Genomic DNA, 226,262 nt, shown 5'->3' with positions numbered 1-226,262 from the left:
AAATTTCGGGAGATCAGTAATTTCTGAAATACTCAAACCACAGAGATCATACTTTTTCTTCATTAACTGAACATTAACTGAAGCTCTGGACCTGTATCTGCATGATTTTTGCATTGCGCTGCTGCCACATGATTGGCTGATTAGATAACTGCATGAATGTGCAGGTGTACAGGTGTTCCTAATAAAGTGAACAGTGAGTGTAAATTAGATCCAGCACTAAATGTAAATGTGTCCTATTACATACAGCATGATCTCAGCATAATTTACTCATACAAAATAGTATGCCATTCAATTTAAAAAGAGCTAAAATTGCTGCAACGTCAATGAAAACACACATGCACAAACACATACACACGCACACACAGTTAATGTTACACTAATGTTTGCATCGCACTTCTTCCGCATGATAAGCTGAAGAGAAAACTACATGGTATGAGTTTGGTATGAGTTTATTATGAATTCATGCCCACACTCTTCCCATACTTTTGTGTCAACAAATAATTGCTCCTTGGTAAGATTGCCCTGTAGTGGTGTTCTCATGTGACAGACACTGGGCCGAACTCGATAGACCTGTCCAATGTGTTTCAGGCTAGAATGTTATACACCAAGAAGCTTCAATGTTTTCTGCATGCTGAGATGCTTTTCTGCTCACCACGGTTGTAAAGACCGATTAGTTAAGTTACTATATACTCTTGAGCTGTATCTGCACGATTTTTTGCATTTCACTGCTGCCACATGATTGGCTGATTAGATAACTGCATGAATGTGCAGGTGTACAGGTGTTCCTAATAAACTGGATGCTGAGTGTAAATTAGGTCCAGCACTAAATCTAAATGTAAATGTGTCCTATTACACACAGCATGACCTCAGCATAATTTACTCATACAAACTAGAATGCCAACCACGTAAAGTTAAAAACAGCTAAGCTTGCTGCAACATCAATGAAAACACACACAGATACCACAAAATACACTCTCTTGCACTTAACAATCAAAAAGTGTTTTAACACTTAAAAATTTACTACACTCAATAAACTAAGCAGTGAACAATAGACAGAAAAATGTCTAAGTATCCAACAGCAAGTTCCTGGGTGGTGCAGCGGCAAAATGTGCTTGTGATCTGTGATCAGCAGATTTCGTGATTGATTTCTGCTGGTGCCAAGTTAGGTCAGATGTTTTGACTCCTTTAATTTCAGAAAAATCTCATGTCTCTCTCTCATCTTATTCTATTTATTACTAAGGAGGTTTAGCAGAAACATTTGTCACATACTCAACACCTAAATGAAACACAAGTGAAAATCACTATACAAGACTGCGATAGCAAAAAGAAAATCTAAGCAAAGAAATCACAGGTTTGAAACAGAGGTGGGAGATCTGGCATAAATATAGTATCTTGATTTTTTTCAGGCTGGACCAACATTATCATCCTTTACCTTTACATTTTGTTGGGAAATAAACATTTCCCAACAAAATGTAAATAAGATTATTTTAAGCAATTTGTGTTTCACTGTTTCAGTTTTTACAGCATTCAGTGTAGAGCTGTGGAATGGTAGTGTTAGAAAATTATTTGATGTCTTTCTCACAAAAAGTGCGTTTTTTCAAACACCTTTGTGTACTTCAGCACTGCTTCTGGCTTTTGTGCTTAAACACATTAGTAGTGTTTCCTCGACCTATCCGTCTTGCCTTTGCTTATTTTGCATACAATTACAGCTATGCTTCCATGTTTCCAAATAAAATGAAGAGGAAACATAAGCTAAAGAACTGCCTACTTTTGGTTATTACTGGCAGGGTGAACGCAAAGTCTTGTTCATAAAATAACTTGCGATGTCATGTCTGAGTATTTTCAGTACAACAGTACATGCAATCTGGGGGAAAAAAAGATTGAGATGCATTTTACAGATGGGGCCATTTTAATCTTTCATGATGTAAAAAGTCATATCACTCTCCCCTAGTTTGAAATAAGTACACAGCATGTTTAGAACATCACAACACAGGAGTTTAGGTAAAAACACATTTAAATATTTCTTTCTGAAACAGGCTGAAAAATTCTTTCAAAATGCCGATATTGCCTATGCTATTATTATATACTATACTATTAAAGCAGCTATATTAAAATGTTAATTTAGTTTAGCTTCAGCATTTAAAAAGGTAAATAATTTTTTTAAAAAAAGGTAAATGAATCTTACTGAATTTTGTGATCATCCATTTCAAATCTCCCTCTGGAGTATGGAAGATAAAACCAAACAACAGTTTTTTTGTTTCTACCCACCTATGTTGGGTACGGCTAGTGCATACATGCTGAGTTAATGTTACATTAATGTTGGCATCACACTTCTTCCGCATGATTAGCTGAAGAGAAAACTACATGGTATGAGTTTGGTATGAGTTTATTATGAATTCATGCCCACACTCGTCCCACACTTTTGCATCAACAAATAATTGCTCTTTCGTAAGATTGAGCTGTAGTGGTGTTCTCATGTGACAGACACTGGGCCGAACTCGATAGACCTGTACAATGTGTTTCAGGCTAGAATGATATATACCAAGAAGCTTCGATGTTTTCTGCATGCTGAGATGCTTTTCTGCTCACCACGGTTGTAAAGACTGATTAGTTAAGTTACTATAGACTTAGGTTAGTTAAGTTACTATAGAAAAATGTCTAAGTATCCAACAGCAAGTTCCTGGGTGGTGCAATGGCAATAAAAACACACATGTACATACACACACACTTATCAACACTTTTTCTGTTTCTACCCACCCATTTTGGGTACGGCTAGTGCATCCATGCTGAGTTAATGTTACACTAATGTTTGCATTGCACTTCTTCCGCATGATTAGCTGAAGAGAAAACGTCTCCAGGTTACGTATGTAACCATGGTTCCCCGAGGGAACGAGACGCTGCGTCACGAAACGCTATGGGAACGCCCCCGCGTGACTGCGCTCTGAATCACGTGTCTAATCCGTCCAATGGATGGGTGAGACGTCACGGGCGGGGTGACGTAGCGACCCGGAAGCATAAAAGCCCGAGCGGCGAGCCCCGCGTTAGCTTACTGGAAAATGAAGCAAGCGCCGCAGGGACGCCGGAAGTGTGGCACCGAGACGCAGCGTCTCGTTCCCTCGGGGAACCATGGTTACATACGTAACCTGGAGACGTTCCCCTTCAGGAACTCGAGCTGCATCACGAAACGCTATGGGAACGAGTATACCCACGCCGCCAGACTTACAAGTTCCTGCCTTCAGGAGGAGGCAAGCCTAAGGCACAAGGACAGAGGAGCTGGGAGTGGCTCGCGTATCTAGGTCATAAAACCTGGCAAAGGTCAGGGGCGTGGACCATCCCGCGCGTTGCAGATGTCCTGTAAGGACACACCTGCCAGAAAGGCCTTAGAGGCCGCCACCGCTCGGGTAGAGTGAGCCTTGACCCCCAGGGGACTGGGGAGACCAGAGGACTCGAAAGCCAGAGAAATGGATTCTACAATCCACCGGCTGAGGGTCTGCTTAGAAGCAGGAAAACCCCTCTTAGGGGGACCAAAGCACACAAGCAACTGGTCCGCCTTTCTCCACAGGGCAGTTCTGTGGACGTACAATTGAGCTTCCGATGGTCGGGCTCCCTGAAGGGAGGAGGACAGAAAGCCTGCAGCACGACCGGCCGTGGTGCCGAGGAGAGGACTTTCGGTACGTACCCCGCTCGGGGGTACAAGAATGCTTTGGCCAAACCAGGCGCAAAGTCTAAATAGAAAGGGGCCACCGAGAGGGCCTGAAGATCCCCCACTCTCCTAAGAGAGGAAATTGCCAAGAGAAAGGCAGTTTTTAACGTCAGAAGACGGTCTGAAATTTCCTCTATGGGCTCGAAGGGGGGTTTGCAGAGAGCCTCTAAAACCACGGCCAGGTCCCACGAGGGGACCCGAGATCGAGCTGGAGGTCTGATCCTCAGTGCACCGTGGCGGAAACGTGTCACCCAGGGGTGCCTGCCCACTGACTGGCCATCGAGAGGGGCGTGGCAGGCCGCAATAGCCGCCACGTACACCTTCAGGGTGGAGTGGGTCAGCCCCGTGGAGAGGCGGGCCTGCAAGAACTCCAGCACTGTACCAACTGGCAGTGAACAGGGTCAAGCCGGCGGTCTCCGCACCAGGAAGTGAAAAGTTTCCACTTCAGGGCGTACAGTTTCCTCGTAGAGGGAGCTCTGGACTGGAGGATGGTCTCCACAACCTCGGTTGAGAGACCGGAAGCGCGGAGTTGTGCCCCCTCAGAGGCCACACCCACAGCTTCCACAGCTCCGGGCGGGGGTGAAGATGGCCCCCCGCCTGTGAGAGGAGATCCCTCCTGATCGGAATCTCCCATGGGGAGCCGTCTAGGAGGGAAATCAGGTCCGAGAACCATACTCGGCCCGGCCAGAACGGGGCTACTAACAGTAGACGAATTCCGTCCCGGCGCACTCTCTCCAGAACTCCCGGGAGCAGAGCGACTGGAGGAAAGGCGTACAGATGCAGCCTCGGCCACGGCTGTACCATGGCATCCAGTCCAAGAGGAGCTGGATGAGTCAGAGAGAACCAAAGGGGACAGTGCGACATCTCCTGCGTCGCAAACAGATCCACCTGAGCTCTGCCGAACATACGCCATATGAGCTCCACCACCTCGGGGTGGAGTCTCCATTCCCCGGGCACCGGCCCCTGCCTCGACAGGGCGTCCGCTCCCACGTTGAGATGACCAGGGATGTAGGCCGCTCTCAATGAGAGGAGGTTCCCTTGGGACCACACAAGGATCTGGAGCGCCAGCCTGTAAAGGGGGCGCGAACGAAGACCTCCCTGGCGGTTGATGTAAGAGACCACCGTTGTGTTGTCGGTGCGCACCAACACGTGGCGGCCTCTTAGGTCTGGGAGAAAGTGTTTCAGAGCTAGAAACACGGCCAGCATCTCCAGGCGGTTGATGTGCCAAGTGAGATGGCGGCCGCTCCACAGACCACGGGCAGGACGGCCACTCATGACCGCTCCCCATCCGGTGAGGGACGCATCCATCGCTAGCACTACGCGGCGACCAGGAGCTCCCAGGACTGGGCCCTGAGACAAGAACCCAGGTTCTCTCCACACAGCTAAGGCACAGCGGCATCGCCGCGTGACCTTGATCATGCGGAGCGGGTTTCCTCTGTTTCGGAAAAACCCCCTGGTCTTGAGCCACCACTGTAGGGGTCTCATGTGCAGCAGGCCAAACGGTATCACGTTGGACGCAGCTGCCAGTAGGCAAAACATTCTCTGAAACCGCTTTACAGTGAGTGACCGGCCTACTTTCACTCTCGCGACCGCTGTGAGGACCGACTCGATCCGAGCAGGAGACAAACGTGCCTGCATCGTGGTCGAATCCCACACGACGCCTAGATAAACGGTTCTCTGAGCTGGAGAAAGCACGCTTTTCTCGGCGTTTAGTCTTAACCCCAGTTCCTTCATATGGGCGAGAACGACATCTCGATGCCGAGCCGCCATCTGCTCTGAATGAGCTAAAATCAACCAGTCGTCGATATAGTTCAGTATGCGGATGCCCTGTAGTCGCATAGGAGCCAGGTCAGCATCCACGCACTTCGTGAAGGTGCGGGGTGAGAGTGCTAGGCCGAAGGGAAGAACCCGATACTGTTATCGGGGAGGGAAGGGAAGAACCCGATACCGCCCCCGAAAGCGAACCTCACGAACTTCCTGTGCGGGGGAAGGATGGAGATGTGGAAATACGCATCTTTTAGGTCGATCGTGACGAACCAGTCCTCGGACCTGATCTGAGACACGACCTGAGTGACCGTAAGCATCCTGAAATTCAGTTGAGCGACTGAGAGGTTCAATTGCCGCAAGTCCAAAATGGGACGCAGCCCTCCCCCCTTCTTGGGAACAATGAAGTACCGGCTGTAGAACCCTGACTCTCTGTCGTGAGGAGGGACCACCTCGATGGCTTCCTTCCTCAGGAGAGTATGTACTTCCTGCTCCAATACCAGAGCCTGCTCGGGACCCACCACAGTGGGAAGAACCCCAGAAAAACGAGGTGGAGGCGAGCCGAACTGAATTCGGTAGCCTCTTTCTACAGTACGCAGGACCCAATGAGACACATTCGGCAGAAGTTCCCACGCTGCCAGAAAGCTCACTAAGGGAATCAGTCTCTCGCGACTGACCTCTGGTGTAATAGAAGCGGTTAGCTGGGTGCCCTGAGGCGGCGAACCGACATGGGGGAAATGAGCTAACCGCTGCGAAGGCCTCAGGAGAGGCCGCGAGCCTCCCAGACCCGCTACGTTGCCGGGCGAGAACTGGGAGAGGCGCTCGCCGGAGACCGCTGCGCCCTGAAGTACCATAGGCGGCAGGGTTGGCAGATCGACCTCCTGAGGGCACTGGGGGGACCCGGGCACCGTGAGATGAGGTGTACGCCGCGTCGCCCCAGAGGAGCCCGCCCTCGGAAGCCCTGGGCCAAAACCGTCAGGGCTTCTTAGCCGCGGCCCTTCTGGACATGAGGACGGTCCTCAGATCCGCCTTAGTGCCCGAAGGGCCGGGCCCAGAGCGTCGTCGCGACTCCTGCTCCCGCCTGGGGGGAGCACGGGAGGCGACGCTCTGTTTTTGGGCCTCCCTGTAGGAGGGGGCCGTACACGGAGGGGGCTGCCCCCGCCCAGCAGCCCCACGAGCTAGAGAGCGACGGGGGAGGAACCGCTGGAACGCCGCCGCCTGAGCACGGGCCTGCTGGTGTGCAGACACGCACCGGCCTGACCTGCTGCCGTGTACGCCTTGCCTACCAGCGCTGAGGTGGTCCGCAGCAGCTTGGTAGGCAATGCCGGAGCCTTCAGGGACGATGCAGCAGCAGGGGACAGATAGCTGGCTAGCGTCTGTTCAACCCTGGGCATCGCCCTGTAACCGGAGTAGTCCAGCCCCGCCACATTAGCGTAATGGGAAGATGTGGGGCTGAACAACCGGGCTGAAATTGGCCTATTCCAGGACCTCCACACCTCAGGCTCCGGGGCGGAGGTGGCGGCCTACTGCGTAGAAAACACTCATCTAGTCTAGAGCCCTGAGGCTCAGGCCGTGACTCAGCGGGCCAGTCAATGCTAAGCTTGGCGACTGCCCGCGTAACCACCTCGAGCAGCTCCCCGTATTGAGGAGACTGCGGCTCAGGGTCGACGCTCTCCACATCGACCTCCTCGGAGGACGATAGGTGGAGCGCCGAGTCCGCTCCCCGGGGGGAAGAAACCGCAGAGCGTGCTTCCGAGCCCAGGGAGGGGACAGTGGACCTGGAGGGTGAGGAAGGAGAAAGGGCCGGGCCCGTCTCCATTCCCTCCGCCAGGTCCATCTGCGAGCCCCACGAGCGCAACCGCCGCTCTGCCTCGGCAGAAGCGGGGCCGGCACCGCGAGGCACGCTAGTGAGGGCTCCCTCCTCAAAGAGAGCCCAGCGGGAGCGGAGAGTGCGCAGCGGTAAACGCTCGCAATGTGCGCAGCCGGCTCCCTCGAGAGCCGACTGAGCGTGCTCCGCTCCCAAACAGGCAATGCACAGACTGTGTGTATCCCCGCCCGTAATATATCGCGGACAGGGAGGAACACACAGCCTGAAGCGCTGCCCGCTCTCGCCCTTTGTCTTATCTTTGGCTTTAGGCATGCCGTCGATAAAACACAAACAAGACGGAAAAAATACAGACAATAAACATCGAGCGCTTGCTGAAAACAGGAAGCTAACGCGGGGCTCGCCGCTCGGGCGTTTATGCTTCCGGGTTGCTACGTCACCCCGCCCGTGACGTCTCACCCATTCATTGGACGGATTAGACACGTGATTCAGAGCGCAGTCACGCGGGGGCGTTCCCATAGCGTTTCGTGACGCAGCTCGAGTTCCTGAAGGGGAACTACATGGTATGAGTTGGGTATGAGTTTATTATGAATTCTTGCCCACACTCTTCCCATAAACTTGTGTCAACAAATAATTCTTCCTTGTTAATATTGCGCTGTAGTGGTGTTCTCATGTGAATGATCTGACAGACTTTGAGATGAACCCAATAGACCTGTCCAATGTGTTTCAGGCTGGAATGTTATACACCAAGAAGCTTCGATGTTTTGTGCATGCTGAGATGCTTTTCTGCTCACCACAGTTGTATAGACTGATTAGTTAAGTTACTATAGACTTCCTGGCATCTTGAACAATCTGGCCATTTTCCTCTGACCTCTCTTATCAACAAGGCTTTTCCATCCACGGATCCACTTGCTCACTCCTATTACCAATACCAGCAGTTTAATGGAAAGCTGCTACACTTGCTAGAATTCCTTGGAATTTTTTCCATTTTTTTCAGAGCACAAAAACAAAAAACAAACAAACAAAGAAAAAAAAACATATCACTCTTGACTTTTCAATGATGATTGAGAAGTTGATGATCATCTTTGTTGGGTTGAAGATGTTCTTTCCTTCTGGTTCTCTGTAAATGTGTGCCATAATATTGATACGAGTCTCAAGTCTACTTTATTTATAGAGCCCTTTCCACTACAAAGTAGACCAAAAGACTGTACAGCAGCACTATAATACAAGGATAATAAAACAAAAATCAACAAAACAGAAAAATAAAAATAACCTTGAAGAAAAAAAATTAAAACAATTTACATCTTCCAAAAATCAACAATTAAAAGCCATAGAAAACAAATATGTTTTCAAGTGAGATTTAAAAACATCAACTGAGGGTGCAAATCTGATGTCAGGTGGAAGAGTATTCCACAGTCTTGGGCCAGCGACAGAAAATGCCCGATCCCCCTTAGTTTTCAGGCGAGTTTTCGGAACTGAGAGCAGTAAGCAGTTAAGTGTTCTTTGAGGTCCATAATATATTCTCGGGCCATATCATGGACAGCTTTAAAAACGTACAGCAACACCTTATACTGAATCCGATATTTAATGGGAAGCCAATGCAGCTTTTCCAAAACTGGAGTAATATGCTCCCTTTTCTTTGTGCTAGTAAGGAGCCTCGGGGCTGCATTCTGGATTTTGAAATAAGAGATTGACTTACTCCCAAATAAAGTGCATTACAATAGAAGAAGAAGTGCAATACAAACGGGAGGAGATAAATGCATGAATCACTATCTCAAGGTCAACAACAGACAAAAAAGATTTCATTTTTGCAATAGTCCTCAACTGGAAGAAGTAACTTTTCACCACACATTTGACCTGATGATCAAACATTAGAGCTGAGTCAAAAATTACACCCAGAGTCCTTATTTGGGAGCGCACATTTGTTGTCCATGGACCTAAAACATCTTTTATATCACTGTCAACCTTATTTGCCCCAAAAATGATAACTTCAGATTTAGTCGCATTTAGCTGGAGACGATTTTGCTCTGACCAGCACTTCACCTCCTCAACACATAATAGCAAAGATGAGTGAGAAGTTTGTCCTCCAGATCTAATAGGTAAATAAATCTGATGATAAGACATACTGTGTTTTTTAAAAATAAGGCCTAAAGGCAGCAAAAATAGTGAAAACAGAATAGGCCCCAAAATGGAGCCCTGAGGAACTCCACAGTCAATAGAAACTGAAGAGGAAGAGAATTCCCCAACCCTCACTGAAAAGGATCTTTCCTTCAAATAAGAGGAAAACCATTTTAAAACAGTCCCTCTCAGACCCACAACATGCTCTAAACATTTAATAAGGATATCATGTTTTATCAAAAGCAGCACTAAGGTCGAGCATAATTAAAGCTCCTTGACTACCTGAGTCTGCAATGAGTAACAAATCATTGGAAACTCGCAATAAAGCTGATTCAGTGCTATGTCCTGCCCTGAAACCAGACTGAAAAGCATCTAGCACATCATTTTCAGCCAAGAAGGAACTCAGCTGAGATAAAACCACTTTCTCCAATATTTTTGAAATAAAAGGCAGCTTTTAAATTGGCCGATAATTCGTGAAATCCAAAGGGTCCAAAGCAGACTTCTTGAGAAGGGGCTAAACGACCACTTGCTTAAGACATGATGGAAAAACACCTGTAGAAAGGCTATAATTCACAATACATGTAATACTCGGCCCAATAAAATCAGCTGTCGCACCAAGCAAACCTGAGGGCAAAATATCCCAACTGGTAGCTGAACGTTTCAATTGAGCAATAATATGACCTATATCAATAGATGAAACTCATCAAAAGTATTGACATTAATAGAGTCATCTCCTACCTTTCCATCTAACTCACCTAGACCTAATGTTTTTAGTTTTTCCAGTGAAAACACTTAAAAACTTCTCACAACATTCTGTAGATGGAGGTATCATGACAGCATTTGGATTAAAAAACCTGTTAATGGTTTGAAACAAAATTTGAAAAATAGGCTGCTTTAGCATCCTTTACAGCTTTCTGATATCTAAGAAGTGAATCTCGTAAAATCTGATGAAAGACCAGAAGTTTATTTTGCTTCCAAGCCCGTTCTGCCTTCCTACACTGCTGTCTAAGAACGGGAGTATGTTCATTAAACTAAGGCTGATGATTTGCCTTACAATGCTTAATCTTATAAGGAGCAACAGAGTCCAAGACTTCAGAGCAAACAGAGTTAAAAACAGTAAGTAACTCATCTGGATCAGCCGTGAGAGGTGAGAGACTCCAATCATGATACATCAGAAGAGGTACTAAACATCTCGCCAAAAGCCTGTGGTGTAGATGGAGTAATTGTACGAGAGCAAACATAAGAGGACTGACTCGCCCTCATTTCATTCAGCACATTTACACTGAAAATAACAGGCATATGATCAGAAATGCAAATGTCATTAACATTAACATCACAAAGTGACAACCCTAAGGAAAAAACAAGGTCCAAAGTATGTCCTTTCTCATGCGTAGGGCCTGAGACATGTTGGATAAAATTAAATGAGTCCATTAAGTCTGAAAACTCCTTAACCAAAGGCTTCCCAGGACAACAAGTATGAATATTAAAATCACCAACAATTAAGATATAATCAGGCAGTAACAAAATAGAGGATAAAAAGTCAGAGAATTCCTGGATATGAAGCTTGACTATACTTTGGAGGTCGATAAATGACCACACCCAGAACAGGCGTAAAGAAGTCCAGTTTTAACAATTGAACTTCAAAACTCAAGTAGTTCATGGTCGATAAACGGCGACATTTAAACTGCTGTTTGCGCACCGTAGCTAGACCCCCACCACGACCCACTGATCTGGGGGTATTAATTAAGTTATAGTCAGTTGGGCAAAGATCATGACATGGACTCCACTCATCAACATTTATCCAAGTCTCTGTAATAAATAAAAAGTCCAAAACATTATGTGAAATAAAATCATTTAAAATGAAAGTTTTGTTTGTAATCGAATGTGCCTTAACCAGCGACATCTTTAAAGTCTGTGATACCGTAGAGGCAACAACTGTGGCTTGACCAGACTCTTGACCAGCACCTCTGAAACACGACGAAGACTTTCCATCCAGGTAAAAACGTAATGCCGAAGAACATCCATCCGGGTAAACCCCAAAACTCCACAGCACACTCCGCATTACCATCTTCTCTTGCAAACTGCACCACATCAGGATATCTCCGCATAAATCTCCGCTTCAAGTGAGCACCTGCACACCTTCCCAGCGCAGAATGAATAAAAAAGTTCTTGTTTCCACTGCTGATCGACAGGTCCATAACAAACGAACGAATCTGAATCATAAACCCACTGCGACTGACAGGGACAAAACAAAAGATATAAAAGAACACAAAAAAGAAACAAAGTAGTAGACAAAGAAGTAGAGCGACGGCAGGCCACAACACTGGTCAGCGCCACTGCCATTTCCTCATACACAGAATATGAATAATTTCAGCATAATTTACTCATACAAACTAGTATGCCAACCATGTAAAGTTAAAAACAGCAAAGTTTGATGCAACATCAGTGAAAACACATACGTGCACACACACACACAGATATCACAAACTACACTCTCTGGCACTTAACAATTAAAAAGTGTTAACATTTAAAAATTGACAAAACAAATTTGAATAAACATTTCCCAACAAAATATAAACGAGATTATTTTAAGCAAATTGTGTTTCACTGTTTCAGTTTTTACAGCATTCAGTGTAGAGTTGAGGAATGGCAGTGTTAGAAAATTATTTGCGAGTCATCAACTATTTTCAGATGGTATTGTATCCTTGGCCAGCTAAAACATCACAGAATCAGTGATGTCTTTCTCACAAAAAGTGCCTTTTTCAAACACCTTTGTGTACTTCAGCACTGCTTCTGGCTCTGGTGCTGTTCATGTGCGGTGCCCATGTTATCTGGCTGATGCCATACTCTTTGGGGTGCTTTGTTTGTGCTTAAAAACATTAGTAGTGTTTCCTCGACCTGTCCGTCTTGCCTTTGCTTATTTTGCATACAATTACAGCTATGCTTCCATGTTTCCAAATAAAATGAAGAGGAAACATAAGCTAAAGAACTGCCTACTTTTGGTTATTACTGGCAGGGTGAACGCAAAGTCTTGTTCATAAAATAACTTGCGATGTCATGTCTGAGTATTTTCAGTACAACAGTACATGCAATCTGGGGGAAAAAAAGATTGAGATGCATTTTACAGATGGGGCCATTTTAATCTTTCATGATGTAAAAAGTCATATCACTCTCCCCTAGTTTGAAATAAGTACACAGCATGTTTAGAACATCACGACACAGGAGTTTAGGTAAAAACACATTTAAATATTTCTTTCTGAAACAGGCTGAAAAATTCTTTCAAAATGCCAATATTGCCTATGCTATTATTATATACTATACTATTAAAGCAGCTATATTAAAATGTTAATCATAGGCATGATTTTGTTCAGCTCCAGCAATTAAAAAGGTAAAAAAAAATAAAAATAAATAAATAAATAAATGAATATTACAGAATTCAGTAATCATCAATTTCAAATCAGCCTCTGGAGAAGATAAAAGATAAAACCAAACAACAGCTTTATTCTAAATATTTATCTATCCACCTATGTTGGGTACAGCTAGTGCATACACGCTGAGTTAATGTTTTATTAATGTTTTATTAATGTTTGCATTGCGCTGGTGCCGCATGAATAAGTGATTAGATAACTACATGTGTGGGCAGGTGTACAGGTTTTCGTAATAAAGTGGATGGCGAGAGTAAATTACAGCATTAATTGTAAATGTGTCCTATTACCTGAGCATAATTTACTCATACAAACTAGTATGCCAACCATGTAAAGTTAAAAACAGCCATGTTTCTGTTCTTAGAACTTTTTAATGAAATTCAACAAACTCATTCCCTTGCTAGAATTCTTTGGAAGTTTCTTCCATTTTTTTCAGAGCACAAAAACAAACAAACAAAGAAAAAAACATATCACTCTTGACTTTTCAATGATGATTGAGAAGTTGATGATCATCTTTGTTGGATGGAAGATGTTCTTTCCTTCTGGTTCTCTGTAAATGTGTTCTATAATATTGATTGCAGGAATATGAATAATTTCAGCATAATTTACTCATACAAATTAGTATGCCAACCATGTAAAGTTAAAAACAGCAAAGTTTGATACAACATCAATGAAAACACACACGTGCACACACATACACACAGATATCACAAACTACACTCTCTGGCACTTAACAATTAAAAAGTGTTAACATTTAAAAATTGACAAAACAAATTTGAATAAACATTTCCCAACAAAATATAAATGAGATTATTTTAAGCAAATTGTGTTTCACTGTTTCAGTTTTTACAGCATTCAGTGTAGAGCTAAGGAATGGCAATGTTAGAAAATTATTTGATGTCTCTCTCACAAAAAGTGCCTTTTTTCAAACACCTTTGTGTACTTCAGCACTGCTTCTGGCTTTTGTGCTTAAACACATTTGTAGCGTTTCCCCGACCTGTCCGTCTTGCCTTTGCTTATTTTGCATACAATTACAGCTATGCTTCCATGTTTCCAAATACAATGAAGAGGAAACATAAGCTAAAGAACTGCCTACTTTTGGTTATTACTGTCAGGGAGAACGCTAATCGAGCAAAGTCTTGCTCATAAAATAACTTGCGATGTCATGTCTGAGTATTTTCAGTACAACAGTACATGCAATCTGGGGGAAAAAAGATTGAGATGCATTTTACAGATGGGGCCATTTTAATCTTTCATGATGTAAAAAGTCATATCACTCTCCCCTAGTTTGAAATAAGTACACAGCATGTTTAGAACATCACGACACAGGAGTTTAGGTAAAAACACATTTAAATATTTCTTTCTGAAACAGGCTGAAAAATTCTTTCAAAATGCCAATATTGCCTATGCTATTATTATATACTATACTATTAAAGCAGCTATATTAAAATGTTAATCATAGGCATGATTTTGTTCAGCTCCAGCAATTAAAAAGGTAAAAAAATAAATAAATAAGTAAATGAATATTCAGAATTCAGTAATCATCAATTTCAAATCAGCCTCTGGAGTAGATAAAAGATAAAACCAAACAACAGCTTTATTCTATATATTTATCTATCCACCTATGTTGGGTACAGCTAGTGCATACACGCTGAGTTAATGTTTTATTAATGTTTTATTAATGTTTGCATTGCGCTGGTGCTGCATGAATAAGTGATTAGATAACGACATGTATGGGCAGGTGTACAGGTGTTCCTAATAAAGTGGATGGTGAGAGTAAATTACAGCACTAAATGTAATGTAAATGTGTCCTATTACACACAGCATGACCTGAGCATAATTTACTCATACAAACTAGTATGCCAACCATGTAAAGTTAAAAACAGCCAAGTTTCTGTTCTTAGAACTTTTTAATGAAATTCAACAAACTCATTCCCTTGCTAGAATTCCTTGTAATTTGTTTCTTTTTTTTTTTTCAGAGCACCAAAAGAAAAAATAAACAGACAAACCAAAAACCCATATCACTTTTGACTTTTCAACAAACCTGATAATTTTAGTGCCCTATTAACATTTGTTATCAGTTCTTGTGCAAAGTCCCACACTCTTGTGTCAACAATTAATTGCTCCTTGGTAAGACTCCCCTGTAGTGGTGTTCTCACGTGAATGATTCTACACACATCGGGAGGAACCCGATAGACCTTTCCAATGTGTTGCAGGCTGGAATGCACTGAGGTTTGCATCATGTTCCTCGGGTTGATGATCATCTTTGTTGGGTTGAAGATGTTCTTTCTGTCTGGTTCTCTGTAAATGTGTTCCATAATATTGATACCAGGAATATTTTTCCATTCTGGCCTGCGAAACTTGCCACTTTCTTCAAACTGTGTCTTGGGGAAGATGTGGTTCTCTATGATAAATACAGTCACATATCTGTGCTCCTGTTGCAGATCCTCCATCAGTAAAGCAAGGTTAGCGTATTTATAGGGCATGATGATCTCATCAATGTCATTCAACAGGACATATTTGGACTCATACATATGTCTATAAATGCACTCATTGAGTGTTACCAACTGGCCATAGTACTGGAGTTCCCCTTTATGCAATTTGGCATGCCATCCTGCAGATGGATTAAGGAACTGGTCAATAGGCCATGGCACAATCTCTAGAATTCCTTCTTTCTCATAGTGCTGTAGGAGTTTGTCCAAGTCAGAACCACAGCTGGTGTTGTAGATTACGACTCGTTGGACACCAAGAAGCTTGTACATCTCCATGCTTTGAGCAAACTGCAGAACATTATTGTAGTCCCCAAAAAGACTTGAGATACAGATGGTGAAGTTGTACTTGAATGATTCATTATTCACTCTGTTCTTTACTGGCAGGAAGTCTAGGTTATTATTGTCTGAAATTTCAGCTGAAATGGCGACATGAGTCGCATTTTGGGTGTGTTTGCCCTGGCACAGCACATCTGAAGCACCAAATGGGAAGTCAAAATGATCACTGTGTATCTCAATTTTAGCCATAGTAGACTCGCAAGCTCGGTCATTGTTGCAGTAGAAGCAATAAAGTGGCTGCATGCTGTTTCTTTTTATTATGCTGATAACTCGAATAGCTTTACTGATCCTGTGATCAATGAATGCAGACACTGCAAAATGGCTTGAGTTTTTAATGGGGATTATAGACTTCATAGATATGGGGGTATTGTGTATATCCAAACTACTGCTTATAGATGATGGTGTGCCCCAATACAGATTTCCAGCGATGTAAACAGCAGCATGCCTGAAATTATGGTTCCATTTTGAAATGAAGATAACAGTTAGAACACCAAAAAGGATAAGAAAAATAAACAGCTTCATCTTTGGTTTTGCCATTTTCCAATTTGACCCCTGTAGATTGAAACAAAACTATTATTAATACAAACATCCTATATTAATGATACATTTATAGATTATGTCTATTACTGCATATTAATGGTATCAGGAAGTACAATAATAAAAAGATGACAAGGTATTTACAATGGGATACTAGTCTTCAAATAACTTGGAATCAGATTTAAAAATTCTGTGGTATCACCCATCCTTAATATTAGTCAGTGTTTACAATTAAATGCTACTCGCCTCCTCCATTACCACAGCTGAAACTTTCAACACAAAAGAAACAGAGACAATATTATTAAGCAACACTTGAAAGAGAAAAGCTACAGAGCCATAGCAAAGAGCTTAAACATCTCTGTCAGTACAACTGATTTGATAATCATCCCTGGACAGGTACACCATACAAAATTTGATTCTATGCTCTCAGAGTGATAAGCATTTTTGAAATTGCAAGTCCATCAGAGGGACTCTCGTCTAGATGGGGAATCGAAGATGTTTGCCAAGAGGAATGGGACGAAATCTAACAACATTGCTACAAAAAGCTTTTTTTCCCCTCACTGCATGTTAGGCACAAAAGAAATGAATCACTTTTCCAACTCTTGTTATTATTTAGGCATCACAAATATTTGTTCAGACAAGTTTAACTAGACATGAATAACTAGAAGTGTTTGTGGCATTTCATTAACAGGATTCGGATATATTTTTGGCAAAAAGTTTAAATAAAACCTTATGATCCTCAAATTATTCACAAATATCTTTCCTTTGTATTTAGGTGCATAAAAACCTTAACTGCAGTTTATTTTTAATTGTAGAGCAAAACAATAAAATCCAATTATAATAAAAGAGATGGTTTATTGCACGCACAAAGACAACCTATATACTCTATACTATAAACGTAAGTTGGATACAGCTGGCTTTTCTACTGATGTGTAAGTGCAAAGGGCACTCTAGACCACAGAGATAATGCCCAAAGCTAAGATAAGAGAAAAACATTATAACCCAAGGAACAGACATGTGTAAATCATAAGGGAACAAACAACAGGCAATTGTGAGTGTTCAACTGTGAGTGAATTAAGACATTAGATTGAATCTATCTTAAATGGTTTAAATTATAAATCTAACCATAGAAAAATAATCCCCCAATTCACCTCTTTGGACAACTCTAAAGGTGTTCATTAAAGCAAGCTTAAACTTTCTGTACTATCCTACATACCATAACCACTGGCCAGGTGATTACCCATCTACATATCCTCTGTACCAAGCATAGCAAAGTAGAATAGGATACAATAATAATGTCATATTAAATGTAGGCATCAGGCCTAACATTAGCAGTCAACATAGCTGTAGTTTCTGCTACCTGAGCCTCTTTCATGCTCTTAGAAACGCACCTGCAGCAACACGCAGAAATATCTGAGAGCATATAGAAATAACATCCGAAGGATGCAAGTTGTACAGCTGAATTATACGTGTCATCTGAGAGAGGAATGGACCCATGCCCATTTCTCTGGGATGTTTAAAGTCTTTTGCCATGCGATCAACTTGCTCAGGACTCAGTGGCTGATATTTTATGGCTCCTTTTGCCTGCTCGTCCTTTTCTGACTTTGCTCTTTAATCACCATCAGGGCTATCCCAATGGCTACAGGCTTAAAACAAGGGTCATCTGAATCATGATGACTAATCTGGAGACAGTATTTTTGACTGCGTTTAGGGCTTTTAAGAGATAAATAAAGCTTCTTTGCTTTAGGTGAAGGCAGTGTCTGTTGAAGAGTTAATGTAGTGTTGAAATTGCTCACAGGTTTTTTTGAGCGGAGATAGAGCCGCGTTTATTGTTGGCACACTCCTGCATCAGCTTGGTGTTCATCTCATTGCTCTCACAATTTTTCTTGTCCCTATTTTGTATTAGCGAAGGATACCACTGCCTGAACACCTTCACCACTGCCTCAAAGTCTTTAAACTTGATGCATTTATCCAAACCAGAAAAACATTGCTCTCTACTCCACTCTGTCTGTTCTAGAATACCAAGCACTTTACAAAATTTAGTTCTGTTCTTTCCACACAACTTATCTAACATTTGCCCTAGCTCCTTTTCAAAACTGATATTATGAGTAAAAGGCAATGATGACTCACAAACTGGTGAGGAAGACTCTCCAACACCCTTAGGATCCTGATGACTCGTTGCCATTCCGCACAGAGAAACTTCAACTGAACTCCTATCAGTCGAACTCTTATCATCAAACTGATTCTGTCATCTAGCAAGTTCTTTGACAGGATGACCCACTCACCTGAGCTGGCATATGTTTGTCACAGAAGCACAGAAACAGGATCACCGGATCAGATCAGATGTTGTCTGTCATCTGGGTTGTCACAGCACATGGACGGAGAACATCACGGTCCCACCAGAGACACCAAAATTGTTGTAAATCTTTCTTGATGATCAAAAAATACTGCAGTTTCATCAGAAGTAAGACGGTTGAGGCTTCAGGAGACTGAGAGCCCAGTTATAATAAAAGAGATGGTTTATTGTGCGCACGATGACAACCTCGGCGGTCTATAGGCTAAACATTAGTTGGATACAAGTGCATAGTGTAAGTGCAAAGGTCACTCTAGACCATACAGATAATGCCCAAGGCTAAGATACTCCCTAACATGTGCTGAAAACTATAGTTATGCAGTTTAGCACTTTGTTGAGTGTTCTTCAGTTCTTCCTGGGCTGTAGAGCTAGCAGCAAAACAATTGAACATATAAGTCAACAGTAGCGCTAGCAACCACTCGGGCAGCAAAATACTCATAGCATGAAGTAGGACATCGGTAAAATGGGACACATATTAGTAGTATTTGACTTAAATACCTGCATTTGATTATTCCCATTCGAGTGTAGGTTGAATATTTATTGCAGGATCTCTCAAGATGGCACATCAGATCCAAAACTTTCCTGTTTGTCTGGTTTCCAAATCAAACTGTAGAATGTTTAGAGATTTCATGCACAGCAACATTCAACAGACTGACTGAAGCTCTATTTCTCTTTAAAACTTTCCACCATCTTCATGATTGCTGTCATGTGCTGTGTCTCAAATCGAAGATTTGACCTTACATTCAAAAGCACTTAATAGTCTTGAAGATCCAGGAGACTGGTACACAACTCAGACCATTCAATAGGTTTAAAGGCCACATAAGAGATTTTTATAATTTAAACACTTACCATAACAGGAAATCCAATTAGTGTTAGTACTCAATAATGGTCTTATGATTTCCTCAAATGTGAGAGTCTCAGTTGCATAGTGGGTAGGCTGTGTTCATGCTCTACCCAAATTTGCACACCTGGAATGGATAACCTTGCTTGTTTTTGGGCATGTCTGCCTAGGGTTAGGCTTTGGCAAGTGCCCACATTACAGCTCTGCTTAGCATCCCAGTGAGCATATGCACCTCACATTGGCTTTTATTTATGAAGCTGGATATGAATGTAATTAATCCTAAATCATTTGTATGAGTGTTTAAACAAGAAATTTGGTATTCTAGAAAATCCAGTACATTCGGAAAAACGTTTGCATCCTTCTCATGTTTCAGAGTGTGGAAATGTACGCATAAGAAGACTAACTAATATTAATCTCTACGTAATCGACTTCCAAATCTTAATATTAATACAAATAAGTTGCATGGATTACTGCACTTTTATATATACTGTCGATTTTAAATTGCTTATTTTTATTGCATTTAGAGAATTTAGCAGATGCCCTTAGCAGAGTCTCTATAGAGACTTACAGAAGTGCTTTGGTGTGTCTATCAAAAACACATCTTCATGCTAGTTCACTACTGTAGGTCAGGGACTAAGAAAACCATCAAGAACATTTTTTTTGAAAATCAGTCATATTATATTATTGGCATTAATTAAAGAATAAAGAAAGTGAGCCAACACAAACCAGTAAATTAAGACAAATAAAACAAATAATTCAATTATGACAAAAGAAATGCTGAGATGAGCTGATATAAACAAGTGTCTCAGCCGAAGGAAGATTTAGGGCTCATTTATTATTATTATTATTATTATTATTATTAAATTATTATTATTATTATTAGATGATTTATATGGTTTAGGTCAGGGCTTTGTAAAGGGCTTTGGAAAGTATTCTTTCGAAAAATGTCTGGTATGCTTTGGACCATCATCCTGCTGAAAACTCCACTCCTGTTGCTTTCTGCATTTCGGCAAGTTTGCATCCACAACACCTCTGTTAGGAGTTCTGACTTCATGATGCCATCAATGGCCTCAATTATCAATCATTTAGTAAAGTTGTTTGTAATTGTTTGTGTAAGATGAAATAAAATTTTCAGATGCAGATTTACAAAAGTTTTGGAAAGTTTTCTTCATACTCGAGTGCGTATGTTGATCTCCTGTAACATTCAAAGTGCATTCCAGACACAGCTCATTTGCATTTAGTGACAGTCACAACAGCATAGAAGTACAAGCACACAGACAGCTGGGAGCATGAAATGCATTACACCTCATTACTCTCCTTCTGTAAATGTGCTCATTGATCCTGTTTCGAATAGTTTGTGCTGAAATTCTGATCTATTGTCTTATATTCATCTTTTGATCTCAAACCCAAATGTCTTCGTTGTATAGCAAAAACAAAAGAATTGGCCTTGCTGTTCCAGTATTTTCAGAGGGGAATGTATAAATGTATACATACATATATCACAATTCACTGTTCCAGAATTGATATATCATACATGTATAGTTCAATATATAGTTATTATTCATTTATTTTATATATTATGTACACAGTGTCCCTTTTTATTATTTTATTTCTCCTTATCTCTACTTTATTCTTATTTAAGTGACAAGCTTTGTTGCTAGAGTTCTGCAATATAAGAATTTCACTCACCTTTTATACGGTGTATACTGGATAAACTATAATATGACAAATCTATACTGTGATGTTGCGGGATCAAGGAAAGGCTGAAAACACACACAGCGGCAGTCAGGCATTTAGTAGCCCCGCCCCACAGCCACGTGTACTCCGGCTGTCCAAAACAAATGTGGTGCTGAAAGGGCGTTGTCTTTTCAGCCCCACGCTGTCAGTCCTGTGAGGAGCTTTAGATGGTTTCCATGCGCGGGCTGTCGGCCCGACGTCACAGTACCCCTCAGCTCCGAGCCTACTGACGGCGAGGGAAGGGCCCAGAATGAATAACGCTGAGAGAGCCCATCCGCGTTGCCATGCTGAGCCCCCGTCCAGTGCTGCAAGGCCAGCGAGGTAATATTTCAGCTCCTCCACCACTGATGGCCAGGGCCTCCCTCTCCACTGCGTCGTACTTCTCGGCAGGGGTCAGTTTTCAGCTCACATGTAGGACCGGGTGCTCCTCCCCGTTGAAGAACTGAGACAGGACGGCTCCTATGCCTGTCTCAGAGGCATCAGTCTGGACCAGGAAGGGGAGGCTGAAGTCGGGGTTCCGAAGCACTGGAGAACTGGTGAGTGCCGTCTTCAGACTCTCGAAAGCCCAACTCCAGTGTAGCCAGTCTGGCTAGCCCTTCTTAGTCAAATCTGAGAGGGGAGAGGCAATCGTAGAGACGTTGGAAAATGCTGTCTTAGGCTTGGCATCCGGACTCAGGGCTACCTGCCAATAGTCCTTAGTCAAGTCGAGGGTGGAAATGAACTGGGCCCTCCCCAGTCGCTCCACTAAGTCGTCAACCCTAGGGATGGGTTAGCCGTCGAACTTGGAGACCTGGTTTAACTTCCGGTAGTCGTTACACAGCCGGATGCTCCCATCAGGCTTGGGTACCACAAAAATGGGACTGGACGGTTGTAGGCCCTCCTTTGCTCTCGCTGAGCAGCCTCCAGGTGTTCCTTCACTATAGCATCACTGTAACAGACTTTAATAAGAGTTATCCTTAATTTCTCTATTTGTTTTGTGTTGCCTTTGATATATTTTGTATGTTAAAGATTGTTTAAGGATCTCATTATTTCCGTTGTTTACGGGGGGTTTTATTTTGAAATGGAATCTACTTTCACGGCTAAGATAGATAGTATTGAGAAAATGATATGGAGAGTGAACGGTTCACGACGGCTTAACAGAACTCATGCACGAAAGGTCTGTTTATAAGTTTATTCAGCACCCCCCGAAAAAGCATAAGGTTTGTGTATTTGTATTGTAAACAAGTATTTTGTGAAAATCACTGAATATGTCTAATAATGTTAATGTACATTTTTGTATCACTTCATTCAGCTCTTACAGTCTTAAGTAAAAAGGAACGCTAAAAAAGCTTCAAGAAACATCAGTAAAGTTTCGGCAATCATTCGGACGGGGTCCGCTACAATCACCTTGTTGATTCTCTCCTGCATCTCTTGGACGTAGTCGAAAAGGGAGCGATTAGGGGAGGACTGCTCTTCCCATGCCTCCCGGGCCACATCTAGCAGTCCTTGAGGCCGCTGTCCGAAGAGTAACTCTAAGTGCGTGAAGTTGGTGGATGCCTGCGGCATCGCTCAGATGGCAAAGAGGATGTAGGGGAGTAGCAGATCCCAATTTCTCCCCTCCTCGTCTACCACCTTCTGGAGCATCCTCTTCAATGTCTGGTTAAACCGCTCTACCAGCCTGTCAGTCTGGGGGTGGTAGACGGATGTCCTCAGGTGGGCAACCTGCAACAGCTGACACAGATCTGCCATTAGTGTAGACATAAAGGGCAGATCTTGGTTGGTGATGACGTCCTTTGATATCCCAACCCGGCTGAAGAGGACTAAGAGCTCACAGGCAATGTTCCAGGAAGTGGCCTTTTGGAGTGGTACTGCCTCGGGGTAACGAGTGGCGTAGTCCACGATCACGAGGATGTACTCGTGGCCCTGGGCAGATTTGGGCAGTAACCCTACAAGGTCCATGCTGAGCCACTCGAAGGGGACACCGATAATTGGGAGAGGGATGAGCGGTGTGGGAGCGGGCTTGTAGGGAGTGGTCCGTTGGCACTGGGGGCACTGCTGGCAGAAAGCCCGAACTTCTGCCTCCATCCCCGACCATAAGAATCGATCCTTTAATTTTTCCAATGTGTTGCAGGCCCCCAGATGCCCCCCAGCGGGTGTGTATGGGCCAGGTGCATTAGGGCCTTCGTCCTGGTGTGGGGCACGACGAGCAGCTGTGCTGCCAGAGTCCAGGAGGGCTGAGACGGGGCACCCATTAACTTTGACAGGGATGGTGGACAGGCTGGGCAGTGTTCCGGTGTGGAGAGCGCAGTCCACCAGGCAGGGTTTGCTCACCCGTCTCAGCGGTGTGGAGGGGCCCAGCTCAGTTGGCATGGACACGTCCTGGGACATCCTGGTGGCAGAGTGGCTCAGGGTATGTCTCCCCTCCCCCGGTGGAGACATTTCTGGTCGCTGGGTTGGTAGGCACCGAGGGAACTCACGATGCTCACCCCTGCTGATCTCCAGGGTAGCCACTGACCACTCCAGGGTCTCCAGCATCTCCCTGGGAGTTTGGGTTCCCTGGAAACCCATGGCCTTCCTTTCTTCCGGTGGCAGAGTCCAGAGGAATCTGTCCATGGCCACCCTTTCCACAATCTCCATAGCTGTTAGATGGTCTGATTGCTTGGCGATCCTCAGCAGAGCGTCCATCTGGCTGCGTGGGGTGGCCTTAGGATTGTCGCTCCAGCGGTGGAGCTCTGCCGCAGCACTGGCGGGGAAGAGCCCACAGTGACGCAAAATCTTGCACTTCACCGTGTCATTCTGTTCTGCCTCCTCTGGTGACAGAGTGTTATATGTCAGCTGGGCCTCCCCAGTGAGGAAGGGCATGAGGGTGCCGGTCCAGGCCTCCTGGGGTCACTATTCATATTGGGCGACCAGTTCGAACATCAGAAGGTAAGCTTCGACGTCATCCTCTGGTGACAGCTTATTAAGGAGGCACTGGGCCTCTTGGCAGGGGTTGGGGAGGGGGACAGTTGCGGCGGCGAGTACAGGCAGTGAAGTCTCGGGTGTTGCACGTGCAGCAGCGGCGTGGCAACGAAACAGAAGGGAAGCAGCAGGCTTTTCTTGGCAGCAGGGCACTTTTAAAGCAGCAGCGGAGCGTCGTCCTCGCTTATATCTGTGAACGACAGGGAGACAGCCATTAGTGAAGAATGTTTCTCCACAGTACCTTCCTGTTGGTAGAGTGGCCACAAGCTCCTTTTATAGCTCCTCGTCTTCTCCCAGAGGGTGAAAAGGAGCTGTGCCACTCATTGTCCGCCAGCTGTGCAGCACTTAGTCACTCCGCCCTACAGCCATGCGCACTCCGGCTATCCAAAACAAATGTGATGCTGAAAGGGCGCTGTCTTTTCAGCCCCGTGCTGTTAGTCATGCAAGGAGCATTAGATGGTTTCCATGCTGTCGGCCCACCGTCACAATACCTAAATCTAATCATCTTTCCTTCAGCAGAAACTTGTGCTTAGTAGTTCCCTAAGTGCACATGCATGTGCAATATTATACCTCCTTAGAGCGTGGCAGCCTGAGACCACAGTAGTCAGTAGAAGCCAGCATGAGGGAATCCGTTATGCAAAAGCTCAGACATGCTCATTTTGGGGTTAAGAGAACCCTGGCAGGTCCTGGTTTCTGACAAAGGGATAGCGCCAACTACTGATCATGTCAGTATATACTCTCTAAGCAGTAAAGGGAGTCCACATGGGGACACCACAAGGGTCTTGCATTCAGTTGGAAGGGTGACCAGTTGTTTGGTGTAGTATGCACACTACACAAGTGATTGCAGGCAAAGCTCACACACTACACAATCTTTCAACTGGAGAGATCCGTACTGAAGCACTTCTGATCCCAAAATCCTGCTTTCTCATGATAAGAGTTACATGATAAGAGCTGTCTTATCATGTGACTTTGTGATTCTTAAGAAAACTGGAGATACATTAACTAAAAAAATAGCTAAAGTAAAAAAAAAAAAATTTTAGGCTATTTTTATACTATGAGCCAGCAGGAATGTTGTAAAAAACAAATGTTGTATTTGTTTTTATTTTTGCTGTTGCTAACAACTATTTGGGAATGACATGCCAAATAATTTCTTAGAAACACATTATTATTATTATTATTATTATTATTATTATTATTATTATTATTATTATTGATTTTGCCCTCACCCTCACACACAAACACATGAATGATCTGTGTTCAGGGATCTGCTGCACATGACAGCAGATGAATTTGACTTCGTCTCAGACTTTCTTTGGCTGTTCACAGCACTGTTTTTGCTACTAGTCCCAATATATGGTCTCACACTATACAATTCATTGCTGAGAATGTCAAACATGCTTGAACATATTGGGATCTCAGCAGGGCCAGACTTATGCAAGGGCTGACCTGGGATGTAGCTCAGGGCCCAGATGAAAGGGGCCACTAAATGAATCAAAAGTGATAAATAAATATTTAGGTTTACAGTCCAGTGTTCAGACTATTTTCAAAGTGATATGGCCACTGGCTCCATCAAGTTCAAGAAACAGGCACTTTAATTTTTGTTTAGTTGTATGTTGTTCATATTAGGCTTGTGTTTATTGGTTTACGTTTTCACAGTAGGATGGAACACGTGCAGTCATTTGGGCTTTTGATATCAACTAGTCATGTTGGATAACAGAAAATACAATAGTTGAACAAGTCAAGGACATACCGTGTATTTTATTTTAGGAATTCCATTTGGACTAGCTTTGTTGTGGCTTTTGTTTGATGGGACATATTGCTGCCTGTTAACAATCCATTTTAGTGTATTGTGTGGATGCATAGAGTTTTGATTCAAGGTGGTAGCATTGGGTCTCTTACTGTGGTAAATTGAGTTTTATATTTGGGTATGTCCGCTCAATAGTGCACAAATGGCATGCCAAACTACTATAAGACTACTTTAAAATGTAGTTCAAAAGGGAATTCAACTGATTTAAAGTTAGTAGGAAGTTTTCTCTGAATACACTGAGTATTGATATCCCTGAAACAAAGACATTGCTGTATAGGAGCTATGAAATGCAAACCACTCTTTGGCATTTACTGCCCAAGCAGAAAAAATACCCACAGCCTTCCCAGGAGAATGGAGGTTATTATAACAGCAAAGGGGGGAACCTTCGGCGATATAGTGTATTTGTAACGAACATGTAACAGATTTTTATATAATTATAATTATTAAAAATTGATACTGATAATGAAATAGAATAATGTTAATCAGGTAAAATTAATGCATGAGAGTGGCTGAGTATTATTAGCTGCTATTAGATCTTGGTCTCTTAATACCATGTTATCATGAAATTATAGTAGCTGCTGTTTTGTGCTATAGCAGCATACATTTTTTCTCTGGTTAGAGCAGTTGTAGATTCATGTCATGGTGTATGTATAGGGCCCCAACAATGGTTCAAGCCCAGGGGCCCCCACCACCACCCCATGTCTGTCTCTGCACCTCAGTGACCACTATGAGAAATTGAACATTTGCAACTGGGGGGACTCACAATGTTCAGTACAGCCACAGTATAATAGCAGAGTGTTGCATTGAATGGACCATCTTCATGCTAAAGCTCCTCCCAGGTAAGTATGAACTCTGCCTGTCTGAGATGTGCCCTTGCAAAGCTGTAGGCAGCAGGATGAGAATGCACAGTGCCTCTGGGTTTGGGCTACGAGTAGTTCTTCCAATTGAATGAGACCTGTGTATTAATGTTGCACTATGAGAAATTAAGCAATCTCTCTTAATTGTGGAAGTCATAAGATTCAGCCTAGTCAGAGTGCAATGGCAAGACCCAGAGAGCAGGGATAGATTCTTGCATTAATTTCTCACAATGATAAATTAAGCAGTTTAAATTTGCATGCAAGCTTAGCCAAAGGACACTGTTAGTGCTCTTGTAGGGTGGTAAGGTGGTTGGTTGAGGGTGCACAAAGCCATGTGTGCCCCTTCCAGTTGGATGCAAGACTCATGTGGAGTCCCTATGGGGGCTGCCTCTATTGCCCCCAAAGTACACTGGCAATTCCAGCTTTCAGAGCCCTCTTCAAACTGACACTAGATTGACCCTTAGACAGACAAGCACATATATCTGCAAACGTAGACACAATTGTCTAGAATGTCTTTGAATGCTGTAGCTTTAAGATTTCCCTTCACTTGAACGAAGGGGCCCAAAACTGGTCCAGCATGACAAACAAGAGACTAATTTTTAGTGAAATCGCTTATCATTATTTTAATGAAAAGGTTGGATATACTGTATGCTTGGTTGTGCAACAGTAATATTTAGTGGAATTATAACAGTTATTATTGCTCAAACTGTTTTTTTTTTTAAACTTAACTCTATATTCATTTTTATGATATTTATTTATTTTTCAGTAACATCTGAATATTTCACTGTTTATACACACACACACACACACACACTTGTCTGTGTGTGTATAATTTATAGTATCACTTAAATTGTTAATCACAGTTCCTTGTACAACAATCATCAGCCAAAATTTCAATTTGTGAGAGACTCAGCTGTCAGTGACTCTGTAGAACAACATTTCTCTACACTTTGTTAGCTTAACTTTAAATAAATGCTACTGTTCACGAGTGTTCACAAGTTTTTCTTAGGGTTTTAATAAAAGTTTTGTACCTTTAATGGTGCAACATATCTGCAATATATATTAGCATATCTAAAGATATGAACTCCAAAACACATGGGTGATGCAGAATATGTTCATAACATAAGTGTTCACAACAAAACAACTATGTATAAAGCATACATAGTGATAGAAGAAGGAGTAGAAGAAGAAGAAATGACAATGACAGATATAAGCTCAATTTACAGTACAAGGATACATTGATGTCACATACACTGTACAGAGAAAGACTAACCAACAGGCACATTTTCTGGTGGCAATTCTGGTGTTGCCAGCTCTAAGAAAAAACATACAAAACATACACAAAACATACAATAAACCTATCCCTATGTTCACTTTCAGATGTGTAACAATTAAAAAAAATAATAAATACATACATAATAAAAAAGCAGAATAGCAGGAGGTAGCAAACACAATTACTTCTTTAGCCCACCAGTGCAGTGATGCTAGATAACCTTCTGCAACCATACTTGGGAAAGGTTTTTCATTTCTTCTTTAATTTACAGTACAAAAAGAAATTATAAAGACTCTCAATACTGCTATCACATCATTGAGAAATAAGTTATGACATGCACATGAACAAAAATCCTCCAACTATCCTTGTAATGTTTTGTGTAATGGATTAAAATTTTTAGTAAACTGGGAGGGGGAATAAACCCAGAACCAAGGCTCAATACAGTGTCAATATTGATACTGCTACTCATAAACATGTGGCAAAATATGCTGACATACACTGATATTCATACACAACCTAATCAGAAATTGATGGGAAATACAATCACAAAACTAAAGCAGATATGGATTATATTACAAACGTGTTCCATTACTAAGAAACTGCACACTTTCCAAAGCTTTTTTAATTCTTAATCTCCTAATTTTCTCACAAAAAATATTATTCAGTTGAGACCAGAAAGGATGATTGACCCAGTTCGGTCTCTGGTAGGGAAACAATGGCGAAAAAGAGTTTCAAGTTTATTAGTATATGTTTCATCTTTTCCCTATTTTAAGAAGTTTGTAAATTGAGGGGCTATCAGTTAGGTGCATGCATGAATTTTTGAAAACAAAAATTCCGTTATTGTTCTACAGTGGGACATCTCATTCTTCTGCAATACTTCACATTTTCCAGGCCTTATCACTTAATTCACAAAATACAATAAAATAATGATACCATTTATAATACAAACTTTTGGCACTTGTTCACATGAAAACATATAAATAAGACAGTATTAGTTTGTGCACAAAATGTTTGACATCTTTCACACAGAGTAATATGCATGTACAATATTTAACAAGGGTATATGTACAATATTTAACAAACGTGACATATTATTTTATATGTCAAACCCCCCACCCCCCAATATTGTGTCCACAATAAGTAGTCCACAAAAGAGAATAGTTTTAGCAATGGTAAATTTACAGACAGGATTGAAGCACAACCCTTCCTTTGCTGGATTTAGGAAGATATTTAAAATACATTTCTTTTTTTTTTCTTTTCTTTTTTTTTTTTTTAACAAATCTGGGCAATTTTTTTCTTGTTCCTTAAATGGAATAAACCAGCTTTGAATTAATCTCTTTTTGGAAAAGAGCAGAATTTCTTTCAGGTTAATACAAGTTAATACATGAGGATATTTTGGGTATAAACCTTAGCCTTCTTCATAGTCTTGAGTGCAAACTTGACTTTAGATTCCGGCAGAAATTGCAACAACTGACATTCTCCCTGGTCTGTAATTATATTCGCTGCAGTTTCCGTCCTGTAACGGTTAAAAGAGATTCTCCATAAGCTACAGTGTTCCTCTCAGAATATGACATTTTTGGTATCATTATGCTCTCTTTATTTTTCCTGTTCTTCTTCGGCATATTTTCTCTAGGACACTCCTAAATTGCACAGAACCCACAAAGTGAAAGTCCACATATACTGCACCCTGATCAACAGGGCTGTTGTATTAATACAAGGCAAAATATGATCACCATAACACCACAGGTCTTTAAACTTGACTTTATGTTCAAGTTTTTGAACATCCTTGTTACTGGCCCAGTTTTGTCCTTCACAAGGTGGCAGCTATTCAAAAGACATTAAGTTGGCTGGTACCTGCAAGAGACAAGATAATATGTGATTTATATTTGTATTATTTGTATTCAGTTATTTGTATCCAGTCACTCTTTTATTATTATTATTATTTTTGTTACTTTTTTCCTTGCTATAACTATAAAAAATGTAGACTTAAACATGGTAGAAGTTTACTTGAAGCTGAAGTAATCAAGAAAAGTGAGATTAGTTTAACTTTGTTAAACTAAAAGTAAAAACAAAGTTTTACTTTGTACCCTTACCCTTGCAAGCCCCATTCTTATACATATTAGTAAAGGAATTACAAAGTATAGTTAATTATGTGGGCTTTTATTCAGCTATTTTGTTTGAACCTATTCGTCCTATTGTTATAACAATGGTTCAGTATTTACCTGTGGCCTTATACACCGGCAGGCCTCAGCCAGGTGCTTATGCCAGATGATTGCAGAGAAGCGAGATCCAGTCTGGAACTTGTAAACATTACCTACAAACACAGACAGACAGACAGACACACACACACAAAATGTCTGACATATAAATTTATAGAGCATCATCAACATTTCCTGCATATCTAATAAGTAGAAAGAAAACACATTCTAAACTATGTTACCAAAATTTTTTACCAAAAAGTATGGCTTTATTTAATGAGCATGAAAATAAGCCGAAAAGCCAAAAGGTAAAAATACCAAATATAGGACATAAATATTAAATTACTCCAAAGACCCAAAAGAAACTGCATGGGAAGAATTACCTTTATCAGGGTCATTGAGCTGAAAAATGTTTGGATGCTCAGGGTCATCAGGAAGCACCACTATCCAGCCTGTTAATGAGATCTTCTTACAAGGCCTGGATTTGTACTAGAAGATATGTGGACAAGAAAGTTAAAATTGCACAGCTTTGTCAGTGTTTCTCTTTTTGTTATGCTTTGATCCTTACGACTTTGCATCTTGTCTGTGGCTAAATGATGCTAAGCGCTGACCTAGCCTTAAATGACCAGACATATATACATGTCTCATAGAAACTCAGAGCCTTTATACTAGAGAGACACTGAAGGCATACAAGTCAACTTTGTTTTTGTGGACATATAGTTTTATAATTACAATTACAGGATGGAATTACACTAAGTGTCAAGTTGCTGCCCAACCAATAGCCATAAACTCATTTGTTGCCTCAACAAATTAGCAAGTTAAACCTGTCCCATATATACTCTACAGTAAGAACATGACCTATCTAGAATTAGGCAGACCACCCAAAGGTTATAAAGTAAATGGTGTCAAACTAAATTGGTAGTATTCCGAATTTCATGGAAACAGAGCCTTCTTAGCTATGGAAAGGTGCTTAGAGCTGCTAGATCAGCATACCTCACCACCGAGAGAAGATAACAAAAATAATCCTAGATTCTTATTTAATACAGTACCAAAGTTAACTAGAAACAAGGCCACCACAGAAGCACAAAAATCAACAGTATGTAGTAGTGATAATTTTTTTCAACAAGAAAATATTAGGCAAAAAATTATTAATTTAATGTAAGACAAGTTGATAACTAAATATAGAAAGCAACATAACCACATCGGTAGAGTGATTAAAACATTTTACTTCCATCCAACAGACTGTACTAATTTCCTCTTCAAAATAATTGTGTACTAGATCCCTTACCTACACATTTCTTCAAACAGATACTACCAGAAGCAATCAAAACTCTATTAAAAATAATCAATTTGAGGGCTCCATGGCTAGCTTGATTATTTGTCGGTAATCCTTCATTAATATTCCTTTTTGGAAGAATTGCAAACTCTCTGGAAGGAGATTAAAGCCAGCAAAGAAGATATCAGCAAACAAATCGACAAGATGAACAATGGCATTCAGTTTAAACTGACTTGCATCGAAACTTCTGTGTCAACACTGTCTGAACAAATGGCCAAGGTTGAAACTCGGGTCAGCGCCGCAGAGAATGATCTGAGGGACACTTGTTCGATAATTAATCGCTTGGAGAAGGAGGTTTTGTACCTTAAAGTGCAAGATCTGGAGAACAGAAGCAGGAAATCATCAACATTCGTATCTTCAGCTTGCCAGAGACATCCGAGGGAGGTAACATAGCTATTTTTTTTGGAACATAATATTTCTGAGATTTTTGGCCCAGAAAACGCATCATTGGATAGACATTGAAGATAATCGTGGCCAAACTCCTGAACTTCAGAGAGAAGCAGAAAATATTTCGACCTGTGAGAGAACGTAAGGAGGTATACTTCGACAACCGGCGCATTCACTTCTTCCCTGATTTTAGCCCGGAGCTGCAGACTGCTCGTAAAGCCTACATGGAGGTGAAATGGATGCTGAAAGATCGAGAAATCGAGTATTCCTTCGTATCCCCCTCCAAACTCCAGATCCTGCAAACACCGGTCCTTGCAAAACTTAAGCATGGGCGTGTTACATACGGTTGCTGTCATAAAATCTTCGTGACGGGCAGGGCAATCACGGAACAGCCAATACAGGCTAGAGAGTCTGTGTTCAACTTCACATCTGGTGGATTTACATCCATCTGTGGACGCGTTGTGTAGTATGTGCAACCCACACGAACCGATGTTGATTAGTGACTTTCCCGTATCATTCTGCACTTGCTTCTGGAGTATTTCGAACACTTTCCAATTCACGTTCGGCCACGTTTGGATGATATTCTTGATTCCGATCTCTGAAAGCAAGTCCTCCATTTTCATTAGCCCATAAACTCTGAGACGATGTATTTAGTCTTCACCTTGGGCCAGTCCCATAGCCTGACATGCATGTCTAACTGTTTAGCCTGTAAATAGTGATTCAGGCTTTCATCAAATAACATGACATGCAATCTTTGCTTCGATACAGTGGACAAAGTCAGTTTCTTAAAATAAGGAGCCAGTCCAAAAGTACATATACATGAGCACTTGCGTTCACCGCATGCAAATCTGGAAGCTATCTTGCTGTCGGGGAACATGACCTGAAAAGGTGGCTTGTGTCTTCACATGACTTGTAGGAATAGTGAGAATTAGCCACATTCAGCGCCCACAGTACCTCTGCAGTTAGGGCTTCGTTTCTGGACACAGCACCCGAAATGGTACCTTGTTTGATGGTGGATGAGAGGGAAGCACTGCAGCTGGCAGCGGGTGTCACGTTGGTCACCAGGGTAAAAAAAAATCTGTGATGAGGTTGAGAGTTGATTCGCGTGCAGAAGTAGCAGCAGACTGGTGCTTTGCTCCTTTAGCATGGCTAGATAGTGCTGCCTCTCCCATGTTTGAAATGTTGAACGTTTTATTACACAGTCTACATTTTGCACGTCCCGGGTCCTAGTCTTTCTCAAGCCATACATCCTATGTGTCCAAGTGAAACCAGACATTAATAAATTGGCATTTTCCTGGCATTGCATGAATTTACATGTACTCCAAGTACAAGCTGCAACTGTGCCAGACGTTACCCCACGCAGAGAAAGGTAAAATTACATGATGTCACTGATCACCCGAACGTTAAGTATTGTTTAACCAATATTACCAATTAAACATATATTCTATTACACAGGTATCTGTGAATATTTTCATGACTTTTCCAAAACCTTCTGGGTTTATTTAATTTTCCAAAAACTTCTCCAGGCCTGGAAATTGCTATTAAAATTCCATGACTTTTCCAGGCTTTTCATGACCGTACAAACTATCCCCCGTTTCCAGGTCATATTTTGGTTATTAATTCTGTAATCTACAGCACAATAACAAATAATTTAAGCCATTTGATAATGTAATCTTGAAACAGTAATGTCACAGTAGTGTCAAGAGGCACACGTCACTTGAGTGACCCACGTCATTTCCTGTTTTCGAATTGTTTTGCCGGGAGTTTCTTGCCTGCGTCGGCGTCTTAACTATACTGTTTCTTTCTTTTTAATCAATAATTTTGCACTATCGTTTTCATCTGTTGTATTTTTCACATTCTCTTCTACCGTATTTCCATTTTTTTTTCTCTCGAAGAGTGCTTTTGTATTTTGTCAAGACAGCGAGCGGAGGCCATCCACACCGGATAAAATAATATCAACAAAATAATATCAACAAATCTTCGACTAAGGTACGTTAAACAACATGTCTAACATTCAGCTTGTTCAGTGTGTTGAGTGCAGGATGTTTAGTCACTCTTCCTCCGTTGTTAGTAATAGCTTTATTTGTGATAAATGCATGTTAGCTCTCTGACGGGGAAGATTGCAGCATTAGAGGTGCGCATCCAGACACTAGAGAGGGTTAGTGAGAGCAGCATAGTTTCTGTAGGGGAAAGTCTGGATGCCTTAGGTGGAGTTAGTAATCCCCCAACTCTGGCATTAGAGCCCTCACAGCGGGGCAAATGGGTGACGACTCGGCGGCATAATCGCAAAGCCAAAGCTAATGCTAAGGCTCGCCCACGGGAGCACCACTCCTCTCCGATTCATGTGCCCAACAGGTTTGCTCTCCTCAGTGAAGCACCCGCTGAGAAACCTGAAAGAGCTCTGGTTATAGGTGACTATCTTGCGGCATGTGAAATTAGCTAGGCCTTTAGGGGCACCAGCAGCTTTAGTTAGATGTGTACCGGGAGCTAGGGCGCCGGACATAGCAGGTAATCTTAGTCAGTCTCGTCAGTCTGAGGTTACTAAGAGTATCATGGTAGAGGTGTGCGAAGGCGATGTCCGATGCAGTAGTATGCTCTGGCTCCATCCCAATGCGGTGTGGCGATGTAGCTTACAGCAGGTTATGGTCGCTGAACTGCTGGATGTCCAGGTGGTGCTCCGAAAACAATGTGGGCTTTACAGATAATTGGACTATCTTTGAGGGCAAGGCTGTCCTTTTAGGGCAGGACGGTGTCCATCCCACTCGGGAAGGTGCTGCTCTCATTTCTTGCAGCATAGCACATAGTCTCAGAACAGGCCTAGTTAATCGGTGACAATCCAGGGCCAGGGAGCAGACAAGCAGGCTAAACCGACCGTCTGCTAGCTGCACTGAGTCGTCACTTAGGTTCCTCCGTATTGAGACTGTGTCTGTTCCCTGAGCTAAACAAAATTATAGACATACTCAGAAAGTTTGCTTGAGTAACCTAATTAACATAAAATTAAATCAAAACCGAATGCATACCCAGATCTGAAGCTAGGACTGTTGAATATTAGATCTCTTGTTGGAGACTTTAATATTCATTTTGATAATCCAGATGACCCTCTAATGACTCAGTAGGGGTTAATCAGAATGTAATAGGACCCACCCATAGTGGTGGTCACACTCTTGATCTAATACTAACATTCAATTAACATTAAATATAGAAAATATAGTCTCATTTCCACAGTCTGAAGCTATCTCAGATCATTACCTCATCTCATTTAAAATGCGTCTTAATCATAATATATGCACCTCACCACACTACCGTGTCAAACGTACTTTTATGTCAACTACTGCACAGAGTTTTATCAGTAATCTCCCAGATTTATCAACCATGATTGGATCACTGTCTGATCCCAAAGAATTTGACCAGACAACTGAATGCTTAGAATCAACGTTCTGCAACTCGCTAGATAAGGTAGCTCCACTTATTATTATAATTAGGGAGAAAAAGCTAGCATCCTGGTATAGCGATCACACATGAACTTTAAAACATACCACTCGAAAACTAGAACGTAAACTAAAACGATAGTATTTCAAATAGCATGGAAGGAGAGCCTTTTGAGCTATAGGAAAGCTCTTAGTGCTGCTAGATCAGTGTATCTCTCCACCCTAATTGAAGATAACAGAAATAATCCGAGATTCTTATTTAATACTGTAGCAAAATTAACTAGGAATAAGACCACAATAGAAACACGCACACAATCATTATATAGCAGCGATGACTTCATGAATTTTTTCAATGGAAAAATTGAAAATATCAGGCAAAAAATTCAGACTATTAATTTAAAACCAGACCGTTTTATAACTAACCCTGTAGATGATAATATAATAACATCAGCAATTACAATGTTTTACTCCCCTTGAAGAGACTGAACTAATTTTGCTAATTTCATCATCAAAATCATCAACCTGTATGCTAGATCCTTTACCTACTTGTTTCTTCAAACAGATAATTCCTGAAACAATCAAACCTCTTTTAATGATAATCAATTCTTCCCTTAGCATTGGCTATGTACCTAAATCTTTTAAATTAGCAGTTATCAAGCCCTTGATTAAAAAAAACTGACCTTGACCCCTGTCAGCTGTCTAACTATAGACCAATATCAAACCTCCCCTTATCTCCAAGGTTCTAGAAAAGGTTGTAGCACAGCAGCTATGCTCATACTTACATAGGAATAACATTTATGAAATGTATCAGTCAGGATTTAGGCCTCATCATAGCACAGAGACAGCACTGGTTACAGTGGTAAATGACTTACTGCTGGTCTCTGATTAGGGTTGTGTCTTCTTGCTTGTGCTGCTTGACCTTAGTGCAGCTTTTGATACCATTGATCATGCTATTCTCCTCGATAGACTGGAAAATGTAGTAGTCATTAACGGAACGGACCTTTCCTGGCTCAGGTCTTATTTGACTGATCATTATCAGTTTGTAAATGTAAATGGTGACTTCTCTTCTCATACTAAGGTAAAGTTTGGTGTCCCGCAAGGCTCTGTTTTAGGCCCACTGCTCTTTTCTCTATATATGCTACTTCTGGGTTATTCACAAACATGGTATTAGCTTCCACTGTTATGCTGATGACACACACAGTTGTATGTTTCAGCAAAGCCAGATGATGGACACCAGCTTAATAAAGTTGAGGAATGTGTAAAAGACATTAGAAATTGGATGCTTATTAACTTTCTCGTTCTTAATTCTGACAAGACAGAAGTACTTGTACTAGGACCACATGCAGTTAGAAGTAAGCTTCCTGATTACATAATAACTCTGGATGGCCTTTCTGTTTCATCATCTGCAGCAGTAAAAGACCTTGGTGTGATTATCGACTCTAGTCTTTCTTTTGAAGCTCATGTAGATAATATAACTAGGATTGCTTTCTTTCATCTCAGAAATATTGCTAAAATAAGAAATATATTGTCACTACATGATGCAGAAAAATTAGTTCATGCTTTTGTTACCTCTAGTTTGGATTATTGTAATGCCTTACTGTCTGGATGTTCCAGTAGATGCATAAACAAGCTCCAGTTAGTCCAGAACGCAGCAGCGAGAGTCCTTACTAGAACCACAAGATATGACCACATCACCCGTATCTTATCCACACTGCATTGGCTCCCAGTCAAATTTCGTATTGATTATAAAATACTACTATTGACCTTTAAAGCACTAAATGGTCTCGCGCCACAGTACCTGAGCGAACTTTTGGTCTTTTATCATCCGCCATGCCTACTTAGATCAAAAGCTGCAAGCTATTTATTGGTACCTCGAATAGTGAGGGCTACAGCTGGGGGTAGAGCTTTCTCTTACAAAGCCCCACAGTTATGGAACAGCCTTCCACTTAGTGTTCGGGACTCAGACACAGTCTCAGTGTTTAAGTCTAGTGTTTAAGTATATTTGTTTAGGCAAACCTTTTGTGAATAGTTTTTTCTGAGGTACAGGGGCAGGTCTGGAAGGTTCACAGGCATAGAGTGTTGTGGTGAACTGGGATGTTTGGATGCTGTCGCCCCCCCACTCTCACGCGTTCACTCAGGTTTGTCGACGGTGGAGTGGCTGGCTGCCTTATGTCACAGGGTGCCTTCATGTCTGTGTTAGCTTCTGGCTCTCCCTTTTAGTTATGCTGTCATAGCTAGTCTTGCCGGAGTCCCTGCTTGCACTCTGCACGCAAAGTACACTGTCCTTAGCCATTAGAGGGCAAAAGCTTACCTAACAATCTCTCCCTCTCTCTCCATCTCTCACTCTCCCTAACTCTCTGTCGAGCTACACATGCTACTTCTGAGATGCCAGTGATACTGACCCCTTTTTGCTCCCTGGACCTGCCTGATCCATCCTGATGCCCTACTTCTGGTTGGAGTTCTCATCGGTTGAGTTCGCTCGCTGCTGCTGGGGGTGGTCCCATATGGACGGCCTGAAGAACCATTTGGATTGCTGGGGATAGTGCCACCTGGGGGCTGTGGAGATGGCTTGGGGATCACATATGGGAAGTTGTACTGTAATGGCTTGGGACTGCGATTGCTGTAGTGGCTTTGGGGCTACAGTTGCCACGAGCACCTTCGTACTCAGGACTCCATCAGTGGACAGTGGATAGATTTTAACCAGCTGGACTTCTTGCAAAAACTGTGATGAATTTATTGGTTGCACAATTGCACTATTTGTCCATATAGTACACAATAATAGAAGGGATTTATTTATAATTGCACTATCCGTTGCACCCAGATGAGGATGGGTTCCCTTTTGAGCCTTGTTCCTCTCAAGGTTTCTTCCTCATATTGTTTCACCGAGTTTTTCCTTGCCACCTCGGCTTGCTCATTAGGGATAAATTCACATATTTTCAATATATTTTTTGTGAATCCATTTATTTTTGTAAAGCTGCTTTGTGACAATGTCCATTGTTAAAAGCGCTAATCAAATAAAATTGAATTGAATTGAATTAATGGAAAAGAGATCTTGCCTGTACATATGACCCCATAGAGTGGGACTATATCATTGAAAGAATGCAAACTATGTATATACCTAGCAAGCACAGGCAAATCCAGTTTAATATTCTGCATCAAACATACTACACTCCTCAAAAACTTCACATGCTGAACTCTGATATATCTTCAAAATGTCAAAGATGTAAAACATTTGAAGTTGATTTACTACACATGCTTTGGAACTGCTCTGTTTTAAATGACTTTTGGGAATATATAATCAATGTATCTTCAAAGGTTATAGGTACTGGCATAAGCAATGATCCTAGAATTTGGATATTGGTTGATACCGACTCATTAAATTCTTCTCATCATAAAAAATATTTCAGCTTTCTGGCTGGAACTGCTGGTAAAAAAAAGCATATTAATGAACTGGAAATCTGCACATCCTCCATTAAGAAGGCACTGGATCAACACAATAATTTCTTACAGCACTCCAGAGAAAATCATTTTCAATGTTAGGAAAACACCAAACACTTCCAAAAAAATTTGAGGCTGCTTGCTGGACTCTTATCCCTTCCTCACTGCAAAGTAATTGCAATATCATTCTTATGGTCCTACACTAGTGATCAGTAAAGCAAGTACACAAATCTATGCACTACCTGTGCTGTGGGTTGCATGTTTTTTTTTTCATAAAAGGAAAATGGCTGTTGTAATATCAAGTATAAGTTTTTTGTATCATAACTGGAAAATAAAGCTATTAAAAATCAATTCCTCCTTTTGCAATGGCTATGTGCCTAAATCCATTAAACTTGAAGTTATCAAACCCCTGACTAAAAAACATGACCTTGACTGTTGTCAGCTGTTAAACTTTGGCTCATACTTGCATAGGAATAACATTCATGAAATCTTTCAGTCAGGATTTAGGCCTCATCACACTGAGGCAGCGCTGGTTAAAGTGGCAAATGACCTACTACTGGCCTCTGATCAGGGTTGTCTCTTTGCTTGTGTTGCTTCATCTTAGTGCATATTATTTGTGTTGCTTGACCTTTGTGCAGCTTATGATACCATTGATCAAATATTCTTCTTGATAGACTAGAAAATGTTGTTGAAGTTTACGATGTGGCTCTCTCCTGGCTCAGGTCTTATTCGTCTCTCTCCTGGCTCTCTCGTAGATGTAAACGGTGACTTTTCTATGCATACTAAGGTAAAGTTTTGTGTCCCACAAGGCTCTGTTCACTGCTCTTTTCTCTATATATGCTACTTCTGGGTTATTCTTAAACATGGTATTAGCTTCCACTGTTATGCTGATGACACACAGCTGTATGTTTCAGCAAAGCCAGATGACAGACACCAGCTTAACAAAGTTGAGGAATGTGTAAAGGACATTAGACAGTGGATGCTGAGTAACTTCCTGCTACTTGATTCTGAGAAGACAGAAATTCTTCTACTAGAACCACAGGCAGTTAAGAAGTAACCTTTCTGATTATGTAGTAACCCTTGATGGCCTTTCAGTTAAATCATGTGCAGCAGTGAAAGACCGTGGTGTGATAACAGGAACTGTGACTTAGTTCCTCTTTTTCTAATTGTTTCCCGGGAGTTTCTTGCCTGCGTCAGCATTTAAACTACACTGTTTCTTTATCAATAATTTTGTGCCATTGTTTTCATCTGCTGTATTTTTCACTTTCCTTTCTGCAGTATTTTCATTTTTTCGAAGAATGCTTTTGTTTTTTTGTCTAAAGACCTTGAGCAGAGGCCATCCACGCTGGATACACCCTTTCTAAAATAATATCAACTAATCTTTGACTAAGGTATGTTGAGTGCAGGATGTTTAGTCCTTCTTTCGCTGTCATTAGTAATAGCTTTATCTGTGCTAAATGTATATTAGTTAGCTCTCTGACGGAGAAGACTCTAGAGAGGGTTAGTGAGAGTGAGAGCAGCGTAGTTTCTGTAGGGGGAAAGTCTGGATGCCTTAGGCAGAGATAGCAATCCTCGAACTTCGACATTACAACCTCACAATGGGGCGAATGAGTGACAACTCATTGGGAAATGACAGCCCACTGAGAAACCTGAAAGAGCTCTGGTTATAGGCACGTGAAGTTAGCTAGGCCTTTAGGGTGCCGGACATAGCAGATAGTCTTAGGGTCTTAGGCAAGCACAGGTTTTCAAAGATAGTTATTCATGTGGGAGCTAATGATATACGCCTTTGTCAGTCAGAGATTACTAAGAGTAACATGGTAAATTAACGAAGGTGATGTCCGATGCAGTAATATGCTCTGGCTCCATCCCAATGCAGCGTGGCGATGTAGCTTACAGCAGGTTATGGTCACTGAACTGCTGGATGTCCAGGTGGTGCACCAAAAACAATGTGGCTCCAAAAACAACTAAACACCCTTTTAATTAATTGGAGTAGTTTTGAGGACAAGGCTGGCCTGTTAGGGTGGGACAGTATCCATCCAATTCGGGAAGGTGCTGCTCTCATTTCTTGTAGCATAGCACATAGTCTCAGAATATGCCTAGTTAATTGATGACAATCCCGAATCAAGGCCAGGAAGCAGACAAGCAGGCTAAACTGACCGTCTGCTAGCTGTACCGAGTCGTCACTCAGGTTCCAACATATTGAGACTGTCTGCTCCCTGAGCTAAACAAAAGTGTAGAAATACTCAAAAAGTTTGTTTAAGTAACTTAATTAACATAAAATTAAATCATACCGAATGCACAGCCAGCACTTTTGATCTGAAGCTAGGACTGTATATTAGATCTCTTAAATCTAAAGCGCTTATTGTTAATGAAACTATTACTGATTAGGAGTTTCATGTACTGTGTTTAACAGAAACGTGGATTAAACCAAATGAGTATGTAGCGTTAAATGAAGCTAGTCCTCCCTGATACAGTTACATACATCAGCTCCATCTACCTGGCAGAGGAGGAGGTGGTATTGCAGTTATTTATAGTAATAATCTAGGCGTCACACAAAAACCTAGTGAAGTGAAGGGAAGTGACTTGTGGCCAAGTATGGTGACCCATACTCGGAATTTGTGCTCTGCATTTAACTCATCCAAGTGCGCACACACATACACAGTAGTGAACACACACACACACCATGAACACACACCCGGAGAAGTGGGCAGCCTTTTTTTGTCGCGGCGCCCGGGGAGTAGTTGGGGGATGGTGCCTTGCTCAAGGGTCTCACCTCAGTCATGGTATTGAAAGTGTGAGAGAGAGCTGGTCATTCACTCCCCCCCACCTACAATCCCTGCCGGACCCGAGACTCGAACCCACGACCTTCAGGTTCACCTTCAGGTTGCAAGTCCGACTCTCTATCCATTAGGCCACGACTGCCCCCCCAGTCATAAATTCATAAATTCGTAAATTCATAAATTAGTCATAAATTCAATGTGTTTGAAGTTCTTTATACCAACATAACATATGTAGCCACAAAAAATAAGTCTACCCAGACGATTCTGCTAATTATTATTTACAGACCCCCAGGGCCATATACAGGATTCCTATGTGAATTTGCGGATTTCATCTCTAACATGGTTGTTTCTTTAGACAAAGCATTAATTGTTGGAGACGTTAATATTCATTTTGATAACCCAGGAGACCCTCTGAGAACAGCAGTTGTTTCCATTCTAGGTTCAGTTAGGTGTTAATCAGAACATAATAGGACCCACTCATATTGGTGCATAGTCACACTCTTGATTTAATACTAACATTTGGATTAAATATAGAAAATATTTCCGCAGACTGAAGCTATCTCAGATCATTACCTCATCTCATTTAAATTTGTGTCTTAATCATAATATATGCACGTTGCCACGCTACCGCGTCAAACGTACATTCACATCAGCAAATGCACAGAGCTTTATCAGTAATCTCCTAGTTATCAACCATGATTGGATCGAAGAACTTCATCAGGCAACTGAATGCTTAGAGTCAAGGTTCTGCTACACTATAGATAAGGTAGCTCCAATTAAAAGAAAAATAATTAGAGAGAAATATATTATATAACAAACACACATGCAACTTACAACAGACCACTCAAAAATTAGAACGTAAATGGTGTCAAACTAAATTGATAGTATTTCAAAAATGGAAGGAGAGCCTTCTGAGCTATAGGAAAGCTCTTAGTGCTGCTAGATCAATGTATCTCTCCACCTTAATTGAAGATAACAAAAATAATCCTAGATTCTTGTTTGATACTGTAGGAAGATTAACTAGGAATAAGACCTTAAGAGAAACATGCACACAATCATTACATAGCAGTGATGACTTCATGAATTTTTTCGATGGAAAAATTGAAAATATCAGGAAAAAAATTCATACTAGTAATTTAAAACCAGACAGTTTTATAACTAACCCTGTAGATAATAACGTAATGATATCAGATCAACAATTAGAATGTTTTACTCCCTTTCGAGAGACTAAACTAATCTCCTCATCAAAATCATCAACTTGTATACTAGATAATTCCAAAAGCAATCGAACCTTTTCTAAAAATAATCAATTCTTCCCTTAGCACTGGCTATGTACCTAAATCTTTTAAATTAGCACTTATCAAACCCCTGATTAAAAAACCTGACCTCAACCCCTGTCAATTGTCCAACTATAGGCCAATATCAAATATCCAGTTTATCTCCAAGGTCATACTTATGCTCATACTTACATAGGAATAACATTCATGAAATGTATCAGTCAGGATTTAGGCCTCAGCACAGCACAGAGACAGCACTGGTTACAGTGGTAAATGACCTACTACTGGCCTCTGATCAGGGTTGTGTCTTCTTGCTTGTGTTGCTTCATCTTAGGGCAGATTTTGATAGCATAGATCATAACATTCTTCTAGATATAGTAGAAAATGTTGTTGGAGTTAAGAGAATGTCTCTCTCCTGGCTCAAGTCTTATTTGACTGATCATTATCAGTTTGTCGAGGTAAATGGTGACAGCTCTATGCATACTAAAGTAAAGCTTGGTGTTCCACAAGGCTCTTTTCTAGGCCCATTGCTCTTTTCTCTTTATATGCTACCGCTAGTTAAAATTATTCATAAACATGGTATTAGCTTCCACTGTTATGCTGATGACACACAGTTGTATGTTTAAGCAAAGCCAGATGACAGACACCAGCTTAATAAAGTTGAGGAATGTGTAAAGGATATTAGACACTGGATGATTATTAACTTTCTTTTACTTAATTCTGACAAGACAAAAGTACTTGTACTAGGACCACATGTAGCTAGAAGAAAGCTTTCTGATTACATAATAACTCTGGATGGCTTTTCTGTTTCATCACGTGCAGCAGTAAAAGACCTTGGTGTGAATATTGTCTCCAGTCTTTCATTTGAAGCTCATGAAAAATGCAGAAAAATTAGTTCATGCTTTTGTTACCTCTAGTTTGGATTATTGTAATGTTTTACTGTCTGGTTCCAGTAGGTGCATAAACAAGCTACAGTTGGTCCAGAATGTAGCAGTGAGAGTCCTTACTAGAACCAGAAGACCAAATCACCCCTATCTTATCCACCCTGCACTGGCTCCCAATCAAATTTCGTGTTGATTATTAAATACTACTATTGACCTATAAAGCACTGAATGGTCTCATGCTAGGATAACCTTTTTTCATCTTATTATATTACTTATCTTAGAAATATCTATGTCATTACAAGATGCAGAAAATATTAGTTCATTCTTTTGTTACATCTACGTTGGACTATTGTAATGATTTGCTGTCTGAATGTTCCAGTGGGTGCATAAACAAGCTCTAGTTAGTCCAGAATGCAGCAGCCACAGTCCTTACTGGAACCATAAAATTTGACCACCCCTATCTTATCCACAATGCACTGGTTCCCAGTAAACTTTCACACTGATTATAAAATACTGTTAACGATCTATAAAACATTGAATAGTCTCGCAGTACAGTACCTGATCCTTTGTTGTTTTATGATCCATCACACCTGTCTCAATCAAAAGGTGTAGGCCCTTTTTTGGCTCAAGGTTTCTTCCTCATTTCATCACAGGGACTTTCCTTGCCAATATCACCTCTGGCTTGCTCACTAGAGATCTAAATCTAAATCCATATCCAGATTTCTGTAAAGCTGCTTTGTGACAGTGTCAGTAAAATTGAATTAAATTCAATAGTTTTTTTGATGTAGATTTCAGGTGAGGTATGTAGGTTTGTTAAAGCAACATAAATTATGAATGTTAGCTAACTAGCAAGCTAAGCCTGTTAAATTCATAGTTAACATGCCAATTCACTAATAGGACAATTAGCTACTTAGATGAGATGAAATGGGCACTACAGAGCTCCTCGGACCAGTTATCCCTCCTAATTGCCTGTAACCTGGAAACCTGGTGTCTGGAAAGATGTCTGATTCGATAATGTGGTAAAAATAAATGTGTTTATGAACACTTTTCCAATTCTGACACTCAACAGCACAATGTGACATTTTAGAAGACAAAATCCTGGCATGCTCTTAAAACTCACTATAGTCTCCCACGTTGTTTTTGCAACCAGGAGGCAAAGCTGATGTCAGAGTGACATGTACCATTTAGGGGTCTTCATTTATAACTATAGCTGTGCTTTAACAATAACACTGAAATAGCACTAATACTTTCACATTTAAAGGAAAAATCCACCCTGAGCTACTTGCATATCAATCTTCAGTTACCTTCAGTGGCACAGTGTCGTTCAACTACCTGACACCAGTGGTATTTAACCCTTACTTCATCTCTACCTAAATTTATGATAATAGGTAATATGATAATATGATGTTGAAAGTCACTGGAAAGTGGTGATTGAGAGAAGAAGCTCTTGCTCATTTTTTGTTTCATTATCACTTACGTTTGAGATTGTTGAAATGTGTTCTCCTACTAAATGCCATGTGACTGCACTAGCAATCTCCTCCTTTAACTGTAAGACTGCAAACTTTTCACAGAATAACAAAAATACAGCATCACCCAACAAATTCCAGGATCACTTACTGCTTCGCAAATATTTCAATATAAACATATTTAATGTGTTTCAGGGTGGAGGTTTCCTTTAAAAACAGACATGATATAGGATAAAACACTTACATGTCTCCTTTCATTTGCTCTTAAAGCTTTAGAGCCAAAGTATATTAGAGTTGAGCCGGAAAGAACAATCCAGTAACGCTTCCATGATGACAACTGGGACCAAAAGAGAACAGAAGGTGAATCACAAACAGTACTGAGGCCTGGCAGATCTGCACTTGGCAGATTTGAGAAACATTCAGCTGATTGACATGATATGATGTTTCTCTTGGTGGTTTAATCAAACAATATATCAAGGAATGCACCGTTGTAGTGTAGAGTCATTATATTTATCTTACTAGATAAAGGACATGTGATATTACACTCACTGTAGGCTTCTTGCCCTCTTTCATCACAGTCTTTCTCCGCAGAGGCCCTTCAATGGTGATACTGCTTAGCGAGCTGCACTCATAACTGGACACGGCCCCTGGGGCACTGGGCCAAGGAAACAACAAACTAAACTCTTTTAATCTTTTTTTTGCACTACAAATATAGTACAGACAGTACCAGATTGTTTTCTAAAGAATCTCTCACAAACATACATACAGCAAAAATGAAAATGCAGAAGAAACATATTGTTACTGCTATAGATTTGTGGAATTTGTAGCTGCAGTTAATCTTATTTGGACACTCTTTAAGAACATGGTTGTTCATTAAACCCAACATAGATTTTTAACTAGAAATGCATAAAGAGCACATTTTGTGGTTAACATTTTGTGGTTAAAATATTCTATAGTGTCTTCACACTTGTAAAAACTTAAACAACTAAAACCCTTTTTTATACTTTGAATCACACCCACAGTCTCACCCCTGATCTTCAGAAAACATATTATACAGCTGTATAATACTATATATATTGTACAGCTAATATTACTATAACATCAATTAAAAAAACCCTGCATGGTAAAGCACAGAGGCAGTTACACAAGACATAATTTAGTTGTCTTTACTTTCATTATCATACAGTCATACAGTCATCATATGGTCATACAGTGAGAGTGTTTACCTGTAAACATAGCTTCTGCTCCTAGGAGAGTTACGGACTGGAACCCTCCAATTTGGGCCAAGAGTAGCATACATACGACCTCTGAAATCAAACAATTCACATAATTTTAATTAAATTAAGAGTCCCTGCATTTTTGATAGCGATACATGATGCAATATAACAGTTATTTTATCAACAGTATTTTCTCACAGCGGTTATGTTGACTTCCAATCTGTATCTGCAAACTGAACTGCAGTATAATTTTGGCCTATTTTTAGTATTAATGTGACACATTTTCAGAGTGACTGAATACTTAACAAAACACTGAAGCACTTCACCTTTCAGCAGCAGATGACAACTCATCACTGAAGAAGCTTTCTCTACTACCTGCACAAGATAAAATTGGAGGAAAAAAAAAAAAAAAAAATTTAAATCAGCAAAACTCTGGCTCTAGATTTACTTCAATCCACAAGAAATGTAAACTGGTGAACAAAAGCTGTTTATGTAACATGGAATGACAGAAATGTCCATGCCATAGATTCTCATAAAGTGAATGAAAACATGAATGGATGAAAAAGATATATAAAATATAGATATATGTATACACTTGCTTTGTATTGGAAATGGTCAAATAAAAAAAAAAATGCTGCCCTCTAGTGACGGTAAACCATAAAACATTTCTCCCAACAATCCTGCTGTAATATTCTCTTAATTTAGATAGTTTCAGTTTCAAAGGGAATACGAATCACCAATACAATGACTGGTATATTAAAACCAGTCTTACTGATTGCTGCTCACCTTCGACTCATATTACTGGTCATTGTCTATATGATATCATATATTGTATGATACATCATATGTGATAAATATAGGCTATTTAAAGTGGCTGGATGTAAGAATTGGGGATTGCGAATCCCTCATTGGTAGAAAAATGCTAGCTACTCATGAAAGAACATTTAAACATTGATTGCACTGAGCCATTCTCCTCATGCAGATAATCTGACAAGTGAGTACAAGTACTATTCAAGACCACGCCCTAATCAGTATACTAAATCACTAAATTGTATAAGGACACAATCAGCTTATGTTAACATTAATATTTAAATGTTGTAATTCTATTTAATAAATTAATGTTTAATCTGAGCCTCTGATCTGTTGTTGCTGTCATCATTGTCTGCTCAATATTGGAGAAGGGTTTTGAGAATAAATACTTTATTGTGCGCATCAGTGCACATTATAATAACTCAGTACCAGGTAAAACTGTAAACCTTCTCTGCTTTAACAGGATTTTTTCTTGGAATTTTCATGGAACAACTAATGTTAATTGGCTAGCTTGCTCTGTGAGCTGTGTGTATCCTAATCCTGCAGTGGTCTGTTCATGATTCGCTGAGGCCAATGTTAGTGAGCTGGCCAGCTAAATTTAGCCAACTAACTAAAGGACAGCGTGGAGAACAAAATTCACATGCTCGGTGGCTTCCAGTGTGTGTATTTTCATTTCTTGATCTGTATTATCTGTGTATTTTGTTATCTGATCTGTGCATTTTGTTTTCCAATCTGATTTATGTTCTCTGAGATCTAATCTATGCATCCCAAACACTGAAATCTATCATGTTTGAGAGTTATTTTTTTCTACCCTGACTCAAGAAATGCAATGAAAATGTAAAAGTTTAGACTCTGGAGTCAAAGGTGTGAAGAAGGTCAGTGTATAAAGAAAAAGAAAAGGACCTAATGAGATGCCGTTGGTGAAGACAGAGTCATGCGTGTGATTCCTGACAGGGCTGTGTGACTCTAAAAAGCTGTCGTCCAGTAGATGACGAGCCTTTTCCTTCACAGAAAACGTTGCACTCTTACTCTCTGCTACTCCAAACTGGCACATCATGCTAAACAAAGAGGGGAACAAGAGAGAGAAATATGAAAACTAGACCTTTTCTTTTTGTAAACACTGATGAGATTACATGCTGGCAAAAGAGTTGAACCAGCAGACCAACTAGCTGACTATACAGCCTCCAAAAATGAATTTAGCTATGTTTTAGCTTTAATGAATTTAACACTACCAGTGCTTCGTGACCTTTTTTGGCCAGTGACCCCATTTTAAGAGGACCTGAAGAACCTGGAGAGGTTTTGCCAAGAAGAGTGGGAAACACCTGAGAAAATAAACGCACTTACGCACATCACAAAAGGCTGCAAGCTGTCAGTGATGCTCTAAGGAACCAAGAGTATTTAAACTTCTGGGTCAGCTGTTATGATGTTATGCTATTATGTTATTATATAATACATGAAAATACATAGCTTCATCTGATCACTATTACTAAATAAAATAAATGCTTTTTTTTTTTTTTTTAAGATCACTCATTTTCTAAAAAATAAGAAAGAAGAATCTTGCAAATTCTTCCAGGGGTATGTCAATTAATGAGCAGAACTACATAGTGTTTTGATTAATTTTTTTGACACATATCATGTACACAAGTTTAGAATTTTATCTCACGCTAGTGTTAACTGTAATTTCTGCTACTCACTTATTTCCCAGGCTGTGGCTCTTTCTGTGCCGGGCTGGTGGGGGTGTAGGCAGATGGGATACAACGGAGGTATCGGGACAGGTTGGTCTCCGGTTGTATTTCACTGAGAATGACTCTTCCGATGGTCCTAATGTGCAAACATACACAGACACACATCAAACATATTAAGAAAACTCAGGTTAGATATTGTTAATATCACCAACTACATCATGTTTTTCCATAAAAATATATCTGAGAGATTATGATTATTTAACAGATTGAGTACAGTTGGTTTAATAGCTCTCTTCCAGTAGCCTGTATTTCTACATTTCAATTACCTTTCCTACTTAATTTTACTGCATTTACTTTTACCTTATATACTTACTTACTTATGTTTACCTTACTTACTTTTGAATTAATTTCTTATTTACTTTTAACCTTATTCACTTTTTACCTTGCATACTTACATGCTTTCAGCCTAATTATTTTTACCTTAAATACTTACTTACGTATGTTAAATACTTACTTATGTATGTTATCTTACTTACAGTCTATCTTACTTTCTTTTCTTTATTGGGAAGAACAAATTACACCCTCTATCAAGTCTTTCTATCAATGTTTTTATTTATCAGTGCCTAAATAACAGTTGTGGGGTCCTCACCATTTTCTGCAAACAAACAAATAACTTCAGGTGACAACAGATTTCAAAATGTAGTCTTTTTTCCCCCAAAATGTAAACTAACATTCAGAAACCAGGGAGGGAAAAGTACACCCTTCCTACGTTCACAATCATTAAGAGACAGATGGACAGGACAGACGGCCTCACATTTCCCTTATGATTATTCTGGTATAAAGTAAATATAAAGGCTACTAATTACTCTCTTAATGACTGTGGAAGTATTAAAAGTGTACTTACTTTTTCCCACCTAGTATCTGAATGTTGGTTTACATTTTGGGGGAAAAAAAAAAACTGCATATTGAAATCTGTTGTCACCTGAGGTTATTTGTTTGTTTGTACCTACCTTAATTTTACTAAACTTATTTTTAACTTATTTTCCTACTATTAACATACTTATCTACTTTTACCTTATCTACTTACTTTTACCTTACTTATTTACACTTTATTTACATATGTACTTTTATTTTTACTTAATGCTTACTTACTTTTACTTACCTCATTTTTTTAACCTTACTTAATTACTTACTTGCTTTTAGCTTACTTACGTGCCTACTTTTACCTTAATTACTTACTTATGTTTTCCTTACTTACTTATCTACTTTTACCTTGCATACTTCATTTAGAATAACCTTTCCCATGTAAATATTGCAGTAACCTTTGGACTTACATTGCTGACTTAAGTAGCCAACTCTGAAAATTGCCCTTACTTACTTATTTATTTAACAGTCTTTTTCACTTTTTAATGCCAAACATGTGGTTTTAAGCCTCATTCTTGGACCTACACCTCATTTTCCTGTTCAGAAAACATCAATTTCTTTCCATGAGAGCCACATGTGTACAATTAGCAATGATCTAACCAAAAATATCTTCAATTATCTACTGTTGCAAATTTATAATTCAAGCATAGCCTGAGAACCAAAAACCCTCCTAATTAAACAAAATAACATCAAGAACAATAACCTAATTGTGAAAAATTTTAATTATCTACTGATAAAGCCTGCATATATTCCTTACAGTCATGTCTGGGGTCTTTTTCCACTGCACAATAAAACCAGAGTGATATTTGTGGTATTGAAGCAAGCAGGCATTTGCAGAAAGCCCAGACTCCCCAAGTGTCTTTAATTTTCCCCTAACTGGAAACAGACTTTCCTTTCCAATTAGTGCATGGTAGTCAGCGCTAGTTCCGACCACAACCATCAGTGACTTCATTGCGAGAGGCTTTACAAAGATGCCTAGGGCCAGAAAAAAGATGCTACTGGCTTTTGGTGTCCTTGAGAAAGAGGGAGAAATGGTTGCATCTCTTTGAACAAATGCTTGTTAACAGCTTGTTGTGTAATAAATTTAAAGGTTGTGTGCATGTGCTAAATAGTTGTGTTCAGTCAAATACAAAAAGGCATGAAGTTTGGAGTAACAAAGGTTGTGAAAAAGCAGAAAAAAGGCCTAGAGTTTGTATGAATCCCAAGGCTTGAGGTATTTCAAAAGGTAGTGTAATTACTTTCCTTTAAAAAAACAACTTACAACACATGATCATTTATATATATTTATTTGTTTGCTTATTTATTTATTTAAAAAATCCAGACTACTGATAGTAGTACTGTCAATATCCTATGTCCAATATCTGTTAATGACATGAGTCTGTGTCACAAACAATACTTGCTGTGCCACTGTGCCAAAAAAGCAAAGTGCATGTAAGTAAATGCTTAATATTTTGATTTTAGTTCATAATCACATTATGACTATCGCTGTGATTATAAAAGAGTGGCAAGCAGCATTGCCTCCTGACAGCTCCAGGTGTCTCCAGTTTGATCTCAGGTTATGGTCTTGCGTGGTTTTGCATGTTCTCCCTGTGTCCCTGGGGGTTTCCTTTATGATGTCCTAAAAACCATGGCTTCTATGTTAAACTAGCCCTAGGTGTAAAAAAGTGTGTGAATGTGTGTGTGCATGGTGCCCTGCGATGGAATGGCGTGCCATTCAGAGTGTGTTCCTAGCTTGCACTCGATGTTTTCAGGACAGGCCCTGGATTTGCATTTACAGCATTTAGCAGACGCCCAGAGTGACTTACAGAAGTGCTATGTAGTCTCTAATTTACACTGATGCAGAAAAAATTCACATGATGATAAAATCTGTTTGTGACATGTAATAACTGACAAGAAAACATCTCTTATAACTGGAACTGACACTCTACATCAGAGGCTACGCATTAACCATAACAAGCCCAGGGACAAACCAGCCCTAACCTCACATGATCTGAGGGTCACTGGACACTAACAGGAAGAGGAAACAAGGGCTTTTGAGAATCAGCTTAGTCAGAATAGGGGCTTTAAATCCCTTGGCCTGGTGAGCATTAGCTCATAGAGGAACTGAGTGGAGGTTTCTGCTGGAAAAAACTGTACTCTGGGACCATTCAGGTCAGTGATCTCTATTAGAGAATGTAATTCTTTCATAGTCCTTCCAGAAACCATCTGCAAAACCCTTCAACCCATGACGAGTTCCAGACACTGTCTAATCCACGGAGGATGCCATCTTTACCCAGAGGGAGCATACTCCCATTACATAAGACCATACAATCAGAGTGCATGATCTTCCAGATGAATACTGAAATCAGGGAAAATTAAATTTAAAAAACAGTTCAGTACCTCCAAGGTCTTCCTTGGAAGATACCAGACGAGGCGAATTGCTCCCAGGTTCAATCCTCAGAGACAACCTGCAGGGAATGAACATGAACAAAAATATGAAAAATATCACAGACACAACCAAGTTCTGTCAAAACTATTGTTTTAAAAAAAAAAAAAAAAAAAAAAAAAAAAAAAAAAAAAAAACAGCAAATTCAAATGCTGGTTAGCTTAAAAACCTACAATGTTGCCACTGCTGATTCATTCTCACACTGTACACTATGTAGTACTTTGTTTGATGTTTGGGACACAAAGGAGAAATGTAAAAAATGGGAAGAGGTGTGTTTAGTTCATTATAGATACTGTTTCTGCTGCTACGACACTTTTTTTTTTTGGAAATGGCTTGCGTCCAGGTCATACTCACGTATACTTAAAACCTGCTAAAAATGGAAGGTTACATATGTAGCCATGGTTCTACAAGTGAGTTTAAGCCCACCAGGGCATTATCCTCTGGAACTAGTGGAGTTTTCCTGTTGACCATGACCATGACCTCACGTGTGCAGCCTATAACAGGCACCTGCTACACCATTCTCACCAACCTGAGTGACCCATGTGGTGTGACAGTCCTTCACTAGGTCATAGAACCATGGTTACATGCTTTCTGTTCTACTGCCGTTTATTCCAGAACACCAGAGCAGTTTCCTCGAGCCTGTGCATGAAAGTCGTCATGAGGGTTTGTAACAGGTCCTGATGTAATAGCTTACCAGGCAGTAACAGACAGCACTCAAGAACGGTGCCAACGCCATGCTTTATTGAGACTCACTCAGTGTTGATATTATACTCTATTGTGGATAGTCTTACTGCACCTACTGTATTCACCACTTAGCACTGCCAAAGCAACATTTAGTCTGTAAAATCTTACTGATGTAAATGGTGTTGCAGCTTCACAAATACAATCTGCGTACATCCAGTACATTTACAGTGTAGCCTGACCCCTTGCATACATCTCAAACATCAACATCAGGTAGAATTATGATTTATCTGGCCATTCATCTGTGCAATATTTTATAAATTTTATATAACTTTTCGTTCTTCCGTCCTTTTCTTTCTTCCTGCACTTTAACTGTCTGTGAGCTGCTGTGATAAGTGAATTTCCCCACTGTGGGATCAATAAAGTTTATCTTATCTTCTCTTATCTTAGAATCAGCAACACTGGTTGCACAGTCTTCTAAATGTACTTTAGTGTCATCTGTAACAGTGATAGTGCTGGGAAGGCTTACATCCACTGCTGTCTGATCGTATCGGACTGGTAGGTATATTGCATTGAGACAGAAGTGTGCATCTATCCACATCCACAACTTGTTTGCCCAACTCAGTATCACTTGGGATTGTATGCCCCTTGGTGGTTGATGTAAAATACCACAGTGTTGTTGTTGGTCTGTACTACATTCGACCCAATTTGGGTGTTCCTGAAAATGTTACAATACTAGCCACACAGGTTTCGTTTTGAAGATGTCACTATGTTGATGTCAAGACTTGTTTTTCCATCTTCCTTTCACTTTCAGAGGAATCATCCGTGCTCCACAGCAATTCGAATGAGGAAATATGCATCCTTCAGATTTATGGTTACAAACCAATCATGTTTGTTCACCACAGCATACTTGGTATGCATAGCATATGAAACGACAGTCATTTTAAGAAGACATTTTAAAGAAGACATTAAGAAGAAGATGGTGCGGACTCTCTCTCCTTTTTCAGAATAAGAAAATATGTAGAAAAAACACCCAGGTCAGGCTTCTGGCCTGTGTATTATTTCTATTGGCTTTTGTTCTAGTAGTGACAGCACTTCAGTAGTCAGTATAGCCGATTAGCTTGGGTCTTGCACCTCTGTATGTAGACCCGTGTTTGGATGTGGCTGACGGAGAAACCATAAATGATACCTGTTGAACAGTGTGCTCAGTAGACACTGATCTGTTGTTACTGAGTTTCATTGCTCTAGTTGAAGAGGGGAGAACCATCCCACTATTGTGATGTCATGTGATTTTACTGATGCTGGGATCCCCTGGCAATTTCAGTAAATCATACTTTAGAGGCTTGATCACATGTTCTGGCAGCACTAAAGTGTTGCCATGACTCCCATAGCTTGAAGTGCTGTCTGTAAGATCTCATTGCATCTCTTCATGTGAATATTATGACCTTAAGGGACAGTAGCAAGAGTGCCAATGTATTGGTGATAAAACTTACACTCACCAAGATCAAAAATCAAAGGATTAGAGAGCTATAAGTGTCTTGAATTCACTTCCTCAACTCCTCGACAAGAAAAGAACAGGAACGAGGACAAGTGTGATGTAGAATGTGCCTTTTCTAGGTTGCACATGTGAGGTCATGGTCACAGGGTGATGATCTTTGTACTCAGCAAGAAAATGAGCACACAGGAAATCTCCATTACCACCCTGGCAATCCGTAATCGGAAGTAGAACTGCATTTATTTTAAAGTTATTCTATAAGTTAATTAGTCCTGTGGAAAAAAATGGAAAAGCAATATGGGTTTAAGAAGTGTGACCCTGTGTATGAAGTGATGGAGAAACCAGTGTGCAGACCTTGCCATGTAAGCATGAATGAGGCCAGATGATGTCATTCCTTCTGTCAAATGCTAAATCCCACCACCCCCATGTGCAGCCACATGTGCAATAGTTCATTCTCCTTCACTCTCCTCAATGACTTTTCTCCTCGATTCATATTTTCAATATTTGTTGATGAGTATCTATTTATAATAATAAATGTTTTCACTCTGTCTAATGGAAAAGTTAGCTAACTTCAAAGATAAGAGATACAACATTTACATCTTGACAAATAAATTGGATATGTCCAGAGTGGATTGGCCATAAAAAATCCTATTTTAAAGGGATGATCTCATCACATGTAAGTTGGGCTTCGAAAGAAATCTACATCATATTGAACAATGCACATACAAAAATTTGGAAAAATTAATCTGGTCAAGAGAAAAATAATCTCACTTTCTGCAAGGAAAAACATGAGACTCAAATAAATACATTAGTATATCTGTAATTATAACCTTCACACATAAGCTTCAATAAAATACCATAAAAATCTGAAAATAACAGGGTTGAGCTGAAGTCTGGCATATCCAAGCAAACAAAAATCTATTTTTTTATGAAAAGTTCTGTCACACTGTAAGGAGACTGAAACCCTCTGAGCAACAAAGCTGCTCAGAATGGATCACACAGTACTGTCATACAGGATGAAATAATGATTATTATTTTGTACTGCGGAGAGGAAGTTGGGAAACCCATTGCTGGAGATCACGTCATCTTATGAAACCATCACTGTGTGCTTCTTTATGGTACAAGCAGGCACAATCTCTATATATTTGTATACCTGGATTGAGTCACCTCTTAACTATGACAGTATGGGGGTTTAAAGCACTGAAATATTCAGAAAAGAGAGCTAAAAAGTAAAATGACTGTATAATGGTAAAAGGAAAAAAGAATCACAAAATATAACAGGGGGATAATGTATTACAACCTGTATAGCAGTGACCGGTAATACAGAGGAGTTTGTTTAAAGTATCAGGCATGTGGCCAAGTGAAATGAAGCCTAAACCCACATACACCACATGCTTTACGAATCCAGCAGCAAATTTCACTTACGGGTACAGACATAATGAAGTCATTTCTGACCATAGAAAATTATAGAACAGATTTACTTTAATGTTTAAATGAGATATGCAGAATAAAAATGTTCTAAATCTTTTTGTTACTGGTTTCCGATCCTCTATCCAGCTATTCCTTACTTAGAAGGGTAATTTCTCACAAAAGAACTTTTGTGAGAAAACTTTTTAAGAAAATAATAATTTAAAAAAAAAAACATACGTGTAATTATCATCCTCCACAAATTTTTGCAGTTCCTCAATGTAGCGCACTGACATCAGGTACTTCTGTACATGTGGTAACGTCAGCAAGTGATCTGCCAAAGGGGGAAAAAAAACAGTGTGTACATGTTACATTTAATAGTATTCAAATTACATAAATTATATGACAGTTTCCTACAAATCTACATGGACTGAGCATCCACAGTTTTGCAATAAAGAAACACTTAGATCAGTGTGGAATGAAAACACTAAATGCTACAGCTTCAGGTATGTTGCTGCCTAATTGTTTAATTAAGCTACTTGTTCATATAAAAATAACATATAAAAATAGTTATGTAGTCAAATTTGACATTTTCAAGTCAGAATATATATATATATATATGTATATGTATATATATAAAATTAACATTAGCTTTTTATTGTAGACTTTTATATGTTGTCTGTTGAAGTGTTGAGTTACATCTAGGGCAGACACGTACTAGCTAATCCCCCTTGCCACAGAACGATCTAGATTTGATTACTTTCAAATAACTGACTTCAATATTTACTGTAATACTGCCAGTTGTCATTAGTTATGCTGCTTAAGTTGGTATTCTGACAATGAACGTTTTATAATTTTTAAAAATTCTACACACTCCTGTTAAACTGGCAGGTTTTTGTGAAGTAAAAGAATGACACTAAGATAAATCATGACAGATCTTTCCTCAGCTTTAATGTGCAATTGCAAAGTATACAAATAAAGTGAAAAACAATCAGAAACCTTTACAGAGGGGAAAAAAGAAAAAACTTACAATAACCTGGCTGCAAAAGTGTGCATACCCCTAAAATAATACTTTGTGGAAGCACCTTTTGATTTTATTACACCACTCAGTCTTTTTGGGTCAGCATGGCACATCTTGACTTGGCAATATTTTCCCACTCTTTCTTCCAGAAACATTCTATTCCACCAAACTGTAAAGGCATCTCCTGTGCACAGCCCGCTTCAGGTCACCCCACAGATTTTTAGTTGGGTTCAGGTCTGCGCTCTGGCTCGGTCATTCAAAAAAAATCGCCCTTTTGGTTAAGCCATTCCTTTGTTGATTTGGATGTATGCTTTGGGTCACTGCTGTACAGAAAGGTGAAATTCAGGCTTTGTCAGCTCTTTACAGACCATGGCTTCAGCAGTCAGATGAAACCAAGAAGATGTCAAGAAAATCCTACAGAGACAGCTGGTCTTTATTTGGAGTTAATCAGAATAATTTCATTGATGACGGCTGTATGAGAATTACTTTTGAACATGAGATTGAATGTGATTGGTTCATTCTGAACACAGCCACAGCCCCAATTATGGTTACATGCTAGAAAAGAAAGGCAAAATAAATTTAGCTTCCAAGCATCTTAGCATTTTTTCCCCTTGTGTTTCGGTTAATTAGCACATATTGTAAGACAAAGAACCTTTAGTATATAGAACCTTTCTCCTAAGAGTGTTGAGTAGACTGCTTATATTTTTGTTGTAAGAAACCAAGATGTAATGTATACAAATTAGAATCAAATGTATCAAATTCAGTCTGATTCTGATAAAGGTGAGCAAGTACAATAGTGATGTGGGGTTGAGATTTTTTTTCCCTTGATGAACAGGTAAGATATTTTAGTTAGTTTAGTTAATTGTAGCTAATATTAGTTATGAAGCTGTTTTAGGTAGATAGTTTTAGCTGGCTTGGTCATGGTGAGTGTTTGGCTGTTTTGGATCTTTTCTTTTAATTTATTTAATAATCAAAAAGGGATTATAATACGATCACTGATAATGTTATATTAATAAAAATAGAAATTGTAGATTGAATAATACCTTTATATAGTTATATATGTTTACATCTATACTGTATATAAGTGTGCAAACATAGGTACACCAAAATTTTATATTTTGCTTAAAAAGCAAAGGCAGGGAAAGAAAGGGGAAGATGGGATTGGAGCGATCCAATGCCTTTCAGATGGTATGGTCACATTTGACCACACAATCTTCTCAGAGCATTATCAACATAGCTGGAGTGAGACATTATGTATTACTTCCTCCCTCATTTTTTTTAAATTGGTCAAAGGGCTTGAACTTTCTTAATTTAAATAAATGGTATATAGTTGAGGCCATGTGTAAACTAATTTTTAAACCCTGATTCCAGATATATTGCATAGATATGATCAAAGTTAGAGCTGAAGGAGAATTTGCAAAGTAATATGTTTTCTGTATGTTATCTGTAGTCTTCTTTCCAAATTTGAATAATCCAGATGTTTATTTTTTTAAATGTCAATTACAACATTTGAAAATTTGATTCTGGAATAGGAATCTTCTGTAAATAATAGTTTTGGGAAGATGTTCATATGTACAGTTTCATTTCATCCAGACAGAGGTAATGTTAGCCAACAGGTTAAATCTTTTTTGGCATGGTATATATAGAAGGGGGGTAGGATCTATTTAATAAGTATTTAATGCCCTCTATTGGCCATTTGTAGATACTATCAATTGGAATTTGATGGATTTTTTAATGTCATTTGCTTCAGATTTATTTTCCAGTACAGTAGCCAAGTTGTTCAACTTTGGTCTTCTGAGCGTGGTTGTGTATACTGGGTGTGGAAATAAATAAATAAATAAATAAAGCAACAGTTGAGACAGGCCTGGCAGACATCCACAATACTGGAAAACTTAACCAGCCAAACAGACAGTCAGGGAAAAGCCAGCTAATATTAGTTTATAGAAACACAACAGAAAGCAACATATGAATGCTGCAAGCAACCAGTTTCCAAGGTTGGTTCATGCCTGGCAGTCAGCCCAGACAAGCCAAGACAGGCAAACAGACCAACACACACCATTAGCAAACTAGCTGGCTAGCTAAATCAAATTTCCAAATGGGCTGCATTAGCTATTAATTACACAAGGAAAAGCTTGCTGGCTAGCCTTCTGGGTATCTAGCTAATAAGCAAAAAGGAAAGAATCCTTACTGCTGAACGTCACTGTCAAATACCTTTTTCCGTGGATATCTTCTTATTGTAATTCTGGCTCTGTCATTTTTTTTCTTGCTCCTTTCTTGCTTGCTGGACATCTACAGTCTCCTCTGAAAGTATTGTAATGATAAGGCCAATTCTTTCGTTTTTGCTATACACTGAAGATATCTGAGTTTGAGATCAAAAAATGAATATGAGATGATGGATCAGAACTTCAGTTTTCATTTTCTGATTTTTACATCTAGATGCATTAAACAACTCAGAACAACTTGTATTAAAACAACTTTTTGAAGTGATCAAAAATATTGGAACATGTGACTGTTTCTTGTTGCCCAGGTGTGTCCTGTTTGATTGATTATTTGAACAACTAATAGCTCTGAATGTCTGCTCTTTGAGCCCTGGGTTTCGTCTGTGAAGACTGCATTTCTTCTTTAAAAGGATAAACCAACATGAAGACCAGAGAGCTGTCTATGAGAGAAAAGCAAGCTATTTTGAAGCTGTGAAAAGTGGCAAAATAGATCAGAGCCATTGCATAAGCATTGAGCATAGCCAATACAACAATTTGGAATGTCCTAAAAAAGAAAAAAAAAAAACAAACAAAAAAAAAAAACACTGGTATACTAACAATCTGACTTGGAACAGATCAGCCAAGGAAAACAACAGCAACTGATGACAGAAATGTTATGAGAGCTGTGAAGTAAAACCCAAAAACAACAATCAGTGACATAACCAACAAACTCTAAAGGCCAGGGGTGAAGGTATCACAATCCACTTTTCAAAAATTTCTGGAACCAAGATTAACCTCTACCAAAGTGACCGAAAGGCCAAAGTGTGGAGAAAGAAAGGATCTTCTCATGATCCAAAACATACAAGCTCATGGGTCAAGCACAGCAGAGGTAGTGTCATGGCTTGTGTTTGCATCGCCGCTTCTCTCGAAGCTCACTAGTCTGTATTGATGATGTAACTCAGGATGGTAGCAGCAGAATGAATTCAGAAGTCTACAGAAACATTCTTCTGCCAATTTACAGAGAAATGCATCCAATCTAATTAGGAGGAACTTCATCATGCAGCAAGACAATGACCCAAAACACACTGCCAACACAACAAAGGACTTCATCCGGGGGAAAAAGTGGAAGTTTTTAGACTGGCCAAGTCAATCACCAGACCTTATCCCAATTGAGCATGCATTTCACCTTCTGATGAGGAGACTGATGAGGAGACTGAAGGGAGAACCCCCTTCAGTGTTATTTACTTTAAGACTATTTGTTCCAATACTTTTGCTCTGAAACGTTTGCATTGAAATTCTTATGTATCATCTCATATTCATCTTTTGATCTCAAATCCAAATGTCTTCAGTGTATAGCAAAAACAAAAGAATTGGCCTTGCTGTTCCAATGATTTCGGAGGGGACTGTAGATGTTTGTTAGTTTGTTTATTGTTTGTTTGTTTGAAAGCTAGTGGTATTGTTTGTTTGTTTGATATCTAGTGGTATATGGCTTTTGTAATTAAGGTAATGGCGTGATCACATACAATGTGTCCAAGGAAAAAACAGCTAATCCAACTCGAAAGCTTTAACTTGGGGTTAATAGTTTTTGATTGTTTAAATTTTTTTCTTTTCTCTCCACTGGTTTATTACTGGTACATACTTTATTAGGAGCCTGTATGTGCTTTCTGAACATCCCATTCCAGATTTAGTCCCCCTTTGCTGTTAACCTCCACTCTCCTGGGAAGGCGTTCCACTAGATTTTGGAGTGTTGTTGTGGGGATTTGTCCATTCAGCCACAAGAGAGTTTAGGCACTGATGTCGGGTGAGGAGATCTGGTGCTCAGTCAGTATTTCAGTTCAGTGGGGTTGAGATCAGGACTCTGCAGACCACTTGAGCTCTTACACATCAACCTTGGCAAACCATGTCTATATGGACTTCGCTTAGTGCACGAGGCATTGTCATGCTGCATCATGTTTGGGCCCATTAGTTCCGGGGAAAGGAAATGGTAATACTAAGGCATACAAAGACATCCTATTTAATTGTGTTCTTCCAACTTTGTGGCGAGAGTTTGGGGAAGAACCACATATGGTTGTGATGGGCAGGTGTCCACATACTTTTGGCCAGTGAATATAGCCTTGAACATTAACAAATAGCCCATAATACTGAAGTGGATAAATATCTGTACAGTTTGCAAAATTATTTACAGTTAAAAATTTTTTAGAATTGTGATTGCAAAAGTAATCATTGCTGTGAAACCAGTTCTGGTGCAACCAGTTGCCATCAGAAGTGACATATTTAGTTGAGTTGCGTACCCCTGTGTGCAATTAAAGTGTCACACCCCTGTGTGCAATTAAAGTGTCACATGAATTCCACATAAATAAACCTGTTCCTGGAATGCTCCAGAGTATGTTAGAGAACATATCTTAACAAACAGGATAGAACTATCAAAACAAGTCCAAGACAATGTTCTAGAAAATTATCTGGTAGGGATTAATTATTAAAAATACCCCAGGATGTTCAACTTCTTTGAACATCCTGTGGCGCACCATTAAATCCATTATAAAAAAAACTGAAAGAATATGGCACAACCATGACTGTTCACAGGACAACCATAACTCAGACACTTCACAAAGCTGCGCTTTGGAAAACCAGCAAGGAAAAATCCATTATTGAAAAAAGCCATATGAAATACTTTCTGGGAGACTCTCCAGGTCCTGAAATCTTTTGTGGGGAATGGGGCAGAGGTTCACCTTGCAACAGGACAACGCCTCTAAGAATACTGCTAAAGCTACACTGGAGTAGTTCCAATGCAAAACCTGAATGTGTTGGAATGGCCTAGACCTCAAACTGATCTGTGCCAGAATCTGTGGCAAAGATACAGACTGAAAATTGCTGTTCATTAACGGTCTTCATCCAATCTGACAAAGCTTGAGGATTTTTTCCAAGAAGAATGGACAAAAAATTTCATGATCCAGATGTGCAAAGCTGATAGAGACATATCCCAGAAGACTTACAGCTGTAATTGCAGTCAAATATGGTTCTACCCCATATTGACCCAGAGGGATAAACACTAACGCAGCCAACAAATTTTACTATTTTTCTTTAACTAACATTTATTTCACAATAATGTCAGATGTTAGACATACTGTCCAAATGAAAATTCCAAGTCCATTTTAATTCCAGGTTGTAACACTACAAAATGTGTTCAAGGGGACTGAATACGTATGCAAGGCACTGCAGATAAAGAGAAGTTAAATGTTTGTTAAACGAACAACATTATAAAATGTTGCCTAGAATCAGCAAAGGAAAATAAATCACGTAATTTTTTTCCTTCTTTTTACTTAATGGTTACTCAGTGCTTCCCTTCTGCTGGCAATACTGATAGTCTATTGTGATCCATCACAGTTGATTCTTATCTATAAAACACAGAATAAAATGTCATAATGTGTATGTGACTGACCGTAGTTACAGGACACCTGAAGGTCAGAGATGACCCGGAGAAGATTGTTCATCTGATTGGTCCTCTGCTCAGTCTCTATGATGCTGTCGGTGGCTGGGTAGGCAGAGTCAATATAGGTCATATCAAACAAATAAATTCCTGAAAAATAAGAAGACAGGAAAACTTAAACAACAGTGTACATCTTATCTTTAAACATTATGTAAATTTAGATATGAATAATCCTTGGTACATAACATGAGACATTGCCGCTGTAAAAAAAAAATATCTCATGGCATCCTGTCATTAGTTACTACTCTAGTCATTATAGGAACAAATGTTACAAATGTATATACTTTCATGTTTGCAGATTTAAAGAGTCTCCTAATTACTAACAAACTAGCACACTGAAACAAAACCTGACTCAGTTCTTAATACGAGTGTGACATGGCCAGTCTCTAACAGGTTTAAAGACATATTTAATAATTCCCAAACCCAGAAAACTAGTTTTTTTTTGTTTCAATATCCATGCCAAATGTGGGGTTTCAGAAGAAGGGAAAGGCAACCTAGGATGCAGGAGAGTGGTGGCTGAGAGTCTGTTTGTTTGTGCCCTTTTCTGCTTCTACGGTATGGGATCACCTCTGTAATTAAAAGCAAGAGATAACATGCCCCTTAAGGTGTAGAATTACTGACACTGGAAGTGGGAAATGGTATTGTGTAGGATGTGTCCATAAACAGGACAGGACTGGTTTATAGTCTGGTGTGAGACACAGGTTGTCAGACAACAAGCTGCATTTTCACCTTTATTATTATGCAATTATTATGAGGCTAATTAGTCTGATTCTATGGGAAGGGGCAAATGAGACACTCATTATTGTCAAAGTCAAAATGTTCTCTCCTGTATCCAAGTTTTGTATCCAGACATGCCTACTAACTTACTTATGTGGCCTTATGTGACCCTAGTCATGTTAGCTAAGGAGCATGGCATAGAGCCCAAGCATGTTCTAGAACATGGTATAAAACAAGCAGTTTTAATGCTTTCAACATAGTGTTTAGACTGTGGTACAACAAAATCTTTCATGACTGGTGCGTGCTGAAGAGCACATTTGGTGCTATGAGCTACATGTCAGCATTCAGTCCAGTCCAGGTTGCCACCATTTTTTGAGCCTTAGTAGCAATGCCTGTGAGCTTTTAAAAGCTAATTATGATTCAGTTCTGGATACTGCCAAAGACATCATGGCTCAACTGTCGATTCACTGTCAGAGTGGAAATGTCTCCCAACTATGGCTGCAAACAGAGTCCCCATGCTCCTCGTGATGCAGAACCGGGATGGCGAATCAGCTCTCGAGCTTTAAGATGGACTCTGCTGAAAAGTGAGAGCTTCTGCTCCATATGGCAGGATCAACAATTTCTGTTGTGCCACACCTGGCACCAGGCCATCTACATGCCTAGAAAGAGACTCTGATCCAAACTGAAGACTGCTTCTCTAAGATGGTCCATGCTGAGGCAGCGACACAAGGCTGTTGGTCTTCCTCGGCTTCCAGGGAGCTTAGACACTGGCTGCACAAGCATGAATCCTGAAGCATGGCTTGTTAATCACTTGGAGCTGAAACTGCATATAGTGGAAACCAGCTAACTTGGTGGCTAACCACAAGCAGCACATGTTACTTTGGGGGGGAAAAACAGTCAGATATGCTAAATGATTGAAACCTAGTCTTTGCAGGGGATGTAGAACCTATGGTATGAATTGCTAAGGCAGAAAAACAACAGTGGGGAGAAAAAAGGTGTTAGTGGAGAAAACTCCGCTCTAGCACCATGTTAGCAATCCAGCTGATGTAGCAAGCTAGCTAGGAGCAGCATCTCAACATGCTAGCAATGCTTAGATACAGGCCTGCTGGTCATTAAGATGATGCAGTGCTGGACAGCTGGGACTGAGGGACTGAGCCAACGTGTTCAGGGCCCCACTTGATGGAGATAAGAGGAATGGAGGGAAGCCCAACTCAAGCCCCTGTATGCATGTTAGCTGAGTCTAGCCAACTTCACGAGATCAGTGGTGGAGAGCGTGGTATGGAGAGGGAGAACTATTTACAGGTTAGCAGGTTGCCAGATGGCAGGAAACGTGAAAATCTCAGAGTGCCAGAGTGCCAACCTCTCAGTCCTTACTGAGGGACTGAGAGGTGAGCACTGTACTGAGCAACAGAAGAGTTTGTAGTTTACTCGTGGATGATTCAAACTAACGAGGGAACCCAACTCAAGATAGTAGCCAAAGACCTCCGAATGGCAGCCTGGAGAGATGATAGGAGATGAAAGGAGATGATAGGGGAGGATATAAATCTAAGCTGTTATGCCGATATTGCCAAGGTGTACATGAGCTCCGACATGTGTATAAGGTCAGAAGAAGAAAGTGATGGCTATATGACTATGGTATTTATATCAAATACTACGTCATCTGGTCACTTTGGGACCTTGTTGGAAGGTCTTGGCCTGCATTCCCACAAGCACAAGAGGGTATCCAGGTGATTCTTAATGCCCCTGGCAATTAGGAGGGGTGAAATATAATCATGCTGATAACACATCATACCTTCAGGGAAAAAAATGTCTGCCTTCCTGTTTTCTAATACAGTAACTTAAAATATGTCGATAGTGAAGTTTTTAACACTTGGCCACTGAATTAATAAGGGATCAAATGTCAAGGAGAGCAGCTAATATAGAATACAGTTGTAAACTAATGGTTGACATTTAAGTTGTCCTTTAAGGTTACAGAAATAGACGAGTGTGCGTGTGTGTGTGTGTGTGTTTGTGTGGCAGTGGGTGGGTGGTAGGGAGGTCAGAGGATGACTCCATGCTCTATAAAAAGCTCTTACAGATCAATTACATAAATATTTCTTTTCAGAGTGAAAAGAAGAATAGGACCACACATGAAATATAGACATAAAATTTTCATCATCCTATAAAAACTAAGTTTTCAATTCAACTAAGTGGAAAAGTGCATGCAAGCAGTTCAGCATGTATTGTATGGAAAAAGTTGAGAGTACATGACTGTTACTAGTGCCTGGTTGACTCACAGGAAAGAGTGTAAACAAATCCTTAGACATATTTGTGTCATTAAGTAAATCACTGAAAAATACTTCGACTGTATGCCAGGAGTGAAATGTGACAGAAGTTTATAACACATAACTGCTGACAATAGTTTTACACACTAGAAAAGCATTTCAGGCCGGTTTGATTTATTAAAGTGGTTAGCCAACAAATGAGTCACAAAGAATCAGGCTTGTTCCTGGTGACATAACTTGAAAAACATCGCCCGACACACCCACTCACACACAGAATCAAAAAACACACTGAGGGTTATGAAACAAAGTAAAATAAATGGATGGTCTTTATGGAAGTGAGTGTACCGATGACCCATGGAGTAGGAAAGAGAGTACATTTACTGACCTGAAGGCTTATGCCACTACAAATATACAACATATATTTACCCTTAAGTCTTATCAAAGCAAACTAACTATAAATACATTTAAACTGGACCAAACTTTAAGGTAAAATAAATGGAAAGATTAATTACTGTCCATTTCCTCATACAGAAATGCTTAGAGTAGAGGGTCTTACAACAGAGTTGTGTTAAATTTCTCTGGCAAAAGTAGCTTGGATCTTAAGACATGTCTTAAAAAGCCTAGTGACTGATGTCCATCAGCTGTGATGTATTAATAACAATCTGAGTAATCTGATCACATGTGACTGCTTTGCATCCAGACACGGATGGAAATGACACTTGGCAATAAATGTTCAGAAGCCCAGTTATAAATTTAGAATGTATAAATAAGGGCGACATTTCATATAAACATTTACCATGCAGTGAAACATATCCCTTGAAAATCAACAAATACTAATTTGGTGGAGACAAATATCGATTTTTGTTCATAATTAATTTGATCAACAGAAACAGATCTGAATTGCTAAATTTGGTACCTGAACGGTTGGCCTTGATGTTTGTATTGTTTGTGCTTAATAAGCTCAAAGCTGCAAGTTGGAATCATCAGGACCACTGCAGTATAATGTTAAAGGCCTATGTGTTGAAGAAGAAAACATACCAAAACCTCACTCAGAGCAATGGTGGAAAACTTGTGCACCATTTTATTCATGATCAATAATAGAATAGTTTAATATTAACATAAGGCACAAAAACTGGAGGAATATTGCACAAGTTTAGAAAAGGAATCCAGGCTGCTTAAAGACAATGTTAAATGTGCTTTATATACTAATACATTTAAAAGGATGACAGAAAAAAGTGAGAAAAGAGAGTGAGAAGGAAGTGTTTTTAAAGCTCTGGTAGATCCACATTGTGGTACTGTTCAATCACCAGCAGCTAACATGGGTTAGGAGTAACAATGTTATGTTAATGAATGTTGCTCATAAAGTAATGTTCCTCATTCTGTAAAGATGTGCACAGATATTTTAGGTCTTTATTAATCATGGTAAACAAGCTCAAGATAACAATAGTGAAATGAAAAGACAATCTGAGGCTGAGCAGCACTAGATGTGTGTGTATCGGTGGCAATGTTTAACCACAAGCTTTTAATTACATGGTCCACTGAGTCTGGATGGATAGATGTTCATCTCTCAACAAACAGATGGCGGGAGTGCTGAGACCTTGACCTAGGAGGTGGCTGAAAATCATTCCAGTCGTATGAGTTCATGCAAGATGCTGGTGCAGGAAAATCCCCGGGCATTTCCACCCGGCAGGGACCCCTGGGTTCTACAGCAATAGGGAGTTAATGTGAAAAACACAGGCGCAGAACATTTGCCGTTATGCCATTCACAGTACACGGCCAAAACCTTAACATTAGTTCCTGCCACTAAAAGATAGACACTACCTACATTCTTCAGTTTCTCACTTCTGAGCACTTTACAAATTGAGATCCTGCACAAATACTGGAACTACAGCAAAGGAAGGGCTGAAAACAATCATAAGAGTGTTTGGTAAACACTTCCATCTGAATTAAACTGTGCATTTTACATGCATATAAACACACTGGTGTTTTGTATATTTGATTGCATACTGCAGCTGATGGTTGATTGGATCAGGGTCTGTAAAAATGATCTTATTAACTAAACTCCATTTAGAGACGGAAATGTTACTGAAGTGACATCATAACTTCAGAGCCAGACAAAAAAATCATTCATAATCAAGTTGAACTGACAAACTGAATACAGATAGAGGTGTTTAATACACAAATAGTGAAACTACAACACAGGGCTGACAAAGATCATAACAGGGTTAGGGAAACACTTCCATTTGACTTAAAGCGTGCTTATCTGTAAAATCTCAAGCTGTCACTGCCAAAACCTGCAACGTTTTAGTCTCATTCATGCAGTTATCGTTGGTTTGGGCTTACGCTAGGAGAGCATGACCTTTCCCAGACAGAGTGTTTGAATTTGCTGATGGAATTTAAAGACAGCCGTACTGCGTAATAAGGTGTATACCCTTTTTGCAAGGGGCTTTGAGGACAGGAAAAGAAAGACTGGAATAAGCACACATTCTTTCAGCCTCTATGGAAAATTTGACAGACAGGCTTACGTAATCGTCTTTCTGAGAGAGTGAACAAGAGAAATGGCGCTGCGAGACCAACTGGAAATAATAAAATGTACAGTGTAATAATTCATAAATAATTTGTAAACGTTTTGAAATTATTTTGCTGAAGCTTGCAGTTTTGGAATGCACCATAGATCTAAAATAGCACAAAGCATTTTAAACATCATTTTCAGATCATTTTCCTAATCCTCCTTGCTGATATTATATTATATTATATTATATTATATTATATTATATTATATTATATTATATTATATTATATTGTTTAATTAATTAATGAACATGTTGCACATTTTAACCGTTTATAGTTAGATTTAATGTTGTGGAACACTATTTAACATTCCATAAATGTTAAGTAAATGTCTCCTAACAAAAACTTCCACATCAATGATTATAAGAATTATTTTTTTAAACAACAACTCATTTTTAAATCTGTTTATTATTTGTCTTAGTTTATTTGGAGAGTCCATCAAAAAAGTCCCTGTGTGTGAGCTGTTACTATAGAATCAATAAAGTATTAGAACGAGTGCATTAATATTAGCCTGTCGTTCATGTTACAAGCTGGAACCTCCTGTGCTGTTATACGAAAATAATGCACATCTTACAACCAATCAGATTCGAGCATTCAACCACATTATAGCATACGATATATGATACAGGGTGTCAAAGTCAGGAACCAATGATTGTAAAACTACATATTCTTAATTTTGTATTTATTACTTACAATATACACTGCTCAGCGATAACGTTAAAACCACCTGCCTAATATTGTGTTGGTTCCTCTTATGCCACCAAAACAGCTCTGTCCCCTCAAGGCATGGACTCCACAAGACCTCTGAAGGTGTGCTGTGGTATCTGTCACCAAGATGTTAGCAGCAGATCCTTGAAGTCCGGTAAGTTTGGAGGTGGGGCCTCCATGAATCAGACTTGTTTGTCCAGCACATCTCACAGATGCTCGATCGGACTGAGATCTGGGGAATTTGGAGGCCAAGTCAACACCTGTCAACTTTCTCATGCTCCTCAAACCATTTCTGAACAAGTTTTGCAGTGTGGCAGGGAGCATTATCCTGCTGAAAGAGGCTACTGCCAATAGGAATACTGTTGCCATGAAGGGGTGTACTTGGTCTGCAACAATGTTTAGGTAGGTGGTATGTGTCGAAGTAACATCCACATGAATGCCAGGACCCAAAATTTCCCAGCAGAACATTGCCCAGAGCATCACACTGCCTCCACCGGCTTGCCTTCTTCCCATAGTGCATCCTGGTGCCATCTCTTCCACAGGTAAGCGACACACACGCACCCGGCCTTCCACATGATGTAAAAGAAAACGTGATTCATCAGACCAAGCCACCTTTTTTCATTGCTCCATGGTCCAGTTCTGATGCTCACGTGCCCATTAGAGGCATTGTTGGTGCTTTCAGCATTAACTTTTTCAGCCATTTTGCTACAGTAGCCCTTCTGTGGGATTGGACCAGACGGGCTAGCCTTCACTCCCCATGTGCATCAATGAGGCTTGGGCGTCCATGACCCTGTCGCTAGTTCTCCGGTTGTCCTTCCTTGGATCACTTTTGGTAGCTACTATCCACTGCATACCAGGAACACAAGACCTGCCATTTTGGAGATGCTGCTTCCAACACAACAACTTTGAGAACTGATTGTTCACTTGCTGCCTAATATATCCCACCCCTTGACAGGTGACATTGTAAAGATAATCAGTGTTATTCACTTCACCTCTCAGTGGTTTTAACATGTACATACCCTTACGCTCTATGCATTTTCTCAGCTCCTGTATCATGTTTTCGCTCAACATATTTGGATTGACACATTTGCTCAACATATTCCCATTGGTTCTGGACTTTTTGGATTCCTGTATAATATAGTGAATTAGGAGAAACCACTGGGACAGTAAAGCTTATTAAATAATGACAGCTAAATTTGCTCAGCAGGGATCCCTGGACATAATGAAGGAAGGCACAGCTAGCTGAGCCACTTCAGCACAGGTCTGTAAAAATGAAGTCTACCTCTTTCTGCATTTAAACCAACAGAAGAAACCAGACATAAAATGTGAACATGGTGCCAGCTGGACACAATGCAAGCTAATGAAAAGTTTCTTTAGATGTGTAGGCTTAATGTTATAGTTTCAGCTTTCGTCTGTGTTTTAAATATTCTGCTTTTGGTTGCTAGAGGCAACAAGAAATTTATGAGAACATCAGTCACGCGGCAATTAACAGTGACATAACTGTGGCTTTCTTCCGAATTTATGGCTCATGTATAGCATGTTTAACTTTAAAGAGGATTACAAGAAACTTTTTATTAAATGCTTCATCTCATCAATAAATGAACAAATCAGGTCAATCTAGTTATCGCACACATTAGGTCACTGTGCCATGCGGATGTAGTAAATGGCCACATTACAGAAAAAAAGATATTCTGTTGTGCTTTGTACAGGAAGAAGGTAGTGTAGCTCACTGGACATGGTTAATGCCACTGTTCAGCTCTGTAGCTTCTTGCCAAAACAATGAGCTCATGAGTTTCTGTAGAGAAAGTGGATTTTCCATATCTCCTCACCCAAGTACACAGCTTTGTACCCAACACAGTCTCTCTCTGGCTGACAATTATGAACCTCTATGCTGTGCTGGATTTTCCTGGTTTGTTGAATGTTTTGTAGAAGAACTTCTCTTTAGGAGTTGAGGTGAATGTATATTCCATAACAAATAAATCATTTAGTCTCTCAGTGAGGAAACACATCTAAAGAACTTTCTAAAGAAGGCCAGACTAAAGTCTTATGAACTGCCTTCTTTAGCTGACGGAAGGTTTGGAATACAACTATCATTTTATCATGGTCATGGTTTTGTCAAAGATTTGTCAGAAATATCACAAAGGATTCACTCTGACTGCACCAAATTTACAACCCATTTCATCTCGAGTACAGGAAACATTCGTTCAAAAGGAAATAAAAAGTGTTTTAATGTGCTGCTGAGACGTCTGTGGAAATATTGCTCAGCTAGTCAGCAACATTTAAAAACCAGATGTGTTTTTTAGCACATTAGACCATACATAAAAAAGAGCCCCCTTTTTGTGGCTTCTCTGGTTCTGCAACTCCTGAAATAAAGTCTGAACAGCCAGCTGCTTTAACGTGGAAGATATTACTCAGTTTTAAGAACATGGAAAGCACTAACAAGGTAGGGGTCCACAGTGAGTTACTGGATTTGTGTTATTCCCTGCACTACAGTGATTCCCAGCTCCTGGTTTTTCCATAGCACTCAAATGTCCTGATAATAATATTTCACATTTGGAAAGGAAGAAGATTGAAAGAGATACTTTCTCAAATAAATGCTGATAATTGGCAAGGTCCAGCACCGTAAATTGCACACGGCTCTCAGCAATTCTCACAGAAGGATTGATGACAGCAACTGATTCACAATTCTCATAAAACAGTAGGATGCCAGGGTCATTAAGGGAATCATCCAGAGAATGAGAACAAGACAAAAAGTACCTTCTGAATGAGTCCCATAAACACACTACGTATGAGTTTAACTTGGAAATAAAATCAAAAGTCAGCTCAATCCTTTTAACAGCTGCATGATTTCTTAGACCCAGCAACAGGCGTGCAAATTTGTCTGAGTTTGTGTAACGAAGGCTATCATGCTTACTTGTCAGGTTAGAAATTATTGAAGGGAAACCGCTAAAGTGCAAACCCAACTACTTAATAAGCCTTTGACATTTCCCTTTAAAAAAAAAACATGTTTATAGTATCTCTAAAAACTGGGCTGTTTTAAACATTTACATCTCAAATGTTTTGCCATAAGGAGTTTAGTCATAAATCAAAGAAGAATTTATCAAATTATCAAAGTAATAAAATAATTACTATATTGAGCTGTAAACAGTAAAACACCCAACGAGCAATTAAATCATAATTAGCCGTTGCATTTAAAGCTGAAGAAATTCTCTTAGGTACACAGTAATGCAGTTTTCTAAGGAAACTGACTAGTACACTATGTGGACACCTCATGTCACACCCGTATGTTCTTGCAGAACTTCCAATCTCTTCCAGTCAGCTACAAGAGCATTAGTGAGGTCAGGCACTCAATAGTTAGCGCGCACATACTATTATTCTTATTATATTTTAATAATTATTTTTATTGGCACAGAAGTGAGTCAAAATAACTTCCGCTTCTGCCTTTCAGCCTTTCCCATGATTGTAAACTTCCTGCTGCTAGCTGTCTGTGACCTTAACGTTTTATGGAGTTTTGTGGTTGTCACTAAATGCAAATGAGCTGTGTAAGGAATGTGCTTTGCAAGTAACAGGTGATCAACATACGCACACAAGTATAAAGAAAATCAGCCTTTCAGAAACTTTAAATCTGGCGGAAAAGTTTATTTCAGTTTGGCATGCACAAACTCTTACACACAACGTTACTAAGAGATTGATAAATGAGGCTTTGTGTCTTGATTAGTGCTCAGGGGCACTATCATGTTGGAACAGATTTGGGTCCCTTAGTTACAGTGAAGGGAAATCCTAAAATTACAGCATACAAAAACATTCTAGACAACTGTGTGCTTCCAACTTTGTGGGAACAGTTTGGGGAAGAACCACATGGGTGTGACGGTCAGGTGTCCACATACTTCATAGTGTAGGATGTTCTAGGCTTCTTGGAGAATGTGCTATGGTTCTTTTGTCTCTGAAAGTAAAATCCCAGACAACCTTGATGTTTTCATGAGAAACAAGGTCATAATACTGAATACAGTGATTTACGTAACAAAATATAAACAAACAAACAAAAAAATCTCTAACACAATAGTTTCAGGCTACTTTTCAGGTTCCTCCCATATCGCCGTAGCAAGGGGTCAAAAATCGTATGCTATGCCTAAACCATTGAGGACGACAAGTCTGAAGAAAACACAAAGAATTGTATTCAGAGTTGAGTTAAGCACACAGTGAAGATCTAATACTGACATTCAGCACTTCGCTATACGTAACTATGGACTTGAGCACCATTTAGAATTTACACTAGAACTGCACAGAGGTATCTCTCAGTTATGTATGATTCTGACCTTGGACTTAAGCACACTTTTCTTGAGTGATCTTGGCTCCCGTGATGAGCAATAAGTCCAGTGCCAGTGCTTGGTTTGATGTAACCAAAATATGTCATGTTGAAATTCAATTAAACTAAATTTGCACTGAGTAATGAGATAAATACAACTAGGACTGTTCGTGCATTAATATATTCCCAATATACTAGACCCCTATTAGATATTTATTGCAGTTTTTATTGTGGATATATGAAAAAAAACTATCTAGTGAATGATCATGAATTTACTTTTTTGGCACCTTCTCTTTCCCATGGGCTTCTTGTGCAGACAGGATGTGACTTTATATGGGACTGATCTTCGACCTGGCCTAATATTTTGTTAAAAACACAAGCTTTGGCTGATATCCTCAAGCTGCAGTCCTTCATAATAAAAAAGTCAGATGAGAATAAATTCAGCAGCCACATCACATCTAACACTCTGGATTGCATTACTTACAGTATACTGTATAGTCTAGATGACTCAAATGTAGCACAATGCCAGATGATCTCTGCAGCCCATCTGTTTCTTACATTTAGAAGATTTCAAGTAACAATTTGACACAAAGACAAATCTTAAAGTGACCAAAAAATGTGCGGGCTGACAGTGCAGCAAAACAGGCAACGATTTATGAGAGAGAGCATTCGGCTTCTGCTGTGACTTTTTCTTTCTTTTTTTGTGATTTTCGTTTTCTAAAGGTTAGTGTAAAAACTTTTTCCCCCCCAAAGGAAAAGCTGAATAAGTCATCCATTCCACTGAAGAATGACATACACCATGCTGGTGCTCTCTGCACACATGGTGCTCACATTTTACACGTGTCACTGAGATCTCATTCTTGTCCTTCACTGGGTAAGGCATTGTTTCACAGAACACATGGAGAGCTTCAAAAACAAGCTACCACACCTTATAAATTCATATTAACAAGACTTATTACTTCTTACATAATTTTAGTGAAACTATGCTGTCAGCTCTGAATTAATCTTCTACATTAGATGACACATATTGAGGGCAGCAGACTGGAAGTCTTGTTCCCATCTGTGGAAAAATCCAAATAAGTGCTGGTCATTTAGGCTTTTGAAGAAGGAGAATAAGGGTTATGCTCTGTTAGGATCTAGCCATTATAGCCATAAATAAAACAGGAAAGGCTTGGCTGACAAAAGGTTTCATCACAGTAAAAGAAGAAAAGGAAGAAGGCAGCCAAAAAATAGAAAAGAACACCCTTTTGCTATTTTGCATTTATTGCAGTTGCTATCCAGAGTCAACTACACAACCTTTGTCAGACTTTACAAAAATGAGCACAATATTTCTATACAATAAACAATACACACAAAAATTACAATTTTTTATTCAATTTAAACAACAGGAGAAATTGCTTTCCTCTCACAATATCATTCTCCAAAGAACTTTATAGGTGTCAATATTGAACCTTTTTCTCTAAAGGAATCCTGCTGTTGAGTTTAATTCTGTATTTGGTATTTCTGCAGTGAAGCACGATTCAAAGTCATGAATAGGTTCTACTTGATGCACAGCTTGTTGCTCACACTACTCCGATCACTGTCCTTTGGTTCAGCACATTAAAACCAGTAGACCTGAACCAAAACATGGATGAACAAAGCACACCTTGTTCTCTGAGGCTCCACAGCTGGAACCAAGAAACAGTGTGAATGTGAACGTCAGTGCCAACTATGATTTACTGCTGTATTTTTTCCCTCCCAAAGTGACTTTAAAATATATATTCTTTTTAGTGAGACATTAAGATCCAGGAGCATACAGCACAAACTTTCTGAAGTAAAGTGGGCAAATGCTGCTGAGCCTCTTCACCCAGTCTTGTCAGCTTGACAGAACTAAATGCATACACCGCTAGGTTTTGCATTGTGATTGACATACCAGAAAAAAATCAAAAGGATAATGGAAAATGAATATGAGCCTGCCATTTTCCAACGTTCAAGGGAATGCATTTAATGGTATAAGGAAAATCTTTTTTTTTTTTCCCCTAAGAGTGTCAGACCAAGCTGACGTGTCCATTTTTCCTCTGAGACGCTTAAGTAAGTGCTATTGGCAGTTGAATGGCATTTTTAAGGGAAGGGAAAACATTCAAAGTACTTTGGCAGAAGTCTTATCCAATATCTGCTAACAGAAAAATCAGAGAAGGAATGAGGCGATTTGTTGCTGATAACAGATTGAGTGAATCTATTAAGAACGGTTGAGTCATTTTAAGTTCATGAATCCTCCCTTGACACGTCCTTACCCTACCAGTTAAACATTTCAGTATAAGGTGGACTATCAGGTTTCTCAGAATTTATCATTTTCTAAGCTTTAAAATCTGTAAAATATCAATGCATGTGTGTGCATAGATATACTGACTGACCTCTTTAATAGGAACACCTTTACACATGCCCATTCATGCAATTATACAATGAGCCAATCAAGTGGCAGCAGGTCAGGAGCTTCAGTTCATGTTCACATCAAACATCAGAATAGGGAAAAAAAAATGTGATCTCAGTGACTTTAACCATGGCATGGTTGTTGATGCCAGATAGGCTGGTCTGAGTATTTCAGAAACTGCTGATCTACTGGAATTTTCACACACGAGAGTCTCTAAAGTTTACACAGAATGGTGCAGAAAACAAAAAACACCCAGTGAGGGCCAGTTCTGTGGACAGAAATGCCTTGTTGATGAGAGAAATCAGAGGAGAACGGCCAGAGTAGTTTGAGCTGCCAGGAATGCTACAGTAACTCAAATAACCACACTTAATAAGCAATAACTACTACGGCGAGAAGAAAAGCATCTGAGAATGCACGACACGTCGAACCTTGGCTCATGGCCTTCAATAGAAGACGACCATATCAGGTTCCACTCCTATCAGCCAAGAACAGGAATCTGAGGCTACACTGTGTGCACAGGTTCACCGAAATTGGACAGTTAAAGAGCAGGCATATGCAAACTTTGGCACCTTTGTATGAGAAAATCCTTGATGTGGGGAATATGCAAAATGGTAGCATTGCTTTTTAAAAAACCTCTTTATCAGCTTGTTACAGTAGGTTTCCCAACCTTTCTAACACTGTGACCTGGACCTCTTCCTATTATATTTTTAACGCAGTGGTGTGTTCACTGGCAATGAGAGGTGAAAGAAGGAGAGGTGCACTGACCGCATTACAGTTGATTATGATTTGTTGGAGGAGACAGTAATAGTGGTGGAGGATCCACCCATATGCTATCGAGATGTGTTTGTGTGTAGAGGGTGTTGGTTGTCGAGAAAAAAGTTGCATAGCATCAGGATATGTCTAGAGGTAGTTGGGCCAGGTTTGAGATCACATAGGCCAATAGTCACCTTTGCTTCACCTCTACATTTACAGAAGGACGACTGTTGACCACTTACCACCTATAACACCTGAAACAACATTAAGAATAACAACAAACCATAGCGCAACTGTAACATGCGTTCACAATGGATGGCAATAAGTGTGCAACCATGTCAAATATCATGTTTGGTGTGCTTGAGATCACACTGTTCCTGGAGGAATGTCCTCTACGAGTTACCAAGGAAAACAGCAAATCATGTGACTGGATGTCTGTCAGTGTTCATCAAGTGAGCTAACTGATGGAAAGCCTGGAATTGTATCAAGAATAGATGGATTTGAGCAGTTTCTTTCATTGAGTAAGGATTCATAGATGTACTTTGCCCATTAACTAGTCTGGCTAGAGGGGTGTCATTCTCTGAAGACTCTCAGCCACTCTACTGCAGGAGCATGAGGTAGAGTCTTGAGACACTTGGCCCTGACAGGCCCTATCTTCTTATCTTGAGCATCAGGTAGTGTGAGAACATCAAGGGGAAAAAGTGATGACTATATTTAGCCTCCCAAGAGTGGAAGGATCAGATAATGGTTAGGTTGCCTTTTCTAGGGAAGCGATTACATATCGAGCTGCTGATTTTCAAGAGATAAGGCTACTAGAATCTCATTTTCAGAGCAGGCCAGTGTCCACTCCAAACACAGTGTTTGTTTAGATCACACTTGAAATGGCACAGACCTTTCAACCCCACCACTCCCAAAAGGCATCTCTATAAAGTCTACTGGAACACAAATCTTTCCACCATGACAAGGTGACACACACAGACCCACATATATCTTTATACGCTAACACCAACGTACAAAAAAAATTCTACTCCTTTCTTTTTCACAGTAACTACAGGCATGCAGGTGCAGAATGAATAGATTTTTATCTGGGGTTCTCACACACTCCAAATCATCATAAGGAATGATGGTAAATGCCATTGGAAGAAACATGCTCTAGTTTAACGTGTATGTACATGTCAGAGAAATAGTGCTGTTACTCACTGGTGACTCAATTATGCATTGTGTGTTGTCATAGCTACCGCTTTTAGTAAATAATACATTAACATTTACATTCATTCACTCACCAGATGCTTTTGTCCATTGCCTGTGTTTCTACTTCAAGTACAAAATATATCTAATGGGTGTGTACCTATTCAGGCATATAGAAGGTTATGAAAATATGGAAATTGTGTGTATGTTTGTTGGGGAGAAAGTCTCAAGATCTATTTGTCATGAATGAGAGTCTTACAATGTGCGTAACACCACAAAGACGTGGTTCATACTAGCCAGTAACACTTGACCTCACAGCTTGAATGATGTCATTGATTTTCCCTTGTTTTGTTTAGCTATAATCAGACTCTTTCATTTGGCAGTCTCTGCGTCGCCACTAATCTGATCTGTGGAAAAAGTACTGCACCAGGGATAACTGCTTTAAGACCCAGACCAAGCTCTCAGGGAGACATCAAAACACTGTAAATGGAGGAAGATTAGTGGATATAATGACAACAATACTTAAAACAGGTGCCTACTTCATGTTGCTATGAGCCATGATACTTCAAACCCATAACAGCATGACAAGGGAAATGTCATTTTATACACAAGAAGGACCATTACACACAAAGGACAATGTTGCATAACGGAACTCTCACTGCAACATAAAAATGTTGGAATGAAATCCTTAGTAAATAAGATAAAATAAGATAAACAAAATAAACAAACCAAAATATAAGGAATTAAAACCTATTTAAAAAATAATAAAATAGGAGAGAAAATCTATGACCTTGTATTTTAACTTTTTCCAAGAATGGAAAAGTTGAGGCATGTGCCTGCAGCCTGATGCATGATCAGGCAATCACAAGAGGTTCAGGGTTCAGGAAAAAGGATACTCTTCATACATGAGGTCAGTTTACATGCTGATAGAATTATACCATGGAAAACATTTCTGTAATGACGAACAAGTTTTAGCAAGAAATCACCTGATGCCTTCCTAAATTCTTAACTGACAAAAGCTTCAGCATAATATCTCCTTCATTTCGGTGAGTGTTTAAATAAAATTACACTGAAATATTTTGAATGGAGTTTGTTATTAAATTATATATACTTATATAAAAAGCAAAGCATACTTCCTTATAATCTAATGGAGATGAAATTTATGATATTGATCAGTGATCAGTAACCTTTGAACAAAAAAATATCAGTAACTTTCAGTCCTTACTACTTAATTGGATGCCAACTCTACATTTGCCACTTGTTAGATTAACAGAAAGAATAAATGTTTAAAGTTTATCATTCATTTTTAAGGCATACAGGTATAATATTCCTATTATTATTTTTAGTTCATTTTTTGATGCCTAAGCAACACATATTTATGATTAATTTTAAAATATAGGTTCACTAATGTTACAGTATCTTAAAAAAATCAAGGGACAAGTACAGCTAAATAAAAATGTAAAAGCTCCTGCAATCCTATGCGATTCACTGAACTGTACTGTTCTTATGAAATGTAATGAAACAAAAAGGTCAACAAGTACATACACTATATGGCAAAAAGTTTGTGGACACCTGATCACCACCACCACATGTGCTTTTTGAACATCCTATTCTACATTTGCCACTCTTATGGGAAGGCTTTCCACTAGATGTTGGAGCGTGGTTGTGGGGATTTGTCCATTCAGCCACAAGAGTAATAGTGAGGTCAGGCACTGATGCTGGGAAGGGAAGGCCTGGGGCGCAGTCTGCGTTCCAATTCATCTCAAAGTTGTTCAGTGGGGTTGAGGTCAGGACTTTGTGTAGGCCACTCAAGATCTTTAACTCCAAACTTGACAAACCAGGTCTTCAGTGGTGGCTCAGTGGTTAAGGCTCCAGGTTACTGATCAGTAGGTCAGGGGGGTCGGGGGGTTCAAGCCCCAGTACTGCCAAGCTGCTACTGTTGGGCCCTCAAGCAAGGCCCTTAACCCGGATGCTGTATCATGCCTGACCCTGCGCTCTGACCCCAGCTTTATAACAAGCTGGAACATGGGAAGAAAAGAATTTCACTGTGCTGTAATATATACGTGACAAATAAAGGCTTCTTCTTCTTCATGGACCTCGCTGTGTACACAGGGGCATTGTCGTGCTGGAACATGCTCGGGGCCTTAAGGTCCAGTGAAGGCAAATTTTAGCATACAAATTCATCCTATACAATTGTGTGCTTCCGACTGTGTGGCAACAGTTTGGGAAAGACCCACATGTGGGTGTGATGGTCATGTGTCCACAAACCTTCGGCCATATAGTGTATATTTGTAGCTTATGGGAGGTCATTTTACTTTAAAAGCATGTAATGATGAGACTTGTAAAATTTGCCACAGATCAGTTCTATATTTAGAAAGTGTTGGCATCATCAGTGGTTACACTTGCCACCATATTTTACTGTAAATTATTTTTTTTTGCTATTGGCCCTGAACAGGTTTTCAGTTAGCAATGGAAAGATAAGTAAGCTAGAGTGTAGAGCAGTGGTTTACAATTACGACATTTGGCAGACGCCTTATCTAGAGTGATTTACAGAAGTGCTTTGAAGTCCCCATCAATAAATGCAGCCTCATACGGGTTCACTGGTTCAGGGACTAAGGGTATGATCAGTCCCCTGTTGGGGAGGTAGTAGAGTATGAAAAACAGAGAAGACAACACAAGAATTTATCATTTTTAAAAGTACAAAGTGCTAATTGGTTGATGGTTGATGGTTGATGGTAGAGCAGTGGCTGATGGTCAATCACTCTGTGCAGTTCACTCTGTCTAAGTAATTCACATGACTGGCTGGTGCATGGTATCATTCTTCCTACCCCTTGCTGTCAATTTTCTTAGAGGCTATAATTTAGAAGCGCGCCATCAAATAAAAATCTCAATACACAATATATTCGTCTTCTCTTCTCTGAAGTCTATTGACCACACTAAGCTTAGTGTCCAGTTGTGGCTTTGTTCTTTTCCATCTCTCCAATCAGACAGAGGCACAACTTCAAGAGCAGATGTGCATAGCTTCCTACACATCTTATTAATGCTCTCCAAGTACATACTTTCCACACAACACTTTACTACTTCTTTATGGCAAGCCGTATCAGGAAGCAGTGTATAATTATTTCCAAGTACCTTGGGATCACAGATATTTTCCTAATCCACGTGACCAGAGCGCTTCAGTACATACCTGCCACACAAAATGGTACTTCTTAATAGCTACATCAGGAGGTAGCAGAAATGATTTGTATATGTTTCTGGAGCATAGACATGCTTTACACCATGCTTTACACCATCCTTTACAACACTGTAAAACGTACGAGTCAATTTGTTGCAGCCAAACAAAGCATCTAACAAAAAGGAAAAGATAATGTTGCCGGCTTGTTCATTCCTAGATTGATACATCTGTCTACCCACACTCTGTGGCCATTTTATCAGGTTCTGCTACACTTTGTAGGTTTACACATACTGGCTGCAGCCTATCTGATACTATCCACAATGTGTCAGCACCACATCCATCAATGGCTACAGCTTATTAGATATTATTTGGACGGTGGTTCATTCACAGCACAACAGTGACACTCACATAGTGTGTGTGTGGTTTCGGTACAAGTGCAGCAGCATTCCTGGGATTAAACACCTCAGTACCACTGCTGGTTTGAGAAATAGTCCATCAACTAAAAATCTCCTAAATATTGGTCCTGTGGTCAGAAATCGACACTGATGGGCAATTACCAAAAAATGGCCAAAACGCAGGTTTCTGACATTTAAAAACAATATAAAACCATTATTGTTGTGTAGTATATACATATAGACCTATATACATTGTGCTGTCAGTTTATTAGCTTGTAATAAACTAATAATAATAATAATAATAACAATAGTTCTAATAACTAATAAACTCCAATGGTTATGAACAAAAACGAAGAAACATTTAAGTAAGTTCCACAGTTACTGGTGCCAAAGTGTAGAACGAGCTGGTTAGAGGTTAGAGACAGGCACACGATGCTGTCCTTGTTTTGGAAAGCACGAATGTGAACGTGAAAGTTCAGAAAGAATACTTTGTACTACCTGTATATAGTAATACATAATTTTAATCGTAGGACCTTAAATTATTTTCAACTTTATTTACCTCGTCACCACTGCTCATTCTAAAATTTAAATTCTGTGCAACAAGAAACATGTGCGTAAAGTAATTATTTGGATGCCTATCTCTAGTGGTGGAAAAAAAAAAAAATCAGTTTCTTGAGAGACTCATGTAGACTCAGAGTTTTCCATTATCAGATTGCTGAAGTGCTTGTAAATGCACTGATCATATGCCAAAACTGAATGTGCTGAGGTAACCAGATGTCTTTGTACGTGTAAAAGAACTTACTGTTTCCATCAAGCTTGTCTGCTTGGGGAACATCTAATGAAGTAAGGTCTCTTTATGAGTGGGCCTTCTCTGGGGGGGGGAGGGGGTTAGGGGGGTTAGGGGGCAGGGGGGCCGCTTGTAAATACCCTAAAACTCACTGCCTGTTTTGGGGAATTAAGGATTTTAACAGCACCAGCATAGACTTTACAGGATTTATAAGCCCTGCTACTCTCAGGGCCTTAATTCTTTATTAAGACATTTAGAATTTTGAAGAAAATTTGAAAAGACAAATACAGAATTTGGAATATTTCCTATATACAAACAGAACTCATTACCTCAAATTCACCTCAAACCAGAATTGAAAACATCATCAATAATAATTGAGCAACTTGTATGAAAGTTAAGGAACCATCAAACCACTGAGGCTAACTTTAGGATTGAATTTTAATTGTATAAAATATTTGCCAGCTAACAAATACATATTTCTCCGCAAAATAATTTTACCTGCCACTACAAAGCTGTCTTCATATTACTGACCAACTCTAATCTTGTCACTGTGACTTGAGAGTGAAAGAGTTTTTGAAATTTGTTCAGCACTTACAGCTGACAGCCAAGAGTACAGGAATAACCACAGAGAGAGTAGAGGTGAGGGGTTGTGTGTGCATGTGCATGTGTGTGTATGTGTGTGTGTGAGAGAGAGAGAGAGAGAGAGAGAGTGAGAGTGAGTGAGTAAGAGAGAGTGAGAAAGAGTGAGAGAGACCTGATGGGTGGGGGATTTGTATCCTGCTCGTAGATGCTGTTGTGCCAAGAGGCGGGGAACTGGGAAGAGGGGCGGTACTATCAAACATTACTGTTTGTTGAGACATTGTACCAGAACAGTTTTTCATTTAGAGGAGACAGATACACTTGAAGAGAGCTTATGTACACTAGTATGACAGAGGTGATGTATTCATCTCAGAGAAAGTGACAGGACACACACTCACTCTCTCACACCCACAGGCTGGCTGACCCTGGGGGATTCTCATGTCTCCCCAAAGCACTGAGGAACTTCAAGCAGCTGCTCTTCTCTGCTACGGAAAGCCTGGAGAACATCTAAACCAACTGTCGTTTCCTCTTATGTTCTCTTTGGAAGGCAGCCTCTTTTCCCTGACAGCTCTGGGTTCCTCTGGGGTCCCACATTAGAGGATCTATTTACAAAACAAGGACTTCTGTTCAGCTCACATGGTCTTGTAACCAAGATTTTGGGATCTAAATCAAAGGCTACTGGTTCATATTTCCATTTCCAGTGCACAGGACTTTGCAGGTCCCACAGGTTGTTTGTCTCATCTAATCAATTTTGAAGTCTGAAGAGGATTGTAGAGTGTTTGGGACTTTGACAGCCTTAGCGTCGGCAAACAGACAAAGCTGATTAATTGGAGGCTTGGGAACAGAGACCTGTCTCCACTAAACATTTAGGACACATACCAGCAAACAGCAGGAGATTTACACACCGAGAGCAGACAGAGAGAGACTGGGAGAGGAGAGAGGGTGAGGGGGATCCTGGAGCCATCAAAAGCTGTAATGACTAACAGAGAGACTTTGTAAATCTTCCTTAATACATCTGCAGGATACTGAAGTACTACTGCTGGAGAAGGCGAAATTATCTGGTAAGACTACCACTTACTTCATTCTCTGCAAATGACAATGGGTCACAAGTCGCAAACATAATTGCTTCTGTCTTACCACAATGCCACATTTTAAAAAAAACTGCTTGTATTTTCTAATTGCATGGTGTTTACTGAAACCTAAAGTCAAGAAGCATAAAACCAAGAAGCACAAAGTTCTGTTCAGATTTTGTGGTTTGAGCTATTCTGTAAATACTGTTAATATTTTTAAGCTTTACCTTCCTATTAGGAGCTATTAGAAGCTGAAATTCAGTCACATACACAGAACAATTAAACACTGGGACAAGTTGAAATTTGTGGGGTTAAGCTCTACTGTGCTCACATGAAAACCAACGGTGAGTCACAGATGAGAGGAAATTCGGGATTCGGCAGTTATGTGTGCTCTGCAATGAATGCAATGAATACACACCTTTTCAGTACATATCTGCATACATATGTGCACAGAGTGTAGATATATAATACTATACTACTAACCTTAACCCTTAACCTTTTTTTTGATGACCAGCCAAATATTTCCCCACAAAGTCAAAATGATTATTCCGATCATGAGGAATACCCACACACACACACCAATACATATACACACACATGAACAACAAATAAGTCATAGCGAGTCAGTATTGTGAATAGTGCCCTCCAGTGTGTGTTGTGTCCTCAACAGCATCATCTACTCTGCCAACTTCAGATTTGAAGGAATAGAGGGAAAAGAATTTAAAAGAGAGCGGAAAAAGCATAATTAGCCGCTAACTCGTCACCTAGGATTCAATGAAGCAGAAGGTAATGACAAATGATTTGATATGAGGATCGGATCCTTGCTCCTCATAATGACATGAGTACTCTAAACACAGTCCAGGTAGAGAGAAAAGAGATTAGGAAGGAGGTCCCGGAGGAAAGGAGTTCTGATACTGCATAGTTCGAAACAGAACAGGATGAAGATGCTGTGAGGGACTGTTTCATCCCTCAGGAAGCTCTGTCCAGCTGCAGTGTTGGAGAGACCAAGGTAGGGGGGAAGAAAGTACTGAATTAAGCTTTGTACACTTTGCCAGGGCTCTGTTTGGATAAGGGGGTTTTAGGATGATCACTGTGGCTTATCAGAAAAACAGCATCCTGTCACTTGAATAAGTGTCATTGAAAAAGTATGCAGCCAGTGATATATGCAGCTGCTATAGTCACACAAGATTGGCACAATTTGTGGATAAATTTTTGAAAAAAAATGAAGACAACGTTGTCTCATAAAAGCAGTTATGAAATAAAACAGATTACATGCTATGAAGCATTTTGTCCATTTAAGCAAGTAGATGGTTTAATGACATTCTTGTTAAACTGAAAAAGCCTGTTTATGGCAGATTAGTACACGAGGTTAGTCAGATATTAACAGTGGACCTGGAGCAAATGTGTGTGATGGTAACAGTATGAGGTCACTAAGTCAGGAGTTTGAGGCTCATCAGCTGCTACATGTTTGTGTGGGAAGGGAGGGGATCTCACTTTGCTCTAATGAGCAAGGAAAGCATTTATGGAATGCCATGCTCAGGTTAAAATGAGAGGGGAAACAGAGAGAGGAAGCAAAGTGAGAAACAAAGAGAGAGGAAAGAGAGAGAGAGAGCAAAACTAGTAGTTATGCTCACTCACCTTCTAATTACCAACTGAAACGCAGCTGCACAGACATCTCAGAGTGGACTAATAGAATTTGCTTCTGTCCCCTGGTTGTTCTGTAGACACTCCTGAGACCAAGGTTTAGAACTTAGACTGAAAGGTTTAGTTTGACACAAAAGCATTAACCATGTTTTTCTTGATTACTGTAATCGCAAGATTTAAAATTAACCTCTCCCAAAATACCTACAAAGCCTGAAGATATTTGTATGTAGTCTGTCACTGGTTACCACAGGCTGATAAAAGAGAGAGACCATCACACTCTGACCTGCCTGATACGAGTGTGTGTACATGTAGGAGAAGGGGAAGAAATGAGACAATTATTCGTTTACAAAACCTCTTCTACTATTGCCCTTACAGAGTCACATCTGCCCTTGTATCTTCTGTTTTTTCCACTAGCCGGGAGACTGCCCCATCACTGTGTATGACGACACACAAACCCAGACACGCACATACAGACACACTCAACTCATTTTATTGTGTTTCTTCACTTGTGGGTCTCCACACAGTTTATAAAGGGTTCTACACAAACACAACCACACACACAGACACACACTCACACAGAGGTCATGTTCCTCAAAGCAAACATGAATCCACACATGTTCAAGTGAGAGTGAAACCACAACTGATCTACAGTTAAACACAGGCATTGCCTCAATGCTGACACTAACTGCTATGAGAGTTCTCATTGGTCAAGTAACAGTTTCTCCTCCAGTTGACTGTTCAACCTATCATTACACATCTATTAGAAGCTCTGTCAGGGATTTCCTCCATGTGCCCCATGAGAAATAGACTTCCCACAAAGGAATGCATTATTATTTTTTCCTTGAAGCACAAAAGTGGAAAAACTGATGAGATCAGGGTTGCTCTTACGAGAACTGTTTTACAGACAAGGGGAGGAACTGTGGAGAAATTCTATTTTTTTCTTTGTTTAAATAAAGGATTTGTGGCTGTTAGTGATTTTTTTTTTTTTTTGCACTTGATCTCATTGATTCAATTAGTAGGACAAGGTGCTGAGCGTCTTCTTCTTTTCTTTCTTTCTTTTTTTTTTTTTAAAGCATTTCATCTGTTCATAACCAGTGATCAAAAACTCTGGAAGAATGTTCTATGAGACTGTTTTAAATTGCAAGGTGACCAACTGAATATGCCAGTGGCTGCATTTTGGTCAGCTTCCATTTCATTAATGCTAGTCAGGGGGAGATAAATCGCTGAGAATAAATGATCTAGACTCACCACAGTTTCTCCAGATCACGCATGTGCACTTTCCATGTGACACGTGTTATCCCAGCCTCATTCCTGGTTATCACTACAATTACACATCTGTCTTTTATTCTATCTTTCTCTGTTTTTATCCAGATATGTTTTTCATATCCCAATCATCTCTAGTCATATTTAATAGTAATCTTTTTTCTTTTAAAACATGGACTGCAGGGACACTTCTGGATTTACTCCCAGATTTACAAAGATGTTGAAAAGCAAAAGCACTGAACACTCCCATCCTTCTCTCTAGAGAATTCTAAACAGAGCCTAAGGTCCTAAGTGTCCGTCTTTTGATCAGTGAGAACGAGATGACTGGTGGTCTTGATTACTAGACCAGGAAAGATGAGAAAACAACAGATATTTCCAGCTCAAGCTTGCATATCATACACAACAACGAAAGTGGGAAAAAAAAAAAATACTGGCTAGAGCAAAATATCACAATATCCTATTTACAAAAGCCAATACAGACTCTATAGACAGTGAATCTTATAAGCACTTTAATATTTAATGACCTAGCTCTACCTCAGTGAAGCACTGTATTTACGTGTACATGGATGTGGACAGAAAGTTCTGTGTGTGGTAGAGCGCTGTTCTGCAACCTTATCCACCGGCAGCTTTCCATTAAAATCCTCATGACAGCATATTATTCCTTCTTAGAAGCCTCTCATTCACCTCCATTCATGTGTCTAGATCCAGTTTTCCTAATAAGAAACCACTGTCAAGTCAATTTAAAATTTAGATAAACATCACAGAAAACTGCCAGCATGGATTATAGCAGGCAAACAGTGACAGACTAGGTCTCAGACTGTCTGATTGCTGTAAGGTTTGGTTGGAAATCATAGGTAACAACATCTGCACTTTTCATCAAAGTGCCACAAAGTGTGATTTGGCCTGAACTGCAGACTGCATCAGAATTTCCACTCTCTGTGAGGTTAAAGCCTGAAGTCAAAGATAGGAGGTGGTGTCTGCAAACACTCATTGCAGTGGCAGATAGCCAGATCAGAACAATGCCAGGACATCCATACAAACAAATTCAACTGACATCATTAAAAACAGTCCCGATCACCTAGCAACTAGATTCAGGCTTCTTATCTGGTGCACTGTGTGGGCCGCTCGCTGTCGAACAGGATGTCAGGGATGGACTGCTTATGAGAATGTGGGAGAGTTTAGCTTATTATAGGAACCCAGACCGTGTTATCCGCTAAGTCTAATGACCCGCCACTAAGTAAACAAATGCTGAACCTCAAACACTGATCATAATCTGTCTCATCTGAAGCTTTAAAGAATGCGGCTTCACTCTGGAATCTCCAATCAGGCCAAGAGCTTTCCAAACTGAGGTAAATGACATGCCATAATCCCTATAAACAAACCAATACTTTCCAACTACGCTCCTCACTTTTTCCCTACCAGCTGTACAGGAACATAGTAATATGACAGACCCATCATCCTGTTGAAATGTAACCTATCCCTGGAGCCCAGGAGTGCCCAAGACTGCAATAAAAACAGGAGCAGCCTGATGTTGCTGCTAACAAGCTCTCTGGCATGTGTATAGCTCAGCAAACAGGCAAAGGTGACACACTGCCCATCTAGATCAGAGTAGGATGTATTATATGGCTTAGAGCGGCATGTGCAGGCAAGTCGAGCTGGAAAACATGCTATGAGAGGATCTTACAATTTATTCAAATGATTGTATCTAAGTCCTAATTTACTAAAGAATGTAAGGTTTTGTGCCAGCTGTGGAGCCAGGCTCCACAGCTGGCATAAAGAATCTTTAGCCCTTAGTGATGTGTATCTGGCATTTCACAAGGAAAAAAAAATTCTTTAGTTGCACATTTCTGACAGTTTTACAGGTTTTTCTTCTTCCTCACTATACTCTTTAATTCCCCTCCCCTCATCTCTCATACTTCCCCTCATCTCTGACAGCAAATCACAGCACAATTAGGTGTGTGTTGGTGTTACCATGGAAGTCCCTGCACTGGTCTTGATGGTTTTGCTCCTGGTGTGTGATCTGTTCCCCTCACTGGAAGGTAGCACTGGAGTTCAGGAGTTTGACAACAGTGATGAAGGCCCAGAGCCTGGATTCCTCTCAGGTTCACGCACCCGCCGGGCCCCAGAAGTCCCTGCCCAGGACAAGTGCTCTTATACCTTCATTGTTCCCCAGCAGAAGGTCACAGGTGCTATCTGCGTCAATTCAAAGGAGCCCGAGGCTGTACTGGAGAATCGGGTGAATAAGCAGGAGCTGGAACTTGTTAACACTGAGCTCCACAAGCAGAAGAGGCAGATTGAGACTCTACAGCAGCTCGTGGAAGTGGATGGTGGTATTGTCAATGAGGTGAAACTTTTGCGCAAAGAATCACGCAACATGAACTCTCGCGTCACGCAACTCTATATGCAGCTTCTCCATGAGATCATCCGCAAGAGAGACAATGCACTGGAGCTTTCTCAATTGGAGAACAAGATTCTGAACCAGACCTCAGAGTTGTTGCAGCTTTCCAACCGCTACAAAGATCTGGAACATAAGTACCAGCATTTGTCATCGCTGGCAAACAATCAGTCAGCTCTCATTGCTCTACTTGAGGTACAGTGTCAGAGGGGACCCCCAGTGGTGGCACCTAGACCACTGCCCCAACCCCAGCCACAGCCTCAACCTCAACCTAGGCCTTCTCCACCTATTAACAAGCCATACCAACCACATATGTTCAACCGCAACAACCAGATAACCAATGAGATCCAGAGTGATCAAAACCTCAAAGTGCCACCAGCTCCATTGCCCACCATGCCAAGTGGAACTCACAGCCCTTCTACAACCAACAGGCCATCTGGTGAGTTTCAGTTTTTACTCTACTCTCTTTACTAGGGTTAGAACAGCGAGGTCACTAGACATTGTAAGAATTGTACTGTCTAGAGTCTGAATTTTCTATACTTAACAAATTTCCTGATTTCCAGCATGGTTTATTATATGTCATCTCAATCTGGTTATTTGTGGATCCATACAAGCATTAAGAACATTACATCATTAAGTATCCAAAGGTTAAATAAACAATTTACACTACATTTCTTAAGTAACTAGACAATGACAACATAGGAATCACAGTCTTTGCAAATATAGACCCATCCAAGCTATTTCAGGGGAACATACAGCTGGATTCTGAAAGAGGCCACAACCACAAAAAGACAACAGTGGCTGACCAAAGAATACTTTCAATCTGCTGAACATCCAGGAAATACACATTAAAGACTTAAAAATGAAAATCAAGTGGGTTTTTTAACTGACTTTCCTCCATATAACTTGAACACACATAGTAGTGTGATACATCATAATCTCAAATCTCATTTTACCTGAAGTCATTCAATAATCAAATGAAAAACCCAAAAACCAAACCAACATCCAACCAACCAAACAACAAAAAACTGAAAAGAAAATTCACTGATCCTTCTAGGGATTTTGTTCATTTATTTGACAAAGACGCACTTTAACAGACTTAGGCATACCCTTGTCAATAAGCCACACTATGAGTTCACCAAATCTGTTTAAACCTGGAAAACGTCAGTGGTAGCTCACGTTGTTCAACCTGCACATCTGTCAGCAGTTTATCTTTGTTTACACAACGGTCTTTGTAACATAGTGCAGTCTTTGTGTCAGTTAGGTATTGTAGAGCCTGCCTGCTATTAACAATCAGAATTTGAGGCATTTGTTAAGCTGCAGAATTAGTCTGTGTTTTTCTGTTAACTCTGCAGTGACAGTAACATAATCCTATTATTTACCTGAGCAACCTGAATGGAAAAATGAAAAGCAAATTTAGATGTGGTTTCCTATCAAGCCTCAGAGTAAATTACACTTAGAGGTTTATGTACTTATGCCCATTAGGGATCTAAATATAAATCTACTTCTGTACAGATGCTTTGTGACGATGTCTAGTGTCTAATGTCTATGCTATAAAAATAAAATTGAACCGATATGGTTAGTTAGAGAGTGATAGATATGTTAGGGCATGTGTGGAAAGATTAGTAATAAGCTATCCATTTGACCATCTGTTTCCTCACCTCTGTTGAACACCTAAACCTATCGGGGCTTAAAAAATGACATCGAATCAGTCACCGAATATTTAATAAAATCAGTAACAATTCATAATTCATAGTGGAAGCATTAACATATAATAAATCAAAACTCTGAATAGCTTAACTAAACCATGTAAAGAAAACTAAAATTTAGAATATGGAAAAGAAAAAGAAGGACAAACAGTGATTGTCTAGTAGAAGCCACTAGCTGGGGAATAAGTACTGCTTCTTATTCCCTAATTGCATATATTTGGAAAAAGTCTGTGTTGTGGCAACCAGTCCATACTGGAAAATCCTCCACAACCAATTAAACAGGGGGAAGTTTCCAGGAGAAAGTTTAAAAATTGCTGACACACAGTTTTGTAAGTAATAGTCTAGCAGGCTCCAGGATAATAAGCCAACAAACATAATAGTCTGCTTACATTTGTTTTTATGAATACTAACAGGACAAGCAAACTGAGCTAATGCTGAGCTAATACTGAGCTAATGCTGAGCTAATACTGAGCTAATGCTGAGCTAATACTGAGCTAATGCTGAGCTAATACTGAGCTAATGCTGAGCTGAGCTAGAAAATGTCTACAACTTCTAAAACTTCTTCCACACATCAGAACGTGCACAGAATCCATTCCCTAATTTGCTAGTTTGACAACATTCATATTCACCACTGATATTTAGCTTAAGGAACTGCTGTCCATGTTGGAATATTAACTGAGTGAAAACGAAACAGTATACAAAGTGGTGTTTTGGTAGCTTCATAAGAAGAATGCTGAAACAAGTAATGGTTGAGGTGAGAAGTTAATAAGCTGTGTTTCTGTGGTTTCTGAGATCATCAGGCTGTAATAAATACTGGAAGCCAGACAGCATGTTACTGTAATTAGACCGATGATTGATACGATCTGTAGAGTTTAATGCTAATGGATATTTATCAAGTAATCTGAGGCTGATAACATGCAGGAACAAATATTTATGAAGCTTTGGCTTATGTTGAGTCTAAAACCCAAGAGCACACTGGCAGGCAATTATACAAAGACACAAATGTACAATTGATGAGTTATTATGGTAATTAAAGACCTGTTTAAAAAGGACGTTTACTAAACCTATGTATTTAGTTCATCAGCATGGTCGGACGTACTTGTATCTGTTAATTGCTTCAAATATTTGTATTTGTATCGGTATTTAGATTTATGTTATCGGTATTTAGGAGTGGCCTAAACCCACTTTTTTAAAAATCCCACTCATACGTTTATTTATTATTTGTTCATTTGTTTGTTTATGTTCCTGCCCATGGCATTTTCTAACATATTTTAAATTTAATTAGTTCTACTGTGTTTCCCAAAATAGACCTAAACATACTAGTAGCCTGACCAGGCAGTTATAAAGGATGAATGAAAGAACACTGTAAATAAACCGCTGTTAATGCATTATTGGTTCATGTTAATAAATGTTGCATGACCTTGTTTTTTCTCTAATCTCAACCAGACGCTATGTGTCACGGTCTGGCATACTTTCTTTAAAAAAAAAAAAGAAAAAAAGATAGATTTAGAAAGATATGAATAATATGAAACCTGTCAAGATCTCACCATGTGAAGGGTTTTCCCACACAGCCTTTAACATTTGCTCTCAGGGTTGTGGACCTCGGATGGAGATTTGGTACACTATCATTTGAAAGGATACGAGTGTTAAATTGAGTTATAACACCACATTTAGTTACAATCTGCTAAATTAGAAGAGAATGCAAAAAGCTTGTGGTTACAGTTATATAGTTATGGTGATATGTCACAGAACTTCGGAGTAACAGGGAAACTGGTGCTAGTCAACTACACTAAACCAAAGAGCATAAAATATTTTCTCTTAAGGATGCAATTCTGAGAGCTTGTACGAAATATTATTTATTGGAAGTTGGATCATTTTTGACACATCTACATGAAAACATTATTCTTGTTTATGGAGCTTTAGAAATAGGAAGTGTATTAATCAAGTTGCAAGAGTTGCACGGTATTAGATTCAGGCCACTCTTCAGCCTTCATGTTGTGCTTGGCGTGCAAAACGCAGGCATTTTCCAAGGCCAGAAACGGCAGCCAAAGTATATGCCAGTGTTGTGTTGAGAGCTTTACCAGCTGAAAAGAAAAGGAAACAAAGGCATGAGCCACAGTAGATCACTGTGGGCAGCCCACTGAAACAGAATAACCCCCTCACACTACAGTAATCCCAAAATTGGAACGTGAGCACAGGGGAATCCCACTAGAAATAGTAAGAGACTCCCTAAAAAAGGAGAGCACTGCTAGAGAGGGCTATGATTCAAACTTTGGGATATGAATGAAGCACTACAAAGAAGAGTCTTCACATTAGTCTTTCAAGTCAGGAACAAATGGTTTATTTAGTCATTTAGCTTCTTTTTTTTGCCTTAGGCCCCTGGAAAGACTGTCTGCAGGCCCTGGAAGATGGCCATACTAACAGCGGTATGTACCTAGTGAAGCCTGAGAATACCAACAAGCTGATGCAGGTATGGTGTGACCAAAAACAGGACCCTGGAGGCTGGACAGTCATCCAGAGACGCATGGATGGCTCGGTAAACTTCTTCAGGAACTGGGAGACATACAAGGTGAGAGTAAATGTGGCTATGTCTTCTTGTATCTTGGGGAGTTTATTTAAGTAAGCACCAGTACATTATGGATAATTTGAAATAATCACATACACACCTGACTAGTGCTGGCAGTGCAAAACCATAGCTTACACTTGCTTTCAGCTACATACCAGTGAAGTGAAGTAATGATCTGAACTTTGATTAGCGATGACTACTTTCTGATGCTTTGACCACTTCAGTCAATCTATCATGAACAACAGCTTCTAGCAACGTAATCTGATTTAGATAATCTGGACCAGAGGTTGGTTCAGCCTTTGCAATCAATGGAGGGCCAATGAAGAACATATGCTAAGCAGAAATCACCACATTGCAAATGGCAAGCCATTACTTAATTATGCCCTGAATATGTAACATTATTATTACAGAGAAGGAAAGAAAAAAATTCATACAAACCTTTTACTTAAGCAATCTTGGATAAGAGTCTCAAGCCTTGCAACAAGATGGTGGTAAATGTATGCTAAAGCTCACAAACAGATTATTTTCAAGGATATTAGCTGAATCCCTTCCAGAATTAACAATGGACAACTTATAAATCAGGTCTGTAAGACATGCTTGATCATAGTGGAAACACAAAATACAAGAGTACAAGGGCAGAAGGAGTTTTACACTGATGGAAAGCATATGCTTACTGATAAAAACCACATGCGTGAGAAATAGAGCAGGAGAGGCTGAATCTCTAGAACCACACTATCCATACACCTACATAGACCTAGAATGTAATATTCTAACCTTAGCCTATAAGTTTTTGATATTTATAAATAGTACAAGGAAACATTAAAAATCTCATAGTGCATTAAGATATTCTATTTTGCAGATCATACATTTGGTTGCTCCATTTTTCTGTATGTTATAGTGCATGGATTATATGGTAAATAGTGATTAGTAAAAAGTAAACATTCAAACAAACAAGGGCAATTTTATAATATTTCTTTAATCAATGGCATAAGCTAATCACCATGCTGAACAGTAGGGCTTTGATGGAGAACCAATAAGTGTAGAATACTGTCTCTTTTCATTCACACAGCAAGGCTTTGGGAATATAGATGGAGAGTACTGGCTAGGGCTGGAGAACATTTACTGGTTGACCAATCAGGCCACTTACAAGCTTCTGGTGACCCTGGAGGATTGGGCTGGGCGCAAAACATTTGCCGAATATGCCAGCTTCAGGCTGGAACCTGAGGCTGACTTCTACAAACTACGGGTGGGACGTTACCATGGCAACGCCGGCGATTCTCTCACCTGGCACAACGGCAAGCAGTTCACCACGCTGGACAGAGATCATGATGCATACACAGGTAGGGACTTGAATTTATTGATTTATCTAACTTATGGTAGACATCATATGTGTGATATAGTACATGATATCACAATAGCAAAGTGTTTTAACTAAGAGACTAGTGGCAAGACCAACGAAACGTTCACAAAGGTGTCATCTAAACAAGTACCAAAGCTAGTGAATGCTTCCATTTAAAACACTTTACCATTTACCTACATACCATTTGGCTAGTTTAACTCAATGTTACTTAATTTTTTACATAGCCATTACAGTACAGTCCAAAAGTTTGATATTATATATATATTCCAAATGTAATATATATCATTTTAGTTATGCATAGCATGCATGTTCTAATATCAGGTGCTTATTAAGAGAACCTTTAAAAGTGTCTATTAGGTTCTTTCATGTGTTTTTGCATTTAAATGAATTGCGTCATCAGCGATTAAAAAAAAAAAATACTACAAGATACTATGCTACTGGTGTGTGAACAAGATTATGTTTTTAAAAATCATGTAAGAATTTCGTAAAAATAATTTTTTTAGAAAATATCATTACATTATTTCCTTTTTTGATAATCATCAAGTGAAACCAGTCCAGTTGGTATTGCAGTGCTGGAGCCTGCTGCAAATAACACACTTAATAACTCATTACAGCTATTTATGAATGCTTACTTGGACAACCAGAAAAAAAACAGCTTATTTTTCTCTCAGGTAACTGTGCTCACTATCAGAAGGGAGGCTGGTGGTATAACTCCTGTGCCCACTCCAACCTGAATGGTGTGTGGTATCGAGGTGGGCACTACCGCAGCCGCTACCAAGACGGAGTGTACTGGGCTGAATTCAGAGGAGGAGCCTACTCCCTAAAGAAAGTGGTGATGATGATCCGCCCCAACCCCAACACTTTTCACTGAACAGCATACAAATCAGAGGAAAAGACTGAAAACTATCCCTCAACATCCACACTCGTATATATAGCCTACACATACAGAAACGTCTAAGATGTTTATATTTATGGTAAAAGGCAACTTTGGGGTGATAAAGGGGACAAGGGGCAGAAGAATTCTCCCTAAATTCTTGTCATCAAGAAAACGTATGGCCTTCATATTCCACTTGTCATAACAGTTTCCGCTTTGTGGTCATTTGGAGAAATGATTTGCAATACAATTTGTTTACCCAAAGAACAGAAAACACAGCTTGTCCTCACACAGACATTATAATTGAACTTCTGCTCATATGGAATAGATTAATCTATTTTTGAGTGATTATATCAAATATCTGATAGCACAGCAAGGAATTGGTGCTTCAAAAAACTACATGTGGCATGAGACACAGGATGCACAATCTGGTGGTAGACAAGTTATGCTCTTTTAGTTTTTTGTAAAGCACAAAAGAAAAAAAAATCCTGATAAGTGGTTGATTATTTCAATGATTACAAATCACTGGCCAATTTCTTGAAAATGTAATCCTTGAAAATCTGCAATACCAGAAAGAAATTGGGCAAACGGGTCATAAGGAGTATGGCTAGTAGCAGATTGATGCTTTGCCACTACCAGTATAAATCTGCTGGAAAATGTCTGAAACTGTACATTGGAAATGTACTGAAAAGTCCTGATATATTCAATGAATGCCAACTCACTGTTATATATACTGCTGTTAGCAGTTAAAAAAAGCCAAAGGGAAAAGAAAAAAAAAAATTCCAGTGGCCAGTTTGAGCAAGGCAGCTGATCCTACCTATAAAAATAAACATCCACAAGGGCTTTTAGAGATACTTATCACAAATCTAATGAGCTACACAACAACAGACAGGCAAACCTTCCTGGTGCTATCTGAAAAAAAGAGAGTTCCTATGAGTCATATATCTGGTACGTATTTATTCTTTCTTGAAGTTTAAAGACAAAAAAACATATCAATACTGCAACAAATTCATATCAATGTAACATGATAAACAATTACGGTACTTCTTTTTTTACTATTACTACTGTTAAAATGAAATCCAATATTCCATAATATGAATAATATGAATTAAGTAAGAAAGCTGTATTAGAAATGAAAACGTTCTGTATAGAGCAACAGTATGAGTAAAGCAGTTAAAGTGTGTTAAAAGCCTGACCCAAGGCACAGGGGTCTCCATTAATTCCATCACCTCCTGGCAATATCACCTCCTGGCCAACTTCCTGGTCGTATATCTTGATATAAAATGAAGTTTGTACTATGTCACTATCAAGATTAGGTATTCTTTGTGTTTATTATAGATTTTGCTACATGTCCAGGTTTGCCTCTGAATAATGAGAAATATTGTACATAATGTACAAATTTAAATGTTGGAACCAATGAGACCCAGCATATTTCTGTATATACAATGTTTAGAGAAAATGTTTGTACTTCAAGTGTAACAAATGTACCTGCATCATCAAACTGTTGCAACAATAAACAAAAATGTACGGCCTGTTGTACAGGTATATGAGGAGATTTGCTGAATGGTAAATGTTTTGCAGAAACAGTGTTGCCTGTTTGTGAGGTTGTCTGTTTAGATCGCAGGATTGGTTAACGATCCTGCGTATAGAAAGTCTTTAATAGGCAACATACTTAAAAAATAATAATATTAATAAAACAAAAAAAATAAATAAACTTGGGTATCAATACATTGGTACTCCTGAGTGTAGCCTAAGGGCACAAGCACACTACATGCGGCACATACATCACTCCCCGCTCCCTGTGTCTATACACCTAGGTGGCTGATTAACAAACTGCAGATGTGCTATTTTAATATTTAACCAAGCAGTTCAGCTGCTACTTGCTTGTAACCATAGTTGGTCCTGACTATAGACAAGCCACTGCTTGAAATATGACAGAAGGAGCAAGTAAGACTCAACAAAGAGGCCGTATTATGTAATAAGTCCTGCCTTTCGCCAATAGTCTTATTAGTAAATATGCAACGAGAACAGCCAGGTATAGGGCACTACTGTCACTGCTCCTGTTCTGACTATTTTTTTTTTTAACTAAATGTTAAGCAAGTTCTCATAATAGACACAATATGCTTTAGTTTTCTTTCTCCACGCCAAAAGCAGCAGCCAAACCTAATAATTAATGAAGAATAAGAGTGAGATACAGTTTATTGTGAATTAGTTGTAAAGAGATACAGTTTTTCCATGTCAGTATACTAGATGTTTTGAAATAGAAAGTTCATGCAGCTGCTCTGTTTTTAAAGACAGCACCCTGGTATTTTCTTTAAAAAAAAAAAAAAAAAAAAAAAAAAAAAAAAAGACCCATCCATTTCTTTTTTCACATACATTTACACGTCTTTTTTTTATCTTACTAATGTGTCAACCTACTCTCATTGTTACCAAACGAAACAGCTGTAAATAAGGTTGCCGTCATCAAGTCTCTGCCCTGCTTTTTGCACTCGTGTAGTAGCACATGTGGTTTTTGGTGTTTTACTGAAGCTACAAAGACCATAAATTATTTATACTGAGGATGCAATGTGAAGATGGCCACCAACTGAACAGATTTTATTATAAGGACTTTGTTCTAACTCAGTAAGAGCACCGACAGTTTCCGAAACCTTTTGCCAGACAGCATTTCAGACAACATTACAGACAATCGAGATAGTTCTATAAATAACTTTTCATACATGACTTATTGGGAGGACCATATGATAGATGATCGCAAATGTCCAACTAGTAATTCAAAATAAACAGAGTTTTCTTTGTTTTTTCCAAGTTAGAACTCAGAAATACAGAGTTATGAGATTTAGTTGAATGTAAAAATGAATGGGTGCAAAATTCTGGGTGACGAATTTTGCATTCATTGTGCACCTAACTTGAGCAATGTGTGTGCATGGATACATAATCAAATACTGATATATCATTTTTTTAATTGCAAAGGATGAACACAGAGCTGCAGCGTACCTCAAACCCACAATAATGAATGAGGAGCAAAAGTGTGCTGAAACTTAAGCATGCCTGAGGCCCTTCCTGTCCCTCTCGTGAAGCTGGAAAACCCTTGAGTAAAATACCACTGTTGGTCTAAATCGAAACAGTAGACACATACCGGGTAGATCAATGGCAGTTCCATTCTACATGATTGAGATAAATATATCAATAAATACCAGTGACAATGCCGATAGGAGGAAATTAATTGAAAAGTTATGTTCATGTGAGCAAGGTGTGTAGCAAAGCCTGACCAAAGAGTCACAAGTTTAACAAGCCCATGGATTCAGTACAAATGAGAGCAGAGCAGCTGGAGACATTATAATGAGTCTTCCATGCTGACTACAATGAGTAAGCATGAGTAAGACCCAATGAGCTGAAGTGGTTTCACAGCAGGGTGTTGGTTTTGGATGAACTCAATGAAGGCATTCATCTGATATGTTGCCATTAATCTCTACCGAATTTCCACGGGAGATTAATTTGTCTGTAAAACCCTGCTTACTAAGATCCCTCTAACATCTGTCTGTCTCTTTCAGTTCTTTTCCACAGACACACAAGGAAAATACCACGGACAGGTGGGGGTGTATTAGTCATTATCTATGGCATAGATGAGGAGAGGCAATATTGGTGTTATTTACTTAGTGTTTCAGTGCAATTAATGAAATGGATTCACATAAACATCCAATGCTAGTTGGTACTTGAGTGATCACAATGGCTGAAAAATGGATGCCAGGTGTCTCTATTATTCAGTACATGAACAAGTGAATAGAGTACCAAAGCCCTACTGAATTCTATTTACAGTATATACCTCACATCTGTCATCACACATACATACACACACACACACACACACACACACACACACACACACAACCCCATGCTGTCTTTTCTAAACATTGACAAAACATCAGCACTGATGTAGTACATTATCTACAACATACAGTAAAAATAAGAAGAGACCAGAATGCAAGACCTTGAAATGAACTTTGAAATTTTCATTTGCAACAAGGACATCAGTGAAAGGCTGTGGTGTTGATTATAGACTACTCCACCCTGCTGAATCCACATGCCATGTAAGGACAATGGTTACTTATTCAAAAATGTATTCAAGTCAAATTTATGAATAGTTCAAATGAAATTAGAGAGCTGAATCTTCCTGTGACTAGCTGATTTCCATAAAGTGATCCTGACTGGCAAGAATATGTTAATTACTCATTTTTAAACATGAGTGTAAATCAGTAGTATGACATAAAGCATGCTGTTTTCTTTGTATGGGTAAAAGAGAGGACCTTTGTGGTAACGGAAATTTGGCTGGCAAATAAGGGTATCACAAAGCCCAGTGGAAACAGATCACTCTGAAAAGAAAAAGCAAGGTAAAATAAAAGTTTATGTTCCCATTAATAAGGAAAAATCCCTTTCTCTGGCACTTAAAGCCCAGTGAAGCATGATCTATTATTTGTGTTTAAAAGATTAGGGCAAAGCCAGAAGTAACTATTCATTAAATGTTCAAAGCTTGTGAAAAGCCTAGGATGTTTACAAGCACTCACTTGATGTAAAGCAAAAGAATCTAAAGTGGATACTGGTAACCAGTGAAAAGATAAATGACGGTGAAGAACACATCAGTGTGAAAGGCATGCATGGTAATTATATAAACCTGTCAGCTAGACAAAAAACTACATTCAACAGCACCACTTCCACAATGAGGCTTTAAGCAATCTGCGCCAGATCATTTTCAAAAACAATGAAGTCTTCTTACTGATACTAAATGGTAAATGGTTACGCCTTCACAAGACGCATCCATAAAAACATCCGTATATTTGGGAGACTCACCCAGGTAAGGGATGCAGGGAACCATTTTGAGGGACTTGATGTGCTCTCTCATCCGGGTGTAGTTCTCCTCTTTTGATGTCAAGAAGTCCAGCTTCTCAAAAGTGGCCTTGTCCTTTCGACTGATGAGCTATTTAAAGCAAAAGAAAAAGAAGTGTATTGGTTTTTGATAAAGAGGGGTGACATGACCTTCTTTGGTCTTTAAAAAAAAAATGTGTGCTTCTGCTAGTGACACAAGACAAATTTCTAATATATGGGCTTAGCATCGCTTCGTGTAAAACAAGACTAGAGAAGCCAGGTTTTTCCTGGATCACAGTCTGCCAACTGAACTTTTGCATAGTCATCTACAACACTCTAGAAAACATACAAAAACAGTGTAGCACTTAATATCTCTAACAGAGAGAATGATAGCCAGTGAAATGGAGCCTGGTGTCAAACTGAACCCGAGAGAGAAAGGATACATATGCATAATGCATAAAATCATGCAGCTTGAGTTGATGTTTACATCAAACATCAGAATGGGCAAAAAAATGTGATCTCAGTGACTCGGAGTAGTGGTTCCCACTGGGGCTTTTTGCTGTTGCAGCTTATTTGCCTCAAGGGTTGATGTGTTGTCTGTTCTGAGCTGCTTTTCTTCTCACCGTGGATGTAAAGAGTTTTTTTTTTTTTTTTGAGTTACAATAACCTTACTGTCAGCTCAAACCAGACTGGCCATTCTTCTCTAATAACCAGATCCAGATCCCACAGACCTGCTGTTCATTGGATGTTTTTTTTCCACACCATTCTGTGTAAACTTTGGAATTTTTTGTGCATGAAATTCCCAGATCAGCAGTTTCTAAAATACTCAAACCAACAACCATGCTACAGTTAAAGTCATAAATTGCAGTCACTGGACACTTTCAAAATCATAAATTCCTAACATGGAGAATTAAATCTAGGTGTGAATTTTAGTTATTAATTCATGCTCAAATGTTTTAATTTAAAAAGTGTTTTTCCCCAATCTTTCTCCCCACTTTGGTCACCTGCCAATTCTCATCCCACAAGGCAATGCTTCCCTATCAAACAACACCTACCACCCAGGCGTGAAGGCTAACATGTGCTTCCTCTGGGGTTAAGTTTGAACAGAGAACAACTGTATGTCATCAATTTAAGCAATAGAGAGTAACTATAACTAACTTCTCAGTGGAAGTGGCATTAAGACTGAGTTGCTTAAAGTTAATAAAACTTCCAGCTTTTACTAGACATTTCTTTGGTTTCAAGTAGACTTTGAAGACTATTTTTAAGAGTAATCTCAGAAACCACACTGGTCAACTTTAATGCCTCATGTGGAGTGCACACTACAAAGCTTTTAAAAGCTCCAAATTTAACCCCTGGACCCAAATACAAACCCTGTAACTGAGTTGGAAGAAAAAAGGACAGAATTAAGATTGGGGTTCAACCCGACTAGTGAGGATAAGATGCCTGGTATCCTGCTCTTTTGTGCAACGCACAAAATACTATTAATATTATATTATTAATACAGACTATTGTCTTTTACTTCTCATTTTTATTTCACTGTATTTGTCTGAATGTACAACATAACCATTAATAATGCCATGACAGGTTGTGACCCAAATAATATGCATCACAGCAACCTGGATCTCTGAATCTTCAGTTATTCATTATCAAAATGCACACATGCTATTTTTCATCTGGAATTATTGGCCCAAACTAAAACATTTGAATGGACCCCATCCTGAATTCTTTCCATCACCACTTTAATGGAAGATGGAAAAAGAGGATGTGGTGGAGAACTGTGTTTACTTAAAATGAAAGGAGAAACAGTGGGAAGAACTATGGTAAGAAAATTAAAATGACCTATAAATCAAAAAGCTCTTACTCGGTGTGGAAAGAATAATATTATGACAATGCTTTGAAATATCATGTCAAGAATAAAGAGGAATACTGTATTATTTCGTGGTTAGATATTCCAGTATAGCCTTATAATTGCATATCAGTATGGAAACTGCTTTATAATTTACTTCTAGCAATCATTAATCATATCATACACCAATTCAATTCAATTCAGTTTTATCTGTATAGCGCTTTTAACAATGGACATTGTCACAAGCAGCTTTACAGAAATAAATACATTAAGCATATAAATTGTATGTATTTATCCCTACTGAGCAAGCCAGAGGTGATGGAGCAAGCCTGAGACGATATGAGGAAGAAACCTTGAGAGGAACCAGACTCAGTAGGGAACCCATCCTAGTCTGGGTGAACCATGAACTGATTGAGACAATTTGGATAATTAATAACTAGACTAGTCTAAAATGTGTGCGTGTGTGTTTGATTGCCATGCACTTTTATAGTCTACATTCCACATACAGAACAGTATAAGGTGGGTAAGTCCAGTGCCACAGTGTCAGAGAGCCCTCCCTTAGCAAATGATGGTCAAAAACCACAGCAATAGGAAAACCATTTTGCTTATTGTACTGCCCTAATAATAATAATAATAATAATAATAATAATAATAATAATAATAATATGTATGCATTAGGCATGTAATGCAATGCCATTATCTGTTTATTTTTAGTGCTCAAAATATCTGTATCTGCTTTCAGCCCTGGAACCAGGGCTGCTGTAAAAAGAAATAACCTTTTATTCACAAATGATGAAGTACAGCAATTTCGAGAACATAACATATTTAACTCCCGAGCCAGATGCCTTGTGGAATTTTCTGGAAATCGTCTAATGTGACTGAGTAAGCAAGCTACCTATGATGTATTTCCCAAATCGAGAAACTTATTTAGGCTACAGCTGATGACAATACCCATCTAATAATGGGTCAGATTTACTTCAGATTTACTTCAGGTTTTGGGTTTGTTACATTCCAGGAAGATCAGAAACGTTTGTTGGACATGCTATCATGCAAAATGGTATGGATTCTTTAAGCGGCCTTTCACTGTAATGCCTGTATGTTTTTCCGAGAATATTTTCTTTTAATAACAATGGAGAATGATGATTTAATAATGACACATGCAATGAACATACAGATTTTACAATATTTTTAAATTTAATCAAATGATTAGTTTTGTGGAGAACCCCACAGAGATATGTAGGTCTGTGAACAGAGCAACGTCTGAAGAAAAAAAAGAAAAATATATTTATCTTTTCCTATGTCTGAACATTTTGAGCTAGTTTCAAGTCTTGTTTGTAGTTGGGTGGGAATTTTGCTGAGACCTGGCAATCCTCGCAACAAACTTCAGAGTGTTGTTCTTTAAAGTTCAATATTTAAATAAAAAAACACTTTTTTTTTGCTTTATCTGGCAAGATCACAGTCCCACCAACCTTTGCCTATTTTTTTAAATCTGTATTTGTATTGGTTTTAGATGCATTATCTGTTCAATCCAAATAATGCATTCATGTTCTGTTACACCCCTAATACTTATGTACATACTCATGCACATTTAAAATACTCTGAAAACCCATCAGCCACTTGCATTTACTTTCTCAATGGTAGACAAATGGATCTTACTACAGCAAGGAATACATGCAAAGTTAAGCTGAATGATTATAGCAGTTCCAGCATATTTCATGGAAAATGTAACATGATGATTTTAAACTGTTTTGTCTCTTATTTTTATGATTATTTACTTTAAAAAAGGTAATGTTCCATTACTAGCATCTATCACGAAAAGGTTGGGGATTGGCCCAAAACATTGTATGTCAAAACACTGTGTTTGTGCATGTCTAGCTTACACACACACATGGTTAATCCCACTCTAGTGAGAGATCACCCAAAATCTGGCCTCATAAATGTAATTGTAGAGGCCAGCCAGTGGTAGGAGATTTACTGGTAGGCTATAAATGAGAAACTGGAAAAAACTGAGAATTTATAAAACTTCTTTCCACCATGATAATGAAAACAAAGCCAACTGGTATAACTGTCTTAGTGCATAACTTAGTGCAAAACTGCTGACATGCAGCCTAGGTTTCCAAATTCCTTAAGGCTGTTTTTAAATTGTTGCTTTACTTGTTTGTTTTTGTTTTCATTGGTTTTTTTTATAGGTTTACGTTGTTTAAAGAATGTCGTGTGCATTACCCAGAAGCAGCATGCTTCCACACTAAGTGTTGAGTAAAACTATTTCAAATACATTCAACATCAACCAAAGTCCAGTGCCAAATAGCGAACATTAATCTTTCCAGAAATTGAGCTGTTATCTTTATTTAGCCTGTTGTACAGGTCAATTATTTCACACTACCTGAGACTCATAATTAATTCATTTCACAATACCCACAATGTTAATAAGCCTGGGAATCAAAGTCAGTCCATCAATGTATATAATGATAGAGCCCCTACCCATCATAAAAACTGCTAGTAAAGAGTTACTAATGACATGGGGCCTTTTTACCATGGTTAATTAAACATTCAAGTCAGCATACAATCTCATTTCTCCCATGACATCCTCCCATCCCATCAAAAGTAAAGAAATGTACTTTTTAGACAGAAAGGACAATAGAGTATTACATTTGATATCAAAGAAATATAAAAATATATATAATTTCACTGAAAATTACATAAATCATATGCAATGGCCTTTGCAGTCACCAGACCTCAACGCAATTTAAAACTTATGCAGGATTTTGGACTGACTGAGCCCTCTCCACTACCCTCATCAAAACACCAATTGTATGATTATCTTTGGAAGAATGAACAGACTTTGGTATCTGAGCATAATGGGGTATTCAAAAGATTGAATTAAGAAACAGGGTTAAGGCATCTTTGTGGATAAAAGTGATGGTATTCCCCCGTACCTATGAGCTCACCATCTCTTGCCTTGACATGTAGACCCAGAGAACCAAAGTGGAATATCAATTTATATAGCAAAATGAGCACTTTCACGCTTTCAAACTAATTAATCCTGAAACAATTATGTCATTATGAAACTTTCTGTTAGAAAACTTTCTGTTTTCTAGAGAAACGATTTAGTATCTGGTCATTTGAGTGCAGTGTACTACAGCTAACGTGAATGCTTTTGCTTGTAGTACAGGGGGTTATCTACTATTGAAAAGCTGACTGTAATGTGATTAGTCATCTTTACAGGTCAACGTTATATGCAGATCCTTGTTTAGCCCAAAATGAAGGCACGTTTTCAGTGCAGGTTCATTCTAGTATCTACTTACAAGGTAAGGAAAGTACTTAGGTGTACTTTGCGGTAGTACTCCTTCCCTGTTTCAGGCTTAGCAGTTGATTGTGAGCAATGTCAGTTTTCTAGAAAAGGAATGATGGAACTTCTCAGGAAAGACCTGCTCGATTTGCACAAACTTATATGGATTATTGCTGTAGCCAAAACACATGCTCTTTATAAGACAGTGAGATAAATGAAACTCTTCCTGCATCTCTCTTTCTGTAGGCAGTGGACTGGAAGCTTAGATGTATGGCACACCTCATGAAGAAGTACACTCATCACACTTCCAGAAAAGTCCAAAAAAGCAGAGTCCAGTCCCAAGTCAAGGGAAAGCTGCATTTTTGTTTCCTGAACCAGTGTCTGAATCCCATTGAAACCAAAGATGGACACCAGCTATGCGCTCACTGGCTTGGCATTGATCATCTAAAGAAAGCAGCTTGGACATCCCATGTGTTGGCAGATTTAGACCTTGATTCGGAGTCTAATCAGTCCCAGATACTGTAGTCTATACAACCCGCTAGTCATTAGACATCAGAGGAGCACAATCACATATGGGAGACTTTTTCCTGTCTGCTTTAGGGAGAGAGAATTACGCCCTCCAGTTCCTAGAAGGCACCACCCCCACCACTAAAGGAGATTGCATGGCATGCTATTAAAGGGTTGGTGGTGGGATTTGCAATCGGAAACAATGCTCATTGCAAAATGGCTACATTAGATCAGTTGGTCCTGATGACGATGTTGGCAGGTTACAAACTCCAGTTTCACAAACAATTCAAACTCCAGTTTTGCAGTTGCTACAAAGTCCAGTTTGGCCTTCAGCACACAGGCTTCTCAGGGATCAGGGCCTAGAGCCTCATCTATATCTGGCCTCAAGAACATTGACTCTTGGATAGAGAAGCTATTGAGTGGTAAACCACACAGTTCATAGCGGCTTCCGTTCAATTTTAGATTTGAGAACGTTGACCTGGCTCCTAAAGGCCCTCCCTTTCCATATGCTAAGGTTATCAGTTTATGCCATGAAACCACATTACTGGTTCATATCATTAGATATAAGCAATGCCTATTTTACCATATCCCAAGAACACAGATGCTTTTTTTTTAAGGTTTGTCTTCTTAGTACACGCATTCCAATTCAAGGTTCTACTCTTCAGACACTCTTTAGTGCTATGGGTGTGTTTCAGATGTATGTAAGCAGCCTTGTCTCCCCAAATGGCCAGAGACATCAGGATATTGCTATAGTTTAATGACTGTGCACATCCACCAAGGAGCAGGCCTAACAAGATATGGCCACCCTCCTTGCACACCTTGAGGTGCTTGGACTCACTGTGAACTCAGAAAAGAGCTCCCCAATACTGAAGCAGGTCAAACATTTCAGCTATGTGAAGCTAGATTCACTGAGGATGTGTGGCAGACATTATTGCTCTTCCTATCAGATTCAGCCAGGGTGCAATGTGTAGTACTGGCTCCTGTTGAGGATCATCAGATTGTGAACAGCAGACACAGCATTATTTTCTGTGGGCTTGCCAGAACCTAGAGCTTTTCAGAAGTGGTTTATCAGCCTAGGGCTCGATCCCAAATGTCAAAAACAGACATAATATGAATGGGCCTACTTGAGATCAGTTCCCCATTGGAGAGAGACAGTAATCACGGATGCCTGCCTTAGTGGCTAGGGACACAGGTCGTGGTTTCAACAGTCAGATATATCAATCTTCAGGGCAGCACTAGGTCAGATGAATGTCTCTGCTTTGCACATACACTCACCAAACAGTATTAGGAACACTATACTAATAATGGGTAGGGCCACATTTTGGTCTCAAAACAGCCTCAATTCGTCATGGCATGGATTCCACAAGATGTTGGAAATAGTCCTTTGGGATTCTGGTCATGATTGCATCACACAATTCCTGCAGATTTTTCAGGTGAACTCACTGTCGTGTTCATGAAAGCAGTTTGAGACAACTTTTGTGACATGGTGCATTATCATGCTGGAAGTAGCCATTAGAAGATGCGTAAATTGTGGCCATGAAGGGATGCACATGGTCAGCAACAATACTCAAACAGGCTATGGCATTCAAGCAATGATTGATTGGTTTTACCAGGCCCAAAGTGTGCCAAGAAAATATTCCCCACACCATTACACTACCTCCACCAGCCTGGACTGTTGACACAGGCAAGTTGGATCCATGGATTCATGCTGTTGGTGCCAAATTCTGACCCTATTTTCTGTGTGCCTCAGCAGAAATCAAGATTTATCAGACCAGGCTATGTTTTTCCAGTCTTCAACTGTCCAGTTTTGGTGAGCCTGTGCCCACTGCAGCCTCAGCTTTCGGTTCTTGGCTTACAGATGGGGAACCTGATGTGGCCTTCTGTTGTTGTAGCCCATCTGCCTCAAAGCTCACCACGCAGTCTGAGATGCTTTTCTGCTCACCACAATTGTAAAGAGTGGTTATCTGTAGCCTTTCTGTCAGCTCGAACCAGTCTGGCCATTCTCCGTTGACCTCTTTCATCAACAAGGCATTTCTGTTCACAGAACTGCCGCTCACTGGATGTTTCTTCTTTATTGCACCATTTTGAGTAAACCCTAGAGACTATTGTGCATGAAAATACCAGGAGATCAGCAGTAATAGAAGCACTCAAACCAGCCGTGGCAACAATCACGGTCAAAATCACTGAGATCACATTTTTTCCCCCATTCTGATAGTTGATGTGAACATTACCTGATGCTGCTGGCCCATATCTGCATGATTTTATTTAGCATTAGCACTGCACTGCTGCCACATGATTGGCTGATTAGATAATTGCATGAATGAATGAATAGGTGTACAGGTATTCCTAATGAAGTGTTTGGTGAGTGTATGTGGCTGCAATTGCAGCAAGCCACAACCCCATGGATCTCTCCCTTATCACCAACTTTCTGAAAGTGGTGAGGTGCCTCCATCTGCCATGATTCCTGAAGAGCACAGCATGGGATTCCCCTCTTAAGGACTGTCCTTAGAAGCTTATGTTTATCTTGATATAAGTGTCTCTGAAAACTGGCTTTTTGTTTGTGATAAAAAAGAGCTTGCTTGAGCAAAAAGAGTGGGAGAAGTTCTGAGGCTTAAAAAACAAAAGCTTTAAACTTATCTACACATTCTTGCTATTATTATACCAAGACAAAAACGTCAGCCAGTAGTAGTCTGCCATTTAGCATCACTCAATCAAGCTGTCTGCAGACATACTGTATGCTGAGGGGTTTTCTTTTTTCGATTGTCTCTCTCAGCATGGTCTACCACTTTTTAAACTTGTTTGTAGTGTTACTACCAAATTCTTTTCTACAGCCAGACAGAAAAGGTAAGATAAGAATAAAGTTATCACAATGATTAAACGAACAGTCATTTGGAAAAGAAAATGTTAGTGTTCCTACTGTCCAAGTCTTGCTCAATCTGAAGATCGGTGCGCTCTGTAAGGCCGACACCACAGACACCAGGGAGTGCAGGTTATTCAGCTCCAGCAGCTTCTGCAGGGACATCAACAAGACATACAATTTGACAATATCCTTGAAATTACAATCTGAAGCAAAAATCTGACAAATAAAAATACAAAATGAGGATTATTAAGATCTCAAATACAATATTGAATCCAGTAGTTTCAATACTGAAAGGAACTTTTATTGTAATATGACTTAAAGAAATATGCATGAGCACTATGGGCCGTATTCAGAGTTGGCGACTTGAGTCCAAAAGTTATGTCAATATTTACGTGGGGAAAGAAAGAAAGATACAATCTAAAAATAAAAAAAATCCCTTATATGATGACACATGAATGAGAAGATTGCAAGTGCTGAAATAAACATCTAATAGGAGTCTAGAACATGATTCTAGTGCCAATATATTAATGCATGAACAGTCATATGCATTACATCTCATTCTTATTATTCTCCTTATCTTATAAAGTAGCACTTGGTCCAGAACATTATATAGTTTTGTATTGCATTTTATACACATGTTGTGCAGTTACTCTTATACACAACTTAATGACGCCAGAATGTAGCTAAATCAAGGTCATGAAATCACATTGCATGTGTATGTGGGATGTAGGTTATTTTATTGTGCTTTTAATTCACTAATTTAAAATGAATTCAGACAATAACTCTATTGTTCTTGTTAATTTGATGTGCTCTCATGTAAAGACAAGCAGAACTCAACACTAGTTGCGCCAACAAGGATGCCTCCTCCACCAAGTCTAGTCCTTCTTGCTGATCATATGTATGCCTCAAATGCCCTTAAAATATACTTCAAACAGGAAGGAAACTATGGAAGAAAATCTACTGCAAACATCAGAACTTGCTGTGACCTTGACCCTGTTTGGATCAAATACAAAATCTAATCAGTTCATCTGTTGGGTACAGTGATAACTCCCGCTGATGAGAATTCGAACGGATGGCAAAAATCTTGGGTAGTCGGAAACTGGATCTTGAGTTCTTGAGCTAGCTAGTGGTGGAGGCATAAAAACTTGTTTCAAGGACAAGCTGATGAAGCATTCATCTGCTACACTTTGAGCGCAATTTAAGTACGTGTAGCTCACAATATCATCCTCTAGAAAAATCGATCCTCAAGATGAGCAATATCTCTGATTAAAATTCTGTCTCCTCCTCTGTCCTCCATGCAAAAAAAAAAAAAAAAAAAAAAAAAAAAAAAAAATTTCATGGACTTGCTATTATTTAATTAATAGTGCCATATTTATGTATTTTTATATTTGGCCTCAAATGGCATTCCATAGTTTTTTAAGAGTATTTACAACCCAAAACACACATTTCAGTGTGACTTATCATGGTTACAGCAAGCCACTGCTTCCTTGCTCAAGCAGGTATTGAGCAAGAAAAAAGGGTCTGAAAAATGTCAGTGGTCCAAATTACACGAAATTGAGATACGCCAATATTTGAGGCAAACTCTTGTATGTGTGCATAAGTCTTGCATAACTGTCTGGATAGCTCTTAAGTTTGTAGTTAGTTCTGTAGTCTGAGCACTGATGTGTGCAATTTCAGAATTAAATCCTAACCATACACACTTGACTCACCTCTGAAGGCTTCGGGTTAGATGAGAGTGAACCTTTTTTTCCCAAAACCAGAACCTCATCATTTTTATATAAGCTATTTTCATTCCCACCTCTACATGTCTAACACTAGATCTACCATTTCTCCTTTCTTAATTTGTTTTCCTTTCATAATCAAACCAAATATGTCAAGCTTTTGCCCCTTTCAACTTAACAGTGTGAGAAATCGAAAAATATTCATTGTTTTAGAGAAATGACAAACGCACTATACTTGTATGTACATATATAAAGCGCAAGAATGAACCCTAATTCAATCTTAGGTAGTAGGTGGTTAGTCTGTTTTGGAAGAAGAAAGATTTTAATCCTGTATCTTCAGTATTCGCTAACAGCAGAGATCCATCATTCACTCCCTCTTTTTTTTTTTTTCCAGGGCTCATTCGCACACAGATGATGTCATGCTTTTGCCATTTCTCACGTTTACACAGCATGTCTTTCTGAACGGATGTTGTTGAAAAAGTTTTCTAAGGTTCGCTCATCTGTTTTGGCCATTAGAGTAGTTGTTAGCGTGGCCCTCTCAAGCTCTCTGAAGCATGCCTGGAGGTAGCAGGGGGAAAAGGTTAATGCAATAACTGCATGTGGTTGTCTAGGCTTCCTGTGTGAGGCAGAATGAGCAACTATAAAAATGGAAAATAAGAAAGGGGAAAAAAAAAAAAAATACTATTTTGTGTTTGTGTTTAAAGCATCTAATTTGGTCTAATAAATTGTAATTCAATTTACTATCAGGCATCATTCAGAATAAGAAAACAAACTCATGACAGCTGTTAAATGCACCATGTGGAGCCTTAAGATAGTGTTTTATGACTAACCAGCTGAATGGAAATACAAAACAGTGATTTTATGTATTGTGTGCGTTTGTTTCTAATTCAGTAAATAATGTAAAGAGAGAGACGCGGAAAAACGAGAAATGTAGAAAGATAAGAACATAAGTTAGTTTAAGTTTTGTTTATGTAAGGAATTAGAAATATTCAGTGTTTCTCAATTTCAGGTTTTTTTTATTGGTATTTTGTACCAACCCAATGGGGATATATGAAAGCTTGAGTTTACACAAACCATTGCAAAATCTCTAAGATATTTAAGCTTGTTATCAGAAGAATTCCCTTAAGTCAATTCAAAAAAAAAAAAAAAAAATCAAGCACTATTTGCAGTCATGATTCGCCTGACAACTCTCAGATTCCTCATGAGAAGGTTTAGAAAGCTCAGACTCAGGTCTGCATGTTTTCTGTGCTCCTTAAGTGCCTACCAAGAAGCTCGTTAATCCTGTAACCACACATGGCTGTTCACACAGCCATAAATGTCAGGTACAAACTGGCTCAGCTCACAGGATTTTAAGACTGGTTCCTTTCTAGGCTGGGTTAAGCCCATGGGAAATTATATAGCAAGCAAATAGAAATCGCTTAAACACAAATAGTTACTGCTTGTAAAACAGAAATAAACGCTTTATTTGAAAAAGTTTTATTTGATGTTGTAATGACGATTGAGAACAACCATATCCTACCTTAGCGATTTTGATGAAGTGGCTCAAAATTTCGGCACGGATCTTCAGAGTCTGTGCTGTCAGGATCTCTCTCACCACCCAGAAACTAACCTGAACACAGAATTAAATTCAAATGTGAAATCTGAAAGAATATGTATATATTTTATATATAACATCTTAAATTTTATCTCTGTTTAATCAATGATTTTCTTTAACTCTACCAATGTGCCCCCGTGGTGCACGTGATCACAATTAAAATCCTCAACAACATATTTTAAACATATACAGAAGGCTTGAATATATTTTTCACATAAAAGGCACTTAATCCTGGGTTGATATTATATGCTGGTATATATCTTATAGAAGACCCATTAATTTAAATATGTTAAATTATTAAGCTGTTATTTGGGATTTATATATTATATTTAAACCTAAATATCAGATCTGTTCTCTAAACCATAACATATCCTAGCAGCATTTCTGGCATACAGTCCCCTCTGAAAGTATTGGAACAGCAAGGCCAATTCTTTGTTTTTGCTATACACTGAAGACATTGGGTTTGAACTTCATCATGCAGCAAGACAATGACCCAAAACACACTGCCAACACAACAACGGACTTCACCAGGGGGAAAAAAGTGGAAGTTTTTAGACTGGCCAAGTCATTCACCAGACCTTAACCCAAGGGAGCTTGCATTTCACCTCCTGAAGAGGAGACTGAAGGGAGAAACCCCCCAAAACAAACAAAAATTGAAAGAAGCTGTGGTACGAGCCTGGAAAAGCGCACAAAATAGAAATGCAACAGTTTGGTGATGTCAGTAGGTCAGCAGCTCGATGCATTTATTGCAAGCAAGGGATATGCAACCAAATATTAAGTGTTAATTACTTTAAGACTATCTGTTCCAATACTTTTGCTCACATATAATTTAGGTGGTCTGCCACTAAAGGTGCCATGTTCTAAGTTATTTAACACATCTAGATGTAAATATAAGGAAATGAAAGCTGAAATTCTGATCTATCGTCTCATTCATCTTTCCATCTCAAACCCAAATGTCTTCAGTGCATAGCAAAAGCAACAGTATTCGCCTTGCCGTTCCAGTACTTTCGGAGAGGACTATATAATCTGTACGTGGATTCCACATCAAACACAAAGACAAATGACCTATTCTGATCAATAATTTACTGTGTCAACCAATCAGACGGATTTAGCTAGCTCGGCATCTTTGAGCTAGTAAAAAATAATAAAAAATCCAAATTATCACCAGTCAAGTTTAAGCAATAATTTGCTTGAATAAACTTTATAGATCATAGTAAATTTTTTCTATCCACCTCTGCATGGCCATACTTAAACTGATATGAGTACAAAAAGACTCACACTGTGAACAAATAAAGAAAACAGTTTGTGTCACAAAACTCTGGCTAGCCATAATAGACATAACCGATACAGTTTGTTCATTCCTTCTGTTAGCTGTAAATGAAATTTATGATAAGCATTAGAAGTAGTAGAAAGAACAAGCAACATGTTACAAAGAAAAACAGTCCAGGCTCTCTTTCGAACTGTAAAACATGTGTTGTGTTAGCCCCGGCGTCTCTCATTTCATACTGGACCTTTCACCTAAAGCTATTTCCCAGTCCTCTTAAAAACAACACACCACCGAACAGTAGGAGACTTTTAAAGAGCACGTAGGCGGCATGTTGTAGTTCCCCCCAAAGGGAAGACATTGTAAATCTGGTATGCCATCTAAAAAGGTAATATATGCCATTATTTGTCCTAAACACAATCTTTCCTACACATGTCTGAAAAAGAGGCACACAGAAAATGCTGACTTCTCATGGTCTACATACGAAACACAGGTCTTGTAGCAAGACAAAAATTTTAGGTACATCTTATGAGTCACACTTATGAGACAGCCATTGTTGCAATTATTGGCTTAACAAAGGCATCACATTAAAACACGGCACGTGGATGACAGAAATGACAGAAAAGTCATTTTGAAATCTAATGCTTTCTGACAGCAATCTTCCATGACATTTTAGTTTTGGGAAATAGGAATCACTTCCACATACAGTGCATGCTGGCCTTTTTCTGACATTCCCAAGGATGTGATCAAAAAGCAATCATTCAGTCATCTTCAGTAACTGCTTTTAACCTGGTCAGGGTCACTACCTGTCTCAGGAACAGTGGGAACAGTGGGCTTGAGAGAGGAATACAGCCTGGATGGGAGGCCAGTCCACTTCAAGGTACACACACATTCACACACATTCACACACATTCACACACATTCACACACATTCACACACATTCACACACATTCACACACATTCACACCGAGGGGCAATTAGACATAGCCAATCCACCTACTGGCATGTTTTTGGAAAATGGAAGGAAACCCATGCGGACACGGAGAGAAAAAACAGACAGTAACTTGAGCTCAGAACTGAAACGGGGTCCTGGAACTGCGAGTCAGCAAAGCTACCAGCTGCACTACCAAAAACCTTGTTGCAGTAATAGTAAAAGTGAGTCCCTGAAAGTTGGCTCCAAAATGGACTGTATAGTCAAATTGAAGATTGTATACCATTAGTATATAATAATAATAATAATAATAATAATAATAATAATAATTATCGGTACCTCAAAGCAGCTTCACAAGGGAGAAAAGGGTAAGTGTAAGTCAAACAAGAAAGCAAAGTAAAAGCACTAAGATAAAGTGACAAACAGTAGGGGTGTAACGATACACTCATGAGTCAATTCGATTCACGATTCTGGCTTCACGATTCGATTAAATTCTCAGAATATTTTTGAACAAAATTTTGAAGAAGAAAAATTATGACTGAAAGAGACACTTTTTTATATTTCTGGATCATAAACAATGCAAAACAATGTGCATTTTTGTCTGTACAAAACTAAATAAATCAAAAATTGCTACAAACAGAGGTTCAATATTGTAAACAAAATGTACTACAGGTTTGCCATATCCTAAAAGTAAATTAATAAATTTATAAATTCTCCCAAAAATTTGATTGAATAAACAATCAGTGGCCTGGGGAAAATGATCGAGTGAAGCATAAAGAGCTCCGTAACAGCGTCTGAGGCATCAGTTTAACCAGAAATAGAGCTCCAAAGTCGGCGAAAATGCCCGAAAATGTCATCTGTGACCTCTTTCTTGGGCACTGTAGATCGCAGTGGTGCGGGGTTGGTGTTGTTTGAAAGCTATCGAAAAGCTATTTTTAGCTGTTATAACCTGCTTGTGTAACCATATAACCTGTAACGCGCGTGGGTTGTCGTGATCCGGAGCTATCAGTCACTTCACAAGTACAGATGATTTTCCACAAAAGAATGCAATCATGTGACCAACACGCTGTCTAGGAATTTTAACTCTATGGGTTGCCCAGATTGGGACCTCTGGTGTTCAAACAGTGCAATTGCATTAGATGCATAATGAATAGAACGCTGTTTTCCAAAAATCGCCACATTTTTGCATCGCGATGCATCGTTACACCCCTAATATAAAGCATCAACATCAACACCATGCCAATTCAAGCAGTCACCCTGGGCTTTTCATCCAAAATTTCAAGCCACTACGTGTGATTGGTGATCCTGTGGAAGGAAAACAATTGTGGATGAGAGGAGTCAAAGGATAATGCCAAGAATCATGTAAGCCAACAGGAGGGCTACAACCAAGTAAATCACATCCAAATTAAACATTTGGCAGCAGAAAGTCATCTCAAAAATGCCCTATTTATTGGATGTTGTTTTTGATTAGTTGAAGATTCGTGAAGAACAAGAATGTGTATCTCCTGTGGACAAAGGAGCATCAGAGCTGGAGCAGTAAGAAGTATGAAAAAAAAATGTTGCCTGGTTTTGAAATCATGCTGATGGAAGGATCTGAATTTGGTACATGTGGCAGAAATGTTTTCCTGGCACACAATAGGACCCCTGATACCCACTGAAATTTGAATTCCACCCTGGAGGCGTTCTGGCTGGGCAATGAGTATCAGATCCTAACTGGATCACTGCAAACATGTCAGTGCAAGGTGTAAAGGGAGCCTTTTGTTTGTAACTTGCCTTACTGAGGTCTGGCATGTGTGATATTTATACTGCACGTCTAAACCTTGGTGCCTTATTTATCATTCCCGAGTCTTGTTTCTAGATAGCTCCATAATAACTGGCATGAGACATATTTTAGAAGAATGTGTGTCACAACTATTGACACCCCTGCATTTATTGTTTTGTGCAACCTCCCTTTGCCAACATGACAGCACTGAGTCTTGAAGAGATTGTACAATACAAAGCAAGGAATCTGAGACATTCCTCAATACGCAATCTCTCCAGAGCCTGCAGCGCCCTCGGTCCTCTCTTGTGGACTCTCCCCTTCAGTTCAGCTCACAGGTTTTTAACTGGGTTTGAGTCAGGGGACTACACTGATTATAGAAAATCATGAATTTTTATACATATACTTCATGGAATCTATGATGCCACGTATCCTAAGAAAATTCCCAGGGCTTTTGAAAAACAGACCCGCAACATCACAGCTTTTCCAGCATACTTAACAGAGGCGATCAGGTTCTTTTCTGTCCAACCATCAATTTTTTTGAAGCCTGACATGCTTCCTCACAGATTAATCAGGACCATCATTCTCACCTGGTTGAACCTCCGGGTGAAGGCCACCACATTGGGTGCAAGGTTGTGCTTTTCCTTCTTATTCCATCCACAGCTGGCCAACTCCTGAAACACATTTTGAAACACAAAACAAAACATTGCATCCTCTTAGGCCACTGACTAATATAATGACCTTAGTATTATATGGTTCTATCTGTGTCAAGAATGAAGGGGAATCTTATATTAAACTATGTGTCTGAATGACAATCAGTTTTTACTCTTACATTAACACCATATCCATCATGTGCTACACACATATATATTATAACTCCTTATCAATTTTTGTGATTAAATATCATATTTCACCATCACATTTATTAATGGGCATTCTAATAACAAATATGCAGCAGTGTCCACATTTTAAGAACATTGGGGCAATAAACAATTTCTACAAATGTGATAAATGCCATCTATTGCAACAAATAAACTTCTCCTTCATTTAAAAAAAAAAAAAAAACCCAAAATGTCATTCAACGCCACTTTTGTGCACATCAGCAGTCAATATACTGCATATCTTCGCATCAGCTGTTAATTTTTACCTACAGTCTATTTTTTTGAACGCAAATTTTCCGCTTTTTTCAATTGAAGGCACAAGTTGAATTAATATTTGTTTATAGGCTAAGGACATTTTGGAATACATCAACAAAATCCTTTAATATTTTATAATACTTTCATAATCATCTCAATAATCCTTTAAAATTGTTCAAGCATAAAGCTTATTGTTGTTTTGTCCAATACTAGCCAATAGTATGCTTATAATACAAGTGTTTTAAACTTAATGATGCAACAGGCAGCTTTACCTACTCCTTATATCCCATGATAAAGAATTTGGTATGTGCATCTAGCTACAGAGATCTAGGAGAGGCATGTCTGCCTTCTGCTTCTCTGTAGAGCTTAAAGGCTCCACAGTGGATACACTAACAGACACCGAATTTTGACCAGGGGCAGAGCTCGACCTCTTACACACCCAGTTCAAAATTCCACCACATACTGTATTTACACCAAACATGGCAAAGTCAGCACCAAAGTAGTCATTTGCAATGCTCTACTTTGTTAATCAGTGTAGATTTGACACTGTATGCTACACTGTGAAGTCCAGGAGAATAATAACAACAGTACATAGGCTATACCAGCCTGTAGCCTTACTGCAGGAGCAGTGGCTGTAATTCAAACTTCACAAATGTTGAACATCATGCTACTGACCATACAAGTGAAAATTCTCACTGGATTAGCAAACTTCATCTATCTATTCAATCACATACAATAATGAATGTTTATAAGAGTATGACAATCAGTGCAGACATTTGTGTTGTATCAGTAAACCCAGTGCAAGACTCGAATTGTGGTACAGTTGTGGTGTAATCGGGGCTTTGTTTTTGTGACAGCTGGAAAGGAGAATGGCATCGGCACATGTCATGGAGACACTCAGGAGCTTCTGCATGGAGTTCGGCACACGTTGCAGACTGGATAAAATGGAGCCCTTCTTTAAATTTAAAATGCACCCTGTGCATTGCCTATGACAAGGCCTGACCCTGATAAGGACTCATAATGCGGTCATACCATTGCCCTTCAATAAACATCCTGTCCACCAGAGCTCTTGATTTCTAGTCCATTGTCATGGTTACAAATTAGGATAACATGTTGCTCATTATCTTTCTGAACATCTCTGTATCTGATCTGTTCCATATCCGTCTCATTACAAACGTCTCCACTGCTGAGAAACCATTTGCTGTGATCTGTATTTTAAAAAATGCTATAAAGTCCCAACTTTATGGGTTATTTTATGATTCGAAGGCCCATGATAGATTCCCAGGTTCACATAAAGTAAGGAAATACTCAGATGGTACAGTCTTCCAGCAGGCCTTCAGGCAACACAGTTAAAATAAAAATGGAATTATGTAGAAGTGTTTAAGTCATGGTTTCTGGAAGCTGAAATTGAATGTTTTAGCAGTTTTGTATTTTAATCCTTTTTTTGGGGGAAAAAAAATATTAAAGTGACCATTTTAGACCACCCAAGTTGATTCATGATGTGCAGCCCAAACATATTCAGACTGTGAAGTGAAGCATGCCTTCTAGCCCCCTTCTGCTCCATAAAATGAACAAATCTAGTGCTTTCTAGAAGTCAGCAAAGACGACCGATCATAGTATGTCACACTAAACAATGTAACATAGCAACAGTGCAAATATTAAGTCATAAGGTTAGAAGACCTGCTTGAATATACAGTATATTTAAAACTCTTAGCCTTCAAAACTCTCATCAAAACAATGCTGAAGTACAGTTTCCTTGATATTTGTCTCCAAATGTAGGCTGTTAGGTTTAGGAAGTCAGGCAAAATATAGCATCCTCCTATTACACTCCCCCTAACCATGACCAATTCCATCCTAGACTTATAATATTTAAAAGTGCTTATAATTAAAAGGTATTTACTATGTCACAAAAAATACAGGGGAGATTTCACGTCTATTTTAATCTCACTAATTTAATCAGAATGATGTACATCTCCCGCAAAAAGTGTCCCAATTTGTGGCTGGTCTAAAACTATTATCTTCCCAGATTATCCTGTGGTGTAAGCTGTGTAAAATCGTAAACCCCTTCGAACTCCTCACATCCCTGTTTAAAAAGAACATCCTGTAGTGTGGAGGGAACGCTGACTGACTCAGCCCTCCAGTGGATGAGCTGCATGACCTCAACGGCAGGTTTTTGTTTTTTTTTTTAGCTATTTGCACTAAATGTTGTGTAACTACAATGTGCATTTTAATTCACTCACTACTGGTAGCTTACACTATAGATCAAAACAAGTAAGATTTTAAAAGTAAAGGAAAGTAAAACTGAAAAAAATAGAATGTGTGTAACTATTTCTATATCTAAAACTATATCTGTTGTGCTGCCAAATCTATTTTCGTTATTAATATGATAAAATATGCTGGAAATCTAGAAGTAAGAAATGAGTCTACAGGATCCTAAATTTTAATTTGATGTCTAACATTTGTCAAACCAAACAACAGAGAAAGATGCAAAATATTGAAAAATCAGCATTTCCTTATGACTTCTACACTTGGCTGATCTTCTTGCTCACTCCTATTCAAAGCTCAAAACTACTATGTGAATGAATGAATGAATGAATGAAAGAAACTGAAGTTTTTGGCTAGTGGTGTAAATTTAACGCATCATGGATTTGACATACAAATGTGAATACAGGAATAAAAATCTGTTAGAATTGATTGGTACATTCCAAAACTAGTGCAACTGAATAGCCACCTTTAGATCACATGACACACTGAATCATTTTTAAACTCGTGGGTAAACATGAGAGAGCTGGATCAGTAAATGATGAAACTGTGGAGGAGGAGGAGAGGGAGAAATATGTGTATGTTATTATTATTATTATTATTATTATTATTTTCTTATTAGTGATTTGGAACAGTATAAATGCCAAAGCAGATTCCACCAGCCATGATGATATGGTTATTGTACCACTGTGCAGCTGTGCAACCTCGAGCATATATCATCCCGCAATAACAGGGAGCAATAACAGTACTCTACATTAAACAGCATCAAGAGAAGCTGCATGGAAAAAGAGTGCATGCGTAAATGGGAGCTTAGGGACTCTACATTAGCACGACGAAGAGATACTCACAGGAACATGATTACTGTTGCAGAAATCAGAAATAAATCTTACCAAACTGCTTGTGGACAAGATAATGTGCTTCGCATTACAGATCGTAAAACATACTGCATAAAACTATTGCGTCTTCTTTGATATGTGCCCAACAGTGGTGGAAGAAGAGACGCATGGCAACCGAGCACTGCTGGAAAGTAGGTCAACCACTTGCACATCATTCTTTAATGACACTACTATTACTCAGACTCACACCAATCTAAACACTGGATCAAGATTAAACCTTCCATACACTGTCTCACTCAGTTACTTCAAATCATGTCTGCTTCTCTCAGGCAAAGACAGAAAAGCTGAGAAAGGCCATAATGACAGGTTTGAGATGATAATAATAATAATAAAAAAAAGCTTTTATGACAAACCAGACAGCGGATGGTGGAGAAAAGAGCCATGTGCCAAGTATAGAACACTTCGGCATGACATCATTGCTAGAAAGACTGTCTGGAACACTTGGAAGGGGTTATGGTTATTAATTCTTTCCCTCTACAAAGGAAAAAAAAACCCGACTGTTTTCCATCCACACTTCATTAAACTGATTAATATAGTTTATAGAACAGGTTGGAAGAGAAACATCTTTGGGATACTGTGATGTGTACGAGCTGGCAACGCGTAGCATGAGTAAGTCTGTCACAGACACGCATCTGCAACATCAGTAGGATCTCTACAGTGATAGAGTACAAGTGTTCGAAAGGACACAGCTGCAGCAACAGAACATGGCTTACTATCGCTGGACTGCTAAAGAAAGCAAAGTTATTTAAAAATACTTTCATTCCTAAAGCCTCGCAGGGCTACACTGCCTCTACTGCATTTCTTAGCTACATGCGAAGAACCGTGCTATATTTTAAAAAGTGCATTTTATTCACTTATTACATGTACATTAAAAAAAAAATAAAGATTTATATATAAGTGCAAAAATATTTAGGCTCATGTATTGTGAGAGTTGAGGTTGTATAGATGAAACTCTATAGGATGTGAACTGCTTTGCAAATGAAACTGTTGCTTTGTCATCTTTCCTTGAATAAAACTATTTTCTGTGTTAATATGTTAAAAAGTGCTGCGACTCCACGTAATGTAATAAAGGTATGTAATAAATGAGCCTACAGCGTCTTGAGATATCCTCAAGTCCTCACTATGTGGTACTACAGGAACATTAATGCAATGTCTAAACACTTTCATTTCCTTTAAATTAAAGTCTTAAAAAAAAAAAATACTTTCATTCCTGATGTCTTGCAGTGTTTCGGTATCATTACACAGGTGGATAAAGGGAAGTGCAGATCTAGAACCTTACCTCAGGTTGTATTGCTTTGAATACAGGAGCATCCATCAAAGTGATCTGGCCCTGCCAAAAAAGAAAGAAAGAATAAAAGTTTTATAATAGATGACACATTTCATAACGTTACATGAAATACACCCCTGAAACCTTGAAACCCATCAGTGAGGCATAAAACATGGTCTAATTTGGTCCATTTTAATTAAGGCTTTTTGTGTTATGTGACACATTAAATGCTCTACTAAATTCCCTTCTTTAAGGGTCAATAGTTCAAGTAGAAACTTTTAGAGGACCCAGACTTAAAAAAAAGGGGCCCGTCCTCTCCTGGGTGACACCAGATAGAGAAATTATAAATCGTAACAGCATGCAGGTGGAGGATAGTGAAGGCAAACAGGACTAAGTGTGTTGAGAGGATGAGAATTTTGAATGAGTCTTTATGATTAAAGCAGCAGCTCTTAGAAAGTAGGAATGTACAGTATCCAGGTGAGATTATCCCGCCCTTCTAAAGGACCAACAGCATTGTTTAGTACGATGTTTACTCTTATATTTGTGTCTATTTGTGTGCGGTAACTAACTCACAGCAAACTCCTCGGGTGTCACTTTGAGCACGTCAAACACCACCGCGTCATAGCTTTTAGCAGAGTCCAAACTCTGCCAGTCCAAAGACTCAGAACTACTGCTGTCCTGCAAGTACACACCCATGTAAAGTGCATATGAATACAATATGAAAGTATGAAGCACAATAAGACGGTGCCTGCACACAGTTCATAATGTTCTTAATTAAAGGTTAAATGAGCTGGGTCTTTAGCAGTGCGAATTCATGAAGCAGATCTAACCTAGTGTTTAAAATAAAATCACTATGCAAAAATTACGAAAAGTGTACAGGCACCTTCCACATTAACATTTAAAATCAGAATACAATATACATCAGTGATGAAAACTTTACTAACATTCTGACTTACTCTTCTACAGTGAACCGCTATCTACAGTTAACTGCTGTTGCTCAACTATACAACAGAGTGCAAAAACAGTTTTATTTTATATTATTTTATTGAGCAATTATTTTCTTCCAGGTCTTAGTTCTTACGGTAACCTAATCCAACTGGTTTTTGAATCTCACCTTCAAGCATAAAGTAGGATTTGCAACAGAGCCATATTGAGAACAATACCAGCAAGTTACACTGACACAGAGCCTTTATGTTCTCAGCATTATTTGTATCTGCCCATGACATTTTCTAAAGAATTTAGCTTGTTCTCTTTCCCAGACTATAAATAAACTAATAACTTCATTTAAACCACTGAGACCCGGATCAGACAGTCAAATGATAAACAAATGAAGAAAAAAAACCCCTCATATTCCCATCTGTACTTACAATATGGTGCATCAGTTAACTCAAAATGGAAAGTACAGCATTATTAATTAATATATAAAATGACGAACTGTAGTTGTATAACTTTCACAACTACATTGATTTCATCATTGTCAAAAAGAAAAGATTTTAGAGCTTTGAGCCATGACTGCCTGAGCTACCATTTGCTAGCTAGCTGACATTATTTTTTTAATCAAAGTAAGCATAAGTAGCTAATGCAATGGACCAGGGGAAAATATACTGGTAAAAATTTACACTCAGCACAACCTTTTTTTTTGAGGAAAAATTTAGTCATACCCATCTGTATAGTGAAGTGTGCTCTTATATTCTTCACTTATTCTGTCAGTGGAGTTGGTTTAAAAAGGAGGGACTGGTTAACCTCACCAACTACATCGCGTGTTCTCTAAGGTCATACAGTCAAGAAATTGTTAGGAAATTTAGCTAGTGTTAGCTGGAATAATTTGTGCCATTACTCATGTTTGGCTTGCTAGTTATAATATCAGAACAATGACCTAGCTTAGACATCAAATTATCAAAAGCAACATACTGGAAAAATTGTAGAGCACTCTCCGATTTACATCAGTTTACAGCAAAACAACACATGGCTTTGCTACCAAACTGTCAAAAGCTTCACGTGTGTATTGGAAAGTGTGTGCTTGTTTATGAGCTCCTTTATCATGTCCGAACCTGTCAATTAGCTCATCAACCAAGCTCTTTTATTCATCATAAAATAACTCCTATAAAAAGCAGTTATCATAAGGAAAAATTGGGGGAGATATCAAGGTCAACTGAAGATGTGAAAACAACAAAATGCTATTCCTGAAAATAATTTGCAGAGAAAATGTACGATATAAAATGTACGATATAAAATGTATGATATAAAATAAGATTGCCTCGTTGTCCATTCACTAACATGGGAATGGGCGGGGTTAAATATTACACTGCAGTCAGCCACTAGAGGGCCTCAGAGACACTGTGGCTTCAGTTTTAAACCCCTGTTACGATGTTCTTCCCTACATTAGATTAGATTAGATTCAACTTCATTGTCATTGTGCAGAGTACGAGTACAGAGCCAATGAAATGCAGTTTTTCGCATATCCTAGCTTGCTAGGAGGCTGGGGTCGGAGCTCAGGGTCAGCCATGATATGGCACCCCTGGAGCAGATGTGGTTAAGGGCCTTGCTCAAGGGCACAACAGCAGCAGCTTGACAGTGCTGGGGCGTGAACTCCCGACCTTCTGATGAGTAACCAGTGCCTTAACCTTTCAGCCACCACTGCCCATATATGTACAGTCACAGTGTAGGACACATAACCTGTTCTTCACAAATAATGCATATCCCTATTACATACACATATACAGTATATCTCAGTTTATCAGTGCTTAAATGCATGTGTTGAATTGACTACGATTAAATAATATAGTATAATCATTCACGGTGCTGTAGAACTTGGCTATAACTTCCTACTCATAAACTGCTAAGTTTCAAACGTTTTAGCTAAGAAATCCTAAGTTTTAAACACAATAAACACCACATATAATTGGTATCACACAATATAATACTTGTCAGAGAAAGTGTGTGTGTGTGTGTGTATACCTGGGTGGCAGAGGTGATGCTGACACTGACAGGGAGTCCATTCTTCCTGTACATGCTCTCAGCCAGATGAGTAGAGCGAGCTCTCAGCAGACCTCAGCTGGTCACTGACACACACGACGTCTCAGCCATCCCTGAAAACAGAGTTTTGCAAAATTTCATTGCGCTCATTCGGCATCAGCTGACAAGTTGAATGTACTGTATCTGTATTCTTTGACTACACAGAGCTATGCAAAAATATTACATGCATACTTTATATATCCAACTGCCCTGACACTTATAAGCATAGCAATAAATGTCAGTGCATTTGTAGTGCTCATTAATCATTTTTGTAACTCAGTGATGTTAGATTTATTTCACATCAATTCATCAAACAAAACATTCTAATGCCTGTATTTAGTAATGATGTGCTGTTCGTGAACGAGTTGACTTTTTGACTCTTTTAGTTGAACGTTGGCAGCCGACCTGCATTTCTGAAGAGGCTTTTATTTTTGAAATGTGATACTCTCAATCAAAATGCATCATTCTATATTCATAGGATTCATAGGATAGGAGTCATTAATCACATACAGTCCAACTGTAATCAAAAAGATTCCAGTGAATCTTATCGCCAGAGTTGTTTGGCACGGCACAATGATTAAGAGCCAGTTCAAGTAAAGACATGTGTTTGACTCTCATTTGTGTTTTGACTGACGCAGTATGATGTGTATAGTCATGGGAAAAAGAAAGTACACCCTCCCACAAGTTTTCTGAAAGTATAAACTCCTTCAGGTTTTTATTTATCAGGGCCTAAATAGCAAGTGTGTGGTCCTCACAACTTCTATAAACAAACAAATACTCTCAAGTGACAACAAAAAACTACAGATTTAAATATCCGGTCATTTTTTTTTTCTCCAAAAAGTAAACCAACAATCAGTCAGTATCAATTCAGCAGTAATTCAGCTTCTCACTGCCCTGCCCAATTCATTAACATGCAGAAACACCTTTAGCAACAATAACTTGAAGTAAACGTTTTTCTGTAGGAGTCTCCCACATCGTTTTGGAGGAATTTTGGGACTCTTCTTTACAACATTGCTTCAGTTCACTGATGTTTGAGGGCATTTGTTTATGCACAGCTCTCTTAAGATCCCGCCACAGCATCTCCGTGGGACTGAGGTGTGGATTTTGACTTGGCCATTCCAACACCTTCATTTTTTTTTCTTCTCTAGCTATTCAGATGTCGATTTGCGAGTGTGCTTGGGATCACTGTCCTGCTGCGTAACCTAATTTCAGCCAAGCTTAAGCTGCTGGACAGATGGCCTCACATCTGTCTCAAGAATATTGTGGTATAAAGTGGAATTCATCGTTGTCTCAATGACAAGTTTCACAGTTCCTGTGGCTGCAGAACAAGCCCAAATCATGACCCCTCCACCACCATGCTTGACAGTTAGCATGAGGTGTTTGTGGTGATACGCTGTGTTTGATTTTCGCCAAACATGGCGCTGTGCATGATGACCAAACATCTCCACCTTGGTCTCATCAGTCCAAATAATATTGTTCCAGAGCTTTTGTTGTTTGTTCAGATGCAAAGATTCTTGCTCAATGTTCTTTTTGGAGAAAAAAAGCTTTTTCCTGGCCACCCTTGCGTGAAAGCCATACTTGTTCAGTCTTTTTCTGATTGTGCTGTCATAAACAAATATTTAATGTGCTTACAGAAGCCTGTAGGTCAAATGATGCAGCTCTTGGGTTTTTCTTTACATCTCTGAGCATTAAACAGTCTGTCCTTGGACTGAATTTGCTGGGACGCCCACTCCTGGCGAGATTGGCAACTGGCTTGGACTGTCTTAATTTGTAAACAATCCTCCTCACTGTAGAACGGTGAATTTCAAATTGGTTGCAGCTGGCTTTGTAACTCTTTCCAGATTGATGAGCAACAACAATTGCTTCTCTGAAGTCTTGGCTGATGTCCGGTCTTCTTGGTATGAGGTAGACACACACACCCAAGCGCTCCAGAATACCAAACGGAGGTAGTCACACTTCCTGACAATTAACTAATCTTGTGCATTTCATTAGTACATTTACATTTAAGGCATTTGGCAGACGTCCTTATCCAGAGTGACTGACATGCATGTCATTTTATACTGAGCAGTGCTCGGATTTGAACTTAAGATCATCTGATCAGTAGACCAACATTTTACGCACTGAACTACCACTGCCCTGATAATCACGTGACTCCCACCTGATTTCTGAATGTTGGTTTATTTTTTGGGAAAAATTACTACATATTGAAATCTTTTCTGTTTTTTTTTTTATTGTCACCTGAGGTTATTTGTTCTCTTATTTGTTATAAGTTGATGAGGACCGCACAACTGTTATTTAGGCTGTGATAAATAAAAGGGTGTACTTTCTTTTTCCCCATTACTGTATACAGTACATTACAGTGTATTGGGGCAAACAGTTACCAGGATACATAGGGAGAAATCCTCTTTAAATTTTAATTTAATGAAAATGCAGACACAGGAAGTAGAGTAATATTAATATTGCAATACTTGCTGTGTTTGTCTTCGGCTTAATTATGCACACCATGCTGTTTTTACATAAAACAGTCTTGCAAAATGCAATGAAAGTAGAATAAAATAAAATGTACAGAACAATTACATAATTATATGATGCAATTCACTGAACAATTTAATGCAATTGATAGGCGAACACCAAGAACTTTACACTGAAGATTGTGCAGCATAATTTACAGCAGATTAGATTTCTAAAACTGACAATTCTACGAGTGTGTGTCAAGTGTGTAATGCTCAATATATCCAGCAGATGGAGAGATTTTCCACCAATGTAAGCTCCTTTCTCTCCTCTCACGATTCCTGTGGCCTACATTCAGCAAATTCAGCTACTCACGGCCCTGCCCAAGTTTATGTTTTCCTGCACTAAGTCACTGATTCAGCACATCAAGGGCTGAGTAATGAGCCAGGGATTTGGATTAGGTGTATTGGGAACTGGGAAAGCATACAATTTCATATTTCCATTATTCTATCCATTGTGCAAATTCTCCCCTCGCTACTCTCATATAACCCTTTCGATGTAAAATGAAAACAATGATTTGATTTGTAATTGCACAAAAAGCAAAAAAGCTACAAAAAAAAGGACAAAACCCAGCATGGCAAAATGTGTGGTCATGCTGCATTTGACTTCTAAATACAAAGAGTCTTTGTGCTACAGATCCAGAAACCTAAAGATAGATTTCTCAGAATTTTTGTGCGTCAGTCTCAATTCTGATTGGTCAAGAGATGTTGTTAAATATTCTAGGACAGCGGCTCAGATATTTATATTAATATGCTCACTCCAATATGTTTTTGGACTTGTATGGTACAGGCTCCACATACAGAGATCTTAAAAAATGTGTGTAAAGGAGTTTTCTGTAAGGAGATGTTTATTTAGAATTTTCTGGAATCAGTCTCATGTGTCAGCACTTTTTAAGTGTCAGAAGTAAAGCTGTAACTTTTAAGTTTTCCGACACGGGAACTCGTCAGGATGGAGGGAATTGCAGTTTCTCCACATGCTGCAGTTTTTCTCTTATTAATTTCAAGACAGAGCAAAAAATGAAGCTGTTTATATCTGCTATAACATAAGTAATAGTAAGTGACAGGAGCTAACTTGTTTTGCAGACAGTCCTTAAATGACATTAAAAGTAACTATCAACAGAGAAGATGACTGAACATTCTTTAATAAATAAAAAAAAAAAAATAGATTTACAGTGTTTATAGCAGATGTCCTTATCCTTGTATAGAGATGCACAGAAGTGCATTGTAGTCTCTATCTAAAGCATATCCTCATTCCAGTTCACTAAGTCACAGAAGCACAGAAGACTGTGCTTCACGTGGGGCCACATCACCACCCCCTACCCACCAATCAACAACCAACAACCCCCTATCCCCTAACAACAACACCCTACCCCCTATCAACCACCCCCTACCACCTAACAACTATCCCCCATCCTCTATCAACAAACGACAACCTCTTATCCCCTATCAACCGCCCCCACCACCTAACAACTATCCCCCATCCTCTATCAACAACCGACAACCTCTTATCCCCTATCAACCGCCCCCTACCACCTAACAACTATCCCCCATCCTCTATCAACAACACCCTATGCCCTATCAACTATCCCCCATCCTCTATCAACAACTAACAACCCCCTACCCACCACCCCCTACCACCTAACAACTATCCCCCATCCTCTATCAACAACCAACAACCTCCTATCCCCTATCAACAGCACCCTGTCATCATCAAACTCCCACCCCATCAACAACCCCCTGCCATCATCAACCCCCCACCCACTATCAACAACACCCTACCGCCATCAAACAACACCCTATCACCATACCACCAACAGACAACACCCTACCCCCTTGGACAACCAACAACCAACAACCCCCTATCCACAACCTGGTGGTGGCGGCCCTACGTTGTTGATTATTTTCGCACAACAGCATGCCGATTATGTTTTATTTCTTACATAAAATGTTGTATTATAGTAGGCAGCCAGAATAATGTCATTGTAATGATTAAAAAAAGTCTAATACTGTGATAAATATCTACTACCAGTAGACTAGACCATTTGCATTAGATGACCAAAAGAGTGCATCAACGGTTGCCAGGTGTCACTGTTTTGGTCGCTCGTTTTAGATACAGAGGCCCCTCCTGCGATCTAGGTGGGTCTATTACTTAACACAAAACAGTGAAAGGTTTGACTTAGTAAAGCTAACATCTTCTGTTCTAAATGTGTCTTGGAAAGACTGGGAAATAACACTAAACCTTGAAGAAAAAAAAAACAGATATTTTACTCAACTGCCAGCATACATATCTTATAAACATATATTGAACCCATTGCCTGCAATGCTCCAGCCGAATCAGTAGTCCTTGACCCCACATCACAGTAGAGAAACGATTTTATCATGGAGGGAATTTTTCACTACAAACGTGTGCATTCTGCCCTGCGATTAACCGGCATCTGAGCTGGGGTGTATTCCTGCCTCGTGCCTGGCGTTCTCGGGATAGGCTCCCGACGTTGCTACTGAAGATGGATGAATGGACGAATGAACATAGGCACTTGCCTATTTTGTTACACTTGTCTAATCTGGACTGCTGATCTGATTCGTATCCTTTCACTATTATCGCTCAGACCAACAGGCAGAAGCACTACTGTGAGAAATCCAAAGAGAAAACATTGGCCTAGAGGGTTTAGAACACTCAAAATGTTTACTGGATTTTCTACCTAAGATTACTAAATAAAAGCAAAACGAGTACAGACAATACTGGAACATGGGCTTTATTTCTTGTTGTGACAGATGGTAGCTTTTCAGTTCTGACTCACGGAATTGTTTGTTTGTTTATCGGTATCAAACATATTCGTTGTCACATATCTTCTAGCAGCATGGGTTTTTTTTTGTTCTTTTTTCTTTTCCCAAAGGAGAGCACTAAACAGGTGAGGAGTTTATTGTGTTTACCACAGTGTGGCATAGTAACCAGCAGTAACTAATAAACAGTCACACCTTTACTGCAGGGAGAGTTTTTATCAGCACAAACTGAGTACTGTGTTTAACCTACCAACCCACACCACATCAAATGTTATCAAAATACTCTTGCTAAGCAGTCAGTTTAGAACATACACAATCCTAGGTATTAACAAAATATTGCAGTTTTTTTTAATCCTATACCATGTGTGTGGTAATCATGTTGTATTTATAGCACATCCAATTGAATATCCTTAGGACAAAATAAGGAAGACCAAAAAAAAAAAAAAAAAAAAAAAAAAAAAAAAACATTCATACCATTAAGACATTTGGTGCAGTAGGTTTCCTTTATCATAAAACACACACACACACACACACACACACACACACACACACACACACAAATCTTTCTGACAAATCTGTTCCAACTCTGTCAAAAACCAAGAGATTCATTGTAAAACTGCTTTTTGCCATACCAATATGTCATTTTTTTAAATGTAAATTTATTTTATAAATTTATTTTATGTAATTGTAATGTTATTTTAATGTAACTCCAGGTTCCCTGGTTCCATCCTAAACTCAGGCTTTTGTGCATGTTCTCTCAATATGCCAGTAGATGGACTGGCTATTCAAAATTGCCCCTAAGGGTGAATGTGTGTGTGTGTGTGTGTGTGTGTGTGTGTGTGTGTGTTGTGCTCTGTGATGGACTGGGTAGCACAATGGAACATCTTGCCAACTTCATGATACTGCAATTCTGAGAAAAAAATGTTCATTTTTAAAGTTTGAAATTCTTTTTTTGTGTCTTCTGTCCATTGTAGATTTGTTTGTTTGTTCTATATTTTCCTATGCTTTTGAGCATTCTTGATTTGTAAACCTGGATTGTGGTTTTGTACTGCTGCTGTATTTTTTTTTTTTTTTTTTGCAGTTAAGCTCACTGCACATATCATCTGCACTACAATTCAGTTAAACTTCACCTAGAAATACAACAGGGTCAAAAAGTCCGAGACCACCTTGAAAATCTGGGAGGTTTTTTTTTTTTTATTTAATCAGAAATAATCAGAAAATTTTAAAAGAAAGAAAGGAAATGTTCAATATCTTGAATATTTACTATTCAAGATTCTTCACTAGTTCTAGGTCCTTATTTAAATGTAACCAAATTTGAGATAGTGACCATGTTAACCACTTTGTACAAAAGGTCAGATTTTGCTCATGCCTAATCTCTTCTATTGAAGCATGTGATCAGACGACAGTCCGGCGGATTTGATCTAAATTGAATCATAAGGTTTTAAGTGATGAGTCCATGCCAGCTCATGCATGCTATCATTAAAGCAAAAAGGGGACATACCAAATACTATTGAATATCTGAAAATTCATGTAAATATTCACTCAAGTTGTTGTCAATAATATAATTTAATAATAATAATAATGAAAATTGTTGTATTACATTACAAAAAAATGCAAAATAGAAACATTTTCACTAGTATTCTCAGACTTTTGGACCCCACTGCATGTTCATTAATTGGTTTCTTTGGAAAGCACAAAATAATTGTATATTACAATAACGGTTAATATTATGTTCTATGAATATAAGTAATATATTTAGCAAATTTTTGTTATTTTAAAAGTATTGCCTATTAATATCTATGTTCTGAAATAACAGTTGTATAGCAGTATTATTTAAATGCAGCTCTTTATTCTGAAAACGAATACTAGACTAGGAGTGCACAGCATTCTCATCGAAACATTATGGCGGTTAATACACACTGCCAATCCCACACACAGAATCGCACACAAATCATCTTCATTCAGGCAGATGTTAGCAAGCAAGCGGAGAGAAACTGAATTTGAAGAATGAACTCTGAAATTTCTCTGAACAAGAGGAAAACAGATGAGACTGCTAGACATGAGGGCTCAGTGGGTCGATGTGAGCCTGTTCACAGAGGAATACTAGGACACAGAGAACTTCCTACTGGCCTCCATGCATGACAGCGTTCTGGAACAGAGCCAAGACTGTAATGAAACAGATGATAATAAAAAGATCTGAAGAGGCCCAGACGCCACGTACACACATTGCAAGGAAGGGGAACAAAGTACTAGGCAACCTTTAGCAAGGGCAGGAATGTGGAGGAAGCATTAGCGTAAGGGTCGACCCGAAGCTTCGGTTCAACCTCAGTCTTTACTGACCTTTTCTTTTTTTAAAAACAGAACCAGATACACTAAGCTAACAGCTTACAGCATCATCATCAAGCAACTTGCTGAATTCACTGGCTCACTGAGAGCTCACTGGGCAAAAAAGGCCAAAATCCAGATGTGCAACGGCTGGATTAGGAGCAGTATGTGAAATTTTTGCGTTATCCACTGGCGCCTCCCTCTGTTATGGAGAGAAACTAAGAAACTACTGCGTTCAGTGCTGCACTCGGTGCTCTTGTGATTACGTACACTAATGTTCTAACCATAAGCACAGAACTGGAGATGATGGCAGATGCGAGGCCAGCAAGACCTTACAACAGCGGCATAAATCAAGACGAAGCCCAACTGTGATGACAGAGTACAGGTTCAACTTCCTATGCATTCAATTCATCTCCAAGACCAAGACTACATCGATCATAAATTTTAACCAACAGCAGAAACGTATTAGTATGCAACAACAAATAGGCCATTTCTGTGCTGAATATAATTCATATTTGCTTAGATTAGCTTACATTAAAACGTAACACATACTCGCAACCTCGTTTTATTATTTATCCCACTCCCACTTACTCACACACACCCTCTTAACTAATCTCACCCACTCCCGCAGTTGTATTATTTTCATTTAATACCTGTGTGCGATGTTCCTATTGAACTTAATTGGAAATATTTCACAAAATGTCAACCAGTTTGTCAACCAAGTAGTCATTTAAAACATTTCATTCCTTTAAAGTGACCCTGAACAGGATAAAGCATTTACTGAAGATAAGTGAACGAATGCATCATGCAATTACCAACGCAGCTTTTCTTTGCTGCACAAACTTCATATCGTTCCTGCCTGCACGAAAGTCCTGATCTACACCTTTAGTTGAAAAAAAATAATAATAATAAAATGAATGTGCTGTGCACTTTTTCCTCTTTGTTCTGCGGTCTTTATTTCTGAAGCGTGACACACCACAGAAGAATTATAGCAGATACAAGTCAAAAAAAGAGGCAAAAACTAAAATTAAAACTATGTGTGATGCAAGACAGTATGTAAAGTGTAGATGCCTTTTAGTAACAACAAACAGATAACAAAAAAAACCCAAAATGACAGCACCCAAAAGCTCCTGCTTGTTAAGTGAAACAGACTACTTGGTGGACATTTCCCTGGTTTTCCATAAGGCTTCACGGATGTGGCTCAATATTTTGCAACGGTACCATCAAAGTAGTAAACTATATACAATGCTAGTATGGAAATTTCATAGTTTAATGAGATGGGTTAAGTTTAACCTGTACAACGTAGGCTTGGCCAGAATAATGGCAAGGCAATCACTACTGTAGGCTACTGATTTAGTAACGAGAAAATGTGTAAAGTGATGCAGTAGATAAAGAGACAAACATAACCCAAGTGCTTGTGGTCATGATTTAAATTGGTTTGTGGTCATGATTTAAATTGTCATCAGTGGAACAAGGAATTATCATTAGATTATTCATTTATCAAAAACGTGGTTGACAGTTATAAAAAAAATAATGATTTGTTACAGCGTTTCTACAGTTCTGTCAAAATGCTTTCCTTCCATCTTTTAATTTTACCAGGAGAACTGTTTAGAATCTGGGCAAAATTCCCACACAATTTACGTATATTGATCTGTGCAATAAAATTTCAAATGCATAAATATTGGAGCACAACGCTTAGTGCTTTGTTCAGGTAAAACAAAACAAACAAAAAAGAAAAGAAATGCCTTTTCTGAAACCTCCAAAAGCGACATTTGCCCTGATGAACTCTGAGCGTTCTATAAATAAAGAGCTCTGGTGAACTGTATGTGTTTAGGTTCCCTTCAGATCTGTGTCCCTTTTCATCACGCAGACAAGCTCCGCCTGAACACCAACCGCTGAGAAATCCCTGGTTTCTGTAGCAACACAAAGAGCTCCACGCATTCAAAAGACTTATTCTGTTTCCACACTGCAGGCAATGCAGTGTGCACCGACCAGCAGCAACATTACACTGACGCTTAACAAGAGCATACAACATGATTAGAACACGCAAAAGCAACAATTAACCAGTGCTTCTGGATATAACACAAAACGCTGAACACTGTGCTTGAACATTCACTCTTTAGCTGTAACACTTTTACAATCTGAAACTGTAAACTGTGACAGCCAGCGTACAAGAGTACATTAAATATAATATATAATATTTAAATTAGATAATATAATAAAATAATATATTTGTAAAAATATAAAAAATAATAATATATATTATATTAAATATAATATAAACAATATTTTAAAAAACTATGAGTATTTAAACTTTTTTATTTAAATAATTCTAATGTAGATAAATGTTTATTTTTAATTAGTATTTAATGTTCTAAGCATTTTACAGTCTGAAAGATCTGCCCTGCTTGCTCCATGCCTTAACTCATCTGCAATGCTAATTTTATGCAACATTCACAAACTGACTCTTCTCTGTTGTATGAAACCATATTTCACTGTTGACAAATATGAAAGAAATGCCGGTTAATTAATCTAAAATATTATTAAACAATTATAGAAAAGGAGCTTGTTTTTCCATGCTTGATTATTTACCTTTACACAAAGCTGAAAAGAAGAATGATAAGCTTCATATGGCGCTTAATTGTAAAAGAATGCCTTTGTTGTATCATTAAATAAATGTAGCACGTGACCTCAAGGAAGAGCACAGTGCGTATTGTTTCTAAAAGCAGGTGCACACTTTCCACTACACACACTCTAAACAAAGAGAAAAATACAGCTGCCTCCATTACGGAAATGAAGTTGACTTGGATGTGCGCCATTTACCACTGTACTCTCTCAAAGCAGTGCGAGAAAAGAACAAAAAATGTGGACGAAAATACAGTGAATCCGGGTTCATTTATAAAGTGGCCATTTCATCGGTGTGTGTTATCCGGCAAGTGAACATATATCTGTTCAGCACACAGTGGGAAATAAATACACTGTCATGTCACAAATGATCAGTGGAATAGAGATGCGAACAGATAATGTGTTCTTAAATAGACACAAACAAAGACACAAACAGGCGAACTATTCTGTTTTTTTTATGTTTAGGAAGCTTGCCAGTAACGTCCACAGGTTGAGATTACAGGTTGTGTATTTGGAGCACTAAACAGATTCTGACACTGATACAGATGCTGATATAGATGGTGTAGTTACACCCATGTAATGGAATAATAAGACCTCTATAGGACACAGAAATGCAGACGGTTTCTCGACAGTAACATCTTTTTCCATACTCAGTGATATATGGTATGCATGTCCTGTCTATGGAGTTATATTTACAGTGGCTTGCAAAAGTTCAGCGCATCTGGAATTTATCAAATGCGTCTGAATAACAAATGATAACTATACATATTCTTTCTGTCAGCATTTTTATTGCAAACTCATGTTCTCTCACAGTGAACATTAAAAGTCAGAATTAATTATTGGTTATTGGCAAGAATTTCAAAATTTCAAAGGAAATCAGTAAACCCCCAATAAAGTAGTAAACCCCAGGTTCCAGAAGCTCTAGATGAAAAATATTGTCTAAATGAGGACAATAATTGGCCTTTACCTGTGAAATATTAAAACAGCTTCCAATTTCTGAACAAAAATCACCTCAGTTGAACGGTTATTAAAGAGACTTTACCTTCAGTGTGAAGAAAAGATGCGAAAATGAAGACTAAGGAGCATTCTAAGGAAGTAAAAGATAATATAATAGGTATAGGTAGATAATATAATTTCTTAACAGTGGCTGAGAGTGGCATGAAGGTGCACCAGACAACCATTTCAAGAGCTCTGCATAACTGAGAACTGTATGAGAAGGTGGCTAGAAAGAAACTATTGCTCAGGAAGAGTCATATGAAAGCACAAGTGTGACCCAGTGAAGACCAAGATCGAGATATTTGTTCAAGACAACTTGCATTATTCAAAGCATTATGTGTAGCACAAACCTAATGCAGACCAAACCTCCATTAAAACCATCCCTACAATGAAATCCGTTGGTGGCAGCATCATGCTCTGGGGGACACTTTTCATTCTCAGAACCTGGGCTTCTTGCCAATATTGAAGGGAGAATGAATGGAGCAACATACAGGGAGATATTACAATAAAACCTGCATCAGTCTGCTAAAGAATAAATAAATTAAAAAAGAGCTTTGGAGAAACTTCCTTTCAGCAGGACTTCCTTTCAAAACACAAGGCAGAAACAATGCAGGAATGGTTAAAAACAAAAAGGTGAATATTCTACAGTGACCAAGTCAAAGTCCGATTCTGACTCTGTGGCACCGTTTGAAAAATTGCAATCAACAAACAACATCCAACCAACTTGAAGAACCTGAAGCAAATCTGCAAGGAAGAATGAGAGAAAAATCACTCGTTCAGTGTGCAAAGCAGGTACGTAAAGCTGCTATTGCAGCAAAAGGTGGTTCTACCAATCCTGCTAGCCTGAAGGGGTTGAATACTTATGCAAGTGGCATTTTTTAATGATCTGCTGACAAATAATCAATAATTTGACTTTAAGACTTTATGACATTAAGAGCATATTGGCTTGCAATAAAAAAAAAACTGGCTGGAACAATCCGTTTAAAGTGTCATTTGTAATCCAGATGAATCTGATGACTTAAGGGGGTTGAATACTTTTGCAAGGCACTGTAAATATCTATACTTATTGTAAAATGACTTAAATCTTTATAAAACAGATAAGCACACTGTATAACAGAGTCTTATTACTGCAGCTCCTGCCATGGTGGACTCCTCTATGTGACACAAAGCTTGCTCTCACTGATATCATGTTACACACAACTGTAATTACATTTTGTTGGATTAAGGTGAATGTGTTTATTTTTAACAGGATTGTCTTTGTTTCCTTACATTATTTAAAATTTTATTACCTAATATTCAAGAAGCATAACATTAAAAACAATGTGTTACAGTTTTGCACATCTCACCACACTCTGTTCAACTACAACTGAACTTGTTGATGTATTGAATGTAATCAAATGTGTGACACTTTGGGCTAGTCAATATAAATGCTTAGAGAGCTTTACATATGGATATATCATATGCCAGTAAAATTAACTGTTTTATGGCTAAATATTTAGCAGTAATGGCCAACAGTTTGGTAGCAGTACACTACTACAGACTTTAGATAGCTTTCCTTCTCCTGACAGGAGCTATTCTTTAAACCCAATGAGCTGTAGTCAGAGTTGGTGACTTAAGTCCACAGGTTTTGTCAATATTTACGTGGGGAATTTTACTCATATGCAGATTATGCCGGTGCTTAAATGCATTTTCTGAGTGAGCCATTCAGATTGCCATATTTTTCTTAAGTACAAGTGTCTGAGATGGAGTGTTTCAATAGTGTGTAGAGAAGTGCCTTTAAACACAAGCACTTGGCTTTAATCCTGAAATAAATCAGGGATAGAAAATGCAGACTGAAGAAGAAAATTGTGTTTTTTTCTTTGCTGTCAAATATAATATCTTGTACCTTGAACACAGGAGGCAATTTAAAAATGAAAAATAAAGACTAATACAGTGATATGAACAAGAAAATAGCAAGCACTGAAATAAACATTTAATAGGAATATAGTATATTACAAAAATATGTGCATGAATAGTCCTGCTCGTAAGGATCGCATTAATTACTGCATATTCGGTTTAACAGTATGGCTTCAGCAGTCATTATTTGGTAGCTTATAAAATAGCACTTGATCCAGCACATCCTATTATATTCCATTTTAATTTTTTTATAATGTGTGCCAGCTACTCATGCACACGACTTAATGTAGCCATGAGATATTAAATCGAGGTCATGATGTCGTAACGTGTGCGCGGGATGTAGGCTCTGATCTCCTCTGTGCGGTAATAAAAACCTTTTCGTGGACTTTAGAGGTACTATACTATGAATTAACTGTCATATTTTTATATTTAATATTGACCCGAAATGGCATATCATAGCTTTGTGTGTGTATTTACAGCCTAAAACATAAATTTCAGCATGACATATTGTGATTAGGTTAAATGATCAGACAATGGTGCTGCACTTAATACTGCTCCTCGCTCGGGCCGATATCGCCCAAGAAAATGTCCAATAGTGATGGGTCCTTCTTGAACGATTCGTTCATTTTGAACGAATCTTTATTGTGACTCGGGAAGAACGAGTCGTCTCGGGGAGTGATTCGTTCAGTCGCGCATGCGCGACATCCTATAGGTTCTGTACTGGAATTAGTTCACCTGTTTCGAGTCTTCGGGTCTGAGTCGTTCGTTCATCACGTGACAGCCCATAAGCTTAACCAATGCAGTCTGAGCCGGAAAGAGAATTGATTAGTTCATCTCTCGAGTCTTTCGAGTCGTTCGTTCTTTTGTCAAGTGACATGACAGCATTGGATAGAGAAATTAGTTAATTTACAACCTTCCTTACAAACGCATAGTAATTACTATTATTATTATTATTATTATTAGTATTATTATTATTATTATTAAAACGTAACACAGATCTTCAAGAAACAGTAACAAAAACATAGTGACAGAAATGGACAGACCTTTTTTTATTTCTAGGAAAATGCTTATTACACATCTTTTGATAATTTTATGATAATTCCTAAATATGATCCAACATACAAAAAATACAGTTTTACGTTATAGTATTACTGACTAAGGTACTGATCCGGGAAGTGGTCACGTGACAAAAGACCGAACGAATCGAGAGACTCGAGAGATGAACTAATCAATTCCCTTTCCGGCTCAGACTGCATTGGTTAAGCTTATGGGGCTGTCACGTGATGAACGAACGACTCAGACCCGAAGACTTGTCAGGTAAGAGGTGAGGTGAGCTAATCATAGACTAAAGATCCAGGTAAACAATGAATTAATGTTTTCTGTTTCTTATAGCATTATAGTTTTGTCATGTTTGTAGTGTGATCAACGTTTGCGTATGTAGTAGATGTGTTAGGGAAGTAACACGTAACATTTTAATTATATTTTGCTAAAATGAACGAAATGAACGAAATGACTCGAAAAAAGATTCGTTCATTTTGCTGAACGAGACTCAAAGGTCCGAGTCGGTAAAATGATCCGAACTTCCATCACTAATGTCCAAGTTCAGAGACACGCCCACATAACTGAAACACACACCTGTTTTCAGCAAACTCCACCCCGTGTGTACAGTTCTTACTCTACTCTCTGAATAGCGCTTACGTCTGTAGTTACATTTCAACACAATCTCTGTACACGGCCCAATTCAAAATGGAAAAATGGTTCCAGCTCATATGAAGTGTCTCCATTTATGATATTATTTTATTACAGAAAACAGTAAGTATTAATAAGCAAGTTTGTGGTACATTTATAGGGTTATAATGGAATAAATAGATCGGACTTATACACGAAGTTTATTTGTACATTTATCTACAGAACAGGTAGGAACACTTGACAATATTACAGAATTATAGGAACCGAGAGCAAAACTGAAACGTTTGAATCGCTGAGTGTTATGTTGATTGTATACACTCAAATAAGAGGAGAAACTACTTACATTTCATTAATAAAAAATCATTTTTATAATTGCTTGTAAGAAGACCTCATAAGAACCTTTTTAATAATACTATTAAAACACACACACACACTCAGTTGTGCCTTCAGACTAGGTAGATCTACACTGCTACTACACTGTTCATTATTCCTTTTCTCAGGTTTACATACAACACAGGGAAGGGCTGCTCAAGTCCGGTCCTGGTCATCTATCTCCCTAGAGTGTTTATTTCCAACTCTAATTTAACACACTGGATCCTTATTAATCAACGCTTTTAGGAAGGACCTGAATGTTATAACTAGGTGTGTGTGTGTGTGTGTGTGTGTGTGTGTGTGTGTGTGTGAACTCTCCAGGGTAGTAGATCACCAGTACACTTGCACAGTAGACTTGATATAGTGGAACATTGCAGGTGTACAATTACTGACTGTAGCCCATCTGTTGCTATGCACAATGTGTCAGGACCCCCTACCCCATCCATCAATGGAAAGTCATCAGCAAACAGAAAAACTGTGCATTAAAAATCATCTAAAGCCACAAACCATAAACCTACAAGGTTTCATGAACATTTTTTAAATTAAAATTTTATATCCTAATTTCTGTAAAGCTGCTTTGTGACAATGTCTATTGTTAAAGGTGCTATACAAATAAAAAAACTGAATTGAAGTGAATTAAAGCGGTCACCAAGATTAAAAATGCTGCTGTAATGTGTGTGCGAAATGTGAAAATCATCCACCTTCCAAATACTAACAGGTCACCAGCAATCTAATGTTGTCTCTTTCCATTAATGGATGGTGTAAGGGGTGTCTGTGAAACAGATGGCATAGCAACAGATGGGCTACAAAATGCATCTAAAAAGAAGCCTGCTAAAATGGTCAATGTGTGAGGAACAGTTTAAGTGTGGTTTTCTATTTGCTCTAGAGAAATGTAGAGAGTGGTGGGGAGGGTGGTATCAACGGGATCATAATGATAACGATAGGAATAAGTTTCATCGCTGGAGAAAGTTCATTTTAATTACTGAAATCTGGGAGTCGAATGAAAAAGGTTTTGTAAGGCGCATTTTTAAAAAGTTCAATATCCACCTCAGAGAGCACTTTGTAAGGGTGGGACATGTTTATGGTTTTGGATGATGGGGATGATAGTAGAGGCATTTAGTGGCATTAATATAGATTTTCCCCAGCTGGATATTGTATCTGATACGATCTCATAAGATAAACTCAATGAAAGTATTTTAAAGAGAGTGGAACATATTATATATACATATACATTATATATATATATATATATATATATATTTATTTCATGTTCAGTAAATGCTTTATCCTGGTCAGGTATGATGTGGATCTGGAGCTGATCCCAGGAACCCTGGGAACTCCCTTTCTCACACTTTTCTCACGCTGCCATGGGGAGAACATGTGAAACACACACATCTACCCTGAGCTCAGGATTGAACCAGAGACCCTGGAGCTGTGAGGCAGCAACGCTACCCGCTGTACTGCTGCACATGCTTGTGTGAAATATAATTGAGGAATACAACACAATCTGTTACTGAAGCTAATCAAGGATGGGGTGGTGTAATGTGGAGTTCACTGTTATCTCCCTGAAGTTGATTATTATCCAATAACAGCACATTACAAAAAGTGTAATTTTCTGTTATACTAGACCAATTTGCATTAGGATTTTTTATTTATTAATGAAGGACATGTCATGCTTGTTACTCATTGATACATTTAATGTCTGTAAAAGTAGTTTAAAAAAATATTAAACAGTCTTTCCCTCACCATATTCTGTTAAGTTAATACACCAAAAACCGCAGCTTCTCATGTTACTGAGAAACCGCGAAGGCCTCCATCCTGAATACCTTCCTGTGGCGGAAAAACGAAAAAAAGCAACTTTATCTCTGACTGTTACAATGCACTGACAGTGGAAAGCCTACTGAAAATAAACATCTCCTCATAAAAAATATATATATATACTGCCCATACATATATTTTTTTGTTTATGTGGCATATTCACCATACAAGTCCCTGTGTAAGTTGTTACTAGAGAAAAGAATGAACACAATCTAAACCTTGTAGCCAAACTACTGCCTAGAGGACAAACATGGAGCTGAGAAACTAAAAACCCAGCTGGTATACCATCGAAACCAAGAGATTTGCATTTGTAAAATATAAGCTAAAGCACTGCATGTCTCAGACAGGGCACAGGTCACTAATGCAAGATCTAATGCACAATGGGCTGAGGTAGGAGCAGGTTTCTCACTTTCAGTCCTAGAGGGCCACTGCCTTGTAGAGTTTTAAGTTCTCCCTGATCACAAACCCACCCGATTCAGCTAATGGGCTAATTATCAAGCTCTCCCTGTGGTTAGATCGGGTCTATTGAGAGAACTTGAAACTCTGTCGGGGCGTGGGGCTTCAGGACTGGAGATGAGGACGCCTGCTGTAGAGGGCTCAAAATGCTGCTGCAAGATTGCTCATTATAACTTATCTCTGTGGTATACAGAGTGGGATAGAAGGTATGAAAGTTGTCACTGATCTCCACTGGGTTTGTGCACAAGTCAGCTTGGATGTGAACTGTTGAATAATAACTTTGCTTAGCTCTGTGAAAGATGCAGTCCTGATCTTAAGAATGTGTGTTTATGTACTGTGCATGCATGCACACAAAAGATGCTTCTAGAGTCTACAAAAATCAGTGCCTGCAATCATGATCATGACATGCTGACAACATCCCTATACCTGGTGAATTAACCGTTCTGCATGGAAAATTTGGCCCTTGAATGTAAATTTTACTTCATCATTAACGAGAGTTAGTTTTTCTATAAACGTACGACATAATGACCTTTCACCATCACATGTGGCTACATAAGCGCACAAGTATTCCGATTTAGATGTTGACCTTGTATGGTACACATACTCAACTCAACGGTACATCTTTTGTACCTTTCATATGCAGCTTTCACCTGGGTACACCTGGGACCTGGCCTGTTAAACGTTCTAGTCTGGTCCACCACATGAAATTAGAATCCGTGCTCTAAATAAATATCGTCTTGTTGACCATAATTGCACTGAAAGTTTTGAAAAACAAGCTAGTCCATGTTATTCCACTAGGAGATAAAAAAAAGAGAGCAATAAACCCATAAGCTCAGCTACTAATAAAATATGCTAATGATATGCAATTCTTGATTAGCAAGCTTGACACTGGCTATGTTCACATGCACATCAAATTAAATTTAAGGTCTATATTCGGGTTGCAGCCATATTCCAAATTCAATGTTTATATGCGTACAGGCAAAGGAATATTCCTGTATACATGGTTGTTGTAAGTATGCCTGAGTTATACCATTCCTAAATACCTAGCCTACAGCTAAGCATCTGTTAGCACCCACAATTCCTTGCGGACTGATTATGCACATATATCTCCTTTCAGTGGAATGTCTGAATACAGTGTTTACATGCAACAAATTTCCCAGTAAAACAGGCATATTCTAGGGGTGGAAATCAGAATTTGGGGATTCAGAATATTGTCTGAATCGGGCAATCATATTGTGGCGTTTACATGACGGAATACTAATTAGAAAATTGTGAAATTCCAATTAATATCAGAATTTTATATGCATGTAAACGTAACCACTGCAACCATGTCTCTTTCCGTACAAACTAATGTAGGGAGTTCCCAGCAAAACATGAGACTCTTGATCTCAGGATTGTGGGTTTGAGCCCTACGCTGGGCACCAACCCCAGCCCCTGGGGGTACACAGGCTAGTGCACTCTCAGTGCCGGTCCCAAGCCTGGATAAATGAGGAGGGTTGCGTCAGGAAGGGCATCCGGAGTGCTAAATCAATATGTGGACAGTGGAAGGTGAACTGCTGTGGCGACCCCTAACAGGAGCAGCTGAAAGAACAACATTGTGGAGGAAAAAAAAAAATAAAAAATCACTGAACTATACTGATTTATATTGAGTTCCAAGTTGTAAGACTACAAAATGTGGAATGAAAATTTTTGTAGGTGATCTATACAAATTTTTTGTGCATTCAGAATGTACCTTTCAGGTAAAAGCAGATACATCAACACATTTTAAAGTCTAATCGTTTCCACTAGAAATACCATTACAAACTATCAGCTACCCATTAAAACCATTGCCATTACTAGTCCTTAACGGTAGCCACTAGACATAACATGCCACCTATAGAAGGCAACATATTACCAGTAGAAACCCACAGGGACCATTACAGTTTCCATTAAAACCGATACAATTCCATTATAACCGTTAAAACCATTAAAGGTCCTTAATGGTATCCACTAGACATAACATGCCACCAATAGAAGGCAACAAATTACCAGTAGAAACCCACAGGGACCATTACAGTTTCCAATAACACCAACATAATACCCATTATAACCATTACCGGTCCTCAATGGTATCCACTAGACATAACATGCCACCAATAGAAGGCAACATATTACTGGTAGAGACCAACAGGTACCATTACAGTTTCCAATAAAACCACTACCGGTTCTTAATAGTATCCACTAGACATAACATACCACCAATACAAAGCAACATATTACCAGTAGATACCAACAGGGACCATTACAGTTTCCATTAAAACCAATACGATCCCCATTATATCCATTATAACCATAACCGGTCCTTAATGATATCCACTAGACATAATGTGCCACCAATAGAAGGCAACATATTACCAGTAGAGACCCACAGGGACCATTACAGTTTCCAATAAAACCATTACCGGTTCTTAATGGTATCCACTAGACATAACATACCACCAATACAAAGCAACATATTACCAGTAGAAACCCACAGGGACCATTATGGTTTGCATTAAAACCAATACAATTCCCATTAAAACCATTAGCGGTCCTTAACTGTATCCACTAGACATGTTTTGCTCTGGCCCACTTCACACTTTGGCCAAAACCATGACTTAGACAGCCTTGTTTTAGTGTTGTTTTAGTGTAAGGCTTTAATGATACACTCTCTGCCTCTTTCTAGGTAAAAGACAGATACTGAAGGTACAGAAGGTGTACCCTTGAGGGTAGCACCCCAGCCACAAGCTCCAGTTTAGCATTGTTGTGCTTTTGTCTTTGCTTTGGAGTGCACCAGTGTGTCAGTGTGTTAATGTGAAAGTGGAAGCCACACGTAAACACAGGTACTTTCCTGATACCTTGGCGTTAGCTAGACAGGTTTCCTACTTGACAAGGAAACAGTTGGCTTTGTTTCGAGCAGGAAGCATAAACAGTGTAAATATCGTATGAGACTTGGTTGTCGGGGTGTTCGAGGTATTAGAGGAGCATTAAAAGTGTAGGCGGACAACAACTGCTGACAACACACATTTCCAAAAGCCTGTCATTTTCAGCCTTCAGTGACTCCTATCAAAAGCAAGCGGGTAGCCTGGAGACCTGGCGTTAACAGACAGCCTGTTTGTAATGAAAACAGAAACAAATCATTGATAGAACACCGAGCGTGTTGTTTCAGCCTCTTACCCGAGAGCTGACAGAATGAACAGCATCTCGTACTGAAGGATGTTTTCAAAGCAATGGCGCAGGCGCGATATTGACAAGCGGGCAAATGGCACCTTCTTTCTCCCTGCCTCCTGCGTCCTCAAGTCCTGCCGTCGCCGTGTGTTTTAACGTGTGCTTTATTGGCTTGTTTTTTTGTTGTTGTTTTTTTTTTTCCTTTTCCCCAACTCACCCGTTGAAGGTACCGTGTCTTTCTTCAGCCAGAGTCCAGAGAATGAGCGTGGCGTATATCGGAGCACCGCGCCTGCTCTGATCCCACTGTCGATGTGGCTGGAAGGAAACAGCTCTGTTTAAATGCTGCTAGTCTTTAACAATGCTTATTCTTCCTAAAGAGCCTCGTAGTGACGCGGCACGTATGGAGGTGTATCGTTACTGGCCACGTTACTACAGGATGGCGGACAGGACCACTTCCCAACAGCTGGCCATAGACATCGCTTAGTGTCAGGTACGCTCCGTCAGCTACGTTTCCTGATGGAAAGCAATACATGACGAATCATGTTGTAGTATTATGCTGTTAAGCCCCGCCCCGTGCAAAGCAACCAATCATGAATTAGGTCAGCATCGTGTCGCGCAGGTGCGTCTGGTTTTCGAGTTCACACGCGGCAGTAGATGACGAGCTCTAGTGCTTTCCAGCTCAGACTGACTGAGATTATTAAACAAATCGAGAATTATTTGAAATTTCTTGTTGTTTCACTAGGAATGTAGTCCGTGTATAGTTCACACCATTCAATTCAATTCATACGTCTGAACATTGAGACAACCATGAGCACAAATATATTGCTTAAAGAGTATTCCTAATACTCCAGCAAATTTCAACACTATAATCCATAAAACTAATTTATGACTTGCAGCTAGTATACACTGTATATCTAGATCATAAAGAGATTATAGAGAGGAGCCATTCTGCATCAGGCAGCACATGTGCTTTTAAAGTACCTGGATTTAGAAAGCCTTAAGTAGCACTGATGAGACTTTTTTTTTTGATGCAGAAGCAATATGATCACTTGGGATGATGAGATCAGTTTCAGGTGCAGATAAGGGATGTAAACATAAACACCAAGGCACAGTGTTTAGCCTGGTAGATTTCAATCAAGTGGAAAACTGCGACATCAGGTGGGGGGATGAAGACAGTGCTGCACACAAACCTGACACCAGCAGCACACACAGCTGACTTCTACTCACTTTTTATCCATCCAGATATCAAATCTAAAGTCTGCCATTACAGAAAGCATCTGCTTTGCTTTATTACACACACACACACACACACACACACACACAAAAATCACACAAAACACATTTGCCAAATCAGCATCTTTATTTTACGAACAAATGCATTTTGCATTTTGTGCACCTATTGTCATTTATAGATCATAAAAAAGCAATTTACAAGCTCTGTAAAACAAAAAACAAAAAAAAAAGCAGCACAGAATGATTATGAGCAAAATATATAATTTGAATAAATATATTATTTCATGCTATGAAACAAAATTCAGAAATGGCGAGTTAACTTTTACAGCATTGGCACCAGCTAGCTTTAATGTACTTCATAATTGTATAAAACAGTAGAATTTCTGAGGTTCACAGTAGGGTTTGTGAGGTTGTTAATATAGTGGATTACAGAGAGATACTTCCATGGAAAAAAGCTCAAAGATCTCCAGCGTTTCCTCAATGCTAAAGCCCTGTGCTCATCCCATGGATACAGAAAGTAAAAATGGAAAAAAAGGTGGGTGTTTTACAGACACCCATGAGGCAGAGTGTTTTTTTTTTTTTTTTTTTTTTTTTTGGGAACCATTGACTGAGGACTTGCTTCCCCAACCTGAAGTAAAAGTGCATGATTAAATTTGAACATACAAAATGCATTGCATGTCCAAAGTGGCCATAGCTGAATACTAGTAAACCCTGAGTTGTACTTTTCTTTTTTTTTTTTTTTGCCATGTCACAGAATACATGAGAACTGGAAGCAAACAGAATTCCAGGGACTGTTCGATAGCAGAAATCCACCAATAAGACATACATATTACTTTCAGTACGGTGTGTTCGAGCACTGATGGTCATAATTTGATCTGCAGTCCCAATACAGGAGGATGTGGAAGAGATCTCTGTGGCTGTCAGGGAAGCAGCATATCCCTCCCAGGATGCCTTTCATATTTGATACAGATACAGCATTGAACTGGCTGCAGTGAAGTGGCAGATGGATGGAGTACAAATGTAGACAAATGCACAAACAAAACATCCATGAGGCTCAGAAACTCACAGCCTTCAGCTGATACAGGGCCTATGAACTGTAGTAAACCAAGAAGCCAAACTCTGAAGCATTTTCACACAATGTATCCAAATGTTCACAAGTCTATTAGTTATACTCATTATAATCATCATCATCATCATCATTATAATCATCCTCCTCTTCTCCTTGACTCCCTGATAGCACTGATAGCACTTATTTTGAGACATGATGTGCAACAGACCGCAGTGCCAAACTGCTTTAAAAAGGATATTGCTTTTGCATATTACACAGTGGGGACATGTTGGAAGCAGAGAAGCAATGGAAGACTTTATAACTAATATCAGTGTTCATAAACTACCTGAAGCAAGTCAGCTTTGATATAAGGACAAGCTGTGAATTCTTAAAGTAGTCCTATAGCTATTCTGGTGAACGCTTCTTTCTGATTCATGCTCACAGCTCAGAGTAACTGCCTGGCCGTTCTGGGATCTGAACACAAACAGTGAACAGTTATCCTGTCAAAATGAGTTGTCTGATACTAATCTTGTTAGACTCAACCATGTTTAAAATCACCACTATGTCCTTTATGTACATATGTATTAGTATATAAAATCAAAATACACCTGACCAGTCTAAAAGCACCATTAAAAAGGTTAAAACTCCCCAGAAGTGAAATATTTGAGGCCTTATATTTGAGTCCCATTAAAGAGGAGGAAGATATGGTATGCTAGTCCCCTCTATGTAGAATATCTTTTGATTACATTAAAAAAAAAAAAGAAAAGAAAGTTCATCTTAAGTGCATGCCAGACAATAACGTTTAAAACAAAAATAAAATATATAAACAGAAATACAGATCTCCATGTAGGTAACCACCATGCAGTACATTTCTACATCTACAAGTGGTCTAGCATGCACTTCAGTATTAAACTGCAGAGTGGCTGGCACAATGAAAAGATTCATTTGGCCACGATCTAATTAAAAGTTAAATTCAATAGTTGAAGGTATAATTCACTTATTTCAAGAGGTAGCTTCTCGTGTATGAAGCCGTCTGATTGTCCCTTTATGACCTGCTACAATCTCTTCTGGTCAAAACTGCATATTACATTTATTTAATGCAACACCTCTGCTACTGCATTTAACTTCTTAACTCCATAAAACTTTAACACATAGTATAACACACATAAAAGCAACAGGTTAAAGATTATATGCATTTATAAAGCGAGAACCCTGACAAGTGGTGTTAATAAGCATAAGTGTCAATTGCTTGGTAAATACATATGGACCAAAATGAACTGATTCATGCACAATGTATCTGTCCTGTAAATGACTTTAGAAAAGGGGTATATCAGGTAAATTAGCATTTCTTGTGGCAAGGCACAGATTCAATCCTGTTCAGACTATTCAATAAGAACTGACGTTTCTAAATCATTTGTTCTTCAAAGAGCTCAAACATCCAGTCATTCTACCACTACGATCACATGTTTATGGCTTAAGTCACATTTACCTTAACTGCAGTTAAGCAGATTTTCTCTTTTGTTCATACATAGTTAAAGAAGAAAAAAAAAAAAAAAAACATAGCAAGAACTCAAGCACTGGTACCCCTTTCGTCATGACCGTGGATGTTTGGCTGGAAAATAGTTTCATGATTCTCGTTGGCGATGGGATTTGGGTTTGCTCTCAACACTCGACTATGCAGCGTATATAACTATCATACATATATTTTTTGGTTTGCTCTTTGGTTAGTGGCCAAGATTGCATTAACTATCAGGCAGACATAAGCTTATCTCTTTTCTACATGTGATCTAACCAATCACAAACTGGTAAAACATGTCATTTTCACCAGAACAATGGCTGTGGGCCATCTGTTGCTGTGCAGAAGGTCAGCCACTCTTTATTCCCAAAATGGAAAGGGACCATCAGAGGACCACTGCTGACTGCAGACGGCCATTCTCAGCACAGAAACGAAATTAGCAATCATCAGTCTATACCTGCTTACGAGCCTAGGCTTTGAAACATTTTGAGTGATTTTTCACAAGAAAAAAAACTAAAAAAAAAACTAAAAAAAAAAAAAAAAAAGAAAGAAAGAAAAAAGCTAAATACAATGAATTTAAGAAAAGGTTAAAAGAGAACAGAACCTCCACAGGATTCTCTGAAGCACTGTTACTTCTCAGTACGAAATGTCACCTTAGATAACAAGCCTTTTTAAGACAAAGGGTTTGACAGTTTCCTTAAAAGTACTCACAATAAAAATAAAAAAAAAATACAAATACAAGGACAAACTGATTTAAATAAACTAGCGGTGTTTAGAAAACAATGAAAATCCCCCCCTCCCAAAAAAAAAAAAATAAAAAAAAAAAAGCACCATTAGTAAATCAAACCATCTGCTTTGGTCTAGGGAAGAAGATGCTGTATGCTAGCTGTAAAATGAAAAACTTTACAATACTGTAGACACAGGCTACTCACATATTACTTCAAATTAAGTGCTATGATCTTCAATAAGGGGGGTTTGAATAGCAAATGGGAAATGCCTAGCATAAGTGGTATCTGTTAAGCAGGCATGGTGACCCTGAAGCAATCTGCACAAATGTCTCTCAGATCAGTGGCAGAATTGTTAGCATGACACACATTTCGAAGAGTACAAATAGAGCATTGTGAGTCACTGTTTCCCAAAACACTGTTAGAAAAATTTTCCCAGCGATTGTCACAGGTAAACTTTTTCACCTGACTTATAATGGATGTGTGTCTGCATCTACATTATAGAAAGAACTATAACGGGAGACCATGGAGACTAGAACAAACACCATTATCTAATGTTGATCAGCGAAGAAAGAAAACCCTTTAGTCATGCAGAGTACATAAAATTTGCTCTACATAAAGTTTCATTCCTGGGGATGAAAACTTGGGTGCCTTCAAAGCCAACATGCATCAATTACACAAGCCTTAATCTGAAGGCTATGAAGTTCATTTTTCAGTAGATTTTTTTTAACAACACTGTTGGAAGCCAAAGTAAACCAACTTCGAACAGTACAACTATTCATACTTCTTTTGGCCTAAAGAGATCAGATTAATGTAAATTTCCCAACAATAGGCTTTATAGATTAGATTTCCAGAGTCAGGCTGTATGGTTAATGGTGCAGCAGTGTTCCTCTCATTGTTAGCCAAACACACTCTTAGAATCAATTCTGCATATACAAGCTTTACATTTTTAAACATTTCAAGCTCAAACAATACTGTCATGTCTGAAAATCACAATCATAAATATGAAAATGAATGATTGTAAGTAGGAGTATTGTTAGCGTTTTCTTGTAGATAGTGCTTATATTCTTGTTGTAAGTATTAAATATTGTGCCAATTTAAACAAGACCAGCCTAGTTATTTTCAGTTTAATAATTTATTTTGCTTTTAGTGCCTGATATTCCTGCTCTTTATTTTGTAAAATGGTGCTGCACTGTTGGAGTATCTAAGTTATAATTTGGTAGACCACCTTGACAATGGAAGCAGGATGTCCAATTAGGGTTTTCTTGAAATTAGTATCATAGCAAATTGCTAAGGAACTGAGTGCCAACTTTGTAACAATGAGCTTAGACGACACTGAAATTTCAACAACTTTTAAGGTTTGTGGAAATTCCTTCACAAAGATATTAGTTTAGACTATACCAACAGAATTCAAATTTACACGTCCTCCAGCGAGTATTTCTTATGTAGAACAAATCTCTTTAAAGGAAGCTTCAAAGGCAACAAAAGACATTCATCCCCAAACTGCCTGATGTGGCTCATCAGAACCATTAGCTTTAAAACAAATAATGTACTGACCCTCATCTTCCACTAATCTAAAATGCATTTCCCGCTTGTTTAGTGTTGAGAATTTTCGGCATGATTTTCAGTACTGAGGTTATGCTTGTGCTGCTCAGATATGTTTGTGGGTGTCAGGATTTTTTTTTTATAGTGGAAAATGTGGTCACGAGGAGTTGTTGGAAAACCAACAACCAGCTAATGAATATTGTGGCAGTAAAACTAAAATCAACATCAGCTCTTCTGATTATTGTCTTCAAAAAATATACTGACTTTCTTGTATTAAAATCTCTAAAAATCTAGAGGAAATGGGTTTTCTTGCATTATAATCAGTTATGCTTGATATTTACTTGCTGTTGTACACCCAAACTGTAAATAACTATACAATTCATAATATCTGGTGTTTAATTCCCCATCCTTAAAGCAGGGAGACTATAACCTAACTTAACCCTAACCACCCAAAAAGCACCTTTCTCAGAAACATAGCATTTTTAAAAATCCAATGACAGCAGTCTGGATTTCATACAGTCTCAAACAAACAGTTCAATGTAGTACCAAAGCTTTGTGTAGTGAAAATGTGTTGTGCCAAAATTGCTATGTAAAGCAACTGAAACCTTTTAAAACAAGATGCTTGTTCACTTCCTTTCAGGTTCTGGACTGAGGTAGAACCCGGTTGGAGCTGAATAAACTTTGACAATACTGCCATATTGTGAGTATGTTACATTGTATGATGAGGTATTGAACAGATGTGTCACAGAGCTTTTGCACTGGTAGGTAAAACCAATCCTTGTGAGTTATTGGCCTACTTGAGGCCAAATGTGCAAAAACAGGTCAGGTAAAAGCATGATATGACAAGCATCTTAACTGAGCTTTCACATTATTCATTATTGCAACATGCCTATATTACTCTATGCTTAAAAACATGGAAATATTTATCTATAAAAAAAACATAAAAAAAAAAAAACTCTTTGAAGGCCTTAATTATTGAGATGTCTCACTCAATCCTTCTCCCTGACTACAATTCCCCTCACCTTTGAAAAACTTGCTTATCAAGAATGCATTATCTCTTCTTAAACCAGATCACAAAAATGTACTAGTAGAAAATGCGCAAGGCAGGTTCAACATCCACTTCTCAAGAAACGGTCAACATCTTAATCACATCTGGGCCCAGGGGGTTCTTCGGCACTGCCTTTTACACTCTCCTCGCTCGTTTTTGCAGACCCATCATCATTATAGGTATCGTTGTACACAATCTCCGAAACCTCCACTGGCGCCCCTCGCTGGCCATCTGCTGCTTCCCCCTGTGGGCCTGTGTGGTTGTTCACCTCGACGCCGGAACCCATGTGCTTCTTGCGCAAGTGCTGGTTGAGGGTGCCCTGAAAAGGGAAGCACTTGCCGCAAATCTGGCAGTGGAAGGGTTTATTGTCCGTGTGGCCACGGATGTGATACTCTAGTTGGTCTTTGCGTGTGTACTTCTTGCCACAGTACTTGCAGACGAATGGAGTAATGCCCATGTGCAAACGCATGTGGCGGTCCAGGCTGCCTTTCTGGTTGAAGGACTTGCCACAGTAGACACAAACAAGGCGCTCGTTGAAAGGATACCAATGGCCACGGAGACCTCGTTCCCTCACGTCATTCTCAAAAACAACTCCTGATGCCATTCCCTCTCCTTCCTCTGCGCCTGGCTTAAGCTGAGAAAGTACATCAGCCGGGACTGGCATATTCCGCCTAGGTCTGGTGCGGCCACCTCGAAATCCACTGAGAATTGACTGAGAGGGACTGGATGGACTGATACCGACAAAGCAGGATGAAGGAAGTGCTGAATAGGTGTACTGAGCAGGGGGTGGCACTGGCCCATAAGGTCCCACAGTCACAGCTAAAACTTGCTCACCATCCACCAGTTCTGTGTGGAAGCTATCATCGCCCGCCGAAGAGCTGTCTGAGTAGCTGGGCCGCTCCGTTTTTTCCAACTTGATGTGTATATCAGCGACTTGCCCGTTCTTTTCAATCAAGTCTACTTGGTCAGGCTCTACTTCCATTGATGCCTCCTGCTCTGAAGCGCAATCGCTCCCTCGATCTGATTGCCCCTCCTCTGCTAAGTGCGCAAGCCCTTTTCCACCTCCACTTGCTTCTACTCGATGGCTTTTCCTAGGGTAATAGGGTGGGGAAATCTGGGTAGGATTCAAAAAAATACCCATCTCTTTTGCACCATTGTGTCCCACTCTAGAATCGAGGTCTTCTTCAGATTCTGCTTGGCCAGAAACCACAGGCAAACTGATCTTTGAATGGAGGCCCTCCAGGATCTGGGTACACTTGTCGATGACAGCCTGCATTTGCAGGAAGCTGGCGGCAGTAAGGAAGCTAACAACATCACGCAGATGCAGCTCCATGTGTCCCGTGTAGCAAAAGGTTAATAGCTGCTCAAACACTGCCGGGTTCTTGATCACCGAGATGGAGAGCCCACTCATGGTGCCTAGAGACGAGTGGTCACGGAAGTATGGTGAACTGGCAGCCAGCACAGCTTTGTGTGCCTGGAATGGTCGGCCCTGGATGTGCACAATAATATCGCAGAGCTTACCCTGGAGCCGCAGCTCATTGAGCTGCTTAAGAACAGTGTTGCTGAACTCTGGCACATCAAACTCTATGAAGCTGCCTTCGTCCTCCATGACTCACTGATGTCTCACCTGGTTTGCAGAAAGCCTACAAGGAGACCAAAAAACATGTTTAATTACATTATTTAAAATAACTTTTAATTATACAAACAAAGCAAACAAACTGGGAAATATGGCCAAACAATACAGACATTTAGAAACAAAACTGTACTCAGCCAAAAATATCCTGTTTCCTGGTTTTAGGAATTAATCCCATTAGTGAGATTTTTATCACTTCATCCTTCTGATATAAAACATCAAAAAAGACATCTACTGTGGCAAATACTTCCTCTTTTGTTGAGAAGGCTATTGATAGTATAATGAATTTTAAATGAACATTGAAGGGCTTGTTTTATGATGTCTCATGAGGTTGTCAGATACTAAGACATAGGACCTTTAAAAAACACATTGTGGCTGCAACACAAATGAGTGTGTGATGTGTTATTTCGATTTAAGGGGCAAGAATCATACACTGTCTCATTAAACTTTTTCAGAAAAAATGTATTCATTTCTCTAGGTAAATAGTACTTGGTCAGCAAATTTAATTTTTTTCTAGAAGTAATCAGGCTTTTTTATTCATTCCAATTTGACACTTGGCATCTCCTACAAATCACCTCCATGAGCACAATGCTTACAACTCCTAGAACATGGGCTTGCCTTCTTCCCCTGAAATATCGGGGTCAATTTGCAATTTTGCTGGTACTTGGGAGAAGATTTTGTGCCAGAAAAAAAAAAAAAATAGTATAACACACTTAAATATAACACACTTGTTTAAAAAAAATAAATAAATAAAACATTGAAATAATATAGAAAAAAATATATTGCTTTGCTTTTGTGCGCTTCACTGCATTGCTCTTAATTCACTGCTCTTAAGATCTCTTCACTAAAAAAAAAAAAAAAAAAAAAAAAAAAAAAAAACAGCAGGGGATTGCTTGTTAAAAATGAAATGAATGTCAGCAGTGACCGTGATCTGCATTTAAAACAGAAAACTTCCTATATTGAAAAGTAAACCTTCATTGCTCTTAGGTTGTAAACTCTCTTCAGTGAAAACCAGCAGGGTATTACTGTTTAATAATCAAATGCTAACTTGCCAGAAGTGAATGTATTTCTCTTTGCATTGCATTTCACTTTAATCAGTGTGCTGCAGTCATGTCGCACTGAATCGCAATCACTGTCTAATCATAGCACTAAGCCATACTCAGGGGTGTGGCTGTACTTGAAGAAGAGAAGGAGTCTGAAAGCGTCAGTTTCATAGGGAAAATGTAAGGAACTCCTTCACAGGCTTGCTGTTTCTTCATTCCTACTGCACTGACTGTTGAACCCTACAAGCTTTTCAGAATTATTACTAAAACATGATAGTGTTAATATGACTAACATGTGCAAGGGCATATTCAACCGCAGTGTACACGTGCACAGCTGATCACAGTGAGCAAGCAAACCCCTAAAAGCAGGCGCTTGTCTCCACCAAATGCTCCAATCTCAATTACATTATATGAAAGAACCTTTCTTTTCATGACCTGAGAAATGTCTTTTGGCAAACTGTGCAGTCATGCGCCTTTTATTGAGGCATGGCTTCCCTCTGGACGCTCTACTGTAAAGGCCTGATTAGTGGAGTGCTCCAAAGATGGTTGTATTCTAGCATTTAGAGATGGTTGATGGGGGGAAATTCTAGCAGATTCTCCCATCTCCACATAGGACCTCTGGAGTTTTGTCACCGAGACCTTCAATGTCTTTGGTCACCTCCCTGAGTAAAGATTTTCTGCTTTGTTTGTTCAGTTTGGCTGGGCGATTAGCTCTAAGAAGTTCTGCCTGGTGTTCTTTGGGATATTCAAAGCTTAATAATTTTCCCTTCCCCAGATCTGTGCCTTAACACAGATTTGTCTAGGAAGTTTTATAGTACACAGTACAGAGTTTTGTCTGTGTACTTGTCAGCGCTGCACTGTAACTTACTGTGCCTATTGTCTTGTTTTGATAGTTTTTGTGCTGTCTTTATACTGCACTTTATGTAAACATATGCAGTCTCCTGTAGTTCTGTGTTTGTTTTATGTAGTACCTTGGTCCTGGAGGAACGTTGTTTCATTTCACTGTGTACTAACTAGCTGTATACGGCTGAAATGACAATAAAGCCACTTGACTTGACTTGAAGTATGCAAACGATTCCTTTAACCTCATGGCTTGTTTTTTGATGACATGCTGTATCAGATATACAGACAGAGGTGTGCCTTTCCAAACCACAACCAATCAACTGAATTTACCACAGATGATTTGTGATCAAGTTTGATCAAGTAGAAACATCTCAACTGGAACAGGATGCTCCTGAACTCAATTTCATGTGTCATAGCAAAGGGTCTAAATATTTGTGTAAATGCGATATTTCTGGGGGTTTTTTGGTTTGTTTTTAAAATACACTTACAAAACTTTGTAAATAAAACTGTTTGGTTTTATTTATTCTGAAGCATTTTGCAGATGAAATGAATTCTTTTAGTATAAGTCTGTACTGTACAAAATGAGCAAAAAGTAAGTTACAGTAAGTTGCTAAAACTGTGGTGTTCTGTCTGCTTTATTTTTCTGTCCCACTATGTGTTTCTACGTTTGCACATCAGTAAAACTCAAGAACTCTTCCCTTGGAACGTTGTTTTGCTCAACACCTTGATTAAGGAGCTTACAGCACTTAGAGTATAGGCTTATTCCCAGGATGCATTGACCAGAGAAACACAATAGTCACAGAAACATGTCAAACAGAAACAAAGACACTTTTTTCCTCCCAAGTGTTACAAGATGAGAACATAAAGTCTTTTTTTTTTTTTTTTTGAAGGTAAAACACAATATCAATCATCAAAAACATTATCAGAAGAGGACAGAGGAGTCATCCTCATCCTGGTAATTCAAATAACCACTCACTTTCTTATGTCTGTATTAATACACAACTAGCTTGCCGTATATTTGAGTTAAATTATGTTTGCAAACACTTTTTAGTCCAGTTGAATTGGTGACAGTCCCCTGAAACATGTGACTGGGCAAGCACACTAGAGCTTTAATTTGCCCAATGGGCTTGAAAGACCCCCTTTTTATCAATCTGCTCACTTAAATGAATTCCCCAGAAACGTTTTAAAGTGTGTCAGTGTAGTACAGGGTGTCCCAAAACTCTTCATACGTAGGGGACTATGTATGCCAGCACAACGGTTGTGCCTTCGTCAGTGGATGTTCGTTGACGTCCTCGTCTCGGCTGGTCCACAACACTTCCAGTCTTTTTGAATTTGTTAATAATGTTGTCAACAGTGTGTGTGTGTGATGTGCTTGCCATGTTTCCTGTTGAAGTCCATCGCAACCTTGCAACAGCTTCCCGACCCAGCCATGAGAATGATTTCTTAAGGCATTCTTAAAGGCCATCAAAAATATAAAGGCCATCTAAAATAATATATAATAAGTATGAAAAATTTTGCTGAAAAGTGTTAATTTCCCCTACGTATGGAGACTTCTGGGACACCCTGTAGTTTTGCTGCACTGATAAAAAAAAAAATAAAAAAAGCTCAAACCCTTACTGAAAAAATCAACTAGGATCAACCCTGACAGGCAAGTGTTAGTGTGACGCAGGACACAGATCAATGTATGCCACTGCAGGTTATGTATATTACAGGAGAGCAAATAAACCCATTCCAAGTCTGACAAGCAGGAGGTTGACCTTGCCAAAATGATCAATCATTTATTGCATTATGACAGAAATACCTTAGTAAACACAGTAGGCACCATGAAAAATTACACAATGCTTGAAATTTGTCATTTAAAAAAGGATCTGTAACATTCTTTTCAGTGAGGGGAAACGTTAACAGTGTTTGGCAAAAGATGACAGGCTTGAGTAAATAGTCAACCTTCAAACCTGATGCAGTTTGGAGCAAAGACAGAACACAGCAGCAAGCACGAGTCAACAGCTACAGCTTTGCTATATGTTTAGACACCAAGCAGTGACAAATGGCAATGCTTATTAATAAGTAACACTGGCTAAAGTACTTATTCAGAAGTAAAAATAAGAATTGATTAGTGTATTTGTCATATCTCCAGCTCCGCTTGTGTTAATATGCGATGATATTAGGTTGGTAACAAGTAAACTGCCAACAGTAGTAGACTTAATTTACTCAAGTACTGTGTTAGCATTCATAGGTTAAAACTGGAAGAAGTTCTGATTGTGCATGTCTGACACATGGACAAGATGGACTACAGTTGAAAACAGATGCCCTCTAGTGGCAGCCCAATTTCAAACCATGCTCAAAGTGCACTGGCTAAACCACTGTTTGCTTAATAGTCACTGAATCACTGCCAGTACATTAGGGATGCGGATTTCAACCAAAGTTACTATTAAGCATATGAAAAACGACATGTAAAGCATAGGGGTTTCACATCCATTAATTCTAACTAGTCGACCAGCAATTCAAAACTGTAGTTGACTAGTTGACCAGTTGTCTTTTCGATAATTAAACCAAAAACCTGGCTCAGGACATTGTTACACAGGCTACAAACTACATTTTAGCTTCAGTGCACTTGCGTACATGACTTTGTGGCAGATGCGGCTGAAATTGTTGATTCTGGAGCTGAGGGCATACCACAGAGCCCTTGTTACAGCTCTGTGACTGGCCTTCCTTGAATGGAAGATGCTATGGCTACGAAAAGATTCTCCCAAATACCAAATAATTGAAAATATGGACTTAACCCTAATAAACACAAAAGTGTAACTGTTATTGAACTGCTGTGATATAAGAGTAATAAAACACTTTGGGGACTTGCTGTTATAAGCAAATAATCAACTCCGGGGTGATAACAGTGACTCTGCTTTGCATTGGGTCATATTTGATAGTTTTCCTATTACAGAACATAACGTGATGGATTTTAGGTCACTTTTTGGAGGTCAGTATTGAGATTTGGTTCTTGTCTCTCTAGGATGATGTATTCTGATTCAATCTTAACATGTTGGCTTTTATTAATATTAAGGTTTATTTGAACATGTTACTGCATTTTTTAACATAATGTTCATTTCTCTACTTGGCCCCAAATGAACTGTAAAAAGATATACTGCATTTGGCCAATTTCACAGTGATTTGGAAAAGAATGGTGGGGGTTTGGACACAGAACAGAACTCTAACTCTATCCAAGTTTCAGAAAGAATGTGAACTTTTTAGTCCAAGCCACCTCTGCTATCATTTGACTGTGATGGATATGAGGGCATGAGGAAGTGCACCACAATGCAAGCCAAAACCTAATCAAACACAGCCATTCAACACTCCATGTTACTCTATGCGCATTAGAATATGTAACTTATTAAAACCTGGGTCAAGCAATTAACAAGTAGAACCATGTTTAAGACGTTTTAAATGCTCACTACTCTCTCCTGAGCCTGCTTTGTAGCTCTGCACTTGAAGTTTCAACAATGTGGGAAGCTGCCAGCTTGCTGGTTTACCACCAGTCAGCTTGTAAAGACACCTGTACCTGTACCTACGTCTTTACATCTTGGCATGGTCTAAAGCAGCAGCAGCTCCTAAGCTTTTTAGTTTAAGGTCCCATTTGTGGACAGCAAGTGCCACTGCTTTATTTAAACTGAAACAAATATCCTAGAAAGAGGCATTTGTTTTCCATATCTTCTTTATACTGTCCTAATTTTATGTAAGGTGAATCTTACAGTGTGAGGCAAAATGGAGGCTGCCCGCCTACGCCATGTGTGCTGATTTGACAGGTTGCCAGAGAATGTACGCCGATGTGGTTTGGTGGACTCCAGGGGCAAATGTCCTTGGCGAAGCTCCAGAAGGCTGTACTCGCAGGTTTACAGCCCTGGATTTTGTCCTTTAGCAATTGTTAAGCAAGTCAAAACTATGTAAGATATATTGAAAATCTTCTTCTTCATAAACTATACTGAGTGAACACTTCATTGTTGTAGGCTGAACATTTGCTTCAGTCAACATTAACCCAGTTTCCAATGTGAAACTGATAATAGGGCTTGAATTTGATCCCATGTTTCCTGGTCCTTTTGGGCTTGAACAAGGTGTAACCAGGAACTCAATCCCCAGGACGAGCCCTTCCCAGGCTTAATTCCAAGCCCTTTTTCTAACATATCATGAGAGGTTACACCTTACATAATGATTATTTTATTTAATCTTACTAATTTTAGGTAGTAAACTATATCTTGAAAGATCACAATGTATTCATATCAAGTGTGCGTACGGGATGTTTTTGCTTACATTCACTGCACAGCAATAAATTCACATTCTAGAGCTTATGTTACTTTTTGATAGCTTGATTAGATGCGATTCACACTAACAAAAAAGTAACAAACTATAATATTATTATTATTATTATTATTATTATTATGTACACTAAAAAAAACAAACAAACAAATAAAAAAACAACAAGTAAGCAATACTTTGGCAAATGTGATCATATCTGACGTCTTCCTTTACTGGGTGGAGCTGCGGTCAGTTCTTGATCACTTTTGGAATTAAACATGGCATCCTGAATTCTGTGAATAATTATTAGTCTATTGTGAGGAGAGTGTGTTGTGTGCATGTTTCTTGATTATTTTACTATTCATTCTTGAAAAGAAGCAGAAATTTAACAGAGTTCAAATACATCTTTAATACCATTTAGTTCAAATCTAGTTACTTTAGTTAGGTACTTAAAAGCAGCAACTAGTGATACTCGTATGGAATTACAAATGATTTTTAGCGACACAGTCAACTGGTAGTCTTTTGAATTATTTTACAAGTTAATGTTCTATTATTTCTGTCATCCATTTTAGGTTCTGCACGCAATGCACCATTTTTTTGTTCACTGTATAATTGTGTTTGGGTTTATTACGACATGTTATTTTCACATTCATATTTTTTGAACTTTTACCAAAAAAAAACAACTGATTTTGAAGTTGCACTTTAGTCTTGTTTCTCTATATAAACAACATTCTAATTATTTCCATATGACCACTGTTGTGTGTTTTTGCAAAAAGCATTGCTTTTTTTGTTCATAATGGGACATTTTTCACTAAGCATTAACATTTCTGATAACATCTGATTATAGTAGGCCTTTTGAATTTGCACAATATAACTATATTAATCATCTGAACAAGCAGCTTATAGTTGACTCCATTTTAGCTACAGCTGCTCAACATATCTTTCTTATCTCTGCCAGTGAGAGTTTTGAGGTAATTTTAGCTGAACAAGTTATTATGAGTTGGGCCAATTTTACTATTAATCAATACAACAGTGCAGCTTGTTCAGCAAAGTAAGATTTATTCACTAGCAGAAAGTATCAGCAAAACGTTAAGTAATCTAAAAAGTGCTATTATAGTCAGACACTTCAGTTTCTTTTTAATTTGTACAGTGTAAGAGTAGAGAAACCTCAGTGGCGATGAATGTGGGAACTGATGCAAACATCCGAAAGAAGAAAGCTAGAGAAACAGCAGGGAATGAAAGGGCAAGTGCAAAGAACACAGAAGGTTAAAGCAAAGGCTGTTTCATATGTGATGAAAGCACTTGGGCTGTGCTCCTAAACTGGACAGATTCCTGGAATGACAAGACTGAGCTCAGTACAAAAGCGTGCAGTTCGGTACTACACCCTTTAACTCTCAGGCCCCTGGTACATGAGAAATGTGTACGAAGATACCACTCACCCAATACCAATCACTGCTATAAAAATAGAGTAATCTTCTCTACAGAGTAGTGTTATCATTTTCAATAGCCTAATAACTGAATTATTTTTACTGAATTATAGGCTATTTTCAGCACACTGTAATGCTGCTGTGTGTAGGATTATTATAGTCAGGTCCGTAAGTATTTGGACAGTGACAGTTTTCGTAATTTTGCCTCTGTACACCAGCACAATGGAGTTGAAATGAAGCAATCGAGATGTGATTGAAGTGTAGACTTTCAACTTTAATTTAAGGGATTTAACAAAAATATTGCATTAACCGTTTAGGAATTACAGTCTCACCTGTTCTTCAAAGGACAATTTCATTTGGATGCTGTAGACTTGTACCCGAAACCTTCTGCTGTAATTACAAAGACGCTCGTACTGAACATCATTTCAGCACCCAAACAAAATATTCAGATTTTGGGATGTGGTTATTCTAGTTTTAACATGGTCAGATTTCTGCTTCAGGGTGTAATAACTGTACACCCTGCAGTATATCAATAAATCTTTCAAGCTTTCTACGCTTGCAGGTAAGAATCCAGCTGAGCACTCTCAAGTGTGGACCTGACTGCCAGCTGGTGGGTCAGTGACCTACTGTACGTCTGAACAATCACTTACTTTCCCCATCGGGTAAAATACCTGAACGCAGGTCAAGAGGTGCTTTCTTCCATCAAATGCCACTTTACATATGCTATGACTATATCCTAGGTTAACCGAGGCACTTAGGGCGTTTTCACACTTGGTCCTAATACCCGAGTCCGCCCTCAGTACCAAGTCTGGGCTCGCATGGGGGCGGGGCTCAAATCACAGGCTTGCATTCATAACCATGGCTCAATTTCGCAATTCCATATGTCACTTTAGTGCACTACCTAGTGCTCTATATGGCAATAGTTTCATTCTTTCGTTGTTTTTCATTATTTTCCTGTGGTACCAGCACTCAAGCGGCAAAGAAAAAAATGCTTTTTGGATGGATAGTAATGTCATCATCAGGAATACTTGCAGACAGGAACCTGATCATGTACGCTGGCAGACACAAAGGTGAGATAATTACAGTGCTATGAAAGTGTGGTTTATTTAAGCAATATCGCACAAGCAAGAGTGCAGTTACACTGAATATCAGCACGGCTGTTATTCGCGGCAGGCACAAGCTCTCAGGGGTTCACGGTGGTCAAGAATTAAGAGACGTAGAACAGAAGGTTATGTATGTATTCATGGTTCTGCGATGAGAATGGCCAGAGGACCAGCGTGAAGAAGCGAGAGCATTTCACAGCACACACGCACGAGGTCACGGTCACGATATGACAACTTTGCTAATAGTACTCAGCAGAGTACTTGAACAATGGGAAAACTTCACAAGTTCCAACGAAAGCCACTCTGGTGGTCCTCCACTCAGTTGTAGAACCTCAGTTACATATGTACATATGTATTTTCTCTTCAGACTTCTGATTCAACAAATCATCTAACGTTTTTCAACAACGATCTTCGAAATATAGCACATGTTTTGTGCTTTATTTACTCACATGTTGGCCTCATGGCATAACATTTTCATGTTAGTAATATTGTGATTTGTTATCGTTTGTTTGTGGCAAGGTGAGAAACAGTGAGAGTATGATATCCACGGTTGAACCACGTTTATTGACCACCTTGTATGGAGCTGTCCTACCTTATCCGGTTTTCTAGCTGTGTCACACATTTATATCTATTTTTCCTGCCCTATCTGAAAACGTTGCCATTTGCTACTTTGGCTAAATTGTCTGTAACTCGTATGGTAACATATCATGAAGCATGTGCAGTGTTGGGCAGTGAGTAGCAAAGCTATTTGAATCAACTAGCTTGTAAGTCGTTAAACTATTTTTGCAGCTCAGTAGTGTTGCGCTACATTATTTCTTAGCATGCACTATATCTTGTATAACATGGCATCAAGTCGTCATCCTGCTTTTGGTTCACAATTTAACAAGTTATCCCCAAAGCTTTGGAGTCAGTTGAATCAAACCATTCACCATGCACATACAAATTAATTTAGCATCCAAGTGTTTTGGTCATCAAGACAGAAAGTGGAAATTTATTTTGCCTTTCTGTCCAGGCGTAACTGAACAAATCAGGGTTGAAATGCAGGTAAAGCTGCGGTCACCCTATCATCCGGAAATCGCAAGTTCAATTCCCGATGATGCCACAGCCATCTGTGGCCACGAGCCAAGTGAAGAAAACTGCCCGTGCTCTCTGGATGGGAGGGATATGTTGGCATACTCTGTCTTCCCTGTGGGCATCTGTAAGCTCATGTATGCAGAAGAGGGCAGATAGTGCGTTCCTTTGAGTGTGTTACGCTGCACTGTAATGTGGCACGAGCAGCAGCTGGCTGGCTTCACACGTCTCAGAGGAAGTACGTGTTAGCCTACACCCTCCACATTTTGTAGCTGTCATGTGATAAGAGAGAGCTGGCTGGTGGGTGGTGCTCAAATTGGGAAGAAAATGGACAAAAGGGGGGAAAAAAATCTGCTTAATGTGAATAATGCAGTTAATGACCTGTTAGTTAATAAAGCCTAATTAAAGAGTTCTGAATAATAGACTAATACATTATCAACATAACTGATAGCTGCAGCACTAATTTAAATGGCAGTCATGAAAATAGCTTTAGCTGCTGTCTTGGCAGTAAAATGATGCTGCTTCCAACACCTTGGGGACAGCGGTTTCATACCGGCATCATATTCAAGATTGGCACTTGTTCCAAAAACCAGCACAGGCACCTTATTAGCAAGGCTAACAAAGTCGACAGACACAGACATGACGCTTTCACTTACAAAATCCTCCAGGACAGGTCAAACTTCCAGCAGAACACAAGTATTGTATTTCCAATCACCGCTGATATCACCTGTCTGATGCTCACTGTTAGACATCAGCAGATCGCAAGACTGTCAACCAAAAACATTTTTACAGCTTGTTGTAAAGCGAAACTCGGCCGTAAAAGCTCAGCGCTTACCAGATGGAAAGCAATAAGGCCTACTCAGGCACGTGGCTTAACTGGCTTGGCTCCATCTGTTCTAGCAGGGAAAGCCCAGCAGGGAAAAGGCTTATACGCTCGCCATAATACGCCTACCTATAGGATCAGTATGGAAAGAGTAGCACTCTGAGGGACAAACCAAAAAAAAAGGTGAGGCTACAACTTCAGCTATATATACAGTTCTGTGCAAAAGTCTTGGGCACCCTATTTTTTTTTTTTAAGTACAAACTTTGTTATAGATTTATATTTTATGACTTCTATAGTATTGATTCAGTACAAAAACATTTTAGATCCAAACATTAGTTTTCCAGCACAAAATTAAATGTTATAGTAAAATGTTTGTATGTCAGTAAAGAAAGCAGCATATTACATAAGAGACACTTTTTCAGATAAAAAAACATAATGAAGGCTGCTGGGTTTTGCTGCAAAAATAAGAAGCAAGTGTGACAGTCAAAGTCTCCAGAAGAACTGTGGCTGCTTCTGCAAGATGCTCAGTAACACTTACAGCTCATTTCCTTATAAAACTGCACACACTGTATCTGAGACTACTATTTTTTTTTTAAAGCGAAAATATTAATATAAATATCAATAAATATTGACTTTGTTTCATTTATTACTGTTTACTACTCTTTATAGTATTTTTTTTTAACACAGAAACATTTAGTTTCATTATTTTTGAAGGAATCTTTGCTCTACAGCATTTCTTTGCATGTGCCTAAGACTTTTGCACAGTACTGTATATACATACATACATACACACATACATACATATACATATATATATATATATATATATATATATATATATATATATATATATATATATATATAAACCATTCCAGAAAGCTGAATTACCTCTCATCTATGTGGCAACTTTGTTCTTTCCAACTATATAAGCCAAACAGTGATACACATTAAATCGAACCCAATTTAAATTTACAGACAAAGACATCTGCCATTTCTAAATTGCACAAAACAAACCGTTAAGGACAGTCGACCTTGTGAACCCTCAGAGCATTCAGGTGCACTGCGTGACCCCGTATTGCCCAATACCAGCTCTGTTCTTTGCCCAGCGCTTTCTGTTGGTACACGGCAGCAAACTTTCTGCACTTCACTTTCTATCCGGCGAGTCCGGCGTTTCTCAGTCTTGGTCCTGGAGAATCTCACAATGCTGGATGTTAACATGTTCCTTGTTACCCAACAAACAAATCAGTCTGAACTCACCAGCTTGTTAACAAATCGAATTAAGCCAGATTAATTTTTTTTTTTTTTTTTTTTTTTTAAAGGGTGTTGTACAGCCATTTACAGATGTGTGTGTGTAAAATGTGAAGAACCAGAACTGACAAAGATTGATCCAAATCAACTTGGGGCATAATCATAATGTAAATCATAAGCAGTCACAGGAGTTAACTTGGCTGAAGGGTTGATTAATATGGAAAGTGATTATTCAGTTAATGGAGAATGTGGCTTAATCCTGACAAGAAACATGACTAGGATGTGCATTTGGTTCAAGTACACAGTTAAAACAAACTAACAAAAAAAATCTGTGAAATCTGAAAGACATTAGGTAAAAATGCAAGCCAGCGAGAACTGGATCAGAAAATGAGGAAGTTGTGTAGAACTTGTGTAGAAGTTTTGTTTTGTTTTTTTTTCCTCACAAGTTCATGCTAAGAGAAGTTATTTGGTTTATAATTAGTTTGCAACCTTTAACAAGTTTACAGTTTTAAACTAGCTAATAATATTCCTCTCAAAACCTCACTACACAGCTGTCATGTAGTAGCTGTCAAAGTGATATCTAAGTGTTGAGCTAGCTAGCAGGGTATTTCTTGTTTCTGTGCCATGCAGAAAAGCACCGAGGAACTAAATAAACTGTTCACTGAACTGGGCCTTGTATTGTTTTTCTAACTACACACTGCAACAACTTACCCAGAATGACTAGCGGCTAGCAGAAACGAAACCCACGTCAAGCCGACATTTACTTCAAGCAAACAGCTCATGTCAAGTTGACTAGCTAAGTTAGCTAGCTAGTTACAGACATTTTTTTTTTTTTTTTTTTTTTTTTTGGAGAGTCTCAACTTTGACAGCCTGTGACAGGGCGTCATTATTCGCCAAAGCAGCTAGTTACTCTTGCAGTTAGTCAGACCTAATGGCTAGTTTTCAAACACCAAAAAAAAACCATAAAAATACTTCCAGCAAAACTTAGCTAGTTAGAGCGTTAGCTAAACGGCTATAGAGCGTTAGCATGAAAGCTAGGTCGCTAGATACCCATTCGCAATTAATAAACGCAGACTAAATCAGTCGCGCAAACAATTCGTTGTTCTGATTAAAATATACCCGTGAAAACATAATAACTCATTACCGTTCCGGCTTAAATGCTGTCCATTCCCCCCGGAGCGACTCGCTTTAGCTCCAGTCTAGCCGCCTCCTCCTCCTCCTCCTTCACCAGCTGCTGCTGCCGCTGCTGCTGCTGTTGTCACTACCCAATCTCCGTCTCCGGCCCGCTTGGCAATGCGCATGCGCAAACCTTTCACGCACGCGCACTACAAAAGAATCCCTTTCAGTTAAACTGCAGCCCGGAGAACCAGTAGGCGTGGTCAGTAGGCGGAGACACTGTCACTGATTGGCCAATGCAGACCGCCATAAACAGTATTTATTGGTTGAAGCAAAAAAATGATTGACAGACCCCCCCCCCCCCCCCTTTCCGTCTTCTCAGTAGTCTCCGAGCTGCAGCATTCCACCAATTCATTACATCTAGTAGGCTATAATGCACTACAGTGGGCTTTGTTTGTAAACAGGCGTTTCATTCCATATGTATGCTATTTATTTGTGGAGTGTGCATTTTTTCCCGCCCAGCTGACCGGAAGTGATGTTTGTTGTGATGTTTCAGTGCTCTCCAGTAATCAAGTTGTAGATAATCTATTATAGAACAGATACCTATTCTTTCATAATATAAAGGTCAGGAAGTTGTCTAATATTGTGTTTTATTATTAATCTCTTATTGCTGCTTCCCAAACTTCACATTCATGGTAGTAAATTCAGTCATCAAAAGCCTTTATTTATCGTTTTTGGAAAAGAAATCGAGCCATACATCCCATCCAAGCTACAGGATCTCACCTTCAGAGAACTAAAAAGCTCTTAATATAGTAAACCTCTGCTCTCTTTTCAATTTATTTTGCTGAAGTCTGACTTATAATCCTCTATATTCTTATAACTCTTAAAAATTCTCACTCCTGTTTTTCTGTACTACTTATGCTAAGTCTAATACCATCAATACCATGATCTTATGATATTGATTCTTTATGTATTCTTGATTATTAGTGTGTCGTTTCCACTCTGGTGATATAGCTCTAACACAGAGCAGAGATCCTCAGCTGCACTGCCTTTTCTAATCCCAAGATGGCGCTCTTCGCCTGTTGCTTGATTTCTCATTGGTTCAGTGTGTGCGAGCTGCTTCATTTCTGCTCAAGAGTTAGGTGTTGTTTTTAAATCTATCCATTTCTCTTAGAATTATCTCTCCCTCTAGTTGTGTTGCAAAAAACCCTTATGAACGTTTGTTTGTCTAAGTTTTGTCTAGTTGTTATGTGACACTTGTGAATTCTATTTTTAATGATATTTATTTGTATCTGTCATGACATATATATATATATATATATATATATATACGTGTGTGTGTGTGTGTGTGTGTGTGTATATATATATACACACACACACACATACATATATATATATATATATATATATATATATATATATATATATATATATATATATATATATAATTATAATTATAATATAATTATAATTATATATAACTATATATATATATATATATATATATATATATATATATATATATAGTTATATATAGTTATATATAATTATAATTAGAGAATGGTATTAATTAGAGAAATTAGAGAACTTCTATAACATTTTCAGACAGCAGCTTCCCTTGGTCTGTATTTAATGAAAACTTATTTTGCATTAACACATAAGATAATCTAAAGTTTCATTAAGTGGTTGGTTCATTTCTTCTTAAGATTTATTTTATTTATTTATTTTTTTTTGATTTACCAATTTTTCTTAGAAAAAATTGGAATATGCAAAAAAAAAAAACCCTTATGAACATTTGTTTGTCTAAGTTTTGTCTAGTTGTTATGTGACACTTGTGAATTCTATTTCTATTAAGCATTTATGAATTCTATCATTTTCTGAGACCTAATGTTTCTAATGAAAAGTATTTTATTCTGCCCACTGACTCCTGCTGACATAAATCTTCAACATCAGTTTCATTGCTGGACAAAATTTGTAAAAAACATGACTGGGGCATTCTTTTTTTTTCTTTTTTTTTCTTTTTTTTCATATAGCTAAATGATTACATATTTATTATTCTATGAGACCAGTATAGCTATGAGTATCAGTATCTTTAGACACATATATTTAACTGTGGTCTGAAAGATAGTGTTCATTTAAAATCTATTATAGTACTTCGATTTTGAATCTAATGCATTTACCAATAAAGCAAAATTAATATGGCCATAGGTGTGTAGACATTGATGATTGGGGGGATGAAGGTCATTAGATGGAAGAAGAAATGACATTCCTGGGGAGGATATAGAGGGAAAAAAAAACAAAAAAACCCAGCCCTATTTTGTCAGAAAAAAAAATCAGACTATTTTGGCCCTGTTTGGAATCAATTTTTTTTTTTTTTACATACAAACTCATGCATAATGTCTGTTACTGAGATGATGAAAGTCTTACACAAATAGATCACTCATCTTGATGTCATTCTGGAAGAAGGAATATTGTTTCAGTGAAGATTTCCTGATGTAGCTAAAAAATATTAAAAATGCTCTTCTATCAGTTTAGCTGTTTTGGAATACATCAAATGTTCTTTAAGTTTAAAGATGCTGCAGATTAGATAATGCATAAAATACATAAATGATATTTTTAAACTAATATTGACTTTATAATGAACTGTTTTAATGTATTTATTTATTTATTTATAAATAATGGTTTAATGATTTTTTTTCTTTCTACCACACTGAAAAAACAAACAAACAAACAAACATAGATCGTAGTCACACTTTTCATTATGGCCACAGTTTTATGGGTCGTAGAGCTGTAGAGGGCATCGTAAACTCAATTATTCCTATAAGCCAGCAGGTCTGCTCTGAATTCTTAGAATAATTGTGTGGTGTTTTTTTTTTTTTTTTTTTTTTTATCACAATTGTATGAAATACTAATGATTGGCTTACTTTTCTGACATTAGGGTCTTTATCGTAACTCGGGGGCTTCTAAATCCATCCAGCAAAATTGATTATAATTTCTGAAAAAGTTTAAATTATAGAGATTATAATAATTAAAAAAGGAATTTCTAATTCAATTATCGGATTAAATAAAGTAGTCAGACATTCAAGATATGAGAAAATTATAGTATATTGCACTGTATAGTATAATGTAATCTTATGTAAAATAAATCTTATCTTTATACTTATATGTGAAAAGAAATCTGTTGTACTGTAAGAATAAAATGTGAGAATAAAATAAAAGCTATACTTGCATGATTTTATGTGGAAACATACTTACCTAAAATACTACTACTACTACTACTACTAATAATAATAATAATAATAATAATAATATAAGACCAGATTTAACAGTTGAACAAGTGATAAATATGTTACTATCCTATAAAACTACAGGTTGAAACACAATATGAAAATCATTTGTGCAATAATTAAGTATCTACTGAATTGAGTTAACTGTATTGTATTAAGTGGTACTGTAAAACCTGTAAGTAAATACATTAGATTCCATGTCAAATAATTATGTGAATAGCAGTAACAAGGACTTACTTATGTGGCAAAAAGTTTAATATAACACACAGGATATAGGTACAGGAGAAGGGTCAGTATGTTTTTTCCCATAAGTCAATAACTAAATAATTAAATAACTAAATACATGAATGAATGAATGAATGAATAAAGGAATGAATGAATGTTGGGGAAAAATGCGCTTAAAAATGCAATGTACTAGGTCAAAGAGGCATCTGTTTAGGATAATAACCCGGTATTGGTTGTAGAGGACTGTCATGTAATGAACTGGAATAAACAGATACATGCTACTATGTAATCTACCATGTAAGATACCGTCACTGGAGTTATGATAACAAGCAATGGTTTATTGCCTTAGCAATAGACCTCTTTGTGAGAAAGAATTAGAAAAAAAGCTAAAACACTGGAGTGTGTTAAATTGCTTATGTCTAATGCCTAGTATTATCAGAACAAGAAAATTGAGCAAATGACCAGACCTACTTATGTCTTTGGGTTTCATGCAGTTAGCACAGGATTCTCATGTTGTAAAATGCCATTTCTTTTTAATTGACTGAGGGATTAAAAGGCATTCGTCTTTAATGGCATGAGCCTTCTAACTGTTTATGTAAGCCTTTTATTATAAGCTATATTTGGACAAACATTTACAAATCTCTCACTCTTGTCTTATAAATGCTGTGTGACAGGAGCCGAGAGCTGAATATTCCTTATCTCAGGTTTTTCTGATTGACAGCAGGGCTTCAGGAGTGAATACCTCAGGGGTGAATATCGGATGGAGATCGGCACAGCGAGCAAAAGTTGCTTTGTCATCTCATGTGTTCTCAAAAGTGCTTCATGTTAAACTTCTCTCTACTCTGTCTCAGTACATCGCTTTCATTTTCCCCTCCTGTTCTCATTCTCCATGAAAGAAAGACACACCCACGGCGAAGCAAATAAGTAGCCAAAGGCATGGGTGATTAGAAATGGTTTTGTTGACCTCTAGGAGTGATGGTGGTATAGATAACATTTTGAAACAGGCTCGCTCATCAAAAGCTTTCTTGTTGAAGCAGTAATCTTGCTTGAAGTGGGGCTTTGTTTGCCACCACAGCCATTTACTTGACCGAGAATTCTTCTGCAGTAAACTAATGGGGCCGCTCAGGAGCGAGGGATCAGAGCTGAGGGACCCATGTGCTGGCCCAGGCCTCCAAGGTGCCTCTTGCCCAGATGAATTAGCAAATTCCCCTCTATCACTGAGCTTAACACAGTGTACAGGGGGAGTGGGTCAACTTTCTGTGCCGTCCATTAAGATGCAGAACAAATCAGGGAGCATTTAAAGCCATAATTTAGTTGATGAAAATGCCCATGATGGTAAGGTCATAGTAATTTGATCGACAGGGGCTTGTCTCTGATCAACTGAAAGAAGAAGGGAGAAAATCTCCACATTTTAGTCAAAGAAATTGCCTTTTATGATGCTTGGGGTTGCTGATGAGTGCATAAAAATGCCAGTGATGTTTGCTTTTGAAAGCCGAGGGCAGGCTGGAAAGGATTTCAGGCACACAGGTGCACCGCATTCTTGGCTTGGCAAGGCCTTATTACAGGGGACTATCACTGCATGGTGTTAAGTGATCGCTAAATTTAATGCCAAAAGATAGAAAACAATGACAAACGAAATTGTTGACTTGACAAAAACATTTGAATATATTACAGATTTTTAAATATCCACAAACTCCTTTAGCCTTTGTCTAACATCCAAAAATGTCTGTACTTATTCTATATAAAAAAAAATCTGATTCTGTAATCAAAAAGATCTAGCAATAATGTGAATGTGAATTTACATAGTTCTGGAATTTATTGTTTCTGATAACTCTAATTGTACACATTTTTCAGTAAGCAATACAATTTTCCTAGAGCAACACCTATGAATTGACCATTGTTCTTGTATGAGCTCGAGGAGTCCAGAAATACCTTGGCTGTCAGCACAGGTGGAGAACAATAGAGTCCCAGTCCTATAAGGACCAGGCTCAGCGATGGAGAACATACTTTACGATAGCAGGTGTTTGAGTCTGTCTGTACCTGCTCCTCACCATGGCTCTCAATGAAAGACTCGGATTGTCCAGGTGTGTAAGACCCTGTGTGTGTGTGTGTGTGTGTGTGTGTTGGGCGGAGGGAGGCAAATGGGGGGGGGGGGGTTGCTTGTTGGCATAAGCTTCTAGGGTTACTATTTGAAGGAATTCGGGGTTGAAACATACCATAAGGGAATCAGATTATCAATATAGTGGCCTGAATTAAATTTTGTTAAAATATGGACATTTTGAGATGAACTTGACTGTTGCGTCGCCATGTTTGCCAGACAAATTCAGCCGTGTTTGCCAGACAAATTCTAAATTCAGAAGGATTTAAAGATAATTACTCATGCCCTCCAAACATGAAGCTTATTGAGTTACTCAATACACAGCCTGAACATATTGGATCAGATTTTCTTACTGGTGATCAAGATTGCTCAGCCGTGATCTTACAGCTTTTTTTTTTTTTTTTTTTTTTTTTTTTTTTTTTTTTTTAGCAAGACAGAAAACAATAGACCATCATTGTATATCATTATGTCTTTGTTAACCTGGATTTGGAATGCTTTAAATAATTCCGGCAGTATGTAATTGTGTACTTGCATACTGTAATTATATATACTTTAATTATGTATTATATGCAATTATATATTTTTAAAAATGTATTTTCACTGATGTATTGAGATACACTACGTGTTTCTGGTGCACACAAAACAGTACAAATAAACAATACATTTATTTCCTGTGCATTTATGTCCCCTAACTGAACTATTTGCATGGGAATATATAGGGCTTTGCTAGTAACTGGGTTCTGACGGGTTACTGGATTAAAGTCGTTCTCTTGAATTAAATTAGACTAAAATCTTACACAGAATTTCACATAGTTTTCTGTGTAGATGCAGCTAATAATATGTCCAAAGAATTATACAGAAAAATTATACTGTTTCTGCAGCACAACAAACCCAGCTTAGTTCATCAAATTAGTGGTGCAGATTGGTGTTTTTAAAGGGTTAACATACAAAGCAATCTTAGGACTCGAGACCTTCATCACAGTGATGTATCATGATATCTCAGTTGCTTAAGAAATTAAGCCAAATTTTGTCAATAATAGCTGGAACTGGAGTGAACACAACAGAGGGGTTTGGAGATAGAGGGAGAGAATGAGTGATCCCTGGCATGCTGCAGGAGTAGAGAGAGAGAGAGAGAGAGAGAGAGAGAGAGAGAGAGAGAGAGGTATGCTGCCCGGTGCTTAGCCTGAATGAATGGTCCAGCTTAGCGGACCAGAGATCAAAAATGAGAGGACCAGCCCAGGCTTCACGTGGGCCTTTTGTCACTGATAAGTCTGTCATCCTCATTGATATTGGAGCAGTAATGGCAACTGATGATAAGCCCACTCCTGCGCTATTAAGCACATTTCTTATCCCTTGGCCTGCTCTCCGCGAGGGAAAAGAAGCACAAAGGGATCCTTTATGGCCCCTCAAACCTTAAACTTGCAAGCTGCATCCACCTGACCTGAAAGGCACAACTATTACGTCCTTTCCACAGACTGGAGAAGGAGGCCAAAGATGAGATCCATGTCAAAGGTCGAGTCTTGGTGCTACTCAAAATGAAGGGGTTCTGAGTGACTGGTGTGCTGAAAGAAGGCTATGGCAAAAATTACAGAAAATTGCCTGTTTTGTCAACATTTAATGAGCAGATTTGCAGAAAAATGACCCTCAACCATCCGCGTCTCCCTCACCTGTCTCGGCAGACAGCTAAAGAGATTAAGGCAGTCACAATTTGACTGACAAACAAATCTCCTCTGTATTTCTCTCGCCATCCCTCTCTCAGTATGCCTCTCAAGCAGCGATATTTAATATGATCTCTTTTTAATGATCCTTAAGTGGCTGAAATTACATCTCCTCAAAAACATGGTTTTGTTGGAGGCAGCAGAATAATGGTGGCCCAACTTTTGCTTTTTACCTTTCTCCTTTTTCTTTTTTCTTTTTTAAATTTGTCTGTTATGAAGGTGACACTAAGAAATACACAGTAATTTAATGGTGTAATATGAAGCAGTGAAAACAGCGAGCACAACAAAAGCTTCACAACAAGCACTTCTCAACTTTTCAAGCTTTGCCACGATGGGGGACAATTTATTTAAAATAACATTCTATTAAGTAAGTCACCCTGGCGGTCTTCCCTGTCTCTGTTTCCCTGAACTCTTAACCCTTTGTTGAGAATAGCCCACCATGGCCAGGGTTAATCCTGTGAAAATATTTCTCCATGCACTAAGTTCCCCAGTATGAGGCCCAGACAGTGTCTGCTCCCAAGACTGAGATGTCCCGTTTGTACTGGGGGGTAGCAGGAAATTTGCCTTCTAACACACCTCTCTGGAGTGATAAATCCATGTTTTAATGTTATTTTAATATAAAATGTTACAATTTGAACAATAACAAGGGAATGACTGTTTGTGGACAAATATTATCCTTATTTTGGGACTTAAAGAAGGTAAAGTCAATGATCACTGATCAACCAAAACATTAATAATGACTTAGCAAGAGGAATGAAGGAATAAAGAACAGGGAAAAGGAATAAGATATTTACGGGCGTCTCTTTTCTCTCTTTTTTTTTGTAGAAATGTGACATGATATGACTTTCCTCTGAGATATGGTTTGCTCGGTAGGATGAAAGCATTTGCTGGACTTCCAGAGTTCAGTGTTGCAGGCTTGCTCTGAGTGACTGCCTTCCCTATGACCTCTTCATGCTTCCTAGTCAAAGACATGCCACAATCCTGAGATTGTTGTTCTAGCCCCCGTGGCTCAAGTGTGTTTGTGTGTCTGTGTGTGCATGTGGAAGAACAGAGCTAAGCATCTTTCATTAGGTTATAAAACCTCAGAAATAAGATACTGACTCCTGCAATAAGATCTGGTAATGGTAACATGGAATTATGGAAATGGAAAATTGTCATTTTGTAAATAAGCACCTGTGATCTTTCATGAAAACCCCCTAGATTATAGGTTCAGCCCGAAGAGAGTTGGAGGGGGATGAGAGAGTGAGAGAGCGAGAGAGAAAGAGAGAGAGATTGTATACTGCAACAGCCTGGGGCAGTAGTAATATCTCAGCCATGTGGGGTCAGCACAAGGGGAGCAGATAATGAACTCAGGTGCTTGCCTAAGAGAATCAAAGCTAGTCTGCACTGTCTGTCTCATAACCCATGCCAGGCCATATTTAACCAGGCATGACCTCAAGCTGAGAAATGGTTAGATTTTTCTTAACCCTTTCTGGATGAACTTGCTAAGAGCAGTCTGGAGTTGCACTGAGCAGGTTAACCTCGGCACCTGCCCAAGATGACCCCTGACCTTATGGTGGTGTAATAGCACTTTAAAGAAAAACAAGTGGTTTTCGCGTTTATCATTTGGTGGCATGAATTTCCGAGCCATTGCCAAATTCTAAGTATGGCAAAAAATCATCTTCTTGAAAATGATCTGAATCACATTAACAAGAAGTCTTTATTTACCTCTAAAAAGACTATCTTCATTTTCCCATGCATGGCATGAGTGAGGTATAAGGGTTTCTCTTGATGATGTAATGCATGAACATCTGTACCATTAGGAGCAGAGAAAGGTTTCTACAACACAGCGCTGGTCTGTTTCCTGTCTGAAAAGCATATGGAGAGGCCAAGGAAGGAAAATTTGTGAAGGCTCCAGTAATTTTTCAAAATATATACAAAGGGCAAAAATATTAGAACATGTCTGAACAGGTTATCTCTTTGTTAAGGTACAGCCTAGGCTCTCACTGTGAGTTAAAATGTATGCCAAGTAAAGACAACCGGTTGATGACACCTCATAGAGTATGCAGGAGAAGGTGTTGGGCTCTGAGCCAAGGGCAGTGCTTCACCTAATTACCTTCAGCTTACTCTGACAAATTCTCGATTTCCGCTTCTAAATGGAGATTCTGGCTCTACAGTGGCACTTCCAGTGGTGGTTAATTTTCCCGAAATGCCCTTTCATCTAATTTTTCATCTCCTTAAACATAATCCTCCCTGCTGGTGAGCTGGCCTACGAGTAACAAGCCGATATGACCACCTCGGGGACGGTCCAAATGTGGACCAGCCAAAAAAAGCAAGGTCAGCTGCTGGAAATGTGTGTGTGGGTAGAAAAGTGGTACTTGAGCTTCTACCAATGTGTTTCTTGTCTCCTCTGGATAGTTTCCTCCTCACCTCTTTAAATGTTAGGGTGTTTGGCACAAAGCCCTAGGCAGCTCCTCTGGAGGGTCTCTGCTGTTAGCACTGAGGGTCACCGTCAACGATAAATCTCCTCTCTCTGCTACACTGGAACTTTCCACGGTTTCAAGGAATCTATTTACATTTCCTTCTTTGTTTCATTGCTTCCTTCTTGTGAGACATCATTGAATGAGGTTTGGTAATCAATAAAATCTTCACATTAATGGTAAGAGTCTTACTTACAAACGCTATAAAACCGTGGCTCTTGAGACACTGAAAATGTCCATTTCCCAAAAACTGTGAGGTTTTAAGTGTTTAATAAATAGGAAAGTGCAATGGGCGCATAGCTATAGCACTATTTAATATGTTCCCTGAAGATGTTTCTTAAAGTTGGAAGTGACTTGAAAGATCAGGAATTCAATTCATTCACTTGGCAGGGGTATCATATGAATAAAAGAAAAACATAATAATGGTAGAAAAGCAATTATGAAGAAATAGAGGAACAGAGCGCTATTGCAAGTTTCACAGAAATGACAAATTATGATGGAAACTCTACATATGCTGTCTTAAATGAAAATGCCTTCAAATGGAGTGTAACCTGCTGAAGATTCCACAAATGTTAGATGAATCACAGCCATTCAAAGTCAAATAGAGATTTCTGGATAAAACATAATGGCATGTTCTTATCCCATAATGTGATTGTGGTCTGAACCAAGGCTTCGTCTTTACATCCTGTTTCTGATGGAGAATCCTGGGTTCAGGGTCCTAAAAGTAAAGGATTTGTGTCAACACACCTACACAAGCTATAAATTCGTAGGCTTGTAGATGAGGGAATGCTGGATGTAGCCCAATGAAGGAGTAGATTAAGCAGGTGAGCAGTGTCTGTATTAAAAGACACCATTTTACACCCCAATTCAGTGCTTCCTATTGATTTGCATAGAGTACATGCACAAGGAAGTTCATCAGTGTGTTACTAGAAGGAAGGTTAATAATGCTGAAAATGAAAATAGAACGTGGCACAGTTGATACTGCATGTCAACACTGCATATCAAAAAAATCCAAAAGTCTACATATTGGCAAGACTAACATCAACGACAAGTCAAAGAGAACGAGAACACAAACATTTGAAAATGTAAGTTCAGTAAGTATGTAGGCCATGAGAGTCTGCAGCCAAGTTCCTAACTGTAGAGCAGCTGTTCCAGCTTGTGAGTGACAGAATGCAGTAGAGACAGAAAAACAAGTTTTACAAGTCACAAAATGTGCTGCTCAAAGTAAAGCTCACTGACAGCCTTGTAAAAGATCTGCATATTACAAAATATCCCTGTGTATTTTTGGGACAACACATGACAGTCCATATGCTGTCTTTTGGAACTATATTATGTTGCACCTTCACTGAGTGCTGTGCTGACAACCACTGTAGTAAAACCAAGACTAAGATCAACGAATGTGAAAGGAGACAAGCACAAAACCTTCTAAATGCTATCACTTTCTCATTTTAGATCAACCACAACTGATCACTTACAGGAAAAAAGAATTAGTCATTAAAGGAAAACCTCACCCTGAAACCCATTAGATATTTTTAGATAGTAATATCTGTGTTGTGTTTAGCGATCATGGTGCTTGTATGTTGGTTGGTGCTGTATTTTCATTATTCCTGTGAGAAATTAGCAGTCGTCTAATCCGCTGATGTCACGGGGGGCATTGCTAGCGCACTTACAATGGAGTTTAAAAGGAGAAAAATATTCTGCAATCTCAAACACAAGGCATAATGGCCAGGATTGCTCCTTAGCTCCTTAAAAAAAAGAGCTTCTTCTTTCATTCACTATTTTCCCGGAACGCTCATTGTCATATTATTGAGAAATCCAACACAGCAAACATTGAACTCAGAGTTCCAGAATGCAATGCAGCTATGCAAACCAGTTGTGCTGAGTTACTGCAGAAACTCGTCTCAGCTAGTTAGTGATATATGAGATGACAGGCACAGTGGTGTCGATGGCAGTATTAGCATGAGCTTTGGAGCCTGATCTCTTTAAGCAAGTGTACAGATGAGGAGGTGAGAGAGCTGGACAGACTAAAGGACAAAGCCCTGCTGCATCACTTTCATTAGATAGAGATGAAGCAAGAGCTTAATCTCATTAGACTCTTCTCTTCCTTAGAAGTCCTAACAGCTGAGTCACTGGCAGTCTTCAAACAATGTCTAAAGACCTACCTCTTCCTGAAATACTTAAATTAGCACTTTGTGTTCTTACTATAACCTCCCCAACAGAGTTTTTAGACTGATGGTATTCTTAGTCTGTGACCTAGTGAACGAGTATCAGGATGTATTTATTGATAGAGACTTCAAAAGAACTTCTGTAAGATACTCTGGATAAGGGCACAATACCATAAATGTAAATGTAAAATCTCCTCTGGCACCACTATCAGCAGTCATTGAATGGCATTGTGGGTAATGGGGGAAACCATTAACCAATCCCAATGAAATAAGTTAAAAAAAACAACTAAAAAACCTCATTGATTGTCATTACGAATAAATATGAAATATCTTGGATATTTCACTGACAATCACACGTTAATGATAGAAGTTAATATTAGGGAGATATTTATTCTTTGCCACCGTCGTGCTCATTAGGGATAAATCTAAATCTATAAAACGTTGCTTTGTGACAATGTCGACTGTTAAAAAATAAAAGAAAATTGAATTGAGTATTTAGGTCATTTAGGTCAGTGTGGTTTTTTCCTTCAGAACTGTGATTGTGAAAAGCACCTGTAGTATGCGCTGATCTGATAGCACGGCTAGAACCCTTGCGTGTTTAAACAGATGGAGATCAGGCCATCCATTTGGCCTACTCTTCCAGTTCCCAACACAATAACTTCCCTAAACAGACGAAAAATTCCGAAGAGAATATGTTTCTAATGCTTTAATAAAAGATGGGTTTGATTTGATGCACATTGCCCGATGGCCCATTTAAATCTGTTGTTCTGTGCCGTTTCCCAGATCATCTGCGATTCGCTCTCCAAGAGGGGCTGGGAGAAAGCATGGAAGGATTTAGAGAGATGCAAACCACATGCAGATGGGAATCGCTTAAACGTCTCTGCTGTTTGTTTTCTTAAACTTTTCGCTGACAGTGGCAAGCATACTCTGTATGTTTTGTGTCAGGCTGCATGCAGCACCCCTGTGATGAAGGCTGGGCATGACTACATCCAAGCATGTGATTTACTGATATTTTCACATTTATAATAAGGATAGTATCATAACTCTGTGTACCACAATTCCTCTTACATCCAAGAACTATTGTTTATTGCAATAAACCTGCAAACAAGCCGGTCCAAATACAAGTGTTGCTTTAACAGCTTGCTCTAAATATCACGAGCTGCTACGTGAGAGTTACAACAGTCATCAGAGCTGAGGATGTCTTGTGTGACTGAAGGAACCCAAGGGCTTCAGTAGTACTTCCTCATATATTATTTAAAATGACTAGAATAGGAAAGTGATAAAAGAAAGAAATCAATACTGGGAAATTGTAGACAAATCAATGCAGACAATAGCCTCAGTACAATCCCTTTGCTGGCTCTGATCGGTGCTGGTGATAAAGACTCACCAATTATTGACACGTGACAGCACTTTATTATTAACTATTGTATTATTAACAGTATTTTCTCTGTCTCTGAAAATGTTTCAATCCAATTTTAACACTCTGAGGGTCAAAAGGTCTACCCGAGCTATACCTAGTCCATACAGTAAACATTCATTTCTGGGTGAAATACACTTCTTTTAATAGTTATTAATAAGTAATATCCAGGCATATAGTTTGTAATGATGTTTGATTTGCAGAATAAAGAGACATCACTCATATATCAGACTGTCAGTGGTCAGATGTTTCCACTTGTCAGGGGCTCAGATTCTGGTTTGTCTTTTAATGAAGTGACAATTCTTTTTATGCAGCAACATAAATAGTCAAATGATACTATTTCCATTATTTATATTAGTAGAATAATAATAACGAGGTAAGGGTGATACCACAAATAATTCTGACAAACACCATAAACTTCAAAAAAAAAAAAAAAAAAACAGCTTTTCTCCTTCAAAAAGTCTGGTTTCTTCATTTCTTCCCATTCTGCCATTCGCTTCTAACTAATAAATCCAACTATATCAACTAGGACCTGAAGGTTTGGGACCACAGTTAGCTGACCTTGACTCACACCACTGTGTTGAATGTATATTTAAGGTTTCAAATCATGATATCTGGCTCAATATCAGGGCAATCAATACAAAAGTCAAAATGGATGCTTTAATATCTTTTCGACCTCAAATGTTGCCCTTGTATAGACAGACTAAAAACAGAAAAATGGCTTTGATATTTTAAACCTTTATGACTGGCCCCCCAAATAAGAGGTCTGTACAGTCAAATGATCACCTCTTAGGTGAAAAGATATTATTCTCAATGGTGTATAATATGCTACTGCTACACTTATGTAAATTTCATTTACAGTGTGTGTGTGTGTGTGTGTGTGATATATATTATTGAGTGATGCATTATTGGGTAAGTAAAAAAAAACATATTAGATTCTCAAACATTACTTTTGTAATAAAAATTAAATGTTGCAAAAAAATTTTGTATGTCAGTAATGTCATATATACAGTATATGATGTAATAGACCACTTTTCTGACAAAAATCATACTGAAGGCAGACAGACAGAGTCTCCAGAAGTACTGGGGCAGATCCTCCAAGCTGGTTAGAAAAACCTAGCAGCAGATTTCATTATAAAACTGCATAAAATGCATGTGAGACTACTGATGCATTTGTCATACCACGACACATGGCTGTCATACCAAATATTGACTTTGTTTAGTTTATTACTGTTTATGTAGAAAGTTACATTTCATTATTTTTGAAGGCATTTTTGCTTTACATCTAGTGCCTAAGACTTCTGCATAGTACTGTATATATATATATATATATATATATATATATATATATATATATATATATATATATGAAAACCAGTGTGTAGCTTCCTCCCTATCAGACCTTGTCCTCTAAGACAGGTCCACAGTGCTGCTCTTGTCTCAGGTGTCCTTTTAACCTCCTCCATTGTCCTCCTCCAGAATGAACTCTTTTGTCCAGTCTTTTCTGCAGGTCATTGCGAGAAGCACCTCTTAGTGTCTGCCATAATTCAGCACGTAACTCAATCTGGGATGATTCCTTTTGTCTCCATTCATCACATCATGGGACGGTGAACACACAGTATCAGTCCTCTTAAAAGGCCCCTTGGGAGACCTTGTAAAACTTTGTTGCTTAAATATTCAAATGCCTGTTAATAGGCATATGACTGCACCAAGAGCCTAGCATTCGATCCGCAGCCCAGCTGACAGAGGGGCAAAAAGAGAGAGGCAGATTATAATGCTGGAAAAGAACTTGATACTACAAAGAATCTCAGGTCCCACTTGTCAGGGAAAGAGATGTTTGAACTGAAGTGTTAAACTGAATTCTTCAGAAATCAGAAGATGTGAGATATGTTTAGGATGCATTCTGAGTGTGGGAGCGAATTTGCTCTCACACTCCCATTCTTCCCTGGACACACACACACACACACACACACACACACACAAAACAGCTTCTTGTGGATGATAAGCCTCACACGCCAATGAGCGTGTCTCATGTCTCAGTGTCATCATAGTCCAGTGAACACTTTAATGTGGGTGCCCTCACCACAAAGCATACTCACACACACATACACAAATACACACCAATACATTCATGCCACTCATTGTTCAACGAAAGAACAGCTGTAAACATATAGAATGCACAATAAAAACACACAGATGTGCTCAGACTGCTCTGCTTTTTCCAATAACAAACACGCAGGATCAGCTCCCTCATGGGACCTTTATTTTTAATTAAGGATTAAAGCAGCGAAAAAAGGAAACGAAGAAACAAAGGCCATTTTTCTCTCTCTTTCTCTTGGTAGCATGACCCTTTAAGCAAAGTACACTGAAGCATTTATAGGCAAAACATTTAATAATTTGCAGATTTTGGGAAACTCTATATCTCTCATCTTTCTCTCACTGCCTTTCTCACTTTAGTTTTGACCATACTAACATACTAAGACAGAAATATCAGACGATCATCTTTCTGACATGGCACACCCCAGTGAGCAAACGGCTGGAGATTCGTCCACCAGCCCCCATGCCTACCGCAGTGTGTCTCCAACATGGCCACACAAAGGGCACCTATTGTGCGGGCAATACCAGTTAGAGCTAATGGACAGTGACCAGAGATGCCCCTTCAGGTTAGACCGGGGAAAATGCATTCCTCCTCTTCAGAAGTCTGTGTCATCTTAATTACCGGCTTCATCGTCCACACCGCCATCATAAGAAAAAGTGTTTTTGAAGGTGGTATGAATCTGCATCGAGGAGCTGGTGATGTCTCCTCTATATTGTGTTACAGATGCCATACTATTGACTGAATGAGACAGATAATGATTCAGTGATAGGCATCTTTAAATGATATCCTGTCCTCAAATGAGGGAGAATTTAGAATTTAAAGGACTTAGAGCCTCTTTCTCTCTCTCAATCTCTTGTCATTTGGTATTCTGCTGAAGCAGCAATGCTCAGGATTTTGTCTGCATCAAACCAGAGCTCTGCTTCTCTCTCTCCATCCAGAGAAGCCACATCCGCTCCTGTTCTCTGTTTTAAAAGCACTGCGCTGCTTCAGAGCATTCTAAACAAACTTGACTCTGCATAGTTTGGTGAGAGGGCAATTCTTTCCCTCTCTCATATCAATTCTCTCTGGCTCCCGTGGACACTTTAGTTGGTATATGAGGGAAAGCACAGAACCTTTGACCCTGCTTTGAACCCTTTGTGTGTCTGTCTGTGTGTTTGTGTGTGTGTGTGTGTGAAATGCACTGTACCTCAGTCTGAGAGTGAGAGGCTCACAATGGCCCACATTATTACTATCGCCCCTGTGCGCCACAGCCTGCAGCCCATCCATGGCGACTCTCGGAATCAAACATAGCATGAGGCAAGCTGAGAGGGAGATGAGTCTAGACAGGGAGACTCATCATGTTTTACTAACACACACACACACACACACACACACACACACACACACACAAGAGAGAGACGCAAGCGCAAGGGTGTCAAGAATGCACAGTGCATCAAACCCCAGCCCCTGCACTTCTCCATCCCTGCACCCTGTCAGCCTCAGGGCTCATACACATCCGCGCTCTGGAATTCAGCATGTTGATCAGGCACGGGCTGCAGCTGGGATGGGAATTTCTGCTCTTGGCCCACTCTCCTCTTCATTGTCTCAGCCTGTGGAGTTCAGTCTGCTTTTATGATCCTCTAAATCAAACACTCTATTTCTGTTTGTTTCTCTACGGGTCAGCGGTTATTTTGTTAGGCAAAAGGTAACGTAGTCCACTAAGCATTGGGAATGATTGCTCTTTTGCAAGTCATTACTAGGAAAAATCCCTAGAAATACATGCAAATTTAAAAGTCAAAGAAGAACAGGACCATGAGGTGACACAAACAAATGTGAACCCATTATACTTTTCAGTATTGTCCTTTATGAAACAAGTAGTAGTGTTATTTTAAAGCTTTATTTTAGATGGTTAATTTTGTGTTTTCAAATTCAAGGAGGAGCTCACCACTTCCTCTAGCACCATTCCAGCCTAGTTTCAAAATCAAAACATGTAATTTAATAGCACAGATTCTTTAGAGGGGAAAAAAAAAGAATTTACAGACACTAGGCGAAAGGTGATTTTACTGCTGTGGTTGACATCCAGTTACTCAATCAATTAAGTGACAACCCATGTATTATTTCCAGGTCTTTCACATTTATCTTGAAAAGAAATAAAGGAATAGAGAAGTGCAAAATTTGGTGCTGAACAGAAGAAAATACCATTAAAAATTTCTTGCATAGATTTATCTTGGAACATGAAGCTTATCTTTATGTTTCTATGACAAAAAAACTCCGAAAAATTATATATATATATATATATATATATATATATATATATATATATATATATATATATATATATATTGTAATAAATATAGAGTACTGAAAATTGAAATATTCAAATATTATTTAGGCGAATTACAAATTACACTTTCACCATTATGCTAATGTCACTTACTTCAGGTGTCTACTGAAGACATGTAGCTTAAAGTTAAAAAATAAAAATTATACTGTAAATGTTAGTTGTAAGTATAAAAATACAGAAACAAAAATCTTCTTATTATAATTTCCTTACAGTATCACTTAAGAATGACCATATCTTTGCTGCAGCATATAAATAAGGTGATTTAATCCATCACTCAGGTTACTGAGAGGTGAAGGATACTAAGGGCTATTTCTAATAATAATGATTTTTAGAAGGCTATAATTGAAGGCAAGCAAATCATTTCCACACATCCATAGTTCATCAGTCTATTCTAGCCGCTCTTCGGTAAACATGTGTCATTGGAACTAATAAAGTTATCAGTACAATTATATATTATTAGATTACATACAAATTAGATCACGGTCTTCTGCATCATCTGTGTCATGCTCGACGTGTCCAGTAATAAATAGACACTTCTCATAGCACAGTCTCCTTTCTGTACATTATAACTGTTTCAGTAAAAGTGACCCAATAACACAGTCAATAACTGACTATAATGACTTCTTAAAAATCAATAGAAGAACAGCAGTATTAACACTGGTGACTATTTATATAATAGACCACTTAGACCATAGATATTATTTATTTAAAAATATATTTATTTATAGAAATTGTTGATATGTTTATTTATTTAAGAATGACATTAAATAGTAAGGGATACTTTTAAATAATACATGGATAACATTTTAATTGACCTAATATGTGTAACTTTATCATAGCTCAGTGATTTATATGTCAGTGATTTAAGTCAAATGCTTCAAAGGGTTTGAAAAAATAGTATAAATCCTTATATTCATTCAAATTTCAGAATATACTGTACTTGTGCAGTGAGTAAACATATATCTATAAATCAGGAATTTAAAATTTCCCTAAGCTCATACAAAGACTGATGTGTAGGGGGCAGTATTGAGCTGAGAGACTTTTCCCAGTCCCATTGTACAGTTAGTGCAGTTTACCTTCTACCTTAAGTTGCAATAAGACACTGCTCTATCCTAACATGACTTTTACACATCATCTTATACTAACTACTAATATTCACAATGCATTGCAAATGATCATGCCTTCATTATTAAAATGCGTTAGGACATGAAAGTTTAAAAAAAAAAAAAAAAGATTAAAGCAACCAAGCCCCCAATCATACAACGCACCACAGCTTCAGCCATTCACCTACCACTCAGAATGATAGACAGTCAAAGTAGTTTTGCATTAATTAAGCTGAAGCTGCTGTCAATCACCAAAAGCACTTAAAGGCAAAACGCAGACTGTAGCTCACTCTAGTTTGGGTACAATTATACAGCAGCAGCAGCAGCTTTAGGTAATAAAGAGGTTTGATTGGAGAGAGAGAGAGAGAGAGAGAGAGAGAGATGGTGGTGGTGGAGAACCAAGACAGTGGCAGCTCTGATGTTGACTCGATTGGACACATGTCATTCTCTGCATCAGAGAGACTCCCTTAACACAATCCATGCTGACTGAGGCACATTTTAATCATATCTGGATCAATTAAAGTCCATAGCAGCAGAAAACATCCCACTCTCAGCTCTCACCACTTCCTCTAACACCATTCCAGCCTAGGTTTAAAATCAAAACATGTAATTTAATAGCACAGATTCTTGAGAGCAAAATAAAAAAAAATGAATTTACACACACATAAAGTAGGCGAAAGGTGATTTTACTGCTGTGGTTGACATCTGGTTACTCAATTAATTAAGTGACAACCCATGTATTATTTCCAGGTCTTTCACATTTATCTTGAAAAGAAATAAAGGAATAGAGAAGTGCAACATTTTCAGGCTGAACAGCAGCAAATACCGGTAAAGAAATCCTTGCATACATTTATCTTGGAACAACAGATAAGGTAAGATAAGCTTAATGTTTCTATGAAAAGAAATTAAATGTATACTTATGTGTGTATGTATATATATATATATATATATATATATATATATATATATATATATATATGTTTATACACACACACACAGGGTGAGCAATATATATATATATATATATATATATATATATATATATATATATATATATATATATATATATATATATATATATATATATATATATATATAAGCAGGTTCAACATCTGCTTCAGGAAAAAATAAAAATGCAAATACCAAAAAAATAATCTGATAAAAGAAACATATAAATACATCAATTTGTTTGTTTGTTTATTTGTTTACATTTAGAGTAGATATATATATATATATAGTAAAAATTACAGAATGTTTGGGACAAATGTCCTTCATCAGCTGTAAACTGCTTGGTTTCACCAATCGAAAATGGTTAGATAGATAGATAGATAGATAGATAGATAGATAGATAGATATTTGTTTGTTTGTTTGTTTACATACGATATGTCTGTGTTTGGTGTGTATGTGTGTGTGTGTTTCCTGAAATCAAGATGGCAAATGACCATATCCTTTTTGGTAAAATTGATAGATGATGAACAATAACTGTGTGTGTGTGTGTGTGTGTGTGTGTGTGACAGCTCCATAGGGAGTCAGAGATGCAGGTGGTAGCTGCCTGGTGTCCTTTAGTTAGAATGCCCCGACGGCCGAGCCTAAGGCTACTCTCTGTGCAATAGTTATTGTGTCTCTGTGAGGCTGCTTGACAAATGCAGGCCATGGCACTCATCGAATTCAAGCCCTGCTGCAAATGGATGCTCCCGATTCAATGCCCACCACCATATGAGGCAATTTGTAATGGACAATGACTTTAAATGGTGCTGGGAGTCTACGTTGTGACAGCACACACCCACAGACTCACAAAGACACCGCAGCACTCACAGAGGAACATTTCTCTCAAAAATCTTCATAAGTAAACCTCTAATCCAATATGACTGGAATATTCAAATTATTGTTAGTCAAATAGATGTGACTAGTAGAACTGCATGGCCTCAGTCATAATATCAACAGGATGCCCCTGTCATCGAGAACCACGTTGTTCCGTACCCTACAATTGCTCTCCATTTGTTTGTTTCATGTTGAATTATCAGCATGGTGAATTGGGGGATTTTGGAGGTGAGATTCTTGCTTGTAAAATTGTACCATCCACTTTGATGTGGTTCTGACTCCAGGACCAGGCTGTAAATAAAGTAATTTAAAACACGCTTGTAATACTGTTATTTAGGTTCGAGCAGAAAACAGAGACTTTATTGTTTATTACGAGGATTTTTGATGATATGGTTACTTTTGACACCTTCAGAATGGCCATTGTGTAGTGTGTGTGTGTTTGTGTGTGTGTGTGTGTGTGTGTGCGTGTGTGGGTTAGTCAGCCGGGTGGACAGGCTCTAATAAGAAGCAGGGAAGCGGTGGTGTGGGAGTCAGTGTGGTGTGAGGTCAGGGCAGGTTAACTATCAAAGATGAGTGCAAACCTATCCCTGTGGAACAGAGTGCTGGAAAAACATTAGCTTCATGCCGCAGCTTACCTCCTAAAAAGTGGGAGTTTTCTTGTGTTAATTAATCCAAGACACTCAGACCTGTTTTTTTTTTTTTTTTTTCCTGTTCCATTATCCCAGAGAGTTCAAGCCCGAGACCACGCACTATTGACACAGCCAAGTCAAATCAGTAACCAGTGTAACCTGCAGCTATTTTTCATATATATATATATAAAAAAAAAGATTTTCTAATATTTTTAATCAGTACTGCCTGCTGGATATAAATATGAAATGATATGATAAGATGAACTCCAATGCAAAATATCTGTCGCAGTATTGATTCTGTGTGTGCGTAAGTCCGAAATTTTATTAAATTTGATTCGGTGCAGTCCTTCTTCACTCGTTAGTTTAGACAGGAACCAAATTTTTTGCCCAAATCTCCAAGATTGTTCGATTTTGTGTCAGAATGCGCCTTACGATAACAAAGACAGAACACTTTTTTTGGTCATTTAGAGAAAAAACTGTTAAATATAAAGATTTTTTTCCCCCATACATTTAAAGTATTGTAATAGCCTTGTATTGCTGCTTACATTTCCTCTGGTAAGAATTTCCTCTGGTAAAAAAAAAACATATTTATTTCCCTAACAGTTTATTGAAAAGTATCTAAAAAGCATGCAGAAAATATACATGGTTAACCATGAATAAAATCCAATAATGCATATAGTATAGGTCTCACAGAAATCCTCTTTTGGAGACTCGGAGTAACACTGAATGAAACAGATAGGCCGCAATGTGATAGACAGTAAAAAACCATATAAAAATAAAGACAGATGTGAAAGTTCAGCATTTTGCTTGACTGAAATTGCCGCAACAACAATGTTGTCTAGACAGCGTATTTTATAAAATACTGGCGCTGTCAAGTTATCATATTAAATCTGAGTCGTGTTTCCAAATATTATTGAGTGTAATGCACAACTATGTCAGAGCCAAATCAACTTTCATCTTGATTTGTTTTACAGGGATGCAAACAAATCCAGGACAGACAGGAGTGCACAATTCTTAGAAATGGAAAACAGTTTACAAGAATCGAAAGAATCGAAAGGTTGGTTGTGAAGGTTGACCGTTAACACACAAACAAACAAACAAAGAAGGGAAGAACTAAATAAAATTTAATGCTGGTGGCTATGTATTTATTTGGTAGACCATTTGTTTTTTCTTTAGTGTGGTGAGACAGCTGTCTCCAGCATGCTGGTCCTGAAAAAGACTTCCTGAGGTCCTGCATCAGTGCCACCCATGACACTGTTCTCAAAGAGGAGTGTGTGGGGCTTCTATCTGACTAGACCCTCCTTTCCCGCCTCCCTAACTATTCAACTGATGATGGAGGATCTTCTGGACTACAGCTGACACACATGCACTGTTATTCATTGCAATTGTGGATTCTCTCATCAATTCTCAAATGAGAATTTTTCTATCTGGTTCGTCTTGATGCTCTATTTGTGCTTGGAGCTTTCTGCACTTTTGACATCTGCTGTTATGGATGGTCCCACATGGATACACTAACTAAAGAATTCACCTTCTCGAAAACACTGGATATTTGATTCAGTGAATAATCTCACCTGGATACTGTAGACTTGCACCCAGTATCCACTGTCACCCAGATGAGGATGGGTTCCCTTTTGAGTCTGGTTCTTCTCATGGCTTCGACCTAATGTCATCTCAGCGAGTTTTTCCTCACCACTGTCACCTCTGGCTTGCTCATTAGGGCTCTAAATCTACATCTGGATTTCTGTAAAGCTGCTTTGTGACAACATCTATTGTTAAAATGACTATGCATATCAATTTTACACACAAATAAACTTTAAATTGCACACAAATACAAACTATTCATTTATTATTCTTAAATGAATAGAAATAGAATTCAGTATTCGGAATTTTTAGTATTCATTCGTACATGCAATGGTCCTGACCTAAATTATTACAAATAATGTCCAGCTGTGAGTAAAGCAAAGGTCAGAACACATCTAAACTTGGTTTGTGATTTGTCATATGAAAACCCCGCAGTCTGACCCTACTCAAAGCACTGGTTAACCACAGGTTTAACATATGGTGCTTTTGTGGTTGAAAAAAGCAAAAATCAAACGAAGGAACAAATGAGCAGGTACCAGAATACACACAACAGAAAAGGAAATCTTTTAAATGAACTAAAAAAAAAATAGAACTATTGACTACCCATAGTTATTTCATCAGGAAAGACCATTCATGAAAAGATATACACTATGTATTATTACATATATATCATAAACACATACATTCATACACATATATGTATTATATATAGTTATTCATTTACTTAGCAGACTTCACACCAAGCCAGATCTGAACAAATATGCAGCAGCCTCACCCTGTATATTGCCAATTACAGAAGAATAATACTCTGCATAAAATAAAATAAAATTAGATGGCACAGTGGAGCAGCGGGTAGCATTGCTGCCTCACAGCTCCAGGGTGCTCGGTTTGATCCTAAGCTTGGATTACTGTCTGTGTGGAGTTTTGCATGTTCTCCCTGTGGTGTGCATGTGGGATTCCTATGGGTTCTCTGGTTTCCTCCCACTTCCCAAAAACACACCAATAGGAGGACTGGCTTTGCTAAATTGCCCCAAGGTGTGGATGTGTGGATGTGTGTGTGTGTGTATGTGTATGTGTGTGTGTGTGTGTGCATGGTGCCTTGCAGTGGACTGGCGCCCATACAGGATGTATTCCTGCCTCACACCCAGTGTTCCCAGAATAGGCTCCGGATTCACTGTGTCACTGTTGAGGATGGAGCTTTTACTGAATATGAATGATAAAATAAAATTGCGTTGTGCAAGAAATGAAACAAAACACACTATTGTTATATATCAAGTGCATAAGAGAAGCTGTTGGCAAAATCCGTTCTGTGAAATGTAGGAGATCTGTACCTGTAACTCTCCATCAACTATCGGTTATAAAGTGAAAACAGCTCATTATCAAGTGCTTAGCAGAAAAGGTTTATAGAACTGGTATGAAAGGGGGGACATTGGACATTTCCTATCTCCTGTTTCATGTCAACCTATCAGCGCTTGAGCGACAGGAATAAAGGGCCTTGTGACCAATCCCCATTAAGGAATCCTTCAGCGCTTCAATCCCATTGGGTATTACTTTTCCAGTAATACGAGTGGCTAGTGAATTTTCTGGGCTGATTAGTTTATTGTTTCAGAGAACAGCTCCTCCTGCTGAGATGATTAACCATGTGAGATCAATTTAAGTACAAGTTTTGTTGAAACATACTCACCCCCTTCCCATCACTCATTAACTCAATTAGGAGACCATGACATCACCCACAGAGGTAAGCTGGGACATAAACGCTAAAGATGGGTGGCACCTGTCTGAAGCCCTGTGCTAGAGCCACTTGATGCCACAGCAACATAATCTGCAATTTCACTGTGATCATATTAAAACTAGCATCTTCTATTAATGTGCCTCCATTCCAATAGCTGTCGAGCTGCAATTATGCCATGTTTAAGGCCTCCCCTTCTGTGAGAATCCCGCTGGCCAAAGAGAAAATCCTGACAGAAGACATAATGAAAGAAAGACAACATCTTTAATCTTCACTCCAAATAGTGATTCAGTTACACTGATCACTTGATGCCACATAATAATAGTAAAAAAAGAAAAAAAACCCTGACTGTCCTTGTTGTAATGTAGTGTGCTCAGATTTTGTCTGTATATGCAGTAGTTTTCCAGATGAATGTTATATTTAAAATATAATGCCAAATAGGACTTTGACATTTAAAATGGAATATCGCATTATAGCATTGTACTTGAACAAAAAAGTATACTTTCTTATTAAAAGTAAATTTCTCATTATGTTTTTTTCCCATACTGATTATGTCAGTCAATGACTATCTTGATATAATGATAGCCAAGACCATGTAGAAGAAAATCCATGAATGCAAATGTGATCCTTTCTCTATATGGAGACTGAAGTCTATTTATTTTGTACAGTAAGTCTGCAATATGTAATGGCGTCTTAGAAAGTGCATCTAATGTCTATATTTGCTAAGCACTGCTATTGATGCAATGCAATAACTTAAGACAAGGCTGCTGTTTTTTTAAAACTAATATCCAGTAATACCCCCACTTGTTTGCTGGATCTCATCCAATCCATGATGCTAATGACCCTTCCTCCTTAATCACACACTATAAACAATTCCATGTCATCAGGGTGCCTACAAGACTGCTAGAGTGGTATACTGCGCTGGTGAACATGATTTCATGACAAAGTCATGTGAATTGGAATGATTTTTTTCATACAAATGACTTTTTCATAGGCATGAAATCATGCGAATATTTACAAATTTGTGTAAGTTTCCTTTCTCTCTTTTCAAAAACCTTGAAACTTGATGTCTACCGGCAGTATCCTTTCTTTCTTATCAGCTCCAATATCCCCACCAGCCTGGTTTAACCACTGATACATCTGTTATTAACTCTTTTAGTGACGACACAATAGTTTCTACAGTGAGATTTTCCAGTTTGGCCACGGAGAAGATGGGCCATAGCTCTGCAGAGTTCATTTCTCTCATTCAGCTCATTGATTTACTCATCAGCTACATAAGGAATAAAACATACTGGGGCATGCTGTTAAAAGAAAATAATCCACAGGGGTGGTGTCGCATTACCACCCTGAAGTTGATTATTTTCCAATATTTTATATTTTACCAAAGCCCTCTGTCCTGAACACTTTCTTGCATTGGAAAACTTAAAGGAAATACCTTAACTCTGATTGTTACAAAGCAGTGACACTGGAGACTCCTTCCGAAAAATATTGAATACACATCACATCAGAGAAAACTTTAGCATATCAACAATTATACACATTTTTAAAAATATGTTTATATGATGTGTCCAGTATACAAGTCCTTGTTGCTATAAAAATAAATATAGAAATATACTACAAAAATGTATTAGAACAAGCACATTAATATCAACCTGTGATTTGCCTTGCAGCTGGAACTACTGAGAGATTCGAGCTGTTACAGAAAATCAATCAACATTTTCTGACCAATCAGAACTGAGAATTCAACAGATCTGAGATATAATTACAGATCTTAATCTAGGTATAATTATGAGTTCATCTTTCTTCCTTCAGTATGTTAGAAGAGAGATCATGCGTATCTGCGTAGGGGTGGATCTTCATTATCTGAGCTTGACGGCCCTGCTTTAGAATCTTCTATGTTGTATATAATTCTATATAATTTTCCTCATGGCCTCAATTCCCTCATGGTCCAGTCACCTGAGGTTTATATAGTGCATACAAAATTATACATTGTATTTATGTTTCTTTCAATGTCCATTGTTCTGACTAAAAGTAAAAAACAACATCTGTAGATGTTAGCTCTGTATATTTACCTCAAATGTATAGACCACAATCTTCAGACATTTTGTATTTGTTAGACTCAGAAAGGAAAAAAAAGATCAGGTTCCATGAGGACTAGTCTATGCTACAACTACAACATTAACTAGTTGTATACAATAATATAGGATTGATTTCAATATTCAAGAAGTTATAATTTCGTAATTATTGTATGCACACGCTCCTTGTACAATGAAATTCTTAATTTGCTTTTCACAGACGTTGCAGTAGAAATATAATAGAAAAATAATATAAAATAAATGTATAATTTGTGCAATATGTTGGCAGGGGGTTCACATTGATTCTGTGATTTTTTCGCGTGCACTCAGTTACCAGTTTAATAAGTATAGCTACCTTGTAGTTACAATCAGTGGTCATTTTTATCAGGTTTACCCAACGTATAGATGCATTCTTTAGGTGTACAATCACTGACTGCAGCCTCTGTTGCTTGTCATGTGTCAGTGGAAAGGGACCAGCATAGGCTTGCTGGTGCCAAGATATTATTTGAGTGGTAGATCTTACTCAGCACTGACATGGTATTGGCATGGGAGTGCGTTTGGCACTGGTATGTGTTTATCAGGCACAGCAGCATTGTCAGGGTCTTAATACACTCTATACACTTACTGACCACTCTACTTTGTTGGTGTACCATGTATATGTACAGACTAAAGCTTCCATGTAAAATCTGTTTCTCTGCATAATTTGGGTCTTCTAGGCTTTCATCAGTGTCATTTCTCGATTACAGGTATGCAGTTGGCTGGAAGGATTTGGTTGATGAACTGGTTTTAACCCAGCAGAGATTTTTTTGTGTGGATTTTTTAAAATCCACAAAAATGCTGCTATGCCTGAAACCAGCGTCATGCACACTACCATATCAGTGTCACTGCTGTGCTCAAAGTGGCCCAGCACCCAAGTAATATCTGGTCAGTGATGGTCATTTGGTGGTTCATTTCCATTGATTGAGAGAAAATAACAGCTGTACCTAGACACCAGACTTTGCTATCCTGTGCGATAAAATGAGCAATCCACTCTACGTGCTATTGGGCTACACAGCTACAGATATACTCTATATAGGCTCATGTAAACCTAAAGAGCTATTTATAATAATTTTTGTGGAATTTGGTATTCTCTACAATAACCCTCTACAATCTGTCTTATAACTTGCCATCCAGTCAAGTGTAAGTGCATGTATGTGACAGAAAGAAAAGAGAAAGAGAGAAAGAGAGAGAACTGAATGTTCTCAGAGATGTCAGGAGGCAAGAAATGACATGCAGTGCCTTCAAAGCACACAACCACTGGCGAAGAGAAGTTTGTGGGCAGCTGGATTCGGCTCCAGGCGATCAGGAACTGATTCCAACAAGGTTCACAACTTCAATTTCTGTCAGGGCTTGCTGTCTTTTTCTAGTTTCCTCTCCTTCCTCCTTAAAGGACCTTGTCAGAATATTATTTTCAGGTATGAGAAATGTATCCTGCATATCATTTCTGTTAATGACTGACACTACAGCCAGGAAAATTAGGGCAAGGATTTAGGGTGAATTGGTGTCACATTTTAAAGCTGGTTATAATAATTTGTATGCTCTAAAAACTATTACTGTGCGGTACTATGTCTGTGGATAGTGTTAAAAATGATATTAGGAATATTTAATAATTATTAAAACAATTTTATAATTATGTATCATTTTATAGTCCCATATGACAGTGCATAATTGGTCATTAGAAAAAATATTTTCGATGAAGCAATGAAAGATAGAAAATCCTTCCTGACTCCATCGCACATTAAAAACTCTCATGTAAAGTCCAGGAAATTCATAAAAGAGTCTATACATTCGTAAAGTTTGGTGAGGAAACCTCATCAAACCAGCATCAGCTTAAACTCAAAACACAGGTGTAACATAAGTTCTATTCATTTTCTGCACTACAGCACTGGGTGGTTAGCGCTTGTGCTAGCATATCGGTTCACTCTTTTCAGCAGAGGAAGTGAGCAGTGGTGTTCAGTGAGAAGGTGGGGGACCCTGTTTGATGAAAGGCTGAGGGAAAAGAAAGACAAAGAGAGGAAAAACTCATGCTCTCAATGCCTCATGGAGGCCACACGCAGTCCTGCATCTGCAGTAGTTGCTTTCCCTCATCTACGCGAGGTGCCGTGCACCAGAAACATTGCCTTCCTGCTCTGAAATTCAAGCTGCTAAATGAACTTATACACACACGCTCACACACGAGCCCATACATCAACACAAACACAAGCTGACACATAGCCAGGCCGGATGAGGGCTCTACTGCTAACACATCAACACACACCATGGTGGACACATGAAACCTGCTTACACTGGGCTGGTGATAGAGGGCAAAGTCCAGCATTGGGTGATGGCAGCCATGCTCTCCCCAGCCTCCTCCATCAAACACTGAGCTTCTGTGTTCACATGTACTTATTGGACATCAGCAGAAATGGGGATTTTGTGTGTAGATGTAGCCACTAATTTCCAGAAGCCCTGAAAATAACCCTTGTAAGTAAGTAAAGTATCTGATATTATATTCTCCATGAAGGGTTCTTAACTCCAGTCCTGCACTGTACAGCTTGAATTTCTCGCTATACCTTCAAAAACCCCAGCATAAGGGCTTAATAATTACCTGATCATTTGTGTGTTAGCAGTAGAAAAAAACTTCAAACTGTGCAAGGCAGGGAGTCCTTGGGACTGGAATTAAGAACCCCTCTTATATGTATTTTAAAATAATAGAAGTGGTAGGATTGTTTCATTTCTACTCATACATTCATTCATTCATTCATTCATCTTCAGTAACTGCTTTATCCTGGTCAGGGTTGCAGTGGATCTGGAGTCTACTGTGGGAAAATTGGGCACAATGTGGGAATACTCCCTTGACAGGACTTCAGTTCATCACAGGGCACCATTCCCACACCATCCACAAACGTCACTTTATACCAGAATATTCAATAGATAAATGTGAGGACATCTGTCAAGCAGTTTAAGCTGGGTCGAAATTGGGTCATGTAACAGAACAGTGATCCCAGGCACACCAGCAAATCAACATCTGAATAGCTAAAGAAGAAAAAAATGAAGATGTTGGGATGGCCTAGTCAAAGCCCAGACCTCAACCCCGTTGAGATGCTGTGGTGGGATCATAAACAAATGCTCTCAAACATCAATGAGCTGAAGCAATGTTGTAAAGAAGAGTGGGCCAAAATTTCTCCAAAACGATGTGAGAGACAGATAAACTCCTACAGAAAACGTTTACTTCAAGTTATTGTTGCTAAATGTGCTTCTACGTGTTACTGAATTATAGGGTACACTTATTTTTTCCATTACTGAATGTTGGTTTAATTTTTGGAATAAAAATGACTACATGTTGAAATCTGTTGTATTTTGTTCACCTGAGGTTATTTGTTTGTTTATAGAAGTTGGTGAGGACCACACAATTGTTATTTAGGCCCTGATAAAAAAAATACATAGAACTGAAGGAGAGTGTAGCTTGCTAGTTAACGAACATGCATAGTTTATATTGCTTTAACAAAAAATTTTATAAGCTCTACATCAACAGTGTTCTTACAGAGGAGTTTCCTATAATGAGCACTTAGCGATCTAAACTTCAGCTAACGAAAGAGTTTATAGCTTCTATCTGGGCTATGTATCTGTACAAACGTCCTCGATGTTTTAATCGTGAAACAGAACGTAACGTGTCCACAAACAAATGTAAGTATTGTAAGTTGCAAGCATGTAAGCAAGTTGTAACTTGTAGGAGACTTGTATGCCTACATTCATTTGTCAATAATATAAACACTCAGAGTTTGTATGACATATGTATAGAGTCGGGTCCAAAAGTATTTGGACAGTGACACAATTTTAATCGTAAATGTGGCCTCCTTCACTTGTATAGAAACCTCTTTGGACTGCATATTGAGAGTTCCCATGAACAGCTACCCAATGCAAATTCAACACTTGGAATCAACTCCAGACATTTTACCTCCTTAATTTGTCAAGAAATAATGAGGAAACAGCCATGAAACTGCTTATCAGTCAGTTCTCTAATTAGCACGTGAAAATGAAGGAACTGTGTAAAAATGGCTGTAATTCTTAAACGGTTAATGCAATATTTTTGTTAAACCTCTTGAAATAAAGATAAAAGCCTACACTTCAATCACATCTTGATTGCGTCATTTAAAGTCCATTGTGGTGGTGTACAGAGGCAGAATTATGGGCCTGACCATATATGTCTGGTCATTGCAAGCTAGACCACCATTTAGCATCGTTTAGCCGCCTTCAGGATTCTAGAGTTACATCATTTGAAAGTGTTAGTTTAGCCAAATAGCACTCCCTGTCTTTTAGTACTAATCCCTAATAATACGTAGATAACATTTTAGAGAAAATCAATCCCATTCCTAAATAAACTTCTCCAGCACTTCAAACTGGAGGACTATAAAAGAGATTTGAAATCCAAGTTACTGGGCCTTCGTTCAAAGAAGATGCTAAAGAAAACTGTGATTCTGTCTGTATTTAGTACAAAACAAACAGAGGAGAAGCTCCATGCGCAGATAAAAAGGCGCTAAACTGAGGTAGAAGAACTAACTAGTCTCCGCTAGCAAATACTTGTCTTCACCCACGTGTGACTGGTAAGGTTGTTAACACAAAGGTAAATAATCATGTAACATTGCTAGCTAACATTATTTTGTTGCTAACTTTAGTTATTTTGCTCAGTGTCGTTTTGAAAGACCTGTAGTTGCTCTCCGTTTCCCCCCTGTTGCTCTTCTCACTGGTGGAGATCTTCTTCTGTATATTCTGGCTCAAATATGTATGGTTGGATGTCACTGTGTAGCAGTAACTTAACAAAAAATTCTCATCCATTGAGTCATTTCTGTTGCTTGAGTAATCCATTCATTCCATTGCTCAACAGTTAAAGGCTATGGGTTACTGATTAGAAGGTCAAGACCCAGCACTGCCAAGCTGCTACTGTTGGGCCCTTGAGCAAGGCCCTTAACCCTGATCTGCTCCAGGGATGCTGTATCATGGCTGACCCTGCACTCTGACCCCAACTTCCTAACAAGCTAGGATACACGAAGAAAAGAATTTCACTGTGCTGTAATGTATATGTAACAAATAAAGGCGTTTCTTCCTTTTAAAGTAAAGACTAGCTATCTAGCCTAGCCAGCTAGATGTCTGACTTCCCTGAACATACCATTATCTAGTAAGCTCTGCCCCCATTTCCCCATTCGCTCCCTATTTTCCTCCCACCAAAATCACCATAACCACTGTAATATTTCAAATTTCACATCCACCTCCAAGGTACGTCATCAGGAAGGGGTGTCCCCAGTATTCAACCCGGGAAATCTCGCTACACAGCCTGCTGCGTCATCACTGTAAGATGCTCGTGCGCATGTTTACAACAGCTGTAGGCCTGTTTGATGGTTAAATTTTAGATTTTGGCTGGAGTATATCTTTAAGCAATGTGTGTATTTGTGAATTTGTGTGCTGAATTCTGCTCATCATGACAGTCTGAAGTTTGAGCATCTGAAAAATGTACATTTTAGTGTCCCATAACATTCACTTAACCCTGTAATCTGAATACCTTCACCAATATGAAATACTTGGAATATTCCACCAGTCACATGTTCAATGAGATGTTGCATCATCTGAATTCCCTCCAGTTCATGCGAAGAAGAAAATTCAATTCTCTATTATTTTTTCAGTGATATTGATTAATTAATATTGACTGAAGTCACTATAAAAATAATTTAAAATAAAAACACATTTTAGTAAACCATTAGAATATTGTTAATGTCCTCATGCCATTAGCATGGATGTTACTTAAACAGATTTTGCATTTTTGATTAAAATTTTTTTTTGATTAAAAAAATTAACCTTTTTACAAAATGGGTTTAAAAATAGTTTAATTTTTAAGAGTTAGGGGCTATATAATAGTTAAGGACTAAATGGCACCTGATTCATGGAATCACCCAGCTAACACAAACAACTATGTTACTTTGAGCTAGAATTTCTCAGAACATTTTTTAAGCCGTAGACTGTGCACATGATCAATTTGAATAAAAACAATCATCTTTTATCCAGCATGAATGCAGGTATTGATGTGCAAGTTCAACATCAATCGCTTGTTACGTTTTAGGTAGTAGCTAGCTAGTTAGCTTGGTTTCTATTGTAGTCTGAATCTAGAGTTCATAATGACATTTAAACAATTATCACATACAGGATAATAAAACATAGTGATAACGTTTCATCATCTAATACAAATAAGCAATAGGAAGATATAGATGAATTAGTTTAGCAACTTTCTTACCTCAGTTCATCCAATCTAATTCATATTTTGTTGAGTAAAATTACCTGCCCCAAAACCTTGCAACTGGGTATCAAATTTAAGATTATTCCATTTTTGCAACACCACTTCCAAAATTGTAATGAGCCAAAAGGATAGTAGTAATAGGAGTAGATAACAAAGATGCCAGGAAAACATAAAAAAATAGATATTGGTAAAAATGTAATGAATATATATATATATATATATATATATATATATATATATATATATATATATATATATGTATATATATATATATATATATATATATATATATATATATATATATATATATATATATATATATGTAAGTTGACAGACATATATGTTGACAGATTTACAGTCTACTCAAGAATAGTTCGTAATGTTGCCCATATGTCGATAGTTTTATAATTAAATTCTGTACAAAACGTCCATCTTCTGGAGCTTGTCTGTGACAGAAAGGATTCTCATTTTCAGTGATTAGCTTTCTGTCACAGACAAGCTCCAGAAGGCCAGCCAAACTCATTGTATTAACCCAAACCAGTTAGTCTCAAAATCTATCTTTGTTAAGCCAAATCAAGAGAAATAGGCTGTTCTGCGAATGCTACAATTAACCTTACCACCAGTCTTAAGAAAACGTTAAATTTTTTTCTCCCACCTGGCCTGGTACTTCATTATTATCTCTGGCATTTGAGAGGACACAGCAAGAAATCAAGACGTTCTAACCTTTGGAAAATGGTCAAGAATATAGACTATTAATTTAAGGTATATTTGCGATGTTTAGGAGCTAATAATACAAGTGGGCAAAAGGTGAGAAGATGAGGGGACAGGTGAGTGAACAAATCATCTAAAGATCCATCAGTGAAATGTCAGGGATCGAAAGAATCAGGATTCAGGTCCATTAAACAATTAAGATTGTATTGTGCGAAGGGGACATTCTATCGCTCATCAGTAATATGGCTAAAAGAAGCTAAAAGCCCTTAGGCTTAATAATAAAGATAGGTTAACCTTCCACTTCTGCATGCAACTTACCGGGCATTCATTGCAGAACACATACTAAGGTTATATGTACATATTAAAGCTCCACAGTAAACCCTGATGCTTGTGTACGGTCACTCCCAACATATAATATTTCAGTTGGGGTCAGGCTGGGTCAAGAAGGTGACATGGTTAGAGCCCTGTGTATTTTAACCAATGAAAACAAGTCATTATCAGGTCAATCACCCAAGGTCAGCTGGCTACACTGATCCCCAAAGCTAGCCATGTTGTCATTTAGCTCGATCTGTTAAAGGAGCATTTAATAGCCAGGCTGGGAGAGAAAAGCTAAGCAGTGGTCCATAGAGAAGGCACAAGGGCTTAAATAATTGAGAAGTCAGCAGATTGGATTTTGGCAGATTCGTTGTTTTGCATTGATTGTGTGGAGTTAATCCTTTTTAGTGTCTGGCCTGGACACGAGCCCCTCTCACTGGGAAAACAGTTCACAACCCTGTGTCACATGACTAATGAGCCAGTAAAAAAAGACTGCTCAATCAACTTGGGAGGCACGGCTAAATCACCTGTAACGATTAGCCATCTGACACTACGCGCTAATAAATTATTCCACTATTTTGTGTTTGAAAGTGTGTGTTGGGGTCAGAATGTCAACAGAACAGCCATAAGGAGTTGAAATTTATAACTCGATAAGTGGATTTTCTTTTACCGAATGCAAGAACCTCCTTTTCTCTTTCAAATGTATTTCCCTGAGAGAAATCCTGCTGCATTCAGACTTTAAATATCCCTCAACCCACTGTCAAAAATCTGTGCTCTAAACAAAACGAAACAAAAACAAAACACACACTAAGAAAATTCCTTTATTTTGACTGTGCTGTATCATTAATAAAACCTCTAACCAGGATGACATTTGGAGAGGCAAGTTAAGCAGTACAAGACAGCAGTGGCTTTCTGTGAGGGGAGAAAATGGACCACTTATTGGTGGTATTAGGCCTGTGCAATAAATAGAAAGTACATGACAGAGTTTGCACTGATTCCAGACCCCTGCTAGCTTGGGTGTGCAGTTATTGCCTGTTGGCTTAAATATTTACTGTGGACCAATGCATTCATGCCTGCACTACCTGAGATTTACTGGCTATGCTGGGTGCTGTCAAGATTATCAAGGGTGATATATAGCAGGATGGAAGCTCACTGTTCTACAGTGTGTAAGGTATATGCAATGGCCTATGTATTTTCACACAGTCCCAGTACACAAAAGAGGGCCTCTCTTATGTCAGCAGAGACCTGCTCTAGTAGAACGCTATCTGGTTTAATCTGTGCATTTATAACATAATGGTAAAATGAGATCACTGAGGCTGTGGAAGGCTTTTTAATGAATATAGAATAATGCCTGTATTGTAAGTCACACTCAGCACCCACTAGTTTACCCCCGATCATGACATGCTAAGAACCTATTGACAAATTCATATTTAACATCTTGCAAATAAAAATGCTCATTAATCGATTTTCATTCAAGGGAAAGCTTTTAGCTTTGTTCTGAGCGTTTGCAAAAGGATGAAGTTATCCATGCAGTGGCTGTGTGTTTACCAGTATCACGTAACAGTGGGTTCCTAAATTAGGAAGACATTAACAGCTGCTATTACATTCACTTATTTGACAAATATGAACATGGATGAGTTGTCTCAGGAGCTCATAATTATACTCTTTAAGGGAAACCAATTTTTACCTATACAAGGGGACAATACATGGTTCATTTAATTACAGCTTGTGGTTTACAAGATAAACAAACAGAGGGATAATGGAGGACACTGGTATTCAGGAAAGCCATCTACAATATAAAAAGGTACGCTTTTTAAATAATAAATATTTGTTTTACAACCCATACTGCTTTATTTACCCAATAGGATCTGCTGTCTTTTATTTTTGACAGGTACTAAGCTAATGGTGACTATATAGAATTATGTCTTTCAGAGTCTTCCAGTTAAGATCATTTGAAACACAATATTTAAATCTTTTTAGCGAATTTGCACAGATAAAATTACAACTTGACGGGTTACCAAAAAAAATAAATAAAATAAAAATAAAGCAATGATGTCTCAAAGGTTCCTGTTACAGCCCCTAAATTAGAACTTCCCTTTTTCTTAGTGAAGTTACAGTACTGTTTTAGTCAATCTATTCCTGGCTTTGTTCCAGGGCTGGATTTCTTAAAGGGCAGCACATGAATTTATGAATATGAGAGAGCTCAGGTTAAGCTGAAGAAACTTAGTTCAACTTCATTTAAATCTTCATGCACAGCTGCAGAGAATTTATTAAAGCTAATTTGTTCAAATAAAATACTACCTTTCACTGTGGTTATGTATGCTACTTCGCAAATTATTATCTCTTGGCACATTACAAGAAAGCAGTATCTCAACATGTATAAATATGGAGCGTATTAAGTCAAATATATATTACTCGTTTAAAAATTGTACTATTGGTAAATAATCTGGTCTTACACTTCCTATCTTCTCATGAGGCATTTATAAGTGTATGGAAGTACTCTTGATGAACCTGTAAAGCCTCTAAGTCTATAGGTTGGTGGGAAAAGTGAGGAGAGAGGAGTGTTAAATTAGCCGTAGGCTGTCTTACAGGGTTAGGGTGCTGGCATGTGTTAGCCTCTGAGGTCACAGGCGTTGCACGAATGACCCCTAGGCCTAGTGTCCTTTTCCTCAGATCAAGCCATCTGCCTCCAGTGTGTACAAAAAAGTGCTAATAATGACCAAACCCAAACCCAAAGACAGAGAAAGAGAGAGAGAGAGAGAGAGAGAGACAGACAGACAGAAATAAAGAGAGCAAAAGAGAGCAGAAAACAACAACTCATTTAAAAGTGTCAGACGTTGGTTAAAAACTCCCACTAACAGTGAACCACAGGCAATAAAAGCCATGTAGATGAAAACAGCACTGCATTGCCTTGGATCTCATTTGGACTTGCCGTGAACCCAAAAGATTAGACCCAGGCTATGAGGAGAGGAGAGGCCCTGACTGTCTCTTACCCAGTTTGGACTTAATAGGGCTAAGGAATATGCGGTTTTGCTCTGTTCCATATAATTGAAGGACTGGAAAAAATAGCACCAATGAAATACAAGCCGAGGGTCTGTGAAATTAAAGAATGGAATACAGTATATATAAAAACATGTTTAAAACAAAAACCTGTTTAAATATGTCAAAGGATGATGTAATAATAATAATAATAATAACTTTTTATCCTTGTTTATTTATAGAATTATTAATAGTCAAGGTAAGACGGGACTATAGAGTATTCCACCACAAATTTAAGAACTTTGATACTGAACAGATTCATTGATTGTCAGCTGTCAAGCTGTGCACCTAAGAGGCCACTGCAGAGAGTTTATCCCACCACTCATTTATTACGTATAATAAATTCCTCCTGATACATGGAGCTTTCTCTTGGTTAGGAGCATCTGGATTGGGGTGGGGCCAGGCTATACTGCATGTGGAAAATGAGGGAACAAGCTAATCTAACAAAAATATTATGACAGGGCTAATTTCCTATGAGGTGCCAGAGTTGCAGAGGACCTGGAGAGAGAATGTGTGAAATGTCAAAAGGTCTGCATGTGCGTGTGTATATTCGATGGTGTCTTAACCAAGAGATGTTTGCCTTCTCAGGCCACCTCTCTAATTATATATCAAGCACTCTGGGAAGAGGAGATTCAGCACCAGTCAATAACCGGTGACAGAGGTCTTTATTCATTTATACACCCTCTGTATGGTGAAAATTAGATACGCTCTCATTTCTGACACTTGAACCTGGTGCTATAGAGACTGTGTTATTGATGACAACATGGATTACCTGCAAAAACGAAGCTTTCTGTCTTTAGAGGCTGAAACCAAATATAACACAAAGAATGTGTTATATTTAGAGAAAATAGGACTAAGGCTAGCATGGATTTAACTAAAACTCAATCTTAGGTAAATAGGAAGGCCAGGGACAGCTTTGGCAGTAAATACATTGCAACCCTCTCATGGGAGTTAGCTTTGCTTAATAGATAAACATGACATTCTATGAGCATATCACATATGTGTGGCGGTCTGAGAAAACCTGTCGGATGTTGCTGTGGCTGGGAAACAGGCTAAAATAGCAAAAAATCTGGTTTAACCCAAAATTAAGTTTTCCAATAATATATTTGACATCTCTGTTTTAAGGAAATTTGACTAAAATGAAACTTTCTCTACTGTCTTGCCTTGGGTGTTGATTAAGTGTGCTTTTCTCTCACAGAGAATAAATGTCTCACTGGTCATGTCTTATATATCAGCTACATGCCACAACGAAATGGACATAAGCTTAATCAGTTTAGTTTCTAATCAGATAGTGGTTGTCAAAATGTCAAAATGCTCCTGCACCATGACATCATAATGAGCAAAGCAGAGAAGAGAGTTTACACACTCCACAGATGACAGCATACAAAGTTTTAAAATATTTAAAAGACCTAATAAAAATACATTAATTTGGTAAACAGAACAGAACAGAACTAATCAAACAGAACTCACTCACATATATATATCAGCCATAACATTATAACCACTGGCAGTTGAAGTGAATAACATTGATTAGTGTAAGGATTTGAGCGAATCTGACAAGTGCCAAATTGTGATGGCTAGACGACTGGGACTGGCAGGTCCTACCAAAATTGATCCAAGGAAGGACAAACAGTGAACCGGCGATAGGGTAATGGATGCCAAGATTCACTGATGCGCATGGGGAGTGAAGGCTAGCCAGTCTGATCCGATCCCACAGAAGAGCTACTGCAGCACAGATTGCTGAAAAAGTTAATGCTGGCTATGATAGAAAGTTGTTAGAACACACAGTGCATCGCAGTTTACTGTGTATGGGGCTGCGTAGCTGCAGACTGGTCAGAGTGTCCATGCTGACCCCCGTCCACCACCAAAAGTGCCTACAATAGGCACGTGAGCATCAGAACTGGACCATGGAGCAATGGAAGAAGGTGGCCTGGTCTGATGAATCATGTTTTCTTTTACATTATCTGGACAGCGGGGTGCGTGTGTGTCGCTTACCTGTGGAAGAGATGGCACCAGGATGTACTATGGGAAGAAGGCAAGCCGGTGGAGGCAGTGTGATGCTCTGGGCAATGTTCTGCTGGGAAATTTTGGGTCCTGGCATTCATGTGGATGTTACTTTGACACATACCACCTACCTAAACAATGTTGCAGACCAAGTACACCCCTTCATGGCAACGGTATTCCCTAATGGAAGTGACCTCTTTCGGCAGGATAATGCTCCCTGCCACACTGCAAAAATTATTCAGGAATGGTTTGAGGAACATGACAAAAAGTTCAAGGTGTTGACTTGGCCTCCAAATTCCCCAGATCTCAGTCTGATCGAGCATCTGTGAGATGTGCTGGACAAACAAGTCTGATCCATGGAGGCCCCACCTGGCAACTAACAAAACTTAAAGGATCTGCTGCTAATGTCTTGGTGCCAGATACCACAGCACACCTTCAGAGGTCTTGTGGAGTCCATGTCTCAACGGATCAGAGCTGTTTTGGCAGCACAAGGGGGACCTACACAATATTAGGCAGGTGGTTTTAATGGTTTGTTATGGCCAATCACCGTATATATCAATTAGGTTATAAAAGGTGTGGTGTCTTGGAATGGAATCTTTAAATGCAATTATCTCCTTTTTCACTTTAAAATTGTTACTGAGTTATATGTTTAGTTTTTAGTTAGCTATAGTTATAGCCATAGTTTTTTTGTAGGCCACTACACATACTCTATGAGCATATCACAGTAATATTTACACTTGTAATTAGAACTTGATTATAACTTCTTTGGTCCATGTTTGTAGTTATTTTTCACTGACACATTGTTATCAGAGAGTTAACAGCAGTAGGAAAAAAAAATCAAATTTGACAAAGGAGCATAACAGAGTTCTTGATGAATTGTAGAAATGCTACACTTTACATCAAGCTGATCAGCAGTAAATACGATTTGAGCTGCTGTATCTGCTGCAATATTAACTTCTGTACAGCACAGACAGTATGGCATACACACACACAAACACACACGAACACACAAACACAAACACCAGTCATTTTCTGACAAACAGTCTGTTGCCTGAAGCCCCGTAAGTTGTTTTTCCTGTTGACTGTGTACCATGGTAAAATCGTATGCAGAGTTTGGAAGCATGTGCTATAAATTCTGCACTCACACCTGTTGTAGGGCACTTGGAAGGTCATTTTAAGGTCAGCAAGTCAACCTGAGTGCGAACCATTTTCCTGGGTTTGACCCTGAACTGCTCACTCTCTCCTCAGTAAGGGACAATGAAAGTGTTCCTGTAGAGGATCTGCACATAAGGCCTGCTCTGACACAGACAGGATAGATAACCACACCTACTAACACCTGCGATGGCAGATGAGGAGAAGATAAGCTGGAAGATATACTGCCATCTGATCAGAAGGGGCCGACGGCAAGTGCTGCTGGAGCACACCCCCAAGCCTGTACATACAAAGGAATCTGTATACAGAAAACCCGATTTATTTATGTCTTACCAGACAGTAAAGGCAGCATTCTTAGCTTTTACTGCTTTGTGTATGTTAGCCTTTCGGTCTGTGCAAGACAAAGAGTTTACAATTAGGAGTTCCCTTGAGCAGTGCTGTGAACAGTGCTAATTCTAGTCACACCAGACTTCCTAAGAAGCAAACTCAGACTACGCTTACCCTGATCAAGCACTCACAGATCCTGACACCCAGCTCCACCTCAGGGTTTGCAATAGATAACTGAAATCTTATCTTCCTGGAATGGTACTAATAGTGAAAATGTAGGCATGCCATCAAACCAATATCATGTTAAAGTTATAGGAATTCTAGCAAGCAAGAGAAATTATAAGACATAACTTGGGCTTAAAAATGAACACAAAGGGAATGTAATTCATTTACAATGCATTCAATTGAATTGGAACAGCTTACTTACAGATTACTCTTAGAATACGTCTTTACAAGAACACTTCTGTTTTCAGCTAAGAGCATGCTCAGCAGGTTCCTTCTGGGCTTATGGAATGTGTACAGGTTATTTGCTTATTGTGAAGCCAACAAAGCATGCTGTCATCCGCCAGGATTTGTTTTTATGTCATGCAGAGTTCAGCTTTCCTGCTCCAGGTAGTGTGATCCTTACGATTTGGTTGAGTAGGCATAAACATACAGTATAAACATATTTCACCACCTATGTAGGATTTCTGTCAACATTTATAACAATAAAAATCATTATTTCCATGCAAAATGTGCACTCTCACTCAATAGTTTAAAAAAAATATCTACTCTGCTGGAGTTACTGAAAGATAATAAGAAGAAACTGACTTATCTACATGAGGCCATGGTGCATATGAACATGGTGGTCCGTTTTGGCTGTGAGTAGAGCCAAACCCCAGGGGCAGGAACGCCTTTTAGCACTACAGGAAGTAATGACATTGTTTTTTTCATTTATAGACTCATCTTTCCTTCCCCTCTGTTACTGTGTTAATGTATCAACCCCCATAACCTTTTAGTACTGGATGTTCTTGAATAATATCTGTATGTTGCTCATTAATTGCTCCAGTACCTGTTTGCTTTTAGATTACGTGGTGGAAGTTAAGCACTGCCAATAATAGGGTGGTTTCAAGCAGAAGTCTTCCTTTATTTATCTTGTTTATTAGCACACACAAATGGGTGCTCTTCCAAATACAGCTGGTATTAGTCTTAGTCAAAATAGTCTTTTGAAATCTCGCTTCTCCAATAATTGCAGTTTAAGGCAACACCATCCAACTAGCAGTGTCCAAAAAGCTGAAAAAATGGTGACGACCTAAGGCTGTATTCAAAGCAGGAAGGCCTTTGAGCCATACAGATATCTAAAATACCTTCACGTGGCCTATTTCTAAAGGCACTGTGCCTGTATCCTCTGCTGACCTACATATCTCATACAGTAATCCTGGGCATCAGTCAGCAGTGCATGGTCATTAGCCTACGTCAGAACCTAGCAATATGGTAATGATGCTTCTTTTAAAGCCAGTTTAATCCAGGTACATTCATAGTTATTGAAGCACCGCCTTTAAGATGATTGGCAATGTGACAATGAAACATTGTATGTTGAATTTTGCATTAAAATGCCTTTAATACTTTATTATATAGTGTTTTGGCTAGGAGCCACTACCATGCCAAACAAAAATTAAGGTGATTTCATGATTATGTTGCCATTTAGCCCTTTAAATGCTTTTAAAAACTTAGTTTTTTAAAGCAATTTTTAAATTTATTCAAAGAAAACAAGCATTTATCCATTCAAAAAACTTTTTTTTGTAATTTTTTACAAGGTGTCTCTGCTAACTGTGGCTGTATTTTAAATGAGTTTAATTTTTTAGCATAGACTTAGCATATATCTATGTGGTTAACTAGCATCCATGCTAATCGCATAAGGACATTAAGGACATTTTAATGATTTACTTAAAATGTATCCATACATTTATCTAAATTTTTATCTAAAATTTAAAATTCATCAATTTGTACTTTCAAAGTGATATTTAACAACACAATATCACTGAAAATAAAGAAATATTTTTCTTTGTCCAATGATCTTTGTGAAATTTGGATGTTCAGCTTCCTGTTGAACACGTGACTGGTGGAATATAAGTATTTCATAGGGGTTAAGGTGTTCAGATAACAGGGTTGAGTGAATATTGTGGAACACAATTACAATGTACAGTGTTTTTTCTTAACCTATAATGTATGATTAATGAGAAAAGAACATGAGATGTTAAATAGATTTCATACATTAATGGAAAAATAATAAATAGTTTTAATGGTTATATTTCAAGATAAAGTGTAGTTATAGGGGACTGAGACAGAGAAACATGCTGTTTTGTAAGATAGTTTTTGTTTTAGGTTATTCATCTGGAAGATATTCATGTTTTAGGTTATTCATCTGGAAGATATTCATGTTTTAGGTTATTCATCTGAAATATGCACGTGTGAAGGACACTACCTGTGTAAAATGTCTTTTATCTTTACATACATTAGTAAGTGTAGTATCAGTAGGGCACAAATGGTGCTCCAATCATATGTCCACCAATATGCTTTGTGTGGACCTGGCTGTAATGGATGCACTACAATGTCGTAGATATGTAATTTTCTCTATATATTTGTCATAGACTTTAAAAATAAAAATGCTCGCACTTATGTCCCAATCTTTGAGTTTGTGACATTACCATTAAAAATTCAATTACAAACTACTAAAATATCAATTATCAATTACCGCCTGCACCAATGAACACAGCAATACAGAGTATATCTAACATTTCAATCTAAGGCCTTGTATTTACGCTTGCACCACAATCATTAGACTCTCTATAGTGCTCCACTTTGACTCTTATTGATATTCACCCTATCTCAATCCCAAAAAACAAATCCTTCCACCTGAAGACAGTAGGAGGCTCAGCTGTTTGGACGGCTCAGCGGAAGTTCATGCTACCACGCTGATGCCAGTACAGAGTACAGAGCGGAGTCTGCTCGCTATCACTCAAATCAACCTGGTTACTATATAATCTACATGCTTTTGGAAATCACATGCAGATTTCTAAACTTCAATAATTTAAGTTGACAAAAAATAAAACTGGAATGATTTTTTTGATTTTCGATTCTTTTGATTTATTTCTTACAAATTTCTACATGTCACTGGTCACCTACATCAAAGTGCAGTGTCTTAGATTAAAAATGGAGCAAAATGGAGACAGGAGTAAAGCAGTTACATAACTCCTCTGTTTGATGACGAAGGCCTTGAAATACACCAGCGTCATGTATGAGTCTGAAACTCCAGAATTTGCAGACTACACCGCCTCAGCCTGCAGACCACAACTTCATCATGACGTCCAGTCACACGACTTCCAGTCAAGCGTCTATTGCTTTTCACAGTCACCTGATTACTAATGACACTTACTGGAACATGCACTGGAACACTTGCACTGAACGAAATGGAGATTATGTTGTAAAATGATACATTTTGAGACACCTATTTGTAATAAAAAACAATTCAAAATAAAAAAAGGTTTTCATTTGACTCACCTTTGTACACACACAAATGTGGTAACAGATCCATCCATCCATATATTTTCTGTTCTGCTTATTCTACACCGGGTCATGGGGAGCCTGGAGCCTATCCCAGGGGACTTAGGGGCAAAAGGTGGGAGACACACTGGACAGGGTGCCAACCCATCACAGGGAACAACTGCACACACACTATGGATAATCTGAAAATGCCAACTAGCCAACTTTGGAGTGGGAGAGGAAACTGGGTTACCCAGAGGAAACCCCAAAGCACAGGGAGAACATGGAAACTCTGCACACAGGGTGGAGGCAGGATTTGAACCCCCAACCCCGGAGGTGCAAAAACCTGTGCTAACCACTAAGTCACCATGTCCCCAGTAAGAGATAATAGTGTTAAAAATGGTATTTTGTATTAAAACATTACATACTATTAAAATATATTAAAATGTATTGTATTTTGAAATTTTGACAACATACAAACAAACAATTGTTTAAAGACCTTTCCATTTATTACCTTGAAATATATTTGTTTCTGGCTCAAAATTATTATTTTTGCAGATCTGTAAATACCACCAAAAAATATAAGTGGTTAACCAGCAATGTAACAGTAGTCTAATGCTTGGATATATTAGTCAAACAGTGAAATGTGTACTTTGCTGTTTGATAAATTAATTGTGTTTTTTAAAAAGTGCTCCTTGTGTTTTATACCATCATTTATTCAGCTACTGATGTATTTTAATGTAAACAGCTACATAACAGACAACCCGAACTCAGGATCAAACCAGGGACCATGAGACTGTGAGACTGTGATGATGCCTGCTGCACCACTGTGCTGCGTAATATTATATTTCAGGTGCTAAATAATTCGAGGCATCATTAGTGTCAACTGAAATGGGTTAAGGTACAACATTCTTATAGTCACATTGTACTGTAACTGTAATGTAACTAATTTCTCTATAGGTATGTTTGAGTAATATTAGTTAAGATTAAAGGTTTTAAGCAAATATTGGTATAAACAATAGCTACTATTAACATCTAATCAAATAAAATTTCAAGACACAGTACTATATATACATATATGTACTTTACCTCAGATGAGATTCCTAAGACCAAGTATAGCTGCCTTGTAGTGGAATATTTCATCTCTTGTCATGTTTGCATATACCTGTGCTGTAAGTGGCTACTTTGACTATTAATCAATTTATTGTTAATAACATCAGTGTTCAATATTTGACTACTTTTGTATTACAGTACATTATAGAAAACCAAAAAGCAGTTTATTTTTACTGCTTAAAAATCACAAAGTACCAATTATTTTTCATAATCGTATAAAAAAAAATACTTATTGTGTGGAAGTCCCAAGATCACGCAGGCCCCCAAATATTTCAAAATGGTCATAAGCACAACTTCTAGCCTCAAAACTTGTAGTTGGTTCTTAACCTAAAAACTGAGTCATTACCTTTAATAAAATGTAGTACTGTAATAAAATTTACAAAAAATGCACATTTAAGTTCTAGTATACTGGAAGTATATTACAGAATCACTACCTAATATACTATCCATGTACTAGTTCTATACTTGTTTGGACTAAATTGGACAATGCACTTGTAATGTAAACCTATTGCATGTTGTGAATTTACTTTTATAAGTAGTTACTACTCATAAACTAGCCACATATACACAGACTTATTAATAAATATACCTTACTTAAAAAGTAGTGTTAGCTCATAGCAGCAAAAATATACACACTGCAGTCCGTGTTTTCAGGAAGAAAAAGCCTATGTATTGCTATTCATGCATTCTGACTTTTTAACCGGTTTTCCTTAAGAAGTAGGTTATTGAGAATGTAAAAGAACTTTAAAAGTCAGGAGAAACAGAGTTTATTCGTTATACCAACAAACTTTGGTAATTTAGCAGTGTTCACATTTGGAAATGCATTTCGTCAATGTTTATGGGCAAGGTTTCTCAGCTTCCATTTTGGGAACCAACTGAACTGCACAGCGTTCCAACATTTCCTCGCTGCCAATACACCTGATCCAGCTGATGAAGGGCTTAATAATCAGCTGAATCACAGTTAGGAAATCCTCACACCAGGTCAGTGGGTCCCCAGGACTGGTTGAGAAGCCCTGGTTCTGGGCTTATAACAAATAAATAGCACACATTTGCTGATGTACATCTAAGCTGAAAAAGGGGATATATTTAATTATTAAATGATATACATGTGAGCTGTGATAATAACGCTTGTACTACTTGATGTGGTTTTCTCCTTTTTAAATAAAGCTTTTCAGTTACTTAAGTACCTTCAAGAGCATGGTTTAGTTAAATAAATAGAATGTTCTCCATTTGAACATGCACAGCTGATTTGTTCGGGAAACATATATTTACACAAGGATAGAGCTTTTGCTTTCTGTCTCTTACTGTCTTTCAAACTATAACACGCTGAAGCACAACACACATACAGAGAGGTGACTACATCAAACGCTCACACATTCATACACGCACACGCACACACGCGCACACACATACCCCCATACAAGCATGTACACTTACACTATACATTCCTCCTCCCTCTAAAATTCTAACTCCACTTTCATAGCTAAACCTATTAAAGTGATAAAAATGCAATGCTGAACATAACGAAAAAATATGAGAGTCCAAACATCACATTTAAACATCTCAACAACACAAGATTTTTTCAGCTATTTTCTAAAGATTTTCTTTTTCAATGCCATGTTCACAAAGAATATGACTTCATGCATTGTGAGATTTATGTGTTGATCTTCAGCCTTCCTTGGCAGGATGCTGTGGACTGAGGTTTGTGGCTTCAGGGCTTTTAACTGTACATCTTTTCTACCATAGGTGGATGTTGACAATTCGTGCTACTTCTGTGAAAGTATTGTACAAACATATCTAGAAAAAGTCTGTCAGCCTCAGAAAACCAGGTGTCCTGAGCTGCATTTTTCACTACTGAATATCAAGGACGCTTGTTTTCAAGTTCTATGATTTTCATATTCTGGGCTTTTTTTTTGGCCCTTTATCCATAGTAGAGGTCTTTGCTGAGAGGTCTTGGTTCCGAGGCATGTAATAAAGGGAGCAGTGGGTTGCAGTAAGTGAACCCACATTTGGTTGTCCCTGTCCATGCTGGCTTTCATGATGCAAAATAAGAGCTCTGCATGGAGTAAAGTCGGTCAATGGGGTTTCCCACACGTGCCTGCAGTGAGCCTGCTTCTGAAGAAGCCATGAAGCAGTCGCTAAGGCTGGTCAAGGAGGTGTCGCTGTCGATGTCATGGAATATGGAGTCATTTCCTGTGGAAAATGACAAGAGGTTAACTGATGGTTTTTAATAAATTCAAGAATGATTAAATTATTCTCTATATCTTTTCATAGTTAATTATCTATTTTTCTCCCTATATTATTATCATAGACCTTCTTTGCCAGTTTATTGAATACAGTTGTGTCACTAATTGTAATTATGCCATGAAAACAACAAGCATTCAAATACTAATCAAACGTGTTTGAACAAAAGAAGAATCAAACAAATGCAAAAGGTTGGCTTCTGTGCTAATCTTCTGTTTTTGCCATTTTCCTTGTGGGCACAGTTAGGCTTAATACTCAGTTCCAATCTTAATGACACCATTACACAAGACAGTGACAGGTTGATGGGCTATGGTTTTTTAATGAGCTGGCAATGCTGCCTGTTTCCTGTTGTTACGCCATAAACCCTGAGCTGGAGTGTGATGAAACTGGGGATTGGGGCCCTGCCATTAAAGGGAATGGATGACAAGGCACCTGGGACCTCTTCATTGCCTATCTGTGACCAAACATACATGAGCAACACTCATCATGGAGTTAATAATATTGAGAACATTGGCCATAAAAGTATTACAGGATCTTCTCTCTGGTATTATGAGCTTTTGTCCATATTGACAAAAAATGCACACTAGTTTTATAATGCTTGTATTTCTCCAAAACGTTAGTGTGTTTTTTTTTATTGGATGATGTTTTGCAAATGGATCTATATACATTTGGCCTGCATGACTAGACTGATTAACCAGTGTTGTCCTTACGTGTTTCACCACAGACCATAATAGGACACCTTGTCTTCAAACACATGCTAATAGACGAGATGATTGTTGGTGTGGGAACTGGAAAAGCACAGATCATACTGGCTTCATTTGATTAGAAATTTTGAAAATTCCTGTAAATGCATTTGTGTGAATTTCATGTAATGGGGGTTGGACTATTATTTGTGTGCTATTATGGTTTCCTAGTAGTGTTATGTTAAGGTCTCTGGATTTCTATTAGTCTTGGAGATCATATTACTGTTCTAAAATACCTAGATTACAGAAAACTTCTACGGTATGGTTGCATTTTGTAAGAGTTGGAGAGCAGAACCATGCTGAGCTAATGGTGGTCTAAACACATGGTGTACTACTAACCGTATGGGTTCATGTGGTCACCAGGCATCTGAGGTGGGGTGAGGCCCTGCTGGAAGGCATCAGCGGTGTAGCCGTTTTCCATGGCAACCATCTGCTGCTGTGCAGAGGCCAATGGTGTGTAGGAGTTCATCATGTTCTCCATCCTATTAGACATCACCTCTGGAAGCAGATAGGAAAATAACATAAGAATGTGCTGAGAATGGTCGTGGATTGATCAAAACCAAGAGACCAACTCTTTGTTTCCCTACAGGTATAATTAAAAAAGAAAAAGAAAAAAACATGCCCAGTGACTGCAGATAATGCAAAACCCCTATTGTTGGTTTATTGTGTAAAAATGGTTGACAGAACAGAGATTTTTATCAGAATTAAGTATAATGATAGTATCTGCCCTCAAAATCAAACTGAGCTCCATGAAACGCTAACAAACAAGAAACATGCTTGTACTGGAGCACAACAAGATTCTCCCAGACAAATCCAACTCAGAAATTCTCCATGAGTCCCTCCAACAGCTAAGGGCTAGGAGTCTTGTGGCTTTTAGACAAGAGCCCGCCATCTTAGATCTTTTCTTTCGAGTGGTGAGCTCTTGCAAGAATGTCTGAAATTCATTTCTAAAGATCACCACAATGTTCCATTGCATGTTTCTTGATTCTGGTGAAAGCGTATTTGATGTTGAAAGTTTCCTGCGTATCAGGATGTACATAAGAAAATGTTTTGCTGAGGGAAGTTTACATTGAACTGCAAAGGCAGTGGTTTTCGGAGTACTATGAATGTTTTACTAAGCATTCTAGTGTCCCAAATGACCAGGTCAGCTCCCCCACAAAGCTACTTTTTCAGTAGATGTTCCACCATGTCTCGAAGTAAACAGTACTAGTTGATTTAGGCATGGGTTATTGACCAGTAAGATAGATCACGGTCCACCTAAATTACGTGAATGATCCAACTGAAGTGACAGAGAGGTAAAGCAGTCTGTAGAACATCACAGAACTTCTGAATGACATATCTGTCAGAGTTTGGAAAAGTGGAACTATGAACTTGTGTGGATGTGATGACTCTACAGTTCTGTTGCTTGACAGCAATCCAGCACTGTGCCCTTTTTTTATTTTATTTTTTTTTTACAGCCAAGTTTGTGATAAAGCCCCATAACTGGATGCACCATGAGGATAGTCTAACATTGGTCTATAAAATAAAAGTATTATTACTCTTGGTTTATAGCTGAAGATGATTCAATGATCTCCGGATTATGAGTTTCCAGCGGAGAAGGTACAAGGGGGTCTGCTCAGCAGTAAAATGTCAATATTAGCTTTGGGATTTCCCCAAAGTAAAGAGAGAAAGAACTGTTCTCATGTTGTACAACAGAAATGCACGCTTCTTCTCTAATCTCTCTAGGGATCTTAAATCTAAATTAACTTTATGCTGATGTCTTTAATTATGTTTTGCTTTAGAGTGAAACAAGTTTGCCAACATGACCAGTGTGGTTGGATTTATTCTTTCTGCACTTTAGTGTAATTAGTCAAATGCATTTAAGAAATGTCAATATGATAGCCCACTAGTAACACTGATAACATTAAATTCACCACTAAAGTCAGACTTCCTGTAATTCTGCAGACTTGGAGAGATGAAAGCTGCTGGAATGATTGGACTCTAAGCTCTCCAAAGATACCAAGTTGTTTTGTTGACAGGGAAGACATTCACAAGACGTTTAGAAGAAGTAAGAAAGCAACAAATGAGCAATGGCTATTTTAACAGCATAACTGTAAAAATTTCATTCAGAATTAATGCTCCCTTGCACAGTGTTTGGAATAATATTCTTTATCTCTACTAAGTTCTTAAAGGAACTGACGATAAATCAACCATCAAAGGGGTTTAAATGTACTGTACATGGCACAAGACAGTGTGCCGCCATATTTCCAGCTTTTGGACTACTTAATATGGAATAAATGAGTCAAAGGAGGACTTTTGACCTGAAATGACTTGCCATAGTAATGTGAGGACAGCAAGATGTGTAACAGTACTAAAGCAATCAGTGTTCAAATCAGAAATAGAGACTAGCTTGTCCTCTATGCTTGACTGAATAGAAACATGAGATACCAGTCTGTCAAAAAGGGGATGCGAGGTTGTTTTCAGTTGAGTGGGAAGAAGGTGGGTGGATGGGTCAAGATACAGGCAAATTTAATGTGCTTGTATTGTAAATGAATCCGCCACCTCCACAGACACTCCTGCATATCCCTAGTTGCACATTTTTTTTTCCTGTGTGATTCTTAGCTGACAGAGCTCAGCCTCTGCTCTGTTTGAGGTTGGACACCACCAATGTTGCATCACGCAACACAAAAGGGAAAGTCAGTAAGAATTAGCAATCATGTAAGCTGGTGGAGACATGACCAGTGACATACCAATGAAGACCATTCATTCTCCTAGCTAGTGAGGTTGCACAAATCCTGAAACACTTGCATTAAAAAACAATCTGTGCTTTTTTTTTTTTTTTTTTTTTTTAAGACAAACAAGTTTACAGTGAGGTTCATATTGGGACACTGTACCTTGGCCCAGCCTTTGGGAGTTCTGCTGCTCCTGTTGCTGCTGCTGTCTTCGGGCCAACTTCTTCATCTGAAAAAACACAGATAAAGGCACAATCTGAACACTTCGGGACATCCCGAACTTTGTCTTTTTCTCTTTTCTAACTCAAAAAAAATTTGATGCTCCTTGTTGTTCACCTCTACTTGAACTACATAGCCGTCTATCTGAATACATTATATTATCCTGGGGCTTTTGAAGATAGCATCAGAGCTAGAAGGTGGGTTTCAGACACTAACGTAAGAATGCGATGGATGTGAGTGCATCACTCTTTCCCTTGCAGGGAGTTTTTTGTGGAATGCAGTGAGAGGTTAAGCCCGAGGCAGATTACGGCTGAGATTTGCTGTCTCTATCCCTACTAGCACTCTCCCTTTTGGCAGTGCCTGTGGAGGGCTTTGCTTTAGCGCCGTGGTTGGAGGATTACTCGCAGATTGTGGTGTTATCTGGTCTCAGGCTGTACATCACTGGGTTCATGTAGGTAATACATTGTGATAGATGGGCAGAGTTCATGCTATGAGGGCTCACCTTGGCTCTCTGGTTCTGGAACCACACTTGAACCACACGTACACTCAGGCCTGTTTCAGCAGCCAGGGTTTCTCTCACCTGCATGTGAAGACATTAAAATGACTAAACCTCAAATATATCAAAGGAAGCTGTTTTTGGTTAAGTTGGCTATGTTAACCATCATGTTCTGTTCACCGTTTAACAACGGATATCCCACTGACTCTGGTTATCGTTTAAGCAGTTGTAGCTGTAATTACAAAAAATTGTAATTTAAATATATACACATGTACTGTTTACAAGTATAATGATCCAAAACTATTCTGCTACCTATTAAAAGTATGATCACAGAATTCATCATTTCACCAATCCTCTGTGAGTGCACTCTGTAAGTACACTTAATGTCTGAGGATTCGATCAGTCATCACTCAGGCCCCCTACCAAGAGATTTATGATGGTGTCTGCTATTGCTGTGTTCAAGGCAAATTTGCAACTTGTAATTCCCCACCTACAAGCAGTAAAAGCCACGTAAAACGCCCCCTCAACTTGAAATTTCAACTCCTGAACCTGTGGTAGTCTTCTCAACTACTAGTTCCTTCCCCGTTTAAGGAGTGGCAACAAATCAACATGTCTATGCACACTGAAGTACACTTCTCTACTTTTAAATTAGCTTATAGCAGTATTGGCCTTCGAGCAGTTAATATACAGACACAGCACTTGGTTAAATCTACAGCATTGACCATACTAATTGCTTTTTTGAAAAGGTAATCATCAAACATTAGCGTTATCACTACTGTTAGCCACTAGCTTTTTGCTAATGCAACTTGCTGTTGTTTGCTGTTGTTGCTGTACTGCAATTTCAGTCCAAAATGTCGCATTAATGTTTGAAGTTCACTGTAGTAGAACAGTACCAATAGCCACTCAGACCTTTAACTCAGACTTGTATACTAGCTTTTTAGGAGCTGTACAAAAGACACAGTTTAGTGGAGGAATCCATGATTTTTTCCCCCCACTTTGCATGTCGAACTTACCATTTACAAGGCATTTTTGTCTGAAGCTGCAGTGGGTTTTTCCTGGCTAATGGCTACACACACTGGTAGGAAATTTGGAACTAGGCTATTAGAGTCATTATGAAAAGATTGTTTGGTGTGTTATTTGTGTATTGAATTATGTATCTTAAAGGGCCTATTTTATATCCTCCTATTTTATACTGTATTTTATATATATTTTATATCCTCTGTAAGAAGTGTAGAAATGTCCACACACCAGCACTAAAATATTTAACTTGTGTTAGGAGCCTATTGCCCTAAAAATATTTTTTTTCTGGTGTTGTCCAATATTTGGTCAAAAATGACAAGGTCAAACATTACTTAAGTTTTATCCATATATACAGAATTTCTACCTCTTGAAACTAAATTGCAGTGGCTCACCTTCCGGCAGGGCTTGGAGGACACCTCAAACGAAGCCTTGAAGGCCCGTCTCTGCTGTGTGGTGAGGATGGTACGTGGTCGTTTGGGTCTCCTTGGATCCTTCCCATCATCCCCTTTGCCCGGGCCTCCAGAGCACTTCTCCGGCTTGATATCCAGCTCCTCATCCTCGCTCTTCTCTGGGGAGAAATCCGTCATTCACAGGAATCAGCACATTTCTCTGCAATTTTTCAGACAGGCTATTGATGAATAGATGTTTTTGTTCTGTTACATTTTCGGGAGATTCAGACACAGTACATCCATAATGAAAAGAGACACATGTGGTTTTAATACTTTTATCAATTTATTGCTGAAAGAATAGGCCACATCCTCTTACAAGGCTACAGCCACGTTTTGCAAAGCACTATGAAGTATGCACATTTGTCACTGGACTGGACATTGTGTCATTTATAATTAATAACACGCAGCTTTGGCTGTTTTGTACTGAATAAATCTTTGATAAGACGCCTGCACATAAAGGATGCTATCCTGTAGGGAGAATAAGTATGTGGAATTTGTGCACATATGGGAAAAGATGTGAAATAGATATGAAAACCACAAAGTCTGTAGGCTTCTAATCAATACCCATGACCACGCACACATTAGGCTTGTAAAAACAGAATGCAAAATGGTGCAACAAAAGGCAAAAGTGTTTTTTAATACAGGCTAGAAAGAGGGATGTATTAATATTCTTAAAGTTATTGTGCAAAATGCATGAAGTCAAAGTTAAACTTTGAGACCTAACTTTACTAGGTGATAAAGATCTTTACCCCAGCGTGATACCAAATATCCAATATTCCTTTTCACATTATGACTTTTAAAACTAAAAAAAAAAAAAATTATGATGTTATTCAATCAACTAATCACCGTATCTCAATTAGATGGTGATAATATGTGCGATCCTCAGGCGGTCAATCAAAGCCTTCCCCTGTCATGGTAATCTCTTCCAGTAGGTCGTACTAATGTGCCATCTAAATGAAATGGCTCCTGGCTCTCCTACTGTAATTACAATAGCCAAGCGGGGGATTGGCTTTATTGTTCAGTGGATGGAGGTTTCATCTAATAAGACAAAGCAGCTTATGTGTGATAGAATAATAATCATAATTAGAAAAGGGGCTAAACTCCATGACATGGCAGAGTTCAAAAGTTAAAAACCCATGTAATGGCTACAATCCCCGAGTGACAGTTTCCCGAAATGAAGGGCTGCTGCAATTTGGTGCAGCGGCCCTTTAGTGGCCTCTGCGGCATCAGCAGCGAGTGCCAATTAGGCTAGCAAACACTTTGGCCCCTTTAAAGACAGTGTGCATATGCACATTTTAGTGTGGAACAGAGGACTGATAGGAAGCATAGGTCTGCTGCTGAACCTGAATGCCTAAACCCCACCCCATCATTCATAGCGATGCGCTGCTCTAATTTTTTCCAGCAGCGTGCCATCAATATGCTTTAACTTCTCACTGTTACAGTTATGCCTTCATGGCTGCCAGTTTATCCATTCATGTTCATCTAGCTATCTATCTGTACGGTTTCTGCGAGTGTGTGCATAATATGCATGCACCGTTATGTCAGCATGCAAAAGGGCACTGGCACAATGTATTCCGATATACAAGAGTATTCTCTTCTGTTCTGTACATCATGGAAGCATAATATTTCACCCCATTTGTGTGTATATATGGACAGGATGATGATAAATAATTAAACTGAAAGTTTTCTACAGCCTGCATTTTCTATTTGCTTACCTGAATCAGAGTCATCAGGGCTGACGGATCCAAGCAGATCTTTCTCCTTTTCATAGTCACTCTTGCACAGCAGCTGGCCGTCTTTCAGTACAAACTCGTCGCCTTTGCGCAGCTGTCGGTCGCACACACAACAGCAGAAGCAGTTGAGGTGGTACACGCACTCTAACGCCCGCATCACAAACTCTGTGGGTGCTATCTTCTCCAGGCATCCACTGCATTTAGTAGCAAATAATCTGAGGAGACAGAAACCATGCCAGGAAGTCATGATAAACAACATGTAGTTCGATTAATTGATTTGTGCTTAAATATTGTTTGCTACTGTTGGAGTTCAGGGAATACTAGTTTGCAGTGGTGAGGAATGTCTCTACATGTGGTTGTCCATCACAGCACTGTGATTAAGGGAGCAGTGGGTGTGTGGCTAGGACCCTGGGTGATCTCTTTTGACAGCGGCTCATCTGTTAAAGCACGCTGGATAACCTCTCAACGCCTCAGCAGAGCCCAATCAGAGGAAATGCATGCTTGTCGCCCCGCTCCAAATGCACCAGCAAACCTCAATCAGCACCACAAATCACTGGCTTTACCACATTCAGTGCAGTGATTAGACAGGCCCTACTGCCGCTGGAACAATACGCCTCCAAGTCACGTCTTATAGGATCATGTGACCAGCTAGTGAATGAGACTAATGTGATATCTTGTACATACCAGAATCAACATCATTTACACCCAAGTGCGGAAAAAGAACGCTGAGCTTTCTTTTATTAGTAAAATAAATACTCATTCAACCACTGGTTGATTATTAGTGAGTGTTTGAATTCAATCCTGTAATAATTAGGCTATCAAACTGGCTACGTTATGAATGTAACACTGGTTCAAATGACCACTTTATCTTTCCATAGCTGCTCAAGCAGACTTATCTACTCTAGCTATGTAAAGGGATCTCACCTATGCCTTTTGATCAAAAAGCACACAACTCACATGTTTATCACAAACCACTGGAGAAACCCAGCTGTCTCCATTGCCTTCATTTCCTCTGTGCTCAGATAATAACTTTTTGTTACAGTCAAAGCCGAGACAGTCCGTCCTTGTGCATAAGTCTGAAGGCATACATCCAGAGCTAAAACGACCTGCTAAAGGAAGTGAATGAGTGTGATACTGCCCAGGCCATCATAGCTGATTTATTAGCTCCGGCTCTTTTGTTTGCTTGGACTGGTGGGACAGCTGCTGCAGTGCTTGTCTGTATCTACGCTTTGCATCAATGCCATTGTGCGCTATGAGAGAGAAAAAGAGAAAGCCAATCACCATCATCTACTGATACTGGACAGGGTTGGCCGACAGTGATGAATATGGGTAAATATGAGGCCACATGAGGGGGCAGCAGTGGCAGCCTTTGTAATGGTAATGGCTTTGTAAAATGCTGATATAGATATTGATATTCCATGCATGGGGCACACTGGGTTTGTTGGGCAGCTGTACTGATGTTTGGAAAAGGATAGCTGGGGTATTATTGTTGTGGTTTTTATCATGTTTGTCTTTTCTGACATTTGTGGTAATTACTCCCATGTGTACAGATAATCATTGTTTAAATGTAAAGTGCCCTATCATTCTCTGTGGCACCATTCTAAGTTATGTTAAATATTTAATGTGAATAATGACTTTATTTACAGGGTATTTAATTCTCATAAATACCTGTGACAGCATTTAAAGCTTATCAAGACAACAACAATATGAACATGGGCAGTGTCGGGAAATAGGAAAGGCGATAATCTTTGATTTATTGTTAAACATTAAGAAGATTAAGGAGCTTTTACTCAACAAAGGATAATGTTAATACCTTTAAAAAAAAGTGGCACGTTCAGCAATTCTGTTCAATTCACAGAATTTTGCGCTACCTGGAGGCATATACCAAAATGAATGAGTAAGCACATGTGACAGAGAGAAAGAGAGAGAGAGAGAGGGATTTGGGATTTAGATTTAATTATTCTGTTGGGTATTTTTTCAGTTCTATCTGTTAATATTCAGTTTTCTCATATTATAATAAATTGTTTCTTCTCTCTTACCCATATTTTGGGCAAGCATGTATAGTACCTGAGAAAAAAAAACTTACTAATTGCCCCAAACTCCTATTTAATTTAATACTGACACAAAATCAGCAAGGCAAAATAAATGATGGGGTAATTATAACAGGAATAATTGACCCCATTACCCCATTACATTAATTTTCCTGCATTACATTTGGACTCTGTTCCGTCACAGACTGAGCTTTTATCCCAAACATGAATTCTTCCATTTGATTTTAAATGAAGTATTTATAACTTAGACTGATGAAATTAGACTACTGCATGTTGGACCTGTCAGACTCGTAGATGATGAATCTGTCATGATCTCGTCCACACGTCCAATTCAAATGTTTATTCAATGATGCAAATCCTTGCCTGAGAGATCAAGCTTGGAAAACAGGGATAAGCTGGAAATTACCATTTTGAGCTGCCGTGGAACTTCCTGGATTCGCTTGCTCACCTCTCCGCTCCATGCTCTCGAGATACTTATTGTCCAAATGAAAACATTCTTTTTCATCCCTTTATTTTTGTCTCCTCCTCTCTTACCCTCCTGCACTAATCTTGTAAGCCATTATTTTTCTATTTCCCCTCTCTGTCACTTTGCATTATTTTTGCTGCTGTAATTCCCATTCGTTCCTTCTGAAGTCTTCCTGTCCGGCTTTGTCCTGGAATCTAATCCTGACTTCTTTGGCTGTCGTCAGCCCCGCCCCCCAAGTTCGACATTCTCAGCAGGACCTCAGATGGAATAGCCATGCATGATGCCCCTGCTATAGCAACCACACCCTGGCAGGAAGGCGATGGCTAACTTTTCGGATGGCCAGAGAAAGCCTTTCACAAGGCTGGCAGCAGAAGTAAATCCTTCTTGGAGGAACAAGAGGAATTAGCAGGGAGCAGTGGAGTAGGGATTTAACCCTACCCCTTTTTTCCTTTTGAAAGGCACAGTCACTTCAACTCCCACTGCTATCCACAATCAAACAGGGCAAAGGCAGGGGGTTGCAGAGAGAGAGAGAGAGAGAGAGAGAGAGAGAGAGAGAGAGAGAGAGCCAATGAATGACACAAGCACTGGATTGTGGAGGAGCCCCTAATCCCATTTTAATACCTTTCCAAGTTCAGCGCCAAAAGAATGCTCTTTAAAAACAACGCCACAGTGTGAGCAGGCGAAGGCCAACCAGGGGGAGTCACCACTCTCAATCCCCCGTAACATTACCTGATTAACAGCCCGAGGCCTGAGTTAGCAATAGAGCGCAGCAACGCAAAGAGAGTCCAGACCTCCTGTTAGCATGGCTGCTATAAGCATAGCTGCAAAGCAAATGTCGTAAACAATGGCATAAACAAGGTCAATGTTGTCTCAGATGCCGTGCCTGGTCTGGAGAGGATTTCTGTCCTGTGGTTTAAGATGAAAGCCATAAGGGAGAGAAGAAAGACAGAACTCCAGTGGAGCTGCTGCTCTTTGGGGCTGGACACAGGCCCACATCTGGGCCTTTTTAAGCTACTCTGCTCTACAAACTCAATAAGTGCATACACTGCTACCGGACACACAACGTAAGATCATATTCGAGAGAAGACTTACAAGACCTCATCTCAGTTTGAGCTCACAGTTTGATCTCAAGGTATAAAATGTCTAAAGTCAGACTTTCGCTTATTCATTTTTTTAAAGAAAAGTCTATCTACGTGCTGAATTCAGTAAGCATTGTAGATATTAATTTGTAGTCATACAGTATGCCAAATAGAAACTCCAGAAAAAGCATAGAAATGACATCACTTCAGCAGAAACACAAATCAAAAAGATAATAGTTAGGCAAAGTGGAGAGATGGATAGAGAGAGGAAAGTGGACTAAGGCTCACCATTTATTTACAGTGGGGATGTGTGTTCCCCTACCATCACCTGAGTGCGCAGATTTACAGATATGGCTCTCACATTTGGATCAAGAGACGCAATTCAGGCAACGCAGCCCCAATATTGATTCAGGCGCTCCTAGTCCAGGACCCCATGAGTAGAATCGGAGATAATCCCCAAAATGCTCCCCAGGTGATCATTATCAGCTTCCAGTCACTCAGGCACACACACAATAAATTGTCATTCAAATTATTTGTGCTCACATGCAGGGACTTACAACTTTTCCCAAAGGAATGTCCTCTTGTGGCATCTATAAGCAACAAGTGTATTGAACCCTTTTTCACTCCGGACAAAATTAAAAGACTAGGAAAATGATAAAATAATTTACATCCATGAAATATTTGTTTAATTATCTAGAATACCTGAACACATTTTGTTTCCTGATTGCAATCAGGAAAAAAAAAAAGGTTAAAGTCTCGGCTGCTGGGGCAGACAGAGCATTTAACAGGCCTTGTTGGATGAAGATATTTCTGGATGAAAAAAAAGCAGCAATCTGGGAGTTGAATACTAAGCTCAATGGATCTTCAAGCCCTCTGTCTTGCCAAAACCTGGCTCTCACCTTCCAGTTCCTCTTTCTTCTCTCCTTTAAACCACAAAGCAGCCCGCTTACAGGAGTATGTGGTCTTCCCTTTGAACAGATTA

The 226,262-nt window shown here is 38.8% G+C and overlaps 5 protein-coding genes and 1 long non-coding RNA gene across 15 annotated transcripts in view; 2 read left to right on the top strand and 4 right to left on the bottom strand.

The window, feature by feature from the left end:
- Positions 1-12,494: 12,494 nt before the first annotated feature.
- Positions 12,495-18,824, bottom strand: LOC113533125 (uncharacterized). 2 transcript variants are annotated; one of them, XM_034306323.2, is made up of 2 exons: positions 18,486-18,824; positions 12,495-16,215 (listed from the first exon to the last, which is right to left on the bottom strand). In XM_034306323.2, exons 1-2 carry the CDS (start codon positions 18,495-18,497, stop codon positions 14,857-14,859), a joined length of 1,371 nt encoding a protein of 456 aa, XP_034162214.1. In that variant the 5' UTR covers positions 18,498-18,824; the 3' UTR covers positions 12,495-14,856. The 2 variants fall into 2 exon arrangements, with proteins under 2 accessions (XP_034162214.1, XP_034162213.1); XM_034306322.2 differs by lacking the exon at positions 18,486-18,824 and adding an exon at positions 18,331-18,466 and having other exon boundaries at positions 12,496-16,215.
- An 8,786-nt stretch (positions 18,825-27,610) lies between these two features.
- ralgps1 (Ral GEF with PH domain and SH3 binding motif 1) lies at positions 27,611-146,466 on the bottom strand. Of its 3 annotated transcripts, none has more exons than XM_026925137.3 (20): positions 145,158-146,466; positions 124,438-124,568; positions 122,053-122,157; positions 121,492-121,542; positions 116,509-116,592; positions 111,889-111,978; positions 108,706-108,798; positions 100,132-100,258; positions 62,505-62,642; positions 56,087-56,180; positions 52,218-52,285; positions 48,924-49,050; positions 48,133-48,287; positions 46,746-46,794; positions 46,429-46,509; positions 45,752-45,878; positions 45,447-45,539; positions 30,590-30,695; positions 30,231-30,322; positions 27,611-29,862 (listed from the first exon to the last, which is right to left on the bottom strand). In XM_026925137.3, exons 2-20 carry the CDS (start codon positions 124,489-124,491, stop codon positions 29,833-29,835), a joined length of 1,764 nt encoding a protein of 587 aa, XP_026780938.1. In that variant the 5' UTR covers positions 124,492-124,568; positions 145,158-146,466; the 3' UTR covers positions 27,611-29,832. The 3 variants fall into 3 exon arrangements, with proteins under 3 accessions (XP_026780938.1, XP_026780940.1, XP_026780939.1); XM_026925139.3 differs by having other exon boundaries at positions 45,752-45,857; XM_026925138.3 differs by having other exon boundaries at positions 145,366-146,466.
- angptl2b (angiopoietin-like 2b) lies at positions 82,658-96,841 on the top strand. 2 transcript variants are annotated; one of them, XM_026925140.3, is made up of 5 exons: positions 82,658-83,466; positions 88,318-89,216; positions 92,862-93,055; positions 94,122-94,392; positions 95,084-96,841. In XM_026925140.3, exons 2-5 carry the CDS (start codon positions 88,355-88,357, stop codon positions 95,281-95,283), a joined length of 1,527 nt encoding a protein of 508 aa, XP_026780941.1. In that variant the 5' UTR covers positions 82,658-83,466; positions 88,318-88,354; the 3' UTR covers positions 95,284-96,841. The 2 variants fall into 2 exon arrangements, with proteins under 2 accessions (XP_026780941.1, XP_053092399.1); XM_053236424.1 differs by lacking the exon at positions 82,658-83,466 and adding an exon at positions 83,493-84,484.
- Positions 146,467-146,489: 23 nt separating the features above from the next.
- zbtb34 (zinc finger and BTB domain containing 34) lies at positions 146,490-167,039 on the bottom strand. The gene is made up of 2 exons (XM_026925056.3): positions 166,883-167,039; positions 146,490-153,906 (listed from the first exon to the last, which is right to left on the bottom strand). Exon 2 carries the CDS (start codon positions 153,870-153,872, stop codon positions 152,358-152,360), a length of 1,515 nt encoding a protein of 504 aa, XP_026780857.3. The 5' UTR covers positions 153,873-153,906; positions 166,883-167,039; the 3' UTR covers positions 146,490-152,357.
- On the top strand, positions 162,366-190,534 carry LOC117597777 (uncharacterized). Its single transcript, XR_004578526.2, has 3 exons — positions 162,366-162,563; positions 189,172-189,254; positions 189,374-190,534. It is a non-coding gene; the product is annotated as an uncharacterized LOC117597777 (long non-coding RNA).
- A 22,286-nt stretch (positions 190,535-212,820) lies between these two features.
- The window catches only part of lmx1bb (LIM homeobox transcription factor 1, beta b), a 55,933-nt gene continuing 42,491 nt past the window's right edge, over positions 212,821-226,262 (bottom strand). For all 6 annotated transcript variants that reach the window (XM_026925120.3, XM_053236267.1, XM_053236264.1 and 3 more), the window contains 6 exons: positions 221,667-221,899; positions 219,895-220,070; positions 218,489-218,566; positions 217,930-217,996; positions 215,396-215,554; positions 212,821-214,262 (listed from right to left, as the gene is read on the bottom strand). In XM_026925120.3, coding sequence (XP_026780921.1) covers positions 214,105-214,262; positions 215,396-215,554; positions 217,930-217,996; positions 218,489-218,566; positions 219,895-220,070; positions 221,667-221,899 — 871 coding nt within the window. In that variant the 3' untranslated portion in view covers positions 212,821-214,104. The remainder of the gene's footprint in view (positions 214,263-215,395; positions 215,555-217,929; positions 217,997-218,488; positions 218,567-219,894; positions 220,071-221,666; positions 221,900-226,262) is intronic.

This window comes from Pangasianodon hypophthalmus, chromosome 8 (genome assembly GCF_027358585.1).
Source record: "Pangasianodon hypophthalmus isolate fPanHyp1 chromosome 8, fPanHyp1.pri, whole genome shotgun sequence".
Lineage (NCBI taxonomy): Eukaryota > Metazoa > Chordata > Actinopteri > Siluriformes > Pangasiidae > Pangasianodon > Pangasianodon hypophthalmus.
This window is presented reverse-complemented; position numbering and strand designations above follow the sequence as displayed.

Bases quoted from the DNA above. Each gene is read 5' to 3' on its own strand.
- LOC113533125 (XM_034306322.2), bottom strand. From the start codon at position 18,435: ATGATAAGAGTTCGACTGATAGGAGTTCAGTTGAAGTTTCTCTGTGCG. The intron at 16,216-18,330 runs GTGAGTCATCAT...TTCAATCTACAG, and splicing joins AGAGTCTTCCTCACCAGTTT to GGGTCAAATTGGAAAATGGC.
- angptl2b (XM_026925140.3), top strand. From the start codon at position 88,355: ATGGAAGTCCCTGCACTGGTCTTGATGGTTTTGCTCCTGGTGTGTGAT. The intron at 89,217-92,861 runs GTGAGTTTCAGT...TTTTTGCCTTAG, and splicing joins TACAACCAACAGGCCATCTG to GCCCCTGGAAAGACTGTCTG. The intron at 93,056-94,121 runs GTGAGAGTAAAT...TCATTCACACAG, and splicing joins GGAACTGGGAGACATACAAG to CAAGGCTTTGGGAATATAGA.
- ralgps1 (XM_026925137.3), bottom strand. From the start codon at position 124,491: ATGTACAGGAAGAATGGACTCCCTGTCAGTGTCAGCATCACCTCTGCC. The intron at 116,593-121,491 runs GTAAGGTTCTAG...AATGTGTTTCAG, and splicing joins TCAAAGCAATACAACCTGAG to GAGTTGGCCAGCTGTGGATG. The intron at 49,051-52,217 runs GTACTGAACTGT...TTTGCACATTAG, and splicing joins TTCCAAGGAAGACCTTGGAG to GACCATCGGAAGAGTCATTC.
- zbtb34 (XM_026925056.3), bottom strand. From the start codon at position 153,872: ATGGAGGACGAAGGCAGCTTCATAGAGTTTGATGTGCCAGAGTTCAGC.